The sequence below is a fragment of the Macaca thibetana genome, chromosome 3 (genome assembly GCF_024542745.1).
Source record: "Macaca thibetana thibetana isolate TM-01 chromosome 3, ASM2454274v1, whole genome shotgun sequence".
Lineage (NCBI taxonomy): Eukaryota > Metazoa > Chordata > Mammalia > Primates > Cercopithecidae > Macaca > Macaca thibetana.
This window is the reverse complement of record NC_065580.1, coordinates 95207594-95495951: the sequence shown is the minus strand read 5'-3', so window position 1 is coordinate 95495951 and position 288358 is coordinate 95207594. Positions and strand designations below refer to the sequence as shown.

At 41.0% G+C, this 288358-nt stretch overlaps 1 protein-coding gene and 1 long non-coding RNA gene across 6 annotated transcripts; one reads left to right on the top strand and one right to left on the bottom strand.

The window, feature by feature from the left end:
* The first annotated feature begins 75656 nt into the window (after window positions 1-75656).
* OSBPL3 (oxysterol binding protein like 3) lies at window positions 75657-260130 on the top strand. Of its 5 annotated transcripts, XM_050785414.1 has the most exons (24): window positions 75740-75981; window positions 163208-163452; window positions 183852-183968; window positions 184126-184179; window positions 185067-185180; window positions 189646-189813; window positions 190407-190530; window positions 192263-192366; window positions 192570-192662; window positions 193781-193937; window positions 202865-202995; window positions 206303-206410; window positions 212757-212891; window positions 214394-214487; window positions 220457-220707; window positions 224611-224748; window positions 235521-235584; window positions 239386-239464; window positions 240863-241007; window positions 246099-246243; window positions 249093-249219; window positions 251549-251671; window positions 255718-255836; window positions 259495-260130. In XM_050785414.1, exons 2-23 carry the CDS (start codon window positions 163357-163359, stop codon window positions 255812-255814), a joined length of 2664 nt encoding a protein of 887 aa, XP_050641371.1. In that variant the 5' UTR covers window positions 75740-75981; window positions 163208-163356; the 3' UTR covers window positions 255815-255836; window positions 259495-260130. The 5 variants fall into 5 exon arrangements, with proteins under 5 accessions (XP_050641370.1, XP_050641371.1, XP_050641372.1 ...); XM_050785413.1 differs by lacking the exon at window positions 259495-260130 and having other exon boundaries at window positions 75657-75981; window positions 255718-259461; XM_050785415.1 differs by lacking the exons at window positions 192570-192662; window positions 259495-260130 and having other exon boundaries at window positions 255718-259461.
* Window positions 87928-93060, bottom strand: LOC126951363 (uncharacterized). Its single transcript, XR_007724445.1, has 3 exons — window positions 92724-93060; window positions 91617-91919; window positions 87928-90627 (listed from the first exon to the last, which is right to left on the bottom strand). It is a non-coding gene; the product is annotated as an uncharacterized LOC126951363 (long non-coding RNA).
* Window positions 260131-288358: the final 28228 nt, after the last annotated feature.

The window sequence follows — 288358 nt, the reverse complement described above, 5'->3', positions numbered from 1 at the left end:
TCCCCTGCTGGGAACATGCCTGTGGCTTCCATTTCCATGTCATGAAAATGATCTACACACGCCTCACCATGGCCTGCTTAGGTCTTGTCTAACTCGGCTCCTGATTATCTCTCCTATTTTATCTTTTATGACTCTTTACTCCAGCTTCACTCCAGCCACAGAAGCTTCCTGACTGTTCCCTGAACCACCATGGGGCCTGTCCCTGGCCACTCCGTCTGCTCAGAATTCTCTCTTCCTTCAGGGCCTGGCCCACGTGTGGTCTTATCAGGAGGGCCTCCCTGACCACACTCTCTAAAGTGACATTTTTCCCTCTCCTTCCCTGCTTTATCTTTTGTTTGTTTTGTTTTGTTTTTGTTTTTTTGTTGACGGAGTCTCGCTCTGTTGCCCAGGCTGGAGTGCAGTGGTGCAATCTCTGCTCACTGCAAGCTCCACCTCCTGGGTTCACAGCAGTCTCCTTCCTCAGCCTCCCGAGTAGCTGGGACTACAGGCGCCCGCCACCATGCCCGGCTAACTTTTTTGTATTTTTAGTAGAGACGGGTTTCACCATGTTATGCAGGATGGTCTTGATCTCCTGACCTCGTGGTCCACCTGCCTCGGCCTCCCAAAGTGCGGGCATTACAGGCGGGAGCCACCATGCCCAGCCCTGCTTTATTTATCTTTATGGCACCTATCACCACCTGACATTAGGCTGTATGTTCACATATTTGTTTGTTGTTTTTCTTCTGCTATAAATATATGTTTCATGAGGACAAGACTTTAATGAATGCTGTATCCCCAGCACCTGATCAATAGCTGAGATATAAAGGACAGTCAGTAGGAATGAATGAATGAAAAGGCAATATTTCTTTTGGTGGTAACTGGCTGCAGCTGGTGATAGACTCCAGGAACTGGAGTTAAGACTTTCTCAGGATATTCTGACCTGCTTTCAGTGTTACTGAGTGTTAAACAGAGCATTACCTTGTAATGACCAGGAATATCGTTCCTGAGCCTCTAAAGCATCTGTCCCCAAACTTTTTGGTGCCAGGAACCAGTTTTGTGGAAGACAGTTTTTCCAGGGATGAGGGATGGGGGGATGGTTTCGGGATGATTCAAACACATTATGTTTATTATGCACTTTATTTCTATTATTATTACACTGTAATATATAGTGAAATAATTATACAATTCACCATAATATAGAATCAGTGGGGCCCTGAGCTTGTTTCCCTGCAACTGGATGGTCCAGTCTCAGGTTGACAGTGACAGATCATCAGGCATTAGATTCTCATGAAGAGCTCGCAACCTAGATTCCTTGCATGTGCAGTTCATAATAGGGTTCATGCTCCTATGAGAATCGAATGCTGCCACTGATCTGGCAGGAGGCGGAGTTTAGGCAGTAATGTGAGCAATAGGGAGTGGCTGTAAATACAAATGAAGCTTTGCTAAATGAAGCTTTGCTCGCTCGCTCACCTGCAGCTCACCTCCTGCTGTCCAGCCGGGTTCTTAACAGGCCACAGACTGGACTGATACCAGTCTGTGGCCCCAGGGTTGGGGACCTCTGCTCCAAAGCCAGCCAATCACTTTCACATATTTCCACATACTCTCATCACCTACATGCAGATGCTTCCAACATTCCAGTCTTCTCAGTCTAACACTTTCAACAAGAAATCAACACCAACAGTTATAACATCATCTTACGAAAGCATTCTCAAAAAACATCCATTGAATGTATTGCATTTAAATATTTAGTTCTTGTTACTAGTCAATTGAAAATAATTCAAAATTACTTTCTTAGAAATTCACAACCGCATTGTTTTGATTTCCAAGCTCACTAGCCATTTTTCTAAACTATCACCCCAATTATTTTCAAAGCTTCCTTCCAGGGGCAAATTGATCCTTACAAGAGACTTTTCACCATTCTCCCCAGCACCCCCATGAAGCCATAATGAAATATGGGCCATCTGGTATCCTCTTTCTATCCATTGTCAGGTCACCTGTGGTGCCCTGGGCAGAGATATCTCCACTGATAACTTGTAACCTTGTAATCTGATAAGATCTCTGCCCATCCACATAAAAGGTTTGATGACCTAGAACCACTGCTAAGATCAGAGTCACTGGTCTGCCATTGATCTTCCACCACTACGTCACACAGAAAAGGAACTCTGTCCCTTGGCTCAGGGATGGGTGCTCCAGGCCAACACTATAACCATCTAATGACATAATTCTTTGAGTATAAGCCCCTTTAAAGGAGTCCTTTACCCCCGAGACACCCCCTCATGGCTGGGGGAGCTGGATGCACAAAAGGTTTCTAGCTGCACCCCAGGGAGTACTAAGGAATGGCCCCTCCCCCAAACTATGCATCTGGAGGTTAACAGTAGAGGGATCGGATCCCTTTCTCTCTTCTCACCCTAGAACCGGATCCCATTTCCTATCTCAGGATCTGACAGTCTTTGGGAGAGGGAAAACCTGCTTCTTGTTATATAACCATCAGTTGCTTTAGGCAACATCAAATAAGCCAGAAAACAAAGTGACAAAAAGTGCAAGCTGCCTCTCCTTGTTTAAAGAGAGAGAGTCAACCACTAACCTGCAAATCTGTAACTGTAAGGTAAGGTGGGATTAGCTCAGCCCAAAGGTAGACAGCAAAAATTAACTGCTGAACCTGGCTTGTTCTTTTGGAAAACAAGTAAATATAAATGTAGGTGGTTTTCAACCTTTTGGATTGTGTGCTAATTATTGTAGTTGTTCAAAGGATAGGGGGAATATCTCTTGGGTACCGTTTCCTACCAGGGGATGAGATGATATGAGGTGTGGGGGAAGGGGGTCTCCCCAGGAGAAGCATGAGTCTGCATATTGGCTAAAAGGTCAAGGAAAAAAAACCAAAACACCAATGTCACAAAATGACTTTGTGAAGTAGTTGGTGCCATTAAATGTTAATATTGCACTCTTTGTTCCTGCCTTAAGAACCTTTTCTAAGCCTTTTTTATTCACTTGCTTTGAAACGTTTGCTTAACTCCTTTAAGTTTAGCACAGCAACATTTTTTAGGGACAGAACAACAATTTAGGGGTGGGGGAGACTGATGCTAACAGATTTTTATGGTGGCTTATTTATGGTGCAAGCTCTTAAAATCACCTAAGGCTATTTTTCTTTAGAACACTACCAGGATGAATGGGTGGTATTTAATTATTTACAAAGCACTTTGCCGTTGCTTTTTACTTGCTTTCCTTCACAGTCCCCTTATATTGATAGCTTCATATGGGATAATGTATGGGGAAGATATTAAAGTACATAAAGTCAGATGATATTATTATATCATTATATTATTAGCATACCTCTTTTCTATATCACTGTTATAGCTATTAATCTTTCCAGAGAACAATATATGACTCAAACTATAACTGAGACTTATTCCATATCCAAAAGCCCCCCTAAGAAATGGGATCGCTTCCTAAACCTGCTCTCTGACAACACAGTCTAGGACATAAGAAGACCGAAGGATCTCATAGGATCCCCACTGGCGCTGAGCGTGTGTTTGTGCGTACATATTTGTGAGCACATCCACACCTTCATCAAGTCAAAGTCTCGAGAGATAGAGGGAAGGGAGTCTGGAAGCTTTCGCCATTACAGGAATCTCTTTGCTGTTTGCTGAGTTGCTGCTCGTGGCAGTTGGGAACGTCATCATTAATGTCTTTGACAGTCACTAACCAGCTCATTCCCCACAGACCGCATTCTTTACAGAAATCGTCTCTCTCTGCCATCACCTGTTCCGCTGATCCACGTGGTTACTAATTGACCTAATGAGCAACTGACAACTTGTTCTCTCTGAGGTGACAGTCTCACCATTCTCCTGGTGGCCCGAGCCTTCAAGGTCGGTGGCTCCCTGCCACACCACACAGCGCAGCCTCCTGGGGACGGTGACTGACAGTTAAGCTGTCACAGTGCTCTGGGCTGCGCGCTTGAATATTTCACAGTCTTTGCTCAGTGGGACTCAGTCTATAGAGACAAGCAGGCTGGGCGTGGCGGCTCATGCCTGTAATCACAACACTTTGGGAGGCAGAGGTGTATGGAGCACTTGAGGCCAGGAGTTCAAGACCAGCCTGGTCAACATGGTGAAACCTCCATCTCTACTAAAAATACAATAAAATTAGCCGGACATGGTGGCACATGCCTATAGTCCCAGATACTCAGGAGGCTGAGGCAGGAGTATTGCTTGAACCCAGGAGGCAGAGGTTGCAGTGAACCGAGATTGCACCACTGCATTCCAGCCTGGGCAACAGAGCAAGACTCCTTCTCAAAAAAAAAAAAAAAAAAAGGCAGTCTGAGCTTCCTCATGCCTCCTATGTCACTCTGATTACATTTAAGGCCATGCAGCAGACCCTTGCCTGTCACTCTCCAAGCCCTGTGAGGGCTCCCCTTGACTGCAGTGCCTTCTGAAGTCATGGAGCCAGAAAAGGATCTTTTACTGCCTGAGAAAATGACACCAATCCGTGATCCCAATCGGTGACGGTGAAGGGGGCAGGACAGGCAGGGGGGCTGGGAGGTTTCTTCCCTCATGTGGCCCAGTGAGAGAACTTCTCCAGCAGGTGCCATGCAAGGGACAAAAAGCAGGGGCAGTGACTTGGGGGCGGGGACAGCACAGCAGGGGCATTTCCTTCCTTTGTGGGAGGGATGGCAGGCATCTTTGTGCTGGTCAGTGTTTGCACCTTCTCTCTGAGTCCCCTGTGTTTGAGATGACATCAGGAGTAGACAGCATGTGTCCTCAAGGCTGACTCAGCCTCACGCATTCCAGGAGAGAGGTAGTAAGCTCTCACACCACCCTTCTTGGCTGGGACCCTGCTGCTAGCCCTGATGGCATCTTGTTGTGAATTAGAAAAGGCTCTAAACTGCCATCTATTGGAAAGTGGTTTTAATAACTATACACAATACAGCCACTAGGATGCAAATGGCACCTTGAGTATTGTGCAGTGTGGTCGGAGCAGGTGGAGGAGGGGGGCAATCATAAGGCCTGGCTTTGGCGACTTTGATCAAGATGAGGCCAGGCCAGGTCCCACAGTCCTGCAGAACTAGCGTAGGGGCTGTGGTGGTAAAGATATCACCTGGGGCCCAGAGTAGGTAACAGAGGTGGCGGCCTGGAGAGGGTTAGGTGTGCAGGGGTCTGCTGTGGCTGGGCTCAGGACTTGGCCACCATGTCACAGGCTCCTCTGGGGCTGTCAGCATGTCGGCAGTGGAGGAAGAAAGCTGCCTTGCATGAGAGGGAGAGCACAGGTGGGGCTGACTTTCGGGGAGCAGCAGTTAGAAAAGTAGATTCTGGGCCAGCTGCAGTGGCTCACGCCTATAATCCCAGCTACTTGGGAGGCTGAGGTAGGAGGATTGCCTGAACCCAGGAGACGGAGGTTGCAGCGAGCCAAGATCATGCCACTGCACTCTAGCCTGGGCGACAGAGCAAGACTCCGTCTCAAAACAAAAGAAAAACCCAAAAACAAAATTAGCCGGGCATGGTGGTGCATGCCTGTAATCCCAGCTACTCAGGAGGCTGAGGCAGGAGAATCACTTGAACCCCGGAGGTAGAGGTTGTGTTGAGCTGGGATCGCACCATTGCACCCCAGCCTGGGCAACAACAGCAAAACTCCTTCTAAAAAAAGAAAGAGAGAGAGAGAGAGAGAAGAGAGAGAGAGAGAGACAGAGAGACAGAAAGAAAGAAAGAAAGAAAGAAAGAAAGAAAGAAAGAAAGAAAGAAAGAAAGAAAGAAAGAAAGAAAGAAAGAAAGAAAGAAAGAAAGAAAGAAAGAAAAATGTGGATTCTGCAGTGCAAGCAGGGAGAGCTTGTTCGTTGCCCCAGGACCCTGCTGGGATCAGAAGGTTCCTGTGAGGGTGGGGGTCACGGTGAGGGTTAGGGGTCCTGCAAGTCTGCAGGTTGGGCCTTAAGCCAGAGAAAGGCTGGTTGCTATTGCCACAGTCGGGTGTACCCTCAGGAGGGCACGCTAATGCCTGGCACGCCCTTCACTGTTCGTCATCATCGCCAAGCTAAAAGAGTTTGACTGCTTTTCTCCTCCTTCTCTGGAACTCTGCTACTCCCCATCTGGACCTCTGTCCTCTGCCAGTGCTGCCATACTGATGTACACAGAGGAAAGACTGGCAAGAAAATAAGATTCAAGACCTCCCTGTTCTCCAGACCCTTCCAAGGGAGGAAGGGAAGGGAATGGTAGTTGCTGAGCTCACCATGGTTAGGCCGTGCGTGCTGAGCTCCACTCACCTTATAATATCAGTATCTATTTCTTGAGCAGTCTCTATGAGCCAGGTCTTTTATATTTCTTTACTTTTAATCCTCACAACAACCTTGTAAAGTGGTTCATACAATGATAAGAATGCTCCCCAAAGGTATCTACATTTTGATCCCCAGAAACTGTGAATATGTTACCTTACATGACAAAAGGGACTTTGCAGATATGATTAAGTGAAGGAACTTGAGATGGAAAGATTTTCTGGATTATCCAGATGGGCCAACAGTCATCCCAAGTGCCCTTACAGATGAAAATGCCACAGTCAAGGCCGGGCACGGTGGCTCATGCCTGTAATCCCAGCACTTTGGGAGGCCGAGGTGGTTGGATGATGAGGTCAGGAGATCAAGACCAGCCTGGCCAAGATGGTGAAACCCCGTCTCTACTAAAAATACAAAAATTAGCTGGGCATGTTAGCGGGTGCCTGTAATCCCAGCTACTCGGGAGACCGAGGCAGATAATTGCTTGAACCCAAGAGGCAGAAGTTGCAGAGCTGAGATCGCACCACTGCCCTTGGAAAAAAGAAAAAAGAAAAGAAAAGAAAAGAGAAAAGAAAAGAAAGAAAGAAAGAAAGACAGACAAGAAAAGAAGAAGAAAATGCGAGGCAGGAGAATCAGGGCCAGACAAAGAACCAAAGAACCATGACCACGGAAGCAAAGGCAGAATGATGTGTGGTGAGAAAGACTCCATCTGCCATGGCTGGGTTTGAAGAAGGAATGGGGGGCCATTAGCCAAGGAGTGTGGGCAGCCTCTGGAAGCTGGAGAAGGCAAGGAAATACAGAAGGAGCATAGCCCCACCACCATCTTGAATTTATCCCAGAGGGACCCATTTTGGACTTCTGAATTCTGGAACTGTAAGACAATACATTTGTTTCTTTTAAGTCATCGGGCTGGTGGTAACTTGTTAGAGCATCAGTAATGAACTGATATAACAGGCATCCTTGTCTCCATTTCATAGGCAAGAAAGTGAAAACTTGTAAATTTTTGGTAAGCCAGGATTCAAATCTAATTGTCTGTGGCTTCAAAGCCCATACTTTCCCCTACACTCTATTGCTGCCTCTTTTAAATTTTTATAACTAATGTCCTTACTGAAATCATCAAATATTTAATTGCACAACAGCTACTTTAGAAACAATCACTAATGCATACTTCTAAATGTCTCTGCTTGCCATAACTAATTTGTTGATAGAAAAGAAAATATCAATTGAGTTTGGCCTGGAGAGTTATGAAAAGAAAACTAGAATATCCCAACTTCCCTGCAGAAGCACTTTAATCTAAGGAGACTAATAAAACCATCACTCTTTAGCTTGCTATTCATTTGGTTAAATTTATAAACTATCCTATGTGCTTTTAATAAAGCACTGGTCATTAAAAGATGCACAACTGTCTTAATCATCAGGGAAATAGAAAATAAAATCATAATAAAATAGCATTCCACACCCACTAGAAGGGGCACAATTAAAAAGACTGGAAAACAAATGTTAGTGAGGATGTGGAGGAAGTACACTCTCATAAATTGTTGGTGGGATGTGAAAGAGTACAGCTACTTTGAAAAACTGTTTGGCAGTTTTTAATAAAATTAAATATGCACCTACCCACATACCCAGAAATTTCATAGACATTTACATATGAGAAATGAAATAGAGGTCCATAAAAAGATTTATAAAAAAATGTTTTGACCAACTTCATTCGTAATAACCGATACTGGAAACAATCCAATTGTTTATCAACAAGTGTGATGTAGTCTATCCAACGGAATACTACTCAGCAATGAAAAAGGATAATTATTCTTAAAAGGAATGCACTACTGATAAATGCAAAAACATGGGTGAATCTTAAAATCATGTTGAGTGAAAGAAACCCAGACTGAACGGGCTACATACTATATGATTCCATTTATATGAAGTTCTACATGGGGACAGAAACCTTTCATGGTAGAAAGCAGGACAGTTGTTGCCTCTGGTCAGATGGGGGAATGGGGAATGACTGCTGGGGAGTCATGGGGGAACTCTGGGATGATGGAAATGTTCTATATCTCAAGGTGGTAGTTACATAGGTGTATACATTTGTGAAGACTCATCAACCAGTTTGCTTAAAATCTCTGAACATAATTTATTTCTCGAGTTCTGAAAAAAGAATCAGGAATGGAAACAAAGCAACAGCAACACGAGGTCCTTCAAATAATCGGGATGTGTCAAATTAGGACTTTATAAGGCAGGGGAGTGGAGTGGTGGAAAGAGCACCAGGCAGGAACCAGAGGCTTCCTCGGGTCTCGGTTCCTTCACTGCCTTGGAGATAACGTATGACTTTGCAGGATTTGCCTTACTTCTCTGGGTCTCGCAGTGCTTAACTGCAAAATAAATGAGCTGCATTAGATGACCTCAAAGTTTCCTTCCAGCTCTAAAACTCCATTATCTACTATTTTAAGTGGTAAATCAAATGACTTGAGAAGTTTCTAGTTGATACAGCACTGCTTTTCCAACATGCTCTGATTCGAATCTATGATTCAACTGATACTGGGTCCCCAGTTAGCAACATAATTCTCGGAGATTACATTTTTCTATGGGAAACTTGGATCCACTTTATCAGATAGTTTCCAGGAATACATCTTAGAGAAGAGCAAATGTGGGCTGCATACATTGAGATTATGGGCATTTTCCATATTCAGATAGAGCAGATATGTGCATATTCATGGAGTTATGAAAGTTACTGAGAACATGCGCTTTAAAAAGCTTTGGACAAAAGGGTCATATACTTCAGTAAAAATACCACTGAACGTATAGATTTTGTGACCTCAGACAAGCCACTTATGTGTTCAGATGACATGAGTCTCCTCACTATTTGCTTCCTCAGGATTGTTTAAAGATGAAATGAGGTCTTGTAAAATAAGTGAACACATGTTTTAACTTGCAAAATGTTGTGCAAATATAAAGTGATTTGTTGTTAATGTGACTGGGGAGAGGGATGGAGCAGTGAGAGGACCTGCTCCATCTGTGAGAGGACCATTCTACAAACTAGGTCTGATCAGTACCAATCATTAGGAAGAAACAATCCTCTCTACAATGTTGGTAGCTCAGATGTAGGAGACAATGAGAGTGAGGCTGGCTTTTTGGACACAGAGGTAATAATATTTTAGAAGGATTTCCTGGGTTGCACTGAACTCATCCAGATTTCTTCTGCTTCCTGTGGTCTCTCAGCTCTGTTCCATACATTGTTCCAGCCCCACCTCATCTGCAAGGTAACTGACCTTTGGTTTACCAGACCAGACTGAAAACAACTCATGAGAGCCAAATGTCCACGACTAGGGGAGTCATGGAGGGTGCCTGGGGAAACTGATTGCATAAGACTGTGGAGGCTGCCCGGTGTGGAGCCTGCGGGTGGGTGGTGCACTCAGAGAGAGAGAATCCAAAGAAAGCTTTATGGCAGATGGGGGAGTGTATGTTGGAGGAAGCAGGGCCCAGGAGAAGGAGGGATGGGGAATGGCTCTCTTCCACAGAGCACAAACTCTGAAAAAACCGTGGCTATTTGGTGGTGATATTTCCCCACTGCTACATTCCCAGGACCTAAAACACCGTTAGCCATGCAGGAGGTGTTTAATAAATAGTTGTTGAATGAACTGAATGAATGGAAAGGAAAAGAGGGTTGCAAAGGCAGTATTGCCAGTGCCTACCCACCCCTACTGTGCCCAGAGGAAGAGTGTCCTGGCCCATCCATCTCTCTAGACTTGGAGGCTGGGACAGAGGAGTCAGCAGGTGATGGCCCAGATACCTAAACCATGCAAATCATGCAGCATTAACATCCTTTTTTTGAATATCCGAGCCTGAGAGGCATACCTGATCTTTTCCTTTCCTCTACATCCAATCAAGGAGCCCTGTCAGCAGAACCTCAAAATGTTTTTTGAATCTTTCTGTCTTCACTGTGGCGCTTTTATTTGTTTATTTTTTTTGAGACAGATTCTTGCTCTGTTGCCCAAGCTGGAGTACAGTGGCATGATCTCGACTCACTGCAACCTCTCTGCCTCCTGGGTTCAAGTGATTCTCCTGCCTCAGCCTCCCGAGTAGCTGGGATTACAGGTGCTTGGCACCATGCCCAGCTAATTTTTTGTATTTTTAGTAGAGACGGGTTTCACCATGTTAGCCAGGATGGTCTCAATCTCCTGACCTCGTGATCCGCCCATCTCGGCCTCCCAAAGTGTTGGGATTACAGGCATGAGCCACCACACCCGGCCTTCACTGTGGCTTTTTAATGCAAACCCTGTCATCTCCCATTTGGACCACTGCAATGGCCTTCTAACTGGTCTACCTGCTTCCACGCTGCCTTTCCATTCTCTCTCTATGTATCATTTGTATATATCTTATATATCATTTATAGATATTTATATATCATTTAGACATCTATGTAATTTACATATATATTCATATATATCATTTCTATAGTGACTCCTCTGCCTGAAATCATCCAGTTGCTTCCAGTTACACACAACAGTATCCTAACTCTGACTGATAGCCCTTGAGGTCCTGTGAGGTCTGACCTACATTTTTCTTCTCTACTTTGTCACCCACCACTCTGCCCTTCCCTCACTTTCCCATAACTCTGGTCTTCCCTCTTTCCTCAAACTTGCCAAAGTCTGCCTGCCTCAGGACCTTTGATCTGCTATTTCCCCAGTCCCAGCTCATGTGGAATGACAAGCTTGTCCTAGTCACTTCAGACAGCCTTTCCTCATGAATGTGCCTTGCCCTTGTCACCCAGTAGGCCCTATCTCCTTATCTTACTTCATTTTCTTTGTAGAACTTAATCTTTATTTGAAGATAGTTTTAATTGTTGTTTATGTATTTCTTGATTCTTCTTCAGAGATTTGTAAATACTATTGGCTGCTGAATTCCTTGCTTCCAAATGTTGTCTGATATACAGTAAGCACTAAATAAAAATTTCTGAATGAATGCCTGCTTACCAAGTGATGTGATTCAGCCAGAGGACGGGGATGTCCTGCCTCCCTAACAGCCTCCTGCCTCCCTAACAGCCTCCTGCCTCCCTAACAGCTCTATTTCTCATATAAATAAATGCATGTATGCTTGAGTTTGTATACTTCAGTGTCTGTGAGTTTGGTTGATGTGAGTCTGTCCCTAAAGATGGATTCCCTTTTGGGGCACTAACAAATCAGGTATCTGAGCCTGCTCTCTTAAAACCATATTCCACATAAGGAATGGCACCTTATGACGCCTTCTCTGGGTGGGCTCATGACCTTCAGAGCCTTACCATGAGTGTCCTGTGGGCTTCTTTTTGGAAATTCTCAAGGAACAAGCAGAGGAGAGCTCCTGATGGGAAAATCTCCAAAAAGGAAGGATAGGCTGTATAAGTATTTGACAGCTCTTTTATCTTGAGCTTTTATGCTTTGTGGAATCTTTCCATTCTATCCCAACTGCCTCACCACAGGGTATTCTCCTTTTTCCTATTTTATCTTTGGCATGACTGAGACAAGTTTATACTCTTCTAAAGAACAAGAAAAAGGAAAACCCATTAACTATTGAGTGCTGACTGCCAAGCACTATGGACTTCACAAATATTATCTCACTGAAAGCAATGTTTCTAAAGACTAAGGGAAATAGCATATAAACTACCTCGAACAGTCCATATTCAACATGAGGTGACACCTTTGAGCCAAATCAGACTCACAGCAATCGGAGACCGTACCCAGTACAAGCATTACTGGTAATTTCAAGAATACAGGTAATTGTGGGGTACAGGTGGATCCTGGTCTATCAAAGCTACTCCCTGGTCCTTTCTTGCCCAATTAGGATGTCTCTGGCCCAGGTATTACACATGAGGCCTCTAAGCAATGCATGTCATCATCACTAAAGCAAAGGAACAGTCTGGGTCATGAAACATCTTTTTTTTCATGGCCATCTTATTTATTTATGTTTTTTTTTAAATTTTTATTTTAGTTTTTATTCTTTTGAGATGAAGTCTCACTCTGTCGCCCAGGCTAGGGTACAGTGGCACGATCTTGGCTCACTGCAACCTCTGTCTCCCAGGTTCAAGTGATTCTCCTGCCTCAGCCTCCTGAGTAGCTGGGATTATAGGTACCTGCCAAGCCTGGCTAATTTTTGTATTTTTACTAGAGACATGGTTTCACCATGTTGGCCAGGCTGGTCTTGAACTCCTGATCTCAAGTGATCCACCCGCCTTGGCCTCTCAAAGTGCTGGAATTGCAGTTATGAGCCACTGCACCTGGCCTATTTATTTTTATTTCAATAGGTTTTTGGTGGACAGGTGGTGTTTGGTTACATGAGTAAGTTCTTTAGTGGTGATTTCTGAGATTTTGGTGTACCTGTGTCACCCAAGCAGTGTACACTGTACCCAATATGTAGTCTTTTATCCCTCACGCTTCTTCCACTGTTTCCCCAAAGTCCCCAGAGTCTACCGTATCATTCTTACGCCTTTGCATCCTCATAGCTTAGCTCCCACTTATGAGAAACATCTCATTTTATACTGACATATTAATAGTTACGTAGTTTACTTGGCATTTTCCAAGGAGCTGTGCCCTATAAATCCATAGATTCTAGGTGTGTTTATCATAAGCCATCCTAGACTGACCAGGTACATTCTGCTAAAAGTTGTTGGTTTTTTTTTTATATATATAGATAAAAACTCTCACTAGTAAATACCACTAGTTTCCTTTCAAGGAGGTCTGTATTAGTATGTTTACAAAGAGATTTGACCGGGTCAACTAACACACACACTTTCTCTCTCCCTCTCTAGTAGCTTCCCAGGAAGGTTAGCCAGCTACTCACTTTTTTCTTCCTCTGAGGAATAGGGTTCCAGACCCTAAGAATTCCCCTAAATCAATGCAGTGCTTGTTTTCTTGTCTCCAAAGCCTCTCACTTTAGATTAACTCAGCCTCTGTCCAAGAAGAGCAAGCATAAATTCACAAACCTTCTCCTTAACCTGCCTCCCACTAAGTTAATATTGGATTATCTTTCCATATAGGTGTGTTTTGTTTTTTTGTTTTATTTTTTGAGTCAGAGTCTCACTCCATCACCCAAGCTGGCATGCAGTGGTGTGATCACAGCTCACTGCAGGCTTGAACTCTCTGAGCTCAAGCGATCCTCCTGCCTCAGCCTCCCAAGTAGCTGGGTCTACAGGTGTACACCACCACACCCCACTAATTTTTATATTTTATGTAGAGATGAAGTCTTGCTGTGTTGCCCAAGCTGGTCTTGAACTCAAGTTATCCTTCTGCCTTGGCCTCCCAAACTGCTGGGATTTTAGGCCTGAGCCACTACACCCAGCCAGTTATTTGTTATTTAAAAAATAATTTGTCTTTCAAACAGCTTTTGTTTTTTCAAAAGTAATAACAAAATGTTTATTTGATGTTAATTCATTTTTAGAATCTCCTGCTTTAACTGACTTCTTAAATTATAATAAATCATCACTAGTGATCCCAATCATGGTCCCAATCAAGAGGCCTCCAATTACTCCTCTAGCTACTTCAAGTCTTTTTTCTTTCTCTCTCTTTTTTTTTTTTTTTTTATTATACTTTAAGTTCTAGGGTACATGTGCACAACCTGCAGGTTTGTTACGTATGTATGCATGTGCCGTATCGGTTTGCTGCACACATTAACTCGTCATTGACATTAGGTATTTCTCCTAATGCTATCCCTCCCCCATCCCCCGACCCCATGACAGGCCCTGGTGTGTGATGTTCCCCGCCCTGTGTCCAAGTGTTCTCATTGTTCAATTCCTACCTATGTGTAAGAATATGTGGTGTTTGGTTTTCTGTAGTTTGCGATAGTTTGCTCAGTGTGATGGTTTCCAGCTTTATCCATGTCGCTACAAAGGATGTGAACTCATCCTTTTTTATGGCTGCATAGTATTCCATGGTGTATATGTGCCACATTTTCTTTATCCAGTCTATTATTGATGGGCATTTGGGGTGGTTCTAAGTCTTTGCTATTGTGAATAGTGCCGCAGTAAACATACATGTGTGTATGTCTTTATAGTAGCATGATTTATAATCCTTTGGGTATATACCCACTAATTAGTATATACCCACTAATGGGATCACTGGGTCAAATGGTATTTCTAGTTCTAGATCCTTGAGGAATCACCACACTGTCTTCCACAATGGTTGAACTTATTTACACTCCCACCAACAGTGTAAAAGTGTTCCTATTTCTCCACATCCTTTCCAGCATCTGTTGTTTCCTGACTTTTTAATGATCACCATTCTAACTGGTGTGAGATGGTATCTCATTGTGTTTGGATTTGCATTTCTCTGATGACCAGTGATGATGAGCTTTTTTTCATGTGTCTGTTGGCTGTATAAATGTCTTCTTTTGAAAACTGTCTCTTCATATCCTTTGCCTACTTTTTGATGGGGTTGTTTGATTTTTTTCTTGTAAATTTGTTTAAGTTCTTTGTAGATTCTGGATATTAGCCCTTGGTCAGATTGGGTAGATTGCAAAAATTTTCTCCCATTCTATAGGTTGCCTGTTCACTCCGATGGTAGTTTCTTTTGCTGTGCAGAAGCTCTTTAGTTTAATTAGATCCCATTTGTCTATTTTGGCTTTTGTTGCCATTGCTTTTGGTGTTTTAGACATGAAGTCCTTGCCCATACTTATGTCCTGAATGGTATTGCCTAGGTTTTCTTCTAGGGTTTTTATGGTTTTAGGTCTAACATTTAAGTCTTTAATCCATCTTGAATTAATTTTTGAATAAGCTGTAAGGAAGGAATCTGGTTTCAGCTTTCTACCTATGACTAGCCAGTTTTCCCAGCACCATTAAATAGGGAATCCTTTCCCCATTTCTTGTTTTTGTCAGGTTTGTCAAAGATCAGATGGTTGTAGATGTGTGGTATTGTTTCTGAGGCCTCTGTTCTGTTCCATTGGTCTATATCTCTCAAACAGCTTTTAATAGTAATGTTTTGTTTCTTTTGTTCCACTGGCTGTCATCTATCACCACTCACCAGTAGGATTAAGGTGATATAACAGTGTTAGTACTCGGAGTCCAAATTCCACTCAAATTAAAAGCCTACCACATGCCTACTAGGTACTGAGGATGGAGAAGACATAATCCCTGCTCTCAGGGAACTCACAGTCCATTAGGCAGTAACACTGTGTCTATCCCAAGTCCTCCAATGTATGGAGTCACCCTGCCTGTATTATTTAAATAAAAATGACTCGTAAAAGAGGACATAGACATAGTTATCTTCCTAACAGTGTTCTAGAACCAATTTAAAACAAACATTTTGGTCTTCTCAACACACCAATAAATAAATAACAGCAATGGGATACGTTTCGTGCCACAATGGAAGAACAAATATAAAACACAGGAAGTAAATAGTAAATTCTAACTGGGGGTATGGAAGAAGACTCAGGGCTGGCTAAACTGGGTCAGATGAAGGACAAGGATCCTATCAAGTGGAGGAAGGGCAGTTCAGGCAGAGGATTTGTATAAACACAAAATACTGGCACAAAGAAGCAAAGAATATTTAGGGACCTCTGATGGTTTTGTATGACTAAAGCATTCAGTGAAAGGGTGAGTGAATAATGGTGGGGACGGCATAATATACAAAAGGCAGCTACTGTCCTCAGCATTTTCCCAACATAAGAGCTAGTCTGAGATAATTATCTTAAACAACCCAGGAGTACCCCAGGCAGGGCCAATAGTATGGTTAGGCAAGTGAGATACTTACCTCCGGTGCAAAATTTAAGGGGGTGCCAAAAAGCTTAGACGGCAAGATACATAATTATTTTAGTACAAAATTTTAAATAAAGACAGGATCAGTATTATGAAGTCTTCCTTTTGCCTCAGGGTCCAATATAGCTCAGCAAAGCACTGCTATATTTAAAATTTTGGCACTTGTTCATGATGAATTTTTTGTTCTAATTTTGATTTTTAAAAATATTGCATGAAAATATTCCTTATCTTGTTGACTGAGTTTTTTGGACACCCCTGTAAAAATTCTACACCCCAGATGAGTGCCTGGCTTGTTGCATCCTAGTCCTGGCCTTGATCCTGCCAAGCCTTATTTGTTAGCATGTGTGGAAGGACAAGTGTGTCACCCTGGCAAAAAGACATAGATAGGAAAGGATAAAATTCACAGCACTGGTTGCTGATGGGATATGAAGAATTAGAGAAAAGGAGGAATCAGTATGGCAGTTCCTCAAAAAATCAGAAATAGTTCTACCATACCATCCAAGTAATCCCACTTCTGGGTGATAACCAAATGAATTGAAAGCAGGGCCTTGAAAATACATTTGCACACCCATGTTCATTGAACATGGGTCACAATAGCCAAGAGGAAGAAGCAACCCAAATGTCTATCAATAAATAAGTGGATAAACAAAATGTGAGGTATACATACAATGGAATGTTATTCAGCCTTAAAAAGTAAGGGAACCCTGTCGTATGTGACAACGTGGATGAACCCTGAGGACACTATATTAAGTGAAATAAGCCAGTCATCAAAAAACAGATATTGTATTATTTCACTTATACGAGGTACTTAGAGTAGGCAAAATTATAGAGACAGAAAGTCAAATTGTGGTTATCAAGGACTGAGAGAAAGGGGAAAGGGGAAGTTGTTCAGTGTAGAGTTTTATTTGGAAGATGAAAATATTCTGGAGATCTGTTTCACAACAATGTGAATGCCCTTAACACTCCTAAGCTGCATTTTAAAATGGTTGATAAAATAGCAACTCAAAGTACTATAAAGTGTAAAAGGATGGTTGAGATGGTAAATTTTATGTTATGTGTGGGTTTTGTTGTTTTGTTTTGAGACCAAGTCTCTCTCTGTTGCCCAGGCTGGAGTGCAGTGGCACCATCTCAGCTCATTACAACCTCTGCCTCCTGGTTTCAAGCGATTCTTGTGCCTCAGTCTCCCAAGTAGCTTGGATTACAGGCACACGCCACCATGCCCTGCTAATTTTTTTTTTTTTGGTAGAGACAAAGTTTCGCCATGTTGGCCAGGCTGGTCTGGAACTCCTGATCTCAGATGATCTGTCCCCTTCAGCCTCCCACAGTGCTGGGATTACAGGCATGAGCCACTACACTAGGCCTGTGTGTGGTTTTTAAAATTCTATCTTGAGTGACTAGACAGTATAATACCAAAGGAACTCCAGTATATCTGGAGGGAAGATTGTAGGCTTGCTTTTATGCGTGAGTTTAGAGTGTTGAGGGACATCCAAGCAGAGATGGGAGGTGCAATAATGCAGTGATTAAGAGCATGGGCTCTGGAGCCAGCCTGCTGCAGTTCAGGCCTGGCTCAATCACTCACTGTCTGTGTGAGCTGGGCCTCATTTCCTCCTCTGTAAAATGGGGAAAATAAAAGCACATACTTCAAGTATTGCTATAAGGATTAATGTGACAATCCATGTAAAGCATGTCATGTCATGCCTGGCCCACAGTAAGTTCTTAATAACTTTAGCTATTATTATAATTTTGTGTTTAATAGGCAGTAGGAACCAGTTAGAGGTTGGAAAACAAATATAGATCTGGTATTTATTAAGTGCATCGAGATATGCCAATCAAGCAGCCAGGCAAAGTGACACACACCTATAGTCTCAGCTGCATGGGAGGCTGAGGCTAGGGGACTGCTTGAGCTCAGAAGTTTGAGGCTATAGTGCACTATGATCTCTCCTATGAATAGCCACTACACTCCAGCCTCAGCAACATAGTGAGACCTTGTCTCTAAAAACAAAGATACACCAACCAAAATCAATTTTGACATTGGACATTTTCATGAGACCAAGTGTCCCTGTCATAGTTAAAGAAATACTTTGTATTTCAGTTTTTGGAAGTATTGGAAACTAACTGGAGTACACTCACATCTGTCTTTGTGGATACTCAATAGTCCAGAACAATTGACCTCCTTAACCATTATTCCCATTTGAAGGACAGATGGTAACTTTAGAACAGCTTCTCTCACATCTGCCCTCTGAGTTTCAGTTTCCAGGGAGAGAGACACTGAGCTTATAAAAGAGTCTGGGTCATAGTGTTTGATACCTCTTGGTTCCACTGAAAGATCAGGGGCCACCTTGGCTAAGGTTATTAATTTCCCTATTTCTGAAGTAGTCTATGAAGATTTACCTAGAACTTATACATCAAAATCAGCAGAAATATTCTTGGAATAGTGAATTAACAATATACCAATATACCATTCATAAAACAATCTAATATATACATTATAAAATAACATAAATATAGTCATAAGAGGGTTGTTCTCCCATAGATGTAGTCTTTCTTTCTTTCTTTCTTTCTTTTTTTTTTTTTTAGAGACAGTCTTGCTCTGTCGCCCAGGCTGGAGTGCAGTGGCGTGAGCTCAGCTTACTGCAACCTCTGCCTCCTGGGTTCAAGCAATTCTCCTGCCTCAGCCTCCGGAGTAGCTGGGATTACAAGCATGTGCCACCATGTCCAGCTAATTTTTGTATTTTTAGTAGAGATGGGGTTTCACCCATGTTGGCGAGGCTAGTCTCAAACTCCTGATCTCAAGTGATCTGCCCACCTTGGCCTCCCAAAGTGCTGGGATTACAGGCGTGAGTCACTGCGCCTGGCCCCATAGAGGTAGTCTTTCTAAAAATTCTTAGTGATGTAGACAGTGAGAGCTAAGTTAGAAGTTACAAATACAGAAAAGGATAAGACTGGAATGAACCTTTTGGTGGTGTGTTGAAATCAGATGTATCTCGATACAAACCCATAGTTTAAAATGCATACACGCACACAAAGCCATACATAGATATACAGATGTAGAAATAAATACAGATGGGTGTGTATACATGGGTTAGTATACATACATGGATTTCCTGTCTCTGCTGAGACAGTCTAGGAGCAATGACACTTCAGTAAGCAAAAAAGGATGAAGAATCAGTTGCTGTCAAGGTTAAGAGCCTTATATATCTCAACAGTTCTTGAGGTCATCATGGTATCACTTCAATAACTGTTAAAGAAATAGTGACACTGAATCATAAGGAAAAGGTTAAAATTTAGTCTACTATCACTATTTTCTGGTTAAGAAAGCATGCACACGTTGGGAGGCCAAGGCAGGATAATCACTTGAGCCCAGGAATTTGAGAGCAGCCTGGGCAACATGGTAAAACACATCTCTACAAGAAATATAAAAATTAGCCAGGCGTGGTGGGTCATGCCTGTGGTTCCAGCTACTTGGGAGGCTGAGGTGGGAGGATTGCTTAAGCCCAGGAGGTTGAAGCTTCAGTGAGCCATGATCATGCCACTGCACTCCAGCCTGGGTGACAGAGGGAGACCTGTCTCAAAAACAATAAATAAATAGATAAATAAATAAATAAGCAAGCAAGCATGCAAAAGACTTCCATCAAAACTTAGCAACCAAGTCTTGGTTTCTCAATAACCATTTTCCAGTGTAAGGAGCCAGGGCTTCTTGAAGAAGTGGTTTATTCCAGGGCAGGAAAAATCCAAAATGAGCTTGGAACATTTTATGATGCAAAAAAAAATAAGGAAGTGCTTGACAGAAAGATGGGACTTGTCAAAAGAACACAAAAGCCAATGAGAGGAGGCTCCCAGAAAGCAAAGATGGAATAATTTGAGGAACAAAGTAAATAATGATAGAATTGATTATACTCAATAAAATAAGAGTATCCATGAGTCCTTGCTAATGAAATAACCAGTTAGTTAATTGGTTAACTTTTAAAAGGAAGAGAAGGAACAATTCTTTCTTACAGAAGAATTCTAGTTTAGAAATGAAGAAAAAATGAGGGAAATAGAAAATTACCATTAGGCAAGCGATGACCATAATACTATAGTCATCACTATTGCAAGCAAAAGCCACCAATCAATGCTAAAATATGTGGGTGAATGCTTGAGGAAAAACAGTTTATAAGCATAGTCTGAAAGTATCTCACCCGATTTTAGATTAATGATGGAGAAATCCAACAGATGCTATCTGAACTAAGCAATCAAGGTTAACATCATGTGTCATAAGAGACATAGGCATCATATGCCCCTGATACTGTACACTGAGAAGATTACAATATCACTTCCATGGTATTCCTCCCAAAAATAGATAACCTCAATCTAATCACTTTTAAACATCAGACAAACCCAAAAGATGGACAATCTATAAAATCATTGACCACTACTCTTCCAAAATGTCAAGGTCATGAAAGATAAGAAAACAGTAAGGAACCATCAGATTGAAAAAGACTACGGAGACATGACCACCAAATGCAGTGTGGGATCCTGGACTAGATCTTACAATAGGAATAAGACATAAGGAGGGTAAACAGGCAGAATTCAAATACTGTGCATAATTTAGTTAATAGTGTTACACTCATGCTAATTTCTTGGTTTTTCATAATGGTACTATGGCCAGGTAAGATGTTGACATTTGGGGAAACAAGTTGAATGCTGGGTGTGAGCACTCTGTGCTGTTTTTGCAACATTGCTGTATGCTTAAATTTTGTTCAAAATAAAAAGTTTTTTAAATTCTTTTTTTTTTTTTTTTGAGACAGTGTTGCCCAGGCTAATGCATAGTTGCACAACTATGTTCACCACAGCCTCGAGCTCCCAGGTTCAAGCAATCCTCCCACCTCAACCTCCTGAGTAGCTGGGACTATAGGCGCACACGACTACACCCAGCTAATTTTTAAATTTTTTTGTAGAGATGGCGTCTCACTATGTTGCTAGGACTGGTCTTGAACTCTTGGGCTCAGGCGATCCTCCTGCCTCTGCTTCCCGAAGTGCTGGGATTACAAGTGTGAGAAAAATTCTTAATAAATACAGCTTCTCTGGGAAAAACCCCACAACATATTTCATTGTTTATGAATTAGCGCCAAGTGTACTTCTGACGTTTTGTTAAAATACACATTTCTCAATATATAGTTACAACCAGTATGTATATACTGGTGTTCACCTCCCCCGGAATATAATTTTACTCATTCATTGAATAATTCATTTATCGAATGATTTTATTTTGATTTTTATTATTTATGTATTTATTTATTTTGAGATGAAGACTCAGTCTGTCACCCAGGCTAGAATGCAATGGTGCAATCTTGGCTCACTGCAACCTCTGCCTCCTGGGTTCAAGCAATTCTCCTGTCTCAGCCTCCTGGGTCACTGGGATTACAAACACATGCCACCACGCCCAGCTCTATTTTTTTTTTTTTTTTTTTTTTTTTGTAGTTTTAGTAGAGACGGGGTTTCACCATGTTGGTCAGGTCTCGATCTCCTGACCTCAGGTGATCCACCTGCTTCGGCCTCCCAAAGTGCTGAGATTACAGGCGTCAGTCACCGTGCCTGGCCTCATTCATTGAATAATTAGTACTCGGTCTTTGCTCTTGAAAAATTTACAGTACTGTGAGGATAATAAACATGAAAAAAGAAATCAGAATAATATGATAAGCTTCATAACAGGTAGGTGAGCAAAGGGCTGTGGGATATAGAGAAACTACTGTCTATCTCTTTTTAAAATGAATTTGGAGTCTAACAGATTGTTATAATCTGCATAATTATGTATAAAGAGCATACACTCTTCCACAGTGTAATATACTGCAGCTGACAGAGCTATTCTTTAACCAGAACAGAAGCATTGGGTTTTTTAGCTCTTCTCACTTTTGGGAGACAAGAACAAGTCCCCAAGTTGTACTTGGGGTCAGCAAGCAAGATCAGTGAGAGGAGGTAGAAAGACTTTCCTTTGCAGAGAGGGAAGATGACTCCCCACTTCCCACCTCTGCAATTGTACATTTGCTGTTGAGAGCCCATCGATTGCAATTTAAATCAATTATCCTAAAAGAAGGTGAGTTATGGGATGAACAGAGCTCACTTAATGAGGGGTAAGGTCAATCAGATTCTCATGAAAGAGCTCAACTAATTCATCTTATTTCTGAGATACAGCCTCCTCAGAGAACCAACTATCACACCACTTTTCATAATTGCAGGTAATTGAATAATCGGCACAATTCATTTCCCCAGCAAGGCTTCCCTGTCAATTTTGCCCCTAGGTAACTGTGAGGACTGGGGACCCTACTGAGTATTACTGCTTTAAGCCTCCATCTCACCCAGCCCCCAGTGATGCCCCTCGCTCCTGCACCTTCAACCTCTTCCTCTCTTCTGGCTCCTTCCCTCATGCTGCCAACAGGTATCCATGCCAGACCAATCTGGTTCAACTTTTATGTAACACAGTTATGAGTTGTTTTTCAGTTGCCATGGACTCTCAAGTTACATAACCTAAGCATGCTCAAATGAACCAAGCATACAAGCACAGGGGGAACCTAAGTGCTTGGACGGAGGAGGGGGACTGAATTAAGAAGTGAGCACCACAAGGTAGGATTCAGGATCCAATCAGATCACACCTTATTACCCTGTGCTTATAAAACCCAACCCAGCCAGCTTGGGGAGGTACTGCATTAGGAAATATCCCAGGTATTTTCCTTACTTGTTGCAATCAATAAAATCCCCTTGCTAAATTCTCCTTGGTTGTGACCATTGGGTTAATACCCACCAAGTGACCTAACCCACCCATTGTGTGGGTAACAAACATGTCCAGGTCTCTTTCCCTTACTTCCTGGAACTCATCTGAAGTTGACCCAGATCTCTTTGAACAAAAGACAGATGGCTAGGAAGACTAAAAAAAATTTTGCTCTGCCCAAAGAAATAAATAAAGGTAGTAAATAAATAAATGAATAAATAGAACCAATTCTTCCCTTGGACCTTTACCCATCTATAGCCACTTCCCTATCCATCTCCTTCCCTTCTCCAAGTCTTTGGTGCCTCAAAGTCATTGGGTCAAACACTGAGCTCATAGTTTATCTCCACACTAATGAGCAAACAACCCTCCCAAACCACAGTTTCTTTCTATTCCACGATCTCGGTTGATGGCCCCTCTATCACCCAAGTCACCCAAGCCAGACCCTGTATGTGGTCCTAGACACTTGCCTATCTCTTTGTTCTCATATCTTAGTGTTCATCAATTTCCACCAGTTCTACCACCTTAAGTTCTTCCAAATTCATTCTTTACTACTGACTCCCAATCCCTACTGCCATTGCCTGGACTCAGGCGTCCTCACTTTTGCCCAGACTGTTGAGACAGCTGTCCCTCTGCTCTCCCTGCCCTCTCTCTCACCTGGCCTTCCATCTGTCCTCCATATGTTATCCAGGTACAGCTACCTCTCCAAGCCCTGGAATGAAACATTTCAGGTTTATCTTAATGTGGCCTGCACAGCCTTTCTTAATCTGGCCCTTCTGCACTTCAAATCCTCATTTTCTACCTCCATAATAATTTTTATTGAAGGCCTCCCTCATGCTAGAAAGTGTAATACTGATAGAGGCAGAAGGCAGACAAATGCCTAGGCAGATAGCGACAGGTGTCTGGTGAAACCCGACCTTCAAGCCAGAAATTGTCCCAAGTAAAACCTTAGACTGGATTGAGAAACTGCCTTCCCATTTGGCGCACTTTCCTCTGATTAATTCCCATCCTTCATCTATTTTACATATACCTACCCTTTCCTAATTGATTTTCTCCACTGCCGTGCCCACCTTTGAGTGGTATCTTCTCTTTGACCTTTTTTGTATACTTACAAATCAATCAGCACATACTCCCTATTTTGAGCCCATAAAAAGCCCCAGGCTCAGTCATATTGGGAGAACTTTCCTGTCTTCGGGTAAGAGAATCACCTCCCTAGGGTTCCCACATTTTGCTAAGAGCTTTCCTTTCACTTAATAAATTCTACTCCACTCACTCTTTGATGGCCACGTGCCTAATTCTTCCTGGTCCTAAGACAAGAACCTGGACCTAGCTGAGCTGAGGAGTAAAAATCCTGCATTGATGCTCTATATTTTATGTGAGTTATTTGATTTAATATTCACAAAAGTCCTTAGGTGATGGCAGTATTTTCTCATCCCTTCTTCCCTGTCCTTATAGAAAGATAATTTTTAAAGTGTGGTCAAGAATTGCATTCAATTCTTTCCAAAGGCTTGTGAGAAAAAAATAAAATAAAAATGTAAAAGAATTTTGTTCAAATTTACACAGATTTTAAGTGGTGATGCTGAGACTTGAACCCAGGTGTTCTGACATCAGGGTCTGCTTTTGACCACAAGCGCCCAACCTCCCAAGCCCCCAACCTGGACATACACACACCAGCAAACCTGAATGGTCATGGTTTGCATATACACAAAATACAGTATTATTTCCTGACTTTGCATGTGCTGTTTCCTCTCTTGGAATACAATTCTTCCACTTATTTGCCTGATGAACTCCTATTTAGACTTCAAAACCCTGCTCTAATATCACTTCTTCTATGAAGATTTCACATCCCCCTTCTCTGTAGACCATTATCCATTTTTGTTATTACCTGGTTCCTTAAATAGATATATATTTTACAGTGCTGAAATTGTTTACTTTTCTTTCTCATCATTTGGTTAGGACATGTCAATAGTCTTATTTGTCTTATTTCCCAGCAGCTGGCAAAGAGTCTGCTACACAAAAGGTAAATTTTTTTTTTTTTTTTTTTTTTTGAGACGGAGTCTTGCTCTGTCACCCAGGCTGGAGTGCAGTGGTGCTATCTCGGCTCACTGCAAGCTCTGCCTCCCGGGTTCACACCATTCTCCTGCCTTAGCCTCCCGAGTAGCTGGGACTACAGGCGCCCGCCACCACGCCCGGCTAATTTTTTGTATTTTTAGTAGAGACAGGGTTTCACCACGTTAGCCAGGATGGTTTTGATCTCCTGACCTTGTGATTCACCCACCTCGGCCTCCCAAAGTGCTGGAATTACAGGCGTGAGCCATTGCGCCTGGCCAAAAGGTACATTTTTAAAAGTGTTTTTTAACTGAAAGGATCAGTTTCTATGTAGATTTTATTACCTTTGGGGTTTTTGGCCTTCTTCTAGGAAGTAATGTGAGATTAATATTTGACAATTTAAAAATCAGTTACATACAATAGCCCAAAGGTGTAAACAATCCAAATGTTCATCATTGGATGAAGAGATAAACAAATTGTGGTGTATACAAACAATAGATTATTATTCACCTTTAAAAAAGAATAAAATACATGTTATAACATGGATATACCTTGAGAACATTATGTCAAGTGAAATAAGTCAAACACAAAAGGACAAATACTATATGATAACTTTTATATGAAGTACCTAGAATAGATTCACAGACAGAAAGTCGAATGGTGATTGCCGGGGTCTTGGGGAAGGGAAGCATGGGGAGTTAGTATTTAAGGGGTAGAGAGTTTCAGTTTGAGATGATAGAAAAGTTCTGGAGATGAATGGTGATGATGGCTACACAACAATGTGAACGGACGAATGCTGCTGAACTGTACAACTTCAAATGGCGAAAATTTTAAATTTTATGTTATGTATATTTTAACACAATTTTAAAAAATGAGCAACAACAACAACACAAACACAGAAAAATTATCAAGGTCATCAAAAACAAGGAAAACTGCCACAGCCAAGAGGAGCCTGAGGAGACACAAGCACTGACCATAACGTGGTGTCATGAGATCCTGGGACAGAAAAAGGGCATCAGGGAAAAATGGAAGGTGGAAAAAGTACAGATTTTAGTTAATAATAACATATCCACACTGGTTCATTCATTGTAACAAATATACTGTACTAAAATAAGTCTAATGTTACTAATTAATTAATGTTAGTAGGGAGAATTGAATGTGAGACATGTAAGAATTCTCTGTACTATCTTCATAATTTTTCTGCAAATTTAAAACATCCTAAAATTAAAAGCCTATTAAAAAATCAATTAGATTGCCCCTTTATTAAGGGTATTCCAGTCCAATTAATCAAGAGTATGTATTTTTTTAAACAAATAAGAATTTGTATTTAAAAACCCAAATTCCAAATTACTTTTACACATTGTGATCAAGAAGAGAGTTAGAAATCTGTCTACTCTGCAGCTTTTAGCTACTGACAGCGAGTATTTCATGTAAAGGACATAACTTAAGTGGAAAATATGGAACAGAGGACGTTTATGCTGGGTCATGAAAGAGGACTCGATGCACTGGCAGGGAGAAAGGACACTTCCAGGGAAAGGGAACAGCACACGCGAAGGCTTGGGTGTGTGGAGGAGCTTGGTTGGCCCCGGAAGTGGGGAGTAGCTTTCTTGGCTAGAGCTTAGTGTCTGCGGACTTCCAGTGGGAAGGATGGGTTTGGGCTCTTGGGTATGGGGCCTTGGGTGCCATGCAGAGGACCTGGATTCCATCCTGAATGCCTCTCTCATGTGTCATGCCTTTCCATCCTCTTCATCCCTGCTGCCATTGTCACAATCTGGCTTTTGCCTGGGGTATGACCGCAGCTTGCTAATGGCTCTCTCCCATCCATTCTTGCTCTCCTCTGATCTGTCGTCCACACTGCAGCCTGACAGATCCTTCAGACCCCTTTCTTTAAATCTATAACAAGCAACAGTTGAACCAGAACAAGGAACAGCGGTTACCAGGGGCCAGGGACTAACTGCAAAGAAGCAGGAGGGAATTTCTGAGTGATGTGCTGTATCTTGGCTGTGGTGGTCACTCAATGAGCCACACACTCAACAAAAGGACATTTTACTGTTTTTAAATTATACCTCTGTAAAGCTGATTTTAAACCAACAACTTTTGTTTGTCTTGGGATGAAGGCCAGTACCCTTGAAGTGACCACACCAGGCCCTGCATGACCTGCCACTTTCTCATGCCCCCTTCTGTTCCCCCTCCCCCTGCCACTCAGCACTCTGCCCCAGCCTCGCCAGGTTTCTTTCTGTTGCTGGACTCCACGTGCCCTGCTTCTCATCAGGAACTGTGCCTACGTGGCTCTTGCTGGCCAGGTTGCTCATCCTCTCTTCGCTGTCCACTTTACTAGCTGAGTCCTGCTCATCCTTCAGGTTGCAGCTTAAATCTTAGATCCTGTAGGGGCCGTTCCTGGTTCCTCTGGCTCTTGTTGCCCCCCGCTCACACTTCTGTGCAACACTGAGCGCATCTGTGAGCAGCAATTCGGCATCTCTCATGCCTCCTACACAGTGTGCTTCATGAAGACGGCTTATTCACCAACTCTTCTTACTACCTAGCCTAGTGCGTGACATGGTTAAGGGATTAACAAATATTTGTTGAACACATAAACCTATCTGAGGGTTTTAAATAGATTTAAGGGAGTTGATTTGTGTGTGTGTGTGTGTATGTGTCTGTGTGTGTGTGTCTGTGTGTGTGTGTGTTTAATAGAGGTTCTCAACTAAGCGGTCTAAAAATGTCTGGGGCAATCTGTTTCTCACAATGACTGAGAGGTGCTATTGCCATCTAGGAGTCCAAGGCCAGGCATGCTAGATGTTCCTCAAGCCTCGAGACAGCTCCCTTGGGAGATGCTGTTTTAGAAAAACCACGCTACCTGTGCTGGAGATACATTTGTGCAGGATGGAGGAAGAGGAAGGGGAGGTTGAAATCAGAGTGACTAGCTAGAAAACTATGACAATCATCAAAAACCAGGAGTGGCTGGTGACAGGGGAGGAAACCTATACTGGGTAAAATAGAAGTAGGATGATAAGAGCCAAGGGGGCAAATTGAGGAATATTTAGGAAATAGAACCAACAACCTGGTGATCAATGGGATGAGAGAGTCACCGTTTGAGGAAACAGAAGGGATGTAAACATGAAGGTAGGTGAACAGGTAGATGTAAGATGTGTGACTTTAGGCAGGTGACTTAGCCTCCATGTGTCTAGTTTCCTTCCTTGTAAAATGAGAGAAAACCCACATCACAGGGCCGTTGTAAGGACTACATTAATTGAGTTCATCAACATAAAGCACTTGGAGCACTGCTTGCCACATAGTAAGCACTAGATGAGTATTTGATGTTAATAGCTGTAGATATAGGAATAAATAGATACAGAGAATACCAAGAGATATATGAAGGGAGGGAGGGATGGTGAAGAGATGGATAAATGGCACCTAGATGTGGGAGATGAAGGCGGGAGCATGGTTCCCAGAATGTCTTTGCAAAGGCAGTCACACATTTGGGTAGATCTAGCCACATTCTCCCCCTTCTCCTCTCTCCAGTGTCCAGGATAACAGGTGCTCTTTGTTTTATAGGACAGAGCCACAATGACTAATCAACACCAGACCACTGCCCCACACGAGGCAGACAGCAGGCGAAGGGCTGATGTGACAGAGCTGTGCCATGGCACCCCATGCAGATGGCCCTGTAAGGCCCATTGAGCAGAACAGTCAGAAAGGGCTCTGGCCACCTTGGTTCAGGGCACTCACAGGGGACTGACAAACAGTTTCATATACTTCTCAACTCCCTCACCTTTCTTTCTAACTAAACATTTTGTCATATGCCCATTTTCTCCATTCTGTTGTAACATTTACCAACACGTGATAAATGTAGGAGTCCATGAATATTACCTAAAGCAACACTGACCTGGGAATCAGACCTGTGCTCCGGTGTGGACTACGAAACTAGTTGTTAAACCGTGAGCTGGTTATTTTATCTCTCTGGCTTCAGTGTTTGCATTTGTAACCACACAGGGCAATGCCTTTTTGCCTGCAGATTATGCCTGAAGCTCCGTGCAGCCCTAACATGCATGGGTCTTTGACTCAGAACCTGCAACCTGGACAGTGTCTTCTCTCATTGTTCTTATTCCTTAACCAACTCTCCAACCCTTCTCTCTCATATTATGTCCTCTGCCATGCCCTTGACCTTTAATATTCTCTTCTTGTCTTTCTGCTAATCTCCTAGAAAGTGTTCAAGTTTCAGTGTGAGTCATTCCTTGGCTTCCTTGAGTTAAGGCGCTCAGTCCTCTATGCTCCCAGTGCACTGGGTATGTACCTGAATATGCATTACCCTCACAGATTTGTTCACACGTCTGTCTCCCCAAAAGGCTGTAACACCTTTAATGCAGAAATTGCATTTGGTAAGTTTCAGAAAACAGAATCCACTCTAACCAGTTTAAGCAGGAAGGAATATTAAATGACTTGTAGCATCATTGGGAGGGGAAAAGAAAGACTCGAGATGAAGCTTCCAGGAAACACTCACAGGGCTACACTGCTGAACTGGGCCACTAAAGGAGAGCTGCTAAATCTTTTGGTATCAGGAAGTTGCCAGCTTGACAACTGCCCCACCATTAACACAATGAGGAACTAAATAAATCCTTTCCACACATATCTCACAGTCAAATTCTCAAAAGGAGCTAGAGTCTGCTTAGCGCCCTCATTTCTGTATGAATAGTATTTCTTGCACCAGGCCACTCCCTAAATTTCTGACCAATTTAGAGATTGTTTGCTCTTGGGCTAGATGCTAAGTGTGTCCAAAGAGCTTCAGTCAAGGAAAGTCAAGTTCATCTGGTACAAACATGGTGAAGGGTCATTGGGGATGAGAGTGTGGCCAACACATTTCCTCTTTCCTACTGTTGAGGAGATTAATTTTCCCATTATCAATGCAGTTCTTTGGTGGTGATTGGTGACAAGTCAATCATGTGGCTGATTATCAATTAAATTAAAATCTGCTGTTAACCCTAACAGTCTTTTCAGCTAGTGCCTGACACAGAACAACAACTGCTTTAACGAAACAGGCCAAGATCATAGAATCTTAGAACTAGGAAGAAATTCAGGGGTCGTAAAATCCAGTGCTTACCGAATACCACTTTGTAACACACAGAGAAAAATAGGACAATGTAATGAGTTTTATTTTATCTAAATGAATTCAATGTAAAGACCTGGCTTTATTCTGGGATTTTTGTTTTGTTTTGTTTTGTTTTTTGTTTTTTGATCCTCCTATTTCTTCAGCAATATATGACTTTTGTTTGTTTAGGCTTCTCTTGGCAAAATAAAAATTGGATTTCCCTTTGGGAATCCTCTCTTCAAGTTGCCTTTGCTTTTTGATCTTATTCTGTTCATGCCCTCAAAGGCCTATACCACAGCTTTACTATGACCTCGTGTCACTATTTCTTTGTTAATTTCATCCTTTATTCCTCATCACCTATCAGGACATGGACTCCAGCCTCTCAGCACACTGAATTTGTGCCTGAGCGTGTGGTAAGACCTCAAGATAAAGGTTTATCTTTTGTAATTCTTTGTCACTGCTTCGTCCCATGTCACATCTCACAGGGAATTATTTTGACACTCTCCCCTTATAAATGAGGCTCAATTCATTTGTGAGAACTTGAGCTGTAATTTGTAGTTTGTCGTGACATGTTTTATCTACTTTGACTTGGGTTATTTCTCTCTGTCTTATCATTTAACAAGCACATGGTCTATTTTTACTTCTCCTAACTCTAGCTTTTATTCCACCTATCCTTCTCCTGGTGTATTTTCCAGGATTTCTTTTTCTGAAATGGTTTCTTATGATCTCACTTATCTTAAATCCAAACTTAATATTTAGGTACAAGAATCTGTGACTTTGTCTACCCATTCACAAACATTTACTTATTGATGATTTCTTTTTAGGTTGCTTCCCTGGGCCGGTGAGCTCTTGGATCCATTTCTTGCCCTCCGCCAGATCTGCCCTGTGTCACAGGGCTGTGTGGCCCCATGCAGGCTGGGCTTTACAAGGCCTTGAGTCCATTGGTTTCCAGCTGGGTTTGTGCAATGGGAGACTGACTATGGGGCAGGGAGAAGCTCAGGCTCCAGCAGCCATGTCTTTCCCCACTGGCCTCACCGCTGCCGGCAGGCCCATCAAGGTCCCAGCTCGGATGACACCACCTCTCACCCAGGTCCCCTCAGCACAGCTAGGGGTTAGCTAGATGGCTTCTTGGTGGTGCTCAGCTCTGGGGTGCACCCCTTACTCTAGCAACCAATCTCTGCTCTGAACACTCAGAGAGCTTTCTGTTTTCCAGGTTAGACCCTAACTGACATAAAGGTGAATTCTCAGAAGTGGAATTGCTGCGTCACAAACTTTATGACTTGGCAACGGAAGGTTAAAGAGATGTCTTCATGCTTTCTTACTCTCCCCAAGGCCCTCCTTCCACCTGTCACTTTCTGAGCACGCTCAGGCCCTTGCCTTCTACCATCTTCTCTGTTTACACATCTCAGCCTCTGGGCATTGGAATATCTGTCTGATCACAGTTCGTTTTTAAAAATGATAAACAAAGCAAGGAGGTGAGAGGGAAAGTCACCACTTCCTGTGGTAATTGTTATTTAGGCTTTCAGAACACGCCCAGGCAAGTGGAAAGAATCAGCAATTATCTGCATAATTCAAGCAAACATTGACTCCCCTTATCTGACATGAGTGGCTAGTAGAAGGAAGGGAGAATTAGAATTAATTATTAATGTCTTTGAAATCTCAGGAATTAGCTAGAGAGTTGCTGAACTCACGACGTCATTTTCTATTGGGAGTCTGGTGAAGGAATGGCATCTGGCTGGCCATTTCAACCATTTCACCAAGTTTTGAATTTTGGCAGGACTAAGTCAAAAAACAAAGTGACTTTTGTGGTTTCTGGAGCAGAAAGACTTAGTGACTTTGACTCAGCAAGCCAGATGAGAAGGCTCCAGGCACTGCCTCCCCAGGCATGGAGATGGCTGCCTATAAATCTGAGTTACTGCATTTTTCACTTGCATCACACACGGCCCTCGTTAGAAACAACGCTACCGTCAAACTTGGGTCAAGGTCTGGCTTCGTGTTGTGATTTACCAAATAAAAACTATCAACCATCTTTTTCAGGCTGCTGATTTATCTTTAGCTTTCTCTGAATTTGTGCCTCTTAAAGACTCTGCTTATTTGGCGATGTAACATAATTACGAAAATAAATTGTACAGCAAGCCATTCTTTGAATGCAGACATAGGGAGGCAGCGGCAGTGGAAAGAGCCCTGATCTTGCAGTCAAGAGATCTGAGTTTGAGTCCAGACCTTGCCACTCACTAGCTGAACAACCACACTCACCCACCAAATCACAGTGAGTTTCTTATCTATTAAAATTAAGTGCTATGCAAGTGAAGAAGTTAACATGAGTCACATACAAGTACAAATTAACATTATTATTAAATTTTTCAGTTGTACTTTTTCAGTATTGGTTGTCGACTTGTGCTGACTCTCTGGCTACTTGCATCCTTTCATTAGTCCATTGTTAAAAGCAATGGATTAAACAGCATGTGTGTCAGGGTAGATAGTCAGGGGCCACCATCGACATGGCTACACGGGAGCCAGGGTCTGAAAGCCACAGCTGAAGTAACCCTCTGTTTGACAGTCTGGTTTCAAAACGATACACTGAAAGAGCCTAGCCAGGCTCAGATGGGAGCACATCCCATTCCTCTGCTTCCTCCTTCAGCTCGCCCTTCCTGACTTCCTGTGAGTGCCACTATTTGGACATTCTGAGGTCCTAGCAGCTCTCCTCCCATAGAGCTGTGTGGACAGGTTGCTCTCAGCAAGCCAGACCATCTCAGGCCGACTAGACACAGTGAGCATGAACACAGTGAACAATCTTTTAAAACAGACCCAGAAAATAACATGAAACCGAGAACAAGGTAGATGTCATTTGCAATTTAAAGTGTGGTATCATAGGAACAAAAGCGCTTTGACTGTCACTGAAGCTTTGTTTTCCCAGGCCAGAAAAACTGTCACAGAACAACTAGAAATGAATGTACATGTATTTCGTTTTGCTCTTATAAATGCTGGATCAGAGCACGCTGCCTCAACTGCCAAATCCTTTCAGTCCAGAAGAATAACCAGCAGACATCTATCTTCTCTGCAGGATGAGAAACTAAGTTTCATGGACGCTCTTCAGAGATCGTTTTCATTCCTTTTTTTTTTTTTTTCCTTGAGACTGAGTCTTGCTCTGTCGCCCAGGCTAGAGTGCAGTGGCACCATCTCGGTTCATTGCAACCTCTGCCTCGCAGGTTCAGGCAATTCTTATGCCTTATCCTCCCAAGTAGCTGGGACTACAGGCGTGTGCCACCACACCCGGCTAATTTTTGTATTTTTAGTAGAGACAGGGTTTTCCCATGTTGGCCAGGCTGGTCTTGAACTCCTGGCCTCAAGTGATCCACCCGCCTCAGCCTCCCAGGCTGCTGGGATTACTCCAGTAGGATTTTTCTGAGTGTTCCTAGGATTGTGATAAAATATTATAAGGCCATGAAAATGGCATTGATCTAGGCTTAATGAACTGATGAAACAAACATTTATGGGTATCTTCTATATGCCAGGTGCAGCTCTAGTCAATGCACTGAAAATACAGCAATGAATAAGAAAGGTGATCCCAGACCTCAAAGGGCTTATATTCTGGTGGGGGCGGGGGAGGTAGATAAAAAAGTATACAAATAAACATGCAATATAAATTTTAGTAGCCATAAGTTTTAGTAAAAATAAATACATATGTAAAGCCTAGAAACTTACTATTTATAACAAGTGTACAAGAAAGAAGTTAGAGACTATTTTAGATGAGGTTGTCAGGGTAGGTACCTCTGAGTGACATTTGAATTGGGACCTAAATGAGGTGAGGAAGTGGCCTCTAAGGCTGTTTGTGACAGGAGGAGCAAACTCCAATAGGATCAGCATGAGCTCCTGAGCTTGGTGTATTTGCAAAACAGTGAGGCAGCCAGGGTGGCTGCTCAGAGTGTGATGCGGAGAGCGCTAGGAGATGGGTCTGAACCCAGCTCCTACTGCTAAGTAGCCACAGGACTTGGCTCAATTTATTTAAATTCTAGGTGCCATGGATTTCTTGTAATTATTAAGGTATTTGATAGCTATTAACAGAACTCAATTTTGGTCTAGGTTAACTAAAAAAGAGAATGTATAATAAGTATACAAGAATGCCTCCCAGAAAGCAATGACAGGAGACCATCTAGTCCTCAGGACAGAACTAGAACCAGGACTCGTGGCTAACAAGACATCACCACCACGCACAAAGCAAGACTTTCACTCTGTCTCTCATCTTTATTTCTCTCTTAATGGCATATTTCTTCTTTTCTCTCTACTGTCCAGCTTTATCTGTTCCTCTGCCAAGAGGCACCTCCTATAACCCCTGAGTTTGCCCATTTAGCCCAAATGCCAGCCATTCCCCTCTCCAGCCTCAGTTCCTGTCTCACACAAGCATGGACACAGGGCTCAGCACCACTCCAGAAACAGCCTGCACTCACCAAAACATAAGAGGCCCATCTGGCTACTGAAGAGTTTGCAGGACAGTGCAGGGGTTACTCTGCATACTCCTGGACAAATTCTTCAAACCCATCCTCTGCCTCCAAATCTTCCCAGCAGCACCTCTAATTAGGGTTCTTCTCTTTTGCCCCTACTCTAAATACATCATCCAGTGTGCTCCTGGGTCACCTCCTTCTGCACCCAACTCCACCAGGCTCCTCAATCTCTCAACCCTTCCATGCAGGGGCACCAACTTTCCCCTGGCTTCTACAGCTGAATGTGAACACTCAGCATTGCCTGTCCTATCTTGGGAGTCAGCAAACAGAGATTCTCCAGACCAGGACCCAGTCTCTCAGAGGGTTAACTCACTCACAAGTTACAGTTCCAGCCCCTGCTGTCACTGAACCTTAATTTCAAATTCCTGGAAGAGAATATCTGATTGGCTTACCTCATGCCACATGCACACTAGAGAAAGCTGACTCTGGTCCAGTTCACTCTGGCCAGAAAGGAAAGGACAGATATACCAAAGGTGACATTACACTCCTCATGTATGAAACAGAGGCAATGATACATTCCTTTCAGCAATGTTGTACTAGCTAAGTGAAATAATATCTCATAGGGGGCATTCCACAGTAACTTGCACTCAGTAAATGTTCCTCTCCTCTTTTCAAGAAACAAACCAAAATCAATGTACACATATCACCAACAACAGCCAAGCTGAGAATCAAATAAATAACTCAATCTCATTTACAACAGCTGCCAAAAAAAAAAATAGAATACCTAAGAATATACTTAACCAAGGAAGTGAAAGATCTCTACAAGGAAAACTACAACACACTGCTGAAAGAATACATAGATGACACAAACAAATGGAAACACATCCCATGCTCATGGATTGCAGGAATCAATATGGTAAATGACCACACTGCCCAAAGCAATCTACAGATTCAATGCAATTCCCATCAAAATACCAACATTATTTTTCACAGTATTAGAAAAAAACAATATTAAAATTCATATGGAATCAAGAAAGAGCCTGAATAGCCAAAGCAATCTTAAGCAAAAAGAACAAATCTGGAAGCATCATGTTACCAGACTTCAAATTATACTATAAGGCTATAGTTGCCAAAACAGCATGGTACTGGTATAAAAGTAGACACATAGACCAATGGAACACAATATAGAACCCAGAAATAAAGCCAATTACTTACAACCAACTGATCTTTCACAAAAGCATACAAAAAATGTAAATTGGGGACAGGACAGCCTATTTAATAAATGGTGCTGAGAAAACTAGATAGCCACATGTAGAAGAATGAAACTGAATCTCTGTCTCTCACCTTATACAAAATCAATGCAAGATGGATCAAAAACTTAAATCTAAGACCTGAAACCATAAAAATTCTAAAAGCAAACCTAGGAAAAACTCTTCTGGACCTCATCCTAGGCAAAGAATTCATGACTAAGACCCCAAAAGCGAATGCAACTAAAACAAAGAAATAAATGGGACCTAATTAAACTGAAAAGCTTCTCTACAGCAAAATAAATAATCATTAAAATAAACAGACAACCTACGGAATGGGAGAAAATATTTGTAAACTGTGCATCCAACAAAGGACTAATATCCAGAATCTACAAGGAGCTCAAACAAATCAATAAGAAAAAATAAATAATCCCATCAAAAATTGGGCAAGTGACATGAATAAACATTTCTCAAAAGAAGATATACAAATGACTAACAAATATCCTCCTGCCTCAGCCCTTCAAGTCATTGGGATTACAGATGTGCACGACTACACTCGGCTAATTTTTTGTATTTTTTGTAGAGACGAAGTTTCATCATGTTGCCCAGACTGGCATTTAAGTATTTAAAACTGTATCCCCTAAATATAGTATATGCATACACATAGGTATATATGAATATATTATATATTACATATATAATATGACATATATTATATATTATGTAATATATAATATCTGATAGGGAGCATTTCACAGTAACTTGTGAAGTAATTGCATAAGAAATTGTATAATATTATATAACAATATAGGCAGGAGCAAACAAAAATGCTCAACATCACTAAACATCAGATAAATGCAAATTGAAACCACAATGAGATACTACCTTACTCCTGAAAGAATAGCCATTATTAAAAACATTGAAAACAGTAGATATTGGGGTGGATGTGGCACAAAAGGAACACTTACACACTGCTGATGGGAATGTAAATTACCAAAACCTCAATGAAAAACAGTATGATTTCTTAAACAACTAAAAGTGGATCTACCTCAATCTAGTAATCCCTCTACGGGGTATCCACCCAAAGCAAAAGAAGTCACTTTATCAAAAAGACACTTGCACGCATATGTTTATTGCAGCACAATTCACAACTGCAAAGATACGGAACCCAATTAAGTGCCCATCAACCAATGAGTGGATAAAGAAAATGTGTTATAATGAAATAGTACTCAGCCATAGAAAAGAACAAAATAATGTCTTTTGCAGCAACTTTAATGGAGCTGAAGACCATTATTCTAAATGAAATAATTCAGGAATGGAAAATCAAATACCGTATGTTCTCACTTACAAGTGAGAGCTGTGGGTACGAAAGAAGCATTATATCACAGAGTGATATAATGAACTTTGGAGACTCAGAAGGGGGAGGGTTGGGCGATGAGGAATAAAAAACTACATATTAGGTACAACGTCCACTAAAATCTTTGACTTCACCACTATACCATTCCTCCATGTAACCAAAAGCTACTTGTACCCTACAAGGTATTGAAATAAAAAAAATGTTTTAAAGAAACCAATAAACAACCCTTAAAAAATCTCTCCCTTGATTTTCCAAAATCCAGCTTTAATATGCTGCCCAGTTCTAGACCTTGTATATACAAATCATCGGAAAATTATAGTCTCTGTAGACATATTTAACAAGTACAAAATACTATGACACAAAAGTATCTAGATCTTATTCCATCTCTTGTGCCCTTTTCCCTTGTGCTGAGGAGCTCTTGGTGTCTGATAGGATTGTCCCCTTCCACCTCCTGGTCCATCTTCCCCTCTGCCCCCATTCTAGGATCCTAAATTGCAGATCCCAGGTAATCCAGTGGGGAAGAACAGAGAAGCAAGGATGGGAATTGGCTTTGAAAGGGGAGGGACTAGAGTGAGCTATAGGAAGAGAGGCTCTTGGACAGATTTCTGTGGTGAGAGACAAGAAGAGGAATAAGGAAAGAGCATTTGTTGTTACCATAGGCTATGCATTGGATCCTCTCTAATGATATTTGAGAGATTTGAGAAATACCAGTAAGATTGGGATTACTTCTAATTACCCTTGACTGCTGGGATCAGTCTGCAACACCCTGCTGAGACCAAGCCAGGTGGGTGCCTGGGGGGGGTTAATTTGTCTGTGGGTATGTGTATAAAACCTTTACATATAAAAAGTATATTAACAATATATTGTATATTATCTAATATATAAAAATAAGTAATGTGTCATGTTATATATGCAATAGATAATATATTCATATATACCTATGTGTATACATATACTATATTTAGGGAATACAGGCTTAAATACTTAAACACCAGCCTGGACAACATGGCAAAACCCCGTTTCTACAGCAAATACAAAAAATTAGCTGGGGGCGTAGTGGTGTGCACCTGTAATCTGAACTACTTGAGGGGCTGAAGCAGGAGGATGGCTTAAGCCCAGGAGTTCGAGGCTACAGTGAACTATGATTGCACCACTGCACTCCAGCCTGGGTGACAAAGTGAGATTCTGTCTCCAAAAAATAAATAAGTAAATAAATATTTAAACTAATGAGGTGTGAGATGATTGGAATATAAGACAAGACAGAATATAGTAATGTATGGAACTGAGTATAATAAAAAATTTAAGGTATATCTGGGGGGTAGAGACAAACCTGATTTACAAAATCTGAAACCAACTGCTGTTTTCTAGGTATGAAGGGTATTTATGAAAATTATGGAAATTCCTTTGACATTTAGACAACCCATTCTGTGTGAAAAGCAGTTTCCTAGGGGGAGTTTCTAAATAATAATTTTGCTTTTCTACTGTACAAACAGGAGTCTTTATTGATGTAGCATTCAGTATAAGAATGCCTTCCAGATCACCACTGCACCCTTTCACAAACCATCTTTGATGAAAAATTAAACAGAGACTAAGAGACTTCCTGCTTCACAGCTAATGAACAGGCAGGAACACATTCAGGAAACTTGAAGCAATTTGAAAATTTGCATCTAAACCCTTTTAAAATAAATCATGTGTACTTTTCAAAATTCTGATTATAAAAGCAGTGTGTACTGTTGAATATTATATAGAAAAGAATACTATGTAGAAAATATCTAGACATATTTACATGCAAACATATTTATTATTTGGGGTGTGTGTGTGGGTGTTTTAAAGCATTTCACAAAATATTAAGGAAATCCAGGGTGACAAACACAAAAGCACAGAGGCTGACAGGTATGAAAATGTAAAGGGCCAGACATGTGACAATAGGTGTTAAGCAGTTAATTTGGTAGGAAAGTACTACTTGTGTAGCTATGCGACTGTTGAATTATTGTGTGTGTTAAACAAAACACTATACTAGAAGTATCTAACTCCCCTACGGTTTTTTGTAAGCAATGAATTGAAAAAAACCTCTGTTTATGCATTTTTCCTTACATATGTGTGCATGTTTATATATGCAATGTAAAATACCTAGAAAGATAAATCCATAAACTGCTATTGGTGCTTATTTTTGAGAAATCAAACCCACCATGGGGGACTGGTAAGATAAAATGTTAAAGGAGAATTTTTATGTTTTGCTTTTTTTAAAATTGCTTGACTTTTACAATGGGGGTGTAGTCATATATTAATGAGTAATTTATGTTTTATAAAGATTAAGATGTAAATCATTAATTTTGTGTTAAATTTGGAAAGTGAGAAGGATAGACAAAAATCACTCGTAATCTTACAAACTGAGATATTGCTAGTGATCAATGTCTTCATCTGCGTGGGCTACTGTAATAAAATATCATAGACTGTGGTATAAACAACAAGCATTTGTTTCCCACAGTTCTGGAGGCCAAGAAGTTCAAGATCAGAGTGCCAGCAGGGTTTGGTTCTGGTGAAGGCTCTCTTCCAGGCTTGCAGATGGTCACCTTCTTGCTGTGGCTTTACATGGTGAAGAGAGAGAGAGAGAGATCATCTCTTACAGGGGCACTAATTCTATCATGAGGGGTTCACCCTCATGACCACATCTAAATTTGATTACTTTGCAAAGGCCTCACCCACTAATACCATCACATTGGGGGCTAGAGATTCGCCATAGGAATTTGGGGGAGACCCAAATGTTGAGTCCATCTGAATGATAAAAGTTTGTTGGATGAACAATCTTTTATGGTATATTTCCTTCCAGTCTTTTTTTTTTCTAATTGTATTTAGAATAGTTTGGATTGGATTGTATATACATGGTTTTATACATAGTTTTGTATACTGTCATAACTTCTTTCCTTATCATTTTATCATTATCACCTTAAGATAGATTAATGTAGATGGAATTAGTGGGTCAAAGAACATAGACTTTATATATTTCTTATGCATATTCCTAATTAGCTTTCCAAGAAGGCTGAATAAATTTACCGTTCTGCAAACAGGCTACGAAAGTACTTGTTTCCTATAAAGCAAGTTTTGTTATTGATTACTATTAAATGTTTCTACATTATGAAAAATTTTGCATATTTGGGCCTAAACATTTTTTGTAACTTGTTTGCCTTATAATTATTTATAGTAGCTATTAAGATAGTCCAATCTTTTTTTGTGATTCCTTTTTACATTTACTTTAGGTTTAAAAAGTATTTTCTTATCTAGCTGTTGGAAACAATATATTTTCTTCTAATTGTTGTGGTTTTTTGTTTTTATTTTGTTTTTTATTTATTTTGTTTCATTTTTCTTCTTCACATTTAGCTCTTTGATTCATGTAGGATTTATTTGGATGATAATGTAAGGCAAGAATCTAAGTTGATTTATTTTCTCCTAATACCTTTGATTAAATTTCCTCTTATTAATTGGATGATTATTCTCTTTCTAATTGATTTATAATGTCTCCTTTATAATAAACTGAATTAGTTTATATGCTATAATTTGCTTCTTAGCTATCTATTCTGATTCTTGATTTGTATGTTACTTCTTATGTTAGAATTTAGTTTTTAAATAGGTTTTTGGTTTTTCATGGGGCTTTCATTCGTTTGAAGTTTTGTTTGTTTGTTTATATTTTTGCTAGGCATGTTTTCCCATAATTTTTTAACCTTTTCAAATATTATTTTGACTGTATTAGTCTCTTTATTTTTCTGGATCAACTTTAGAATTTTTTTTTTTGAGTTACAAAAAAGTCCCTTGAAATTTTAGATTAGGATACTTAAAGCTGTGAAACAACATATGAAGAACTATTTTTTTTCTTGAATATTTAGTCTTCCATACAGGAATATATTTTTTTACATCTCTTCATTTATTCAAAGCTTACTCTCTCTCTCTCTCTAGATATGGATATATATATATACACACACACACACACACACACACACACACACACACATGCCATAATAATGGAAATTTGGATATTATTTGATTGCTGATTGACTCTTGACCCACCCACTTGTCAAATGTCAGCAAACTGAAGTTCCAGCAGGCAGCTCCTTCTAGGGTAGGGAGAAAGCAGTGAGTAAGGCTCTGCATTCGCAGTATTTTCCAGCATAGACTCCCTGAATTGGATCAATGGAATGCATGCCAACTAATGAGGAGATTTCTGGAAACTTCCCTCTGTCCTGGAGTTCTTAGCCAGCCACAGGACCCAGAATTGTCACCATTAATATTTAAGCTAGAGTGGAATTGCTACCAGTCATCATCTATTAAAAGCCAACGAGTGCAAACAGATTTGAATAAAGCAGCAAGAGAATCCAAGACACCATGCATAGGCTTATTCCAGTCACTTTATTGATCTTGCAGTCATTCAACACACATTTTATACAGCTGAAATCACTGAACACCACTTACTGTGCTATGGCAGCATATTACATATAGATGGTGGTATGGTTGACTTCAAATCACTATATTGCATGGCCCTTCACTATTCCAAATATTAAATCCACAGATACAAAGGATATTCTGTATTTGGATTAGGATGAGGCAAATAAAAATATTTACCCCTGATTGTTTGCACCACAGCTAATTCTAAATTTCTTGCTCGGGAAAAATTATTTGGACACTTGTATGGTTCATAAGAGTACCCACATAGGACTTGGCCCCATGAGCTGATGTAGGATAGCAGCCACTAGTCCTTTACTCCACAAAGGGCTCCACTGAACTCTTCACTATGCCACACACAGCCACCTGCCATGCACATTATTTCCTCCAATATGCCAGATACAAAGGTAGGATTCCCACACCTATGCAGCTTTAATGACAGTGCTTTGTAAGGAGGTGGCAAGTACCAGTGGGATAGGTAGTCAACTATTTTGCTCAACTTGAGGGGACTCAGGAAGACCTCTACCCCAGATATCTCCCCCTACTCAGGTGCTACAGTGCTCAACACCCACTATTAGAAATTCAGTGCTTTTGGGTTAAACATTCTTGTTTCTCTTTAGATTTCATTTAACATGTAAATCTGGTTTTGGAGGTGCAAAGTCATTAACACCTTACTTGAAAATAGTTTCTCAAAATTAAAGAAACTGACACTATTTAAAAATGTAAGCCCTAGGGGTTGGAGAAATCCTCTGAAAGGGGTGTTGGGGAGGAGGAAACGGGAGAAACTTGTAGAAGGCAAGTTGACTATTTTGTGATTTTACCAGGCATAGCCTTAGATACATAACCATGACTGATGTCATATAAACCATTATACATGTTTACTCATGTTATTTCCAGACATTTTATACTTTTTTTTTTTTATATAGAGTCTTGCTATGTTGCCCAGGCTGGAGTGCAGTAGCACAATCTTGGCTCACTGCAACCTCTACCTCCTGGGTTCAAGTGATTCTCCTGCCTCAGCCTCCCAAGTAGCTGGGACTACAGGTGCCTGCCACCATGCCCTTGAATATTTAGTTTTCCATACAGGAATGTATTTTCTTACATCTCTTAATTTATTCAAAGCTTACTCTCTCTCTCTCTAGATATGGAGATATATATATATATATATACACACACACACATGCCATAACAATGGAAATTTGGATATTATTTGATTGCTGATTGGCTCTTGACCCACCCACTTGTCAAGTGTCAGCAAACTGAAGTTCCAGCAGGCAGCTCCTTCTTGGGTAGGGAGAAAAATATATATATATATTTGTATTTTTAGTAGAGATGGGGTTTCACTGTGTTGGCCAGGGTGGTCTTGAACTCCTGACCTCGTGATCTGCCCAGCTCGGCCTTCCAAAGTGCTGGGATTACAGGCGTGAGCCACTGTGCCCAGCCAACATTTTATACTTTAATTAACATTATTAGTACAACTTTTAAAAAATTTATCTCCCCCTTTTTAAATCCCTTCTTCACCAAGGATTTATTGGCTGCATTGTAAATCCTTTATATTTGAGAAGACTAATGTATTAGTCAGGGTTCTTCAGATGAACAGAACCAATTAGATATGTGTATGTATCTGGAGAAAGAGATTAATTTTAAGAGATTGACTCACACAATTCTGGAGGCTGGCAAATCCCAAATCTGTAGGGTGGGCCAGCAAGCTAAGACTCAGGAAGAGGTGATGTTGCAATTCATGTCTGAAGGCCATCTGCTGGCAGAATTCCTTCTTATTTGGGGGCCAGCCTTCATGTTATTAAAGCCTTCAACTGATTGGATGAGGCTCACCTACATTTTGGAGGATAATATGCTTTATTCAGAGTTCACCAATTTCTATGTTAATCCCACCCACAAAAACACCCTCACACATATATCCAGAATAATGTTTGGCCAGGCCAGGCACGGTGCCTCATGCCTGTAATCCCGTCACTTTGGGAGGCCAAGGCGGGAGGATTGCTTGAGCCCAGAAGTTTGAGACCAGTCTGGGCAACATAGTGAGACTCTGTCTCTAAAAAAAAATAATAAATAAATAATAATAATGTTTGGCCAAATATCTGGGCATCGTGGCCCAGCCAAATTGACACATAAAATTAATTATCACAACAAATTTCCCAAGTCTGTCTCCAATCCTTAAATTTAATATAGTACAGATACAATTTAAATAAAAACTCCAAAGGTTGCCTTGAGCTAGGGTTGCTGGTAAAGGCCAGACTCACTCACTGGCTAAGTAAAATGATGCTGCTTGCTGTCAACTCAGAATCATTTGTCTCTCTATTTCTTAGACTAGCAGTTCTCAAAGTTTTTGTTCCAGGACTTTTTCACACTCTAAAAATTATTGAGGACCCCAAAGAACATTTGTTTTTGCTTATGTAGGGTAAATTCTATGATATTTACCATATTGTACCATAAAATTAATACATTTTTAAATGTTTACTAATGCATATGCAAACAACCAATAACAGAGTCAGTCTCTGTTAACATTAGCAACATTTTTATATTCAATAACTGTATTTCCCAAAACGAAAACAGAAAGTACTGAGAAAAGTGGCATTGTTTTACATTTTTAGAAATTTGATACAATGTAAAGGAACTGGATTTTTATAGCTGTTTCTGCATTCAATTTGTTACCATCTATTAAAGTATATGGAAACAATCTGGCTTTGCACAAACATGAAATTGGAAAAGGAGAAGTATTTTATTAGCCTTTTTAGATACTTGGATCTTCTTCTGCTAAACCATATGTTACATACTACCAAATACCCATTGTTTATCAGCCAGTAGTCTTTTTAAGTAAAAATAATGTTCCACGGGGGGAAAAGCGAGCAAATAGAAAACACCTAGCTCAACTCACGACTCAAATAAATGCAAGTAGTCTGGAATCACAGATGTAGTCCTGGGCACAAAGGAGGGTGCGAAACAGTGGGGAGCGACTCTGAAGAAGGGAGCAGATGAAACGCAGCCCATCCTCTTCAGAGCTGACGATGAAAAAGGATGGCTGTTTAAAAGGCTTGTCATGCTGGGGGTCATCAGCACATGTCCCCTTTGCTTGACTTGGGGCCCCAGAGTGCTCTCTGAGGCCTCCTGACCATTTTGGCTTCCACCAACTGCTTTGCTCAGTTTCTAAGACCTGCTCACCAGGAGCCTAACTTTCACCTTAGCTTCACCATCTGGTTTTAAGTGCTTTGTCCGGCTTCAGAGTGCTACTGTGCTGGGCTCAAGCTTGTCCAGCTTCTGACGCTGGACATGTTCTCCACAACAGTATCCCTTTGAGTCTGATGTGCTAATCTTCTCTTTGGTTCTAGAGCTTTTTATTTTTTCTTAGAATTTATGATCCAGCAATTGCAAGACACAAGCCTGTCTTTTGAATTAAAAAAAAAAAAGTTCTAAAGATGGATATTTTCTCTTTTTAAAAAATCTCTAAGTGGCTAAACAAATATCTACCACATGATATCTTTGGGGATGGAGAAAAATTTGTATTCCAATAGAAAATATACATTATCTAGGGCATATCCTTCAAAATGATCAAATCAAATTCTAGCTTGTTCATTGTCCTTTTTTTTGGAAACAGAGTCTCACTCTGTCACCCAGGCTGTAGTGCAGTGGGATGATCTCAGCTCACTGCAACCCCTGCCTCATGGGTTCAAGGGATTCCCGTGGCTCAGCCTCCTGTGTATCTGGAATTATAGGCATGCCGCACCACCACACCCAGCTAATGTTTGTATTTTTAGTAGAGCCAGGGTTTTGCCACATTGGCCAGGCTGGTCTCAAACTCCTGACCTCAAGTGATTTGTCCACCTTGGCCTCTGGAAGTTCTGGGATTACAGGCATGAGGCACCATGCCTGGCCTCATTGTCTTTGAGCCCTATTCATTGTCTTTGTAAGTTGTAGGTAACTGATAGATAAGTAAATTCTGTCTTGTCAGGCAGTGATTTTAATTAACTTCCTCCTTATGTGGAAAAACCAGCTTTGTCTTTATTTGCAATTATTTTGTGAGATAAACAATGTTCCCTATTGTTTAAATTGGGTTTTCTATTACTTGCAGCCAAAAGCCTCCTGAATGACATATCAGGGTCAGTAATACTATGTTGCCTGTCCCCACAGATTTACTGTATAAAAACTCTGAAAGATGTTTGATGAAACTTATTTTAAGTGATGACATATAGTAAGTGGGAAGGGAGACACATGTGTGCCCTTAGGTGGCTGGATGCTTTTTTTTTTTTTTTTTTTGAGTCCAAGGATTAGAAAAGAAATTAGTTCATACATGCTTACGCTAGGCTTTAACATAGTTGCAGTTTTTATTTTTGATACTAACTTACAAAACCAAGTCTCACTCACATATTTACATTAAACTGGAAGTAGCCATTGGAATTCAAGGAAAAATGGTTAAGTAGAAAAGTCTTCAGTTAATGGAATATTAATAATACAGTGATTAATAAACAAGGTATAATTTATTGCCATTGCATATCATTGTCAGCACTTCATCTGTTGATCATTTGTTTCAGTCCTGCAGGTGGCTGAGTTTGTAGCTCACCGTAGAACTGAGTGCTAGTTTCTAGCATAATACACAAGACCCTTCTGTCACCTTTAAGGGATGGTACTTAGTTATAGTTTGGGCAAGCTTTTAGTACATATACAAGAGACCATTTATGAATTCCCTTTGATGATTACAGTTACCATAAAACCTCTCCCCAACTATAGAAACCACCCCTGTCCCCCAATTTGCAGGCACTTGTAAATTAGAGCCTTTTTTTTTTTTTTTTCTATTTGTCTAAGCATGCTCTGAAAATTGGGTTTCCATTTAGGGTGATAAAAATGTTCTGGAACTACATGGTTGCTATGTTTGCACAAAATTGTGAATGTACTAAACACCACTGAACTATACATGTACCTTAGCTGTACATTGTAAATGGTTAAAATGGTAACTTTAATGTATGTATATGCATTTTATCACAATAAAAAAATAGCTTGGGCTGGACTCAGTGGCTCATGCCTGTAATCCTAGTACTTTGGGAGCCCGAGGCAGGCGGATTACCTGAGGTCAGGAGTTCAAGACCAGCCTGGTCAACATGGTGAAACCCCTGTCTCTACTGAAAACACAAAAACTAACTGGGTGTGGTGGTGTGTGCCTATAATCCCAGCTACCCGGGAGGCTGAGGTGGGAGAATCATTGGAACCTAGGAGGTGGAGGCTACAGTGAGCCGAGATCACACCACTGCACTCCAGCCTGGGTGACAGAACGAGACTCCGTCTCAAACAAACAAACAAAATTGCTTGAAAAAAACTTTAAAAACCCTTTCCAATGATTTTGATGTGAAGCCAGCTTTCAGAAGATCTGCATGAGAAATGGAAGATATACCTAAGAAATAACTAATTCTAAGAGAAGAGATTTGAGGTATCCAAGCTTGACCTAAGAATGGTCCCCCAGCTCAGATAGGAGGATGAGTTGTAGGCACACTTGGTTTCTGTCACCAAGCCCTTAGAGGTATGAATGTTAAAGGCATCTTCAATAAAACAGCAAATATTAACTAGAAGATGCAATTCAAAATGGCCGACTGAGCAGGCATTGACTTACCCTTCCTCTTCAATCCCTTTTGACAGAATGAAAATGAAAGCTAGGAGACAAAACAAGACAAACAAAACATAATCAGCTTCAGGACAGAAGAATGGACTCAACTGAAAATCAAATCAGAGGAAGACTGAGCTGAGGGCTTCTCCCAAAATGATGGAAAATAAGAGAAAAAAATGAGTTATGAAGGATTGATCTAAAGTTCCTAATAACTTTATTATTATAGGTCATCCAGAGATGTTGAAAAGGTAAAAACAATCAATAGAATATTTCTTTTTTAAATCCCTTAGCTGAAGAAATAAGAGTTCAGTTTTAAAAGGGCTCACTAAGTACCTAGCAGAATTAGTGAAAAAATAACTAGTCATTGAAACATCCTACTAAAAAATCTGAACTACAAAAATAAGGAAAAAGTCCTGAGAGCTTATAGTCAGGAAAAAGGAACAGATTACCTATATTGAATCAGAACCACTGAAAATAGATTGTCAGAGAAAATGGAGTAATTCACTACCCTGCCAAAATTTAAATCAAGAATGAGAAAAAAATAAAGATATTTTCAGTTATGTAAGGACTTGAAAAGTTTATCCTTCACAGACTCTACATTAAGAATTACTCAAAATTGAAGGTATCAAAATGAAAAATAAATCCAGGAAAGAGAAAGACATAGGACACAAGGAAAATGAACAAAGATACTAGTAAAACTTATATGTAAGTCCAAATAATTCTTGATAATATGGATGAAAACCTTAAGGCAATTGTTAAGGAATTATTCCTAAGAAAATAAAAGTGTTATGTTAAAAATAAAAACTATCACAATCCACAGTAGCATTGTCCAATAAAAATATAATGCAAGCTATAAATATGAGCCATTTATGTGATTTAAAATTTTCCAGCAGCCATATTAAAAAGAGTAAAAAGAAACAGGTAAAATTACTGTTAATAAAGTATTTTATCTAGCCCAATATATCAGAAATACTATCATTTCAAAATATCAGTATAAGAATTATTAGCAATAGATTTTACATTTTTTTCATACTAAGGTTTTGAAATCTGGTGCATATTTTATTCTTACAGCACATCTCAATGCAGTCTAGCCACATTTTAAGTGCTCCACAGCCACAAGTGTCTGGACCTATCGTATTGGACAGCACAAATCTAGAGTTAAGAGTGCAGATGATTTTAAGAAAATGAAGATTTAGGTGGGGAGTAAAAGCGTGTAAACAGTCTTGTCTTATTCTCAGAGTAGGCAGCAAGGTAAAAATGCTGACCAGAAAATGTTAAGAATTAATATTAAGCAATGTATAAATTCTAAAATACTGAAGAAAAAAGTAGAAGTCATCAAATGAAAGGCAGAAAGTGAAGACAAAATAAAGAAAACAGAAATCATGGCTGATATTTTGAAAATTATAGTCCATTCAAATTTTGGAATGCTGTGCTGCAGTTAAAAAGAATGAGGTATGCTGTGGATGTGTCATAAACAGTGTCCGACAGTGCCCAGTGATTCCTGCTCATTGACATTTACACCCTTGTGTAACTGCTTTTCCTTGGGTGTGGGCTGGACTTACTGGCTCTCTTCTTGAACAGAAGTGATGAGATGTCACTTCCACGATTAGATCATTAAAAGGATTTGGTTTCCATCTTGAATGCACCTGTCTCGGATCACTTACCCTGGAGGAAGCCAGTTGCCATGTCCCAAGGCAACTCTGTGGGGAGGCCTGGGTAGCAAAGGCCTGAGGCCTGGCAACAGCCACGTGAGTGAACTTAGGAGAAGATTCTTTCGCTCCCAGTCAAGCATTCAGATGAGACCACAGCCTCAGCCAACAGCTTGCCTGCAGTCTCATGAGACACTTTGAGCCAGGTCACCTAAGTGAGTTATATGTGAAACTTATCCACAGAAACTGTGAGATAATGAAGGTTGGTTGCTTTAAACCCCTAAGTTTTTGGATAATTTTTCTGCAGCAATGGATACTAATACAGTAGCTTTAATTTAACATTAAATATAAAAACTCAATTACTGTTTAATACATGTAGTAGGATCCCATATGTGTGTGTGTGTGTGTGTGTGTGTGTATATATATATATATATATATATATTTTTTTTTTTTTTTTTTTTTTTTGAGACAGAGTCTCGCTCTGTCGTCCAGGCTGAAGTGCAGTGGTGCAATCTCAGCTCACTGCAAGCTCCACCTCCTGGGTTCATGCCATTCTCCTGCCTCAGCCTCCCAAGTAGCTGGGACTACAGGTGCCCGCCATCACACCCGGCTAATTTTTTTGTGTTTTTTAGTAGAGACGGGGTTTCACCATGTTAGCCAGCATAGTCTTGATCTCCTGACCTTGTGATCCACCCGCCTTGGCCACCCAAAGTGCTGGGATTACAGGCATGAGCCACTGTGCCCAGCCATCAGATCCCATATATATTAAAAACACAAAAATAAAAATGTATGGGAGGTAGATAGAGTAAGATTAATTGATATGTAATTATTCCTGCCTTTCCTCTCCTTTTCCTCCCTCTACAGACTAAAGTGAGTCTTTGCTTTCTCCCACCCTGCTTTTAGATACTGAATCAAGACAATGCATATAAAGGGATGTGCCTGAAAGTAGGGAGGATTTACTGAGAGGCCAAGCTAGTCTACGCAGTACAGAGCTGAAAATTAGGGAGAAGAGAGAGGAGAAAGATAGGCACAAACTGAGACTTGAGAAGAGTTTTGTAATTTAGCATGCGAGATCCCTAGAGCAGCTTGAAAAGTGGAGTGTGTGGTGTGAATTGGGGCACCTTTAAGGGTTTTCAAAAGATCAGTACAGGGGTTGGAAATGCTTTTTAATGAGCATTTTATGCATAGACTTTATTTCTTTAAATTTAACTTTGTTTAGAGACTGGACTATGTGGAGAATATAATTTATTAGAGTTATGTGTGTATAGAGATAAATATTGACACATGAAAACCTTGTAAGGAAGCAATGAAAATTGTAGTCTATGTTCTTCTTTTAGATTTGAAATTTCATTAGCAAGCCTTTATTGATAAAAATTTGAAGGAGCTGTTTCAGTAAAATCTCTGTAAGATGTTGATGGTATAAGAGTCACCAATTATGACATAATTTGCACCAATAGCTATGACACAGACAGGGATGAGGGTTGGTGGCCCCAGTGGTGACATGAGACAGAGCAAGAGAGGAAAATGGTGATACCACCAGTATCCAAGAGGCCTTTACTATAAACACCTGTGAAACACTGAGAATTCATTAAAAGGAACTTTGAGGGGTGCCAAAATGTATACTGTGGGAGAGTCAGAGAAATTCTGTTTCCTGACTGACTGGAAACCCCAGGATTGTGAAGCCTGGAGAAATACGGATGACATTTTCATAAGGCTACTGACACCCCCCAATTATCCCCTAAGCAATGCTCCAAAAACTATCAGTAAATTAGGTCAGCTCCAGAGTGCAGAGAAATGGGAACTCTCAAATAGTGTGATGACAGTATAAATTGGGAAAAAAACAACTTAGTAGATGGCAGCTTGGCTTTTAAAATATCTGAAGGAAGGTAATTCTCCATCCATATTCCCATTTCCACATTCCCTAAACATCTTAATCATCCTTTGCCTCTGAAAGGTTGCAAACCACCAGGGGCATTACACTTACTCTGGTGTAATAACTATGTGTTGTGTGTCTCCCTTGTGTTGACATGGTGCTGGAAGCCATGGGATCCAAACATCCTGCAGTGTATGTCCCTGCCCATCAGTTCTTATAATCTGGTCAAGGAGAAAATACACACCCGCTGAACAGTCGGTGACAGTATTGGGCACATAAGACTATCTATTGACTGCCAAAGTACAGAAATACAAGTACAGGAAAACCTTTCTCTCTTCCTTCCCTACCTCTAGCCATTTAACAAACATCTATTGAGCAATTACCATGTGCCAAGTTCTGTACTAAGTCCTGGGGAAAAAAAGTTAGCAAAAACCCTGGCATTCAATTATGTTGATGTAGATTGGGGAGACAGATGAAATAATCATACAAATAAATATGAAATTATATAAAGTGAGGAAGAAAAACAACATGGTGCTTTGAAAATACATAACAATATGTATGGATGATAACATGATGTAGTAGAATGACTATGGGCTTTGTAGCCTGGAAGACCTGGCTTAAATCATTATTTCTCTACCTGGGGCAAAGGGCCATTTTTGTTCCCTGGGGACACTGGGCAATGTTGGGTACAGTTTTGATCATCTCAATTGGAGTTTGGGGTGGGGTGGGGGGATGCTACCAACATCTATTGGGATGCTGCTAAACATCCTACAAGGCATACAATGCTGCACTCCCTAACAAATATTATCTGTCCCAAAACGTCAATAGTGCTCAGATTGAGAAACCTTGGTTTAGACCCTTGAATATGAGATTCAAGTCTAGTTTGACTCCAAATTCCCCACTCCTCTTACCAACCACCCTTTGCCTCCTACTAAGTAGCCAAAAGATGATATTGCTCATCTCGCTTCTAGTATTTCCTTTACTTCCTTGAACCTGTTAGGCTAGGTCTGGATTTGCATCACAGTTGTCATTGCTGTGGTATAGCAGCATGAGGTCAGACTTCAGATTCCAAGAGCCCCTGTTTCAAACTTACTTTGTCACTTTCTATCTCTGTAGTATTGGGCAAGTCATTAGACCTCTCTGAGCCTCAGGGTTCTCAACAGTAAGATGAAAATGATGGCACACGTCAAGCATGTGGGCATAATACACACGCAAGAAAGGGCTGCTGTTATGATTATTTACAGCAGAGAATGGCATTGCCTGTAAATATGGGCTCCTAGATCCAGGGAAATAGGATAGTTTGTCCAGAATTAGAACCATATCTGACGTGTAAATTAGAGTTTTATACTTTCGTTCACAAAATCTTTTTGAGATATGAAATAAATGTTGTATGTTTGAAGAGAGAAAAGCATTGGACATATATATCTGTAAAAGAAAAAGACAGGACCTTTGGTGTTTGTGTATACAGAGCCTTGTTTTCTGTTGAAGGAATCTATCTGAGTAAGAAGCTTCCAGCTAAAGCACTTTAGCTGTAACTTTTGGCAGCAGTGGTGTTGGGACTCTTAAACACCCTGTGTTTCTGGAAAGCTGGAGTCAGGGCTTTTGTTCCTGGAAGCAACATTAAATTGTCCATTTACATCCAGTAAGTCTATTAACCACTGATTGTAATGCATCCCAGCACTTTGGAGATATTTGGGCATCAATTCTATCGTATTCTTTCCTCCTGGCTACCACCTTTTTTGACACTTTATCCAGATGAGCAAGTTGTTGTCAATGGATCTGCATAACTCTGAGCAGCTCTGTGCAAGGAGGCCATGGAAGGGCAAGTGACCCCTCCAACTGAATGGTCAAGGGAGCCGTAGACCCCTCAAGCTGGAGGCTCAGAGGCACGTAAAGGATTGTGTTTGGACTAGTTTGTAATCCTGCTCAGCCACTCACTAGTGGTGCAACTTGAGTTCACCAACCTTTCTGAACTTTAGCCTCCTTATTTTGGTTTCCTGTGCCTGACCCATTGTGAGTACTTTTTAAAGTTTTAGGTATTACCACTGTGACATAAGTATTATTCTCCCCATTTTTATGTGGGAATATCGAGTGATATTCAGAAGAGTAAAGCTCGAAGCCATATATTTGGTTGGTGATGCAACCAGTATCTAAACCAAAGTTTCTCAATCTTGGCACTATTGACATTTTACACTGGAATGTCTCATTAATATATTTTCATTGGTTACATGTTGAAACAACAACATTTTAGGAACATGGTATAAAAGAAAATATGTTTTGGCTGGGCGGGGTGGCTCATGCCTATAATCCCAGCACTTTGGGAGACTGAGGCAGGTGGATCACCTGAGGTCAGGAGTTCGAGACCAGCCTGGCCAACATGGTGAAACCCTCATCTCTACTAATAATACAAAAATTAGCTGGGCGTGGTGGCGCACACCTGTAATCCCAGCTACTTGGGAGGCTGAGGCAGGAGAATTGCTTGAACCTAGGAGGCGGAGATCGCAGTGAGCCAAGATTGCACCACTGCACTCCAGCCTGGGCAGCAAGAGTGAAACTCCATCTCCAAAATAAATAAATAAATAAATAAATAAATAAAAATAAAACCAAAAACCATAGTGAATACACAGATTCATTTTTATTTGATTGGGCCAAGGCCTCACTGACATGTCTTTGACACATTTTGAGCAGCCCTAGAAAGGTTTCCACACCAGCTCCCTCAGTCTAACTATACCCATGTCCCAACAAAACATCACTTCATTCCTGAAAGAAGCCATGTGGGTCTTGCCATGAATACACAGCCAAGACTATAAAGAGGTCCTTGAAAGTGCACTGCTCAGTCTGCTCTTGAGAAAGAAAGAATGAAATTTGTTAATTCAGTGGGGTTAGCATGTAGACAAGCCACAGTTGGAGTGTAGAGAAGAGGTGCAGAACAGATTTAATTGCAGGCCTAAGACGGCTGTCCTTAGAAAACGCCTGCTTGCAAGGTTAGCCCTAGGGTGGCATCTGGGAACTCAGATGTAGGGAGGATTCCCACAATTCCTTAACTGGTAAAAGTAGCCTGAAGTGTCTGCGTAAACAGTGTGGTTGGTGCTGTACACCTGCCTTCCTCTGGAAGTCTGGTATTTTAGTATGTGTCAGGCAAAGGGTGCCTATGTCACCATCCCCCAACAAAAACTCTGAGCCCTTGGCCTTCTTGGTTGGTAGATCTTCACGTGTGTTGTCACAACTTGATGCTGGAGAAATCAAGTGTGTCCTGTATGACTCCACTGGGAGAGGACTCTTCGTTGTTTGTGCCTAGTTTCCTTGAGACATCATCACCCCATGTGTATTTTCTCTTTATTGGTTTTGCTTTGTGTTGTTTTGCTGAAATAAATCATACCCATGCAGATGACTATACACTGAGTCCTATGATTCCTCCTAGAAAATCCTCCAACCTGGGGATGGTCTTGGAGATCCTTGATGCAGAAGAGCAGCTGTTAGCAGAAATAAAAGACCTTTTAAGCTAAATACTTACAAAAACTTGACACTTGACATCATTGGTACTTTTAAATTATTAAAGCAATAGCACTCCAGTTGAGATTACTATAGCATACAATTGAGTACATAAACAACAATTTTCTGGATTACAAGCAGCCCAAGGCAATCAAACATGTGGTAGGTTGTTTTTACCTTTTATATAAGACTCTCCTGAGAAAACCATGAGAGAGCTGGAAGCAGGGCCCAACCAGCTGAAAATTAATTAGAAACTTTTTTCTTCCTCCTAAACTGTTAAAAGTCACTCAATCTCAGGACATAACTTACTTGGAAAATTCAAATTTCTCTTGAAGATTTAGATTCAGCCCTTCTTTACTGGAGTAACAGCTACTGAAGAAATATATACAAATGTTGTTATCTGAGGCTTGAATGCAGTCTCTGGAAAAAACTTTAGAGTAATGTCATCTTAAAGAACAGTCCAAAGCACTTTATGAAAGGGAAATAAAAATGAATAGTGAATAATGAGTATGCAGGAAACTGAGGATGACTGTCCTCAGGGAATTATTTACTGATTCTCTGATTTTTAATGTATGGTTCCCAGAGACTCTTTAGAATTGAGAGTTTCATCCAGCCTTGGTGTTTTAGGACTTGGAACTCTGCACCAAACCCTGGAATTTCTCAGTGCACCTTCTCACCAGTTAGATCATACTCAGAGCGCTTAGAAGGGATGCAGAAGCCAAATGGTCTGCAGTCAGATATGTTAATGGAGTGATCCACACTTCTCCGATTTCCTCTCTTCTGCGGGGAGAGCCACATGACAAAAAACATGTCAGTTATAGGCACCAAGGATAATTCTCTACTGTCCAACTTTGGGCATAAAAAGTCCAGGATGTTTCTGGTGACTCTTGTGGAGCTGGAATACGTGACTGACAGTTTTTTGTGCCCCATTTGCTTTCTCTGGAGAACAGAGAGCTGTCTGGAGTTGCACTGGCTAGGAGAGCAGAGCCAACTGTAAGCAATGGGAACACATTGCTGAGAGCCTTTCATGTATACAGCATGACCTGGGGAAGCAGGAACTTGATGAAGATAGAGGAACCATTCTTGGCCTTAAAGCTGTGTGTAATCTGACATGTGTATCATACCAACAGGATAAAAGGAATTAATCAAGAAGCATGAACTCGTTATTGAAAGATTGGTTATCCAACAATCTCAACTTTCTGGAACCCAGATAAAACTTAGAAATTAAACACAAAATGGAGTCTGTTCCAAGATGGCCAAATAGGAACTGCTCTGGTCTGCAGTTCCCAGTGTGATCAATGCAGAAGATGGGTGATTTCTGCATTTCCAACTGAGGTACCTGGTTCATCTCATTGGGACTGGTTGGACAGTGGGTGCAGCCCATGAAGGGTGAGCTGAAGCACGGTGGGGGATCACCTCACCCTGGAAGTGCAAGGGGTCAGGGCATTTCGCTTTCCTAGCCAAGGGAAGCCATGACAGACTGTACCTGGAAAAACGGGACACTTTCGCCCAAATACTGCACTTTTCCCATGATCTTAGCAACTGGCAGACCAGGAGATTCTCTCCCGTGCCTGGCTCGGCAGGTCCTATGCCCACAGAGCCTTGCTCACTGCTAGCACAGCAATCTGAGATCAACCTATGAGGCTGCAGCCTGGCAGGCGGAGGGGCATCTGCCATTGATGAGGCTAGAGTAAGTAAACAAAGCAGCTGAGAAGCTCAAACTGCACAGAGCCCATCGCAGCTCAGCAAGGCCTACTGCCTCTACAGAATCCACCTCTGTGGGCAGGCCATAGCTGAACAAAAGGCAGCAGACAACTTCTGCAGACTTAAACGTCCCTGTCTGACATCTCTGAAGAGAGCAGTGGTTCTCCCAGCATGGTGTTTGAGCTCTGAGAACAGACAGACTGCCTCCTCAAGTGGGTCCCTGATCCCCATGTAGCCTAACTGGGAGACACCTCCCAGTAGGGGCCAACAGACACCTCATACAGGCAGGTGCCCCTCTGGGATGAAGCTTCCAGAGGAAGGATCAGGCAGCAATATTTGCTGTTCTGCAAAACTTGCTGTTCTGCAACCTCTGCTGGTGATACCCAGGCACACAGCATCTGGAGTGGACCTCCAGCAAACTCCAACAGACCTGCAGCTGAGGGTCCTGACTGTTAGAAGGAAAACTAACAAACAGAAAGGAATAGCATCAACATCAACAAAAAGGACATCCACACCAAAACCCCATCTGTAAGTCACCGACATCAAAGACCAAAGATAGATAAAACCACAAAGATGGGGAGAAACCAGAGCAGAAAAGCTGAAAATTCTAAAAACCGGAGTGCCTCTTCTCCTCCAAAGGATCACATCTCCTCACCAGCAACAGAGCAAAACTAGACAGAGAATGACTTTGACAAGCTGACAGAAGTAGGCTTCAGAAGGTTGGTAATAACAAACTTCTCCAAGCTAAAGGAGCATATTCTAACCCATTGCAAGGAAGCTAAAAACCTTGAAAAAAGGTCAGATGAATGGCTAACTAGAATAAACAGTGCAGAGAAGACATTAAATGACGTGATGGAGCTGAAAACCATGGCACAAGAACTTCGTGATGGAGGCACAAGCTTCAATAGCCTATTCGATCAAGTGGAAGAAAGGATATCAGTGATTGAAAAACAAATTGATGAAATAAAGCAAGAAGACAAGATTAGAGAAAAAAGAGTAAAAAGAAATGAACAAAGCCTCCAAGAAATATGGGATTATGTGAAAAGACCAAATCTACATTTGACTGGTATACCTGAAAGTGACAGGGAGAATGGAACCAGGTTAGAAAACACTCTTCAGGATATTATCCAGGAGAACTTCCCCAACCTAGCAAGGCAGGCCAACATTCAAATTCAGGAAATACAGAGAACACCACAAAGATACTCCTCGAGAAGAGCAACCCCAAGACACATAATTGTCAGATTCACCAAGGTTGAAATGAAGGAAACAGTGTTAAGGGGAGCCAGAGAGAAAGGTCGGGTTACCCACAAAGGGAAGCACATCAGACTAACAGCGGATTTCTTGGCAGAAACCCTATAAGCCAGAAGAGAGTGGGAGCCAATATTCAACATTCTTAAAGAAAATAATTTTCAATCCAGAATTTCATATCCAGCCAAACTAAGCTTCATAAATGAAGGAGAAATAAAATCCTTTACAGACAAGCAAATGCTGAGAGATTTTGTCATCACCAGGCCTGCCTTACAAGAGCTCCTGAAGGAAGCACTAAACATGGAAAGAAACAACCGGTACCAGCCACTGCAAAAACATGCCCAATTGTAAAGACCATCAACGCTATGAAGAAACTGCATCAATTAATGGCAAAATAACCAGGTAACATCATAATGACAGGATTAAATTCACGCATAACAATATTAACCTTAAATGTAAATGGGCTAAATGCCCCAATTAAAAGACACAGACTGGCAAATTGGATAAAGAGTCAAGACCCATCAGTATGCTGTATTCAGGAGACCCATCTCACAGGCAGAGACACACATAGCCTGAACTAAAGGGATGGAAGAAGATCTACCAAGCAAATGGAAAGCAAAAAAAAGCAGGGGTTGCAATCCTAGGCTGGGATAAAACAGACTTTAAACCAACAAAGATCAAAAGAGACAAGGTCATTACATAATGGTAAAGGGATCAATTCAACAAGAAGAGCTAACTATCCTAAATATATATGCACCCAATACAGGAGCACCCAGATTCATAAAGCAAGTCCTTAGAGACTTACAAAGAGACTTAGACTCCCACACCATAATTATGGGAGACTTTAACACCCCACTGTCAATATCAGACAGATCAACGAGACAGAAAGTTAACAAGGATATCCAGGACTTGAACTCAGCTCTGCACCAAGTGGACCTAATAGACATCTACAGAACTCTCCACCCCAAATCAACAGAATATACATTCTTCTCAGCACCACATTGCACTTATTCTAAAATTGACCACATAATTGGAAGTAAAGCACTCCTCAGCAAATGTAAAAGAACAGAAATCACAACAAACTGTCTCTCAGACCACAGTGCAATCAAATTAAAACTCAGGATTAAGAAACTCACTCGAAACTGCACAACTACATGGAAACTGAACAATCTGCTCCTGAATGACTACTGGGTACATAACGAAATGAAGGCAGAAATAAAGATGTTCTTTGAAACCAATGAGAACAAAGACACAATGTGCCAGAATCTCTGGAACTCATTTAAAGCAGTGTGTAGAGGGAAATTTATAGCACTAAAGGCCCACAAGAGAAAGCAGGAAAGATCTAAAATTGACACCCTAACATCACAATTAAAAGAACTAGAGAAGCAAGAGCAAACACATTAAAAAGCTAGCAGAAGGCAAGAAATAATTAAGATCAGAGCAGAACTGAAGGAGATGGAGACACAAAAAACCCTTCAAAAATTCAATGAATCCAGGAGTTGGTTGTTTGAAAAGATCAACAAAATTGATAGACCACTAGCAAGACTAAAAAAGAAGAAAAGAGAGAAGAATCAAATAGACGCAATAAAAAATGATAAAGGGGATATCACCACCGACCCCACAGAAATACAAACTACCATCAGAGAATACTATAAACACCTCTATGCAAATAAAATAGAAAACCTAGAAGAAATGGATAAATTTCTGGACACATACACCCTCCCAAGACTAAACCAGGAAGAAGTTGAATCTCTAAATACACCAGTAACAGGCTTTGTGTAGGACCTAATGGGATCTCTCCTTATCTATTAAACCCCACCCAGCCCCGGAATGTCTACTTGACAGTGTCTTCTCTGCTTATACAATGGTTAGATTCCAAAAGTATTTATTAATCTAAAATTATACAACATCAGTAATTGCAATTCTTCCTGTAGAGTTCATGCATTTATTTATTATTTATTTATTATTTATTGAGGCAATAATTAATAGTCTACCAACCAAAAAAAGTCTAGGACCAGACAGATTCACAGCCGAATTCTACCAGAGGTATAAAGAAGAGCTTTTACCACTCCTTCTGAAACTATGCCAATCAATAGAAAAAGAGGGAATTCTCCCTAATTCATTTTATGAGGCCAGCATAATCCTGATACCAAAGCCTGGCAGAGAACCACTAAAATCAGAGAATTTTAGACCAATATCCCTGATGAACATCGATGCAAAAATCCTCAAAATACTGGCAAACTGAATCCAGCAGCACATCAAAAAGCTTATCCACCATGATCAAGTGGGCTTCATCCCTGGGATGCAAGGCTGGTTCAACATATGCAAATCAATAAATAATCCATTACATAAACAGAACCAATGAAAAAAACCACATGATTATCTCAACAGATGCAGAAAAGGCCTTCAACAAAATTCAACAGCCCTTCATGCTAAAAACTCTCAATAAACTAGGTATAATAAGAGCTATTTATGACAAACCCATGGCCAATATCACACTGAATGGGCAAAAACTGGAAGCATTCCCTTTGACAACCAGTACAAGACAAGGATGCCCTCTCTCACCACTCCTATTCAACATAGTGTTGGAAGTTCTGGCCAGGGCAATCAGGCAAGAGAAAGAAATAAAGGGTATTCAATTAGGAAAAGAGGAAGTCAAATTGTCCCTGTTTGCAGATGACATGATTGTATATTTAGAAAACCCCATCATCTCACCCCAAAATCTCCTTAAGCTGATAAGCAACTTCAGCAAAGTCTCAGGATACAAAATCAATGTGCAAAAATCACAAGTATTCCTATACATCAATAACAGACAGAGAGAATAAAATACCTAGGAATTCAACTTACAAGGGATGTGAAGGACCTCTTCAAGCAGAACTACAAACCACTGCTCAACGAAATAAAAGAGGAAACAAACAAATGGAAGAGCATTCCATGCTCATGGATAGGAAGAATCAATATTGTGAAAATGCCCATACTGCCCAAGGTAATTTAAAATAGCCTGCATTGCGAAGACAATCCTAAGCCAAAAGAACAAAGCTGGAGGCATCACACTACCTGACTTCAAACTATACTACAAGGCTACAGTAACCAAAACAGCATGGTACTGGTACCAAAACAGATATATAGACCAATGGAACAGAACAGAGGCCTTAGAAATAACACCACACATCTACAACCATCTGATCTTTGACAAACCTGACAAAAACAAGAAATGAGGAAAGGATTCCCTATTTAATAAATGGTTCTGGGAAAACTGGCTAGCCATATGGAGAAAGGTGAAACTTGATCCCTTCCTTACATCTTATACAAATATTAATTCAAGATAGAGTAAAGACTTAAATGTTAGACCTAAAACCATAAAAACCCTAGAAGAAAACCTAGGCAATACCATTCAGGACATAGGTATGGGCAAGGACTTCATGACTAAAATACCAAAAGCAATGGTAACAAAAGCCAAAATAGACAAATGGGATCTAATTAAACTAAAGAGTTTCTGCACAGCAAAAGAAACTACCATCAGAGTGAACAGGCAACCTACAGAATGGGAGAAAAATTTTGCAATCTACCCATCTGACAAAGGGCTAATATCCAGAATCTACAAAGAACTTAAACAAATTTACAAGAAAAAATCAAATAACCCCATCAGAAAGTGGCCAAAGGATATGAAGAGACAGTTTTCAAAAGAAGACATTTATGCAGCCAACAGACACATGAAAAAGTGCTCATCATCACTGGTCATCAGAGAAATGCAAATCAAAACCACAATGAAATACCATCTCATGCCAGTTAGAATGGCGATCATTAAAAAGTCAGGAAACAATAGGCTCTGGAGAGGATGTGGAGAAATAGGAATGCTTTTACACTGTTGGTGGGAGTGTAAATTAGTTCAACCATTGTGGAAGACAGTGTAGCGATTCCTCAAGGATCTAGAACTAGAAATACCATTTCACCCAGCGATCCCATTACTTGGTGTATACCCAAAGGATTATAAATTATGCTACTATAAAGACACATGCACACGTATGTTTATTGCGACACTATTCACAATAGCAAAGACTTGGAACCAACCCAAATGTCCATCAATGATAGACTGGATTAAGAAAATGTGGCACATATACACCATGGAATACTATGCAGCATAAAAAAGGATGAGTTCATGTCCTTTACAGGGGCATGGATGAAGCTGGAAACCATCATTCTGAGCAAACGATCACAAGGCAGAAAACCAAGCACCCATGTTCTCGCTCATAGGTGGGAACTGAACAATGAGAACACTTGGACACAGGGTGGGGAACATCACAGACTGAGGCCTGTCGGGGTGAGGGACTGGGGGAGGCATAGCATTAGGAGAAATTCCTAATGCAAATGACGAGTTGATGGGTGCAGGAAACCAACATGGCACATGTACACATATGTAAGAAACGTGCACATTGTGCACATGTACCCTAGATCATAAAGTATAATAAAAAACAACAATGACAACAACAAAAAAACAAGGTATTATTTGGAAACCTTGTATTTTGGATATTAAAATTCTACTTTTACTCTATTTTTCAAGGTATGAAATATACTTAAAAACTTTCAGTTTATAAAATGGTATAGATAAGAGGAAATCTATACAAGTGACTTAAATGTATCAACTCTATGTGAAGATGTGCAATTACTGATATTGTATAATTTTAGATTGATAAACACTTTTGGAATCTAACCATTGTATAAGCAGAGAAGACACTGTCAAGTAGACATTCCGGGAATGGGTGGGGTTTAATAGATAAGGAGAGATCCCATTAGGTCCTACACAGTCAAATTTGAGAAAAGCACTTGCAATTAGGTTTTAGACTTGCCCTTCTTCTGTTAGCTTGTGTTTTTATTTTATTGAACTGCATCATAGAACCCAATCAAAAAGAGAATAGAGCCAAAGGAAATTCAATTCTTATTTGATAATTCATTTCTCAGAGAATTAAATCATGTCTTTTTAAGGCAGCTCAGATGAAACTGGAGGCCAGTATCTTAAGTGAAACAACTCAGAAACAGAAAACAAATACCACGTGTTCTCACCTATAAGTGGAAGCTAAATAATGTGTACACAAGAACATAGAGTGTGGAATGATAGACACTAGACTCAGAAAGGTGAGGAGTGGGACTTAAGTGGAGGATGAGAAATTAATCGGTACAATTGTACTTCGTTCTGATAATAGATACCCTAAAAGCCCTGACTTTACCACTACACAATATATCTATGTAACAAAATTACATCTGTATCTCAGAAATTTATATAAGTAAGATGAAAACATGAAATTCATATGTAAGCATGATTTCTTATTTAAAAAAATGAGACAGCAAACAATATAAGGACTAATTAAACAAGACAGAAAATTGAAAATATAAACAAAAGCAAAAAACTAAAAAGAGAAACATCTTTCTGAAGACTGAGAGTAGGAAAACACCTCATAAAATTATTTGATTCTTAAATTATGTGTCAGAATATATTATTTGAAAACTCTTCAGCAGTTCAAAGTAAGAAAGTATAAATTCAATAAAGTTAAACAATTTGAAGGCATTAACAACTGAGCTAAAATGTAGCCGGGTAAAATGTATAATGATACAAATGAGATAAATACATGATACAAAAAAAGCATTAAAGTACTTAATAGGGAAAACAGGATTGAGAGTAAAATAAGTCAAATGAAAATGTGAAGGTCAAGTTTATAAAGTTTTCTCAAAATATATAAGAAAATAACTAGATGAAAATACACAGATGTTACAATTTAAGAAACCAAATACAAAAATTTTTAAAAACCAATCATTAACATGTTCTGCAATATTTAAAAGTGAAACTATAAATTAAAAAATAATACAAACACCAAGTCAATTGATTAACATTGTTTTCCAAAGAATGCCATTTTAAAATTGTAATAAATCCAATCCACAAATATTTCTTTTCTTTACTGAAAACTTTTTGCTTACTTTATTTCCATTTTTTCTAATTTTCATGATTTATTGTAACATATTAAGAAAATCGAACATATTTATAATAGGTGCTTCTTATGTATCCTTGCTTCCTAACTCTAATTTTCTGTCATTTCTGGCTCTTTAAAAACACACATTTTTATAATTCTGGAACATAATTTCCTGTTTGGGAAAATGTGTGTTAATATTTTATTAGATGATAGAATTTGCTTTTACACATGGTTCAATGCAGAATTTTGCTATATTTTAAAAACGATGTTGGACATTCTTTTAATCACAACTTCCAGAGGACAGCCATAATCTAATGAAATTTTATGAAATCCTTATTGCGCAAGAGTACATAATAAAGCTGCTAGTTGTAAACTTTTACTTATTTTCAATGTTTTCATGTATTTTTAGGAGAACAATTAAAATCTTGTGTGGAAAAAAGAAGAAATTAAACACAAAATACTTCTTAACAGTCAGAAAGAATGTCAAAAAGTTCATATTATTTCCTCAAAAGCGTTGCTGCTTTGGTCCTCACCTAGAGCACATTTATTCTTATTTTATGGGGGAAAAATCTGACTTCAGTCTCCACTAAAATTGCTGTAAGTGGACATCAGTGCCTTCCTTGAGAAAATAATGTGCTTTCACTTATGAACTGATTCTCTTGGCAGCATTTTTAATGTTGAATCCTTTCTCCTTTTCTTATGACTTTTAATCAATTAAATAATAGGATAGAGAAAATGTGGTACTGGTACATGTACACCACAGAATACTAACCTGCCATAAGAAAAGAATGAAATCATGTATTTTGCAGCAACACGGATGAAGCTGGAGGCCATTTTCCTAAGTGAACAAACTCAGAAAACAGAAAATCAAATACTGCATGGCCTCGCTTACACATGGGAGCTAAACAATGGGTACACATGGACATAAAGGTGGATATAATGGACACTGGGGATTCCAAAAGGCGAGAGGGTGGCAAGGGGGCAAGGGTTGAAAAATTACCTGTTGGGTACAAAGTTCACTGTTTGGGTGATGGGTATGCTAGGAGCCCAGACCTCACCATATCTCCATGTGATATATCCATGTAATAAACCTGCACATGTACCTTCTAAATCTACAATTTTTCAAAAGAAAAATGAATAATAAGTTAAAGTAAAATTTTAAAAATTAGGCCGGGCACGGTGGCTCATGCCTGTAATCCCAGCACTTTGGGAGGCCGAGGCAGGTGGATTGCCTGAGGTCAGGAGTTGGAGACCAGCCTGGCCAACAAGGTGAAACCCTGTCTCTACTAAAAATACAAAAATTAGCTGGGCGTGGTGGCACATGCCTGTAGTCCCAGCTACTCGGGAGGGTGAGGCAGGAGAATCACTTGAACCCAGGAGGCGGAGGTTGTGGTGAGTCAAGATAGTGCCACTGCACTCCAGCCTGGGTGACAGAGTGAGACTCCGTCTCAAAAAAACAAAAAACCAAAACAAAACAAAAAAATAAATTAACCATTTTAAAGTGTACAGTTCAGTGGCATTTAGAACATTCAATGTTGTGCAGTGACCACCTCTATCTAATTCTTAAACATTGCTGTCATTCCAAAGTAAAACCCTGAACCCATTATGCAGTTTCCCCCATTCTTAGCCCCACACAGTCACAAATCTCCACTTATCCCTATGGATTTATTTATTCTGGACATTTTCTATAAATGAAATCATACAGTATGTGGTCTTATGTATCTGGCTTCTTTCACTTAGCACAAAGTTTTAAGGTTCATCCATGTTGTAGCATGCATCAGTACTTCATTCCATTTTATGGCTATATTTTATGGAATAGTATTTATGCATAATGTTCCATTTTATGGATATGCCAAATTGTATTTATTCATTCTTCACTTGATGTACACGTGAGGTGTTCCCACTTTTTTGCTGTTACGAGCAATGCTGTTATGCACATTTGTGGTGTTCCTAACTTTTCCACCTCAGTTTTCTCATCTCTAAAACTGAGTTGATAATGGTAATTACCTCATGAAATTGTTAGGATTAAATGAGGCTTAAGCACTTAGAATCGTGCCCAGAACATGGGAAAGGCTCAGCAAATCTTTATTATTTTCTTAATACATAAGCACTCAAAAAGTATCAGAAGTTGGTTTGTGGTAGGACAAATGACTTTAAATATCTCAATTCTTGAAGTCATCATTATCTTACTTTAATAATTAATGTAAGAAATAGTGACCCTGAATTATACGTGAAAGGTTAACATTTCAACTATGGTCAGCATTTTTAGGAGGTAAAAAGGCAGGGATGAGTATGACACCATCTTGATGGATTTCCATCAAAACCTAGCGTTAGGGGAAATAAATAAGGCCTTACAGAGAGAGCCAAATGCCTTTTTAAAAGTAATAAGTTATGAGTTTGAAGAGGTAGCGTGAAGATTAGCTCAAAGGGCCTTTGAGTGCCATATCTCAAGGAGTAGAATTATGTGATGAAAATTATAAGTGAAGAAGAGCACCCTGGAACTTCTGAGCCCAGCAGATGTGAGATGTGAGTGGGAGTAGGAGGACCAGAATGGATAGCTGTACAGAGGTTGGGGGACTGTCCTGGAGAGGTGACTGGGCATATGAAGAAGAAACAATGTACCCGAGAGCCACCTTGTATGAAAAATTGATAGAAAATGGGAAGAGACCAGCAGGAGAAGGGAAGATTCAGAACAAATGTTCTAAGCTTATGTGAGGGAAGGGCAGGAATGTCACACATGGGAATTAGAGAGTTGGAAAGGGCAGGAAGGACTGCTTTGATACCTGTCTTCCCACACGTTTTACTTTCTATTTAGGATTAAAAGGAGATAGAGCAACACTCTTGGCTGCATTCGTGAGATATCCATTTCCCATTTCCCCCTTGCTGTATCAGTCACAATGGGTTGAGGCCTCACTAACGCGGCTTAGCACCCTTTGAGCAGCCCTAGAAAGGTTTCCACACCAGTTCCCTCATTCGAACCTGCATTTCCTAATGAAACGTCATTTCATTTCCTAAAAGAAGCCATGTGGGTCTTGCCAAGAATACACAGCCAAGACCGTGAAGAAATACTTGAAAATGCACTTGCTCAGCCTGCTCTTGAGAAGGAAAGAATGAAGTTCTTTCCTTCTTCAATGGGGCTCACGGAGCTTGGCTTGTGGACAAGCCACACTTCAAATGTAGAAATGTGCAGAAAAAAAATGAATGGCAGGCCTACGACTGCTTCCTTAGAAAGGCCTGCTCGCAAGGCTGGCCCTTGACTGGCCTCTGGGAACCTAGATGTAGGGAGGGTTCCCACAATTCCTTAACTCGTAAGAGTGGCGTGAAGTGTCTGTGCAAACTGTGTGGTTTATGCTGCACACCTGCCTTCCTTCTACATTTACTAATTGAACTCCAGTTTTTTGTTTTGTTTTTCAGGTATGAACCCTATGGTCTAAATCAGTCATGGCAGAAATTGTGTCTTGTCTAATGACTGCTTTCAGTATGGATGCGCATGGGCACCATTTCTGACCAATGATACACAAAGGTAACTCAGCTGGGGGCTTCTGGGAGAGGTTTTCATACTTATAGAATGTGCTCAAGGAAGGTATATTCTTTTCTGCCTCTGGACATGAGTATTTCTGGACATGATATTGATAACTGCTATGTACATCCAGGCTGAGGAGGAAATCTTTTACTGACATGTTTGAACTACTGAATGAACCCAGGCCGAAGTCACCATATCTCCAGACTTTTTGCTGTGTGATAATACATCTTGTTTAAGTGATCTTTAATTGAATTTCTCTTATTTGGAGCTAAAGTATCCTAGCAGACAATTAAAATATAATTCCACTACCTTGTTAAGTAGATTTAGATTGTAGTGTTTTGTTGTTGTTATTGTTTCGTAGAGAAGAGGCTCTTGCTATGTTGCCTAGGCTAATCTGAAACTCCTGGACTCAAGCAGTCCTCCTGCTTTGGCCTTCCAAAGTGCTGGGATTACAGGTGTGAGCCACTCCACTGCACCTGGCCTAGATTGTAGTTTTTGAACAAAACGTATTTACGTATTTGTTTAACCAACAGTTTATGGAATGTCTTTTGTGTGCTATGTGAATGGAGGACATCCAAGAAGGATAAGAAAAAGAGCTTACAATTCAGAAGGGAATATAAATTCCCACATTTATATTCCCTAATATAAATAAGTATATAATTGTTTACCCAAATAAATATATAATAAATATCATTTGAGGCATCTTAAGTCACATGAGGTACTACAACATAATGCTGGTGTTATGTAAGTTGTTTCATACCAACATTGTTCTGAGTTCATGTTATTCAGGACACAAGTTATTCCAAAGCTCTGAGCAGAGCTATCTTCCTGTCTTGTTGTCCAGAATTGGGGCATAAGCCCATTCATGCTTACAGCAGTCACTGACAAGTGAATGCCCACCATGACAGATTGAGTCTCTGGGAGTGATCAGGACAGAACTTGTAAAGTTGAGGTCTTTTTGGTTTGCTTCCTCCACGTGAGGTACTCCCCTGGTTTCAAGCTCCTTAAAGTGACAGTTGCTTGTGGTTCAAGCACACACTAGTGTTGTTCACTAGCAACACACAGTGTTGTTTAACCAGCAATATATGAATGTCTTTTATGTGCTATGTGAAGAGAGGACACCCAAGAAGAATAAGAAAAAGAGCTTATAATTTAGAAAGAAATATAAAATGGGCACCCAAATAAATATATAATAAATATAATATGAGGCATCTTAAGTCACATGAGATACCACAACATAATGTGAAAACACAATTTTCACCTTCGTGAAATACTCTCAAGAGTTATCGTGAAATGACTTACATACAATTCCCTACTACTCCACAGCAACGGGAATATCATGCTCCACAGTGTTGTGGAGTTGAGAAGAGGCTAACACAAAGGTGAAGAATGTACTTCAAGTAAAGGTAACACTATACACAGACATGGAGGATTCCTAGTTTTCATTTCTGTAAATGGGAAAGGTCTATGTGAATCCGGCTATGGCAGGACGGAGGCAGCCAAACTAAGCCTACTTCTGCCATTTCTTTTGATACATTTGGTAGAGTTGATGTGGACATTTTAAGGAATAGGGAAATATATTGAAGAGGAAAGGGATAAAATAAAAATCAGTTAACTTATGACCTTGGCAAAATAGCCACTTTAAAGGAGGCAGCATCTTTCTGTTGTCAAGTTGCTACAAAATCATCTCTATGACCTTAGCACGAGCATGTTATCTCCAATAACATCTCTGCTCACTGGGCCTGGGGTGGGCATCCCCCTCCCATCTCCCCAGCTCCAGCCACCATTCAAGTTTATTCTTTGGAATTCTGTTTATTCAACGAATATTTGAATGCTTACTAGGTGCTAGGTATTGAGACAGGCACTGAGAGTGTGAAAGTTGTCAGAATCAAAATGGAGTAATTTGTGTTAAAAACTCTGACAAATAGAGGTGGGGAAAGCCATGAAGGGAGAGTTCCCAGGCTTGTATGCTTGATACCCAGAACTATCCCCAAAGACTGCAGAAACCACAACCTTGCACAAAAAAATACTTCTGCAAGGGCGTCTACCCAGCAACTGCCTGTCCAACCTCAAACTGGCGCCACCTTTGTTATTGATCCTTGAAGCCAAGGATAATTATCTCAGAAACAATTAATGTAATTCTCTTCACTTTTCCCTTAAAAGCCTTTACCTCCCTGAATACACATATAGGTGACTATGGCACACATAGTCCCACTGGAATGCCCTGTCCATGAATAAATATCATTTTCTTTTAGAGAGCCTCTCTCTGTTTGTTATTTAGGTTGGCAGAAGACTAAACATATACATAATCTTTGACTTGTGGAGCCTACAATCCAGCTAGAAGACAGAAATTAATCAGAAAAATCACAAAAAATAAACATAATTTCAACGGTGATAGGTGCTACCAAAACAAACAACTCCTCCACACCACTCCAAAAAAACACACAACTTAGTTTCAACCAGAGCAATGATAGGCTGAGTTGACCTGATTGTGAACATCAAGGAGGACTTCCCTGAGGAACAGATGACTGAAGGAGTTCTGAGGGAAGTCTGCATTAACTAAATGGAGAGAAAGAAACAGCATATTCCAGCAGAGAGTGGGAAACGTCTGTCCAAGTGCCTCATGCCAGGAAGGAACAAAGTCCTGGAAGCAGATCAATGTGGAGAAAGGGAAAGGAAGAAGGGGCAAGTTGACACAGGATGAAGCTGGTTGGATGTCAGACCACATGGAACGTTGAAAACCATGTAAGTAGTTTAGTCTTTATGCTAAGAGCAATGGGAGACTGTGGAGGATGTTCATGATCAGATTTGGGTTAAAAAAAAAATCACTCTGGGCCAGGTATGGTGGCTTATTATCTGTAATCCCAGCATCTTGGGAGGCTGACGTGGGCTGACAGCTTGAGCCCTGGAGTTTGAGACCAGCCTAAGCAACATGGTGAAACCCCATCTCTAGCAAAAAATGCAAAAATAAGCCGGGCATGGTGGTGTGTGCCTGTAGTCTCAGATACTCGGGAGGCTGAGGCATGAGTATTGCTTGAGCCTAGGAGTTTGAGGCTGCAGTGAGCCATGATTCTGCCTGCCACTTCACTCCAGCTTGGGAGGTGGAGTGAGACCCAGCTTCAAAAAAAAAAAAAAAAAAAAAAAAAAACAACAAAAAAACTCTGGCTTCAGAGTGGAGAAGGGATTATAGTAAGAGCAATGGTGGCTCCTGGTCTGTTGTAATTTTCCAGGCAAGAAATGATGGTGGTTTATACTACAGTGGTGATGTTAGTGGATATGGAGATGGGAAATGAGGAGGAATTCACAAAGGTTTTCTGGGTTACTCAATAAAAAAGGAAACATACCACAAAGCATAACATATAAAACTTTTTCTGCCAACATATTTGTTTGAGATTTGGAGGAAAAGATGGTGAATGCTGGGGCTTGGATCACTCAAATTCTAACCCAATTTCCTTCTAATGTGCTTTTCTATAGTGGAGAGGCCAGAGAGAGAAAATTGCATTGCAAATCCCCTGCAGTTAGATTTGCAGATGTGGTTTAGAAGGTACTAACCCAATGCACTTACGTAAGACATGAATTCGGGAAAGAGGTAATAAGGGAAGAAGCAGGATTCAAGGCATACTTTTTGCTGGTGTGGCTTGTAACAGAAGGAGTAGGGTTCTGGAAATTCTGCCAAATCTTTCCGATTTGATAGGCGGCCTCCTAATGGTGGCAGGAGCTATGGCAATTGGCAGCCCAGTTTGGCAGTGCCTGGCACATAAATGCTTAAAACTCATGGGCTACTATTATTACACTTAGGATATACAGCAGATAATAATATAGGATGTCTATGTGCTACAGAGACAGAAACTAAAGGATAATTAAATGCTCACCTCAACTTCTGAGGTCGTTCAGTCCTGAAGGGAATATTGTTTCATGGTTTAATAAAGTGTATGACATTGGTGTCCCTAAGCCCGTGTTACATTCCTTTTTACAAGTAGCCTACGCGCCACAGTATAACATGCTAAAAAACCTGATTATGTCAAATGCTTGGAAGAAAGCTAGTCTGTTGAAACTAAAGGAGGGCTGGGGGCAGTAGCTCATGCCTGTAATCCCAGCACTTTGGGAAGGCAAGGCGGGCAGATTGCTTGAGCCATGGAGTTTGAGACTAGCCTGGGCAACATGGCGAAACCCCATCTCCACAAAAAATACAAAAGTTAGCCAGGTGTGGTTAGTGGTGGTGTGTGCCCATAGTGCCAGCTACTAGGGAGGCTGAGGCATGAGAATCACTTGAACCCAGGAGTCAGAGGTTGCGGCAAACTGAGATCACACTGTGGCAGGCCAGGTCTCACTCATGCAGGCCTCCATAACAACTGTGTCAGTACCGACTGAGTGGGTAAGTTCAATATTAAAAGCCAGTGTAAGAAACGCCCACCAGGAGTTTTGCCTAGGCCTTTCTTCGGTCTTAAAGCATGACAAAATAATGAAGGAATTCTTAACAGCACTCATTTAGGATTAAACAAGTTTTATTGTGGGTCTGAAGAAACGCCCCAGGCTTCCACAAACAAGCTTATTGTGGGGGTTGGAAGGAACTCACCAAACCTCCATGATTTAGCAGGAGACAAGATAAGGGTAATCATTCCAGCACCTGGACCCATTCAGATTAAGTAAATTTACTTAGGCTCCAGAGGAAGGTCTTCAGGACTCAGACTTTAGTTACAGATTAAAAGAAGTTAATTACTTATGTCTTAGATGAATGTACACTTACATGTAGACATATAACTTAGAAAGTAGATAAGCTCTGGAAAACTTTGTAATTTGGAGTTGGTCTGGCGATGATTTCCAAGCCTTCTCCCTGTAACCAGTTGCAAAAATAAAAACTCTCTTCATCCTGAGTTCATCTGCATCTCACTATTGGGCCACGAGAAACAGTAGCCCAACACTTAGTTGGGCCTGGGAACACCACCACCACACTCCAGCCTGGGCAACAGTGAGATCTTGTCTCAAAAAAAAAAAAAAAAAAAAAAAAAAGAAAGAAAGGAAACTAAAGGTGAGCAAGCCTCCTCTAGAATAGCCCAGAAATCCCAGAAATTGTAAACAGCTGATGAAAACCAATTTAGAATTAGAATAATCTGTGACTTTTAGTTGCACTGATCATGTTGACTTAAACTAAGCAGGAAATGTATCTGAACCAGGAAAACTAACAATGTTGCAACTTCCTCTACAAGGATAACTTTACTGTAATAAATAAGAATTTTTTTTTCCCAAAAGTTAAAAATGTTAACAAAGACATGCAGGAAATGGCTCTAGCTCCTAATTCCCAAAATAATTTCTCTCTTCTCTGAACACATTTTTGGTACCTCTCAGGACATTTTCCATTTTTTAGCTTGTGTTGTAGTTATTTATGTCCACATCTGATCTGCCCAATATAGAAAACTATAAAAGCACTGAAGGGACACTCACTGATTCATTTTTATTCACTTTGAAGTGCTTGCTAAGAATGATCCCTTATACAAAGCAGGCAATCTAATACAGGAATTGGTGAATTTTTGAACAATCCTTGTCAAGAATTATACCAACAGTTGTAAAAGAATGCTTACAAGGTGTTCATATGCAACTAAATACTTTGATTCATTTTTCAGATGAAAGTGAAGGAGGAAGAAGATGAGTAGGGCTGCACAGGTTGGAGAGGATGGCAACTCAGATTTAGACAAGTGTTTTTCCCACTTTCCATAGGCGGTAGATGTGGCAAAAAGATGGCTGTTTAAGAGGGTTGGAGACTTAGCCTCTGACCATTCATAGGCTGTATGATTATGGTCAAGACACTGGGAACTTTCTGGGCCTTGCTCCACCACCCCTTCATAAAAGAAGTTGATGAAGTGATAAACAATAGTTCCTCCTCACTTGTAATCGTATCAGAAAACTGAAGCTATTAGGGATCTTAAAGTTCATCTAGCCCCAGAATGGCAATTCAGCATTATCTTAGATGCTGATCTTGGCCTATCAGTGGCAGCTTCTTGCAGTGTTGAGAAGGATTCTGAGGCTCTATTTGGACTCAGCAGAAAAGGCAGCCTTGACTTAATAATGATGTCTGATACGAGGCAGGAGGAAAGTGGCAGCAAATAAGTCAAGATGTGTCATCCCCAATTTAGCCCAATGCCTTCTCTTCACAGGAAACAAATGAGACCAGAAGCTCATATTTTGAGTTTACCATGTGCCAGGCACTGTGCAAATTGCTTTTACATTCACAATTGTATTTAATCCTTAGACAACTTTAAGAAGTTAGCATTATTATCATTCCCATTTTACAGATGAGGCTTAAGGAAACAAAATTTGCCTGAGGTTCACACCTTAGAAACCCATATCCATAAGCATTTCCCTACATCGCCTCCTGTAGGCACTTACTATGTGTTATGCCAGTGGTTCTCATGGGGGTGGGGATTTTGCCCTTCAGAGGACTTCTGGCAAAAGTCTGGAGATTTTTTGTTGTTACAACTGGGGAGGACAGGGTGTTCCTTGAATCTAGTAGGTGGAGGCCAGATATGCTGCTAAATGCACAAGACAGCACCCCTCCCCACCCCTTACCTCCAGCAGGAAAGAATTATCTTTACCTAAAATGTTAATAGTGCTGAGGTTGAGAACTCTGTATGCAGGAACTGTTTGCAAATGGATGATCAAACTCTTCCTGTAGTCCAGCAGGTACTTAATTATCTCCATTTTACAGACAAGGAAAGGTGATCACAGAATGAGGTGGTCATCATAAGACAGGAACTGAGGTAGTCTGATTCTAGAGGTCCTCAGTTTCCTTTACTATCAAAACATGCAAACTCAGGTAGCACCCGCTTACCTATTACCGATTTCAGAAGCTAAGACCACTGTGCCAAATGTGAAAAATTCCCACTGTGGTGGGCGTGTCTCCAAAGAGAAAAAGTATTTGTTCAACAGTTCAAAGAAGAGGGTCTCTAGGAACTCTTAATATGGAACCACTGATCTTTATTAGACATTCAAATCGTTATTTTAAAATAAGACTGAGAAGAAAGCTAATTTTAGAACATTAACAAGCTTTTTCAAGAATAATTAGCTCCGCGTGGGTTTCAACTTTTTTTTTTTTTTTCCTTTAGATTTTAGGAGCTGGAGAGCCTGGAAGCTTATTTAGGAGTAGAAGAGGAAATGAAACTATGAAAAGCCACAGTACAATTCCTCCTTTACTTGGGGACAAGGCACAATGTGAATAATTCTCTCATCCTGTCCAATTAACGCCTCAAGTACACACACACACACACACACACACACACACACACAAAGAGAGAGAATGTACACTCTATTATGATTTGATTTGGAAGACATTAATGAAAAAGCCCAGAACGGGATGCTAGTGTAAACAACAAAGCCCTATGCAAATAACTTCCTTTCCGATTGAAGGTTGGTCTCCTACAGAAAAACCAATGCTAAAGAAACAGGCGGAGAGGCTGAAGGTGGAGAGCAAAAGAAAAAGAAATAGCTTGAACGAGGAAGGGGATTGGCAGGAGGAGGGGAGAGCAAGCCTCTCTCAGAGAGGAATTATAGAAAAATGGAAGGTTTGGGAAAACCCAGTCTAAGCTGCTCCGGCGGCGGGGCTGGGCGTGGGCAAGGTGCCTCCTTGGACTGTCCGCGCGCCTGCCAGACACGTCCTTCCACTACCCATCGAGCCACCTGGCGCTGGTCGGGCTTTGCGAGGTTGTTTAGGAACCGCGGAGTCATTCGATTTGAAATCTTCTCCAATAAGCTTTTCCGTGTGCCGACGCAGGCGGCATGACAGTCGGTTTGCTCGGCAGCATCTCTGGCGCCTCCCGCCCTCGCCCGCCGCCTGCCAGATCCGAAACAGACAGTCCCAGACATTTCGCGAGGGGGATGGTTCCAGAAAGCAGAGATCTGAACGTGGTGAATGAAATGTGAACAGAATAGCTCCGGAAAGAGTCTCAGAAACCTTGAATTGGGGTCAGTTTGGAGACTGGAAATGCGACGAGCGCCTCAGGTGGTGGTTGGCAGGGGGATTTAACACTGTGGAGCCCTTTGTGCCAGGCGCCGAGCCCAGCGAGCCACGCGCGGTGCCCAGCTGGGTGAGGTCGGTCAGTTGGGTCTTCAGGCAGGCTAAATACCTTGTCTTTGCTATTCCCTTCGCCTGGAACGCTCTTAGCGAGACTGGGTGTGGCAGCTCCTTTCCCATGCTCAGGAATCTGGGTAAAAGTCACCCTCGCCTAGAGGCCCCTCAGGGTGAGCGCGCCATCACGCACTAAACCACTTTCGAAAGCTGGGCTTGGCTCTCCTCTCAGTACTAACAGTTCGTCAGCCTTTTATTTTGTGCATGGATATGTATATTCTCTTCTTTATTGTCTGCCTTTCCACAAAAATGCAAGACCCGTGAGTACAGGAGCCTGGTACGCCTTTCTCACAGTTGCAAGCTCGCAACTGCTCCTGGCACATATTAGGTGCTCAGTAAATGCTCACGCCCTTCCCACCCGCCACCTGCGGCACTCGACACATTTGCAGTCTGCAAACTGACCCCAAATCATCAGCTGCTTGCATTCATGCTAGGATCAAAGAAGGCCATTGGGCTAGTGGGAAGTCAAGTCGGGTAGACTTTCCCGTCTTTCAGGGAGATTTAATAGTAACGACGGTGCTCTCCCGACCCCCTACGCCCTTGCACATAAACTGCAGAGAACAAAATCACTCCGGCACGTATCTGCACGGCTGCCTCTGGAGGTAGGGTCACGGTCTCCGAGCCCCGGGTCTCACAATGATACTGTCCTTTGTCATCTCGTGCCTAGAGTGCTGCCTCCCCACGTATTTCCTCCGTTTTCGACGACTCTGCCTCAGTCTGACTTCCTCGGGAGGTAGAGTTCTCCTAGCCTGTGCGAACGCAAGGGTCCCCTGGAGCCTTCTTCGTAAACCTGCCCCTCCCACTCTGCCTTCACTTCTTCCTCCTTCCCTGGCCAGGAAGAGCCACTCGAGGAACATTTACCGAACGCCTACAGCTAGCAGGCACCGAGCTGGACCGCCGGGAGCCTCACTACGTGCCACGCCGCAGCACTCGCCTACCTCCGCCCTCCCAACCCGTCCGAAATCCGGGATCCCTAGTCCCCCGGCTGCGTCATGGAATCCGCGGGCTTCTTCCGAGGGCATCGCCCCACCTCCTTCCCCAAAGGCGACTTATGATTGGTGGGAACGTGCGTCACTCTGCCGCCCTCCCGCCCCCTCGGGGCCCCGCCCCCGGGCCTCGCAGGCCCCTCCCCTGCGCTCCCGCCCCTGCGCCGCTCCTCTGGCTAATCGCCGGGCGGCGCGCGCCGAGAAGTTCTGGGCAAAGTACTCAGAACTGGCCGCGTGCTGGTGGCGCCCGCCAGCCGGCCCGGGAGAAGGGACCAGAGCGCGACGCGGCCGGTGCGCAGCGCGGCTCCGGCCCCGTCTGTCCGCGAGTGGCCATCCCCGCCCCCGACTCCTGCGGCCGGTGCGAGAGCTGTCAGCTGCACGTTGCGGGGAGACCGGAGAAGCCGGGTTGCCTTCTCCCGGGTCGCCTTCTCCCGGGTCTGTGCGCTAACCCCCGAGCCCTGCACCGGGGAACTAGGGAGTGTCTCCGGCTGCACAGCGCTCAGGTGAGTGGCGGGGCGCCTGCCTAAATGGGGCCGAGGTGTCGGGGGGCCAGGCGGCGGCGCGGGCTCGGAAGGGCTGCGGTTTGGGGGGCGCCGCGGGTCTCTGCAGAACCGGGGTCTGCCCGTGTCGGCCGGGGAGGATCCGGCCCTGGGGCAGACCGAAGCCTGGGAGCTCGCCCTCGGTGCCGGCTGAAGCTCCCGGGGAGGGGGGACCCGGGTCTCACCCACCCTAGGGCTCCGTCCCTCGAGGGACGACTCAGAGGATTGACCGCCAGGAGGAACCGAGCGCAGGGGCTGGAGCGCAGGTGCGGGAGGACGCGGCGCGCGGAGCTGTCCTGGGCAGCGGGGAGGCTCTGCGCCGGGGCTGGAGGCTCAGGAAGCCTGGTTAATTGGGCGGAGCGCGACGCTTTACCACATCCGCGGGATGGGGCGCGCCGGTGAGACTGAGACAACGCTCTCGGGGCAGGCGCTCCGCTCGCCCGCCTTCCCAACCGCGGCTTGCCCAGATCCCCCGTGCCGGGCTGGAGGCCCAGGGCACGTTCCTTTCCTTTCTAAATTTACGTATTCATCAGCTTTCTGGCCCCTTCTGGAATTTTTTTTCTTTTGACTTTCCAATTACTACTGGTCAGATCACCTTTAGGCTCACCCTAACTCTTATCTCAGTGTCTTTCACGTTGGTCCTTTCCCGGAGGCCCTGCAGCAGAATCTTAGTTCAGGGTCTTAGGGACTTAATGTACTCTTTCTGAACATTGTCTGCAGTTGGGTTTTCCTATCTCTGTCTCTGTTTATTCCATGGTCAGGTAAATTCTTTAAGTACTGTCATCATAAGCCAGATACTCCCAGGCAGCCCCTTAGCACTGCCCAGCTTCCCGGGGAGCGTTCCTAGCCTCTGGAGTCGCTGATGGGCACTGTCGTAGGTCGTCCAGATACTTCTTAAGCCGGGGCGCGCCGCCCCTCCTTCGGCAACGCAACTTGCTTGCTGCCTCCTGCACACTTGTGCTTGTCCTTCTCCATCTCACAAGCCACCAGTCTCCTCAGACGGGACTCTTGGAGCTGAAGGGACTGTGAAGTTGTCGGTTTCCATGTGTCTGCGTACTGCGCAGAGGTGCTTGAGACCCTTCGGGGTTGCTCTGACCCTCAGAGTTTGAGTATTGGGATGAGGGCATTTAGAAATGTTTTAAACTACAGCTGCAAAAGAGATACTTCCACAGATAGGTGAAAGCGAAGGCCTGGTTTCTCATCATCTACACTGTACCCCGCAAGTATCATACAAGGTGAGGTTCTCCTGGCTAAAGGAGGTCAGGCAGGCCTGGGCTTGTATGCATCCAAGCTAAATGACCCTCCCGTCTAGCCAAGCCACGTCACCTGTTTGCTGTTGCTCATAGAACTTAAATTTCTCCCTGAAATTGTCTCCTTGGATTATTGTGTTCTCTCTCTTCCCTCATTAGGATGTAAGTACCAGGAACGCAGAGATCTTGTCTGTCTTGTTCATCACTTGATCCCCTGTGTCAAGAACACACAGTAGGTTTGCAATAAACATTTATAGAATGAATAAATGAAACCTTCTCTGTAAATATGAGGAATGAGGATTTCATAGCTGATTTTGATTTTCATCTTTATCCTTAATTTACTATTGGGAAAATTAACAAATAGCAATACTAGGAACTTTTGTAGATTACCTCATTAAATTTACAGAAGTCTGTTAGCTAGGTATATTTAACCAGATGGGAAATTGAGGGTCCAGCAGGTTAACCAGTGTTGCCAAGGTTATCCTGGCAGAACTAGGATTCCAGCTCATTTTGTCTCTATTGTGCTGGACCTCTTCCAATAAACTAAAATGTGGTTTCCACCATTACAGCTAATAGACATTTAGCTTTATTTGTATCAAAAGCTATGGCTTAGCCAAAAGATTTACTGTTTTCTTATTGAGATATATTTTCAGTAATCGCTAATAGTTACATCATAAGCCACATATTCCCAGGCTGCTGCCATAAGCTGTAGTTTTCTTTCTTTCTCTCTTTCTTTTTTTTAAGACGGAGTCTTGCTCTGTCGCCCTGGCTAGAGTACAGTGGCATGATCTCGACTCACTGCAAGCTCCGCCTCCCGGGTTCACGCCGTTCTCTTGCCTTAGCCTCGTGAGTAGCTGGGACTACAGGCGCCCGCCACCACGCCCAGCTAGTTTTTTGTATTTTTAATAGAGACAGGGTTTCACTGTGTTAGCCAGAATGGTCTCCATCTCCTGACCTCGTGATCTGCCCGCCTTGGCCTCCCAAAGTGCTGGGATTACAGGTGTGAGCTACCGTGCCCTGCCGGTAAGCTGTAATTTTCACCATCTTGCTGGGCAGTATTGTGAGGTTATCTCCATTTTTCAGGTGAAGAATTGGAAACCGAGGTTTAGGAACTTGCCTAAGGTCACCAATAAATTGCTGAGCTAGATTTTTTAATAGTCTGACTTCAATTCTTGCCCCATTATTTAATTAGATGTTAACTCATGATAGAGTCCAATGATACAAATATTAAAACCATCTGAGATTGGGCTGTAAACTTTCTGGTGCCAATATCAAGTGTCTAGTTGTACTGTTTTCAGAATCCTTGAGACTCTTACTGCCATTGATTTTTGTGGTTGCGTTTATGGTTTGTGGGCTTGGTAGATCGGGGACTTTTAATCCAGAAGGAAAGGAAATCCTCCTTTCATCTAAATCTGGAGATATCTGATTGGTTTTACTCACTGTGGTAAGTGAACTCTGAAGTAATGCTTTATACCTCTTAAAGAAAGTGCTGGGAAACCAGCTAGTTCCTCTGTTGTCTAATGCAGATTGGAGAGTTAGAAACTGCTACTAATTCCAAAAGCTTCTGCAGTAGGCTTTCAGTAAAACAACTACATTTCAACTCTCCACTCTTGCACTGACACTGAGGGTGAAAAGTTGGGGAGGAGTGGCATGGGTACCACCTAAAGGGCTCATGGCAAAATGGGATGGGGAAGGAATTAGTGATTCCTTCTTTCTTCTACTTTATTCCAGTTTGGGTGCTGGTGTAACATTTCCCCCGCATAAGGGTCTAGATAATGCAGTTTTATTTATAATGTAGTTCTCAGCAGTACTGTATTTTCCTATTTGTTAATTCTATTTCAAGAGTACTCCAGGAAGGGTTGGAGAACCCTGCAACCTAGAATGCCTGAGGAAGAGATTGAGGTGTAGGACACTAGGGAAGATGGAAACTGTTAGGTGGAAAAAGTCTTCCATGCATAATTGAGAGTTGTTTATGGTTCTCTGCACATTCCTTTCCTGTCTAAATTTACATATTTATCAGCTTTCTGGCCCCTTCTGGAAATTTTTTTGTTTTTTGTTTTTTTTTTTTTTCCAGTTACTACGGTTCAGATCACCTTCAGGCTCACCCTAACTGTTGTCTCAGTGTCTCTCACATTGGTCCTTTCCTGGAGGCCTTGTAGCATCTTAGTTCAGGATCTTAGGGACTTGTGCATTCTGTCCTAACATTGTCTACAGGTGGGTTTTCCTACCTCTGTTTTCCTGTCTCTGTTTTCTTTTCTTTTTTTTTTTTTTTGAGATAGAGTCTCGCTCTGTCGCCCAGGCTGGAGTGCAGTGGCCGGATCTCAGCTCACTGCAAGCTCCGCCTCCCGGGTTTACGCCATTCTCCTGCCTCAGCCTCCCGAGTAGCTGGAACTACAGGCGCCCGCCACCTCGCCCGGCTAATTTTTTGTATTTTTTTAGTAGAGACGGGGTTTCATCCTGTCTCTGTTTTCATGGTCAGGTAAATTCTTTAAGTACTGTAATTATGTTGTTAAAAATTATTGGGTGGCTTATATAGTGAATAACATTAATAACAGTAGTAACAGCTGCTGAACTTTTATGTGCTGGGTGCTGTCATACGTTCCTGTACGTGCATTATTGCATTTATTCCTCAGGGCAGCATCAAAGCAGGCATTGTTATTATACCTCCAGTCTCCAGATGAGGCTAGGAAAAGTTAAGTTCACAACTGCTTTGCAACTAACATATGGTGGATCTCAGACTCAATCCCCAAGTTATTTTCTCTACTTACTTGCACATAGATTCCTTAGCCGGAAGTCACGATCCAGCAGACTGGGCTCAGCTTTGGCCTCATCCCATCATTCCCCAACCCTGTGAACTGGTAGTCTGAGTTTTATTAATCAACAAAGGATTTTGCCTTTGTCCCTGCACTCCTGTTGCCTAGAAAGCTCTCTGGTCTCTCCGTGTGAAAACCTAAGTCTTTCAAAGCTGGACTCATAAACTACTTTTGTCAGCATAATCTCTCTAAACCCAATTTCCCAGAGCATTTGTTTTTTTAAAATATGAGAAACTTCCCAGTTCAGTTTCTGATCACAAAGTATGTTGCTGGTGTCCTTCCTTCCTTCCTTCAGCACTTCTTACCTTTTATCTTCCCCTATTCCTCTCACCCTGTTGCCTCCTGTGCTAGTAATTTATTCAAACTTACTGCTTCCTTTACTAGATTTTAAATGCCTTGAAGGCAGGGTGAATGTGTGTTCCTTAGGTTTCTATTCCTCATGTCACTAAACATGGTGTCCTATCTATAGTAACTGTTCAATTGAAAAAAATATTAATTATATTTGCTTGCATTTTGTTAGAATATTCTGTGAAAAGGTAATTGGAATGTGACATTTTGTTTTCTAGTTTTCTAATTTGTTTTGATCCACAGTATTTTATGCCATCATCATTTTATGATGAAGCAATAGAATATGCCATCATCATTTTATGATGAAGTAATAGAATTTCTAGTTAAATCCATGAAAAGCACCTGTTCTGGTTGCTCTCATCTTTGGACCAAGGAGATATTGCAAGGAGATCTCAAATTCACACATATAATAATCATTGTCTGTAGAATAAATATTTTGCCTATGTTATGTACTATTTTTTCATATCTATGGTAATGCTGTTAATAAAAATGTACTAAAATTGTTATGGAATTCAAATGGAATTTTTGTGAATATTTTATGGATCAATGAATATTTCACATTTTAAAGCAGATTTGCAAGGCCCTCTCTGAATCAGCTCCTGCTTCCCTGTCTAGACTCATAGCTCACCACTCACTATTGAGACACAATTCACATATTATACAGTTCATCCGTTTAAAGGTACAACATTTAATGGATTTTAGTATATTCAGAGTTGTGCAACCATCACCATCATTTTAAAACATTTATCACCCGCTAAAAAACATTTGCACCCATTACCAGTCATTCCCCATACTGCCCGTCCATTCCCCCAGTCCCCACCCACTAATCTACTTTATGCCTGTATGGATTTGCCTATTCCGGACATTTCATATAAGGGGAGTCATATAGTATGTGGCCTTTTGTGTCTGGCTCCTTTCACCTAGTATGTTGTTTTCAAGGTTAATTTCTGTTGTAGTGTGTATCAGTACTTCATTCCTTTTGATTGCCTAGTAATACCCCATTATATGTATATACCATGGTTTTATTTATCTATTTGCTAGCTGATGGGACTGGCATTTCTAAAAAAAAGTTTGATTCTAATGCGACCCTAATGTGTAGTCCAGAAGTTCCTTCGAGCCCTGTTTGCTATTTTATCGTGGAGCTAGAACAGAACCTGGCACCAGATAGATGCGTAATAAACATTCAAATGACTGCAGCATTTTACTAAAAGTGTAACTCCTATTATGTTGCAGTCAGCAGAACGTCTCGTCGTTAAAAAGAGGTCCCCATAGTTGATTTTTTAGATACTGATTTGAACAAACCAACTGTTAAAAAGAGTCAAGGAACTTTGAACATGGCTGCAATGCTACAGTTTTTAGGATTTGCTTTGAAATAATCTGGGGGTGAGGAGGGGGAGTACGGAGGAAGCAAGGCTGTCCGTGAGCTGATATCAGATCAGTTGAGGCTGGGTGATGAATTCTCTATCTGTGGTGTCTGCTGAGCAGCCATTGGTCGCATATGGCTATTCAGCCTTTAAAATGTGGCTAGTCCTTACTGAGAAGTGCTGTAAGTATAACACACACACTGAATTTCAAAGACTTAGTATGAAAAATAAAGTAAAAATACCTCAATTTTTAAACATCACATGTTGAAATAATATTTTGAATATATTGTAATAATGTGTAATTAAAACTAACTTGTTTTCTTTTACTCTTGGTCTACTTAAGAAATTAAAATTACATCTATGGCTCCTATTACATTTCAGCTGGGCAGTACAATGCTATACTTTTGTATATATTTGAAATTTTTCATAATAAAAAGTTTAGAAATATCAAAGGCATCTTTTAAAAGTCTAGAGTATAATATTTTTATAAAGAATTCCTCTGGTATGAAAGGATTGGAAAATATTGATTTTTTTCAAAGATGCTTCTTTGCAGAAGCTTATAGCAGGCAGGCTATAGCCTTCCAATATCATTCCTGGACTTATTTAAGCTATGTGAACATTTAAAAATTCTTTTATAATAATAAATGGAATAGCAGTGTGACGAATTGCTTCTTTGGTTATTAATCTAAATGATTTTGTCGTGAAGTTGATGAAATATTTCCTTCATCTTGGAAAAATACAGAAGACTCAGTGGTGATTTCCTTGTTCTTAGTCACATTGTTTGTACCCCTGAAATTGAATTTTCTCTGGACTTGGTTTATAACCGCCTCTCCCTAAGTCTGTTGTTTGAGAGCTAGAATGTGGTTGTTTCTAGATGCTCCAAGGCCCCTTGAGTAAGAGTGGAATATGATTCTTAGGGAACAATAATAATCATGTGTGGGTTTAAAGCCAAGAAGCAAATTTCTTTCATAAAAATTTCTTTAGATGAAAATTATGTTGCTGTCTATATGTCTGTGTTTACTTATGAAAAAAATATCTGAGGTAATCAACCCAGTTCTCTGAGCAAGTGTGGGCTGGATGAACAATCTTAGCGGAATCCTCATCTGTGATTTCTCAGATTGCGTGAGAGTAGATCTGAGTTAAAAAATAGCTTAAATGTAAAGCAGAACAGAATCAAATTGCAATGAGCAATCCAGTGCGGGATTGGCAGAGGATCCCTGAACAGTTACTATAAATAAAGTTTGCTATTTTGTTTACCCTCTACAGTTAAAATACTAAAATCTTTATTTTTAGTATTCTGTGGGTCATATGCTTTCCTTAATGTAACATTTCTCCAAACATGTATTAAAATGTAGTATTTGTAAAGATTTCCACCTCCACTTTTAAAGGTTTTCTGTCTTGATATAAAATATCGTAATGGTTACAAGAACTTTAAAATTATAGTTTACATCTTATAAAATATTTTTCCATGGCCGGGCGCGGTGGCTCAAGCCTGTAATCCCAGCACTTTGCGAGGCCGAGACGGGCGGATCACGAGGTCAGGAGATCGAGACCATCCTGGCTAACACGGTGAAACCCCGTCTCTACTAAAAAATACAAAAAACTAGCCGGGCGAGGTGGCGGGCGTCTGTGTTCCCAGCTACTCGGGAGGCTGAGGCAGGAGAATGGCGTGAACCCGGAAGGCGGAGCTTGCAGTGAGCTGAGATCCGGCCACTGCACTCCAGCCTGGGCCACAGAGCCAGACTCCTTCTCAAAAAAAAAAAAAAAAAAAAAAAAATTTTTCCCTCCCCAAGTAACTTGTGGTGGACAGTCATCTGAAATGTTTAGAAGCTAAAGCTAATATATATATTTTAATCTACATATATGTATACATATGTGTGTAGATATTTATGTATGTATATATTTTTTAATCTCAGCAACTCCTATTTGAAGCAGATGCCTCCCTAGAATTAAAGCATGCACTAAGATTTTTGCTCATACATTTCACAAATATTTATTAAGCACATGCCATGTGCCAGACACCAGGCTAGGTGCAGGGGATGTGGTGATGAATTGAACAGATGTGGAAACCTCCCTTCAAGGAGCTTACAGACTAGAAGGGGGTGTAGACATTAAAGAGTTGCAGAGTTCATTAATTACAGTGGGGAGATGTGGCTCAAAGGGAGTGAGTCTGGCTTTTAATTGGGACCCTGGAGAGAAAAGTTTCATTGTTTTTGTAAGTTGTGATTCAGGCTGCTGAAGGAGGAGAAAAGAGAATGTGGCTGGGGAATCCTCAAAGGAGGATGAGAGGAGCAGAGTCCTGCCCTTTTGTGTCTGTCTGCCATTGCTAGGGGCCATGTAGAACTGAGTGGGAGGAGGCCTTAACTCCTCTTTTGAGGTTTTGAATTTCTCTCTCTGGTGCGACACACCGGTTTGTTTATTTGCTAATGGGAGTTGAATCCAAAGTTGAGTTTTTAACACCTTTGTAGCAGAAACAGAATGATACCTAACAACCTGCCCTCCAGCATAGCCCTGCATGTAGCTTAAAATAACTTGCTGGCTGGTTTCTAGTGTAGCTCAGTTGTCTGGCATCTGAGGCAAAGTGGGTTAGCGGTATGTGAAGCCTAAAAGAATACAGGGAAGCCCACTTGAGTTTTTCTCAGGTGTAGGGCTGCTTCGTGCAAATTCCTGGTGTATACAGAATTAACCGAGGTTTCCTTCAGAGCTTGTTGGAGTTATTAGGGAAGGGGAAACCATCCTTCCTTTGAAGGTGGAGCTAATTAGGAATAACAGTGATAACAGTGGCAGCCAGTAGCTGTTGGGCGCTCCCCATGTGCCAGGCTAAGTGCTTTACTTACACTACCTCTTTAGATCTTACAACTTGGGAGGTGGTTACTATCATTCCAATTTACCAGTGTTAAAACAGAGGCTGGGGGGCAGTCACTTGCTCTTTTCGTTTTTCCAGCATCCCTTTACCCTTCCTGATTTCCATTTGATAAATCACTTCTTGCCTCTGGATACATAGTCTGCTGGGACCAGAAGGAGGGGCCCCATTCCCCTCAGCTGTGGCCCTGTGAGCCAGGTCAGTCACATGCCTCTCTCTGGACTCTGGGTGTGGGAGGGTCATGGAGAGTCTGCTGCGAGATGTGTCATGGCCAGACCATCTGTGCATATAGCTTTGTTGTGGTGTAGCTTTCCATCCCACAGAGCTGTGCCCGGGCGTGCCTCTCCAGCCTCCTCTTAGTTCCTTGAACTGGTTTTTTTTCTAATACATGTTCTTTGGCTTCATTTACCAAATTGTTTTCTGTTGCTTCCACCCAAAGAACCCTGGCTATCCAGTCTTAAAGAGGGTGAAGTAGTTTTCCTGTGGTCACACAGAGAGCAAGCAGCAGAACTGGGGTACAGTTAGGTCATTCAGCCTCTACTGCCAAGCCCTTGACCAGAGACCTCCTCTGTGTGCTGAACAGCATTGGACTGGCAGTCTGAGGAACAGAGGATGGATGTAGTTCCTGTGATACCTGCCTCTGGGGCCTTGGGCCACTGCCTCTTTGAGCTGGACAGGGTAGATGGGATGAAATCTATACATATCTAAGTGACACCCAGTTTGAGAGGATTTTCCTGTCCATGAGACTTTTGGACACATTTTGTCCCGGTTTTCTAAAGGCTTTTACTTTGAGGTTTGAGGAACGGTCTGAGGCAGTGGTTTTCAAAGTATGACTCCAGGAGATGTATCAGTGTCACCTGGGAACTTGTTAGCAGAACTTAGGTGGGGCCCAAACCCATAGAATTGGAAACTCTGGGGGTGGAGTCCAGAAAACTGGTTTTAGCCCTTCAGGTGATTATGATGCACACTAATGTTTTAAGCCCCAGACATTTTCGTTTTATTAAAAACAATTTGTTATGTACAAGGTGCTACCTAGAAGCAGGGAGCAGGCAAAGTTAATTAACCAACAGCCCCTGACCTCAAAGAATATTCACTTCAGTTCGGGGTGTATACGTTTATAGCACTCCTCCTTCTCCCTACAATTGTGTTTTTTATATTTACATATCTGTCTGTATCTCTATATATCGATCCATCTTTTCTCTACTTATATAAACAAGATACTAAAGTGCCATAGGAGCTCAGGAGGAGTTAGGGAGATACTTTTGTAGAGAAGTGAGTGTTTGAGACACGTCTTGAAGAGCACATAGAATTGAGATAAAGAAAGGGATGAAGGGGCCGAGTGCGATGGCTCATATCTGTAATCCCAGTACTTTGAGAGGCTGAGGCAGGCAGATCACCTGAGGTCAGGAGTTTGAGACCAGCTTGCCAACATGGTGCAACCCGGTCTCCACTAAAAATACAAAAATTAGCTGGGCATGATGGTGGGCACCTGTAATCTCAGCTACTCGGGAGGCTGAGGCAGGAGGATCACTTGAACCTGGGAGGTGGAGGTTGCAGTCAGCCGAGATGGTGCCACTGCACTCCCTGGACGACAAGAGTGAGACTCCATCTCAAAAAAAAAAAGGATGAAGGGAAAGGTAGGAAGGATGTTCTAGGCAGAGGTGGTAGGTAGGATGAGCCAAGGCATAACATTTTGAGAGTTGATGGACTATCCAGTTTGATGAAGAGAAGGACTGTGTAATGGTGAAAAGTAAGAGCATACAGAAATGGAGAGGTAGATTAGGGCCCAACTGGTGTAAGTCCTAAATCCTATAGTAAGTCCAAAGACTATTCTGTAAACAGCGAACAAGGAGGTGACATGGTAAGAGCTATCTTAGTGGAAAGTGTTCTGGTGGTGACAGAGAAGGGCAGAGGCTGGGAGTACAGGCACAAAGTGATGAGACCTGAACTGGGATGGTCACAGTGAGAGGAGGAAAAAGACAGATAATATCAAAATACTGGAAAGTTACAATGATAGCCCCTAGAAACTAGGGGTTGGGAGTAGGGTTGAGGGAGAAAGCAAAGATGATTCCACAAGGGATAATAAGTGGTGTTGGTACAATCAGGCAAAAAATAAAATAAATTCCACATGGATCAAAACTTTAAAACAATTAGAAGTACGAAAAAATACAATACACTTTTAATAATAAGATGAAAAATCCTTTCTAGATAGGACACAAAATCCAGAAGCTATAAAACAAAAGATTGATTTATTTGATTACATATCATTTTTGCAGGGTCAGTTTTCAAAAATGATGTCAAAAGGCAATCAACACATTTAGGAAAGTAATTGCAATTCATATCACAAAGACCTACTTTTATCAGTATATAAAGAACTCCAACAAATCTGAACGAGAAAGGCCAGTTACTGTAAAGGCAAAGAGTTTGAACACATAGTTCACGAAATGGCATGCAGATGATTCTTAAACATATGAAAACTTTAACCTCACTCATAAAAAGAGAAAATGCAAATGAAAACTTCATTGAAATGCTATTTTTCACCTATCGGGTTGGCAAACATCACAAAATGTGATAATAGTGTTGGCAAAGGTTTGAAGAAACAGGTATTCTGTATACATCGTGGATGGAAATGTAAGTCGGTCCAAACTAGCGAGCCATTGGCAGTATCTGTCAAAATTGCAAATGCATGCACTCTTTGACTCAGCAATAACAGTCCTAAGAACTTTATCCTACAGATATGCAAAATTCACAAAATGATATATATGCAAAATTGTTTCTTGCAGTATTTGAATAAATACCAGATTGCAAGTAACTTAATTTTCATCAATAAGTACTGATTAAAAAATAATGGAGCTGTTAAAAATGAGGCAGCTCTACATTTTCTGATACGGAATGATATGTGAGATTTATTGTGAAGTTAAGAAAGTATAGAATATCCATATATATATTTTATATGTGTATATACATATACACATGGACATATATTCATACATATATGCACACATAGCTAAAACTGGTGGGCTGAGGCTGGTGCTGTGGCTCACACCTGTAATCCTAGCACTTTGGGAGGCCCAGGTGGGCAAATCAGCTGAGGTCAGGAGTTCAAGACCAGCCTGGCCAACATGGTGAAACGCTGTCTCTACTAAAGATACAGAAATTAGCTGGGCGTGTTGGTATGTGCCTGTAATCCCAGTTACCCCGGAAGTGGAGGCAGGAGAATCACTGGAACCCGGGAGGCAGTGTCTGCAGTGAGCCAAGATCATGCAACTGCACTCCAGTCTGGGTGACAGAGGGAGACTCCGACTCAAAAAAAGCAAAAAACCTGGTGTGCTGAAGCCAGTATACACCGGCATGTGGGAACCAACTGTACCTGACTTCCCAAGCCCTTGGCTGATTACTTCATGTTGGTAATTTGAAGCCAGCCACAGTGGGGTATTTACACCATGTAAATACAAGAAACGCAAGACATGAGAACATTTTTGTTTTTGTTTTTCCAGAGAGCTGGTTGATAAATGTTTAATTGTACTCACTGTATATATATAAATATAAAATATCTTTTGAAGGTTATAAAAGAGGTTGCTGTAACATCAGACTCTCCTAGGAAGGAGTAACGGAAGGCAGGATAGGTATGAAGTTGAACTTATACCTTTTGAATATTGTTCCATGTAAATGTGTTACTTACTTGGAAGTAAATGTATAAAGCAAACCAAAAAGTAACTGCAGAGTGTCAGGCCTATGTGACTGTGTTATTTCTGGTGCCATTGACTACTGCTGGGGAAAATAGGAAGATGAGTAGATCTTAGAGAAAGAGAATGCTTTTGGTTTTGAATATGCTGAGCTTTAAGTGTGTGGGTGGTATCAGTACAGACATGTCCAGCAATAGCTCAAGAGAGAGGGCAGAGCTGTTGATCAGTTCTAGGAGTCAGCAGTTTAGTTAAAATTGTGACACTTAAGGCAGCCCTTATCTGCATAACCTTTGAGGCAGGTCCCAGGAGAGAAAGGGGGAAGCATGTGGTACCTTGGGGAAGGTAAACCAAGAGATAGGTAAGGAAAGGGTAACTAGTCACAAAGATTGGAGGACCATAAAATAATAATGGTAGTTTCTTAAATGAAGTATTTGCTGGAAGTGAGACACTATTCTCTGTACTTTTTGAAAGAACATCATCTGATTTAATTCTCACAATCATTCTGTGGGGTGGGTACTTTTTCCATGATAACCGTTGAGTTGGGGAGGGTAATTTCAAAGAATAAACCAGGAGACATATCATGGGAAGGGTGTTAATAGAGCAGGACCTTGAAGTGTGATACAATTTCAAAAGGTAGAGAAATGGGAGAGAAGGACATTTCAGGTAGAGGGGAGTGATGAGCAAAGGTGGAAACGGTTATCACTTGCAGCTGTAGGGTAAGAATTCATGGGCACCCAAGGGTGGTACATGGCTACTTCATCCTGTGGTCATTGGAGAGCCACAGAATGTTTTGAGCAAGGTAGTATGTGTTAATCTGTTCAACTGGTAGTCAAATACAAATGTTAAGTGTTGTGTGATTGGAAGATTTCTGTGTGTACATTGTGGGAAGGAGGGATGATAGGAAACAGGAAAAATTACCATAAAAATTTGAGATAATGTAGATGGCCTGTGAATACAGATTTAGACTGTCTGCGAACAGGCATTGTGATGGTCTCTCAAGCTGAATTTGCCTGTATGGCAGTGTATTGCTTATCTTATGTATTAGTCACTTAGGGGATGTTTTTCATATATTTTCCAGAAGACTGTGAATGGGGAATAAGCAAAGGGGCGGTAAATAAAGAAATGATTATTTGTTGACATACATTTGTATGTATGTGATTTATATATGAGTTTTGCCTGGGAAGTAATGATCAGCCTCATGAGGCACACACAAGCCCAACCTCTTTAGAGAGGCACTGTGTTTGTATTAGCAGTTCTTTTACCTTATAAACATACATATACACAAACATAGTGTAAAATTCCACCCTAATTAGGTTTTCAGCTTAGTCTTTCTCTGGGCCAATGTCTTCTTTAAGTTTGTTTTGTATATGTGTCATTAAGGAATGATACAAATAATAGGGTGTCAAAAAGGAAAGTCTTTGGCCTAAACATCGCTCAGAAAAACGATTGCCTGGCCTTCTTCATGCACACCTGCCAATGCATCATACTTCTGACTTGTAATTCCTGTTTTTCTAGTCTTTCATCCTGTGGGGCAAAATAGCATTCCAGCTTGTTTGTTACTTTCAGTTCTGCATCGTTTGTTCCTTGATTAAGGGCCTGGAAGCCCCGCTTGTTTGTGGCATCCAGAGGTCTTATTTTCCTGCGTGTGTCTAGTTAGGTGTAGATAGATCTTGATATTAGATGACTGCCTTTTCCGACCCACAGATAAGATGCCTTTGTCTGACGGATGCTAGGGGCCAGAAGGGCAGGATGTGGGAGTTTGGTTTCTTTTGTAAAATGTGCAGTGTGTGGTCTCCACAGGTGCTGGATTTCTCTTCGTGGTTAAGAACTTCCCAGTCTGGGGAAAATACCCATGTTGTAGGAAGTGAGATCTGTGGGTCTTGCTGTAGCTAGTTAACTCAGGCTGAGGTTATAGCAAGTCATGGACCTCCCACATCCTTTTGAACAGTACTGTTTCTCCTTCTCTTTCTCAGAGGACTTGTGTGAGACTTAGCCAGGTGTCAATGGATGTGAAGGGGGTTTGGAGGAAACAAGGGCAAGGCAACATTCTGGCTGGGCAGGGAGCCAGCTGGAGGGGTGGGGCCACATGAATAGGACACACCCTTGAGGGCAATGGTTCTGAACCTCAGCAGTGTCAGAGTGTCCTGGAGGGACTGTAAAACACTGAGTTGAGTCTGTCGCAGTGGCTCCTGCCTATAATCCCAATACTTTGGGAGGCTGAGGTGGGAGGATCGCTTGAGGTTAGGAGTTCAAAACCAGCCTGGTCAGAATAATGATACTCAGTCTCTACAAAAACAAACAAACAAATTAATTATTTAATAAAACAAATTGCTGGTCCCCACCCCCAACAGTTTCTGATTTAGTGGGTTTCTGATTTAGTGGGACCTGAGATTCTGCAATTCTAATAAGTTATTAGGAGATACTGACTCTGTTTCACGGACCCCTTAGCAAATCCAAGCATTGGTTCAGTAGGCAAAAGACCAAGTCTTAACCAGCCTGGAGTCCATTCTGATTCCGAGAAGAATGAGAGAATTCTGGTTATTAGATTGTCATAACCCCCTTATTTTATATAACACTTCCACAATTGTAAATCACTTTAATATATGTTGCTTCTCACAGCAAAATAACCTTTTGAGGTAGGCAGGGCAGGTATTAACCTTGTGGGATGACTAAGGAAAATCAGATTGAAGACAGATGACTGACTTACCCTGGGGGCAAAAATAGCTTAGCTCATACTTGTATCTAGATTTTCTTACTGTAGATTTATTGCTCCTTCTACATTGTCTTTTTTCCTTGGAAAATACTACATTTTATTCAAATGATTTTTAGACAAAACAAAATTAGGGAGATGTAGAATCCTTTCCCTCATGCATTCACAGTAAATATTTTTTGAAGACATAATACAGAGCACATACTTATTGTTGAATAAATGAATGAATGGTTTCCATAACACACTAACTCTACTTCTGAACTCATGCACTTTAATGGCCCAGTAGTATCAATTACAAGTAATAAGAAAAGCACAATAAATTAATTAATACAACATGCGTATTAAAAATACTTCCCAAAACATTGCCTTTAAAGCTAGTAAAAGCTTAGAGATCATCTGCTCAGGTATTGCTCAATGTTTGTCCAACTTTACTTGTTTTAATCACAGCCCCCAACACAAAACAACTTTTAAGTTTAGAATAGTTTTAGAGGTAGAGAAAAGATGGGAAGATAGTACAAAGAATTCCCATATGCCCCCAGTGGTTTTCCCATTGTCAACATCTTACCTTAGTATGATACTTTTGTCACAATCAATAGACCAGTACTGTTGCAGTATTAATAACTAAAGTCTATACTTTATTCAGATTTCCTTAGCTTTTCCTTTGTGTCCTTTTGCCATTCCAGGACTCCATGTAGGGTTCTACGTTATCTTAGTTGCCATGTCTCCTTAGACTCCTCTTGGCTGTAATAGTTTCTCAGGCTTTCCTTGCATTTGATGACCTCGAGAGCTTTGAGGAGTATGGTAAAGTATTCTGTAGAGTATGTCTCCATTGGAATTGGTCTGATGATTTTCTTGTATTGGACTGGGGCTATGGGTTTGGGGGAAGAAGATTACAGAGGTAAAATGCAATTCTCATCACATCATATCAAGAGTATATGTTTTCAGAATGATTTATAGTTTTAGTCATGTTGACCTTGCTCATCTGGCTGAGGTAGTGTCTGTCAGGCTTCTCCACCATATGGTTATTTTTTTCTCCCCCTTTCCATACTATACTCTTTGGAAGTAAGTTGTTATGCATAGCTCATACCTAAGGAGTGGGGAGTTACACTGCACTTTCTTGAGGGCAGTGTAGCTACATAAATTATTTGGCATTCTTCTGTGAGTTGGATTTGTCTCTTCTCCATTAGTTTATTCAATCAGTTTTTTTAATCAGTGTGGATCCATTGATCTTTATTCTATACTTTGGATTATAATTTAGTAGTACTTTATTTTGTTGCTCAAGGTCATCCAGCTTTAGCTATTAGGAGTACTTTCGGTTGGCTCCTGTATCACTTTGACATAAGTCCATCATTGTGGATTTTTTTTAGCATGTCCTTACTTTTTGGCACTACAAGGTACTCAGGCTAATCTTGTATAGTCCTTGTCCCTCCTCTGCAATCATTTTTTTGTATGGGTAGTGTTGGTCTTGATCCACTAAATTGATTTCATCACCCACTACATGGTTTATTACCCACAGTGAAAAACACTGATCTGTTTCCACTCCTCACATGTTAAAGATAAGAAAATAGACACCTCAGAAGGTGAAATGGTTTATCTAAGGTTACGCCTCTTTGGTAGCAAATCCCAGGCTAGGACAAGGTCCTCTGAACTTGTAGTCCTGCCCCTTTTTTACCACTCCGTGCTGGCAGATTCCACCACTCAGAGTCTGATTCAGTGTACTCCCGTCTCACCCAGGTCATTTTGCATAGGCAGTCAGATGTGCACTCAGCTGGATGTGCTGCTGTCTGCCCTGGGCAGATATCAGCAAAAAGGGGAAAGTGGGCTGGCCGGATTCTTGGTGGAGGTTGCCATGGTAAGTCTGTGTTGCCTGGTTGGAATGGAGTTTTGTCAAGGTGAAACAATTACAGACGCCCAGAGTGGCACTGCTGACATCAGCATTTTGCAGTTGTGGTTTGACCACATGACTGGCCTCTGTGTTCTGGGGAAGTTGGCAGAAGAGAGGCTTTTAGAATCCAACACCCGCTTCTTTGGGTTCTCTTCCTTTCCATGGGGGAGGATGAATTCAAGAAAGAAGTGAATTCAAGCAGCAAACTCCTCAGATTTCACTTTATCCTGTGAACTCCTGACATCCACAAAAATAGAACTAAGCAGACAGGTTTTTGGTGTTCTAAAAGCCCAAACAGTCTGGTATTAGGATCAGGTGTGAAACATCAGTTATGCCAAGAAGCTTATTTTCTTTTGTGAGCGGAAATAATTCAGTCATCAAAAAGTTCTGAAGATGCAGGGAATAATAAGGGACAACCTTAGTTCATATTCATTTCTCAGAGTGTTACATTTCAAAAATATTTAAAAACGTTTTATTATAATTGAGGGTGGGCACTCTGGCTGAAGAATTATTCCTATTAAGGGTTTTAAAAGAATTCAGCAATGGTGCTGTATTAGGGCATTTGTCTGCAAGTGACAGAAACTCATCCAGCATAAGGACAATGTAAAAGAAAATTTATTGGCTTATGTTGCTGAAACGTCCAAGAGTAGTGCTAACTTCAGGCACAGCTGGACCTAGGGGCTCAAGTCATGCCGTTAGAGCCCTGTTTCTTGCCATGTCTTAGCCTGTTTTCACGTGACTTCGTTCTCAAGCAGGCTTTCTCTGTGTGTCTCTTAGCAGCTACAGGCTTGTTTCCTATATGCCCAGCAACTCTTAATTCTACAGATGCTTCTTGGCTCTGGTTGTTTCCACCTGGGTCATGTGTCTGATCCTGAACCAGCTACTGGGGCCAGAGTTGTCAGGGCTGTTACTGGCCAGGCATGGGCCAAGCGTTTTGTTTTGTTTTGTTTTGTTTTCTCTTCTCTTTTCTTTTTCTTTTCTTTTTCCTTTCTTTTCTGTCTTTCTTGTCTTATCTTTCTTGTCTTTCTGTCTTTCTTTATTTCTGACAGTTTCACTCTTGTCGCCCAGGCTGGAGTATAATGGCATGATCTTGGCTCACTGCAACCTCCGCCTCCCAGGTTCAAGTGGTTCTCCTGCCTCAGCCTCCCAAGTAGCTGGGATTACAGGCATGCCCTACCACACCTGGCTAATTTTTTATAGTTAATAGAGATGGTGTTTCACCATGTTGGCCAGGCTGTTCTCAAACTCCTGACCTCAAGTATTCCACCCGCCTCAGCCTCCCAAAGTGCTGGGATTACAGGTGTGAGCCACCGAATGTCTCTTTATTAAACAATAGAAAGGTTGATGTGCTGGTACCAAAATGGGGAGTTGGCTGGCCAGACAAAAATAATGTATGTCTGTCTTTTATGATGTTGTGAATAGTGAGGATAAATGCTTGATGAATGAGTAAATGGCCAGCTCAATGCTATCCATACATTTGTTTATTTAGTCCTTTACCAAGTTATACTCATATATTGTATGGACTTTTGAGCCCTTTTAGAGAGATCTCCTTGTTTAATGCACTATGCTGACTACCAGTCCTTGGTGGGCCCTGTCTTAGTGTGTTCAGACCGCTATAATAAAATGCCAGAAATGGGGAAGTTTATAAACAATAGAAATTTGTTTCATTCAGTTCTGGAGGCTGGGAAGTCCAGTATCAAGGCACCAGCAGATTTGGTGTCTGGAGAGGGCCTGCGTTCTCATAGATGGCACCTTCTAGTTATGTCCTCTAAATGGTGGATGGGGCAAGGCAGCTCTCTGGGAGCTTTTCTGTGGGAACGCTAATGCCATACAGGAGGACTCCATTCTTAAATCACCTCTCAAAGGCCACACCTCTGAATACCATCACCTTGGGGGTAAGAATCTTAACGTATGATTTTTGTGGCGTACATAGACATTCAGACCATAGCAGGACCTCAGCAAATGCTTCTTCTTGTTTATTTCAAGTAGACTTGGCTAGATCATGGTGAGCCTCTCTTCCTTGAACCTAGTCAGATACTGTTCTAATACTAACCAGGTCAGTATTAGACAGTTTATGATTGGTTTTGGCTGAATGGATAGCCAAAAGACTATCTTTATTAAAGACATAGATGTCCTTAATACATCTGCTTTACTGTTGGGGGAAAGAAGGTATCTTCCTTTTTCCCTTCGTGCCATTCTTGGCTCAGATTATTAGTGGTTAATTCGAATCCTTCCTTTTGTAAGGGGGAGAAGAATTAAAAAAAAAAAATTACATGAACAAAGAATTGTTCCAGGTTTAAAAAAATTATTTCGAAGTTTAATTATTCAGATCCCTTGCTGGTTTTCCTTGTTGCTACCTGCCTTCTGCAAATTTCGCTGCTTATTAGTACCACTTCCCGAAGGTGGGCAAGGTAAGATTGAGGGGTGTAATTAAAACCTTGATAGCATCCTATCTTTTTTCTTATTTCTTTTTGGAGGGACTGTGTACTTGGTGATACTTCTGTGCAAAACCAGTCTTGTACATTGACCAAGATGAACTGTGATGTATTATCTGTGAAATTCAGTTAATTATCTTTTTGCGTTTCCTTTTACAACAGGAAGTTTAAAGTTGGCTGTGAAGTCACCCCTGGTGACTGGTGGTCACCTAGACTTCACATCTTTTTCCTCTTCTTTCCTTTTGAGTTTTGTTGGGATCAAATTAAAAATGAATTAATGCCAGGTTCAGAAGAGTGTAAGTGTTTGGAACTGTTCATCCGTCTCGGAGTGCCTCTTCTATATTTTACAGCCCAATAGAAAAGATTTTTAAAAATCTGCTTCCATTAGCACAGGTAATTGAGTTTACTATATTTTGATTTTGTGTTGTCCAGCTTCTGCATTTATTTCTGCTCTACTTGACTAGCTTAGCACCATCAATTTTTTTTCCTGTTTTTAATCTCCAAAGTATTTGTATGTGGGTTGTGGTCAAGATTCATAAAAAACATTTTGATTAGGTTTCTCATTCATTTATATACCACACAAGCGGGGCATGCCTTTGTATTATGAGAATATTTTTAGAAGACTAATGAGGTGGAAGGATCTGTGTTTCATTTCCCTTAGTTTTCCTCTATTCAGACACCTGCAGTTGCCATTAATTACTCCTCCTGTGGTACTCTCACACTCTCTTTGTCTGTTGTGCAGTGTTTTAAAATAATATTGGGAGGGAAGCTGGGTGCTGAGGCATATATCTGCATTGGAATAAGTAATCGTTTTTTGTCTTAGTAGTTCAACAGAAGGTTCATTTAAGAGTAATAGCTATTTTGGTACTATTTAAGGAAATTCTTTTCTTTTATCTTTCTCTGCAATCTTTGCCTGCTCTCAGTAGCTGATCTCCGTTGGTCACCTCACTTTATTCTTAATCAAAAAATTGTAATACCATTTGTGACTCATGCATTGTTTCGGAAATAGAAAAAAATTTTTTGTCCAAGTTCTCTTTTCAGTGATAGGCTCTTTGGTCAAACCAGTGCAAGTCAGTTGGGTTTTACAAGTGGCTGATAAGCATTTAGAAAAGCATTTATTCATGAAAGGTATTTTAAAAGGAATATATTTTCTTTTGGAAGTTTCACCTATTGATTTATTTTAGGAACATTTTTATTAAAGTATAATATGCCTGCAGAAAAGTGTACAAAGCATCAACATATAATCTAATGAGTTTTCAGAAGGTAAATAACCTGTGTAAGCAGCATCCAGAACAAGCAACAAATTATTACCAGCTCTTCCGAAGTCCCTTTAATATAGCCCCTAGTCCCTATCCCTACCCGCAATGGGTAATTTCCATCCTGATTTGTAACACCATAAGATTAGCTTTGCTTGTTTTTGTAACTTACGTAAATGAACTCATGTGGACGCTTTAGGTCTGTGAGAGTCACTCATATTTTGATATGTGTTTTTAGTTTGTTTATTCCCATTGCTGTTAGAATCGCATTGTGTTAATATGCCAAAATTTATTTATCCATTCTGTTATTGATAAACATTTGTTTTTTTTCTGTTTGGGGTTTTTATGATTAATGCTGCTAGGAATATTCTCATACATAACTTTTGGTGAACAAATGTGTGCATTTTTATTGAGTATATACCAAGGAGTAGAATTGCTGGGTCACAGAGTTAATATATGTTTAGCTTCAATTGATTCCCCCAAACAGTTGTCCAAAATGGTTGTGCCCATTTACGTTTCTTCCAGCTGTATATTCTAGTTGCTCTATGTCCGTACTTGTTCTTTTCTTTTTTATTTTAGCCATTCTAGTGAATGTTTAAAAATTAAAATTCATGGATTATAGAAGTCTGTAATCCCCTTTAATACTTTGATCTTAGTTATATCCTTTAGTCATTCAAGTCACAGCCAGAATTTCAGTGTTAAAACAAACATTAAACAAAAAAAACTTAGAGAAAAGATGATCAGCATTTAAGTGGTGATATGGATGTCTAGGCCAAAGAAGAAGTCTGCGGATCTTCACTTGATTCTGTTATCCCCATCACTAGATTTACAACATTGGTTTGGAAGTTGAAAACCACATATGCAGTTAAAATGCAGTCTTTTTAATTCAGTCTTCCATGCCACATTAATTGAGTGAATGTGCTGAATATCACAGGGAATGCTAAGATGAAGAATATAATCTGGACCTTCAAGAAGTTCATACGTGTACATGGAAGAGTGAAGTGATGCTATTATGAAGCGTTAAAAATGCTCCCTGGGCACTCTGAGGAAGGAGTGATTAAGTCCTATGAGAGGAATACAGGAACACTTCATAAACATTGAAATGCCTTTGAACTTGACTGTCAGTTTTGTAGGTGAAGTTGGAAGTAATGGGCATTTCCCAAAATGTAGCCCATTTGGGGCATAGCAGATAGCTCAGAGTGGTTGGATCATAGAATGTGCAGAGTAATACAAAGGGAGAAAGTTAAAGGGCGTGAAATAAATTTTTTTAATATTCAAAGAGAGACTGTCAATAAAAAAAAAAAGCCAAAAAAAACCTCATTAGAAAAAGCAATTAAAACACATGGAGATAGCATTTTTTACTATCCTATTGACTGAGATTTAACAACAGTGTTTGATGAGAGATTTATATTGATCAGCATGTGGAGAAATGGTCTTCATTTTTGGCTGGCAGGGGAGCAAATTGCTCTAAACCTCTATGGTGGACAATCTGGCGGTCTTTTTGAAAATTGAAAACGTGTATACTTTTTGACCGAACAATTCTCCTTTTAGAAGTGTACCTTACAAATATGCTTATATGTGAGCAAAAGATTATGACAGTAAAAGACTGGAAATAACCTAAATGTGGGAGAATTTAAGTAAATAATGGCTTATATAGAGAATGGGGGAGCTTCCTCTTTATTGATATGGAACAGTCTCCAAAATTTATTGTTAAATGGAAAAAAGAATGTGTAAAACACTATATGATGGCATTTATGCAAAAATTGGGAAATGAACATTTTTCTGAAAAAATAAGTATGGAATTGAGTATATTAATTGCTTCCTGAGAGAACAAGATCATGAGGACTTTGAATCTAGTCTAACAGTTATATTTTTTTAGGTTTTATAAAATTCATCTAAGTGCACTCCCTCTTTTTTGGTTACTGTTCTTACAGTAACCAAGTGAGGAAGCAGTTTTTATTTGTGTTTTACAGATGAGGAAGCTGAGACTCAGGAATTTAAGCAAAATAATTCAGTGGTTGATATTAGAGAACATTAAGTATATTATTTAAGAAATCACTTATATTTACTATATTTTGTTTCTAAAAAGACAAAAAACAAAATACTAGAGTGTTTTTAGAATGAATGTGTACTGAATAACAGCAGTTGAAGCTTAGTGATTTGAGACATGTTTATTAGTAATTTTATCTGGATCCTTACCTGAGTACCCTATTACCATGATCAAATTTCAGCTGTTCAACCTAGATTAAAGCTTGGTTTCATACTCTCTATCCCTAGGTGGAAACGTTCGAATTCATTAGGAAGGAAGTAATTGAGGCCTTGGTAAGTTTTTGCTTAATGCAACCTGAGGATTTGTTTGTTAGGGGCATTTGGAACTGTAATCCTGTTTTTTGTTTTTTGCTTTTTTAATTGACTGGAAGGCAGGTATTGGATTTGAGGGTGAGTTTTTTTTTTTTTTTTTGGTCTTTTTTTTTTGTCTGTTCTGCCATGTCTCAGCAAAGTGTGGATTAATGTGACTTTAATAGTATTGGCCCCCTTCTTTTAGAGTATTAAATTCCTCTCTTATTAGAAGCAATGGGCCTATTCAATTACAGAGACTGAAACTTTCTAGAGTGGCTTAAATAGCAGTTCTACCTACTTAGTCTTACACCTGCATAGCACCAGGCAAGGCAGATAGCATGACTTATTCTAGTAATATTGATGAGCAGACAGAACTCATGGTTGTAAAGGAATGTGCCCAGAATCTTACCACTTTAATTGATGGAAGAGACAATGAATTAAAAAACTAGAAATTCAGTAAAACAAAGAGAAAGCATTTTAAAAAGGAATTTCAACGGACTAAAAAAACTCCATGAGAAGAAAGTAATAATGGTTGAAGAGTAAAAGCATTAAAAAAGGATAAAACTTGAATTTTTCTTATAAAGAAACAAAACAGTATATCTCCATTGAAAAATAAAATTGTATTAAGATAACACAAGTATCTAAAAGACAGATGAGAAAAACCACAAACTATAGAAAAAGGCCTGTTTTACAAGGAAGAATACAAAGAATCAAAAAGTTTTAGGTCTAACAGTGAGACTAACTTTATAAACAGAAAACCTTCCCTGATAAATGTATATATGCCTCATGTGCATAAGACAAAGGAAGATGGCCATTTGATAGTGAAAATATGAAAATGGTAATTCTAGTGCTTTACGTGTTTTACTCTTCAGTTCTTCATAACAACAAATACATGGAATGGGTGGGTGGGACATAAAGCCAGAGTAGAGAAAACTAATGCAGGATTGGTTTTTAAAAATTAGGTGTATTCTATTCTGAGTGCCCTCATTCCGTAATGAATAAAACAGTTCTATCCACTGGCATCCTTTGCACGTGTGGAAATATCTCAGAAGAACAGGGAAGAGTTGGTGAACTGGGAGCCAGGTGGCACCTTTGAGGCTGAGTCGGGCAGGCTTTTCAGTATTTCAGTCACAGAGCAGTTTTATTGAAGCCTTCATGGCTAAGTGGGTTCATGCATGATGGGAATCAGCACTGAGTTCACATCCAGATGTGGACTGTGGGTCACTTTCATCCTGGGAGAAGTCAGTGAGTATTTTCCTTGGAGACTGATCCAGGGCCTGATGGAAATGGGCATTTTCATTAGTGATATAGAATATAAAGTGGAAATTATACTCTTAGGGTTTGCATAATCTCATAGCTACAAATGCAGGGTTTTCTCAGCAGGACCAAGAACTAGTTTGAGTGAAAAAGATCTGAAAGATGAGTGACTAAACTGCACAGCAGTGGCTGTGCTGAAGTAGCTCAATGATTGTATGTTTTTAAAAAACATTCATTCTGTAGATATTTATTGAATGCCTACTAATGTGTCAGGCCCCCTTGTGGGTCCAGGGGATACAACAACAAAGTCTCTGTCCTCATGGAGTTTGCATTATAAGCAAATAAATATATATGTCAGGTGATAGTAAGTGCTATGGAGAACAGTAAAGCAGGGATAAGTAGGTTAGAGTGTTTAGGGGACAGGGTGCTGCTATTTGATTTTACATAGAAATGGCTAAAGGCCTCTCTGATAAGGTGACATTTGAGCAGAAACCTAAAGAAAGAGGGGAAGCACAGATTTCACAAACATCTACTTAGAGAAAACAGGAAGTGCAAATGCCCTGAGGCCACCCCAGTAGTCTCTCCTCCAAAAACAGCCAGGGAGAATCACTAGAATGGAAGCTCTATGAGGGCAGGAACAACATGTGTCTTGTCTACCGCTGTGTTCCCAGCACTGGAAAAATTCCCAGCACATTGTAAGTGCTCAGTATATTTTTGTTGTTGGGATAGATTAATTGCTAAATGACATGGTAGTCCCCAAACTCATTATGGGAAAAATTTGCTTTTTTCCTTATTGGTGGGGAATTAACTGGTAAATTAACCTGCTACTGGCTTTCAGCAAATTCATGAATGATTGAACTCTAACAGTTTATTAATTCAAAAATAATTTTGTGGAATTCTGTTATGTGTCAGACACTGTTCAAGTGTTGGTAATAATGTATAGTGAACAAAATAAAATCCCTGCTTTCATGAAACTTGAAATAAGGCTAACTCCCTGGCAGAGTTGACAAATGGTCAGATATTGAGAATCAAGAAGTAACCAGGGCACATTATGGATCTTTGAGGCCATGATTATGGAGGGCATGTTCACATTTCCCTTGCCTGCCCTGTTGCCGCACCCTCTACTCCATTCCTTTAGTACTGTTAGCAAGAACCCTTGGCCAGAAGGACCACTTATCAGACCCCATGGGATACTTTTTATGCTCTTTCCAAAAAGCCTTTCAAAGTGTCTTCCACCTTTATAATTTCTAGGTAATGTAGTTTGCTCATCATATTCCTGCTAAAAATTTCCGGGTTTGAAATTAAAGAGAGGTTCAATGCAAAATGACTTTTTTTGTTTGTTTGTTTAGGGTCCACATCTTTAATTCTTTTCAGTGTACTGTTGGAAGAACCTAAGTTTATTTGTAGGAGATGGGGTCAGGAGGATTGCAGACTTGCCTTTTTACATCTTGGCCCCCTCTGTCCCCCCACCTTTTTTTTTTTTCTGATTTGTGTGAGAATTGGCCAGGTAGCACTGAGTAACATGGTTGGGATAGAGAGAGTGCTATTTGTCTAAACACTTTGTTTGCAGCAGAAATGCCAAGGTTAATTGGGTCTCTCGCGGATATGATTATATGAATTCAAGCAGTGTAGATGATTCTTGGCATGAGAGTAGCTGTAAAAATATTCATAATCATATAGAACTTTTAAAGCTATTTTGGTCTGATGCCTTACCTTGGGACTGAAAGATTTTGACATCCTTATGGAGAAAGGATTAAAAAGTAAGTCTCTCTTGGTGCAGGGAATAAATAACTTCATGTCTAAAAATATCTTAATGTGCAAAAAAAAGTTAATCCAAAGTGTTTGGACAGACTTTGCAGCACAGCCAGATGATTCCTGGTGCTCAGGAGAGTATTTTGGCTTGAGTGATTCTGTGTTTGGACATTATCACTACTTTGTTTGCCTACATGGAAATGGTAGTTTTGGGAGAAAGTAGAAGAATGGAATACCGTGAAAGAGGAAGGAAAGTCTTGGATGAAGAAGAGCTTCGCAGGGCCTGTTTGGAGCTGCCACTTCCAGTGTACCTAGACCCCTTTCTCTGAGTTTGTTCTGAGGGTCATCTGGTGACTGAGGAAGTGTTCCAGACTACTGATCATCATTGTGATGATTACCATGAAGATTATTTTCTTCATGAGCTGTTTTGTCTCACATTTTGTAGCAAAAGCTATTCCTGGAATACATGCTGCCTCCTTCTAGTTCATGCCGTTGAACATTTAATGGAGAGTTAGACGGCCTTGACCAGTTGTTAAATGGAGCTCCAGTTGTGCCTTGATCTAAGTGACTTGGAGTTTTATTTTCATTCATTTGTTCAGCATTTATTGAGCACCTACTGTACCAGGATCTGAAATAGGTAGTGGGAACAAATCTGCAGCTTCTGTTTAGAGTAAGCTTCCTTCCCTGGCTATGAACTGTTTGATCACTGATACAATCTGACTGCTTCCTAATGTGCCTAATTCTTTTTCTGATGATCTATTTAGTTTTCATACTGAGAGTAATAAGGAATGCTCAATTAATAAACCATTTTTTAAGATGAATATTGAAGTTCGGTTGCAATTCAGCAGACATGTAATACTTTTCTTTTTTTTAACACAATACTTTTATAAGACACATTTAAACTCAACTTCTGAGCAGCCTTTCTGGCAGAGATAGGAAATTAGAACCTGCTGGTGTAATTTTGTTTGAAAGAAACTCCAGGGAAGAGTTGCTTGGTTGGGAAAGATTGGGCTTACTCCTTGGCAGAGCTGACAAATGATGGCGTATTGAGAATTGAGCTATAGATGGGTTGCCAGAATAATTAAAGTGATGAAGCAAAATTACTCAAGTGAAGGCTTTAATCTTTTAAGATAGTATTATTAGCAAAAGCCCAGAGTATGTATTTATTTACTTTTTAGAGACATGGTCTCACTCTGTCATCCAGGCTGGTACACAGTGGTGTGATCATGTCTCACTGCAACCTTGAAATCCTAGGCTCAAGTGACCCTCCTACTCCAGTCTCTCAAGTAGGTAGAACTACAAGCATGCACCACCATGCCTGGCTAATTTTTAGATATTTTGTAGAGATAGTGTCTTGCTGTGTTGCCCAGGCTGGTCTTGAACTCCTGGGCTCCAGGGATCTTACCCACCTCTGCCCCGCAAGTGCTGAGATTACAGACATTGGCCAATTTTAAATGAGACTAGGGAGGGGGAGCAGGGTTGGTAGGGAATTGGGTAGGGAACTATTTTAAATCTGGGAACCTTGATGGTACTCTTGTTTATAGATTCAGCGGGTGGTTTACATATTGGTAGAGCAGGCCTAGAATCCTGGAAATAACCTTACCATAATCTCTATAGGGTTGATATAATGCACAGTTAAGAATGTTGCAGGATTTTGCCTGTGAATATACATATGCCTGGCATGAACTGTACTGAGATACATGAAAAATTTGAGTACCTAGTCTCCAAAGGTGGCTCATATGAGGATCTTTCCATATTTATAGAGTGACATCTAAAATTTCATCCAGTTTCAGGATATTCCTTAAGGGTATTAAAAATAATATTTCAGACATGTTAGATTAGATCATATCATCGGAGGTTTCTGAGGTTTCAGTTTGCTATAGGGCATTGTATTGAATGTCAGGAGACCTAGATAACCAGGTGTATGACTAGTGATTACATGACATTGGGCAAAACTTGAGCCTTGTGGGCCTCAGTTTCTCTGTCCTTAAAATAAAAAGTTGGACTACTTATGTTCTGCTTAGCTTCTTAATTTTTTTCTTAATTCTGTTTAGATTACAGATCCTAACCCACATGAAGTATTAGCCTGTTGAACAGAATTTTGTGCATCATTTCAGTGTCTGGGTAGTTCAAGTGCCTCCTGCCTATTGCATTCAAAGACTAAGACTTAAAGTCTGAGCTCCTTTTTTGAAGCTTGAAAGAATGGCTGGTGGGGAGGCCCCTCTACATTCATCCCTGTCCTTCCTTTTAGTTATTAGATGTTATAATCTGGTTAATAATATCCCCAAGAAGTGTTGCCGTCAACAGTACTAGAGCTCTCTACAGTCTCATTCATGTTGGAATAAAATGATTCCTTTTTATGTTTTTAAAAAATGAAAACATTTGAGGTCTCACTGGAAGTGTTTATTCATTCGAGCTGAAAGATGTACCGTGGGTGTTGTGATTTTGGAGAGCTTCTGCAGCAGGTTTATGTCTAGAGTGTTTTGTCCCTGTTTGTGTTTGTTTAGACTGAAATTAATAGTTTTTCTTGCAAGCTATGAGGATCATTAATACAGGTTTCTCCCCTGTGGTGTGTTTGTCAGGCCTTACATGGAAGAGCAAAATGAAAGAATATTTTTTCTTTTAAGCTCAAAGCTTATGTCTTTACCATTAAATTGGGGAACTTGGGAAAAAAATAAAAATAAAAAAATTCTGTGTGTGTGAGTAGGGGGAAAGGATTTGTGTGTATGCACAATAATAAAGTTTAAGTCATAAATACTAATAGTCTTCTGGCTTTTGTAAACCAGATTTCTTTCTTGGATCTAAAATTTTTTTATTTTTTGTGCCCACATCCGTAGTCATGGATTTGATGTATATATTTACAGTGATTTATTTTTTGGTTCACCTTTGTTTTTCATTTTTCCCCTTTCTTTTTACCAGAAGAAATATGAAGTTACATATAAATTCTATATAATTGAAAAAGTGATTTTGATTTACTTTTTACTTGAGCAAGGAGTTGCTTTTACTTAAAGGCATTTCTATTTTTAAGAAATTTGAAAAAACCCCACTTAAGGATCCACTTACATTAGGCCACTAGCAAACATTTTTAGATAAGATTTTGATTGATTTCTTTCAGTCTAATTCCATAATCTCAAATTTCTTCATTTCTTTTCTCCTACTTTCCATCCTCTTGATGTTACAATAATCAATAATTTGATTTAGGAGATTCTTTTTTTTTGTTGGGGCTGGTGGTGGGGAAGGAGATTGTTGTTTTGAATATTAAATGATCATTTAATGGGGCTTTGATACAATATCATATAAATGCAACTTTAATCCATTAATTCAGATTTAAGGCTTAGCTTTATATAAATATGAAGCTTAATTTTTTTTTCAACTCAAGTTCAGTCTCCTCTGATTTTGTAACAGACTTCTAACTGTTGAGCATTGACTTTAGACAGTCCTCTGTGGTGACTTGAGTTCCAAATTACATAACGACTTTAATTCTGCACTGATTTGTTCTGAATGACCCTCTTTCTTTCATTTTACTCTTATCATCTTCGGCTAAGAAATTTTACATGTTTTGTGTATTGAACTAAATAGTTTCTGTTTTTCCCTTTTGAGAGCTTTGATGAGTTTAACTTTTTCTATATTTCTTGGATTTCAAGTTGTAAGCCCTAGTTATAAGGACTTAAATGAATATTGATACAGGCATTTCGATTCTCTAGAAATCTGCTTTCACCAATGTGTGTGTGTGTGTGTGTGTGTGTGTGTGTGTGTGTGTGTGTGTGTGTGTGTGTGTGTCTGTCTGTCTGTCTGTCTGTATTTTTGTATGTACATGTCAACGTGGATGGATATTTGCTCCTGGAGCCTTAATTGCATTACTAATGTTTTTTTCTGGTAAAGAAAGGCAGTATGGCAAAATGACATGTTTCCTTAAGAGCTTTTGTGCTGGCACTCCATGCTGCTACAAATACTTTTTATGACCTGGCTTGCGAATCTGATCATTTATAATAGCATTTCTGTGGGGGAAAAAAATGGATTGCAAATTCCAAGCAGTTGACATATAAACATATTTTTGAAGCATGAAGTATCGGTAAATTGGAGACTGTTGAAGTAGGTCCAGAAGGTCTAGGCTTAGTTTGGGTTCCCATGAAAGCAGAACCTGAAGCAAGGAGCTGGGTGCAAATAATTTATTTGGGAGGCAATCTTAGGAAGCGGCGCTGAGGGAGCAGGGAGAGAGGCAGGGAAGGAGGAAGTCAATAATAACAGAGTGTGTTATAGTTAGAGCATTTACACAGCCATCCCTGTACCCCTCTGCTTGAGGTTGTACACTGGGCCATTTGTACTCCTGTTTTTCTGGGTCACTCTTGCCTTCAGGCTGAGTTGATGCTGCCCAGCTTCAAAGAAGGCTCTGGGGACAAAAGAGACACTTACGCTGTCTTTAGTGGGAGGTGTCAGCTTGAGGCCACCCTACTCTGAACTCCCCACCATGGCGATGGCTGAAATCAGAGGTGGGCGGAGGGAATACGACAAGGGGACATCAGGAGTATCTGCTGCTAACATCTAAAATGGATTGATTATATACAGTTCAGCTAACCTACTTCATTGAATCAAAGACTGTGTCAATTGTAAGATCCCCCATTAATTTATGTACCACTAAGAAAGAAAATGTCCCACTGAGGAAAGAAACTATGCTGCCAGGTAAACTATGATGGCTGTTAAATGTGAGACACACCCAATATCAGAGATATTAAAATATGAGAAAGAGTGTGTTCCAGAATTGGTGGAACACAGTATGTGATGAGTACTGTGAAGCTATGCTGTAGGTCTGTATGTCATATTATGGGAAGATGTCAGGAATACATTGTTAAATGAAAATGGCAGGTTATACAACGTGTAAAATGTGGTTCTGTTAATGTGAATGAGCAGATTGATAAATTCTAGGCGAATTTACACTCAACTACTAATACGAATTCTCCCCAGTGTGGTGAGATTACTCACTATGTTTTCATGGTGAGATGTGCATGGTGTGACATAGTTTACAAAGAAAAAATAAAGATGTAGAAGTCCAGAGAAATCATGATATGCAGACTCTTCTGGTAAATCATTAACATCATAAAAGCCAGATCTAAAACCTCCTCTTGGAAATTGTTTAATTAATTTCTGTTTCTGTTGACTAGGAGCAGTGTTGTCATTAGGAACAACTGATTTCCTGTGATGACTCATAACTCAGCCACATACTTTGTATCCACCCCTTGGAAGAGCTTGTCCTGAGAGAGCCCCATCTACCCTCTCAGTTAAGATACTTCGGATCTCTTTCTTCACTGTTGATGACAGAGGGCTTAGTGAGATTAGCTGGCTTCATATTAGCCTAGGTAGACAAATACCAAATCAAGATGTAAAATTGAGGATCCTGAGATCTTTAAAAGATGATTTGGGAATTATTTACTCAAAGAAAAGATGGAGACTTCCTCTTCCATAGAATGGATAATAGAATAGGGCTGGAGGAAGGTATCGTAGTATCACTCATTCCAATACACCATCTGATTCTGTAATCTACGCAACTTTGCTGATGGACATCATTTAGCCTCTGAAAACTTTTGCATTGACTCAGTATCATTGCATGAAACCCATTCCAGCTGTGAGCTATCAAATTGTTAGAAGGGTCTTTTTTTTTTTTTTTTAAAGATGAGGTAAATCTGCTTGCTTTGACTTCCACCCGTAAGCCGTAGGTCTGCCTTCTGAAGTATTAATAGAAAAGTCTAATGTCTTCTGTATGGAAGTACTTCACCTATTTCCTCTGAAGTAGAATAAGTCTGATGTCTTCTGTACAACAATGCTTCAAATATTTGAAAATACCTATCTGTCTTCTAAGACTTTCTTTTTAGGCTATCGTTCTCAGACTTGAAACCACTTGGGAATCTTCTCTCTCTCTCTCTCTCTCTGTCTTCCGTAGCCAAGGGAGACTGTTTCTCTGTGATCTGTCCTTGTTAGCTCCAGCTCAAGGGATTTCTGTATAGGTCTGTGAGCTTGCTGTATGGCATATGATAGGTTGTCTTAGTTTGATTTTTTTATTTCTTGTAAAAGATTTAGAAATGAACATTGGATTTAAAAAAAATCATTCTTTAAGCTTAATCTGTGATATAATCTCTGCATCTTTGGGACACAGTGGATGGATGGAGCTCTCTGGGGACATTATATTGTCCCCCTGTACAGTGTCAAACCACCAACACTGATCACAGAATCTGGCACATGAGTAGTATGCAATGAATGTGTGTGTGTGTGTGTGTGTTGTGTGTGATTTAATTGGATATGTATGTATACATATATATACACATGCATATATTACTTGTGTTCAGATTATAGTTTAGTTTGTAGCATATTTCTAATGTTCAAATTTCAATAAATACTGTGCTCTCTACTCTGAAATAGTGATTCCTAGATATTTTTGGCAATATTTGGCTTCCTCCTTACCCACATAGATAAGTTGCTGGTATAGTGTTAGGGATTAAACATTATGCTAAAAATGTTACTTTGAAATTCATTTCTTGATAGGGACTGAGGAAAGGTAGTTTCTGTGAAATAAAGATATGCAGCTTTCAGGGGTAGTCACCGGGGGAGCAGAAGCAGCAGTTGGGAGTGATGCTCTGGAGGTTTCTGGTGCCTGGGTAAAGCCAGGCTGCATACATGCTCTGGGCTGATTCCTTCTGTAGCCATTGAACTCTACCTGGAAGAGCTTTATTCAGAGAATTTCCTAGTTGTCTTTTTTCTATGTTAATACATTTTTGGCAGGAGGATAGTGAATAGTGACATCGCACACATTTATAGGAACTCAGTTTTGCTTTTATTTTCTAAATCCTTTGTTATGGAATTGTAAAGTCTTTCTTAGAAGGAACCTTGGAAACTTAGGACCTCCATCTGATGTTTTACTCCTCTCTACATCACCTTGACTTGACCATCATCAAGGATGGGGCACTCCTGACTTTCTTTTTTGTTTTTTTTGAGACGGAGTCTCGCTCTGTCACCCAGGCTGGAGTGCAGTGGCGCAGTCTCGGCTCACCGCAAGCTCCGCCTCCCGGGTTCATGCCATTCTCCTGCCTCAGCCTCTGGAGTAGCTGGGATTACAGGCGCCCGCCACCATGCCCGGCTAATTTTTTGTAGTTTTAGTAGAGACGGGGTTTCACCATGTTAGCCAGGATGGTCTTGATCTCCTGACCACGTGATCCGCCCGCCTTGGCTTCCCAAAGTCCTGGGATTACAGGAGTGAGCCACCGCGCCCGGCCCTGACTTTGTTTTTAGACAGCTCCACGCCTTGCTAGAACTCAGCAGTCCAGCCTCCTGTGGTACAGATTGTGTTCTTTGTTTTACAATTTAAAGACATGAAAGGGGCGAGAATAATGAACAATAATGCTTATCCTTTTCATTCTGAGCCCAAGTCAAACAGCAAACCTTTATTGGATGCCTGCTGGGTGTTGTGTTAGAAAAAGAGTTAAGGCTGTTCTTATCCTCACAAAGCAAATGATATAGATGGATTCAATTTCTCTCTCTCTCCTCCCTCTCCTCTTTCTCTTTCTCACACACATCCCTGCTACTTCAGCTTATGAATCCAGAGCATATGATAAAAAATGATGTGAGCCGAGGAGGGAGAAATGTTTGCCACATGGAGTGGATAAGGTGGACCTGAGCCTGCCCTTCTTAATGGCAGGACTCTGGTCGTGTGGCCTTTTGTTGCTTAAGAGTCCAAAGTCCAAAAGCAGCTCTATAACCCTCTTGTTAGTCTAATCATTCAGTTAAGCTTAGCGTATTCAACAAAACAAGATACTTGTACTGAGGAAAATAACAGATAATGTCTGTTATTTCCTGTTAATGTCTCATATCTAAAATATAATCTTCTACCTAAACACATTTATTAACTAATGGAAACTTACCCCTTTAAAGTACTGTGGAAGTTTTAAACACTGACCAGAAGTTCTTTCATTGATAGGTGAGGTCTTTGTTCCCTTCTCTTAAATACGAGTTGGTTTGTGTCTGCTCCAACTAATAAAAGTACAGCAAAAATAACACTATATGACAACTTGGTAGTCGAGGTTGTAAAAGGCTGTGCAATTTCTCCTTACTTCTCTTGGGACATTAGTTCTGACCATGCTAACTGCCAAGTCGAAGTATGGCTACTCTGAGATTCCATGCTGGGGAAACCATGTGTAGGTGACCCAATCAGCAACCCCAGCTGAGCTCCCAGCTGACAGCCAGCATTGACTACCAGCCTTGGGAGGGAGCCTCCTAAGACACCTACCCAGCTGAGCCTTCAGATGACTCTCGCCCACCTAGCTCCAGCCCCACCTGGCATCTGATTGCCATCAAATGAGAGACCCTGAGCCAGAGCTGCCCAGCCCAGCCTTTCCCGAACTCTTCACCATTTAAATTATGAGCCAGATAAAATAGTGGTTTGAAGCTGCTAAGTTTTGGGGTACTTTGTTACTTAACAACACTAACTGGAACAAGTACTAAGAAATAAAAATGTTTAAAATCAACTGTTTATACATTGCTCTAAAATGTATTCTCCACTCTACTGTTTCTTTGAACAGAGCCTTGACATAATTCGAACCTCTTATGAACAATGAGCATCTTACCTCTTACATTGTGATTAATGTAGTTATGTCCTCAAGGTATAAAATGAGTTGCAAAGGGACTCTAGACTGCTCATCTTTTCAGAGTCTTACGTGTAGTAGCTTTTCTTTTCCTTGCTGCCAGTAATCATTTCACCGTATCAGAGTGTGCCACTTTCAACATGTTGAACCACATTTGGAATCATTGTGTTCAAATTCAGATACTGCCCTTCATGCAGGATGTTTTCAACAAGTATTTAGTGAGTGCTTGCCTTGTGTCTGGCCTTGTTCTAGGTGCTAGATGAGATGTTAAGCTTTAAGATAGCAGTGATTTTTGTCACTGATACATTTCCAATTCCTAGAATAATATTAATACTTCGTTTCACTAAGTCTTTGCTGAATGAATAAATATACAGGACACTGCTTTAGGTTGTCAGAGCACATACTCATGATGGATTCTGCCCTTAGAAGAATGAAAAGGATGGAGAAGGAACTGGAAACTGTTTTCTGAGAGAATAAATGAATTAAATGGAGATGTTTAGACTAGAAAAAAGAAGGGTTGATTGAAGGAGGGAAGTATTATGTGGAAGAGGAATGGTACTAGATTTGAAATAAAGTGTTTTTCTTTTTTATTTGTTCCTTTGTTATCAAGTGATAATATGATTTAATATAGGTGGTAAACTCCACCCAAGACTTGATACTCAAGTAATCAAATCTTGAATAGGGTTTGCCACCAAATGACGTGGCAGTGACAGTTCCGGTATAAGAATGCTGCTTTCTCAAATACGAGGAAAAATCTCGTCATGGAATCCATCGGGAAAAGCAAGTCAGATGTTAACTCCATTGGGCCAGAATGATTGTTTCCTGTTTTCTGGTTTCTAAAGTATTTTTTGAGAATGATGTCATTGCTCATTCATTTAAAATGTCACTATTAAAGCAAATGAGAAGGGCGTTATAGAGGAGTTATGTACTTTGCTAGGTAAGAAAAATACAAATACTATATTGTGGTACAAGCCTTTGGATAAAATAGTGCATACAGGAGAACCTTTGGCATTCCTTCTCTTTTGAAAGAGGGAGGATGATTGGGTTTATTGAGATTTTATATTTTTAAACATCACCATGACATTTTTTTTTTCGGAGTCTCGCTCTGTCACTCAAGATGGAGTGCAGTGGCGCAATCTCAGCTTACTGCAACCTCCGCCTCCTGGGTTCAAGTGATTCTCCTGCCTCAGCCTCCTGAGTAGTTGGGATTACAGGTGCGTGCCACCATGACTAGCTAACATTTTTTGTATTTTTAGTAGAGACAGGGTTTCGCCATGTTGGTTGGGCTGGTCTCGAACTCCTGACCTCCTGATCAGCCCGCCTTGGCCTCCCAAAGTGCTGGGATTACAGGCGTGAGCCACTGCACCCGGCTACCGTGGCACTTTTAACATTTGGAGTTTCTTCTTATTAACATCACCACCATAGTCCCAGTAATGATCAGGTAAGTTTAATGCAAATGAGAAAGTAAAAGCCTTTGTTCGAAGTCTCACAATAACTTTAGGAGGTGTTACAGCCACTGTTGTAACCAGACATCTTATTTTAGAGTATGAAGAATCCAGTAATCTCTTCAAGTCAAGATAACTTTTAATCTTTGGTTTCTCCCTAATAAAAATGTTTCCTTAAATATTTTTCTTTTATTTTAGACTGGAAAATTTTACATTTATTCCTTGGTTTTTCTATGCCTGTGAAAGGAAATAATTGACTACTTATAGTCTCCTGTCCATGCTAGGAAGACAGATTAAGTAAAGGATTCTTAATTCAACTATTATTGTCACTTTCAATTTGTGTTTAATATGAAACATAAGTAAATTTCACAAATTGACTTATCTGGTGGAGTACAATGATAAATATCAAGATTCAAAATGGAGCAACCAAAGGCACATCTGTTTATGATACTTACTCTGGATAATGACATCTTCAGCAGTCCATCCCAATTTAGTCTTATCATAGTGAAGATATAGTCCGCACCAGGGAACGTGAAAGCTTTTCTTAGAGTCACATTTCCATTTTAGTAAATTCCACTTGCTGATCTGTTTCAAAATTGAATCTGTTTCTTAGCGTGACTCTAATAGTATATGGGTTTCCTTGGAGATATGTAGAGATAACAGAGTTATAGTGTTAACTCTGATCTTATTTAGTTTAATGGAACTCTTCTTAGAAAAGTATGCTGTTATTTCAGTCATTAAAATATCCCACCAAGGCAAATATAGAAACTATGCAGGTAAGATTTGAGGTGATAAAGTTCAGTTTATGAATATGGTGCTTGATTGCTTTTCACATTGCAATGAAATAACTAAATGAACAGACTGAAATGTGTTTTGTCCTTCCTTTAAGCCTCTAAGGTACAAGCACATATGTACAGGCTGCCTCATAGCTTGAGTATCCTTGTCTCAGTCACTGTGTCATGATTTGCTGTGGTGTGACCTAGACTATTGGGGAGTGAGAGGGTCAGATTTATCAGTATGAATCTAGCCAGTGTGCTGGGCATGGCACTGCACCAGGGCAACCATAGAAGGGACATAAATTAGTGAATTCATGAACCACTGGGCTGCCATAGCCAGGAGAGACTATAGTACTTAATGATCTACAGCATAACGTGGGAAACCTTTCTGAGGTTCCGTTTGACCTGGGCATTTCTTCTAGCCCTGGGTTGGTGTTCTGTTTGGAGCCAGAGAGAGGACGGCCTTTGCAGGTCGGCATTGCCATAGCATCTTACCTTTGCAGAAGAAACAACAGCACTGCTCAACTCCTTAAGTTCCAGTGTCACACAGTTGTTTGTAATGTAGTTTCTTAATCGCAATTGTGAGATCTAAATAGTGACAGGTTTTGGGCTTTTTGTGGAGTTCATTTGATGGCATAGTCTGCCCTGCCCTACCATGAGGCTATTCATGATCATTATCCCACTTAATAGGGATGTTCATACATGCAAAAATATCAGTGTTTCTGACTGTGAGGTGCTGCTCTAGGCCCCACTGGAGGTGTTATAAAATAAAAGACAGATGTATTGTGTTACCTTAAAGCCATTTTGAATATTCCTAGCCTTGAAGGTTTCAGAAAAGGAACTGAAGACTTGCACCTAACAGGAAGAAAAATGGCCATCACCATAGAAACACAGAAGCTTTCATACTTTGCATTTGTCCTAATATTTCAGGGACTCTAAATTCTGTATGGTTGAGTAGATGAGACCTGATAGCAGGATTCCCGATTCTGTTGGTGATCAGCGTGGAATGCATAGATTACCATGGGACAGAGAAGAGGCCTGTGAAGGATCTAAATCCAGGAAACAACGGAAGCAGTGTCTGGAAAGGCACCAGACAGACATGGCTTCAGGCACTCCTGGCTACAAGTGCACTTAGTGCTGTGGTTAGGCGTGGGGGCCCTTAGCTGTATTTAGAACTACAGGTTCATTATATTAGTTGTATAAAAGAATGCCTATGTTTAGATTGACTATTTAGTAAATTTGGTTTAGTTCATTCCATATTGTATGAATTTCATTCTTTTCAAATAGCCCCTTTGTTTTCTTAAAAAGTTCTGAGGTTAAAAAAAAAAAGCATCTTGAGATATTGTTAAGGGAAGGCGTCTTGAGTCAGTTGGACACAACATACATTTCTGGTGGTGCCCAAAGTACTTGGAGCAGATGGGCAACAAGCCTTACAGAACAAAGTTTATTCTTTTCTGTTGTGTTATGTGTTACAAAGAGAGATGTGAGCAAAACACAGCCCTGGGTCCTTGGAATGACACTGAAGTGTGGACACTGATATCTATACAGCTTGCCTGGCTTGCCTTGCATTTAGGATACGTGGAGTAAAATGTGAGCGATAAAGGGGGAAAGGGAGGTTGAGTTGGCGCTTGGGAGGCCTTCAGTACCACCACTGTACAGTTGGACTTCATTTTATACATCATTTGTTCACAAGTTTTGCATTTAGAATTCCATGCAATGATGTATTACACTTCAGATAACTAAATGTGTTACTTTATGCTAAATTAGAGAGCTCTTCTATTAGGTGCGATTATGGTCAGGTGGGAGAACAGATTGTCATTACTTGATTTTTGTGGTGGGAATACTGTGACCTGTCTTACGGGATGCAGGTGCTGTAAGAGCTTGAAAGCCAGTGTTCTGGGTGAAGAGGAGTCATTGCAGGTCTTTGCATAGAGAGGAGTATTCAAAGAGATGCTTTAGGAGAATTCGGTTGGCAACTCTATGTGGCATCATTTAGTGGGGAGAGCTCACTACACCTTGGAAAGCTACATAGGAGCTATTGTAGTCATGTAGGCAAGAGATGATAATTGCTACCTGAACCTGGCAGGTAGCAGCAGGAGTAGAAAGAGGGGAAATGTTGGGAGTAGAGACTTTAAGAAATATCCTAGATGCATCAGATTCATCTCCGCTTTTCTCATTTTATTCCTCCAGGGTTTTTCTAAATTGGTAAGAAGAAAGAACCATTTAGGAGGAGTTATCTGATAATAGACTGGAATCTTTAGGATTTTCCCAGGGTTCAGGGCAACATTTCTTATACATATGTGAAAGATCATCTACCTGAAACTATTGCTAAGGCAAATAGATTTCTCCTTAAAAGAAAGAAATGTTGGCCGGGAGCAGTGTAATCCCAGCACTTTGGGAGGCCAAGACAGGCAGATCACAAGGTCAGGAGATTGAGACCATCCTGGCTAACATGGTGAAACCCCGTCTCTACTAAAAATACAAAAAATTAGCTGGATGTAGTGGCAGGAGCCTGTAGTCCCAGCTACTTGGGAGGCTGGGGCAGGAGAATGGCGTTTACCCGGGAGGTGGAGGTTACAGAGAGCTGAGATCGTGCCACCGCACACCAGCCTGGGCGACAGAGCGAGACTCCATCACAAAAAATAAAAAATAAAAAAAAGAAGAAAGAAATGTTAAGAAGAGCGATGTGGGAAGTGTGAGCTTTGGTTTGTAGCTGTCTCCTGTTTGCCTTTGAGCTCCTGTCCTGTTGTTATCCTCCGCTGTGCTTATATTGAGGACTTACCTGACATCTTCATTCACTATTCCTCTTCTCCTTGGTTTTAGGGACATCCCACACCACCTCAGCAGCCCACTCCAGTGGCCAAACCCTGCTGCTCTCACTTTGAGATGGTTATCTCTGAAATACCCTTTCCTCCATCACAGCCCCTGTCTTTCCTGTCTGCTTTCTGTCACTAAACCTTTTCTTCAGACTCATTGTGAATTTATTCCCTGATCTGCACCCTGTTTGTTCAGCCTGTCCGGTCTTTACTATTTCACACCCTTTACTTCTCCCCGGTGTACCTGGACTATATAGTCAACCCTTTTGATGATCTGTCATTGGTACCAGTAATTTCTACACCTCCTGATCTTCTATAGGATTTATTTCTTTCTCCAACTCTGATTCAACACAACAGTCTACTTCTGTCCTTGTACTCAGTTTACCACTCTGCTTATTGGCTTTCTTACAAATTTATGATTTTGATGTTAACAGAGCCTTTTGATATTTTGATCTGAATATATATTTTCAGATCCAAAGTTCACACCCTTTCCCTTTTTTTTTGTAGCAGCTATTCCAAACCTTTATTATTTTCTTCAAGAATACAACTTTCTTTCACAATCTCATTCTCAGCATTTGACCTTGTTTTCATTTCATCTAAAAACAGAAGTCAATAGGAAGAAATTCTCCCAACTTTATTTTTATTTATTTATTTTTCTTTCTTTCTTTTAGTTCTGGGATACATGTACAGAACATGCAGGTTTGTTACATAGGTATACATGTGCCATGGTGATTTGCTGCACCTGTCAACCCGTCATCTAGGTTTTAAGCCCTGCATGCACTATGTATTTGTCCTAATGCTCTCCCTCCCCTTTTCCCCCACCCTCCTAACTTTAGTTATAGCCCCGTTACTGATTTTTTCCCCCTTCTCAGTGACTGAACTGGGCCATTCCATTCTAAATCTTCACTGTCTCCCAAGGCCTCTTGATAACATTTTGGCCTGTCTGTTAATGTTTGAAACTGTTGACTATTAGGATGATTTTGGCTGCAAGTAATGGAAAACCCAAATAGAAGAAACTACATTTAAAAAGCCTGAAATTAGGGCAGTTCCAAAGTTGCTTAATTCAGTGGGTTGACCGTGTCCTCAAGGACCCAGTTTCTTTGGTGTTTTCTTCCTGCGTGTTTAATTTTTTAAAATATGCAACATGTTAACTTTTTGTCTCCCATACTTTCCTTAGGGTTCCATTGGCCAGGATTGTTTCAGATGCACTTGCCTAAGCCAATCAATAGCAAGGGGAAATGGGATTACCTGATAGGTTTAGAATTGTCAGGGTTTACAGTTGGGGTTGGGGAGGAGCCCAAGCTCTCCTCAAGCACCTAGCTTCCTAATAGCTGAACAAAGTTGGAATTCTTATTAGTCACAAAGACGCACAGGAGAGTGGCTGCTGGGCAGACAATTACCAGTAGCTTATACCTCCTCCATGCTCAAAGACCTTGGTCCTTTGGACTATGGACAGTGTTGTTCTTCCTTCTCTGAATGTTCTTGATGTCTTAGTTTTCTTCATTTATCTTTTCTCTTTCTTTCTCTTAAGTACTGCATTTCCTGGGATACTTACCTCACTGTCTCTTCTTGCTCAATGCTGATTCCTTGGGCTATCTTAACTATTCCTATGATTTCATCTGATATCTCTATGCTAAAAATTCTTAAATCTTTATTTCTACACCAATTCCTATCCCTTGTACTCTGTTTCCTTTCATTTGTTCTTGTGTTCTGCATCTTAATTAATCACATCATTTATTGTGTCAAATAATGTTGCCTTCCATTATATACTTTTCCTTAATAACAGAATCTTTTTTTTTTTTTCTTTTTTGGCCACATTAGTTTTGCTCTCAAAACAAAAACAAAAACACACACACACATCAAAACAAAACCTCATTATTCAGTTTTCCTTGCAGCTAGGTATGGCCGTGTGAGTATACCTAGGTATGGCCATCTTGCCTGTATATGTTATTTAGGAGTATTGTATGGGACTTCCAGGAAGCCTTAAAAAAACAAAAACAAAACTGTTCAGCTGGGAGGTATGCCCTTTTACCCATCAACTTTTCCTTCTTCTGGCCTTCTGGCCTTCAAATTTGAGTGATGACTAGAAGCCATCTTGGTCCCTAAGGAGACCTTGAAAATTGAAGCTGGGAGAGAAGGATGTTGGGTCATTATAACCATGAAGCTGCCATATCAGCTTTGGAATGCCTACCTGTGGATTTTTATGTGGCAATGTATTAGTTCAGGCTGCTATAACAAATAGTATAAACTGGGTAATTTATAAACAGTAGAAATGGATTGCTTACAGTTCTGGAGACTGTGAAGTCCACGATCAAGGTGCTGGCAGATTCAGTATCTGGTGAGGGCTGCCTGCATCATAGATGATACCTTCTTTGTGTCTTCAAGTGATGGAAGGCAAGACGGCTCTCTGGGCTCTCTTTCATAAGGGCATTAATCCCATGCAAGTGGGGAGCCCTCATGACCTAATCACCCCCCAAAGACTCCACCTCCTAATACCATCAGGTTGGTGATTAGGTTTCAACATACCAGTTTGGTCAGTACAAAAACATTCAGCCCATAGCAAATAAGCCCTTGTTTATTTAGGCCAGCATTTGGAGATAAGGAGGAAGTATCTTGTTGGTTGCAATTAAATGTAGTTCCTAACAGATATTTCTACTTTTGTTACCCAAGCAGAACACTCCATAGTTTTCTTCTCTGTCCTTCACTGTCCTCATCCTAATTCATGGATTATACTTTGGAAATATCTTTGATTCTGGAAGCATAATATAAAACCAGAAGAAGAATATCATTTCTACACTCACAAATTTGTTCAAATTAAATAGTTTGGCTATACCAAGTATGGGCAAAGATATGTAAGGTGGAAACTCATGTTTTATTAATGACAATATCATTTGGAACAACCAGCTTGGAGAATGCTTTGGTAATAAGTAATTAGTTAGGCTTAAGGTGTTTTATGTTTTATGCCTTATAGCACCATAAACCTCCAGTTTTACATATCTATTTCCAGATATGTAAAAGTGTGGCACATGTATTGGGACATCTTATGTATGCTCTGTTCACTGCTATATTGTTAGTTAGAGCAAAACATTGGAAGCAACCTAAATGTCCATGAGTAAGATGGATGAATATAGTGGATTCAGTAAATTAAATTCTATAAAGCAGAAAGAACTAAAACTATATGTATCCTTATGGGTAGGTAAATCTCAAGAATAATGTTGAACCAAATATCAAATTGGGGATTATATACAGAATGAGGCTATTCATAATAGTTAAACAATTGAAATAAAAATTTACTGATATGGTTTGACTGTGTCCCCACGCAAAGCTGCTACAAAACTTGAATTGTAGTTCCCATAATCCCCACGTGTTGTGGGAAGGACCTGGTGGGAGAAAGTTGAATTATGGGGGAGGTTCCCCCATCCTGTTCTCATGATAGTAAGTTAGTTCTCACTACATCTGATGGTTTTATAATCTAAGGGCCTTTTCCCCCTTTTGCTCGGCATTTCTCCTGCTGCCATGTGAAGAAGGACATGTTTGCTTCCCCTTCTGCCATGATTGTAAGTTTCCCGAGGCTTCCCCAGCCATGCTGAACTGTGAGTCAGTTAAACCTCTTTCCTTTATAAATTACCCAGTCTTGGGTATGTCTTTATTAGCAGCATGAGAATGGACTAATACAGTATCCTTTTCTATGACAACTGCTGTTGCTGCCCTAGTCAGGACCTCATTGCTTTTCACCTGGTATATAGTTTTAAGAGCTCAATAATTTTTCTTCCTATTCCATTCTCTCATTCCAACTCACTTTTGATACTGATACCAGTCTAGTCCTCTGTTTAAAAGCCTTTGAGTTTTCTACTGCATACAGGGTAATGCAGGCATACTTTTATCATAGTATTCACAATCATTTCCAGAATCATATCCCTTCACATCTTCCCTAACTTGTACATATCTGTTCTACAGCAGGCCCCCAAAATGTTCGTGCCTGCAGGCAGTCTCTGTGACTAGAGTGACTCTTTCCCCTATTTTCATTTTCTCTTTGCCACCTGGCAGAAGCCCAAGTAGAAGGTTTCAAGGCCCACAGCTAGGGTCCTTCCTTTCTCAGTCATTCTGCTTTCCCGCTCCTAGACAGAATTGGCTGTTTACTTCACCATATACTCCCAGCACTTTATTCTCATTGGTGGTGTAAGAACTTGGCCCATTGTGTTGCATTGCAGTTTTGACCTTGTTAAGAGCACAATCTTTGTCTTGTACATGTTGAGGTCTTGGATAACCTTTGCATAATTTTAGTACATATTCTGTGGTCATTAAAGGTTATATTGAAAGAATGTATTCATGTTTGTGGATTGTGAGAGGAAAAGTTAGCTCTAAGTAACAGCCTGTATTCAGTGTCTCAGTTTCCTTTGAAATTTTCACATATGTTCTTCCATACTCACTGAGCTTCATGGGGAAGAACTTTTCAAGTTTATCTTTTACTGGAACCAGTAACTTAAGGCCCCTTCATTATGAAGTTGATAGAGGTTGTGTTTTAGGGGAGTGGTACAAAGGATGGTAGTTTTCAACCAGAAGAAATCTTAAGAATGAATTAAATGGTGATAAAAAAAGATTCCTTCTTCAAGAATATACAGTACATACCTTTTTTTTTTGGTCTTTTTCTCTGCTTTATTAAAGCAACTCATACTCTCTGCAAAATAAATGCCAGAATACATAAAATAGAATTTGTAGAAGAAAATTAAATGTTGGTGTTCCCCCATCCCACCCCCAGGCACATAGAGACACATTATGTGAGAATTGAATCATATATAAACATTGTTTTGTGACTTTTAAAAAAACCTACTGTGTCATCAATCAAAGAACTTTTCCTCATTCTTTTAAAATATAAGCATACTTTATAATCTAAATTGTATAAATCTGAAGTATATGGCCTAACCACCACCTAGGTCAAGATATAGACCCTTTCTATTACTGTAAAAAGTTGCCTTGTAGTTTTCTTTCTGGTGATGGACAATCTGTATCTTGTTTGTGGTGGCGATTACATAGATATAGATAACATTTTATGGAAAGATATACAATACAGATATATACACATGCACACAAAGTGAGTACATGTAAAAATTGGTAAGTTTCTGAGTAAGTTCTGTAGCTTACCATAATCTGAGTAAACGGTGTAGCCTAATTGTATTGTGCCAATATTAATTTCCTGTTTTTGATTGTAGTTATATATAAGATGTTACCATTGGTGGGTGCCGAGTGAAGGGTACACTGGACCACTCTGCAGTATTTTTGCAACTTCTTGTGAATCTACAATTATTTCTTTTATTAAAAAGCCTCCCTCATGCCTGTTTTATCATTTTAATGGATGTCTTGCAGGTTATTATGTAGTTGTACTACAAATTATCCAATTTTCTATGCATTATTATGTTTGCCTTTTTTTTTTTTTTACTAGTACAAACAACCTTGTGATGAGCAACCCTGTCCATATTTTTTGAAAGGGGGCTTAAAGGAAAAGCCACTAAAGGTTCTTGTGAGTCATTTTCTTTTTTTTTTTTTTTTTTTGAGACGGAGTCTCGCTCTGTCTCCAGGGCTGGAGTGCGGTGGCCGGATCTCAGCTCACTGCAAGCTCCACCTCCCGGGTTCACACCATTCTTCTGCCTCAGCCTCCCGAGTAGCGGGGACTACAGGCGCCCGCCACCTCGCCCGGCTAGTTTTTTGTATTTTTTAGTAGAGACGGGGTTTCACCGTGTTAGCCAGGATGGTCTCGATCTCCTGACCTCGTGATCCACCCGTCTCGGCCTCCCAAAGTGCAGGGATTACAGGCTTGTGCCACCGCACCCGGCCCTTGTGAGTCATTTTCAATATCTGCATACAATTTTTAAGAAAATGCCTTATGTAAAATGAAACAAACCCATGCAGTAGAAATAATTAAGTCCTCTAGAAAGAAAGCATTTCATCAAAATTATAATTTCTGGCATTTCCATCTGCCTGTTGCCAAAAGTCCAAGAGTGTTGAATCCCAAGCCAAGGAATAGAAGACATAACTGAAAATTGGCCCAATTCAAACCTGTGTCATTACATTGCTTCTGAAGGCTGAAATATTTCCAGAAAAGATCCATTCAAAAGTAAGCTGTATGGCAAACTCTATTTTACAGTATTTATTTAAAGGATAAAGCCATCTAAGTAGTTATGCTGAGTTTCAGCCTGATATCTAAGCCGGTTTTGAGAAGATCAGCTTGCATGACAGACTTCTTGACACCCTAATGTATTTTGTGCTACTCCCTAGTGGTTGGGGACCAAAAGATAGATATGTTTTTGATAACACATACATTATATGAGGGTTGTTTTCCATTTGGGCACAGCAGGTACTCTATTACTCTAGCAGTAAATGAAGGTGTTTTGTTTTGTGTTGTTGACAGTGTTCAATTCACTTATGTTCTATTCCTGGCTTTTACTGTGTCTTTGATCTGAGGAGCTCGGTTATCTGTCATTAAAGCTTAAAACTAAGACACAAGAAAGGATTATAATAAAAAGGTTATTGCTTCTGAGACATCCAGCAAAGCGGCTTACACTTGTCAATAAGATCAGTGTTGAACATGCCATATCTGTGTAATATTTGAATAAAAATTTATTGAGATGATTAATACTGGTGTTTTTAAAATGAGGCCTGTATTGAAGTGGTGAGATTTAATTTTTCACGTAAAAGACTGCTCCAATATGACCTTATTTTCCATCAGTTACAAGCTTTAACTCTTGGCTCCAGCTGAGAAAATTAACTTTCTCTCAGATTCCCATTTTAGAGCAGTTAAACACATGATCTATCTGCATTCTTAAGCTTTGCTTTTCTCTTGTCATCTATAAAGGTATTTATAGACTAAACTGATTTAATGCTAACAAATCTTAGTATTTGTTGTTTTACTCTATTTATGCTAAGTGGCATAGCTCTTGTGTATATATGTTTCACTGTATATTTGACTGAAATTCCAAATTTTGATAGCAAAAGCAGATAGTAACTTTGGGAAATACCCATTGGTTTGCTTTTCTCATAGCTAATTATTTAAATATCAACTTCTCATCAGAACTGAAAGCATAGGCAAATATTTGCCTCAACTGGAGTTTAAGATAAATAAATAATAGAAATACAACATTTATTTTTTACACAAGCTTAAAGTTTGCTCAATTCCTAGTTTTTCTTGGGAATGGAAGCATAATCAGAAATATTAATGATTTGAGTGTTTTGCATGGTAGGGTGAATCTTGTTTGGATTTTAGACTAGCTTGTGACTATTAGTAAAGTTTTCTGGATGCTTTTCTGGATTTTTTTTGTTCTCCTGATGTTGGGCATCTTTTTAAATATTCATAAACTTAAGATATTTTTATGCACGTGAAATTATTCAGTGACAAATCAGAGTCCATTGAGAGAGAAAATGTTCTAAAGGGTCTATGTTGGCAAGGTTGCTTTTTACCTTCATGGGTTGGTTCTTTTTTTGACTCTAGAACAGTGTTAATAAATAGTCAAGCTGAAATGCCTCGTATTTGACTGCCTTTTTGGGAGTTTGCAGGTGGTACTAATGATCTTTTCTCCCTTGAACACGTGTAATTGAATGTCCCTGTCCTCTTTATCCCCCATTTAACCTTGAGCAATGAACCCCCCTCTCAACTGGGTCCCAGTTCTGCAGGCATCTGAGTGCGTGGCCTGTTATTTACTCTCTGAATCACTGCTGGCCTTATTAAACTATTTTGGGCAGCAGCCCTTCCATTCTCCTCCTGTGAACGGTGAAGACTGGAGTTGCTGCAGCAGCATCAGGTCCAGTGTGGAATTTGAATATGGAGGAAAAACGGTTCACTGGTTTGTAACATGGCATTCTGCCTTACAGAACAGTGGGAGTCTGCCCATGGGGACCACTTTGAGTCTTGAAAGTTTTCGTTTGTTTTAAAAAGTGATCTTAGAAAGATCGTTCCTGAATGCCCAACTTTTAAAATGCTTGAATATAAGGCAGTTTGGTCTTTGCCCCTGTCTTAGTCCATTTGGGCTGCTCTAAGAAAATAGCATAAATCGAGTGGCTTATAAACATCAGAAATTTACTTCTCATAGTTCTGGAGGCTGGAAAATGCAAGATCGAAGTACTGTTGGATTTCGTGTCTTGGGAGGCTCGTGTTTTGGTTGGTAGACAGTGCCTTTTTGCTGTGTCCTCACAGGGTGGAAGGGACAAGGCAGCTCTGTGGGGCCTCTTTAAAAGGGCACTAGTCCCATTCATGAGGGCTCTGCCTTCATGACCTACTCACCTCCCAAAGACCCCACATCCCGATGCCATCAAATTGGTGACTAGGTTTTAATGTATGAATTTCAGGGGAATATAAACATTCTCACCAGAGCACCCCCTTTTCCCTTTCATTTTCTCTAGGATGCTTATGATCGTGGTTTGTGTTGGTGGTGTTCTCTTGCCCTTGCATTCTAACCTATCTCAGACCCCTGGGCGCACAGCTTGAAACTTTACCAGAGAATGCTGCAAGTACACTGGATAAAAAGGCGATCTCCAGTCCAAAATGCCTGCATTCAAATTCCAGTGATGGTGGACAGATTTGACCTTGTTAAGCCTCAGTTGCTGAAGCTTTAAACTGGGACAGATGTGCCCATTCAATTCTTATTAATTAAATAAGACATGGTTTATGGGAACTGGTTTATGGGAAAACTGACCACTGGTTTGAGCTAGTCTGTAGGAAAAGCCCTCCGGCCTTTGTTAAGGAGAGGTTATCATTCATCTAGTCTATGTGTTTTGTTTTATAGATTAGTCACTGAGACGCGAAGGGGTTGTGCTTGTGCAGTGACACAGCCGTATGTGGGAGAGTGAGGACGAGAGCCCAGGTTTTTCCATTAAGCCCCAGCTTCCCCATATATATTGCTGGCTCAGGGCCACATTTGAGACAGTATCAGTCTTGTTGATGGAAGTGTTTGTTGTTTATCAGAAAATGCTTTTTCATATGCTGTTTCACACTTCTCTTTATTTCCTTACATCCCCTTCCTTTTTTTTTTTTTCTTTTAGGAAAGACTGTATTGGTTGCCTATTACTGCTATAGCAAATTATGTTGCTTTAAGCTTAAGTTGTTTAAGTTTATGGCTTAAACCAACACAATTTTGTTTTCTTTCAGTTCTGGAGGTCAGAAAACTAAAATCAGGTGTCAACGGGCATTGTTCCTTTGGGAGGCTTTTGTGGAGAATTCACTTCCTTGCTTTTTCTGTCTTTTAGAGGCTGCTTGCGTTCCTTGGCTCATGGCTTCACATCACATCTCCTTCCTCTGTTTCCATCATCACATTGCCTTCTGCATCTCCTGACGCCCTCTTATAAGGGCACTTGTGGTTAGATCAGACCTCTCAGGACAATCCAGGATAATCTTCCCATCATATCTGCAAAGTCCCTTTTGCCATATAAGATACATTCAGTGCTTCTGGGGATTAGAACATGGACGTATTTGGGGACCATTATATTATTCTGCCTACCACAGACAGACACCTGCCTTATAACCCAGAGTTCCCAAATTATCTCTTTTCTTCTGAATTCTTTCCAAATTAAATAACATTTATCAGTTTGCTCACAAACATTTTTTCTAGCTATTCATACTCCTCCCTCTGTGCCCCACAGTGAATACCTTCTTCTAGAAAAAACCTGTTCTAGAAATGGAGGGAACTGACAGCACCCCTCAAATCACCGTTCAGACTTGTTGGCTTACCTTGATGTTCAGGAAGCAATGGTTGGGAAATGGATGTCGGGGAGCATCTGTCTTCCCACAGCTCACTTTTTGCCTCTGAACGTGTACTTCCTGTGAGAATGTTAAATAATTTTTGGCATTAAAAAAAATCATCTTCACATTCTACCATGTATGTATTTGGCATTTGGATTGGAGAGAGGTTTGCCTTCTTGTTTTTGGATATAGGTCAAGTTTGAGTGACAAAATCTCACTGATGAATTCATTTAATCAGAAGTCCTTCATCTCAACCTAGGTTCTCAAACCCTTAAAGACTCCACAGAAGGCTTTCAGAGAGCCAGACCCTTTGGGACCGTGCAAAACCATGTAATCCTTTCTGGAAAGACTGGACCATAACTTTCATTCAACTTTTTAAGAGGTTAACCTGGAAAGGTTAATGACCAACTAATTGATGGCTTTATTCTTCATTTCCCCCTTAGGTAAGAGGCCGTTTGAAGTACACTGCATATGTATTTTTAATAAGTGATCTTTTGTTAGCTGCAACTCAGCATCCCCTGTTCATATTGAAATAGGCCTCCCACCGAAACCCATGTCTTTTTTGCTGTCAGCAATAAAAAGTTTACTTTCTTTTTTTTTTTTTTTTTTTTTTGGCATTTTTTGAGGTATCTTTAGAACAAGAGATGGGACACCTTTGTTAAGTGTAATCTTAATCTTGGATAGGTAATATGTAACTTGTTTAGATAGGAATTGATGATAAAAAGTGTTGAGTTTTCCCCCATATTCCAACAAGCACCAGATATTTTATTTGCACATTTTTTTCTTTTAGTGCATATTTCCTTGGAACTGAAAAAACTAATTTCCTTCAGTTATGCCATGCATTTCTCCCTCACCTTTGATCATTAGTTACCCTTTCTTCTAACTGCTAAAGTTTCCTCATAAAGAATGTATGATGTTTTCCTTCCTTTATCATTAACAATGCCTTCACCTTTACTTTACCCTGACCTTGCTTTATGAGAACCCAGAGAGGTGAAGACTAACTTTAGGGATTTGGTTGGCTTTTTTTTACATTGCTAGATATACAAGGCTGAACAATAGTAAAGAGATATTGTATAAGCATACGGCAGAATATCAGATGAAGTGCAAAGATTTGCCAGTTGATTCACTCCACTATTTAAAGCTTAGTGAGCAAAACATACATGACCAAGGATGATTACTTATGCTTTTTGAATCAGAAACGTTTTTAAAAACAGGTACAGTTTGGAATGAAGCTCAGATGACTGTGAAAAGGAATGCATTAATGTTCACATGAAAGTTCATGATTTGGCAAATTAGCTTGGAAGCAGCAGGCAAGGAGGGAGCCTTCCATTGAATGGAACTCCTTTGTTGATTTATTCTTATTCCTTGAAACAAAGTGTGGTGTTTGGGAGATAATTATAGCATGAAATAGAATGTATTAATATACAAATTCTCTTTGAAAACTGTGGGACAGTCTGTAAAAAAAAGTGCTTAACTGTTATGAAAGTACTGTGATATTTTTGGTAAAACTTATTTATGTTCATTTTTACTTAGTACAAGAATTTAAGCCTCATTTGGCCCAATTGACTATTTTATCAATAGGGGAAGAAATGAGGTGGGATAGATGGTCTTTATGGCGTTATGCAACTATTTAATGACAAAGTCGGTGATAAAATTTAGGACAACGATCCTGATCCAGCGACCTTTCAGTATACCACATTGCCTGTGTTCCTTAGAAAGAGGAAAAAGTTAAACACTGAATGAAACAGATTTCAGACCTTCTAAATTAAACTACAGTAAGGCACACCTGCACACCCATCAGCATGACTAAATGTAAAAGACTGACAATAGCAAATGTTGGCTGGGATGTGGAGCAACCAGGGCTGTCAGGCATGGCTGGTGGGAGTATAAAGAGGTGCAGCCACTTTGGAGAGCAGTTTGGCAATTTCTAAAGCTAAACATGCTTACCCTCTGGCTCGTCATACTGCTTTTTATGTTTACCCAAGAGAAAGACCTGTAACACAAATGTTAATAGCAGCTTGATCGTAACAGCTAAAAACTGGAAACAACTCAAATGTTCATCAGCTGGTGAACAGATAAATTGTGGTATATTTATACAACAAAATGCTGCTCAGCAGCAAAACAGAAGGGACCACTGATATTAGCAACAACATGGCTGAAACTCAGAAACATCATATTGAGGCAAGGAAGCCATAAAAGAAAAGAGCATATTCTGTATGATTCCATTAATACAAAGTCCTCGAACAGGTAAAACCAGATGGTAGTGATAGAAATCAGAGATATCAGGGTCAGACTTGACTGCAAAAGGGCATGAGGGAGCTCTTTGATTGAGGAAATGTTCTTTGAGGTGTTGATCGAAGTGATGTTTACATAGGCATATACATTTGCTCCAAACTCGTCAATCTGTACACTTAAAAGGGGAGCTGTATTATCCCGTTCTCTTACTGCTATAAAGAAATACCCTGAGACTGGGTAGTTTATAAAGAAAAGAGGTTTAATTGGCTCACGGTTCTGCAGTCTGTACAGGACGCATTGTTGGGGAGGCCTCAGGAAACTTACAATCATGGCAGAAGACAAAGGGGAAGCAGGCATGTCTTACATGGCCTGAGCAGGAGGAAGGGAGGGAGGAGGAGGTGCTACACACTTTTAAACAACAAGATCTCACAATAGTCACTATCATGAGAATAGCACCAAAGGGGAAATTTGTCTCCATGAGTCAATCACCTCCCACCAGGCCTCACCTCCAATGTTGGAGACTACAATTTGGCATGATATTTGAGCAGGGACACAGACCCAAACCATATCAAGTGCACATAAATGATACCTCAAGAAGCATTTTTTTCTTTACGAAAAGAGATAAGGTAGTGAGAAGCTCAGGTGTTGAACAGCAAAGCACAGTTGGTATAAAGTGTAAAATATTTTTATCATGCCAATGAATTTTCTGTGGTCCTATTTTCTCTCTCAAAATGGTAAACCTTATGTTATTATGCCCTTACCACTTGTCTGAGAATGCAGACATAACTGGAAGCAAGTGTATCACTGTGAAAAAAACTGAACAATCCACCCATACACATTTTCATCAGCAAGTTTCTTCTGTGCCTAAGGATATTTTGCCAACTTAAGCAGTAATCATGGGAATCATTGAGAGCTTCAGTTATTAATTCTTCTTTAGTCACCAAAATTTTACTAGCATAACTATATATGCAAGTAAAATAATACCCCAAGAAATGCCAAGTGCTATTCTGTTCTCTAGGAGGAAGTTTAGAGGATTTGTAGACTGAGTAGCTTGGAGTTATTGCCATATTCTCTGCTAAAAAGTCTAAAAATAAAAACGTTGGCATCACAGTTGGTGTTCTGAGTCATATTTTAAGGTCTGCAAGCTTGTAGCTTAGAAAAATGCTATTCAGAAAACTCTAGACTGCACATAAAATATATCTTCGTTTTTGTCAATTCCCCTGCTGGCTTCTTTCTTTTGGGTTTTCTTTCAGAGATATCTAGGACTAGAATTGAAGACATACAAATCTTCTTGAAATGAGTTCCAGACATACGATGGAAGCAGCACTGGTTCTAACTGAGTCAAAGATCCCCAAACGTTTTCTCTTGTGGCATGCTTGAGGATGATTAAGTAACTCTTGGAACCCAAAGCTCACTACAAAAAAATCTATTTGAATAAAAATTCGTGATTATATCCATTCAAATTTTCTTCTGTTCAATTCAAAATAATGCCAGCACTCTGTTTCTTACAACATTGACTACATTGGTTTTATTTGCATGGATGCAATTATTAGTTCATCGAAAATTTTTTGAGTACCTGTCATGTGACAGGTATTTTGCTAGGCAGCAGGACATAAGAATCACAGAGACCAGGTCCTCCAGGAGCTTACAGTTCAGGTAGGAGAGAAGCAGGTACATATCTTTATTGTAATAGTGTTGTATATACAAGGTATATGCAAGGGCAGCCTGGTGCATGCCAGCCTGCGAATGTTAGGCAGAAATGGACAAGAAGGCCTCATTTGAGCTACGACCTTATACAGTGGCCACTCTGCTGTGCCCACAGTAAGGGTGAGCATGGCTGCTACAAAGGTTCAGAGATAGTCTGTAGAGAACTGCAGGTAGATTTGCGTGGCTGGAAGGTGGAATGTCAGCTGAAAAGTGGTGGGAATTGAACCTTGTATGTAACACAGAGACTTCCTCTTGCAAGCCAGTAGTCCTCAATCCTGTACATTTCAATCATCTGGAAAACTTTTTTAAAAAAAATGTTTATACCTGGATCCTGGGACCATTGAATTAGAATCTTCAGGTAGAGCATGTCCTGAGCATGTATTTTTCTTTACATTGTTCGTGGATGATTCTGATTTGCAGCTAGATGACCTCTTATTTGTTGTAGGTAATGAATATCCACTGAAGAAACTTGATCAGGGGCGTGGCATGACCCTACACGTTCAAACTGAAAACTGGAAAACTTTGTATGAAACGGAGTCCATCTTATAAACGCTACTTCTATAGGTGCAAATAGGTCACTATCATCCCTAGTTCAGTACACCTAAGGGGTAATTGTTCTAGACACAAAGAAATAATACGATCCAATTACCATGGCACACCAAGCCCTGTTATGGGAACTGCCTGATAGTAGTGTCTGCCTCTTCATCACACCATTGCAAAACTGAAGGCTCATAAGATTTCAATCTCTAGCTATTTAAGGATCCTTTTAATGAAACTTTAGATTTCTAATTCCAGTTATATCATCTTGTCTTAATAGTGATCCGTGGAAACTAAAACTGATATTCTGTTCAACCTTTCCCATATCACAAATCTGGGTAAAATAAATATAGCTAGCCAGCCAACTCTCTTCACTCTAGCAACATTGAGATTTAAAGGAGAAAGCTTGCTTTAAATACACCATCAGTCAAACCTATGCCTATTCCTGCTTTTCTCTGGTATACAATTCAGTGATTCTGTCTGCTACAGTGATAGAGAAAAGCAGTGAAATGTTCCAATCATAATAGGAACTGCTGAATGCATGTTTAGCCCTGAAAAACTAGAGAATGCTCTTGCAGAGAAGGATTTATTCCTTAGGAGTTAAACTTGAAAGGAAAGCCATCTTTGTAGAATTCCTTTGAGACATTTCAGTGCCTCTTGCCTCAAGCAGGCCTGTCCAGTGGCTGCTCAAAAGGAAGACAAATTTTATTATGAAATAAGAACTAGCAAGGAAAGATGGGGAAACTGTATTGGGTCTTTGAGTATTTGGGCTGGAATTGGGATATTTCTTTTCTTGAAAAGGCATCTGGCCACATTATAGGCAGACATCACCCCCAAGTGTTCCAAAAACTCAGACGACAATAACAAAGTCAGATGTACATGCCCATGTCAGCCCGGAAGGCTAACCACCCACCCTCTACATGTGCTTCTGGGGTTGATGTTGAAGGGGCTGAGGGAGGTTTGTTACCACAGCTGTAGGCCTGTAAACAGTCTACCAGGATAATTTCTGTTTCAGCTATTGGCTTTTTAAATCCAACTCTGTGCTAATATACATGGTATTTAAAACACCTAATTCTGTGGTCGTGTCATTTAGAAATCTTTAGTAACATTTTTTGAATGTTAGTTGTATGTATAGTTCCACTGTGCTCTTACAAAGAGCAGAAAGACAAATAAAAATGATGAATTGCTATGCCTTCTCCGTTGTCTCTGTTGTGTATAAATACAAAAAAGAAATGAAAAAGAGTAACAGCTATATATCGTTGACTCTTATTCTCTCTAAAGAAGGGAAGACAGGCAGACCACCTGAGCTGGGACAAATCTGACTGCTAGGCAGAACTGTGAGCATCTATAGGTCCAAGTATCTCGAGAATAAGGGGAACTTGTTAGTCATCTAACAGCCTTCTGATTACTGTCAGATCGGTGAGCTGCTTATACAGGCCTCAGGGCACCTGATTAAGTTGGAGATAATCGATGTCACCCAAACATTTAAAAATGGAATTGGCTGTCTCAGAAAGAATGAGTAGTGAGTTGCCCATCAGAGTATCAGCAGCCGTTAAACTCAACCTTGTACAAAGTGGGAAGGCATTGAGGAAATGTTTACTAAGTTAAGGTTACCATAACGATACTGGGAAGAAGCTTAGCCAGATGATGGCCATTCTTAGAGCCAGTTCTGTGTAGGAATCCATACTGGGTATTGTAGCAATACAAAAGTCACAAGTACAAAAGTGTATCGGTGTTAGACTCTTACTACTTTTCCTCTTTTTATTTTAATTTTTTTACATAATTAAATATATCATTTTGAATATATTCTCGTTATAAAAATGTTGAAAATACAGACAACATATAGAGGAACAAAAAATCTCTTAGCATTGCCACCCAAATGTAGCCTCCTGTCATCTCCCTGGGTATTTTCTTGTGATCTTTATTTTCAATGTACATTTTTACATAGTTCTATGTACTTTTATATTCAACATTTTTCTCTTAACCATAAATATTTTTAAAGGTGATATTATTCACTGCATGAAATAAATGTATTCTAGTCTTAATTTGCTTAACTTTTCTTCTACTCTTGGGCATTGAGGTTATATACACTTTTTTCTATTATGAATATTTAGTTCAAAGGTATGAATATTTTATAGAATTTTATTAGTGATAGCTAAGTAGGTTTCCCAGATATTTTAACTTATTTATCCACAGCATGTGTCAAAATTGCCAATGCTGCTTCTCATTAGGTGTTGATATTTGAAATTGTTTTTCTAGCTTTCATAAGTGAGAAATAGACTGGATCAGGTAAGAGAAGGTTTATTGGAGTGGTGCAAGCGGGCAGCTCTCAGAGCCCCTGGCAGGCAGCAGGAAGCACCGCTGTGACGTGGGAGGGCCTCCCACTTGGTGGACAGAGCCCCATGAGGATCTCCCTTGTCCCCAACTGGCCGCCCGCCCTGCTCCAGCTGCCATCTTCCTGGTCTCCTTTGGGTTTCTGTTTGCCTGCCCCTGTGTCGTTGCATGCTCATGCTGTCTATCTGCCTGTCTCTGTGCCTCACACTCTGCATTTCTCTGGGACTCTTATCTGTCAGCCTCTCTTCTCTTTTAGTCTCTGCCTCCCTCTGTCTGCCCCACTGTCTCATAATCACCCCTGCTTGCTCCTCTCATGGTTAAAAATGCCCTGGCAGTCCTACTCATCTACTGAGTCCTACTCATGGCATGCCCTGGCAGTCCTACTCATCTACTGAGTTCAGTGGTCTTCAGAGTCTGCCTAGGTCACTGTGTGTCTAACTTCCAAATTCTTCCATGTTCTGAGGAAGGGAATCAGGTTGGCTCAGCTAGGTCAGCACAGTGGCTGCTCTTGGTTGAGGTCACTCTAGTGGCCAGGGAGACATGAGGCACAGACCCGGATACTGACTCACCCTGAGAGTGGAAGAGGCTGGTTTTAGGAGCAGGTTGCTGAGGAGTGGAGATGCTCCTTTAGCCCTGACTTCCCAGTCCTGAGGAGCTCCACTCTGTAGAGATAGGTCAGCAGGCATTCTTGGGCTCCTCTGTGGGCCTAGTGATGGACCTTTCTAGATAGATAATCTATCTTGATTGATGGAAACTATCTTCTAGGATTAGATTTGCTGTTCTAAACTGAGGAAGATTTGCTTAATTGGTTCCACCTCTGATTCTGGGTGTGTGTTGGGGTGGGGGAGGTATGTGGTGGTTATAGTGTAGAGTATCTCTGATGGTCTTGTTTATATGTTTTTTTCTTTTTCTTATTCTTTTCCTTTTTTTCTTCGACTCCCAAAACTGTAAGCAAACTTGCTTTTTTGTTTGTTTGCTGCATCGACCCTAAGGTAATAAGCTTACTTTGGAATCAGAATTAGCCCTGTGGTTCTCCCTGAGAGGGTGGCCCATCATTTTCACCAAGAGGTTGGGTTGGGGGGACAGGGTTGGACAGAGATCCTTGACCTGAAAACCTGAAGCAGGTCTGGGGGATTACAGAGTTCATAGCAAGACTGTGAGTCAGAAGCAGGTGGTCAGGCTAGAATGAGGTCAGACTGAGGACCAGGGCAGAGCTGGCAGCTCTGTGGAAGTCACAGGAGAACCAGGAGAGGGCATAAGGAAATGGGGGAAGGGCTAGGGAGATTAGCCTGCCATTTTACACACTTCCCTTGGGTTTTACTGTAACGATGAATCACATAGTGCATTTTATGTATTTAATTGTTTAATGAGAAAGTCATGTTTGTAGAACCAGACTCTAAAAGCACCACAGTATCCACTGAAAACTTAATTTCCCTCCCACCCTGGTCACTCAGCCATACAATTCCCTTGAGAGGGAATTGTTCCCTGGTTGAGAATATCAAGGCACAAGGAAGCAGATTTGCTCAAGGTCACATTGCTGGCAAGGACAAGCCACCTTTCTAACACCAAAGTTTGTGCTCTGCCCAGTCCACTTCACTGTGCCCTACTAGGACTTTTTGTAACACAGTCCAGACAGTACGGTGTTTGTAGATAGTTTGTATTTCTTAACCTTCTATTTTCTATTTCTCACCTAAATAATGTCTTTTCTGAGGCCAAGCCAATCCTGTTAATCCCCATTGCACTGTATGTAAATTACTTTGCAGTAGTTAAAAAGTAAATAGCATTCACAATACTAATGATGTTAGAAGTATAGAGATTGTGGCCAACTAGGTGGCTCACGCCTGTAATCCCAGCACTTTGGGAGGCCGAGGTGGGTAGATCACGAGGTCAGGAGATCGAGACCATCCTGGCTAACACCGTGAAACCCTGTCTCTACTAAAAGTAAAAAAAATTAGCCAGGCGTGGTGGTGGGCGCCTGTAGTCCCAGCTACTCGGGAGGCTGAGGCAGGAGAATGGCATGAACCTGGGAGGCAGAGCTTGCAGTGAGCCGAGATCGCACCACTGTACTCCAACCTGGGAGACGCGAGACTCATCTCAAAAAAAAAAAAAAGTGTAGAGATTCCATAAGCATTTTTGAGGTGGCTGCTATGTGCCAGCCTCTCAGCTGGGTGCGAGACATAGAGGTGGTGAAAAATTGAATCTGTATTGATCATAGATGTTGAGAAACTGCCAAAAGTCATGAATCTACTTTTACTAATCTACTTTTCATGTATCTTCCTTATAAAATACATTTTTGAAAAATCCAGCAATTTGGCTTTCTGTAAGAATGGCAAGTTCTTAAAAATTCCATAATGTGAACTCATGTTTGTTTTCATTTCCAAATTAGCAGAATTGTACTGAGGTTAGAACTCTGGGATAGTAGCTTAAGGAAGCCATAGGTCCTTCCTTCCCTCAGGCTTTAGAGATCCCTTGTGAAGGATTTGTATGTCTCAGTGGGAGTAGGATGGAATTCTCAATGTGGACCATGCCCTGTATTTGCTCCCCAGTTTAGGGTACCTGAGAGGTACCCTAGAGGGTACACTGTTTCTATTTCCTGCTGCTGCAGCCAGGATGCTTCCACTTCTGAGCCACATTCTGGAGTTGACCTTGGAAGGCGTGATTAGCTTGAAGTGCATTGCATAGGCCTCTCTGGGCTGGCCTAGGCACATGACCAAACATCTGTGAAAAAATGTGTTTTGAGTAGTGTCAAAGAGCTGATTTACAATTACCTTTTGGAGCTCAACCTCTCAAAAGTTGGGATTGTCTGTGCTTGCCCTGTTCATGTTGTTCATTTGACTGCAGACAGAGCAATTCAGGCTTTTCATTAGCCTGTGTCATTCTTTGGATTCGTGATGGGTTGATTTGTGTGAATATGGGTGTACATTTGTGTATCTATTTTAGCCTACATCATGATATTTCTGAGAATTAGAGTTGTTGTAACTTTTTTTTAAAAATGTGGGCTCGAGTCACTGCTAAATGTAAAGCAAGCATGTAGAGCAAAGATCAACCAATTGTTTCAGAGTTTGAAAGTCATTTTCATGTCACATCCAGATTAGACTTTTAGTCACTCTGTAAAGATTTTCATTAGACCTTGGATTACACATAAATAGATGCTCAGAGATCTAAGCTGGTGCTGCCTCCTGGGATAGAAGAAAGCCTTTGAGATCTTAGAAGACCCCAGGTACATTACTGGATATAGTTGTCAACAACTTCTCAGGTGAGTTCTAGGATGACTAATGTGGCAGCAGAATTGACAAGTCTTGTCATAATTTGTACAGGTGTTTCAATGTGTAGAGGTTGAATTTGACCTCTGACTTTTGCTATTTCATTCTTTCATTTCCATGAGTTCCTAGATGGTATAGATTTAATAGGCTTTATGTAGACTGATCCAAAATCACAGGGTTGATTTTATTTTATTTTGATTTTATTTGGTCATTTGTTTTCAACTGAGCTTGCTATCTTAAAGCAGTCTTGGTGGGGTTTTCATAACGTTCTCATTGGAGTTTTCAAGGGAGTTTTCCATTTAGATATAATTCACATACCACAAAATTTACTCTTCTGGAATATATGTCGGTAATTTTTTTAGTATATTCACAAAGTCTTGTTACCATCACCACTATGTAATGAATCTCTATCACTCAAAAAGAAACTCCATATTACTTTGTTTCCTTCAGCCTCTAGCCAGTCCCTGGCAAACATTAATCTATTTTCTGTCTCTATAGATTTGCTTATTCTGGACATTTTATGTAAGCGGAATCATATAATATATGGCCTTTAAAAAAAATCTGTCCTCATTCACTTAGTGTAATGTTTTACATGTTCATACATGTTGTAGCATGACTCACTATTTAATTTCTTTTTATGAATTAAATAATATTTCATTGTGTGGATATTCTACTTTTTATTTATGCATTCAGTTAATAGACATTTAGCTTTTTCTACTTTTTGACTATTATAAATAATGCTACTGTGAACATTCCTGTGTAAGATGTCGTGTAGACATACATTTTCATATGTCTGGGTTTATACCCGGCAGTGGAATTGCTGGGTCATGTGGTAACTCCATGTTGAACTGCCAGAAGGTTTTCCAAAGTTTACGTTCCCATCAAACTGTATAAGGTCCCAGTTTCTCCACATCCTTGATAACACTTGTTATTGTCTGTTAATTAATTAATTTTATATAAACATTTTAGTGGTATCTCATTTTGGTTTTGATTTGCATTTCCTTAATGGTTAATGACATTGAGCATCTTTTCATGTGCTTATTGGCCATTTTTTGTGGCTTCTTTGGAGGAGAAATGTTTATTGTAGTTATTTGCCCATTTAAAATATTGGGTTATTTGTTTTTTTATTATTGAGTTGTAAGAGTTCTTTATTCTGCATATTAGACCTGTATCAGATGGTCAGCAAATATTATCTCTCATTCTGTGGATTGTCTTTTTATTTTCTTAATATTGCCCTTTGAAGTGCAAAATGTTTTAATTTTGATAAAGTCTAGTTTATCACTTTTTCCCCCCTTAGTTGCTTGTGTTTCAAGTGCCATATATCAGAAACCGTCACCTAATCTGAGGTCAGGAAGAGTTACCCCTGTGTTTTCTTCTTAGAGTTTTATAGATTTAGCTCTTGCATTTATGTCTTTGGTCCATTTTGAGTTAATTTTTGTACATAGTGTGAGGTAGAGGGCTCAGCTTTATTCTTTTGCATGTAGATATCAAGTTCCAGCACCAGCACCATTTGTTTTAAAGGCCTTTATTCCCCCTTTGGATTATCTAGGCCGTTTTGTCAAAAATGAATGGACCATAAATGTGAGGGTTTAATGTCTACATTCTCAATCTTATTCCACTGATCTGTATGTCTGTGTTTATGCTAGGACACGTTGTCTTGGTGCCTGTAGCTTTGTAGTAACTCCGAATCACAGTGTGACTCCTCCAACTTTGAAAATACTATTTTTTGATGTGTTGCTGATGTCTGTCCTTCTCCCACACGTATTTTGAGATATCTTTTCTTTGTCATCATGAAGTCATATTGGAAATGCTATTTGAAGTGGCCATGAATTCATTTTCAGATCTAACCTCGGTATTTATATAAAAGGTGTGGATTTGGATGGAATCAGACATACTCCAAAAATTTGGCCGCTGGCTCTGTTTCTTAACTATAAAATGAAACTCTACCAAATCAAAGGGTAATTCTGGGAATTAAATATGTGACATACGTAAGAGCATCTAGCATTGTACCTGGGAAATATTAGGTACAAAATTTATGTCTGTTGCCTTTTCTAACCCCTTCTCATGGATGCAGAAGCTTTCTTGGTACCTTGTAATACAATTCTAAATTCTTCCTTAAAATCATTCTTCTTCCATTTAGAAACTGTTTTCTCCAGGGTCATCATAGGAATTGGAATTACTGAATTTTCTAGTCTGTGCTGAAATATTTGTATAATGTTTCAGACTAAGTTCACTGCTTTATCTCCAGTGTCTAAAACTGTGCCTGACCAATAGTAAGTGATCAGTGAACATTTGTTAAGTGAATACTAAATGTTGATCCCATTTTCTTATTTGCTTGGATAAATATAAAGTTAATTGCTTGTATATATGTTTCTAAGTGAGCCCACATAACAGTTGTGTGAATGTTTAATTACTGAGGTATTTTCCACAAGATTTTTATGAGTAGTTTATCCAGCTGACCTAGTATTTTAACTTTCTTGAGTGGCACTTCTTTCTTCCAAATACTCACATGTTCCCATCTAGATATTTTCTCTGTGGGGTAATTCCAGACCAAAATAGGAAGGATTGAGTCTGGGTAGTAAAGTTTAAACAGCAAGTGGAGAGGGGAGTGGGATATTGGGGATGGTAAAGACATGTGGTCATGAGAACCAAGGAGGGAAACTTAGGGAGGATAGGGTCAAGTAGGGAAGCACACTGCCAGCTTCTGACCATTGCCATGTTGTTTATGTGACAGTCAGTTTCTCATGACTCTGTTGACCTCTCAGGTCTATACATGAAACTATAAACAGAGAGTTTCCAGGTATCATTACTGGCTGCTGTGAGCCTGATACACACTGAGAAATGGCACCTGTCTTGTTATTATGTGCATCGAGAATAAGCCAACCTTTATAGGTAAGAGTGCAAGTCATTTTGTGGGCTTGTAGGATCCTGTCTAGGATCAGCCTAGACAGGATCGTCAGGCTGAAGGAATGTTGGTAAATGGGAAAGTGTTGCCTCAGAGAATGGATTCCATTATCAAATAGGTTTGGAATGAGTTCAACCAAGTTAACAGGTTTGGGTTTTGTTGTTGTTGTTTTTGTTGTTTAACTTCAGAATTTCTCAGAGCCAGTAATGTGCCAACATATGTTACATGGTGTCTTTAAGAGTGAATGTAAGAGCAGGACTTCCCAAAGATGACTAAAAGGCTCCCACAGAGAACCTTCGGGGACTGGTACTTGCCAGGGCATATTTTGCATAGTTATGGTTCAGGGTAATGCCTTTATTTCTCAGACATGAAGTCTTATTCTTTAGTCTTTTTCAGTTGCTGTTTCTAAGAACGGTCATGTCTGCTGATACATAACATAGAAGCTGACTGTGTCTGTTCTCTTACTAAGAACTGTCACAAAAATGAGAGCTTAAATTAGGAATTACAAAAAAATTGATGAAACTGTCTGTATAAGTGTATATATATAAGTTACAAAATATCCTATGCTCCAGGATATCAATATTTGGGTTTTTAAAATCTGTTACTTGTATTGCTCAGTCTGTGTGGTGCCTGATAATCCTTGATATAGCAAACTTGAAAATTCGATTTCTGTGAATTTTGTTCTAATGCACACTCCTTAAGATGGAGAACAAGGAAGAGGCAGGAGGACAAACTATGGAAAACATGACCACTGACTTCTGCTATAGAATAAACACAATATGGACCACTATCATGGTGCTGTGGTAGTAGATAAGCTTGTCACTGGAATGCATTCTTGGAGTTCTGTGGTAGAGCAAATTGTATATAGTTACAAACGTGGGTGCAGCCCTCTCTATTCCTAGGAATTCTTTTTCCTTCCCTCTCTCTACCCACACACTCATCCTTCCTTCCTTCTTCTAAGTCATCAAATAGGAGTTATTTATTTAATTCTCTAAAAAGAGAGAGAGAAATGGGAGAAAATGGAAGATGTCTTAGTGGCTGCTAGTAAACCTGGTTTGTGTGTGTTGGTGTGTGTCACCATTGTGGTGTAACAGCAGCACAGCTGGGAATCCCAGCATGGGTAATTTCCGTTGACATCTCTAGTGAAAATACCCAAACACCACGTTTTTCTTATCTGCATTGTCAGGGGGTTTCTACACTTCCCTACTAGATGATGGTGTTGGGAGGAGTGATATTAGGCAGATTCTTTCACCTGAGAGCATGGCACATAATGTATCTCCAACAATTGAGACACAGCCAGAGAAGAGGGTCAGGGAATGAAGAAGACTGATGGAGGTATATGAGTCAGAATCTGAGGTTGGGGAGTGTTGGGGGAAATGAGAGAAACACAGATCGGGTGAACAAATGGAAAAAGAACCATGCAAGCTAGAAAGGTAATTGCTGTTTTATTTTTACTTCAGTGATGTTTCCCTAATTTTAAAAAATTAGGCAAAAGAAAAAAAAGTTCAAAGGAGAAAGTAAAAAAGCTCAAGCAGAAGATAACAAATGTTAACATTTATTTCAGCCATGCCTTTGTACAAACAGTGAGAGAGGAACAGAAGGATGGATAAATGATGGGCAGAAATAATTGTGTAAGACTGGGTTCAAACAAAACATGGCTTTAAAAGTAAAACATTCAATTTGATGTTACTTGAATTTAACAAAAGGGAAATAAATTGTCCATTTTCTGAAAAGTAATTCTGTAGCATAAGAGTATTTGTTCTCTTAGGTTCAGAAAAGAGATGAAAACCGTCACGAGGTTGGGAGTCAGGATGGATTGAGAATAACAGGAAAACATGATAAACATCGAGTGCCTTCTCCCTCCGTCCCTGCCTGGCTTTCTGATGTATGCTGCTTGTTTTATTTTTGTTTTGTTAGGCTTTATAGTTTTAACACTCTGTAGCTCTAATTTCCCCTGGGTATCCCTCTACCTATTTATTCCTAATCAATGTACTGTTAACCATTGGTCTTTTTACTATGGCTTTTCATTCTTAAAAATTTAATGGGCTGGGCATGGTGGCTTACGCCTGTAATCCTAGCACTTTGAGATGCCGAGGTGGGTGGAACACTAGGTCAGGAGTTTGAGACCAGTCCGGCCAACATCATGGTGAAACCCCATCTCTACTAAAAATACAAAAATTAGCTGGGCGTGGTGGCAGGCGCCTGTAATCCTAGCTACTTGGGAGGCTGAAGCAGGAGAATAACTTGAACGCAGGAGGCAGAGGCTGCAATAAGCCGAGATCGCACCACTGCACTCCAGCCTGGGCAATGGAGCGAGACTCCGTCAAAAAAATTAAATAAATAAATAAAATTAGTGTTTGGTGAGCAACAGGGTGTTTTTTTTTTTTTTTTCCTTTCAGAAAGGGGTTTTGGGTGCCATATTCCTTGAATTTGGAAATATTTCATGTTTGAGGATTATTATGTTTGGAATAATCTGTTGCCTTTATTTTTGAAAGACAACTTTTCTATTGCCAAACTGTCTTCTAAAGAGGTTGCTCACATTTCTAGTCTACTAGCAATTTATGAGAATGCCTACTTTCCATGGGAGAACTTTAAAGACTTTGCCTGAAATGATAGAACTCTATTGGGTAGTGGCTGAAGTAAGGTGGAGTTGGTAAATCAGTGGCCAGATTATGGAAAAACTTACATGTTGGAGAATCAGCTATTTTCTTGGTGAGTTTCTCCTTTGTTTGACTGATTAACAACTTTCCAGCAGGTCAAATGAGAGCTATTGGGCAGCTTTGTGGAGCTGTTTACAGACTTTGTAAATTGTGTGGGAACCCTCTTAAAAGATTTCTCATTCTGTCTGCCTGCCCACTGTGGAAAGGCACCTCTCTGGCTGATGGTAGATTTTGGTTGCCATCTGAAGATAGTAGAAAGTGGTAAATAATTTCATCTACTAAAAAAATTGGCATCTGATTTTTTTTAACTGATAACTTTTTTGGTTATGAAGTATGGTCTTTTGCCTTGCCTGTTGTCTTGATACTGAGCAGTCCTTATGAGCCATTGCTAAATGATTTCCATTTGAAGCTGTATAAGCTGGAGGGTCTGGGCCTGTAGGGCAACTCATCTCTTGTAGTGACACAGTTTGAAGTACCTGTAAGTTTACACTGGGCTTTTTACTAAAAAACCTTGCTGATCTCATGTAGAAAACCAATAGCCTGTTTCATCCTTTGTTTCATTTTATCCAGACAATAGAGGAAATGGGAAAGAAAATTGCCCAGATGTGATTTCATACACTTAAGTTTTGGCCATCATACTTTGTGGTGACTCAGATGTACACCAGCCATTGACTTTTTTAGAGGAGGTGAGCAGGACACTCCTGGAAGATTTCAGGAGGCAGAAATGTGTCTAAGTTTGCCCATTTTGTGCTACAGAAAAAGGGGAGAAGATAGGTGGTTTGGAAGGGTATGGCCTAAAACTGGGCTCTCCAGTATAGTAGATGCCAGTCATCTGTGGCTATGGAAATTTCAATAATTTAAAATGAAATAAAATTTAAAATTTAGTTTCTTAGTTGCACTGGCCACATTTCATGCACTCACTGGGGCAAGTGGCTGGAAGCTACAATATTGGACAGCATCAAGTTCTACCGGCTAGTAGATGCTACTGGCTAGTAGAACCTGATGCTGTCCAATACTGGCTGTGCTGTCCAATGGCTGGCTTTGGTCTGCGTGCTGATCTTTTCTTTCCCTGATCCTGCGGGGTTCATTCCAGCCTTAAGAGTTGGGCTCTTGTCTCTTCTCCCTTGTTACCTCTACTTTCTATCTTGAGCTTACTCACATCGTGGTGGCTGAGTTGAAGGGCAACACCCTGAGACAACAGAACAAGCGTAAGTTACATTGCCATTTCTAATGCAACCTCAGAAGTCACGTAGCATCATTTCTGCCATAATTAGAAGCCACTCAAATTGGAAGGATGGGAATATAGAAGCCACCTGTTGATGAAGAAGTGTCACTGTCACTTTGTTAGAGGAGCATGTGGGATGGGATGTACATTGGTGTGGTCATCTTTGAAAAATACATCTTCCACACCCAGTAATGAATCAGAACTGGCATCAGCTTGCTGTAAGCCATAAATAAGCCTTGACGTCTGCCTTGGGTCTGGAGACTGGGTGCTTCTCATTTTCGGGAGCTATGATGGTCATTGTTCTGGGCTAGGGCTGTTCTGTCTTTGGGTGTGAGGATGGGAGAGTTGCCTTTTGCATAGTACTCGGAGTTCTTTGATGAAAAACGGTAAGCACAGAATGGTTTATTAGAATGCCCTTAATGTGCTAAACTCCCTAAATCAATGGATGTCTGCAATGAATCTGCAACATAGGGGAATATGCAAGGAAGATCAGGGCCCTGGTTGCTGGATTTGATTTTTAAAATTAATTTGATGGAAGCCAGCTTAGAGTTTTAACACATTACTTATATCCCACATTTTGACTTACATTTTCTTATTTGTAATTCCTATGAACTATTATTTTTTGGTAACATTCTCACTAGATGTAAACTCCTAAATAATTAAGATCCATCTTTCCACAAATTTTTAAAGTTTGATAAATGGATACTTGAGAATGTTTTCTTACTTCTGAGATAAAATAAGTTTAGTAAAATTCTTCTGGCAGCTAGTGTGAAGGAGAGGGAACACAGGTTATCAATTTGATAAACAAATAACGTGCCACCTACCGTGTCAATTAAGAAAAAACAAAAACAAGAATGGGACAGAGTCTTCAAATTGCTTTTAGTCTATACACTCTACTGAAGAGAATAAAATAGCCATGCCATTGTTAGCACTGGGAACAGAGGTGCTTTTAGATTTTTCTTGCCTTTTTAGCTCTAGTCTACCAGTAACCACCCCACCTTTTTAAAACCTGTTTTCTCTGCCTTTTCCTTTTATGTCTCTCTTTTTACCAGTTTGTACTAGTTTAAAAGTGTCTCAGGTTAAATTTTTTGCAGTAATCTTTCTTTCCCCTAGAAGTGAGTAAAACTTCCTGTATCCCTTTTTCTCCCTACCTACGTTCCCTAAATTAGTGATTCTCTTACAAGGAATTGCTTATTATCGCCCCTGCAGTTTTGGAAGAATATCTCCAAAATATATCTTGGGGACTTAGATTTATAGAATTTGGTTTAAGCTTAAATTCTCAGTCCCAGGGTTATTTTTAGTTAAGTGGACAAACAAACTTGAAGTGTGTACATCTCATACATGACCCACTAGGGTATTTTGTTTCTCGTTATTTGAGAGTGTTCAGTTAGCACTTATAGAGCATTGCCCATTGTTAGCTGGCTGTTTACATTTCTGAAAAGATGATAAGTAGATTTTTATAGGAAATAGGGAAGTTTTAAAACTTCACATTCACATTTCATAGTAACTCAATTGATAGTCTTTTTAGATAAGTAATGAAATGCTGTCTGTGGTTGCCAATTGTTAAAACTCTACCAAGCTTCCGCAAGCAGTTGTCAGTTAAGGGAGTGTAACAACACCCACTGATAAAATTCAAACCACCAGATGTTATTTTAAGTTCTTGGGTGGTGCTATCTTTTCTTACCCTTTAAACTGCTAAGTCACATCCTGCTTTGCATTTCAATTTGGTATAAATTGGATGCAGCAGACATAGGCCTGGCATAAGATGCTCAAACAAAATTAAATACCAAAATTAAAGAAGGCAGTTCTGTGGAGTTAATCTGTCATTTCTGGATGCAAGATTATGTTACAGCAGTGGCTTAACTCTTGCTGTTTATCCAAATCACCTGGGAGCGTCTCAGGATGCCCTTGCCCTGGCCTCATCCCCAATATCTGGACCAGTTGGTATGAAATGGCACCAGGCTTTGGGATTTTGTAGAAGCTTCCCAGGGTGATCCTGTCATGCAGCCAGGGTTGGGGTTGAGAAATGTTGTAGGAGGTGCCCCTCCCTGCCCAGCTCACAGCTTTGTCCTCCATGCTTCTCTCTACCTAGTCAAGCCCTAGCCACATCTTCATGGCTCCCTGCAGGCCACCTCTTCCCAAGCTTTTTCTCACAACTACAGCCCCACCGACCTCTTCCCTTGTGACTGCCCACAGCACCTACCAGATGGCCCACCGTGGGGTGTATTCTGGCTTATTTCATTTGTGACATCTTCTTGCTCTGATCACAGTGGTTTTCCTCCTTGGATTAAGCTTCTTTCACTTAGTTTCCGTCACTGAAGGGTTAGCACAGCAGTGGACACATAGTAGTTACTTTATAGGATGTATACTGAATTGAGTTTTCATCAGTGTGCCTGTCTTCTTTTGGCCACCTGTTTTTCCACTTGTAGCTTCCTTTATTAGCCCACATTTACTCATAAGTATTTCTTCCTTGTAAGGTGTGGAAGGACACATAAGAGTAACTAAACTACAGAAGGAGGAGGAAAACTCAGCCCATTTCTGATTTCTCCATTCAGGAATGGAGGAGTTGTCATAGGACCTATGGACTTATCTCTCTCCATTCAGAACATTGATTCATCCTGATCTGTAGTGACTCTTGGGACCACATGGGTGACAAATGCAACATGAAAGGGGCTGGCTTGCTGGAGAAGGTGAAAATTATTTGAGGATTGGATCTTTACCGTCTATCCTATTTTGAGAATTTGAGATTATTTTAGGCCAGGATAATATACACCTTCAAATTGAAAATAGTAGCTTTTGGCTGAGTGTGATGGCTCACACCTGTAGTCTCAGCACTTTGGGAGGCCGAGGCAGGTGGATCACCTGAAGTCAAGAGTTTGAGACCAGCCTGACTGACATAGCGAAACCCTGTCTCTACTAAAAAGTACAAAAGTTAGCCAGGCATGGTGGCATGCGCCTGTAATCCCGGCTACTCAGGAGGCTGAGGCAGAAGAATTGCTTGAACCCGGGAGGTGGAGGTTGCAGTGAGCTGAGATCGCACCACTGCGCTCCAGCCTGGGCGACCAAAGGGAGACTCCGTCTTAAAAAAGAAAAAGAAAAAGAAAGTAGTAGCTTTCCTTATTTTGTCAAACAATGAAAAGGATTCTTATTGCCAGAGGTTCCTGTTTCTGGCACAGAAAGCTGGCCAGGACAGAGGTGATTGGCAGCTTTCTGTGAAGACGTACAGAGGTGACCTAAAGTTCCTAATTTTAAGGCATGCCAGCTTCTTAGGGCCAACGTTATTTGTACTATACCTGTGTAACTGAGAGATCCAAAAATTAAGTGACTTTAACAAGATTAAAGTTTATTTCTGTCTCATGTAACTGTTCAGATATTGTTATTCCTTAGCTGGCATGGTGACACTACGGTCTTCAACTAGTGGCTTTCATTTCTGGGTCCAGCTATCAGCACCTCACAGCCCTCAGGAATGGGGAAAGGGCAGGGAACATGTGCATGTCTTTTAGGATCATGACCTGGAAGACAAACAGCTCTGCTCACATCTCATTGGCAGCCCTTAGTCACAAGCCCCCACCAAGCTGCAAAGAATGCTAGAAGTGTAAGCCTCTTATTAGATGCCCATGAACCAAACTAAAACTCGAGAGTTCTATTATTAAAGAAGGAGAGAGTGGATATTGCTGGATAATAAGCCATGGCATGCATGCTAACTTGCCAAAATATCGGATCTTATCAGTTATCACCCCTGTTCACTGGTAAAAATACACTAAATGTCAAAAGAAACCTCAAATGTATTAAGAGTTCTATGAAGTCATGGTAGGAAAGTAAAGAACTTGAGGGGGATGTGTGATATCTCTACCTTTTGGGGAAAGGTAGACCACGAGCTTGAAGAGGACGTGGAAAGTATACACGTAACTACAGCACAGATAGTGTTGACAAGCAGAGTTTGGTTTGTGGAGCAGGCTCTTGCCATCTTTTGAGGACAAGTGTGTTTGGCAAGAGATTTGCTAACCCGTTTAAGAGAGTTGAACTGAAATTTGATGGGAAGGAAAAATGTCAAAACTTGATTGGCTGGCCAGGTGTGGTGGCTCACGCCTATAATCCCAGCACTTTGGGAGGCTGAGGCGAGCGGATCACAAGGGCAGGAGATGGAGACCATCCTGGCTAACACAGTGAAACCCCATCTCTACTAAAAATACAAAAAATTAGCCGGGCGTAGTGGCGGGCGACTGTAGACCCAGCTACTTGGGAGGCTGGGGCAGGAGAATGGCGTGAACCTGGGAGGCGGAGCTTGCAGTGAGCCAAGATAGTGCCATTGCACTCCAGCGTGGGCGATAGCGACACTGTGTCTCAAAAAACAACAACAAAAAAAACTTGATGGGCTGGAGAACAATAGGCAGAGCAAAGATAAGAAGACCAATAACAGGAGGAGAATGTCAGTAATTTCTTTTTTAAAAAGCCTGGGCAACTGGTTGGTTATAATACCTGCAGCTCTTTGCCATTGCGCAGCCTATGAGAATGAAGCAAAATAAACTTGAAACACTAAAACTTGAATATAGATAGCATCACTGGATCTGTCTCACCATGGTTAGCATGATTCTCATGACTAGAATATGATTTTAGAAGGGGATGTTTTACTGTAAAGAAGCAGTTTTCAGGAAATCTAGACCTTAATGATGAATCCCTGGGTAAGGGGGCATGGTAAGGAAGAAAGATTGTAATAGGATCAGTATTATGGATGGCCAGATGGAGTCTATGGAGGGCGCTCTCTTCTCAGAAACTGAAACTTTAGAATGAATACCACATGTGCTGATAAAAAGGAGATTCAATCAGATAATCACCCACTGGATGTTTCATTCTGCTAACTTCTGATAAACTCTTGACTTGTTTTTCCGATTATTTAATTTTTAAGAAGACTGAAAAGATAATGCAGAGATTGATAGCTCTGGGTTTCTTTCTGAGCCAACAAAGAGGCATTAGCCAGTGATGGAAAGTGGCAGGAATCAGGAATTGAAATCACCAAAGAAGGATGCCTTGGGCATAACATCTCTATGATACTAGAAATATCTGAAACAAGTCAGAGAAAAGAGAGAAATGATGTCTCTTGTGGCCAAAGACTTAAACTGGCAAGGAGATCTCACAAGGAAGGAATAGCTAAAATATTCTGAGATACATAAGTAATCCCAAGTGATTCCAGTGAACAGTAAAGACAGAAGGCTCCTATGGGAATAAATAAATGTGCTCACACAGAGAACTCTTTCCCTGGCTCAACAAAGATTGCTGCCAGTCTTTGTAAGTCACTTTTCCACAGACTGTAGAAATGTGAATAAAATCCAGTCCTTGAGTGAGATGTAGACCCAACATCTAGCAGTCAGGATATGAAGAGTGAGTCAGGGTACAGGAAACGTGACTAATACTTTCAGGTAGCACAAAAGTAAAGCAGAGTCCAAGAGGAAACAAACCCATTTGGAGTGGAAGAGAGGTTGAGAAAAGGCTTCATGGAGAAGGCAGTGCTGAAAGCCATCTTCAGAAGATGGAGGACTTTGCCACAGACAGAAGAGAGAAAGTGAGTTAGGAGGGTGCTCCGTGAAGAAGGACTCACTAGGACGAAGAGAGAGTACAGAATGCAGGGTTTGTATATGTGAGTTGTTAGAGATGAAGTTTGAGTAATAACAGCCAAAGTGTAACTGAGTGATGTCTGGCAAGGACTGTACTGAGTGTTTTACATGCATTATTTTAGTCAGTCTTCACAAAACCCTGTGAGGTTAGTACAGTTATTCATGCCTGCTTTTGCATGATGAAGCAACTCAGACATTTAGCCACAGAGTGAGTGAGAGGTAGAGCCAGAATCCAAAGCCAGTAAAATGCAACTGTATAGTGGAGGGTTTTGCCTGCCAGGCCTTGCTATTTTACTTAAGCCTGTAGGCATTGGGAATTTGGAGCAGGGGAGAGCCTGGAGATAAATTGAACTAGGGAGTGAATATAGGGATTGAAGTGCTGGGAGAGAAAATGTGGAGTCAACTGCAGGGCCTAATGGTGGTCTAAAATGGATCAGTTGTTTTGAGAATAGAAGAATATAAAACACATTGAGGGGTGATGAGGTCAGTGTCAGGGAGAGATAGAATCTACGCTACTGGGTGCTCTGGGAGAGGGAGTTTGGTTGGATTAGTAGAGGGTGGGTGTCTTAATCAGAGTCAGGAAAGCCAGTGGCAGGTGTTAATATCAGCATGAGGGAGTAATGAGCATAAGCTTGCTGTTCCAGTGATGAATCCAGGGCCAACACCAGGCTGGGGACTGGAGTGGGGGTAGGGAGCTGTGTAGAGACTTTACTAAAGTCGGGGGCCTGTAAGGTGATCAAGAGCTCAAGTGCATAGAGAGAAATGGATGAGGGACCAAACTTTGGTGAGTGCCCGTGGAACTGGGAGAGGAAAAGAGGAGCCAGTAAGCAACGCTTTAAAGACAAGAAGCATCAGCACTCCTATGTTCACAGAAACACTGTTGATGATAGCCAAGATGTGGACACATCCTAAATGCCCATCAACAGATGAATGTGTGAAGACACTGTGGTAGGAACAGAGTGGTCAGTGGCCTGGAGAGCAACATGCCCATGTATGCTTGTGACTACTGCAATAAATACCTCACTCATGACTCTTCATCTGTGAAAAAGATATTCTACAGTGGTATCTACAAAGAGAATATGAAAGACTGCTGTCAGAATGGGGTGGAAGAGCAGGCTCAGAGCCTGATGGACGAAACATGGCTGCACTTCAACAAGGAAAGTTTCCTCCTACTCCATTCTCTGCCCCTCTCCAGCAGGGGCAATGATCCCACCTTCCCCCAAGTCTCCCTGCTCCTCTTTGCCCTGGTATGATGCCAGCACCTCCTATAAGGGGCCCTCTCGTGATGTCAATGATGGGTTCTCCTCCTCCTGGGATGATGACAGTGGGACCTGCTCCTGGAATGAGGCTGCCATGGGAGGTCATATGCCAATGATGCCTAGGCCCCCAGTGATGGAACCTCCCACCTGCTCCATGATGATGCCTGCTGAGCCCAGAATGACTCACTATGCAGATGAGAACAGCAGGGAGGCCTCTTTATATCAGTTTCCTGTTACTTCTTCTGCTTCACCAGGAGATCATGGTGCTGTGACTCTGGGTGATTTCTCTTTTTTTTGAGATAGACTCTGACCCAGGCTAGAGTACAGTGGCGCAATCTTGGCTCACAGCAACATCCGCCTCCCAGGTTCAAGCAATTCTCCTGCCTCGGCCTCCCAATAGCTGGGATTACAGGTCCCCGCCACCATGCTTGGCTAACTTTTGTATTTTTAGTAGAGACAGGGTTTCAACCATGTTGGCCACGCTAGTCTTGCACTCCTGACCTCAAGTGATCCGCTCACCTCGGCCTCCCAAAGTGCTGAGATTACAGGCATGAGCCACCGCACCTGGCCACTGGATGTTTTCTTAACAGCATGGCAAGGAAGACTTATGCCTTCTTCCTATCAAAGAGAGTAGTTTTGGAGCCCATACTCATCAGTATGGAGTCATGACTCTTAGCCCTGGACGCCTGTGAGAATGTCCTAAGGAGCTTATTCCGCCTCAGTCACGGACTCTGGGCTGGGGCCTGGGCCTCAGTATTTTGTAAAAGCTCTTCACTAGTTTGCAGCCAGGGTTGATAACAATTGGTCTAGACTTTTCTGAAATTTCCTTCCTGTTTCTAATAATCTTCACAGGATCTACCCAATTTTCATTTTCCGATACCTATCTCACTCTCCCTCATCCGGCATAGCTTACTGTCAAGTCCCATGAAGACTGAAGTCATTCAGTTCCTTCATCTGTTTGGGCTAAATTGGTATCCAGAACCCATTTAGCAGAGCTGGGTGCACATTTCCTATCTCTTCTCTGTCGTGGGTTTCAAGTTTGTCTTCTCTGTGGTTATTCTATTCTTTCCCGTTAGTACTTCTCCTTTAAGAAAAAAGATCGAAAACAAGTGGGATTGGAGCAATCCTCTTGGCCTCGGATGCTTTGTGCAGAGAGTTTCCCCACCCAGAAGCTTATCTTCTATTTGTGCATCTGGCTCTGGCTATGTGTCCACAAAGCCCTTTAGTTTTCACCACTGCTGTTTGCAAGCCTTGGCTTGCTCCTGATACCAGTCCTGCAGGCATTATTCCAGCATGGTTGTGCAACACTCTTGATTATGAGCCTGGCAGTACGCTGTTCTAGTTCCTCTTAACTTTACACACACACACAGACACACACACATGTTTATTATGATCAGAACACTTAACTGAAACTCTGTATCCATTAAACAATAACTGGCATTCTCCCTTCCCCCCAGCCCCTGACAGCCACCATTCTCCTTTCTGTTTCTATGAATTTGATTGTTTTAAATATCTCATATAAGTGGAATCATGCAGTATTTGTTCTTCTGTGACTGGCTCATTTCACTGAGTGTAATGTCTTCCAGAGTCATCTGTGTTATTGCCCATTGTAAGATTTCTTTAGTTTTTTATGGCTGAATAATATTCTGTTGTATATATAGCTGTCCCCTGGTATCTATGGGGTACTGGTTCTGTGATCGCCGCAAATACCAAAATTCATGGATGTTCAAGTTCCTGATATAAAATGGCAAAGTATTTGCACATAACCTGTGCACATCCTCCTGTATATTTAAATCATTTCTAGATTACTTATAATACCTAACACAGTGTAAATGCTATGTAAATAGTTGCTATACTGTATTGTCTTAAAATCTGTATATTTTCATTGTTGTATTGTTATTGCTGGAATACTGTTGCTCTGTGGTTGGCTAAAGCCACAGATGTGAAACCTGCAGATACCGAGGGCTGACTGCATATACCACAACTAAAAGAGCTGACAGTTACATTTTAACATTTCAACTGTACTTTTTCTGTCCCACTTCTCCCCTCCAAAATTATTCTCTTTGATAGGAAGAGGGAGTAAGTCTTCCTTGTCATGCTGTTAAGAAAACATCCAGTGGCCAGGTGCAGTGACTCACACCTGTAATCCCAGCACTCTGGGAGACTGAGGTGGATGGATCACTTGAGGTCAGGAGTTTGAGACTAGCCTGGCCAACATGGTGAAACCCCATCTCTACTAAAAATACAAAAATCAGCCAGCTGTGGTGACACCTACCTGCAATCCCAGCTACTCGGGAGGCTGAGACATGAGAATTGCTTGAACCTAGGAGGCAGAGGTTGCAGTGAGCTGAGATCTCACCTCTGCACTCCAGCCTGGGTGACAGAGTGAGACTCTGTCTCAAAAAAAAAAAAAAATTGGTGAGAACATGGTAGCCAGTGGGGAGGACACAGCCTGATGAAGTCAACCCTACAGCAAAACCCACTGTCCCGAGTGACATCTGTGGTCAGGGGTCAGGGGATATGTGCCAGTAGTGAGGCCCATGTGAACAGGAGGAGGGACTCAGCATTGGAGCAAAGCCCTGGGCATTCAGGTATTGAGTGTTGGCAGACACAGGGGTAGATGTGTAGCAAACATCTGTCTTTTTTAGGGAGGATGTCAGACTTCTGAAAAGTCCACTTGAGATACTCATAAACATATCTGTTTGGTGATGCTCTTGTGAACAAGGTAGAAAACCAAGATCTGAGTCAATAGCATTTCTTCTGGTATTACATCGATAGTATTACATTTGCATAAAAATCATTTGGAAATTATCTTTCCCTCCTTCTCCCAATCTGCCTGCAAGTGCCCTCTCCCAAGAATCCTACCAGCTTTGAATTGTCCATCGATGAACTTCAAAAGGCTAGTAGTAAGCAACAATGGCCACTTGGGTCTCTCTTGATCTCTTCCTTTCTTCACTGGCAAGTATCTTTGATATGTGGCTTTCTGATTCTGTGAGCTAGAGGCTATTATTTGTGTCTACTCTTTCCTCATTTTTCACTTGTTCTAAGGACATTTGTGGCCATAGGAACTGTCAAGTTGAGGCTGGGAGCCGTAGGGCTCACCCAGAAGATGAAATGGAAGGCATCTTAGTGTTGGAAGCCAAGTATTAGGTTAGTACACAAGTCATTGCGGTTTTTGCCAATGAGAAAACCACCAGTACCAGAACATCTTGCCAACAGCCCAGCAGCACCTTATCTTACTTTCTAACTTAAGAAAAAAAGGTAATTTATTTACACATTGTCATATTCCACAGAGTTTTCACTGCACATGGAAACCGTCCGTAGTTGAGAGAATTGGAGCACAGTGATGATAGAGGGAAGCCAAGCACAGAGAAATACTCATCTCTTGCTACTGAGGATTATCAGTGGTGAGCCATCAATTTGACCCTCTGTCCATCCTAGTGCCTCAGACAAAGAGGGACGTGCTCCGTTCACAGTCTCTGAAAGCCAAGAATAAGCCAGTCGTTTAGGCGTGGAATTCGAGAGTCCTTTCTTTATTATTATTATTTTTTCTTTTCTCTTGTAAATGACCATAGAAGAGACTTTTAAAAAAAAGAAGCCTCTGTACAGTGTTAGTTGGTGTGACCATTTTGAATAGCAATTTGGAATATCCAGTAAAACTAAAACTAGTCCTACCTTAAGATGCAGCAGTTCCACTTGCTTTAGAAAATTACCATCACAGCCTCACGGGGAGCAGATACAAGTTGTTCATTGCATCACCATTTTTAATAGGAGAGAGTCAGAAACATCTGAACGAGTAAGTTCAAGGCATAGTTATGTTGCAGGAGTGGAATAGAACGTGTGTTTTTGTGTGTGCAATAATTTTCAGTGAAAATAAGCCAGCTGCAGAAAGAAGTTAAGTTTAAGAAAACCCAGAAAAATGGTGAGTATGTATGTGTGGAGACCTATTAATTTTGGATGATAGTAATATGGATATTTGTATATCCTTTGCGTTTTTCTGATTAAAAGAGTAAAATACCCATTGTGATGTTGTGCAGGATGGTGACCAGTACATCCTACACTACCTAACTTACAGCAACGTGATTGCCTTCTGCTAAATGGTCTTATATGGATTAGCTCATCTAATCACCTCAACAACCCCTTTCAGGGAGATCCTTTAATTATTCCCATTTTGCAAATGAAAAATTGAGATCTAGAGAGACTAAAAGCTTAACCTAAAGCAACTTAGTAAGGCTGGCCTTGAACCTGGGCAGTTAAAGTCCACAGCTTTTAGTCTTTATTATACTGCTTTACAAAATTTTCTAGTATCGTACAGTGGGTTGGTTATTTATTTATTGGCAGCAATCATCTCATTGTACGGGCATACTCCTAGAAGACAATGCAGGGAAAGCAGTTCTTAGAGATCAGAATAGGGTAGTTCCATTATCAGATGATATGGCTTGAGCTTGGTGCACACACTGTCTTGTCCTTTTGGATCATTTAATGGTGGCTCACAGCCCAGAAGCACCTTGTCAACCCTGGTCCTACACCAGAAATACCTGTGGAGGTTTAGGAATACCAAAGCCTGGCCCCACCAGAAATTTCAACATAATAGACCTAGGATAGGGTCTGTTTATTAGCATTTTTAAAAGTTTCTCACATAATTTTAGTATGCACTCCGAGTGTGATCCACTGAATGATACAGTCTGTACAGTACAGAGTTCAAAGTTATAATGTTTGGCAAGAACCTGGTGCATGGGTGTTTTGTGTTGAGGATCAAGGACAGGTCCATATGTGTTGATCTTGATGACCAGATTGCAGCTAATGTCCTGTGAAATCATGGCTCTTAATCAGGATAAGGCAATGCATATTAGCAGGATAGATCTGTCTTACCAACTCGGTCTCTCTCTCTCTCTCTCTCTTTTTTTTTTTTCTTTTTTTTCCTAGATGTAGTCTTGCTCTGTCACCCAGGCTGGAGTACAGTGGCGCCATCATGGCTCACTGCAACCTCCACCTCCTGGGTTCAAGCAGTTCTCCTGCCTCAGCCTCCCAAGTAGCTGGGATTACAGGAGCCTGCCACCACACCCAGCTAATTTTTATATTTTTAGTAGAGACGGGGTTTCTCCATGTTGGCCAGGCTGTCTTGAACTCCTGACCTCGTGATCCGCCCACCTTAGCCTCCCAAAGCGCTGGGATTACAGGCATGAGCCACTGCACCTGGCCATCTCTCTCTCTTTTTTTTTTTTTTTGAGACAAGATCCGACTCTGTCGCCCAGGCTGGAATGCAGTGCAGTGGCAAAATCTCGGCTCACTGCAACCTCCGCTTCCCAGACTCAAGTCATCCTCCCACTTCAGCCTCCCCAGTAGCTGGTACTACAGATGTGTACAAGCATGCCCAGCTAATTTTTGTATTAGGTTGGTGCCAATGGCAAAATCCGCACTTACTTTCACACCAACCTACTACTTTTTGTAAAGACGGGAGTTTCACCATGTTGCCCAGGCTGGTATTGAACTCGTGAGCTCAAGCGATATACCTACCTTGGCCTCCCAAAGTACTGGGAGTACAGGCATGAGCCACCATGCCCGGCTGGCCAACTCTGTCTTTTAGTTTTCTGGAGAGCTGTTTGAGGAATTTTGCCATGATGACGAAGTGTGGCAGTGGAGACTGGAAGCACATGTATCTGGTACTTGCTATCCCTTGATTAAGGAGTAGCTAAGCAGTCGGACAAAATTTTTGTCAGAAAAGAACTCAGGGTCTACTCCAATCACTGACAGATTTACAGTAAGTCCTCATGTATCTTCATTGATAAGTTCTTGGAAACTGTGACTTCAAGTGAAACAATATATATGAAGCTAATTTTACCATAGGCTAATTGATAAAAACAATGGCATATTTCCTGTGGCATATTTCTGGTCACAAAAAACATCACCAAACTTCTAAATAACAAAGTTAAATAAAGCAACATTACTCGAGGACCTTCTGTATACCAGAGGCCTAAACATTCTATGCCGTGGATGTAATATTAGCCTGTGGCAGTGGTTCTTGGACTTGTGCATTCAGGTCACCTGGAGAACTTGTGAAAAACAGATCCCTGGGTCCCACTCTCAGTTCCTGATTTTGTAGGTCTGTGGTAGGGTCGGAGATTTTGCATTCCTAACAAGGTCCCAGGTGATACTGATGCTGCAAGTCTGAGGACCACTCTTTAAAAACCACAGGACTACGATGATGATAATAAAAGAGGGTTTTAGCTTCCTACCCTCTGCCATATCACATGTACACAAATAGAAGGATTGGCTCGGAGTCAAATAAGATGGGTTGAAAGCTACAGGCTAAGTCAGTTATGTTCTCAAACTTTAATGTAAGCAAAAAACACCCAGGGTATGTGTTAAACATGGAGATTATCAGGCCCGTCCCTAGATAGACATTCTGGTTCAACTCATCTAAAATGGAGCAAAATCTGCATTGTAAGTAAGATCCAGAAGACTTTGAAAAAGGTGGATCTGGACACTTTGAGAAATTGTAGGTGATTGTACAGTTATGGGTATTCACAGTGGGTTGGCAAATTCGTATGCAGAAATGCTAATTAACAAGCAAATTAATGTCAGGCTGCAGAGACCTCCATGTCCTTGGTGCTCTTCTTGTTAGTAAATCTCCAAGTATAATTTACTTGGGTGAGTATAGAATTCATATGCCTGTGCAATCTATGTATGCCATGACAAAGAAGTCAGCCAATGACCATTGGTCTCCAGAAATATCTTGACATGGGCCAAAATTAACATGAGATAATTTAGTAATGAATTATAATGTTGGTAATAATAATAGAACAGTCAAGTCCTGAATTTTAGTTAAAGGAAGTAGAGGAGTCCACTTCAGAAAGAAGGAAGCCCAACTTCTCAGAAATCCCTATGACCTAACAGTCCCAGTAAGAACACTGAGAGCTGGAAAGAGATGCAGGTTCCCCTAAAGCTAAGGCAAATCCAGCAGTATTAACAGTTGCAGTGTGGTTGAGGCCAGGAAGGTTGTCATTGCCTTCTCTTCTGCTCTGTCCAGACCACACCTGGAGCTTGTCTTTAAATCTGGGCATCATTGTGAGAGAAGCACAAATTGAAGGGTGATCAGAGTTGAACATCTGGGATCCCAAGGGTTCTTGATCCTTGTCCCATTAGAAATGGATGATGATGACAATGAGGCTGTTCAGTCAAGAGAAGAAAAGATTTGCTGGGTGGGATGTGGGGATGGTAGGTTATGGTTAAAAAAATGTTCTGTCTTGTTCTATGTAGTTACCAAGGGCAAATCTAGGAGCAGTGTGTGAAATTATAGTGAGTCATTATTTCAGCTCTAAATAATGACAAACTGTCTAGAATAGATTAAAAAAGAAAGAATGAAATGGAGTGCCTTGTTTCTGTCACAGAAAGTGGTCAAGCAGTGATGATCTCGCTGTGTTATAGAAGGAGTTCTTGCTTTGTTTAAGTCAGAGGTTGGGCTAGAATTCATTGTTAGGCTCCATAATTCTGTCTAATGACTGATGTTATAGCGCTTGTTGTTTTGTTTACTCAGTGATGACAAATAAATGTTTCCAGCGTAAACTGACAGCCAGATACCATTATCCAGCTTTTTGTCTCATGGAAGCTGCACACTTCAAATATGCATCCAGGTGCATTTCATTTGCTGGATTGGGCTCTGAGCAATCTGATCTCCCCTGAAGAAGTAGATTGTGAAGGCCATGGATGGAGCAGGGAATAGAAATGGATACTCTGTTTGAATGTGCCAGAGTAAGCATTTGAGTCTTTAGGCCTCTTGACTCCTGTCTTGCCAAAAGTCAGAATAAGATACCAAAATAAAAAAAAAAAGGTTTGTGGAGGAATGTTTGACTTTAAGGAAGTGACTTGTGTGGACACTGAGCCTTAGTACTCATCTCCCAGAAACAGTCAGGTATTGGTGCCCTTGGATCAGACCAGCGGTTCAGATAGTTCGGACACATGGACAGCACTTTAGAGGTCCAGGATCACCAATTGGTATCTGAAGTTGTTGTGATTAGAACCTGCTTCCAGAAACTTCTGATGCTGAATCTCTGGTCTGTTGTGCTTAAAGCCAAGTAACCAAAGCCCTGCTTTTGACCATGTAACATTTTTGAAATCAGGATGTTTCAGAGGGTACCATTTGTAAAAAGATGCATATCTAGGATTTGAATAATTTTATTTTACTGAAGACCAGAAATAGATATCTCACTTTAAAAATTCCTAGTATTAATTCAGGACATAATTTCTTTATATATTTTACTGGGAAATTGCAAACTATTTGGAATTACATGCCATCTGGCCTTCGTGAAAGTCGTTTCCAACTATGGAAGCAAAATCTGTTTCTCAAGCAAAACATGGCCAAGTGTCTGAGTGCAGGCCCCCAGGCCTGATGGATTAATAAGTAGCTGTGTTATATGCCCCTCTTTGCAATCTACCAGATAATATTGCTTTTTTGGAGAGCTAGTGGTGATGAATTCTGTGGCTTTTATTTTTCTGCATTTATGTCTTCTTCCAAAGTAAGCACACTGCTTTAATGATTTAACACTAGTCTGTTCACACTCACGTTACGGATTTTGGGAGATGTTAATATGTTGAAGGACACACGTTTTAAGATTCTGTCATCTTTATTTGTTTGTAGTTGAAGGAGGGGTAGAGCTTCTTACCTTGTGCTGCACCTGCCACTTTCAGGAAGCCAGGAGAGAGGAGGCAATGAGCCTTTACATCTGCTGAGTGTCTATTCTATTCTAAAGCCAGACATTGTATCCTCATTTTCTTATTTAATCCTTCTAATTTTCCTTCCTTCTCTCCTTCCCTCCCTCCCTTCCTTCCACCCTTCCCTCCTTTCCCTCTCTCCTCTCAGGCTGGAGTGCAGTGGTGCAATCTCAGTTCACTGCAACCTCTGCCTCCCAGGTTCAGGCAGTTCTCCTGCCTCAGCCTCCTGAGTAGCTGAGACTACAGGCATGCACCACCATGCTCTGCTAATTTTGGTATTTTTAGTAGAGATGGGGTTTTACCATGTTGGCCAGGCTGGTCTTGAACTCCTGACCTCAAGTAATCCAGTCGCGTCCATCTCCTAAATTGCTGCGATTATAGGCGTGAGCCACTGCATGTGGCCAAATCCTTCTAATTTTCTGAGGTGGCTATTATTATTCCTCATTTTATACAAGAAAAAATAGAAATCAGAGAGCTTAATACATTTGTCAAGGTGTACAGAGTTTGTAATAAGGAAAACCAATTCAAACCTAGGTCTGACTCCTTCCAGCGCACGTATATTGTATGTAATGTCACCTTTACGTCTTTTCCCAAATTGTGTCATCTTTTCTAAGTCAAACCTACTAACATGAGTCTTAAAATCAGCCTTTGTTGCCAAAATACTTGACAGTACATTGGTCATTTATTCTTCCCCATTCTGGGTAGAAATCAGAGTTCTCTTTTCCTAATGGAAGCCCCAGGACAGCTTATGTTTGCATGTCATATGTCCATTTGACTTTTCACCAAAACACTAGTGTTTCACACAGTCCTGACCCATTGGCTTCTCAAAGGTGGGTGTCAGTGGTGAGAGACGATGAAGCTCATCTCAGAGGCACAAACAGGGCATTTTTGAACTGACCCAAGTGCATCTGGTATTTGACACCTGTTGGATTTGGTGGCCTCTGTGATTTAGATGAAGGGGAGGGCCATAAGTTCTCTCCTCCTCAACCTCACCACCAGGTAGTTTGTTGAAACAAAAGCAGATCCCAGACTGAATTCTGTCACACATCAAATACTGACATTAGGCAGAATGTACCAAAGTAGCCATAAAACCTGTTCCTGTAAGCTGAGGAAGTCCTAGCTCTCCATCCTTAAGGTATGTTGACAAGTACTTGCAGGAGAGATTTACTCAGGGACAGCAGTCTGCAAAAAGATCAGCTCCAGGGGACCAAGAAGCCTTCTTGGCAGGCTGTAAATGTTCTATTTTTTTTTTATCCAGCTGATGATTATTTGAGTATTTGCAAGCATAACATTCTGTATGTGCACTTAAGATTTGTGCCCTTTAGTATATCTGTTATTTCTCAGTACAAAATAAAGTGGAAATAAATGTTTGCCCTTAAATTATTCACAGTCTGTGAGCAGGGAAATTATCATATATTGTTCAAACCCATAAACCCTTTGAATTAGAGGTTTTCCATGGAAGGGTCTCCCGGGGGGAGTGAAAGCACTCAGGGGTCTTTCATATGCGCCGTCCTGCCGAGGCCTCCTCTCTGGTGACCCCAGCCCATCCCTGTGGTATCCCCTAGAGTGGACACAGTAGTTGCCTCCATTCAAGTGACCATCTTGGCACCTGGGATACTTTAGTCTTGGGCTACTGCTGCCTTCTTTCTTTATTCTTCCCTGTTTTAAGTAGAGTCATGCATCGCTTATGATAGGAAACACTGTGAGAAATGTAACAGGCAATTTCATCTTTGTTGTGGGAACATCATAGAGTATACCTAGCAAACCTGGATAGCAGAGCCTGCTACACACCTGGGCTATGTGGTACGGCTTACTGCTTCCAGGCTACAAACCTGTACGGCGTGATACTGTCCTGAATACTGCAGGCAGCAGTAATACAATCTAAGGACTTGTGTAATAAACATAGAGAAAGTACAGGGAATTATAATCTTACGGGACCACCAGCGTATATGTGGGCTGTCACTGACTGAAACCCTATGATGTGGTATGCGACTATATATCCTTCTCTTGGAATTTGACTTCTTTTACTTTTTAGGCCGCTTTTGGTGGCTTTAACCAAATTCCTGATGAGGCTAGGCAGGAAGGTTCTGGGGATGAAATAGATGTATTTCCCTGGGCAACAATCCCAGACTCCACCCTGGGGCGGGGCATGGGAGGGGCTGCAGGTCCCCTCTCTTTCTTTCCCAGAAGGGGAAAGGAGACAGGAGTAAGGATCACCAGGGGGTCGTGCTGGCAGAGCCCTTAGCTCTAAGTGCCAACTTTGATAACTATTGGATTTGGCCTAGTAAGCCCTGGCTGTTGCCTCCCAGGTAAAATTCTGCAGGACAAAGAGATAAAGATGACTCGGTATCAGCTGCCTCTAGGACAGGGTTGTGGTGTTTCTGCTTTGGCCGTTGTAGAATTCCTGTGACTTTCATTTATTGCCCACGTTTCTTTCCCTTTACATTGCACACACATCCCTCTCATCCCAGACTCTCGTTTAACAGAACCTCAGCCTTAAAGAAAAAACAAAAACAAAGCTTGTACACACACACACAAACCCTCCGCTAGTATGCCTAATCTACTGTGGAATCTGTTGCCATAGCAGCAGGGAGCGGCTGCCCCCTCCCCTCCCCAAGCACAGACACACACTTCATCATGGGGCTCCCATCACGTTTTTAATTTTTTTTCTCTTTCTCAAACAGCAACAGCCAACACTGCTTTTCCACAAACTATTAATATATCTTTATAGTACTCTCTTGGTACTTTTTAGACTGCATTTGCTTCTAACTTCAGGTACACCTAGTCATGCGCCCATAAGTAAGGCTAATTTTATGAAGAGGCTGGTGCTGGTTTGCTTTTAGTCTTACTTATTATTGGATCCAATACTAAATGAATAAAGAGCTTTTGGGAGTTATCTAAAAGTAACATGGGAATTGAGCTCTATGGCTCTGGGCACCTTAATTTCATTTTCTGAGATTTTGTATTTCTTTTCATTGTTTTGATTTTAGCTTATTGCTTTAACATACTCTTTTTTATTTTTAAAGAACTAAGTGTTAATGAAGGCATAGGAAAGAGTATATGATAATTAGCCAAGTTTGATATCATAGTTAACTAGCAGGTTCCTAGACAAATATATGATACTCTTCTTTTTATAATTAGACCATGTGAACATTAATAATGGAATGGGTTGGATTTTTTTTTTTTTTTAATGTTAACATGCTTAAGAAAGCTGTAGAATTTACTTGAACTTAGTGTGTTAAATAAAGTCCTGGTTTTCTGAAGCCAAAACCAAACATGTTAGTTACTCTTAACCCAGGGCTGTGGGAGAAGCCAGTGATTCTAGGCCCACATTTCTCCTCTTTGAGAACTAGAAACCCCTCCATCAGGGCAAGACTCCCAAAGAGCTGCAGGTGGCAGTCCAGCTGAGTGCTTGTAGAGGGCGCCTCCCCACCCTGTCCCCCCACCACCCTGCCCCCCACCACCCTTCTCAGTCTCCTTCCCCATCACAGACACTGTGCCATCTTGGAAGTGGATACTGTGCTATAGGAGGGAATGAGATTTTTGCCTCTTCAGAGCTTGATACCTCCCTCCTGATTCTTTTTAGTCCAGCTCCCCAGGTCTCTTAGGTCTCAGAGATGGAGCAACAGCTGTTATCCTCAGACCTGGTCACCAGGGAGGGATGTGCTCATTTCCAGCAACGTAGTTAAGGGGCTGGGAAAAACTAATTAAGCCTCTTGGCAGCTATGTGATTGGGCAAGTTCCCTAACCTCTTAGAGACTCAGTTTTCTTCTCCATAAAATAGTGATGATACTCCACTTCCGTCAGGCTGTTGATTAAATGAGACAATGCTTGTGGGAATCCTTACTATAGTGCTGGGCAGTAATTTGTATATACTCAATGAATGATCATCCCTTTTCTTTAAATATGCTCATAGATGATATGGAAAATTCTACTTTACCCTCCACGGTTATTTGTCATATCATGTTGTAGTTTTTAAAGATTTTTCCAAAAACCTTTGAGAGAACAAATCCTCTACCCCACTCCCAAAAAACCAGGAAGAACTTTTAAAAAGTTGTAATAAAATATACATAAAATTCACATTTTTAACCATCTTCAAATGTACAATTTAGTGACATTTAGTACATTCACAGTGTTGTACACCCATCACTGCTAGCTGGTTCCAGAACTTTCTTCTTCTTCTTTTTTTTTTTCTTTTGAGTCAAGAGTTCCTCTGTCACCCAGGCTGGAGTGGAGTGGCGTGATTTTCGCTTACTGCAGCCTCCACCCACCCAGGTTCAAGCGATTCTCCTACCTCAGCCTCCTGAGTAGCTGGGATTATAGGCACCCACTACCATGCCTGGCTAATTTTTGTATTTTTAATAGAGACAGAGTTTCGCCATGTTGGCCAGGCTGATTTCGAAATCCTGACCTCAGGTAATCCGCCCACCTCAGCCTCCCAAAGCGTTGGGATTACAGGCATGAGCCCCTGAGCCTGGCCTAGTTCCAGAACATTCTTATCACACCAAAAAGAAACTCTGTAGCCCTTAAGCAATCGCCCTACTCTCCCCCTAGTAACCACTAATTACTGGCCTTCTGTCTCTATGGATTTGCCAACTTTGGATATTTCATATGGAAACATACAATGTTTGTTTTTTTTGTGTCTGGGTTATTTGACTTAGCCTAATGTTGTCAAGGTTCATTGATGTTATAGCATGTATCAGTACTTCATTCCTTTTAATATCTGGATAATATTCCATTGTATGTATATACCAGATTTTGTTTATCCATTCATCAGTTGATGGACATTTGGGTTCTTTCCACCTTTGACTATCATGAATAACATTGCTATGAACATGGGTCTACAACTTTTTGAGCACCTGTTTTCACTTCTTTTGGATCTATACCTAGGATTGGAATTACTGGATCATATGATAATTCTGTGTTTAAATTTTTGAGAAATAGAACAGCTACCAAACTGTTTTCCACCATGGCTATGCCATTTTACATTTCCACCAGCAATGTCTGAGGGTTCCAATTTCTCTGCACTCTTTCCAACACTAGTTATTTCCCATTAAAAAAATTATTATTATAGCTATCACAGTGGGTGTGAACTGGTGTCTTACTGTGTTTTAAGATTTTTTTATAGTACTGATTTTGTATGTGTCTGGACTCAAATTTCTATATCGATGTTCTTAAGCCTGCCATATTGCAAAGCTACATGAAAAACCACCTATACAAAATTCCGAACAAGAGAATGGTGTAAAGCTTCTTTTCCTTCTTGGCCCCTGCTATAGCTAAACATCATGACTCTGTAATCTGTAGTATGTTTAAGCCACTTGCAGACAATTTGTGGCAAATTAGAGATGATATCTGATGCCTCTGACCTTCTTTCTAATTTCTCTTTTTTAGGTTTTAGGGTTTCCTTTGGGTCACCCGAAATGTTTTTTAAACACTTTGGATAAGAACTAAACCACCTGCCACTGGGGACTTCCATACTCTCGGCTCCCTTATCATCTGATGGCATTTTGACTGTCTTGAGGCCAAGTGACTTGCTGTCCATGATGAGTGATGAGAAGAACCTTGGTGTGTCCCAAAAGTTGGTGTCACCTTCAAGGAGCACAAGTAGCTGCTCTTCCAAGCAAGGAAGTCGACAGGTAAAGTTTAACTCATGCAAATTTTAATATGCAAATATAAGCCATCAAGTTTGCTGGTTAAAATGCACACATTTACTTGGGAAATCCTACTTCTCAGTTTAAGAGCATTTACTTTTGGTTATCTCTTGACTGTGTGAGGAGAGTAAATTCTGTATAATTTTAATAATGTGTGCCTACCAGGTGGGAAGAACTGCATTTGGTTCTTCGTGTAATTTTGTTTAATTCTTGCAACTGTCCTCCAGTGTAGATATTAACATCTCCATTTTCCCCATGAGGAAGCTGACTCAGACTGACCAGGTTACTTGCCCAAGGACACACGGCTAGTAAGGAGCAAACAAAGAACCAAAGCTCAGTCTGTTTGGCTTCAGAGCCCACACTTTGCTTTATATCCTGCTAAGCAAAACAAAAAAACCATCCATCATTTTTCAAGTAATTATAATATCCACCCCAACTTTCTTCCCTTCATCACACCTTTTGTGGCAGCTTGTAACCACAGATTGCCCTGCTAGTAGCTTCGAGTCTCACTTGCTTTAATATCTGTAATGGATGAGGGAACCTAATCTACAGAAAAATTGTCCAAAGGAATTAAGTAGGAGGAAGAAAGAATTGAAACAAAGGACTGAATAATTAACTCCTAAATAACTGTTGGGTAATTATATATTGTTTCTTGGTTTCCTTTCTAATGAATCTTTGTTGGCAGAATTTGCTGGTTTTAGATCAGTGGCAGTAAATGCGCATTAATCATTATAATTCTTCCCCCAGCAGTTAGGTGGTGAGAGAATGAGCTGTCAGAAAGCTGAATTTATGACCAAAGTGGTCTGTGAGCCTTTTCAGCACCTGCTGGCTCTGTTGGCATTTCCTTTTCCTCATGGGAAGTGCTGGCCTGAGAAATCACCCAGAGTCTTTGGTTCCAGAATTGGAAGCAGCAATTAAATAACTCCCACCTCAGTCACATCTACACATTTGGGGTCTCTCAGACTGAGCGTTGCCTGGGATAAGGAGCTTTGCCACCCATGAATCTGTGATGCCAGGAAAATTAGATTTTGCCACAGGTCTGACATTTGGGAAGCCTTCCAGGATCTCCCCTGAGGGGTTAAGAAGGAGAATTTTGTCAGCACTGTCATCGGTTCCTTCTGGGATTAAAAAAAAAAAAAAGAAAAGACTAAAATTAGTCATTGGCTAATGCATCATGGCTCCCTGGAGTTCTGTTTCATGAGGTTCACTGTGCTTGTCCTCTTTGTCAGCTTTCCACAGGAGTATTTTTCTCCCTAAGCCAAAACTCTGGTTGGGGTTAAAACAGCATGTGGTATATCCCCTACCTGTGCCATCTTCCTTACACCCAGGGATTGTTATGTCCTTCTTTGATAAAGGGGGAGAACATGATTCCTTTAAGTAGCAGGTGGTGATTACACCATAGGAATTGGAACAGTACAATGAAATTCTCAGATCAAATACTACGGAAACTTTTTTCAGTGTGTTATTTGGAATTGACTGGGTTTTCACAAAGCTTTTTTGGAAGTTACATCATAAAGGGTAAGAGGAATGTGCTTTATGCCTCAACTTTTTTCTGACTTGGAATTCCTGGTCAATCAGTCAGTCATTCATCAAATGGTCATCTTTTATATTTAGGGTCTCCTGCTTTAATATGCATATAATGTGGCTTTATAAATGGAGACACTTCTATTTCCTCTGTGGCAAAGAAGGTGGAGAATTTAATAAGTTTATTTCAACTTCAGCCTGTGGTTATAAAGCCCCTGTTTTATTTCCAGAGGTCATTTTCTTAGTCCATCTGCTTTCTCATCCTTCTGTCGAAGAAAGGTGTTCTGTCCCAGGGTATGCGTTTCCATTCATGTGGTCCACTTTGGCCCCCCATACCCACTCTGCCTTCGCAAACTGGCCCAAGATTGTGCTTCAGTCTTTAAAGGTGCTACAGAGGTGCAGGAACCTTTGAAGCTCTCCTCCCTTAGGGCACACAGCCATCTCCGATGGTCTGTCAGTTGCTAAATATAAGGATGACACTGTGTTTCTAGTCACGTCACTGAAGAGTACCAGTTAAACACTTAAAACTTCAAGATTTACATAGTAAGAAATTTAATTAGAGGAATAAGAAATATAACTAAAGATAATCTGTGCCAATACCTACTTGTATTTCAAACACTAGTTTAAAGTCATTTTCAAATTGCTCTCTTCCTTTCATCTTAAGGGGATACATCTGATGTTGATTTTATTGGTCATTTTTCTTAGTGCTAGTTTTTCTCATGTGCTTTGGAATTGCAGCTTAGAGCTTCATCTAGAGATTGCTTCCCGTGTATTCTTTCTCTGCGCTCACCCTGACCCATCTAGGGATTTGCTATTGCCAACTTTCCACCTCTCAGGACTCCAGTGCAGAGTCAAGTCTAATATTTGCAGCAGGGGCCTGCTGTTCCATGATGATGATGGAATACCTGGGACCCGGCACCAAGCCCCAGAGAGCATAGCCCAGTGCCTGGCTGTGAGGCTATGTCTCCCTCCTCACCTCTCCCTGGGCAAGCAGAGTTTTAAAGCTCTCTTTCATTGTGGTGTGGGGGCTTCCCCCTCCACAGTTTCAGATTTCCAGCAGCGAGCCTGGCTCAAGTCCCAGCCTTTTCCTGATGACATTTTTCACCCCATTATAATGCCCACAGAAACAGGCTAATGGACACCTCTGTCTACAGTATACTTTACATTTCTGTTTGGTTCTGATCCATGGAGATACTTAATCTTTTTTTGCCACATTATTCTTTTTTTTCAGGTTTGTTGAGGTAATAAATGACAAATGAAAGTTGTATATATTTATGGTGTATAATGTGATGTTTTGATACATGTACGCATTCGGAAGTGATTACCCATTATCAAGCTAATTAACATACCCATCACCCCCCATAGTTATTTTTGTGTGTATGTGTGGTAAGAACATTTAAGATCTACTCTTATAGCCAATTTCAAGTAAATAATGCAGTATTATTAACTATAGTCACCATGGTGTTACATTAGATCCCCAGAACTTACCATTCTATCATCTGTTTCTATAAGTTTGACTTTTTTAGATTCCACATGTAAGTGAAATCATGCAGTATTTTTCTTTCTGTGCTTGGTTTATTTCACTTAGCATAATGTCCTCCGGGTTCATCCATGTGATTGCAAATGACAAGATTTCTTTCTTTTTTAAGGCTGAATAGTAGTCCACTGCATAAGTATATATACCACATTTTCTTTGGAAATATTTAATCTTGTTTTTTATCGCACAGACAAAAAAGAGCCCTACGTGTTTATAACTTTGTATATTTTTGCCATATTTGGAGTAAGGGTGGCATTTTGTATATTTTTGCCATATTTGGAGTGAGGGTGGCATTTTGTATGTTTTTGCCGTATTTGGAGAGTGGCAATAGGGAAGGGGCACTAAATGCATGAACTTAAAACACCATCTTAGCTGGAAGACATGGTTTTTTAAAGTCATTTTTACTTAAATTCTCATCCAGTATTGCCAGGTGACCTTGAGAGAGTCTGTACTCCAGCCACAGTAGCTTGCTTTCTCTTTCTGGAGCTGAATTTTCTCTTGTCCTTGTTTCTTGAACTGAGCTTAAACTTGAACCTGGTCTTCCTATCTCAGACCTATTCATATAAAATCTCATGGAGCTATATGTTTATGTATTGATATTCTCCTACCTATATATCTATGTTGAAAGAGCTTGCTTCCTTGAAGGAGAAAATGATTGAGAACTAGGTGTTTTCATTTTTATATCTGACCTAAGACAAAATGTACAACTTAGGGCCATAAAAACCCTAGGAGGAGGGTTCTATCATCTTTTAACTTAAGTGTTGGGGCTCCTGAGATTTTAAAAACAGTAAGCCTCACTTTGCCAGTACGAAAACAACCTGTCAATAAAATCTCTTCAAGATAATTTGAGGAGAAAGGTATGCATAGTGATTAGAACATTAACTCTCCAATCTTGGGTCTACCCATTAATTGGTTCTATGACCTTAAACTCTCCAAGCCTCAGTTTTTTCATCAATAAAATTGGAATAATAATAGTTCTTTTCTCATAGCATTGTGGTAAGGATGAAAAATAAGTACTTATTCCAGGGTCAGACTCAGGATAGGTGCTGAGTAAATGTAAACGTTTGTATGTTTTTATCATTATAGTTAACATTAGTTTGACCTTCATTCTTATTTGTGAAAGTCCTAAATGCTCATAGTGAATAGTTCTAGCTTTTTTTCTCCCAGGAACTTTTACAGGATCATACATGTATCCACTCATACCTTTTTAGTGTTATACAAAAGCCCACTAAAATATACACTGTACATGTGAATATATACTTTTAAAATAAAAAGTGCTTTACTCCACGCATTAACAAAATGCTTTTGTGAAGAATACAATAGAATGTTTAATAATTGGGCTACATTTGACATCTTTAGGCATAACCTATACCTAAAACAAGTGAAAACAGTTGATGAATTCTTACCCCATTCTGCTAAGCCGTGTCCTTGCTTGGGTGGTAAGTGATTTTCCCCTCTCGCCCCCTATGCCAGCGTCTATCTCTTGGTAGTAGCTGCACAGAGCATTGTGTTAAGAAGGACTTTGCAGCTGAGTCTGCATTCAGGGGAAAGATTACCATATTTTTAGCTGTGACTTCTGGGCATAAGGCAGGGAGAGCACAGCATGGGCCCTGTGTTTGTCACCCCTTAGTGACAGAGAAGAGTTGAAATCAAGAGCTCTCTGTTGCAATCTTTATAATGTGTTATTGGATGAACTTCAGGTAACCGTAGGTTGTCTCAGTTCTCCATTCATAAAAAGGAGGAAAAACTCTCCTCCCGCCTTTTCCCCTGGAATGCAGTAAGAGAACATTGAGTGTTTTCAGTGGCTAAAAGACATTGAAAGTCTTTGGAGAAAAGTCCTCTGTAAATTCAAGAAACTGGTATAATTACAGATAAGCTGCCTTTACTTTGGCCAGTTCTGGAAGCAGAACTCACATGACCTTGTTTTAAGAACCCTGACACTCTGCAGAATTGGTTCTTTTTGAAGTAGATCACTTTTCAGATATCATGCCTTCACTATAGAGGAATCTCCTTTTCTTGTAGGAACTAAAGGCACCCTGCTTATTTGAAAAAAAAAAAAAAAAGGTTGTTGGTCCCTCCTGACTTTCTTAATCATACCCTATTATTTGTAGAGTTCTAAGTGGATCTTCAATGTTCTTCCTCATCCCAGGTTTTGGCTCCACTATTCCTTTAGCTAGAATGATCATATGAAACCTTACTACCCTTTTGAATTATGTCATTTCCTTAGCAATAATTTTTATTTATTGCTTTAAGATTTTTAAATGATTTTTATAAAAACAAGATTTGCTCATTGTAGATTATTTACAAAGTAAATGTGAATTGCTATGCTTTAATTAACTTATTTTTAAATGGCTGCTGATAGGTCACATAAAATGCCTGAAAATGACCGTGGTTTGTGGAAGTCATTGGTGTCATTGTCAGATGGTTTCCTTGCAGTCCTGGGGGTGAAAGGCTGATTAGTGTTGATTCGTGAGAGACTAGGAACAGAGGAGTAGAACAGCCCAGTTCTACCAGGCCCCTCGACAGGATTTGAGAGAGGCCGTCACACATGTTCTGGTTTGGAACCTTGAGCTTGGCTAATACCATGCTTAACACTGCCATTGTCTCTCCTCTTTCAGTTGCTTCATTGGTTAAAAAAGTGTATGGTTCTTTAAGTACTGGGTCCTGTGTATACATCCTTTTATTTCTCATAGCACCTAGGACAGGGCTTTGCACGTAGAAGATACAAATCGTCGGACTGAATTTATTGAAAACCAGCGACAAATATCCTTCTATTGGGGCAGGTGAGAATGTATGGCCAGGTATACATGGAGAACATGCGGGAGCAAAAAGCCCACAGATTCTTAAGCTCCCTACTCCAGTGACAGTTGTGAGGATCTATAATAAAATAAAGAAGGGCTTCCCCATTGATTTTATTCTGGCAAATGATAGCATCCATAAATGTTCTTCTATACCTGCGGTCTGTGAAGGAACTACTCTATTGAACGTCTGGAACAAAAGTAAAGATGCTGGCTCTAGAAACTGATGCGTGTTCTCACCGGCTTTGCTTTTTGCCTGCTGGATAACCTTGCCATATTTTTTAACACATTCTGGGTCTCAGCTTTTTAGCTGTGAAGTTTGGATAATTTTGCTTACTTTTGAGAACTAAATGAAACAGTAAATAAGAAGCATCTAGACTAGCACATGGGAAACATTCAGTAAATGTAGATTAAATTAATGAATGAATTTAATCATTCATTCATGCAGTTGCTCGGTAGAATTAGGTTAGGGTTAGAATTAATCATTCATTCCTGCAGTTGCTCAGTAGAAAGATTACCATTCACAAAGTCTTGTAGATACGTTAAGTGGGTTAAGGAATATCTAAGTGGGAGGGAGAATTGCTATTTTAAAATGTGTAAAATATGAGTAGTTGCAATTTCCTCTTATCTTTTTCCCACTGCCCCCTTATATTTCCTTTCTAGAACTTTCAAAGTAACACATTCCAGAGACCAGATTAGCTTGATAAAGATGACTGAATATGCTTTGTCTTTATCAAAAGAGTCCTATAGCCTTGAATTTTATTTCTTCAACCAATATCTATTGAGAGCCTGTTACTAAAAGGCCCTGAGCAGGGATATATGAAGCTATGAAGGACAGGACAGCTGAACAGTTCAGCATAAATAAGAGATCAACTCTGACTGGAAAGACTATGGGTTGTAAAGAGAGCACAGCCTCTATTCATTTTTAAAGTGTATTGTTAGCATTTGGCATAGAAGTTAGCAGTAGAGAGTAAATCCTGTCAAAATAATTGACAAGTGCTTCACTCATGATTGCAGGGGTTTTGAAATGGAGAGATCTATTGCTAGGTAAGTTTCCATACAATTATGCAATTCACTCGTGTCACCCTGCTAATCTACAGTGACTTGAACTCTCCTAGGGTCACCCAATGAGAGCTTATTTATGCAGGGTATTAGATTATGCTGCACTCCAGGGAGCCCAGCCTGGCTGGGCTCAGGGCTGGAACTCATAAAACAGGTGAGTGGAATAGGGAAGAACTTGCCAAGGAGGGAAAAGAGAATTAACACTTTAATGTCCAGGTGTTATTTCAGCTGTCTGGGTATTAAAAATGCTTAGTCCCATTTCTTTCTCTTTTTTTGAGACGGAGTCTCACTCTGTTGCCTATGGTGGAATACAGTGCTGCAATCTCGGCTCACTGCAACCTCTGCCTCCTGGGTTCAAGCGATTCTCCTGCCTCAGCCTCCTGAGTAACTGGGACTACAGGTGTGCTCCTGTAGTGCCACCATGCCTTCAGGTGATCCGCCCTCTTTGGCCTCCCAAAGTGCTAGGATTACAAGTGTGAGCTACTGCGCTCGGCCCCATTTATTTCTTTTAATTTCATAATGTCTTTAGAGATACTATGATTTAGTATCTCTAAATTTATTTCAGTATTCAGTACAGGCTGAATAAACACCACAAGACAGTCCAGTCAAGGAGGAGGGACCTTGGAAGCATCGTGGTTGTCTCACATTGTTCTGTGATGATCATAGAAGAGGAGAGGCAGTGAGCATGAACTCTGGAGCCAGATGGCCAGTGTTTGAATCTCCAGCTGTTTATAAGCTGTTTGATCTCAAAGTTAATACCCTCTCTGTGCCTTGTTTTCTTATTAGGTGTAAATTGCTTAGTTTGAGGAGAGCATGTAGTAGGAAGTGCTATATAAGTGTTTGACAAATAAACATAGCCTTTTGTGAGCAGTGGAGTCCTGGGAGCCCTTAGGCAGTGTCACAGCTGCTTCCCTGCTTCTTTCCAGCTGGGAGGCGGGTGGCACAGTACAGGGGCAGGCAGCTTGGCTTGTGTCTAGGCTGCTCTCAGAGGAAGACTCAGCATGGGACACTCCAAGTGAAAACTCTCCGATAGCATCTTCACAGCTCATAATATCCTTTCATGCTACCCTTTGGAGTCTCAGCACAACTCAGTGAGGTCTGTAATGTTTCCCCCACTGTGGAAAGGAAATACGGCCCAGAGATATTAACTGATTTGTTTGGAGTCCCATGGCTAATAAATGGTAGGGGACCAGGCAACCAACTATTTGGAGAGCACTGGGTTTCTTTAGATGCTAGAAGGCTTCTTCAGAAGTTTATTCAAGTTCCATGCCTTATGTACAAATGGTTGTTATTTAAACAAGCCTCCATCAGCGCACATCTTTATGAATGCAGGGCCAAGAGGAACGTGGATGATTGAAGTAGCCTTAGGGTCGCCGTTTGCCTGGAGCTGTTTTTTTTTTTTTTTTTTTTTCTTTTTCTTTTTCTAGTGGACCCCACTGAGAGAAATAATTAACTGTATATTTCTTATAGTTTTCTAGATTCTCATTTTCTGGGCCTTTTACTTCTCCTCCTTACTGCTGACCTTTTAGCCACCCCTATGGTTATGACATACCTCAAAGGTAGGAAGGCTGAAGAAATAAGACTGAGTTCTCAATATATTCCCACTCAGAGTAAGTCTTATAAGAAACAAACAAACATTTGATATCAGAAGAGGTTAAAGTATCAGCTCAAATGACATATTTGAGTTGTCAGGACTTCTTTGTTCCTCTCCACACCCACAGATGACAGACTGTCAGCTGCATTCCACACTCTGAAGATCACGAGAAACTGTACTCTTAAAACACTTCTGGAAAGTTGCTGAACCGTCTGTATTCTGCAATTCTGGAATAATCACAGCAAATATATTTGGGTGAGATTTAGAAATATTACTTTGATGAAAACTACATGGAATGCCTTAAGAAAATAAATATATTTATTCATGGTTGGGAGTGGGCACATTTAAGATGCAGGAAGGCAGAACCCTGGCCCACATGCTCCGGTTGAGAGCACAGCGTAGCAGCTGTACAAGGTAATGGAATGTTCTCAAGAAGCTGTTGATGCAAATGTAAACTAAACTGACCGATTCAACAGCTCTTTCCTGGGGAGGGGAAAGTCTACTTCAGTAATTTGATAGTATGAAAAAACTAAAGGTCCAGAAGTGACAGTGTGAGAAGTAGGACAGAGGCACAACAGAATACTTCGCTAGTGTCATCTGACATTGCTCTAAAACCTACACCCTGGCCCTACCATCGAGTTCAGCTGTGTTTTCCACTGCATCTGTACACAAGCCCACATCACCATCTAAATCACCTCCTCTCTGTTCCTACTTCAGATGAATCACATTCCTGGCACATCTTGGCCCAGTGGTCCCTGGTGCCCTGTGTAGTGAGTTGAATCATCAAAAAACATGTTCACTTCCTACTTAATTAAACTAAAGTTACTGCACAGCAAAAGAAATAATAAACAGTGAACAGACAACCTGCAAAATGGGAGAAAATATTTGCAAACTATGCATCCAACAGGGAACTAATATCCAAAATATACAAGAAACTCAAACAGCTCAACCACAACAACAAAAAACAAATAATCTCATTAAAAAACAAGCAAAGAACATGAGTAGACATTTTTCAAAAGAAGACATGCAAGTGGCCAACAGGTATATGAAAAAATGTTCAACATAATCATCAGGGAAATGCAAATCAAAACCACAATGAGATACTATCTTGTATCAGTCAAATGACTATTAATACAAAGACAAAGAACAGCATGGTGGTGAAGATGCAGAAGAAAGGGAATTCTTTCACATTGTCAATGGGAATGTAAATTAGTAGAGCCTCATCAGAAAACAGTATGGAAATTTCTCAAAGAACTGAAAGAAGAACTACCATATGATCTACTGGGTATCTAACCAAAGGAAAAGAAATAAATATATCTAAAAGTTACCTGCACTCATATTTTTATTGTGGCAGTATTTACAATATCAGAGATATAAAATTAACCTGTTTCCATCAAGGATTGAATGGATAAGGAAAATATGATATGTACACACAATGGAATACTGTTGAGCCATCAAAAAGAGTGAAATCATGTATTTTGCAGCAACATGGATGGAACTGGACCAGGTCATTATCTTAAGTGAAGTAAGCCAGGCACAGAAAGACAAATATGACATGTTCTCATAAGTGCATGCTAAAAAATGTGTTTGGGCGGACATAGAAAGTGGAATGATCTAGATAACGGAGACCCAGAGGGTGAGGGTGGGGGAGGGAGGAGGAGGACGAGAAATTAGGTAATGAATACAATGTACATGGTGATGGATACCCTAAAAACCCTGACTTGACCACTATGCAAACTGTGTATGTAAGAAAATTGCACATATACCCTATAGATATGTACATTGTTTTAAAAGAACAAGATGTGTCCACATCCTAATGCTGGAACCTATGAATGTTACCACATTTGGAAAAAGGATCTTTACAGATGTAATTAATTTAAAGATTTGAGATGAGGAGGGCATCTCAGATTATCCAGGTGGGCCCTAAATTCACTGACAGATGTCATTATAAGAAACACGTTGGGGAGAAGACAGACATAGAGGAAAAGGTGATGTGATGGTGGAGGCAGAGATTGGAGTGATGCAGCTACAAGCCAAGGTATGCCATGGAATGCTGGCAGCCCCCAGAAACTGGGAGAGGCAAGGAATGAATGAATCCCCCTGAGATCCTCCAGAGGGAGCGTGGACCTGCCAACACTTTGATCTTGGACCTCTGGCCTCCAGAACTGCTAGAAAATAAATATCTGTTTATTTAAGCCACCAAAGTTTGTGACTGCTCATCAAGTTGGCCTCAAGAATCTAAGACACCCTGCTGCTTACTGTGTGTCAATTTTTCTGGGAGTCCCAGCTCAAGTAGATCTAGGCCTTGGAGATTATGTCTGTCTGAGCTCCTGCAGCAGGTTTGTGTGAATCTCCCATTTGACATTTACAAATTTTCAACATTGTGGTATCCCTTTTATTAACATTTGTAATGTAAGTTAGATTCTTGAGAGCCAGCACTTGATTTTACATCTTTGTATCTCTAGTTCCTGATAATGAGCTTTGGACCTTTGAGCAGGGACCACCCTATTAAAGAGAAGCTCCATTACAAACTGGACTATAACATACTTAGCACTAAAGTCATTCCTTCTTTGATTTGTAAAGTTCTCTGAGATCTTAGCATTGTCTCTAGGTTCTCATTATGAGAACCAGTTGTTGTGTAGCACTGTGAAAATAATACACTTCTGATTAGGATCAAGATAAAGAACAGTTTATTGTGCTAAACTTCTGCCACTTACTCCTGTGATTCTAAGTCATGTGTGTGTTGATTAGTCAGAATGTATCTCTACTTTGATTGCAAATTTCAGTTAGCTCTGAAAAAATAGTTTTGAGCACTCTGTGAGAGAGAACACTGTTCTCAGCTGGTGCTGTCCAGCAAAGCAGTGGGTCTTCTTGAAGAGTCATGAATGCCCTGTAGTTGGCATACAAAAGTATTATATCTGAGTGTAGAGTCTGTGATTCTCTTCTGTGCTCAGACACCAAAGGGCAGGGCTCTGTGACATGTCACTGAAAGTTTTTTTTAATTAAAAGGTAATAAAGGTAAAATATTAAAACAGTCCTGGGTGATATAAAAGGGAAAAATGTCTCGCCTCTGGCCCCAGTCCCATTCACACAGAAGCCTGCTTTGGAGTTTTTCTCCCCTCCACACATGGTATGTGCTCATGAGTTGGAGTCAGAAGACCTGGGTCCTGGTCCTCAGAAGCCCCTCACTCATTTTTGTGGCCCCAAACAAATCACTCAGCGTAGATTCCTCATCTCTAAATGAAAGAGCTGGGTAAATGACTTCCTCATTCTTTGTCACACGCTGAGACTTAAGTATTCCATGATGGTACAGGAAAGCCAATCGTCATGGTATACTTTGAAGGGAAGAGAAAAGCCCAGAAGAGACCCGTGAGTCACTTGGGTGGACAGAGCTATCTTGTCTTTATTGACTAAGCCGCAAGCATATGGAGGGCAGAAACATGCCCCTGGAGCAAAAGATAGACTCGTTCCGCTAGGGGAGAGAGTAGTGGGAGTGAGAGGCAGGAGTGGTAGGGGAGGGTCAGTAGGTGGCCCTGGATGGACTCAGCTAAGTGCTAGTGTGCTTCTAGGTGATCCTGTCCAAAGTGGACACTCAGCTGCGAGGTTCTGCGTGGGATCTCCAGACTCAGTCTGCAAATGGGTTCTGCCTCTTAATAGTTTGCGATCTTGCACAAACTAATTTGGAGTTTCAGTTTTCTCGTCTGTGAAATGAGGATAATAATAGTTTCATTACAGAATCACCACAAGGTACATCATATTAAGAAAATAGTAGTTGTCACTTTTATAACTATAACCACTACCACAATAGCAACTATAAAAACCCCATCACCACCGCAGTGGGCTGCATGGCCAGAGAGGAATGACATTTATGGGCTGGGTGTTTTCATCTTTAATAGTCCAAGAGACCCTGCTTACCGAACAGAGCATTAGGAGGAGAGAAAAATGCATAGAAGATGCTGTTTGTAGCTTTAAGGGGCTTGATACAATTAGGGGAATATTTAACAAATATTAATGATTTCCAAATATATCTGAGGGGCCTAAAAACATGCCAAAGTAATTGTAGCCATAAATGCTGAGTGAGTGATCAACAGCGTGGAAAAAGTCATATGTGCACTGAAGTGTTTTTGTTAATGCTGTTTTAACTATAAATCCATCTGTGGTCAATACAGTTGGAACGCGTTTTTCTCTTTGGAAACTCAGGATGGGAATGACCTCAGGTGGAGCCACTGACAGAACTGGCAGCCCACAGGGTTTTGTCTCCCTGTTGTCAGTATCAGCTGCTGGCAAGGACTGCTTTTCCTTCGCTTTCTCAAGGGTTCACCACAAAGACTGTGTGAATATTCTCCCATTATCCAAGTAATGAAGGCACCAGTGTTTTTGGTCTGTGGCTAGCCAGGTTATAAGACTCGAAACATTCTGGGGCCTGAATCATCTGGATATTCATTTCCCTAGCCCTGGCATGAGATTGGAGAGCTACATCTCTGTGTGAAGGGAAAGAAGGGACGGTGACAGTGGCGGGTAGTGACTGCTACTCCCATGTAGCCGTCAGAACCCAAGTGGGAGCTTCATTGCTCTGTCTCCTGCTTTCTTTAATCTTCTCACTTAGATCCCAAAGTCAGGAATTGTACCCGAGGTTATAGGGCTAACGCAAATGCTGCTGTTTAGTCTGACATGAGTTTATGATAGAAGATTTAGAAAGGATCTCATAGCTCACTTGTTCTAAACTCCCTGCCAGTCTTGGAACCTTCTCTGCGGTGCCTCTGCCAAGTGGCCACAGCCTCTGACGGAACACTCCAGAGACTTTCATAGAGCAGCCATGGCGTTTTTGTTATTTTTCATAGCACTCATTAGATAGTAAGACAACCCATCCTTTTAGGCAGAGCTGGAATCCAGGGCTTTGTAGTTCCCACCCATTAGTCCTGGTTTTGCCCTCAGAGTCTATCAAGTCAAATCCCGATTCTTCGAGACAGCCTGGTGTCCTGGAATGTGGCTACTCAAGTTGGGCTTATGGTCCAGCAGCAGTGATAGCCTCAACTGTGCAAGTGCAGAATATCAGGCCTCCCCCAGACCTACTGAATTTAAATCTGCATTTTAAACAAGATCTCCAAGTGATTGACATGCAAATTACAGTTTGAGAAGCACTGAGTGAGAGCTCATACACTACCTTTCTCCCAACTAATTTTTTCTTTTCTTAAAAATTGCCATTGCTATCAGACCTGCTGGTGCTAAACAAATAAACAAACAACCATAGCTGAGAAACATCTAACAAGAAACAACAACTCCAGCTCTCAGTGATTGAAATGTGAGTACAGTTTTGGTCTAGCATCAGTTAAAGCTGTCATTCTATTAATTGAAAATCTATTGACAAGTATTGTCAGTGTTCATAAAACAATCATAAAAGGTAATACTGATGATCGTTAGCCTTTCTTAATAGGCTGTAGAAGATCCTGAATGCCTTTAAAATCATTAAAGACAGATTAAATTATATGATTTAAGGCTGGGTATTACCTTGTGATTTTTAAAAAATTGATAAACAGATTAAACAAGTAATCAGGACACCCATTTTCCAACCATGCCTGAGAGAGGCAACCACAAAACTTTCTTCCCCAACACTCTTCTGCTGCAAGAAGAATAAAAGTTTAAATTGTTTTCTATTTCTGACATCACTGCAAGGGTAGTGACTGAGGATTCAGCATTTGAAAGGTGCCTATGGAAACAGCTGTGCTGGAGGGAAGTGCTTTCAATTCGTGCACTCAGCAATATGGAAATTAACTTGGCCAGCACATGAGCATGAATAAACGCTTAGCTGCCTTTGCAATCACAAAGCAGCTTTCTATCTTTGGCACTTTTCAGACATTCAGTAAAACAGACTAAATTTAGTGCCAGATGACAGCGCCAGACTGCCTTCAGTGAAACTCAAGCAAAAACCTTAAGAGGCCACATCCCCCAACCCCTCCCAAGTTTCTCTCTCCATCTGGTCTTCATGGTGACCTTTAAGCTTGACACCCCACAGGACGAGACATCAGTGCAGCCGTGTTGGGCTAAGTCAGCAGGGCCTTGATTTCCCCAAGGGCCCAAGTCTACCCTGTACTGTGTCTCAGGATATGCAGCTCAAGATGCGTGCCCTACTCTTGGGTCACCAGGAGACACTCCTAAGTCCTGGTTCCTTTAGCCAAAAGAAATCAACATCCCTCTTGTTTTCTGTCCTGAGCGCCAACTCACTCTAATCCAGCACACATTATTAAAGTCCCATGTCCTGAAGGTTCTCGGGGATTCTTTTGATACCCCCCTTGCTTTGCAGACTCATTCAGTAAATATTTATTTCAGCCCCTATTTCCCAGGTAGTAGTATTGTAATAAATAAGACACAGTCCCTGTCCTCACTGAACCCATGTTCTAGCTAGGGAGGCTGATAGTGCAAGGTGACTGTCATCCAGGGAGGAGGTTTGGGCCTAAATGAGAATTTACCAGGCTAAGAGGTAGATGGGGCAGGCTTTCCAGATATGAAAAAAATGAATGGCAAAGACTCGGCAGCCTTAAAATGCACAGGCTAATTTCCCTTCCCTGTTTGGTGGGACTACAGAATAGGGAAAATGGTAGCTCTGAGCAGGGTTGAAGACCTAACTTGCCTCCATCCATACTGCACTGTTTCTTAACTCCTTCCAATTGTCTCAAGGTCTCGACCCTCCACTGTTCTTCTACCCAATGGGATTTACTCCTTTTTCTTCATCAGAATTTTCATATTTAAACTACAGTAAAAATGCAGTATGCTATAATACGATTTACTCCTTTTTCTTCATCAGAATTTTCATACTTAAACTACAGTAAAAATGCAGTATGCTATAATACTTAAAAATGTAAGTTCTGCAGTCAGGTGGCTTCATCATTTGGTTTTATAACATCAGGGAAGTTATCTAATTCTCTCTCCCTCAGTTTCCACATGCCAAAAAATAAAGAATAATAAATCCAATCTCAAAGGTTGTGCAGGAATTAAACATGATCATGTAAGTATGGTGTTTAGCACATTATCTGAAATATAGAAGATGCTTAATAAGTGTTAGCTATTGTAATTGCTCTATTCTTTCAACTTATTTATTAATATCTACTATGCACTATTTTAAGTAGTGAACAAGACAGAAAAGGTTCCTACTTTCGTGGAGCTAGAAAGTGTTCTCCAATTATTTTATATTATTATTGCTTATATTGTTATGTTTATGTATTATTTCAGCCGACCCCACTGTATATTTAAATGGCATGCTGTGCAGAATTGTGGATACAGCTTATTTCTTTGTAAGCCAGCTACTCAGTGCCATTTACTTGGTTTGAGAACTTATTTTCTCAGTTTGAGACCCCAACAATGAATAAACCAGGAGAAATATTTTAGTTCCTACTAAATATATACTTAGTACTTTACTAGGATTCTAAGCAGGTTGAAAAGATGGTCACTGCGATGGTGTGGGAAGAAAAGATGAAAGCACTGGAGATAAAAATGGAAGGGAAGAAAAAAAAACCTTACAAGTTAATTAATTGCTAAATTATTTGGTAATGGGCAGTAATAATAATGTGATTTATAGGAATATGTGACTGATGTGGTTTGGGTAATTTAGGAATTTCATGGAAGGAGATAGAAACCAAACTAAAATCCTGAAGAGTGAGTTTGGTTGGTAAAGATCAAGAGAAGATTCTGGGAGGCCAAAATATAAGTAAATCGCCAAAGTGGAAATAAAGACAACCATTTTGTCATACTCATTTTTATATTGCATGAAGGACAGGACACAACGAGGCCCCAGAAGTGGTTGTTGACTTTAGTACAAGTGAGGAATTAATGGAATGGATGAGAGCCGAGGTTAGGATGGTGGCTGGGGAATCGAGAGGAAGGAAGTAGAAAATACACATTTTGAAGATGGAACCAACAGGACTTACTTACAAGAAAATATTAAAGCCTTTACAATTTTCAAAGTGATTTCACATATGCTGTGTCCTGGCCTAGTATTCTTTCTTACAGCAGCACACAGAATTTGCACCAAGTTCATTAGTGGTTCTTACCCTGTCATCCACGTAACCAATGTCCTCTTATTATGACCAGTATTTTAATGATTGCTTTACTCTCCTATAAATTTGTGTGTGTGTGTATATATATAATTTGTAAATATATATAATGTATATAATTTTTATATATTAAGAATTACATATATATATACACACACACACACACACATATATATATATACACACACATTTTTTAAGAGACAAGGTCTCACTCTTTCACCCGGGCTGGAGTGCAGTGGTGTGCTCATAGCTCTCTGTAGCCTTACACTCTGGGGCTCAAGCGTTCGTCCTGCTTCAGCCTCCCAAAGTCCTGGGATTACAGGCATGCGCCACTATGTCCAGCTGAAATTCATTATTAATGTAACCTACTTGAATACATAATTTTGAAAATGTCAGCATCATGCTTTACTGTAATATAAAGCAAAATTCAACGAATGTGGTTAATGTTAAAACATACATTTCAATATGTAAAAGCCCAGGCATGACCACACCAGAAGACATAATGAAGTGATCAGATATACCTATACATAGAAAGGGACTGCTGCAAATGGAGAGGATACAGGTATGCTGTATTAATAACTCAAATAGCATGGCCTTCAGCAACGTCATTCTCTAAAATAGTGGGAGACACTTGGTAAAGTTCCAACAAGAACAAAATACAGTCTTCCCTCAGTTACTCAGCACTTACATCCCAAGAGTGCATGAAAACCATGCAAAAATACTTTGATGTATGTGTGAAACAGAGTTCGGCTCCATGCTCAAGTGATTTTAAGTCATTTCACCTACAGCAATGGCTAATGGCACTTTGGGAAGTCTTTGGGGTGTGGGACAGCGTTTTCATTGTGCAAGACCAAGGCATTGTGGGACATCTAACATTCCTGGCTCCCAGCCATTCCATGCCAGAGGCATCTCCTTATCATTGTCACAACCAAAAGTGGTTCCAGGATTCCACAGTGGTCCTGAGGGAGCACTCGCAACCTCATTGAGGACCACCAGGCTAGATGTTGGCCTCATGCATGGACGGTGACAGGCGAGTTGGCGGTGGGGTGGGGGGGCAGATTTGGATGTCGACTCCAGAAAAGGAGTTGGTTGCATTGCTTTTTTAGCCAAGGAGAGTCTTCACTTTCTTAAATATTTCAAATCTGGCTTTTCCAACCTGGTAACAGTTTCAAGTTCTGACCCTAAGTGGAAGATAAAATGAAGAAAGCACAATATTTTGTAGGAAAAAAAATCAACTCCTATTTTTGTTTGTTTATTTATGTTAAGGGCCAACAGATGTGCTTTAATTCCCTGCCCTCCTTGGTGGCTCACTGATAGGAATGCACTCTGTCTCAGGAGGAGGAACAATCCAGTTCTAACAGGAATTTTTGAAATAGTTCTCAGATTTAATTTTTGTTTTCCTTTAAACTTACAGGTATGATCTTATCTCCTCTGTTTTTTCAGTTTTGTAAAGGATGCCATAACGTCCGATTCCTCTTGGTATTTGCATTGTGCACAATCAAATGTTTTGAGCAGATGTGCATGATTGTTTAGTATTAGTGCTCTGCAGGTTGCTTCTGCCTGGGAGTCTTAAAATAAACAAATCAAAAGGACTTGATCCACTTAGAGTACTTCCAGAGGATTTTAAGTCTTGGATTTTTATTTAACAATGACAACAACACCCACACCCCCTTCTTTAACAAATGTGGATGCATTGTATCTCATTTGTAAATAGTCATTCGGCTCAAAGATACTGGGCATACTTCAAACGCATACTAATTTATGACATTCCAAGAAGATAAATCTGTTTGCAGACTTATTCCAAGACTAAGTTTATTCATTTGCCAATCAGGTGCATACTATTCACAGGACAGCAGGTTAGGCATTGTGGGGAAATCAGAAATACTCTGGACCCTTTATGCCCTCAAGGAGCCTCCTGTCCAGCAGGGATGATAAAACCTCATGTACATACTATCATAAGTAAGTGGTGAACCTCTGGAAAAGTAAGATGGAGTCCTTATGGAGTCTCTAGGGATTAAATGATATTTTCCACCGGAGGGGGTGAAATTTGAGGTGGAAGTTTTAACTTGACAACCTTAAAGGTTCATTAACATTTAGACAGGTAAAGTGTGTTAAATTTTGAGGAATGACTTTCTGAGCTAAAATAAATTCAAGTAAGATTTTTTTTTGGTGTTTTTAAGTAATAGGAAATCTGACTTCCCATCACTTATTTGTATGCATTTATTGTCTGAGTGTAATTAAGTGACTTGGAATAATTGGTAATAATTGCTATGAAGAAATCTCATTCAACATTGCTACCTTCCTTAAAAAAAAATCATCTAATTTAAAAGCTGGATCTTTTTTCGAAGCTTTGCTTTTTTCCATTGAAGAAGTCTCTTTCACAACTCCAGATCTCGGGAATACCACTGTGATATTTTAAAACTCTGGAATGTACCTTTAATTGGATTCACAGTAAAGTGCCATCAGATAGAAGACAGACCCGTCACGATCGTGATGTAAAGAGTTCCGTTGCTAACGTAGGAAAGGGTTCTCATTACCAGGTGGGTCCCATGTATTGAACTTGAAGACAACACAGAAACTGAGCCAGAGCCACTCAGGACCCTGTGTGGTTTCTGTGCCCTCCCTATTAGACCACTTGTGTCCCAGGACTTGAATCTAACTGCCTCCTGCTCCCTGGTGCTGGTTCAGACTCACTGTCCATCTCCCAGTGCCCTTGGCTTCTGTCTGTAGCACCTGCTTGTGGGCTGGAGATTTGACTCAGAGCAAGTTAGTCCAGGTGAAATCTTGGCTGAAGTGTCATGCTTGTCAAAACTTAATTACTCTGTGTTGGAAATATTTTCTGTTGGATCTGGCTGGCAGTTACTAAGTATATGTATAAATGTATAAATTTATCAAGGCATACTCTTTAAGATTCGTGCATTTCATGTAAATTATATCCCAATAAAAAATTTAAAAAAAATAATAAAAATAAACTCTCCCAGTCACTGAACTATTGCCACTTTTGGTTTATCTTCAGGTGATTAGCAATGATGTATTCATTTTTAAGTATTTAAAAGTAAATTTTCAGAACTTTTAGTGTTTTTCTTTTTATTTCTTTTAAAATTCTTTTTCAATTAGTTGAAATAACCTAAATAGCCAATAGTGGAAGATTAGTTGTAAAAACTGTTTGTAATAATTGGCCAAAGAAAGAAAAGTTTTTGAAACAAAAAAAGATGGAAAAAACAAATTTCTGGGAAAAAAGAGTGAAAGTTCTTGTTGCAAAAATATACTTTTAATGCATCTAGATTTCCAGTACATTTAAATACCTAGAATTTGTGGATGCTGATTTTCAACAAAATAATTATTTCAACCAAGTTGTCATATTTACTGATTTGCATTGTCTCATACTTTTCAGCCAATTCTTAAACCAACTTCCTTCCCCCAACAACACACCACACACACACACTCTCTTTTGGTTAAAATTCAGACCGAAGTCTAGTGCTGAGCAAACAGTAATTGCATGGTAATGTCAAAGTGAACAAAAATAGAACTTACAGGAAAATCTTTACATTTAACTGTGCCTATTAAGGTTCAAACACCGAAAGAAGCATTCTCTTCTCAAAAAAGAGCTTTAAAAAAACTGAAATTCGATGCCACTAAATTATAGAATTAAATCTATGAAGCCCAGGGACTGTATGGAAATTAAATTTGGATTTCTTCTCCCCAACAAACCCAGCCAGCCTCCCCATCTAGAATAAATTTACTGATAGGATGCAGTACTTTTTACCATTATTATTTTTCAAAAAGGTAGACATTTAACATCAACTCTTTTGTTGGAACAGGACAGCTGGGAAGTGGTGGAAGGACTGAGGGGGGAGATGAATTACACCCAGGAGCCACCAGTTCAGAAAGGATTTTTGCTAAAAAAGAGGAAATGGCCCTTAAAAGGCTGGCACAAGGTAAGGTTGTTCTTGGCCTCCCCTTTATTTGCATTCACACTGCCCCACTCAGCACCTGGTTCTTAGGCACTCATATTTAATTTCTAGTTGTAATTTGAGACCAAGAAAAGGGCACCTAAATTGAATGTCTTAATTAATAATACTTTCTTCCCCACAGAGATTCTTCTATCTGGACAAAGGAATCTTGAAATATGCCAAGAGCCAAACCGATGTAAGTCTTTTCGTGGGCCCAGTGTGGTATTGGAGAATCCTAAAGGGGTAACCATCAGCTCAGAGATGAGAGTGCGTATAGTTGAGGATAGCTCTTCTCAGAACTGGAAATCATAGAGGGGAGTCACTTCTGTCTGAGCTCTGGGTTCCAGGCAGGCTCAGTTCCTCCACCAGGTCCAGGTGCAGGGGCTCCCCCAACACTCTCAGGGCATGCAAAGGTCTGTTCTGGTCTTAAGGTTGTGCTAAGGAGTTCCCCGGGTGGGAGAATACATCCTCACAGCTAGATAACAGGAACAAAACATAGGGCGTCCCTCTTTCTTGTACTGTGACCAAGGGGTTCGGGGAGAAGGCCCTGGGTGAAGAAGTTCCTTTTCAAATTAATCCCAGGCAGTTGGTGTGTGAGGGCTCTGAATGACCATTTGTTCTGCCCCTTGAAGGAGTCCTGCTCTTCTCCCTTCTTCCTCTCCTGTCCTCCCAGCTTCCTGCTCTCACTTCTTTTATTAATACATCACTTCTAAATGAATGTAGACACCAGAAACTAATTCAGCGGGAGGCAGGGCAGTTGACAGGTGAATTCACTGCTATGGGAGTCAACCCACAGTGTTTACTTTTTTGCTTCCTCACATCCTGACTGTGTAAACTGCTTGTTACTTAACCCCTCTGTACCCCAGTTTCTTCATCTGTAAAATGGGGAGAGTACTTCCTACCTCAGAGATTCAGGAAGACAGTGCATGTCCAGCACGTAACTCAGCACTGGCTCACGCTAAGTGCTTGAGGAGTCGCAGTGGTTGTGATTTTACTGTCAGTGGGTGTGGAAGGGTGTGTCAGGGTTGTGACTACTGCTTTTAACACCATGGTTCCCAAGTGACCCTCTTGGTGCCTCTGCAGATAGAGAGAGAGAAGCTGCATGGCTGCATTGACGTGGGGCTCTCAGTGATGTCTGTAAAGAAGTCATCAAAATGCATAGATCTTGACACCGAGGAGCACATCTACCATCTGAAGGTGAGGCTGCTTCCCACTGTGCAGAGTTGACTTATGTTGGGGAAGGATTGTCAGTTATTATACTGTTGGTGATGCCTTTTGGGTATTCAGCCAACATGTAGAAGACCTTCATTACCAAAGTGTTTCTCATGGACAGTGTTGGTGTTTGAATGGGATGTCATTGTGCAGGACTGTCAGCACTGCTTGAAGGTTTAGCCTCCTGGTCACCTCATCCCCTAGATACCAGCCTGCCCCCAGTGATTGTGACAACAGTCAACAATGAAAAATGTTGTTTGCAAACCATCTCCACTCAGGCAGTAACATCTTTAGTGAAGAACCATTTACTATAGGTTAACATGTGTTCCTGAAATATATATAACATTTAGGCCGTGGAGCCCTGTTTTATCACTTTGGCTAATTTTATAGGAATCCCACCAAAATTCTAATATTGTAGTGAAATGTCAGGAATTTTTCCCCTAAAGCGTGGATTCCCAAATAGTACTTCAAAGCTGCTTACCCTCTTGTGCTGTCTCTCCTGCAGGTGGTAGAGATAGTCAAAGCATGAAGCGTGAGATCTAGATCTGGTTCAGATCTTGATGTGGCTACTCACTAGCCATTGAACTTTGGCAAATTACTTATCTCTGAAAGTCTCAGTTTTTTCACCTAAAACAAAATGAAAATTATTATAACACTCATCTTGTCGGGCTGCATGTAGAAAACTTGGCCTAGTGCCTGGCCCAGTGTAAACTCAGGAAGTGTAGTTATTGTATGTGCTTGTTGGATGGTACCGGAATGTTAGAAATTAATTGAGAAAATACTAAGACTGTTTTCTTACTTGGGAAAATTACTTGAGATATTGGGAATGGGGCCCCAGGATTAGGAAAATGAAAGCATGAGATCATGAGCTCCTTGTCTCAGTGTGTCCCTGTCCTCTCTATGGCATGTGTGTGGTGACTGAGCCATGTGGACCACATACCTGTGGTTGGTTGAATGGGCAAGACAGTCAAATCTTCACTATTTCCTAGCCTAACTGTATCTCTGGGTGTAGCTAATTGTGTAAAGCAAGGTTTTTCAGCCTCAGCACCATTGACATTGTGAGCTGGATAATGCTTTGTTGTGGGAGGCTGACTTTGTATAGCAGGATGTTGAGCAGTGTCCCTGCCCCCTGCCCTCTCTAGATGCCAATAGCATCCTTCTCCAGTTATGACAACCAAAAATATCTCCAGACATTGCCAGGTGTTCCCTAGAGGATAAAACCACCCCTGGCTGCAAATGACTGGTGTGAAGTATGGGAGGGAAAAGCCTATATCTTAAGAGAAAAAAGAAATTTAAGAAAGAATACTATCCTTTATTCTGTTTCAGTGATCGGTCTCCACTAGAATAGTTTAGGTTATTTCTTCAGGTACTTCCAATGAATCTTAGCTCTGTATTTTGACATGGTCAGGAATTAATAGGTTCTTATTTGCCCACTATTCTGGTTAACAAAATAAAAGTAATTATGAATTAATAATTTTTAAAGGGTTAGAATACCTTAAAATATATTGAATGCTAATATTGTGATAAACGCAGTTTAATATTTCTCTGTGATTTGCTTTAAGTTCTGTTTGGTTTCTTGTTCGTTCTTTTGAACATCAGCTCTGATTCTTAGCGTAGGCAAGTGTAGTTATTTGAGGATTCTAGTTAATAGACTCAGTCAGGCAGTTTTAAATTGTGGACTGTTTGATCCCATTTATTTTATAGATAAGGGATCCTGGATAGCAGAGAGATTAAGCGGCTGTTCACCCACGACCCTAGAACTACTTGAGAGACCGGAACAGGACCCTGGACAGTTATTTAATAAAGTGCTCTTATTCTTCTACCTTGTTTAACTGATAAAAAAGTGAGTCCAGATGAGTGCTTGGGCACTGACTTATAAGGGCCTCTGAGAATAGATCAGAGCAAAGGATGACACAAGATTCCTGTAAAATTCCTTTTAACCACATCTGGGAAATGAAATACATTTCAAGAACATAATTTAGGGGAGACAAATAGGTGTGAGTCTGTTTGTATTGCTTCTTCCTGTAAATGACACATTAAAAAGCCCCTGCAGGTGCTTCCAGTCTTATAGGTACTTCTAACAATCAACACTAGAGCCAACCTAACAGTTCCTCAGTGAGTGATATTGCTGGCATTTATTTGCATATCCTAGCTCTCATCTCTGGCATTAGTAAAGATTTTCACAGTTTGACCTGAACTTTTCATCTTGGAAGTTATCCTACTGTGCATCCTTTTGGATTATCTTAAATTACAGCTTCATAAGTCTCAGTGTTCTAATATATGGGTATCTATCATTTTTTTACTTTGAAAATATCAATACATTGACACACACACACACACACTGACTTTTTTTTTTTTTTTTTTAAGACTAAGTCTCGCTGTGTCACCCAGGCTGGAGTATAGTGGTGCGATCTCGTCTTATTGCAACCTCTCTCGCCCAGGTTCAGGCAATTCTCCTGCCTCAGACTCCTGAGTAGCTGGGACTACAGGCGCATACCACCACACCCAGCTAATTTTTGTATTTTTAGTAGAGATGGGGTTTCACCATGTTGGCCAGGATGGTCTCGATCTCCTGACCTCGTGATCCACCCTCCTTAGCCTCCTAAAGTGCTGGGATTACAGGCGTGAGCCACAGTGCCCGGCCAAAATTGACTTTTAAGAAATATCTGTGGTATATAGGTGCTTGTTATATTCTTTTTATATATATCACATATATTTTTATAAACGTTTGAAATATCTTTAAATAAAAACTGCTAGTTACAAACAGTATTCTTCATGGAAATTAGAAATTGATAATTGCTCATTTATGGAGAGAATGGCTAAAGGTTTGTGAGTATGAGAGTAAAAAAAGTTGGAAAAATAATATTGCTGTACAGTGCTTTATTTCTGAGAGTGGGAGAAATGTTCTTTTAAATAACCTTCACGTTCATTAACATATTGTATTGGTTCATTTTCACACTGCTGATAAAGACATACCCAAGACTGGGCAATTTACAAAAGAAAGAGGTGAATAGACTTACAGTTTCACATGGCCGGGGAGGTCTCACAATCATGGCGGAAGGCAAGGTGGAGCAAGTCACATCTTCTGTGGATGGTGGCAGGCAAAAAGAAAGAGTTTGTGCAGGGAAACCCCGCTTTATAATACCCCCAGATCTTGTGAGACCCACTCACCACCACTAGAACACTATGGGAAAGACCTGCCCCCATGATCCAGTTCTCTCTCACTGACCAGGTCCCTCCCACAAAATGTGGGAATTCAAGATGAGATTTGGGTGGGGACACGGAACACAGCCAAACCATATCACATATACTCCTCAGCAATGTATTCTTTGTTGGAGAGATGAACAAGGTTAAATATTTTAGGAAGAATTTACTAATTCATTCCAGTTCAGAAAAGATTGATCTGAAGAGTCTGAATTAGAAAAGAGTTTAAAAAGAAAAATGGTGCTCATATTTTCAGTAGGGATAGAGAAGCTGGGATTAGAGAACTTAGAAATGCTTAAAGAGGCAGATAAATATAAATATCAGTTTATTTGTTGCTTAATATGATTGGCAGTGTTCTGGTTTCTTAAAAATAGCATTACAGGCGGTGGCTCATGCCTGTAATCCCAGCACTTTGGGAGGCCGAGGCAGGCAGATCACAAGGTCAGGAGTTCGAGACCAGCCTGGCCAACATGATGAAACCCTGTCTTTACTAAAGATACAAAAAATTGGCTGGGCGTGATGCTGCATGCCTGTAATCCCAGCTACTCAGGAGGTTGAGGTGGGAGAATTGCTTGAACCTGGGAGGTGGAGGTTGCAGTGAGCCAAGATCGGGCCATTGCACTCCAGCCTTGGGCAACAGGGCAAGACTCCATCTCAAATAAATAAGTAAATAAATAAATAACAGTTGGATTCACTCATAGAAAGCCAAAATACATACTTTGTAAAGATCATTTTTACTCTGCATTTCTTTCTCAAACTTGTTCCTGTAGACCACATCAATGTAAACAGTCAATGAGAGGCTACTTCTCCATTCCTTTTCTTTCTTATTTATGTATTTTTTTTGAGGCAGAGTCGCCCTCTGCCACCCAGGCTGGAGTGCAGTGGCTCAATCTCGGTTCACTGCAGCCTCAACCTCCCAGGCCCAAGTGATCCTCCCACCTCAGCCTCCCGAGTAGCTCAGATCACAGGCTTGTGCCACCATGTCTGGCTAATTTTTTTGGTATTTTTTGTAGACACAGGGTTTCACCATGTTGCCCAGAGTGGTGTCAAACTCCTGGGCTCAAGTGGTCCTACCTCCTCGGCCTTCCAAATTGCTGGGATTACAGGCGTCAGCCACTGCGCCTGGCTGTTGAAATTATGTGCCAACTGAAAAAGCGGATTTCGGGAGTGGCCTCAATTTGATGAGTAATTGTTCCTTCCCGTGAGTGATTCTCTTCTTTCCTTTTTTCAATTGAATACATCATAGGTCAAATCAGAAGAAGTCTTTGATGAGTGGGTATCGAAACTTCGCCATCACAGAATGTATCGTCAGAATGAAATTGCCATGTTTCCACATGAAGTTAATCACTTTTTCTCAGGGTCCACCGTCACAGACTCTACATCTGGGGTGTTTGACTCCATTTCAAGTAGGAAGGTAATGAGTGTTTTGCCAATAATGAATCTGAGAACAGGGTGGCTTTTTTCATGGAGTCCTATCTTGGGAGCTGAGTCCGAAGAAGGAGAGGTTTTCAGGGACAAGCAGGTAGGCTTGGGGTGGTATTTAATTAGTCTGTTTGCCCACTGAGTCAGAAGCAAGACCAGACGAGCATCTATTATTTGAGGGGGACAGTGACTGAAGAATGAGGAGGAATTTAGCATCTCGGAATGAACTAGCTTTGTCCTGACTGGTTTGAGTTTGGTTTCCTTTTCTGGTTGTAAACTACAGTAGGTATGCATATAGCTATGCAGGATTGCAAAATAGTTCCAAACATTTATTATTTTGGTGTTATTATTAATATGTGATAAAAGAAGAAAATAAGGTCCACCATTCAAGCATGCCATATCATAGCATGGTATGGCCAAGCCAGGGTGATAGTCAGAGGTCTTAGTACTTAGCTAGAAGCTTCTTCCTCATTATAGGCAAATGGTGTCCATTAGTGACTAACCCACTCTGTTATCCTTTACCTTAACATGTCCCTGCTGGGCTCTGTTTCCATTTACAATGTGCTTTTGTCATCTGTGGAACAGCGTAGCAGTATATCAAAGCAGAATTTATTTCAAACTGGAAGCAATGTATCATTTTCTTGCGGTGGAGAGACACGAGTTCCATTATGGTTACAGTCTTCAGAGGACATGGAAAAATGCTCCAAAGGTAGAGTGACTTGAAACCTCTGCTTTCTGTCGTGGCTGTTAGATGATACTGGTTTGATGTTTACACTTCAGGTGCATTTGTGTCCTTCCCCTTTCTTGTCCACATTCCCTTCCATATTTTGCTTGTAAAAGTTGCACCCATCATCAACAAGAGACACTCTCCTTGCAGATCTTTGCATCTTCACCTGGCTGTACATGCAGACAGGTTTCTTCTTCTGTTCCTTCAGTATTGATGCCTGATACTGATGCCTGATTTCCACATGGGCCTCTAAGTCAGTCTCCAAGGGCAGAGTCTGACACACATCCAAGATTGAGAATCATTGTGCTGGAGGTGAGGGGGTGATCAGATGGAGATCTTCACGACTTAGGTGTTCTCTACCCTGACTGCACATTAGAATCACCCAGAGGGCTTTTAAAATGCAGTAATACCCATTCCCAGTCCTCTGTCTCAAATGATCTCTTTAAATTGGTCTGAGGTAGGGCCCGGGTATCACTAATTTTCCAAAGTTCCCCAAGTGATTTTGATAAGGCGCCTGCCATAAGGAAGCTCAGCATTCTCAACCTTAATTAGCTAAGACTGACTTAGGGAACTAAAAACCGAAAAGATCCACAGTGGGATTGGGAGTGCTCTGATTGAATTGTCTGGGGGTGGGATTTAGGCATATATAATTTAGAAGATTTCTCCAATTGATTTAAAAGTGTAGCCATGATTGAGAGCCACTGTTGGAGAAAGATACCAGGTGGCAGCCTTGAAAATTGCATTATCTCTTGTTGAATGTAGGTAGTATCACCCTTGGGACCATGTAGGCTTTGCCCCTCCAATAAACATCACTTTTGAGCTTTACTGAGTGACAGCTTGTCAAAGCAGTCCCTGGAGCCTTGTCTCTGGAGCAGCAGCATCCACCCGGGAACTTACCAGAAATGCACATTTTCAGGCTCAACCCGGATGTACTGAATCAGAAACTAGGGGTGGAGCCCAGTGAGCTATGGTTTAACAAGGTCTCCGGGTGATCCCGATGATATGAAAGTGTGAGAGCCTCTAGCTTAAGGCATTTGGGCCTGTATTCTTTAGCAGAAACATCCATCAGCATCCAGCGAATCGCAAATTATGGACTATCTTTTGAGTTAGCAACTGGGATCTGGTTGGAGAGTCCTCTTATGTCCTCTCAGGTCCATCTACAGAGGCTCATTATGATCCTCAGGCAGGTCCATGATTGACAAAGTTTTCCTTAGAGACTGGTACAACTTTCATTTTAGTTTTATTAATGTGCATTAGGTCCTGACAAGTGGATAGCGTCAGCATATTACTACAGGATTAAACTTAATGATGATGATGATGTTGGCTGATTTATTTAGTTTTTACTCTGTGCCAAACATTCTTCTAAGAACTCTGCAACATCAACTCATTTAATTCTCACAACTGTCTTGTGATCTACGTGTATAATTATCCCCATCTTTGTGATGAGGAAGCTGAGGCATGCAGTTTTGCAATTTTCTCAATAGTTACAGTTCATTAAGTGGATTCAAACTGAGGCAGCCTGGTTCTCAAGATTTGTGCCCTTAACCACTAGAGTCTACAGCCTTTCCTGTAAAAAGGGAAGTAAAATTTCCGATCCTTACAGATAAAAAAAAAATCAACTACAGATAAATACGGAAAAGTAGCTGGCATGGGGACAGCAGTGATCCCCCTTGCTGGTGGAGCATTGTGAGCACTATCCTCTTTTCCCCCACAGACCTGGCGCACTGTCATGCCTACCTGGTAGAAATGAGCCAGCTCCTGCAAAGCATGGATGTCCTGCATCGGACATACTCGGCACCAGCTATCAACGCCATCCAGGTGAGCCCGACTCCTCTTCTGTTGACATTCTGGCCCTCTTCTGCTTTCCTTTCTCCTCCCAGCCTTTCACTAACAGTGGGATGCTGTGGTCAGTTGCTTCAGCCAAAGTCAAGGGGATGGAGGTAGTCACCTTGCTAAGCATTTATCCTTATCGGTTTGGTGGACTTTACTGTCTGTGCTCTCTTTCCTGTTTTGAAACAAAGGGTGGAGCTTTTGAAAGTCCCAAAAAGGAAAAAAGATCACAAAGGAGGTGGCGGTCCAGAGCTATTGGCAAAGATGCTAAAGGAACGCTGCAGGTAACCATTGCTTCCCCTGACAGACTGGTTTCTTCATTGGCCCTGCTCTGCATGCCATGTGCCGGGAGCTGCCTTGACTCAGCTAGGAGAATAGATGAGTGAATATTCTGTAGTTGTTCTTTCCAATGTCCTCTGCAGAGAGATGAATTGAATCGCTTAGACTGTTTGGGTGCTAGGATATGCACATAATGGATCGTGGGCAAGGGAGAGAATATTTTCTAAGGGAAAAAGGGTGTGAGGTTGCAGGGACTGCTGCCATTTCTAGGGCTTTTGGTTTCCCCATCTTCACTGTTGAGCCTGCCTGTGCTCTTCCCTGCTTGTGTTTGTGCCTTGTTTTGTGGCTGCAGTTACTGTGTGCTCTGACCTATGTCTTCTGCTCATGCTCCATGGATTTGTCATCCCTCTAAGCCCACAGGCATGATTCTCTGGGCACAGGACATGGTGTAGATTCTCCTTGGCCTCTTATCTCCAAACTCCCAATCCCTCATCCAGGATTCACTGTGTCATGCATGCGAGGAGCTTTCCCAGTGCACAGCTAAGCCACAGGCCAAGATTTGCAGCTTAACTGTTGCATATTAAATTGCAACATTTTTAGAATCAACATAAATCTCAAGCTTCTGGTTAGGTCACCTGATACACTCTTGTATACTCTTTGGTTCAAAGCAGTTTATGGACCGAAGATAAGCACTTTGGAAGTAAAGAATGTTCCATGTACAAATGAAGGTCATTTGTTTTGTAGAAGCCCTAGGTGCAAAGGAAAGCGTTTTAAACCTATCCATTACTAACTGCCTGGATACATGGATGATTATTGCCAGGAGGAAGGAATTGAGTATCCATGAGAAAGCCTGGCAGCTTTAGCTGTCATTTTCAACCTAAAGCTTTAATGCTTCTATCGTTCCCAAAAGAGTATGTGATTTCTCACCCATTTTTAGCTCACAAGAAGCACGTTGCTGTGGAAAGTGTTGTCTTGAGTTCTCATTTTTAAAAATAAGTTATCACTCAGTAGAAAGACCTACCTATAAAATGTTTTATGTTACTGTATTTCAATCTTAGAATCAAGTAAATATTCTAAGCAATCTGCATCTGAAAAGAAATACCTCCCTTTGGTGTTACTTCAGGTCCCCAAACCTTTTTCTGGCCCAGTCAGACTACACTCCTCCAATCCTAATTTGTCAACACTAGATTTTGGAGAAGAGAAAAATTATTCTGATGGCTCTGAAACCTCCTCAGAGTTTTCTAAAATGCAAGAAGACCTGTGTCATATTGCCCACAAAGGTAAATGAGTTTTCTTTCTTCCTAATGTGTTTGGTGAAAATGTTAAATGCATGTCTGAATGTGAGATGTCCTTAGAGAGGGTATCTTAGTTGGTTCATTTTCGGCTCTATTAAGATTTAGGGAAACCGAATTTTTATTTTATTTCCCTGGTAGTGGAGAATGTATTGGCAAGAACTGTCTTTTTAACCTTGTAGGGGAGACAATGAGAGAGAGTTAGTACTTTCAAAGCTGAGCAGTTCATGTGATGCTGATGGGAGTGTACATTGGTAATTTTCTGGAGGGCAATATGATATTATTTTCCCACTGTTTTAAAAATCTGCCTATCTAGTAATTCCACTTTGAAGAATTCATTGTAGGAATTAACTTAGGATTTATCCAAACAAAGTATCCATTTTGCATTGTCACATCAGAAATTAGAAATAGGTATTCAACATCATTAGCCATTAGGAAAATGCAAATTAAAGCCATGATGAGATATCACTACACACCTATTAGAAGAGCCAAAGTTAAAAGAAATTATAGTATCAAATGCCGGTGAAAATGCATATGAATTTAATCTATCATACATTTCTTGTAGCTATGTAAAATGGTGTAGCCACTCTGGAAAACAGTTTGGCAGTGTTATATAAAACTAAACATGCATTTACCATGCAACCCAACACTCATTTCTGAGCATTTGTTCCAGATAAATGAAAATTTATGTCCACACACAAATCGATACCCATGTTCAGAGCAAGTTTATTTGTATTGGCCAAAGACTGGAAACAAACTCAAGTGGTTTTCAACAGATGAATGGTTAAACAAACTGTGGTACATCCATACAATCGAATACTACTCAGCAATACCAAGGAACAAACTATTGATATACATAGCAACTTGGATGGATCTCAAGGACATTATGCTGAGAGAAAATAGCCAATCTCAAAACATTACATAGTATAGGTGTATTACTCCATGTTCATGCTGCTGATAAAGACATACCCGAGACTGGGTAATTTATAAAGAAAAAGAGGTTTAATGGACTCACAGTTCCATGTGACTGGGGAGGCCTCACAATCATGGCAGATGACAAAAAGCTTGTCTTACATGCTGGCAGTCAAGAGAGAATTAAAGCTCAGTGAAAAGGGAAACCCCTTATAAAACCATCAGATCTCATGAGACGTATTTACTACCACAAGAACGGTATGGGGAAAACCGCCCCCATGATTCAATTATCTTTCACTGAGCCCCTCCCATAACACGTGGGAATTATGGGAGCTACAATTCAAGATAAGATTCCCGGGGGGGACACAGCCAAACCGTATCCATAGGGTTCCACTTACATAAACATTTTGAAATGATATAATTATGGAGATGGAGGAAGTAAAGGGGAGTGTGATTATAAAGGGGTAGCACAGGGGATCTTGTGGTGATGAAAAGTTCCATACCCTGATTGTGGTGCTGGTTACAGGAATGTGGACATGTGATAAAACTGCATTTACTTATACCCACACACATATAAATGGATCAGTGCATGTAAATCTGGTGAAATCTGAATAAAATCTGTAGATTATACTAATGTCAACTCCCACATTTTTATATTGTATCATAGATGTGTAAGACGTTAACTACTGGGAAAAACTGGGTATAGGGTATGTGGGACTTTACTGTTTTTGCAAGTACCTGTAAGTCAATAATGATTTCAAAATAAAAGGTTAAAAAAATAGAAATAATCTAAATGCCAAACAATAGAAGATTGAGTTTTTTCAAAAATGTAGTATAATAGAATATTCACTACTGCTAATAATGATAGCTACTTAACATCGAGCACATAACTGTCATGTCAGGTATTTGCTAATTACTTTACATGCATTATTTTAATTCTAGCTGTAGCCTGTGAAGTAGGTATCATTGTGATCTCTATTGCATAAATAAGAAACTTGAGACTTAGACAAAATAACAGCTTTCTGAGGGTCACATAGTTATAAAGCAGCCAACATGAGACTTGAATTCTCACCTGTTTGACCCCAGAGTCCGTATTCCTTACCTGGTATTTCTCTGCTCTTACAGATGGAGTGGCCAGGATTATTTTTTATAGACATAGAAAGATGTCCTCAGCATAAAATGTAAAGTAAAAATGTAAGATTACAAAGCAATATATAGATATGATTCTATTTCGGGCACATATAGGTATACTAAAAAGTCTGGAAGGATATATACCAACATTTTAGTGATGGAGGCTGGAGTTATAAGTTCTTATTTATCTTTCTGCTTAACTTTGTTTTCAATTTTCATCTATTATTTCTTAAAGAGAAAATGGATTTAAAATGTTTCAGTAGGAGGGCAGTGTGTAATGTGGGAAGAGAAAAGATATTCCCTCTATTGCCTTCCTTTCCTACTTCATATTTTTCTTTCGTACATGACTGATTATTTCAGCTCTCTCTTCCCTTACATATTGGATATAAGGTGGGTTATAAGGAAACCATTTCATCCTTTATACAGATTGCTACCTTGAATACTTGTCCTAATTACCGTTAGAATGTTGCCAGTATTTTGCTGTGCTATTGTACAGTCCGTCTGTGAAATGGCAAGAGTTACCTGGCCCACCCTTAAAGGCTCTTCAAAGAATTTGAAGAATTAAAATGATCAGCTGCAGTTAGGGCATCTTAAATTTTGTGGGAGGAAATTCCTATAAAACATTGTTACTTTTTAATAATATGAACTTTAAAAAAAATGAGAAGATAATGCCTCCCTACACAGAGGAAATGTCCTGAGTTTCACCTACATTGAAGAAGCTCCCTCCTCAGTGGGACAGAGGTCGCCATATTGAATGGATCCATTGATCCAGTCCTCCTGCAGAGGCCTCCACCTTGTTGAAAGTCTGTAATGGTCCCCAGCCAGCAGTTCTGTCTTTCCCACTTTGTGAAAACCTGCTGGCTGCAGAGCTGCCACATACCTAGCCTGGGCCAAGGTTTGTCCTGGAGAAAGGTCCAACGCAGTTATTCAACGGTCGTCTGAGCCCTGTGGGCTTACAGACAGCAAATTCCGCAGGGAGCCTAACAAGCTGTTTCATTCCTGTGGTTTTACAGTACACTTGCAGAGATGGAAAGATCTTCCTTTTCCTGGTTCAGGGAGTCTCTTACACAGATGGTAATGTGGGGGCCTCAGAGAATAAAGACAGCTCTCAGGTTTGTGCTAAGTCCTGTGACCTTGCATGGCTTCTCACTTCCATACATTCAGACTCGAAGCATCTTGACCTTTCTTCTTGTGTAAACCTCGTTTTGTTACTGACAGTATCTGTTGTACTTTCTCAACTGCATCACTATTCTGTTGACTACAACTCCAAAGCAGCTGAACTAAAGGCAAGAATCCCAGTGATGTAACATAGTCTCTGTGACCTTCAACTTGTTAAATGCATCTGAATTCTCCTGGTTTTGTAGATCAAATGGTAGGGAACCAATATATACCCATCCTAGTTTTGAAGTCCTTATTCTATATTATAGACTGTGAGTTTGATTTTTATGGCATATTGTTGAACCAGTTGTTGGCTTATGTTTCTGTCTTTGTGTGGATGTTCACACACATAGAAGCAGAGAATGAAATGTATTGAAACCTAAAAGTCTTAAGTAATTTTTGTTGCATATATTAGTTTTTATGTTTCCCAAAATACATTTTATGGATCGCTTTGCACGTACAGTACTTCTAAAAACGAAACAAAAACTTCATGATTAAAAATGTTTGGAAAGCACTGCTGACTATGGTCTCCTTTTGGATTTACATAAGAACAGTAAATAATAAAGGCCCTGAGAAGTCCTGCAGCAAACAACAACAACAACAAAAAAATCTGTTGGCTTTGTTTAACTCAGTGACTTTCAGTGTTATTTGGGAATCTTCCCCCCTATTCCCAACAGCTATTAACATCCTGGAATTTAAGTTTCTGAGAAACATACTTTAAGAAACAATGTAAATAATAAGCCTTTTTTGGAGCTCCCTCTATACTGGCTAAGTAGGCTACCTCTGTTACTGACTAGCTGTGGAACTTCGACTTCATTTATTAACCTCTCTGGCCCTTGATAACCTGTTAAATGTCATATAGTAGTTGTCCTGACTCTTTTGATTCTCAAATTCTGTAGTTATTTTCTTTGATTATTTTACACTGAATAGAGTCCATACTATTGATTATTGTTACCAGAAAGTTTTCTGAGAGAGTGCTCTGTTAGCAGAAACAGAAATGACAAAACTTGGTGAGTAGATTTAGGATGGCAAAGCAAGGAACAAGACAGGACTAGGGTCAGGTGTTCCAAATGGAAGCGGATATCTGTGTTCTCTGACTTGGAAGGGAAGCAAATGATGTTTTAGGGACACTTTTCCTACAAGTGAAGGAAATCATTATTCACAAATGTGAAAGCTAAATAGAACAAAATCACAATTGTATTTACCTATTCTTTTCTTCCTGGATTCTTTCTCTGTGTTTGAGTAGTAATTATTGAGTGGTCATTTTATGAACCATTTTCAGCTTATGGAAGCATTGAATAAAAAGCCAATTGTGTTACAATGATACCTCTTGCATAGATTAAAAAGCTAGAACAGATATATGACTCAACAAAAAAAGCCAAATAATTTATTGTTCATAAATTAGAATTCAGCATAAATGTGCTGAGCAATTAGATTCATAAGTAGGACCATTTGGTAAAGTTACCTAATGTATCTAAATCAATTCGGATGGAATATGGGTTGAAAAGTATTGTAAAATCATGAGCATCCTGTGAGGTTTGAAACTTCTGCAGATTACAGAAGATCAGAGTTTCCCAGATATATTAGGAATGTTAACATTTTAAAGAAAATTCACCTAAAATTTGGTTTCCAATTAAAAAGGGGGGAAAATGAGTCTCACTGTTTGTTAGGTGCTCTGTGATAGTAGGTTTTCTCCTTGCTTAAAGCACTCCTCAGATGTGCCCATTATCTACATGTACAGATGTAGAAACCAAGGATTTGTCCAAAATATAAATGGCAACTGCAACTAAGTGTTAGAGGTAGGATTTAACTTCTGGCTGGCCTTATTAGAGAATTTCTTTCTCCTGTACCACACTGCTTTCTAGAGCAGTGCCCATGACATTCATAACTGCTTTCTCCAAGATCTTATTCTTTCCTGATGCTGAGAAACTGCTAAAGAAGGAGCATATTAAGAAGTAGAGCTCAGATAAATTGAGTCCAACTGTCCTTCAGTATTGACTCTCACTATCCAAACATTCCATCTACTTTAGTCTCACCATACTAACTCAATAAAAGAACAGCTTGGAAGCCTTAGAAACAGAAAAGTAGTGACCACCAAGAGTCACTTGTGCGATGCTTATGATGTTCCATTCTGTAGATGCAACTCAAGACTTCTTATAATCAAAGACTCAACCTGTGCCTGCCTCTCGTAGTCCAGGAAGGGTATCTGAGAAGTGGCTAATGACAATTTGGGAAAGAGATAAATAAACATAGATGCCACAGTTGCCTTCCGACATTTGAACACCCAATGAAAGAGGAAATACCTCCTGTTTGACAGTGAAGAGACACTGAGGCAAATGTCTTAGCAGCAGGAAGGACTTTCTAAGTCCCAGAGCACAATGTACCATTTTAGGAGATAGCAAGTGCTCTGACAAGCATGAGCCAACAGACCATTTGGCAGGGAAGCTGGAGATGTGAAGAGTTGGTCGTGTTGTGGGTAGGTGGCTTTGATAATCTATGAGGTCCTTCATACCTCCGAGCAGCTAAGATTTTCTGTGTGGCTTTATTTATTGTCAGGTATCCATAGATGTGATGCATTCATTTGAATCTTCTATTTTTTAAGGCTGTTTATTTGTCTTTAGTAGACTTAGATTCGTGTTAGAAATAAGTAAGAAAACACTCCTGTCACAGAGAGTGTTCCTGACTTTTGGGATCCGGTGTCTTAATTAATGTAAATGTGGGGTCTCTCATGAGCAACCTCTGATCGTTGCCCTGTGTGTGGCGGATCGTTAGGTGGCTGTGAATGACTATTTTAACATCCTGAGTGGGCCTTAATAGTCGTTTAAGAAATTTAGTACACGGGGATCTAGTCTTCCAAACCCTTTTTTCAGATGATTTAGGAAGCGTTTTATACCTTACAATAAAATATAATGACTGTATGAGTTTCTTTCTGCTTATCTTACACCTGCTGCAATCTTGTCAGCTGTACCTTTTGAACCAAATATTGTATATTCTGCCAGTTTTAAAAATTTATATAGGACTCTTCTCATTTGGTGGAAAGCCTTGCTTTTCTGTGGGTCACCTGGAAGCCAGAGGAATTGATTTGGAAAAGTGGCAGCCAGCTGAGTGCCACATTTATTTTATTTGGAGCAATAAACAGGACAGTGGAGAGGTAGCTCCCTGGGGGATCCGCTGAGATGGCCATGGGCATCTTGTGTGTGTGGCAGGCAGGGGAGGGGCATAGTGCCTATCTAATAGGACACAGGATGTAGTCCGTAACTGTGTGGCTTCTGCGCTCCTCCTGTGGCTGTTCTCCTACGACTCCATGGATTCTGGCCAACCCCTCATTCCTAGAATTTCTACCCTGTGTGCAATTATTTACAAGCTTTGTCCTGGCAAAAGATTAAAGCGTCCTCTAGAGCTGCTGCCAACATTTCAAGAGACTGCAGTCACCATCACTTTCATCCTCATGTGTTTCCTTCATTGGTATCACTATGATTATTGCAGTAACACTTGTTATTTATTACATACCATGCATTGTGTTATGTGCTTTACCTGCATTCTCTCTCTCATTCAATCCTCATGACAACCATTTAAAGTAAAAGTTATTATCCCCATTTACAAATGTGGAAACTGGAGTTCAGGCACATCATTTACTCATCCAAGGTCATGGAGTGAATAGATGATGGAGTAGGGAAGAATCCAGGGCTGATGGTGGAGCCCCAGCTGTTGGTCACTCTGTTGTCCTGCCTATTATTTTGCTCAATTAAATTGTTTAAAGCAAAGAGCTAAGTGTGTTTCATAGGCATTGCTAGAAAATTTTAGTTCCATTTGACCCCCATCTTCTCTTGGCAGAGGCAGCACCATTGTGTGTGTGTGTGTGTGTGTACACAAATTGTGACTTTGTTAAGATGTTTCATGTCCATCACTAAATGCCACAACCTCAGGCAAGTTCAGCAACAACATATAGAGAGGTTTAGTTGTCCTCTTTGCTATTAAATGAAGTAAGTCAATAATGCCTATTTAGTTTCTGTGTTACTAAATAGGCCACTCTTGAATAACAATACCTCTAAAAATGCAGCCCTGTGGAATTCAGTAATGTGCTAGGTCATTTGAGAAGACATGTGTCTGAGTCTCTTCCGTCTTCCTGCTCTTCTAAAACAAAATATAATCAAGGAGATTGGAAAGATAATATTGAAATGTAATAGCCACGATCAGTAATTTAGATAACAGCTTCCTCATCTCTAGGAAGTAATTTGTACATGATGTGATCAAAACCTAATGAATAATGATTTTTTTTTTTTTTTTTTTTTTTTGCTGTATGTGTTAATGTTTTTTAAAACTTCAGTTCAGGCATTGGAGGCCATAGTGGCTAAGCCCTCATTGTACCTGAGTGCTCACTCAGGAACAGAGTAGCTGAATGCCAGGGTGAGAGCTGGGGGATTCTGGCTCCTGCAGCTGGAAGGGCTAACAAGCAAGAAGGTAGACAATAAGACCTTGTTTTGAAACAATGACAAACTTATAGAAAAGTTGCAAGAATTATACAGAGAACTTCTGTATACCCTTTACCCAAATACTTCATTTTAAATATTTGCCACATTTATTTTATCACTCTCTCTACATACACACTTTCACTTTTCGGAACCATTTGAGAGTAGGATTCATACACCACGTTGTTCTTCATGGCTTTATACTGTAGTATATAAAATAGGAATACTCTGTTATATAACCACAGTATAGTAATCAAATTCAGGAAATACAGCATTGAAACAATTTTATCTATTCTACCTTCCATATTCAAATGCTGTCAGTTATCCCAATAATGCCTTTAGTATCATGTTGCCCCTTGAGTCAATTTCATTGTCATATCTCTTTTGCCTCCTTTAATTGGGAACAGTTCCTCAGCCTTTCTTTCTGTTTCATAAAATTGACACTTCTGAATAGTATAGGCCAACTTTTAAAAATAAAACACTTCTCATTCTGGGGTTGTCTGATGTTTCCTCATGATCAAATTCGGATTACATAGCCCTGGCTGGTATGCACCAAAGGAGATGTTGTATCTTTTTCAGCGTACTTTACCTGGAGGCACATGGTCCACCTGAGTCTCACCGATAGTTAATATTAATCACCTGATTAAGGTGCTAATTTTTCTGCTGCAGTGTTAACATTTCCCCTGAAAAACCAATAAGCTTTGTTTTTAACCCTTTCCAGTCTTTGGTGATACAAACAAAACAAAACACAGATCATTGACGATCCAGAAGCAAAGTCCAAATGTCAAAATATCCTGATGATAAGTCATAAAGTCATGAGACGTTATAGTGGATAGGGGCCTTAGAATTGCCAGATGTGTGTGAATGGGAGTTAGTTTTAATAGACTTAATTTTTTTCGAGCAATTTTAGGTCCACAGCAAAATTGAACCAAAAGTGCATAGCCTTGGAATGGTCCCATGTAGGCACAGTGCCCCTGCCATCAGCATCCCACACCAGAGTACTGCATCTCTTACAGTCGATGAACCTACGTGGACACATCATCATCCAGAGGCCTTAGTTTACATTAGAGTGTTTTACATGGCAAATGTGTTTTTCAAAAGTCAAGGTAGAGTGTGCATTTGCTACACTCAAAATATTCAGGGCTGTTACTTTGCTTATTTCTTTTAAAAGAGATAGTTTTTTTACGGTATTTTGTTTTTAATTATGCCTCCTTATTCCTTTTTATAATGATTATATCTCTATAGTTTACTTCACTTTAAGGTCAGCTTTTAATATCATGTCAGCGGAGAGAGAGAAACTGAAGCAGCTGATGGAGCAGGATGCCTCCTCCTCCCCATCTGCTCAGGTCATTGGTCTGAAGAATGCCCTGTCATCTGTAAGTTACATGTCTGCATCCAGGAATGCCTGAGATGTGTCCAGGCTCATGAATGTTTTGTAATTTCTATTTCCATGGTTGTGTTGAAAATTCAGGAGAAAACCAAATTATCCGAATTATATTGTAACCTTTCATCAAATCTGTTTATACACCAAAACTTGCCTATCCAATTCTTAATAGCTAGTATTTTATTAAGTGATACCTTCTTTAAGTTTGGTTTCCTCTGACTGATCTAAATTTTTTTGTTTCTCTAACATTTTTATTGTACGTTTTTGTGTGTATGTGTGCATGTCTTACAGACATTTTTCTGTTAATGCTTACAAAATCTGACAGTTTGGAGGAAATTTTATTGGCATGAGACACCACAAGTTTAGCCTTACTTTCCAAATGACAGGTGGCAGAGTGAAATTTCCAGATCATGCTCTTACCTTCTCTATTGCAAAGCACTGATCCTGTTTACTACTCTTTGAAAGACATGAGAGCTATTTTGTTTGATTGAATAGTACAAGGCATTTAGCTTCCCCACCCCGCCCCACCTGCTGTGGCTACTAAGAGATGAGTCACATGAAAGTGCCTGTCAGGCAATCACTATACCTTCATAGTAACAGGAAAATCACTGACATGGTCCCAAATGATTCTCAGCCATTCTGTCACTCATTCTCTCTTTTTTTTTCATCAGTTTCAATTAATTCTTCAGAATAGTTAGGCTCCATTAAAGTGCCATGTCCTACCTCGATTTGAATAAAGTTATCCGGATTTTTTTTTTTTACCCTACATCTATTAGGAGGCTAGAGAACTTTTGAAATATCATACTGATTTGGTTTTACTCTTTTCCTGTACTTTGGTATTCCTACTTTAGAAAAAGAAAGAATGTGTGCACATATGAAATCACCATCTGAAGCAATACTGAATTTTCTATTTCAGGTCAGGTAGGGGAGATGAATTTTAGGATCTTGTAACCAGAAGCCAACACAGGCATTGAGAGAACTAGAAAATGTTGATTCATATTTTCTATTCATCGTATTGCTAAGAAAAGTGATGCTTTTGATATAATGTTAGTGATAAATCCTTTGCCAGTAGCACGTATAGTTGTTGTAGAATATGTAAGGAATATTCACTCATGGACCATTCCAAGTATGCTATCTTCAAAAGAAATTAAAAATAACATTGGCTTGCTCCATATATAAAAAGAGTCTTAATGTTGTCTTAAGGTCACAGATAGAATCGCCCCCTTTTTATTGTAGCAGACAGCCATACACTGGGTGTGTGCCATTTTGGTTTGACAGAAGCAGAAGCAAAGTGTTTTTGGTTTTTTTTCCTGAGTTTCTTATTGTTCCCATTAAGCTAGCTTTTAGTGTATTTACAAAAGGTACCTCTGATGGGCTTCCAAGGCCCCTTTCCCCGTGATCTTCCTCTCCCTGCTTCCTCCCACAGAAGCCTGGCCTCATCTTGTCAATCTGCCTGTCTGGCCACTGAGACCTATTTGGCTGTGGTATCCTAGGCCAAGGCTGTTCTCACCCTCACTAAGGAATTCATTCTCACCCATATTCATGATTTTGGAAATCTCGGATAAAACTGAATGATCCTTTCTTTCCTTTTTGGCTTGGATTCACAATTGGGTTTAAGACTTGTTTTTTGAAAATAAAACTTTTAGAACCATATAAGAGCTATCAGAATGGGTATGTCGGTGCTGTATGTACAGTGTTGCTATGTTTTCTTCTTCTGCCTGTGGCTTACAAAGGAAAGAAAAACTAATAAAATAGCACAATTTTCAGGCTGTACTAAGATTCTAGCCTCCGTACCACTGACACATTGGCCAGAATAAAGTGAGTACTCCAGAGAGATTGTTACATGTGGTTGTGTGATCTTAGCTCTTGTACAGTGCTTCTTAAGTGGTCCTCAAGGATTTTCAAATAACCCATATGTTCTGCGGGGACTGAAAAATAAAGCCAGCATCCCTGCTGGAGATCCAGGTAGAGGATTAGGCAGTGCCACATCCTTCTGTGCTTTCAGCAGGTCAGTCCTGCAGGCCCTGGTGGATGGAAAAGGCTCAGAGCTTCTTAGAAAAGAGTCAGGAACACAGACACATAGGCTGAATCTGCATGCAAGCACCCATGGAGCTGATCCTGTGAGTGTCTGGGAAGACAGTCAGGAGAACTTATCCCCTTCCACAGACAGACCATTGGAGAACAGTTGGTCATGAAGTGCACAGGAGTATCAACGTGAAAGAAGTAGCTTCCTTTACCTTTTAGTCACTTTCCTCCTAGTTGAGAGGTTGAGATAAGGAATGGGGCCTGCCCAGGGAAATACAAAGGAGACCTGGAGTAGTCTCAGATGCGCTTTTTATCTCACATTTACCCATTCCCAGAGCCATGGTCCTTAAGCCCTTATGCAGGTAAGTGAGGTTTACTCATTTCTTTTTTGAAATAAATTGCCTTGGTCCTGAAGAATGAATAGAACAATCAATACTCATATTGGAAAAGAATAAAAATCTTTCACAAAGTCCTACTTCCCAGCACACAGCACACTTTCTTTCTTTCTTTTTTTTTTTTTTTTTTTTTTTTTTTTGAGACAGGGTCTCACTTTGTCACCCAGGCCGTGATCTCAGCTCACTGCAACGTCTGTGAGCCTCCCAGGTTCAAGCAATTCTCCCACCTCAGCCTCCCCAGTAGCTGGGACTGCAGGCATGCGCCACTACGCCCAGCTAATTTTTGTATGTTTTGGTAGAGATGGGGTTTCACCATGTTGGCCAGGCTGTTCTCGGACTCCCGACCTCAAGTAATCTGCCTGCCTCCACCTCCCAAAGTGCTGGGATTACAAGTGTGAGCCACCATGCCCGGCCTCCAGCACATCCTAATATCTGATTCAATGGGTATGATAATTAAGTAACATTGAAATATGTCCAATCATAAGGGGTGGGGACAGCGTATTCTTCAAAGCTGATAGAAGCCTGGATTCCTTAGGAAGGGATTTGACCAAAGAGACTCCAGACCACCGGTCTTAACAGAAGCTGACAGTGTCTGTGACTTCCCTCTCTGTCACGCTTACCAACCCTCCTTCCATGTCTGGAATGAGAAAAGAGAAGGAGCGTCATTTCCAGAACCTCCAGTGTGTCATCTCCCAGGCATCTCAGAACCAGTATCCTCTTGGAGAGCATTCAAGGAAAAAGTCCAGAAAGTGTGCTCTCAGACCACGTCACCTGGAATTTCATCAAGCTCTTAGAGATTGCTCCTGCAGGGCCCACTGCTGTGCTTTTCTGAAACATCCCCATTTATTAACAGAGCCCCACTATTTTAACATGTTCCAGGCCCTAGCACAAAACACAGATCTTAAAGAACGCTTACGCAGAATCCATGCCGAGTCTCTGCTCCTCGACTCCCCCGCTGTTGCCAAGTCGGGTGACAATCTGGCAGAGGTGGGTAGGTTTCTCGTCTGGTAATGTCTCCTCAGCTGCCACCCGCTCCTGTGATACCATCTGTCCAGTTGCACGGCCTCCCTGCTTCCCCTCATGGGTGCTGTTCACCTCTCTGCCCTCCTCCTCTGGGTGCTGGCCGCAGCTGGCTCATGGACTGGGGTCTCGGGCTCAAACGCTTTCTTGAGCGTATGCTGCTAATTGCATTTTTAAACTGCTCCCTACCCCTGAACTCTTCTTTCTTTTGTATTTCTTCACCCTGTTTCGCTCCTAAATGTCACTCCTTTCACTAAGTGGTACTGGAGTAGGAACTATAGAGAGAGAAACATTTTCTCTTGTTACTACTGAAGAAACCTATATTACTCTGACCTGCAGTATCTTGGTTCCCTGCCAGCCTCCTCCCCCTCTAGCCCTTTCTCTGTGGCTGTTCCCGTCTCCCTTTTCTGCAATTTTATTTTTCTTTTATAGAATGCAGCTGTACACTCTGAGGGAAAAAAATACTTCATTACAATTAAAGTGTCTCTTGGTCAGTTAAAAGTATGTTAAAAAGTTCTTTCCTCAAGACTAGGGATGTTTATCCAAAATAGTCTTTGCATGTTTAAAATGAGAAATTTCAGAAAAGTACAAGTAGGTTACTCAAAAAATAAGTAGGAAAGAGTAATGAAAATAAAAAGTTTTTAAGCTATTTTTTATATTATATGCCTGCTTCAGATATGCTAAATTTTTATTAAGAAATGAATTAGACTGAGTACACTTAAAATAAAAAATATAAGGCAGGTAATAGACAAGAGGTGTGTGTTTATATAAGTTTTTAAAAGAAGTTTGTAATGTTTAATCATAATCCTTCATCCTTCTTTTCCTGTCCTCAGAAAAAAAACAAACCCCTCACACACCTTCACTCCTTGGGAAGCCATTGTGCTGGGTGGTGAGGCGAGTTGAGGCTGAAGTCAGTCAGTATATGGACTGTAGGGCCCCGGGCACTGAACCTATTTGGAGACCATATGGTGCCATGTGTGAACAGGCCCATCCGCTCTCATGAGCCTCACCCTCTGTCTGACAGAAGCTCATGGGGCTCTACTACTTCTGAGGCACATGCTAGTGGTTAAGTATGACATTCCTTTATAGAAATGCTACCCCCCAAGAGGTCACTTTTCAGATATTTTAGCCCAGACCTAAACTGTCACCTGCAGCATTGAGCACCTAAACATTACTTACAGCGCCTTGACTTTAGGCCTGGGCAGGCCCTCTTTTGAATCTGCACATTTTCTAAAAGCAGGACCCAGTCATGGCCAGGATCAGCCATTACTGACCAGCTGCCACTTACTATAGTATTCTCTGGAGTTTGTGCATGTTTTCAGACAGTTATTTACCTTTTTAATAGTATTATCACAACTTACTTATTGAACAGGTAATTAAATACATAACCTTCATTTATTCTTTTATGAATTTATGCTTGGCATGTCTACTTGGAACTGTTTGTGTTTTGGAAAGGAAACCAAAATCACAAGTCTTTTAAAATACATGTTTTTAAACTATATATTTAAAATGCATATTTTAAAACTGATCTTAAAAGTAACATACCTGAACTGAAATGCTGTACACTGTCCTTGAGAGGTAACAATAACATTCTTCAAACATACACCTTCCAAAACAGCCTTCTTGAGTCTAGATGCAGTTGTCATCTGTATCTATTTCCTCTTTCAGAAATTTTCTGTTTCCCTTATTTTTATCCCTTTTATCATGGAGTGACTCAGGCTAACTTTCCCAGCAAAGGTAAAGTTATTGTTGCCTTCAGGACATAAGTAGGAAAGTAAGTGAAAATGGCCTCCCAGACTGAAAACTTGACTCCAGTTAACTTTTTTTCAGTAACTCTGTTACCTCTGATACTCTATTGGGAAATGACAGTCTCCAACAGTGGGGTCAGCCCAAGGTGCTCTCTTTTTAGAACTCTCACTTTCTTTGCTCACTTTGTTACCTTTTCTTTAGCCGCATATATTACCCATCTTTGGTGTTGGGCCTGGCTAATTGAATTCTAAAATGCCCACCTTTTTAAAAATCAAATTACTCCACAACCTCCAAATTTCTCCTGTTTTATATTCCTGAATGTGAAGATTTAATATTATCAAGTTATCAGTTCTCAGATTATTTTAGGTTCCAAATGGGCAAGTGACTTTGGGAGGTAACACCATACTATATCCAATGTCCATTTAAGAGACTAAAAAAGGCCAAAACTTTTAAAGAAAAGTCTGGAAGAGAAGGCAACTTAATTCTTTTAATTGTCTGCTTGCTATATCAGTATGCACTTGAATGCATTACCTTACAGAATCCTAACCATGACTCTGTGAGGTGGGTGGTGGTGGTTTCATTTGAAAAACAACAGAACTAAAACTCAGAGAGGTTAAATAACTTCCTCCAGACACACAGCTTGTAACAGACAGAGCTGGGATTTAAATTCACATCTAATGAGGCCAAAGCAATTCCTTTCTCAATAGTGTACACTGCTAGATAATGAAGAACAGTATGCCAAGCCAGAAAATAAAATACTCATTGAAGCTCCAGCAGTTAAAATAAGGTGATGATGGGTAAGAATGAGACGGAGTAACTCTCTTAGGCATGAACATTATTTTGTATATAAAAGAAATAAAGATTATGGTTCGAAAAGGCATCAAAAACCAATGGCAAAGAGATGGATTATTTAATAAATTAGGTTGGCACAGCTCAAAGAAGTTTATTACATTATTATTATTAATTACCATTATTTTGGAGTTGCCCAGCCTGACCTTGAACTCTTGGACTCAAGCAATCCTCCTGCCTTGGCCTCCCAAGTAGCTGGGATTATAGGCACTCACCACCCACCATGCCCTGCTCAAAGCAATTTAAAAAGAAGTTTAAATCTTCATTGCATGCTAAAATGAATCAAAAGCAAATTCAAGTTAAATATAAAAATTCAAACTGAAAAATATTAATGTAAATATCAAACTGCTAGAATAGAGAAGATTTTCTAAATTGGGGTACAATAGAAAAAAATTGCAAAAGAAATGTTGATTAGATCTGACTGTCTTTTAGGAAAAAGTAATGTGTGTCAAAAAAAAAAGACAAATAGACTGGGAAAAATATTTTCAGTGAAACTGACAGACTGAGATAGTGCTAAATCAGTGATAATGTTTTTCATATGTAACCAATGAACAAATAATATCAAGTAACTTAAAACTTTAATAAGTAAATGGAAAAAGGCCATAATTCTCTGTCTCTCTCTCTCTCTCACACACACACACACACAGAGGGGGAGGGGGGGGGAGGGAGAGAGAGAGAGAGAGAGAGAGAGAGAGAGAGAGAGAGAGAGAGAGAGAGATAGGTATGGGTTTTCTTTTTTTTCTTTTTCTTTTTCTTTCTTTCTTTTTTTTTTTTTAACTTATTTTGCAATATTTGTAAATTCACAGGGAAGTACGAAGAAATGCAGAGGGAGGTCCCATGAACCCTTCATCCAGCCTCTCCCTACATTAACATCTCTACAAGCTTGTTTTTTAAAAAGGAGTAACTATTCGGCTTAATGAAAATTAAAACAGATTAGCTCAAAAGTTTTCTAAATTATGGTATGTAGTGCCTTTAATATAGAAAAAACAGAGGTTTCCTTACTTGTTGATGTGATTAGGTAATATATATTTTGCCTTAAAGGTTATTAATAATTCTACTTCTAAAACTTGATTCTAAGAAATAACATGATACAAGCAAAGATATATTTACAAACATACTAAACCATTTTTGCAAATCTGTAAACATACCTGATTTTATTACTCTGTGACACAAATATATAATAAAATATTTATCAATTAAAGTTCATTGTCTCAAAGAATTTTGAATGGTCTGGGAAATGTTCACAATATAATGGTTAGTGAATAAAGCAAACAATATGTAGACTGTCTATCCCAGTTTTTCAAAATAAAATTTGTACACAAATATTTTACTATGAAAATACCAGCAAGTTAATAGGGGCCACATCCACTCTCACATTCATACAATGGGACTTGAAGTGATATTTATTTGCATTTTTAAATTTTCTGTTCTGAATACATATTTTTGTTTTCAGAATGCATTTTAATTTTGAAAAAAACTATCTTGCAATGTTGTTTGGGCAAACTTTATAAAATTACATATATAGAGATATGAAAATAGCATGATTATTTCACAAGAAAAATGTATCAAAATGCTTGTAGTGGTTGTTATAGTGTGAACTGTGAATGTTCCTTTCCCTCCTTTCTCTCTGTTTATGTAACTTAGTGGTGTCCAATCTTTTGGCTTCTCTAGGCCACATTGGAAGAAGAAGAATTGTCGTGGGCTACACATCAGATACACTAACTAACAACAGCTGATGAGCCAGGAAAAAAAAATTCACAAAAAAAATCTCATAATGTTTTAACAAAGTTTACAAATTTGTGTTGGGCCACATTCAAAGCCGTCCTGGGCTGTACGTGGCCCCCGGGCTGTGGGTTGGACATCCTTGATTTAACTTTTTGTAATGTAAGCAATAGATAAGCAACCAGTCATGCATTACATATGTGAAAGGAAATTATTGAATTGAACTGACTGGGTTAATATTTTAACAAATGAGGTCCTGAGTTGTTTAAGACACCAAGCTGGAGACTTGGAGCTGCAGCAGTGCTGATGAGTTTTCAGTACATACAGGAAGACACCAGAAAGGGCTAGGGCTAGGAGTATTATTTTCAGTGTTGGTCAGCCAGGAAATCCTTCGGACCCATCAGTCTAGGAGGAGGAAGATACAGAGAGAGCGGGAGTGACTAGTAATAAATTAATGAGTAGAACAAGTAAATAAATCATGAGCATCTCTTGTGACAGGAGCACACAGAAGACATAGGACAATTCTGTTGTTTGAGTGAGTGTTACAGAAGCTGTTCCTTATGATGTTTTCAAACTCGATAGCTTTATGTCTGGCTCTTTTGCGGAGAGAGACCTTTTCCTTGAAGTTAACAGCTGTGATACAGATTCTAAAGTGATCTCTTTGTTAGGGTAGAGAAGAGGCTAGGTTTTCAGAAGGCTACATGGGTATTAAAATGGGTAGGATCATTAATACTTTGGGCAGATGCCTTATTTAGGAAAAGGATATATATTTCAACAGTTTGTAGATACATATTTACAAACAGAAGCAACCAATTTGTAAAGGGACCTTTTATTACGAAAATCTGCTCTGGCCCTCCTGTGCGTGGCATCCCCTCCCTATGAGACTGAGGGGTGTGTCCTGAATTCAGACAATTTCTGGGCAAGATATAATCTGCCTTTTCCCCAAATTATTCTGGATGATATGGAAGCAACTCCTTTGTTATCCCAATAAAAAATGTGAGTGGTTTTACTACTACCTGTCTACTCTGAAAGAAATCAAATCATCCTGTCCTGAATCTGTTCTTTTTCCTCAACTGCCAGCTCTGTGAAGCCCTCCCCAAACAAAATCTCTCTAATCAGAATCAATCTCTCCACTTTGCCAGCACTTTGTCTATTCCACAGGCCTGGTCTGATATGTGTTGGATGCATTTTCTCACCACTCATTCAGTCCACAAACGTTGTCTGGTTCATTGTTATATCCTGCCATGGCCAGCTCAGCACTTTAGTCCTCCCCAGAGGGAAAGTCCAGACCCAGCGGAGTGGAGAATGGAGGGTCATGCGAGATGAGAAAACAATGATATTCTGTTGTGTTATTTGTACAGAGGCTTATAAAGAGGACTGGGGACTTCCTTTCCTTGCAGAGTCATTGTGGGTGGAAAGAGACAGACAAAGAGAACTTATATCATTCATCCATGAATAATAAATTATCTGCTACCAGGGTGCTTCTGGACCAAAACACACTGTGTATTTGTCAAGGGACACCTTGACAAAAGCCAAAGCAGCATATTGTTCCTTCAGAGAGCATAGAGGCAGAAGAAAGCAATGTTGCTGTGAACCAGCCATGCAAGGACATGCATTCAGTGCAATGCAGAGGAGATTTTAGTATTAAAAGAAACATCCAGCAGTGGTAGCGAATAAGAGGATATGATTCAGAGAGCATTGGAATTTTTCCCTTTTTAAATGGAACAAAGAGTGACCTGGACAGTTGTTTTTTGCCTTGTGATTTGTTGCATGTGTGTGAGAAGTGATAGTGCCTGTAAGTGAGGTGCCCATACTGGGGGAGAACTTTGTGTTTTGCATGAGGCTCACTTCTCAGTGTTGGAGCTGACCTCTGCTTTGAGTTGCTTATTTGCATGGGCGTGTGACCTTGTGTATTGTGCAACTAAATCACTTATTTTCTTTCTCTTGAGAATGTTTCTAAATGTATACATTTTTGGTTTTGTTTTTCAAATAGGAAAACTCCCGAGATGAAAACCGAGCTCTAGTTCATCAGCTTTCTAATGAAAGTAGACTCTCCATCACTGACTCCCTTTCCGAGTTTTTTGATGCTCAGGAAGTTCTGTTATCTCCAAGCTCTTCAGAAAATGAGGTTTGAGCAATGTTTACAGTTAGGTGCCTCAAAAATCTCTCTTGTTGCTCTGCTGGTTAATCTGTTCAGTAAACAGTCCATAATCAGAAACACTAAACTCAGTGGCCCTTTTTAGTCATTGTATTCTGAGAGTTCTATCATAACTCATACCCAAAAATGATACTGTATGTGAGAAGAAAAAGTAAAAGTAGAGAGCATTGGATATTTTCTCATTTCTGTAACTTGATGTGTTAAATTTGTTATACTTTTTTTTTTTTTTTTTAAACGGAGCCTTGTTCTGTTGCCCAGGCTGAAGTGCAGTGACGCAATCTCAGCTCACTGCAACCTGCGCCTGCCGGGTTCAAGTGATTCTCCAGCCTCAGCCTCCCAAGTAGCTGGGACTACAGGCATGCACCACTGCGTCTGGCTAATTTTTGTATTTTTAGTAGAGACTGGGGTTTCACCATGTTGGCCAGGCTGGTCTCAAACGCATACTCCTAACCTCAGGTGATCCGCCTGCCTCAGCCTCCCAAAGTGCTGGGATTACAGGTGTGAGCCACTGTGCTTGGCCTCTTTTTTTTTTTTTTTGAGACACAGTCTCACTCTATTAGCCAGGCTGGAGTGCAGTGGTGTGATCTCTGCTCACTGCAACCTCTGCTTCCCAGGTTCAAGCAATTCTCGCACTTCAGCCGCCCAAGTAGCTGGGGATACAGGCGTGCACCCCATGCCCAGCCAATTTTTGTATTTTTAGTAGAGACAGGCTTCCTCATATTGTCCAGGCTGGCCTCGAACTCCTAGCCTTAAGTGATCCACCCGCCTCAGCCTCTCGAAGTGCTATATTTCTTTTCAAGTACAGGTTAATAATTTTGACTTCTACCTATTTAATAATGTAATATGTCTACTGCAGAGAAGGAAATTAGCATCCTGTATGTTTCTTAATCATGAAATTTAACCTACATTGATTTATAATATATAATAATTATATTTTTTTCATAGTGTGGTTATTGTAATATTGGTTTATAGCATTATTTGTTTTAAATTGATGCATAACAATTATACTTTCCTGAATAGCAGTTATTATAGTATTATAGTTAATATTGCTTTGTGTCAGTGTGTACTAGTAATGTTACCCCTTAAATATAGACATAGTCATCTTGTTTATGTATTAATTCCCATAGAAGATACTTTTTACACCAATAGCTCAAAGACAAATTGTAACTCCTTCTACTCAAACACTAATAAATTCTAAAAATACAGTCAGAATAAGAATCTTTATAATAACAGTCTTGAGCTTGCTTGCTGTTTTTCTTGTGAGAACTAATTCAGAATGTATACGAATTTTAAGAACAGGTATTTGTTGTGAACACCTCCTTGGCAGATTGGTATATGGACCTTTATGAAAACAGTACCCAAGAGTATTTATAGTGTGGGGCTCATCATGTCTGATCATTTTTAAGGGTTTTATGAAAATCTCGCTCTTGTTTATTCTAACTCAAATGAATGTTATTTCTTCTTTCCCATAGATTTCTGATGATGACTCGTACGTCAGTGACATAAGTGATAATCTTTCCTTAGATAATCTCAGTAATGATTTAGATAATGAGAGACAGACTTTGGGTAAGATTTACATTATTTAATCTCTGAAAAGTTTGGATTTTCATAGAATACTAATATGTTGTATAGTTAACTCTTGAACAATATGGGGGTTCAGGGGTATATGCTGATACCTCACACAGATGAAAATCCATGTATAACTTTTGACTCCCCAAAGATTTAACTACTAACACTCAATTAACACATATTTTGTGTGTTATGTGTATTTGAGACTGTACTCTTACAATAAAGTAAACTAGAGGAAAAAAATGTTATTTAGAAAGTCATTAGGAACAGAAAAGATACTTACAATTCATTAAGGGGATCATCATAAAGGTCATCATCCTGGTCATCTTCATGTTGAGTAGGCTGAGGAGGAGGAAGAAGAGAAGGGGTTGGTCTTGCCTTCTCAGGGGTGGCAGAGGCAGAAGAACACCTGTATACAAGTGGACTGATGCAGTTCAAATCTGTGTTGTTCAAGGGTGAACGGTGTAGAGGACCTGCTACAAGCAAAGAGCTCTAGCAAGTACTATGTAAGAAAACTAAGACATGGACCCCACCCCCTAGGATTTTATAATCTAGGAGAGGAGACAGCACCCACATGTGAAAGATGTATTAATTCAAATAAATTTGTCTGCTTGTACAAATTTTTATTTTTATAAAGTGAGTGTATGCCAATTATATGAATATAAAAAACATAACAGATACTTTTTTTTTTTTTTTGAGATGGAGTCTCGCTCTGTCACCCAGGCTGGAGAGTACAATGGCACGATCTTGGCTCACTGCAACCTCTGCCTCCCGGGTTAAAGCAATTCTCCTGCCTCAGCCTCTGGAGTAACTGGAGAATACAGGCACGCACCACCATACCTAGCTAATTTTTGTATTTTTTGGTGGAGATGAGGTTTTACCATGTTACCCAGGCTGGTCTCAAACTGCTGACCTCAAGTGATCTGCCTGCCTCGGCCTCCCAGACTGCTGGGATTACAGGCGTGAGCCACCGTGCCTGGCCCAGATATCCCTTTTGCAGTCTAATGTTCTCTCTGTGGACATGTTAGAATATGGTTTTTTGCCCTTAGAAATCAGGGAGGTTTTATAATTTAGGAATGTGATAGGACTTATATAATAAAAGATATTATCCAAGTCGTCATTTAGCTTCAGATTCTTCAAAACAACACATTTGAAAGTAACAAATGGCTACCTCTTGGATGGACCCCTCAGGGTATCCTAAGATGACCCTTTATTACTGCTTGATCCCAAGAAGGGAAATGATGGGCAGGAAAGATATTTCATAATGCTAGTTCGAACTGTGGAATATCTGGAGTGTCTGGCTAGCCCCCTAAACTTTAGCTCTGATTTAGGACTTTAGTAAGTAGACTGGCCTGTTTAGGAAGGTGCCCTTAAAAAGAATCTGCCCACCTGGACAGTTCCCTGCGTGGGTCCTTGTAGCATCAAACACTTACCAGTGTTGGTACTCAGTTTGCCTTGGAGTGTCTAGGTTTGTCTGCACTATGCATCGGATACTCAAAGCACCACCTATTTTCATATCTACACAGAGGAGAGGGACCATGCCAGGCACCTTTTTGATATTTCAGTGTTCTTCAATTCATTGTGTATGTGTGAACTGATGAATTGTTACCTGAATGCTTAAGAGCCACCTTTTGGGGGACCGCAGTATAGGGGAAGAAAGCAGGTAGTTTTACCATGCTTTGGAAGAGTATCCTTTCAGTATCATACCTGCTAGAAGTGAGATGCTCATCATGGTTGGTGTTTTGTTTGAAATGTTTCTTGGGAGATGAACCCCTTAGTGGAAAAGTCTAAGAACCAGTGGGTTGGAAGAAGAAGGCCAAAAACACCGGAGCAAATTTGTGTGCTACTTATTTTTCTAGAAAAACAAGGAGGCAAGTTGAAAGAGAAATGAAGAAACATCACTCCCTTGGCAAACAGCATGCACACTAAAGTGGTGCTCCCACCGTAGATGAGGAGGATTGACAAATGTGGAAGCCCTCCATTTCTTTGAGTCTTATAGAGAGGGAGCCATAGGGAGTACAGAGTTAATGGAGTGTTCAGAGGTCAAAGATAAAGAGAGGACATGGTTCAGAACCTAAGACCACAGCTATGCTGTGTTGACACCAGCCAGGAAAAGCTTAGAGGTTAGAGCTGGTTCTATCGTACTCTACAGCCATGTTGCTAGAATGCTAACTAACATTGCCTTTTTGTGTGTGTGAAGACAGATTCTCACTCTGTCACCCAGGCTGGAGTGCAGTGGTGCGATCTCGGTTTACTGCAACCTCTGTCTCCCGGGTTCAAGCAATTCTTGTGCCTCAGCATCCCGAGTAGCTAGAATTATAGGCACACACCATCATGCCCAGTTAATTTTTTTGTATTTTAATAGAAATACGGTTTCACCATGTTGGCCAGGCTGGTCTTGAACTCCTGGCCTCAAGTAATCCACCCGCCTCAGCCTCTGAAATTGCTGGGATTACAGGTGTGAGCCACCATGCCTGGCCTACATTGCCTTTCTTGAACAAGCACTGGGCAAAACCCAGCTTTCTTCTTTGTCAGTGTTTGAATACTAGAAATGTGTGTCCCCCAGTTCTTTACAGACATTCCCAGGGTTTGGGGGAGATTATATTTCTAAGCATCAATACTCTACTGAAAAGATTGGATACAGAAATAACCTTTACATTTCATAGCATCATTTTGCCTACGTTAGGACTAAGGTCTTGATACACTATTATTGTTTGAGTTTATAGTAAACATGAGATTTTTAGACTATTTCCTATAAATTTCTTCCCCACAATGCTGCTGGGCACATATTAGGATCTGTCTCTATGCTGGGTACTTTGGGGAAGTTAAGTGGTTAAGAATGTGGATTAAGGGACCAGACTTCCTTGGTTAGCCCCAGCTCTGCCACTCAGTGGTTGTGTGTTCTGGGACCAGATACTTACTTCCTCTATGCCTTATTTTCTTCATCTGTGAAATGGGGATAATAATACTGTTTACCACAAGTGGTAGTTACAAAGGATAAGTGGGAATAATGCGTGTAAAATGCTTAGAAGACTGCCTGTCGCAGAATAAAATGCCAGATACGTGTTAGCTGTTAGTAGTATTGGTGGTTATGATGGTGGTGGAATAACACTCTTTCAAAATTTAGATTAGTGTAATCAAAGAAAATTTTTTGAGACTACATGAAAAACTGTTTTCAAAAATGACTGTAGGCAAGGCACAGTGGCTCACACCTATAATCCCAACACTTTGGGAGGCTGAGGCAGGAGGATTGCTTTAGGCCAGGAGTTTGAGACCAGCCTACGCAACATAGCAAGATCCTATCTCTAAAAAAAGATACAAAAACTAGCCAGGAGTGATGTAGCATGTCTGTAGTCCAAGCTACTCAGGAGACTGACGTGGCACGATTGTTTAGGCCCAGGAGGTCAAGGTTACAGTGAGCTATGATCACACCACTGCACTTCGGCCTGAGTGAGCCTGTTGAGAAGGACCCTATCTCAATAATTAATTAATTAATTTTAAAACTGCCATTTGCAGCTATTTACCTATGTTGTATTTACCCGTATTAAGCAACTAAAACAGGCTGGGCATGGTGGCTCACGCCTGTAATCCCAGGACTTTGGAGGCTGAGGTGGGTGGATCACTTGAGCTCAGGAGTTTGAGATCAGCCTTGGCAACATAGTAAAATCTCATATCTACAAAAATACAAAAAATTAGCCAGGCATGTTGGCATGCGTCTGTGGTCCCAGCTACTTGGGAGGCTGAGGCAGGAAGATTGCTTGAGCTGGTGAGGCAGAGGTTGCAGTGAGTTGAGATTATGCCACTGTACTCCAGCCTGGGCAACAGACCAAAACCCTGTCTCAAAAAACATTTAATTTAATTTTAAAAAAGCAAAACAAATTCAAAAGCTAAATGGATGATTAGATTAACATGAAATGCACAGTGTGGCCCTGTTTTCATGTGTTTCTGTTCATCAGAGCAGCCCCTTTATTCAGTGATTGGCTTTATAATTAGTAAATGTTAAATATGTATGTTTAATAAAATATATATCAATAAAGTATGTTTATTGATATATAAATAAAAAACAAAATGCAAGAGATTTCATTTGAAAATAGGTACAATGGAGGATAGGAAATTCAGTGCATGAAACGAAGGAAAAGATTGATAGATTGACATACCTAAAATGGGTGTCATTCATCAAAATACTCCATGGAGCAAATTTAAAGGTAAATGCCAAGTGGGGATTAAATTGTAAAACAAATATAAAAACAAAAGAGTATGGTCTTAATACATAAATAGGAAGGCAGGCAATTCAGCAAAGCAAAAGTGCTCGTGAAAGCACTCCAAACCACACAGGAAATCTTTTAAATGTAAGCTAAAACAAGGAGGTTACACCGTCCACCTGACCATCTGACAGAAATTAAAAATGAAAATGACAAGCCTCAAGAGTCCTCAGGAGATGGATGCTCACATCTGCAGCTGATAAATGGGGAAGTTGGGGGCAGCCTTTTTGAAAAGCAGTCTGATTATGTGAATCAAAAGTCTTAACAACATTCAGAGTTATTGACAGAGTAATCCCACTTCTTTGTATCCTAAGAAAATAATCAAAGATACAGGCAAAAAATATTTTTACCGTCATTAAAAATGATGTTAAAAGAAAACTCTTAGGTTCCGGGGTACATGTGCAGGTTTGTTATGCAGGTAAACTGCATATCACGGTGGTTTACTCTACAGATTATGTCATCACCAAGGTCATAAGCATAGCACCCAAATAGGTAGGTTTTTGATCCTCACCCTCTATCCACCCTCCACCCACCCTCCACATTCCAGCAGGCCCTGGTGTCTATGGTTCCCTTCTTTATTCATGTGAACCAACGTTTAACACCCCTTAACAAGTGAGAACATGCATTTGGTTTTCTCTTCCTGTGTTAGTTTGCTTAGGATAACGGCCTCCAGCTCCATCTATGTTGCTGCAAAGAATATGATCCCATTCTTTTTTATGGCTGCACAGTATTCCATGGTGTATATGTACCACATTTTCTTTACTTAGTCTACTGTTGATGGACATTGAAACTGATTCCATGTCTTTGCTGTTGGGAATAGTGCTGTGATGAACATACACGTGCATGTGTCTTTATGGTAGAACAATATATGTTCCTTTGGGTATATAGTCAGTAATGGGATTGCTGAGTTGAATGGCAGTTCTGTTTTAAGTTCTTTGAGAAATCGCCAAACTGCTTTCCACAATGACTGAGCTAACTTACATTCCCACCAGTAGCGTATAAGTGTTCCCTTTTCTCTGCAACCTCACCAGCATATTATTTTTTGACTTTTTAATAATTGCCATTCTGACTGATATGAGATGATATTTCATTGTGGTTTTGATTTGCATTTCCCTAATGATTACTGATATTGAGCAAAAACTGATGTTTTAGAAAAATTTTAAATAATATGGAAAAATACTCTGTTAGCTGAACAAGCAGAATATAAAATATGCTTACAGTATGAACAACACAGATGGAGAAAACATGAAATGAGGATACTCTAATATATAAATGGCTGCTATTTTGGGATGGTGGAGCAATGAAATGACCATTATTTCCTGTATTACTTTCCTGTAATAAACACAATTATTTTACCAGAATTTAAAGTGATTTTTTAAAAACTTTACAAGTTTTTATAAACAGTAAGCAGCTATAGGCATAGAAATCCAATTTCCAGTTTTATTCTAAGTGTGTATGAGCTACGAGGAACTAGATTTTGAGGAGCAATTCAAGGTCTTCCCTGTGAATAAAGTCGATGGGTTCTAGTGTGTGTCAGTTTGAGTATTTAATTGCTCAGAATTCTTTTGCCGATTTTCATACTCTGGACAACTGAGTTTAATAGTAACATTGAGTACTTGCTAGGTAAGGTTTTTTTCGTGGATTAAAAATAATAGAATAAAATGAAAAGCTTTATAGAGACAACCAGGCCTCTTTCCCTTTCAGGGCCTGTCCTTGAAAGTGGTGGGGAAGCGAAGTCCCGGAGAAGAACGTGCCTGCCGGCACCCTGCCCCAGCAGCAGTAACATCAGCCTGTGGAACATCCTGAGGAACAACATCGGGAAGGACCTGTCCAAGGTGGCCATGCCGGTGGAACTGAACGAGCCCCTGAACACACTGCAGAGGCTCTGCGAGGAGCTGGAGTACAGCGAGCTCCTGGACAAGGCCGCGCAGATTCCCAACCCCCTGGAAAGAATGGTGAGGAGTCAGCCTTCCCTTGTCACTGTCCAGCCTCAATCCCCGAGCCACGAGGCCATTCACGGGGCCCATCAGAGAGACAGCCCCTGTTCCCTCCGGTTTCATTTTGATTGTTCTATAGACAGGTTCATTACTCAGAGCTGTCTGGCTTCCTCCGCCTGGCTGTTTCCAGTCACCTTGTCAGGATTTGGAGGCAGGGTTGGGGTGCTTCTCTGTGGCACTCGGTGCCTGGGGTAGTTCTGTTCTGTGGGTTTGTGCTTCCTCTTTCTCCAGAAGCCTTCTAGCTGATTGTTCCAATGTGCCCGGCTGGAAAACATGTCTTTAGGGCTGTCTGCATGTTTATTTTTACTTCCCTGGGTGGACAGAATTTAATTTCTCGAGCTGTTTTTCTCATCCAGTGTAAGTTTCCCCTGAGAATGTTTGTTTTTATTTCTGGAATTGTCCCATCGGCTCCTCGGTTTTTGGAAAATAAAGTTCACTAGAGGAGGTTTTCACATCAGAAATATTCTTTTTTTCTCTCTCCCTCTTATTTTATAGAGTACTTAAAAAAAAATCTTAGAAAAGCCCATCTTCTCTACTCGGCATCAGCTCCAGTCACAGCATGCTGGCTTTTAAAAGGACTTCCAAGTATTTCTCATATTTCCCCCGTCTCATGGGTAGGGAGATTGGGAATGGAGTACTCAAAGGGCAAGACTCGGGCAGATCAGCCTTCTCTATGACTGTGACTGACTTTGTTCTTGAACATGGGTGTCTGTACCTCTTTTTGCTTCTTCATATTCAGTGCCCTTAGAGCAGTAAGGTCATTGTCTCTACTGGATGCTGGGACATCAGTGTCCCCCAAATGCAGAGTCTCTCTCCTGGGCGTTTGCCAGTTGGCTACACTGGAATTGGAGTGCCCCCTCGGCTTCACAGACCTAGCCCTGCCGACACCCCCCATTGATGGAGGATGCTATTCTTTTCTACATTCTAAGTATTCTGCAGTCTTAGCGCTTATTAAAACATTATTACTTCTATGATTTGAAGATTAAGGGGAAATCTTACCTGCTGTCTGAGAGGGATATCCCATCGTCATTCTGCCCAGTCTCCAGGGCCTCCCCTATCAAAGAGACTTCCTTTTTTTGAGTCAGGGTCTTTGTCGCCCAGGCTGGATTACAGTGGTGCAGTCCTACCTCACTGCAACCTGGAACTCCTAGGCCCAAGCAACCCTCCTGCCCTGGCGCCCAAAGTGCCGGGATTACAGGCATGAGTCACTGTACTTGGCCCAAAAGACTTTCTTTCTTGTTACTGATAATCAGGGTAGGAGACAAAAACAAGCTGTATTTTTTAAACTGTTCTTGGTTACTTGTCCCCAGATAATTTTTGCTGAATAAAAGGAAGGCAAAGCTTCTAGAAATAGCTTCTAAGGCAAGTGTTAAAAGTCAGCATTTGTGGGCAGCTCTTTTCTTTAAAGGAAATGATTGGCTTTGAGGGTGAAAGTTTCTTAAAGATGTTTCATCCTGTGGCAATTTAGAGACCCTTAGGATATTCAGATGATTGATTGGTGTAATTGCCCTTGAGCAGAGGTTTGAGGAGAGGCTTCTCATCCCCAGCATAACCACTAAGCAGGAGTCTTATTGCATGGGTTTTGTTTACTAACCTGCAGGTCTGCTTATGCCCCTGCCTGGACTCTCCCTCGTGCTGCCAACCCATAGAGAGAGTGCTTCCTTCTGCCTCCCCTTAGGTCTCTCTTCCCCACAGCATCATGCATGGCACTAGGTTCTTTCATCGGTTGTGTTCTATTTTACATGGTGAAGGTGACTAAGGGTTGATTCAGCATTCCATACATGGTGTGGCTGTACTGTTTCACAGGTTACCAATGTGGAGAAGCAGGGAGAGGAACACACACCCAGGTTTCAAGAACGCAGGCAGTCACAAGTAGGACTGACTTGAGTGTAGTTGATTTTTTCTTTTTTTTTTTGAGACAGAGTCTCTCTCTGTCACCAGGCTGGAGTACAGTGGCACAATCTCGGCTCACTGCAGCCTCTACCTCCCAGATTCAAGTAATTCTCCTATCTAAGCCTCCTGAGTAGCTGGGATTACAGGTGCGTGCCACCACATCCGGCTTGTTTTTGTATCTTTAGTAGTGATGGGTTTTTTTTTTTTTTTGAGACTGAGTCTGGCTCTGTCACCCAGGCTGGAGCGCAGTGGCTAGATCTCAGCTCACTGCAAGCTCCGCCTCCCGGGTTTACCCCATTCTCCTGCCTCAGCCTCCGGAGTAGCTGGGACCACAGGCGCCCGCCACCTCGCCTGGCTAGTTTTTTGTATTTTTTAGTAGAGACGGGGTTTCACTGTGTTAGCCAGGATGGTCTCAATCTCCTGACCTAGTGATCCACCCGTCTCGGCCTCCCAAAGTGCTGGGATTGCAGGCTTGAGCCACCGTGCCTGGTCAGTAGTGATGGGTTTCACCATGTTGGTTAGGCTGGTCTTGAACTCCTGACCTCATGATCCACCCACCTTGGCCTCCCAAAGTGCTGGGATTATAGGTGTGAGCCACCGTTCCCGGCCTTTTTTTTTTTTTTTTTTTTTTTTTTTTGGAGACAGGGTCTTGCTCTGTTACCCAGGCTGGAGTGAGTGCAGTGGTGCAGTCACGGCTCACTGTAGCCTCGACCTCCTGGGCTCAATCAATCCTCCCACTTCTGCCTCCCAAGTAGCTGGGACCACAAGCATGTGCCACCACACCCAGCTACGTCTGTTGTATCTTTTCTGTAGAGAAGAGGTTTCGCCATGTTGTCCAGGCTGGTCTTGAGCTCCTGGACTCAAGCGGATCTGCCTGCCTTGGTCTCCCAAAGTGCTGGGATTACAGGCATGAGTCACTGCACCCAGCCAAGTATAGCTGATTTTTATAAGCCATCCAGCTGCTCTAGAGAATTCTATAGCATGAGGTGGTGAGGTGGCCCCTATTATAGGCAGCACCAAAAATTTAGCAGAAGGTTATAAAGGAAGGTTATGTGACTAGTGAGCATTTATGAAAGGCACTCAGCTCTTCTTCAGTATAAGAAACTGCATGAAATGTGCTGGGAAGAAGAAATCTTGAGATTGTTACTAGCCGACATTAGAAAGGAAAATTTGCCATCACTGCTTAGGCTTAACTGTTTTCACACACATGGAAAAAAAGACAAAGAAGGTAATGTGCCCCCCCGGTGCCCTGACGGGGAACCGCTGCTGATGCCAAGATCTCACAGTGAGGGCCACCCAGAGACTTTGTTCACTTCGTGTTCACGTAAAGTTTTTCTTCCTTCCGCTCTTTATTTTAATTTTTTTTTTTTTTTTTATGTTTCACTTTTCCTCCCAAAAAAGCAGAACTTTAAAGTCACTATATCCTGTGGCTTGTTTCCCAGGCTTAGGAAATGACTCAGATTTTCTTTGGTCAAAATGAATGTTTTGGTTTCTATAATATCACATTTTGAATGGTTAAATTTATGATGCTGATTCCTGAGTTTTGGAGGGATGTTTTAACACTCCTTTTTTAATAGTCTTTCCCCACTCTACCCCTAAAGCCTTAGCATCTTATCAAGATCCTCAGATACTGTCAGGCTTAAAAGTACTGGCCTCAGCTTACCAGTTTCCAGAAACAGCGTAGTCCAGTTTAGAAATGTCATCGTCTTGATAGCGTCTCCCAACTTTTAGGCATCAAGATAAACGGACAGCTTGAAAACATTGGATTAATTTGTTTGGGGGCCCAAATAAACATTATTTAAACCTACAATTTTAAACCTGTGTTGGTTTGGTTGTTTTTAAACAACCAAAGACAAATCTTTGGCTTTCTGAAAGAAAATCATAGAGGTTTTATTTTGTTAAGTTCTTTGTGAACAATAAAGCTCTTGGTGACACAGAAGTGACAACGTTCTTTTCTCTTGTCCTTAGGTGTATGTGGCAGCCTTTGCCATATCAGCGTATGCATCTAGCTACTACCGAGCTGGGAGCAAGCCATTTAATCCAGTTCTTGGAGAAACATATGAATGTATTCGGGAGGACAAGGGCTTCCAGTTTTTTTCAGAACAGGTATATACACCCTTTTGTGCTTGTTGGGAGGGGTTGCTTATGTCTCCCGTTCATTGTGCTTCTGAAATATTTATTTCCTACCTTTCACTGGCTTCAAAGCAGCCGAGATAATTACAGTGCTTTTCAACATAAAGGGAGGGATCGATTTCCCTTCCACTGAAGCCAAGCCACCACCCAGGGGCATAAAGGTACCACCAGTAATTCTGCACACTTCCTTGGCTACATGCATTGCCGGGGTCCTTTCTCTTTAAAATCGTTAGCACAAAGAATTTTGAAAGGATGAACATTGGCCCAACCTTCAATTTAGAGGTTTAACATTGCTCCCTAACACACTGACATCGTTATTCCAGAGCATGAATGCCCCCAGCAGAATGGGTAGCACCAGATAAATGTGTTATTCTCAATTTTGATTTGAGAGGAATCATTCATTGATGTATTTATTCATTCATATCAATAAATTATTTCTAGAACATATACCATGTGCCTGCCACTGTTCCAGGTGCTAGGATATCACAGTGGGGTGGGGGTGAGGGATCCGGATAGGAATCCTTGCCCTCATCTGATGGATGCACAACCTTGTACTCATGCAGCCTAAAGTTCCATCACATTCTTGCCATAGAAGTAGCATACAGTAATACTCAGACATCAGACAGCCTAGGATCCATCCTATCTCATTTCTACCTCTTACTAGCATTATAACCCAGGGCAAGTTACATAGCTTCTCTGTGCTTTAGTTTGCTCTCGAGAGTGGAGATGATGACAGTTGTATGTACCTCACATGATTTTGTGATGATTCTGCGAGACACTGTCTGCAAAGCACTTGGAGCAGTATCTGAGACATGAAGATACATGTTATATGAGTGTTTGCTGTCATTATTGATGCATGCCAGCATGCATCAATAATATGGGGTGGGAACATCTAAAATACTTGTCAATAGGGAATTATTTACCTAAAATGGAGTGTACACATATTGAAAATTTTAAAAAACCTTCTCTTACTAAGATACACAGAAAGAAATTTTTTTAAAATTATAACAAATTTAAAAAATAAAATATACCCTCTCCCACCTTGTTAAGGTAGCAATCAAACACGTTCACTCTCTGTATATCCCTAAATCCCTAGGAACATTAAACATCATTGTTTCTGTACATTTCTCAGCCCCCAGTTCTTAGAGAACTAAGGAGAAAGGGGGGGTGGATTGCTAAAATATTCTTTTATCTTGCTGCTCTCTTTATCAATGGATTTGCACTACAGAGAGAGGAAGGGAAGCGTGGGTTGGCTGAGAGACTTATGATGATAGTGCTTATCTTAACTGTAAATGATAAGGAGTGTTCTCTGGAACTTGAAGGAAAATGAATATACAGTAACCCAAAGCACACTGTCAGTAGCTTGCCAGTTAGAAGCTAAAACAAGAAATTAAACATGGACTGATACTGGGGAAGTAGGGAGCTAAATCAGTAGTTAAAGGGGATAAGATAATCTGTGTGATTCAAAATTCATCTGGGTTATTTAAATACTGAACCTAAAATAGAATGAGAATAAATGAAAATATAATTTGGTTTCCATGGTATCATATGCACTCTTGTGAAAAAATAAAGGCCAAAAATAGCCTCAAACTACAGCAGACAATCAGGACAGGATGAATAGCTATAAGAAAAGAATAGTAACGTGAACTGTGTAAAGTTGAGCTTCAGTCCTCTGAGCCCTGGTGGGACAGGGCCCAAAACAAGATCTGTTTGTGTGTTTCCCATGGTGGCACAGTGGGGAGAAATCAGAGCTCCTGGGCACCTATGCACAAAGACAGAAAGAAGGTTACATAACTTAGCATTTAGTTCCATGAAATAAGCAAGAAAGAGAAGTGGTTATTGTTAGTAGTTTAGGATGTGCTGGGTGTAGGATGTGCAGACCTGCCTGCTTCCAATCTTAACTCCACAGTTTGTTCCATGCGTGACCTTATGTAAGTTCCTTCAACTTTCTGAGCCTCCCTTTTTTTTTTTAATCTATAAATTAGGAATGATAATGTTTGACTAATAGGTTGTAGTAAGGCTTAAACAAAATAATACACTGATGGAAATATTCAGTAAATGGCTATTGCTCTTAATATTTACTGGGAACTTCTACAATGCCTTTTTTTTTTTTTTTTTTTTGAGACAGAGTCTCACTTTGTTGCCCAGGCGGGCTTCCAATGGCACAATCTCAGTTTACTGCAACCTCTGCCTCCCAGTTCAAGTGATCCTTGCACCTCAGCCTCCCAAGTAGCTGGGACTACAGGCTTGTGCCACCATGCCCAGCTAAGTTTCGTATTTTTAATAGAGATGGTGTTTCACCATATTGGCCAGGCTGGTCATAAACTCACTTCATGGGATTCGCCTGCCTTGGCCTCCCAAAGTGCTGGGATTACAGTCTTGAGCCACCACGCCTGGCCTACAATGCCTTTTAATATAAAGTGTTAAGAATAGTAAGAATGACTGGGCGCGGTGGCTCACGCCTGTAATCCCAGCACTTTGGGAGGCTGAGGCGGGCGGATCACAAGGTCAGGAGATCGAGGTCCATATTGGCTAACACGGTGAAACCCTGTCTTTACTAAAAATACAAAAAATTAGCTGGGCGTGGTGGCGGGCGCCTGTAGTCCCAGCTGCTCAGGAGGCTGAGGCAGGAGAATAGTGCGAACCTGGGAGGTGGAGCTTGCAGTGAGCCGAGATCACACCACTGCACTCCAGCCTGGGCGACAGAGCGAGACTCCGTCTCAAAAAAAAAAAAAAAACAAATAGTAATAAGAGTTTGGGAGACTGAGGTAGGTGAATCACTTGAGGTCAGGAATTCCAGACAAGCCTGGCTAACATGGTGAAACCCCATCTCTACTAAGAATCCAAAAAATTAGCCAGGTGTGGTATCACATGCCTATAATCCCAGTTACTCAGGAGACTGAGGCAGGAGAATCACTTGAACCTGGGAGGCAGAGGATGCAGTGAGCCATGATTGCACCACTGCACTCCAGCCTGGGCAACAGAGCAAGACTCCGTTTCACAAAAAAGGGAAAAGAATAGTAAGAGGAATGTTGACAAGGCAGAGAGGAGCCTGAGGAATGACTTGATGAAAGAAAACTAGAAGGGCATGTATCCATAATACATATGTTCAAATAAGATATGCTATATCTCCACTTCTAGTACAAGTGGTTTGAAGGGGCCTTAATGTCGCTGGTGAGTCTCTGACGGAAGATGGCTATCAGGCAGCCAGGAGTGCTCACAGCTGGCTTCACCATGGTCATACCACCAGTCCTGATCATCATGGAGCTGCTTCATCTGTCTGGAATTTAGCCTGATGGCCGCAGATAGTTGGTTATTTTAATATACCTAAGAATGGATGAGTATCTCAGGGATAAATTCACACTAAGCTTACAAGAGTCTGATGTATAAACTAGAATGCTACTATATGCATTTACTGTGAAAAATAGACCTGCTCTGGGGATCAGAAAGCATTGTCCAGTGTGACTAGGTATGATTTTCCCATAGGCAGATTACTTGGGAAACCACCGAGAATCCTCAGTGAGTATACAGTGTGCAGATGCACCTGTGTGATTCAGTGCGCCAGGCAGCCCTCTGCCTTAGGAGTGGGAAGGGTATAGGGTCGGAGCCTCCCTTTTCCTGGCCAACAGGAACCTATCAACTCAGTGCCCCTCTTTCCCTCTCCTGACCTTGTCTATTCTAATTTAACACGTCTGAAGAGAGTGCCAGAGCATTTATTCTGTTTCCCACTGGTACCTGGTATGGCTCTTTCTGCCTCCAGCCCAGCAGACAGTCTACCTTGATGGAGGCAGCATGACTCTGCCCTTGCCCATTCTGTGTCATTGATATACTTAAGCTCTCATGGCTTAGAGGTTTGTTTTCTTGCGCCTCTCTACAGTGAGTACAGGTTTCTGGATGACTAATATAATAAACTGGGCAAGCCCCCTGAATTAATATTTTGGGTGGAATTTTTTTCTAAGGAGGATGTTGATGGAAATTATATCTCGAAGCTTAAGGACCTGGCAAGAAACAACTTGGCTTTTCTTCTGAGTTTCCTAGACAATGGTCTGATTTGGAAAGCGATGGCGGTCTCTCCCTCAAAGCCCCTCGATTTTGTTATCCTGTGGATTTGCTGGGTATGTGGATGTTCCAGGTGGGGAGCAGCCAGGCAAGTGGAAGTCGTTGCTGCTTGAGAGTTCGACTCCGTTGAAACTTGCCTCTCTATTGTTTCTCATCGAAAAGACCCAAAACCACAATATCAAAATGACTCATGTGGTCAGAAACCAGAGAAAGCATTTCTTGTTAAAAACTTTTCTTATAACAAGTATTAGATGTGTAGAGTGCTCCGTGCATTCATGATCTTACTTGATCTCCAAAATGGCGCTCTGTGGAAGGTGAGGCAGGGATCAGTTACAGGCGAGGAAACCAAGGCCTAGAGGATTTGAGCTTCCCAGTGCCCCTCAGCAAATGCTAGATCTCACCCAGCCCCTCTGTTTCCATCCCTGCGTCCTTTTCCCCTCACCCTTTGTGGGGTCTCTCGTGTGGACTCAGTGACTGTGCTCAGAGCTACTGGAGTCTGCGGTGGATGTGAAAGCAGCCCTTCGTGTATGCTGTTCATTCTTGCCCTGAAGAGTCTCTCCAGACTCACATAGGACTTTGTTTTCAGCTCTCTTGGTAGACTGGGGTGTGGCCTTTGTGAAAGAGGAACGATCAGGAGTGAGTCATAGACATTCCTGTCCCGGGTTCTGACCCTCTGGCTCTTCCACCTTCTCAGAGGTTTCCTTTGTGCCAAAAAATCCAATTCAACCTTGGCTTTCTACACAAACCCACAAAAGGAGGAATTCAGAGAGGAAGGACTTCCCTTCTTTCCTTATTGGTCAGGGACTGAGTATCTTCTGGCAGGTGATTCCCTGCTTGCTGTGTCCTCCTGCTGCCCGGCAGAGCTAACACACTGTTTTTGAGCTGCATCAAGGGAATAGATGGGTCAGAAAACTTATTTCAGTTGACTACATTCCTTTTTTCATACCTTTGGGAAAGGTTTGCTGTTGAAAGGATATGCAATTAAGCTATAGTCTAAAAGTAGCTTTTCCTAATTACATGAAACATGTCCAGATCATTGTTTATTTTAACCATTTACCCACCCACCTGCATACCCTTGAGAGTGTCAGAAAAGGTGAGTGCAGTTATTAAAAGTTACTAAAATATACGAGATTGAAAAGAAGATATTTTCCTTTGCTCTACAGGCTCAGCTTTTCTTCCTTTTCTGTTATTTATTGGAAGACTCTGAGTCCATACATTCTTGGACAGACTTATACTTGCCACACCCATCACTTCCTCCTTGCACACTCATGTAACTTCTCTGAATAGTCCTTGTATCTACTAGTAAGCAGTTATTTATTACCTATTAAATAAGTAAATACCATCTTAAAGACACTGTCAAAGGGTAAATTCATTCAAATAAAACCAGCAATAAATCAAAGATGAGACAACTAAACCATTGCTTTGTGGTTTTCTACATTTCTAGGTCAAGTCAGCACTTAATGTGTTTTTGTTTTTTAATTTTTTGCTAGAAGCCATGTGTTTATGAGATAAGTGATTCACTCTGAACATGGGAGAAGGGAAAATAATTGACATCTGCATTCTCCCCAGAATCAGGTCAGAATTCTTGGCATCATCCTAATAACTCACATCCTCTCATCAGCAAATCCTGGGGTCTTCCTTCAGAAGCCTGCCTTCTACAGCCAGCCATTTTCACTCTCTCTCCCATTTGGTGCTGGTCACCTAGCTCAGGCCACTAAAATCAGTGACTGGGATTATTGCAGTTGGACTCACTACTGGTCTCCTGTTTCCAGAGCCAGTTAATTCCTTATCCAGCAGCCAGAGTGACTGCTTAAAACAGAAGTAGCAGCTGCTCTAAACCCTCCACCAACTTCCCAAGTCACTTGGAATAAAATCCAAAGTCCTGGCCATGATCCACAACGCCCTCGAAAATCTCACCCTCAGACACTTCTCCTACTTTCCCCGCCTGGTCATTTAGCTCTGCCACACTGGCTTTGCTTCTTCTGCTTCGTACCAAGCATTTTCCAGCCATTGGCCTTGGCTGTGTCCTCTACCTGGGACGTGCTTCTCTCAGATATCTGCGTGGTTAACTTCCGAACTTCTCTCAGCCCCACAGGTTTCCATTATTAGAGTCCTGCCCCGCCACCCTGTCTAACCAGCCCTCCTACTCACTGTCCCCACATCCCCATGCCCTGCTTTATTTTCCTCAACACACATTACTACTGACAAATTATGTGCTTCTTATGTGTCGTTTGTCTTACCCACTTCCATACTAAAATACAACTTCCATCAGGGTAAGAATTTTTGTTTCTTTAGCTTATCATTTTACCCTTGGTGACTAGGACAGTGCCTGACACATCGGAGGCAATCAGTAAGTGCTTGATGAGTGACCTGGAAAGAATGGCCACTTGGTCCCCCTCTCCGGATGACTTCTTCACCTGACACTTGCCTTCTTTTTCATTATTGCCCTGTATTGCCACAGGGAAGTCAGGACCTGAGAGTACTGGATAGTTATGCCTTGGAGCGGTTGCAGGGGAGAACTGATGGTATTGAAGGGCTACTTTTCTAAATCTGAAAAATAAAAGCTTACAAAGTACAAAAATACTGAAAATACATCCTTTCCCTATCTGCTTCTCCCTTGACCTCTTATATAAAGTGCATTCAAAGCATAAATTAAAAATGATTAGGTCAAGGTAAAGAAAGTCCTCAGATATATAAATAAATTATAAATTACCAGAATTCTTAACTGCCAGGGGAACTGTATTGGGACTTGTAGAAAGAAAGATAGATACATGTGTTATCATATGAATACTTGCATAATAAAAACCATGTGTAGTAATTCCTTGAATGCTTGGGCATCCTTACCAATCAAGAATTGCTCTTCTTTGATTGGAGAGGAAGTGATAGGGAAGAATGCTTAAAAATAAAAAGTCTAAATTGGGTTTATTCAACAGGCTAACAGAGAGCATCTCTTTCAGGGCTGGGTCAATTCAAACAAATGCATCTACTGCCTTTTTTTGCCTGAGTTAAAATGTTAGGAGAATACAGACTCAACCAAAATCCTACAATAACATAGACAGGTTAGATTCTGCTCATTATTCTCTACTCTAATAGATTTTAGAAGGATTGCCATCAACAAAGATTAGTGATTAAGTGTGAATTACCTTTTTCCATGGGCATTGAAGTTAATCAAAGCCTTTGTATAATATTTTCAAGTTGGCCAGCATCCGCTGCCACCTTTGATGCTAAGATTTGAAGAAGACATTAACATCAGATGTTAGAATCAGAGCATTTTGAAGCCAAGAGGGATCCTCACACCTCATTTTACAAAGAAATATGCGAGACTCAGGTTCGAAAGGTCAAATTCAAAAGGTTTTTTCTCCAAATGTCCATGAGAAGGAACCTTAACGATGTGTCCTGGCTTTGGGGAGGGACACGAGCCCTGGATCTGGAAGAGGATGATATAGGTTTGGAGTGCTCCCTTGATCACTCATTAATGGTGTGGCATTGGGGAAGCTCTTTGCTGGACAGAACCCCTGTTTCCTAATTTATAAAATCAGGCTAACAAAGATAGTAAGAACCAAGTGAAAATACACTCATTAAAAAAAAATCAAAATATAGTCTCTGCCTAATCCACATCAGCGTACGATCCTGGACAGTTTGTATGTGTTCTCTTTTAGTTGGCCAAGTCAGTGGAATCAGCCTTATTTCACAGATGAGGTGACAGAGGCTGAGGGGATGGAAAAGCTGTGAAGGTCAAACAGCCAGCAGATGATGTTGCAGTCAGCGCTCAGGTCCGTGGAACAGCAAAAACCTTTCCCTCATTCCCGGACACTAGTGCAGCACATGGCAGATGCTCCAGAAATAGGAGAAAATATACAAAATAATAATAATAATAATAATAATAAGCTATCAATGTAAATCTCCCCAGAAAGCTTTGTAAAACTCTTAAAAGCAATGTGGGCCAAATAAACCATTCCCAAAAGCCTGTGTAAGCCATAAAGAAATAAGCAAAGTTACTGATATTTGAAGGTTGAGACTTAATTCAGAAAATGTGTTGAACCCATCTAAACTTAATCTGCTAAACATTCATTCATTATCTAACACAATAGTTTAAAAAATCAAGTTTGCGTTTTTATGAGATGTGTGTATACAGAAGGGGTTCTTTTATAGTTCATATGGATAGGATATTTATCCCTGTTTTGTGGTGTTTAAAATTATTACAAAAGAGGTGTATGGTTTTTATATACTGTGTTTGGCTTTGATGTTTACATTCGGCCATACCTGTAAAGATGCCAAATTCTTCATCAAAGCTGTAGTGCTCCTCTCCCACATTGCTACATTGTTTTTGTGGGATGAATGTAATCTCCTTCATAATAATCCACTTTAAAATATGTCTCCATTATGAGGGAGAGGAACATTTCATAGTTGTCCTTCCACTCCGTAGTGGGTCATGCCAGGTGGGGTGGAGAAGTGGGGAGTGGCGATTGTCTTGAGCTGATTTCTGGTTGTTTTTAATTATTATTATTATTATAGATAGGGTCTCACTGTGTTGCCCAGGCTGATCTTGAATTCCTGGACCCTGGGCTCAAGGGATCCTTCTGCCTCAGTCTCCCAAGTAGCTTACAGGGCTGTGCCACTGCACCCTGATTTTGTTTTATATGATCCCATGGTTTCAAAGCTAGCTCCACTGTTTTCATTGAGAGACAGCTAGTGAAGAAAAGGAGAAGAATGTAGCATTTTTTGATATAAAGTATCTCCAAGTGGTAGGATTTTTTAAAAAAAGACAACTGGATATGGTGGCTCACACCTGTAATCCCAGCACTTTGAGAGGCAGAGGTGGGAAGATCACTTGAGGCCAAGAGTTCCAGACCCATCTGGGCGACACAGCATGACCGCATCCCTACAAAAAGTGAAAAAATTAGCCAGGCATGGTGGCACACACCTTTAGTGCCAGCAACTTGAGAGGCTGAGACAGGAGGATCACTTGAGCCCTGGAGGGCGAGGCTGTAGTGGGCTGATTGTGCCACTGCACTCCAGCCTGGGTGGCAGAGTGAGACCCTGTCTCAAGAAAAAAGACAACATCAAAGGAAATATGAGAGAGTTACATTATGGGATTAGGTTTCTAAGTCAGTGCTTGAAGTGAAAATTGCCCTTGAAAATCCCACAGGCACAGAAGGGCTCACATTCTTAGGAGGCACATGGGAACTAAGACAAACCAAAGAGCAGCAAATCTGAGTCTCCTGCTTTGTATTGCAACTGGCATTTATGTTCATTGAGGAATCTGAAAGATACCTACATGATTTACATCTTTGTCTCTACCTTTCTTTGGCCCACATGGCTGTAATCCCATGAGTCATATGTGGGTGTGGTGTGTGTGACCGCATCCTCCCAGCCCTGCAGTCCTCCAGCTGGAGGCCTGGCTCACAGAAGTAGTTTTCAAACCATGTTCCTCAGCCGAGAGTCCTAGGAAGGTGAACAGCTATGGATTTGTTACCCACTGCCCTCCCTTCCTCCCCACCTGTTTTCTCAAGCAAGGGCTCAGTATTCTGGGTTCTTGATAAGATGGGTTTGAAAACCGTGCAGCTGCTCAAAACATTTTTTTTTCCTTTTTTTGCAAAGTTTGAAAACCAGTGAGGTAAACCAAAACTGCTGGGTCTTTCCTCTGACTATCAGTGTGGCTTGGGAAACGTTACTTAATCTTTCTGGTTTCAGCCTCTTTGTTTATAAAGTGCAGGCTTTGAGCTAGATACTCTCAATGTAAGACACCTCTGCTAGGAATCAGCTACATCAGAGAACTTTCTGGAAACAACCCTGAAAGCATTACTGTGGTTTCACCAGTACTGAATTAGAATAACAGCATGTACACCTCTCAACGTTCCCTGAGTGCAACTGAGATAATGAGGAAATAAAGGGAGGAGCCATTTTCTCTTCAGCCTCTTCATTACTGAATAAAATGAGTAATGACTCCTTGCCAAAAAGCAGTCTCTGCTCCAGGGAATTCTCTTTTCTGGAATGAGGTTACTTATTTGCTCAAGATAGTTTTTATCTTGACAAAAAAATAAATAAAATGTTCTTAACAGTTGACTAACGTTTCCTCAACAATTGTGTGTCCCCCCCCCCTTTTTTTTTTAATAGAAACATTCTTTTTAAAAAAATTACCTTGCATCGGTCTTCTTGTAGGTGATTTGAAAAGGGGCTGGCCTTTATTACGCAGAGTTTTCAAGAGTTAAGTTGGCTGAGCCTGAGGAAGAGCATTTGGGTTGCATGTTAGAATACTTGTTACTTGATATCTTAATTAAAGCATCTGCAGCTACTTTCAGAACAGCTGACAGAGATGTTGACACATTGGTAGCCAATGTCAGATTATATGTTATGGATGAGCAATCCTCACATGTCCCTGTTTTTATTTTTATGTCTTTCAAAATGCGCCTCTATCCTCATCACTCACCACCTGGCCGCCCTCCCACAGAGGCTTCTGGAGGCTTCCATTCAAGTGCCTTCCCCTCACCCTTGACCAACCTGAGCAAGTGGGAGCTGACTGTATCAGGAGCGCCCTCTTGAGGACAGACTTGTTGAGGGAAACTAAAGTTTTTCCTTCAGTTCAGCACTGCACACTGTGTTACATCTCAGTGCAGGGGAGAAAGAATGGATTTCATGAGACGCAAAAGTTCATTTTTTGTTTTTCTGTCCTTTGTTTCCATCAGGTCAGCCACCATCCGCCTATCTCTGCATGCCATGCTGAGTCTAGAAATTTTGTTTTCTGGCAAGGTAATGTGCTAGCTAATACATTTTACTTCCATCATATTGTGTAATATGTTATCTATTTACTTTATCCAAGAATTGCTATCAATTCTTACTGAGATCAAAAGTGGTTCCTGGATTTGGGTCTGGTTGGAAGGATCTGCGTCACCTGTTCTTGCCGCTCATCTCTCACTTAGTTTATCTGAGCCTCCTCCATTTATTTCTGTAACTTTATCTTATTTAAAAATCATTTGAAATGCCTCACATATTTCAAGAGACACTAAATATTTACAGTCGTTGATCAGAGTGTAGACAGCAGAGGGGTTTTCTGCTTTGCCAGACTTAAATGTTATTTCCGAAGTCGTGTTTTACATTGCTTTCTTCTTTTCAGTTTTCAGATGATTGTTCCTAAAATTTTGTTCAGTTTATATTTTGAGTTGGGGGTGGGTGGGTAAATCTTCTGAAGAATAAATAAGGCTATAGCCATTTCCTAGATGGATTAATTTTGTTAACCTCTCAATTTATTTAAAAAAAAATGTACTGTAGAAGGAAAATATAAGCATCCTAAGTTTTTAGACAGTAAGCACATATACATTTTAAAAATATTTTTCTCTGCTACCACTGATATCACATGTTGCCTTTACACACACACACACACACACACGCAGTCTATTAAACTTTAAAAGTACAAAACAGTACACTGTAACCCTCTTCCCCAGCCACTCAGTTTCTCTCCCTGGAGGCAATCAGTATTTCCAGCTTAAAGTGACAAGTACCATGGTTTTCTTTCTTCACCTTTGCTATTAAAGTTTAAAATTGAAACTGCTCTCTCACCAAAACCCTCTGGAAATATTCTCATAAGGTTCCTAGCCTCCTAATTGATAAATCTCACTCATGCTATAAGCACCTCTTCTTTGTTGTTTCAAACGTTGGAATTTTTTTTTTTTTTTTGAGATGGAATCTCGGTCTGTTGCCAGGCTGGAGTGCAGTGGCACAATCTCAGCTCACTGCAACCTCTGTCTCCCATGTTCAATCATTCTCCTGCCTCAGCCTCCCAACTAGCTGGGACTACAGGCATGAGCCACCATGCCCAGCTAATTTTTGTATTTTTAGTAGAGATGGGGTTTCACCATGCTGGCCAGGATGGTCTTGATCTCTTGACCTTGTGATCTGTCTGCCTTGGCCTCCCAAAGTGCTGAGATTATAGGCGTAAGCCACCTCGCCCTGCCAAAAGTTGGATTTTTTTTTTTTTAAATGAGAGGGGTCTTCTCAAAATAGTTCTATGTACTTCCTACATTACATCCTTCCCTTTCCTGAGCATCCTTCTCCTAGGCCATCCTTCCTCATCAGCCTTTTCCTGAGCAATCCACCTATTTCCATGGGCCTAGGATTCCCAAATCTTGGTTTGTAACCCAGCCTGACATTTCTCTGCCTTTTATGTAGGTTGTGTAAACCATTTCCGTTTGTTGTGATTGTAGATGTAGCTGGGCTTAAATCTGCCCTCATGATGTTTCTTTTCTGTTTGTCACATCTGTTCTTTGTTCTCCTTTTCCTCTTTCTCTGCCTTTTGGATTGAATAATTTCTATCATTCTCTTTCATCTCCCCTGTTAGCTTATTAGCTATACTTACCTGTTTTGTTTCTTGTTAAAGTTGTTACTTTAGGATTTATGTTATATATTTTTAATATCATCAAAAAATATTATGCCAGTTTCACATATAGTGATATTTACAGAAGTATACTTCCATTTTCCCCTCCCAACCTCTCTACCTTTTTTTTTTTTTTTTGAGACGGAGTCTTGCTCTGTCGCCCGGGCTGGAGTGCAGTGGCCGGATCTCAGCTCACTGCAAGCTCCGCCTCCCGGGTTTACGCCATTCTCCTGCCTCAGCCTCCTGAGTAGCTGGGACTACAGGCACCCGCCACCTCGCCCGGCTAGTTTTTTGTATTTTTTGTAGAGACGGGGTTTCACCGTGTTAGCCAGGATGGTCTCGATCTCCTGAACTCGTGATCCGCCCGCCTCGGCCTCCCAAAGTGCTGGGATTACAGGCTTGAGCCACCGCGCCCGGCCTCTCTACCATTTTTGACGTACATCTTACTTCTGCATACCATAAATCATGTAGTACATTGTTACTACTCTTGCTTTAAACAGTCAGCTATCTTTTTTTTTTCTCTTGGTAACAATTTTATGAACATACAACTTATATACCATATCATTCACCCGTGTAAAGTGTACAATTCAATAGTTTTTATTCACAGAATTGTGAATTTTATAAACTGTGCAGTTATCAGCACAGTTAATTTTAGAACATTCTCATCACTGCAGAAAGAATCCTCTTTAGGAAATATTACCCTGCCCCTTTTCTCTCAACATTCCCCAGCCTGTAAATGTGCCTGTTTGGGGCATTTTATGTAAATACGATTATACAATATGAGGCCCACTGTGCTCGCTGGTCCCAGCCCCACCTCCACCTCTCTCACCTGGACCCCAGCCAGGGCTCCCCACTGTCCCCTCTGCTCCCACCCTGTAGTCTGTCTATCCTCAGTGCAGCAGCCAGATGGGATCCTCTTGCTGTTCTTTTTCTATTCCCTGGCTTCTCTGTTGGTACCATCATTCACACAAGTTAGAGAAATCTGACATTGTTCATAAATTCTTTTTCAGTCTGTATCTAATTTGTCACCTAGTTGTGCCTATTTCTTCTTTTTTAGCATTTCTGGGCTCACTCGCTTCCCCATGTCTGTTGTCTTGGTTCCCTTCATCCCCATTTGTTATCCCCTGGGCAACTGCAGTAGCCTCTTAACTTGTCGTCTTGCTTCTCCTCTCTCCTACTCCTGTTCCATTCTCCGTATGGCTTCCAATTGCCTTTGCAAGGTCCATGTCTAATCACATCAGTGGTCTGATTGTTTCCACTCATTGCACACAAACCAGACTCTTAGCCAGGCTTGGAGAGCCCATTGTTTTTCATTTTCAGTTTTTTTTCTTTGTTTGGTTGTTTGTTTTTGAGACAGAATCTCACTCCGTCCCCCAGGCTGGAGTGCAATGGCACAATCTTGGCTCACTGCAACCTCCACCCTGGGTTCCTGCCTCAGCCTCCTGAGCAGCTGGGACTGTAGGCACCCACCACAATGCCCAACTAATTTTTGTATTTTTAGTAGAGAAGGGGTTTCGCCATGTTGGCCATGCTGGTCTCGAACTCCTGACCTCAAGTGATCCACCCACCTCTGCCTCCCAAAGTGCTGGGATTACAGGCATGAGCCACTGCACCTGGTTTTGTTCTCAACCTTTCTACTCTTCTCTAGATAAGACAGTCTGAGACCTGTAGGATAGAACCATACTATGTGACTATGTTTTCCTATACTTCTGTCCCCTTGGACAAGCTATTTAGCCTTAAATTGCTTTTTGTCTGCCCAGTGAACTCCTGCTTTTTCCTCAAAGCCCCATTTAGATAGCCCTTTCTGACAAGCCTCTTCTGATGCTTTCTCTAAGCATGTTCGTCACTCCTTCTACTCAGGTTTCATTTTACCTTATAACACACTTAGTTATAACCTGGGCCTCTCTGTGTGCTAACTACTTGTTTTCACTTCTGTCTGCCTGTCATGCTGTTAACGCATTCATGGAAAGGACTTTATCTTATCATTTCAGTTTCCCTGATTCTGCGCCAGGGGTCCATGGGGTTGGTACTTATATTTTATGAAAAGTTATCCTATATAATAATTGACTTGATTGTGAAGAGATTGTACTATATAGTGATTGATCATTTATCTAGCTTAGGAACTATTTCATCTACCTAACTCTTCTGCTAAAAATGTAATATTTGGTATTTCATTTCAGATGTGAGATGGAAAAACAAATTCTGGGGCAAATCCATGGAAATCGTTCCAATTGGCACAACCCATGTGACTCTGCCAGCGTAAGTTCTTCTTCTGTGGTTAAGGAGCTTTATGGAATTTAGGGCCGAGATTTTGCTTTGGGAACCGGATGCCCACCCCCCCGCCAGTTGCATTGAGTGTGTGTTTTTTCTTGTAATCTGTCTGACAGTAGGTTTAAATGTTCCTCCTTTTGGCAAGCTCACTTTTAAAAAATGTTTCTCTCTCAAATGGAAATGCCTCCTGGAGACCAAAGTTCCCCGAATAGATGCTTATTAAAAACTCATTTCCACTTCCTAACAAGATTAAGAATGGTGGTTTTGGCTGGGCGTGGTGGCTCACATCTGTAATCCCTGCACTTTGGGAGGCCAAAGTGGGCGGATTGCTTAAGTCCAGGAGTTTGAGACTAGTATGGGTAACATGACAAGACCCCGTCTCTAAAAAACATACAAAAACTAGCCAGGCATAGTGGTGGCACGCACCCGTAGTCCCATCTACTCAGGAGGCTGAGGTGAGAGGATCCCTTGAGCCTGGGGAGGTTGAGGCTACAGTGAGCTGTGATCATGCCACTGCACTCCAGCCAGGGTGACACCCTGTCTCAAATTTTTTTTTTTTTTTAAAAGTGTTTTTCCTTTATTGTGCTGCTTTGCTGTCAAAATCCCTTTTAAGAAAGGTATGGCCTTGATCTGACAGGGGTGATTGATACTTATTTATTAAGCAAGATGCTTGTGAGCAGGGGCTCTGGAGCTGGACTGCCGAGATTCACCTGCTCACTCTGGCACTTACTGACAGCGAATCGCTGGACAGTTTACTTCACCTTTCTCGTCACCAGTTTCCCCGTCTAGAAAGAGAATAATAAACCACCTACTTCCTAGGGCTGTTGTGAAGATTAAACCGATAATATACTTAAAACACCTAAAATAGTACTTAGCACACTGCATATGTTTTGTAAGTATCTGGTCATATTATTAATACCATTTTCCTCATAATTACTGAATTCCATAAGTAATATCCGAATACTTTCTCATCATAAAGGATGCAGGCAATATATGTTCAGCAAATTGTATAAAATCTTCATCCCTTCCTCAAGCCTCCCTTTCCTAGTTCAGCAACAGTAGACAAGCCCCTCTGGCTCTGAACTGCCTCTTCTGTCAAAGGAGGGGGTGGACTGTTCCAAGAGACCACCAGCTTCTAGTGAAGCCTCTGGTAGCTTCCAGAGTGCAGAGTCTGAATGCTGTCATTCTCTGTGGCATGCACGCCTCCTTGGAGAGTGGAGGCTCCTAGAACATCCAGCGTGGCGTGGACACTCAGCCAGTGTTGCTTCTGTGAATAAAGGGATGAGTAATGCATGACATGACTTATTTTATAAAAGAGCAGAGTTTGTTTGCATTTGCTGCTGGCTCTTCTGGAAATTGGTACTTCTACTTTTTCCTTCTTTTTAGTTTCGGGGATCATTTTGAGTGGAACAAAGTGACCTCTTGCATCCATAACATCTTAAGCGGGCAGAGGTGGATTGAGCACTATGGAGAGATTGTCATCAAGAATCTGAATGATGATTCCTGCTACTGCAAAGTGAATTTTATAAAGGTAACTCCAGTGACTCTCTGAGCTCTGTCCCTGGAAAGGCTGTGGCAGAGCCAGGGCCCCAGAGCACAGGGCATTTGAGAGATTTTTCACCTTCACCTTTATGCCAGCAGGCAAGCAATGCTGGAACTCCTTGGTCCCAGCTGCAGCTCTGTCACCTAGACCAGGGCAGTGGCCCCTCCTGGGGGCCACTAGGGTCTGTCCTCAGTACAGCAGCCAGAGAGACCCTTTTAAAACATAAATCACCATGCTGCAGTATGGATGCACCTTGAAGCCCCAAAAGGACGAATATTACATGATTCCACTTCTGCAAGATCCCCAGAGGAATCCAGTTCACAGAGAAAGAAAGCAGAATGGTGGTCACCCGGGGCTGCAGGAGGGAGGAAGGGGGAATTAGTGTTGAATGGGTATAGAACTTCAGTTTGGGAAGATGAAAAAGTTCTAGAAATAGATAGTGGTGATGGTTGCACAGCATTGTGAATGTATTTAATGCCACTGAATTGTACCCTTAGAATTGGTTAAAATGGTCAATGTTACATTAGGTATGGTTTACCACAGACTTTAAAAAAAAAAAAAATCTCATGCTGTATCATTCCTTTGAGCAAAGTCCCCCAACAGCTTCCATCTTTCTCAGAATTGAAGCCTGCATCCTTATGGTGACCCGCCAGGCCCTGCACAGGCTACACTCCCCATCCCCACTGTTTCACACACATACTTGCACACTTGCAGATACACACACACCACCTCTTTCCCCTCCAACCTGAACTTCTCTTTTTCCTCCCTCTTTTTCCCCACTGTCCTCTGGCCACACCGGCCTTCTTTCTCTTTCTTCATTTCCTTCTGCTTGGGGAGCTGTCCCCAGATCTTTCCATCACTAGCCCCATCCTGTCATTCGCTCCCTATCCTGTCCCATTTTCTTCAGAGTGCTTATCACCATCTGAGGTCAGCCTGCTCATCGTTGCTGTGTGTGTTTATTTTCTGCTCTCCATACCCTCCTCCTCATCCTTGACTCCAGAAGAGCAAAACCTAGTCTATCTTGCTCACTTCTGTAGCCCTGATACCTGAAATGGTATCTGGCACACATGAGAGACTCATAAACATTCAGAGAAGAAATGGAAAGATTGGCCAGAGGCAAAAAGTATGGAATAGTCTCTTTATCATTTTAACAGCCTTGCTGGGCAGCCCTCCCTGCTTTCTCTCTCTCCTAGATTCCTTCATGCTCTTAAAAATTGTATGTAGTTAAAATAGCTTTAAAACATGATCCTCCTCAAGGAATATTTGCATTTAACAAAGATGGAAATAATAAGCAGAGAGTTGAGGTTTTATTGTGGAACTTCATGCAATGCCTCTCTGCACCACCTGTAACCTATAGGGAATACTTAGGAAGAGGTGGATTGGGGTCTTTATTATAACCTCAAACTGGTTTATAGACCGACATAAAGCCCATAATGACCTTACATTTGGGACAAAATAAAAATGACCCTATCTTGAAAGCTTTGTCTGAGCTCTCTGCAAACAGAAACAAAAGGCAGCCTGAAGCAGGGATATATTACCTGTGTCCCAGGTGAAAGCCACATTGCTCTCAACGTTTTCTCCAAGGACACATGCTCCACTCCCGTATCTACCACCTACCTGGTTCTCATCCACTTACATGCAGAAAATGGGTTTTATAGTTATGAGAGATGAACACTGGGCATGTCTGGTGTTGAAAGAGATGCTGCAAGCGGATGCCACACTCGCGTGTGGAAGGTGACAGTGTCCCTTGGTGGCTTCCAGCAAATTCTCAGCACTGGATTTGTTGGCAGATATCTCTAAGGGAAAATCTGACACCTGATTCAGAATAAAATTAAGAGCCCGGGTGCCATGGCTCACACCTGTAATCCCAGCACTTTGGGAGGCTGAAGCAGGAGGCTCACTTGAGGCCTGAAATTTGAGACCAGCCTGGGCAACATGACAAGACCCTATCTCTATAAAGAAATTTAAAAATTAACCAAACATGGTGGCATGCACCTGTAGTCCCAGCTGCTGGAGAGGCTGAGGCAGAAGGAGCACTTGAGCTCAGAAATTTGAGACTGCAGTGAGCTATGATTTCACCACTGCACTCTACCCTGGGGAACATAGTAAGACCCTGTATCATCAAAAAATAAATAAACAAACTTAAGATCTTTTTGCTTTTCCCTCATTATTACATGGCTGGAGAACTTAACTTTAAATTTTTAATTCAGCTCTGAGACACTTCCGTGCCCCACCATTTTTACCACAGCCTTGAAATGCAGAAGCTGAACGACCAGAATCTGACCTGAAAATGCCATTCAACATTATTGGTTTCCAAATATGGATTCTGTTTAAGCTGAAAATAGTACTATGGTTTTTTGATTTATGGAGAAATGCCTTTGCCGTTCTTTCATAGAAACTTTTAGGGCAGCCAGGTAATTTGGGGAAAAAAAAAAAAAAAAAAAAAAACTCACTAAAAAAAAAAAAAAAAAAAAAAAAAAAAAAAAAAAAAAAAAAATCAACTCTAGGGCGCTAGAGCTCCCTCTGCTGGCTGCAGTGTGGAACTGTATAAAATCCTCTGGACTGGGCTGGCCTGAGCTGAGCTGAACTGAGCAGAATAGAGTGCAAGGTAGCCTCGCAGACCAGGACCAATACATAGTGAGAATACCCATGCTACTCGCTTGATGTATAGAAACTGAACCTTTTCTTTTCTTGTTTTTGTTCTTTTTTTGTTTTGTTTTGATATGGAGTCTCACTCTCACCCAGTCTGAAGTGCAGTGGTGCAGTCTGAGTTCACAGCAACCTCCACCTCCCGGGATCAAGTGATTCTCATGCCTCAGCCTCCCAGGTAGCTGAGATTACAGGCACCCACTACCACAGCCGGCTTATTTTTGTATTTTTAGTAGAAATGGGGTTTCACCATGTTGGATAGGCTGGTCTCAAACTCCTGACCTCAAGTGATCCACCCACTTCGGCCTCCCAAACTGCTGGGATTACAGGCATGAGGCGCTGGACCCGGCCGAGAACTGAGCCTTCTTTTACATTGTATGTAGCAAAGGTAGTAATACAAATGTATCTTACACAAATACGAGTTGAGTTACAAACTGCGGATAGTTAACCATTCATTTTTATTAAATAACTAAAGGTATGAGTTTTTTAAAGCCAAAGTCCAAGCATAAAAACAAATACATAGACCAATGGGACAAATAGAGAACTCAGAAATAAATCCATGCATTTATAATTAATTGGTTTTTGACAAAGGTGCCAGGAACTCACAATGGGGAAAGGACAGTCTCTTCAATAAATGGTGCTGGAAAATCTGAATATCCACATGCTAAAGAATGAAATTAGAACTTTATACTGTATACAAAAATCAACTGAAAAAGACTAAAGACTTGCAGCAAGACCTGAAACTGTAGAACTACTAAAACAAAAACAAAAGGAGAAAAGCTTCATGACGTTGGTCAGGGCAGTTATTATTTTTGGATATGACCCCAAAAGCACAACAAAAGCAAACATAGACAAATGGGATTATATCAAACTAAACAGCAAAGGAAACAATCAATACAGTAAAGAAACAACCTATAGAACAGGAGAAAATATTTGTAAACTATACATCCCCTAAGAGGTTGATATAAAAAATGTATAGAGAGCTCAACAGCAAGAAAACAATCTGATTTAAAAATGGACAAAGGACCTGAAGAGACGTTTCTCAAAAGAAGACATATAAGTGGCCAATAGATATATGAGGAAAAAATGATGAACATCAGTAATCATCAGGGAAATGCAAATTAAAACCACAGTGAGATATCACCTCATATCTGTTAGAATGGCTATTATCAAAAAGATGAAAAATAACATGTTCAGGAGGATATGGAGAAGAAGAAACCCACACTATTCATGGAAATGTAAATTAGCACAGCTATTATGGAAAACAGAATGGAAGTTCCTAAAAAAAATTAGAAATGGAATTACCATATGATCTAGCAATCCCACTACTGGGTGTATATCCATAGGAAATGAAATCAGTATGTGAGAGAGATATCTGCATCTCCATGTTCATTGCAGCAATATTCATAATGACCAAGATAGAGAAACAGCCTAAGTGTCCAACAATGGATGAATGGAGAAAGAAAATATGGTACTTACAACATATAACAATGGAATACTGTTCAGCCTTTAAGAAGAAGGAAACCCTGTCATTTGTGACAACATAGATGAACCTGGAGGATAAGTGAAATAAGCCAGACACAGACAGATGCCACATAATCTTACTTATATTTGGAATCTAAAAGAGTCAGTCTCATAGAAGCAGAGGGTAGAATGATGGTTGACATGGGTTTGCCAGGGGCAGAGGGGAGGATTGAGAAATATTGGCCAAAGGATCCAAAATTTCAGACAGGAAGAATTAGTTCAAGAAATCTGTTGTACAACATGATGATTATAGTTAATAACAATGTGTTGTATACTTGAAAATTGCTGAGAGAGTTTTTGTTTTTGTTTTTGTTTTGTTTTGTTTTGTTTTTTGAGACGGAGCTTCACTCTTGTTGCCCAGGCTGGAGTGCAATGGTGCGATCTCGGCTCACCACAATCTCCACCTCCTGGGTTCAAACGATTCTCCTGCCTCAGCCTCCCGAGTAGCTGGGATTACAGGCATGTGCTACCACACCCAGCTAATTTTGTATTTTTAGTAGAGATGGAATTTCTCCATGTTGGTCAGCCTGGTCTCGAACTCCCGACCTCAGGTGATCCACCCACCTCGGCCTCCAAAGTGCTGGGATTACAGGCGTGAGCCACCGTACGCGGCCACTGAGAGAGTTAAGTGTTATCATAAGTAAGTATGTAAGGTAATACATATGTTAATCAGCTGATTTAGCCATTCCACAAGGTACACATGTTTCAAGACACTATGTTGTACGTGATAAATATATAAATTTTTAATTTGTCGGTTAAAAGAACAGAACCCAGAGCTAGCAAACTAATGTGTAGTATGGAACCACTCTTACAGTTCTTTCTCTAGCTTTTCCCTTTTTCTTTCCTTAATATCTGTAATAAGCTGATGCTAAAGGACTAAGCCGACAACTCTCATTTGAATCCTAGGCAAAATACTGGAGCACTAATGCCCATGAGATTGAAGGCACAGTGTTTGACAGGAGTGGAAACGCAGTTCATCGGCTGTTTGGGAAATGGCATGAAAGCATCTACTGCGGTGGCTCCTCCTCTTCTGCCTGTGTGTGGAGAGCAAGTGAGTGTCTGGGTTTGTGGACCCCAGGCTGCGAGTGGGTGCATGAGTGGGCATGGCAAAAGAAGCCACAGAGGACAGGAGCGGTGTCTGTTCAGCATCTCCAGCCTCTTCTGCTTTGAACTCAGTTAGAGGTGTTGGCCCTCTTCCTTCATCCAGTCTTTACTGACTTGTCATGCTTACTTATAGCAACACCTCTGTTGGGCTGCTGGGTCCCGGGTTCTTAACCCCAGAATAAGCATTGCTAATCCATGGGCATTCTCCGAGGGAATCTTGCAGTCCGCATGCATAACTATACTGGGTACTATGAAAGAATATCAGTGAGATGCAAGAAGTCATTCTGCAGCAAGGACAAAGAGGAAAGTGTTCCTGGAAAAGCAGTGACCCAGGAGACCTACAAAAGTTAGCTATCCCCAGGCTGAGCCATCCTCGTCACTCCTGTGATTCCAGAGGGTGCTGAGCTCTTGGAGCAGATACGGGCAGAAGAGCTAGGGAACCCCAGCTTTCATCAGCATGTCCCCACCACACTTCAACATCTTACTCCCTCTTCTCAGTCCAAAAATTATGTTGTTTCCAAGTCACAGCCATATTGTAAACCATTGTTTGTTAGGATGCTTTAGGTTGGTGAAAAACCAAACAGAAAACCATTTGACTGGTGGCTTCAACTGTTAGGCTATGTGCTATTACGTAACAGTAAGTGAGGCGGTGGGTGGCCCCAGGGTTCTTACATAGGCAACTTACCTGTGTCAAGGGCACACGGATCAGTGCGAATACATTCTGCCACTCCCAGTGTGCTGTGCTGTTTCCCCTAATGGATGCAAAATGGTTGTTACCATTCAGCGTCATACCCCTGCATGACAGCATACCAAGCACGTATTGAGAGGACAAAAGAGCTTTTCTCTCTTGTGCCTCTCTTTTCTCAGGAACATTTCCTAGGATCCCCCAGCAAATAGGACTTGACATCATGTCAGCCTGCAGTGGGTTCAGACCCATCCATGAACCAGTCATGGGCAACAGGGTAGGCAAGAGAGATTTAGATGTCTTGGAGTAATTGCCAGTAAGGGAACAATGCCATTTGAACAGAATCAGTATCCTGTTAGCAAGCAGGAAAGAGAAATGATGGTCAAGTAGGCAGCCAGCAGTGGCTCTTTCGATGGGTAGCTGCCACATCTCCCACCATTGCAGAGGTTGCCATGAAGTTAGAATGAACTGGCACCAGTGGAAGCCTTCCTAGCTTCAGAGGCACACATGAGATTCTGCAAATGGCACAATCTGTCTCCTTTGCTTAAAGTATGCATCACAGATGAGAACTACCATCCTGTCTCAATGTTAAAGTACCACCTTGATAAAGCGACACTGTTTAAATTTTTGTTACTGTCATTATTCCTTGACTTTATGTCTCTCTAATGGCAATGAGCATCTCTGGCCCATCTTTAAGAAAAAGCACCTTTACTCCCTGGTTACTGGGTTGCTGACCAAGACACCACAGGAAACTTTGCTACTATTTTTATGCTTAGGATACACAGAGAATTGACTAGTTACAAGGAGGACTTCTGAAGATTCAAAAAATTGGTCCCGGTTGGGCATGGTGGCTCACGCCTGTAATCCCAGCACTGTGGGAAGCCAAGGCGGCAGATTGCTTAAGGCCAGGAGTTCGAGACCGCTCTGGACAACATGGCGAAATCTCATCTCTACTAAAAATACAAAGATTAGCCAGGCATGGTGGTGTGCATCTACTGTAGTCCCAGCTACTCGGGAGGGTGAGGCATGAGAATCACTGAAACCCTGGAAGTAGAGGTTGCAGTGAGCCGAGATCCTGTCGCTGTACTCCAACCGGGGTGAACTGAGACCCTTTAATTTAAAAGAAAAGGTCTGCAGAAGAGTTCTTGGAAAGCATTTCTCTTGTTATGTGTGAAGAGCTTAGACTATAAGTAGATCTTAGTAGTCTACATTGGATTTATTCAATATATAAATTTGAGTATGTTTAGCTTGAAAAGCTGGAATTCCAGTTAGGGCAATGCACCTAATGGTTTAAAGATGTAAGATTAGGGGGAGGCAAGAATTGGTAAAAAGGGCAGGAATGGAAGAAAAGAATAACATTTATTAACCACTTGCTATGTGTTCAGCACTGTTGTAGGTACTAAACAGAGTTTCAGGATAATTTGACATCACTTAAAAACAGATTCTCTAGAGTGAGAATCAGGAAAAATGGACCCAGAGCTTATATTAGTATGTTTATTTATTATTTTTATTTTATTTTTGAGACAGAGTTTCTCTCTTGTCACCCAGGCTGGAATGCAATGGTGTAATCTTGGCTCACTGCAGCCTCTGCCTCCCAGGTTCAAGTGATTCTCCTGCCTCAGCCTCCCAAGTAGCTGGAATTACAGGCACCCACCACCATGCCTGGCTGAGTTTTGTATTTTTAGTAGAGACAGTGTTTTGCCATGTTGGCCAGGCTGGTCTCAAACTCCTGACCTCAGGTGATCGGCTTGCCTTGGCCTCCCAAACTGCTGTGATTACAGGCGTGAGCCACTGCGCCCAGCCTAGCATATTTATTTTAAAATCAAACTATTTTCATAGCTTAAGCACTACAGAAACTTCACAGCATTGTATAAATTTGCTTTCTGAACACACTTAGGAGGCTACATCCCTGTAGACAGAAGAAAAATTATAGAAAAGAAAATGTGTAGAGAAATGTTCAGCGCCTGTTCATTAGTCAGAATATTTTAACAGAAATGGAAGGGAGCTGAGAGAGAAAAATTGTAGCGAGGCTGAGATGAAAAAGGTAAAGGAATTAAAATGTAACGTAAGCGACATGCAAGTTAGGGGTGAATGATTTATTTTCTTCTTAGATCCCATGCCGAAAGGCTATGAGCAATACTATGGCTTCACACAGTTTGCGCTGGAATTAAATGAAATGGATCCATCGTCAAAGTCTTTATTACCACCTACTGACACTCGATTTAGGCCAGACCAGAGGTAAGGATTTTTTTAAAGATTTTTCTCTCCAGAGATGTAAAACCCTTTACAAAAAGTCTTACTAGCAATCCTCGGGCCACCAGAGGCACCTGAGAAAGGTGGAAAATGTCATCAGGAGTTGAGAGGTGGGGACGCTTTAAACAATTGTGTCACGGAGGAGCTGGGGCCCAACTCGAATCCATGTGTGGCATGACCTTTGTTATCCGTAAAGCCCCATTTCCATTGAAATGCCAAAAAAAGGTGTTTATTTTGAAGAGTTTTACTGCATGCAATCATAAAGAACTTAGTGTGTATTTGAAAGGGTGGAAACATCCAGCTCCCCGAGCCCTCAGATTTAAATGATTTTGGTACACTGAGATCTAACTACTGCTTTCTAGGTTGCTGCTCACATGGTGTGCGATATATGGTAGGTCTTTTCATCTTTCCCAGCCTCAGTTTCCTACTCCGTAAAATGGAAATAATAATGTCTCCCCTAAGGTCTTTCTAATTAAGACTGAAAATCTAGAAGCCCAAGGAAAGAAAAGATTGTTACATTTGGCTTTAATAAAAACAAACACCACTTTGGGATGCCGAAGCGGGTGAATCACTAGAAGTCAGGAGTTTGAGACCAGCCTGGCCAATATGATGAAACTCCGTCTCTACTAAAAATACAAAAATTAGCCAGGGGCAGTGGCACATGCTTGTAGTCCCAACTACTTGGAGGCTGAGGCATGAGAATTGCTTGAATCCAACAGGAGGAAGTTGCAGTGAGCCAAGACCACACCACTGTACTCCAGCCTGGGTGTCTCAATGAGACCCCGTCTCCCCCCCCCCAAAAAAAACAAACATAAGCCCTTCTTTACGGCAAAATAAATAAAACTATATAAGGTCAAAAGGTAAATGATAAACAGAGAAGTCCATATCTGCAACTCGTATCATGAATTGCCTCTAGAAATCTAGTAATAGATCGGAGGTAAATTCATTTTGCAGGGATTGGACACTGGTTAGCAAGTGCCTAAAAAAGATGTGAAACCATTTACATATGTCAGCTGTAACAGTAGCTCCCAAATGGGCCCATTCCCCTAATTTATTTTAAAGAAAGCCACACACAGAATGCTTCAAGCTATCTTGCTATGCACATTATGCTTATACTGTTTCATGCAGTTTGTCTACTTTTTTAGGGAAGTATTTTTTTGTATAAAATCTGTTACAATTGTGTTTCTTAAATCAAACCTAAGAATGGAGTTAATTTGAAATATACACTATATATTAATAACGTATATGGTGTTTAAAGAATGGTAAGCATTGTTAATGTCTATAATGAACATTTTCAATTAAATTTATCTTAAGCTTGTGTTAATAAAAAAAAAGAAAAAATGGACGTAGGAAAATGAACAGTCCACAAAATAGGAAATGCAGCTATCCCTTAAACATCTGAAAAGATTCTCAGCCTTAGTCATAATAAGAAAAATGCAAATTTAAAAATCATGTCGACATCCCATTTTTTAACCTATCAGATTGACAAAAATTCAGAAGTTTTATACATTCTGAGGTGATGGGAGAAAAGGGCACTCTCAGCATTGCTGATGGGAATATAAATTGCTGTAATCCCCACAAAGGGCCGTTCAGTAATATATAAATTACACACTCACCCTTTCACCCAGCAGTTTCACTTCTAGAAATTTCTCCTGCAGATTTTTCCTACTTACTCATGTAAAATGGTGGATATTCAAGGTCATTTATTGTGGCATTGTCACATTAAAAAATTGGGAACGATTCAAATGTCTATCCATAGGAAATTGTCTAAATTCAGATACATCCACACAACTGGATATTATGTGGCTATTAAAAAATAAAGATGTCTATGTATGTCCATGGAAAGATCTCTAAGATATATTGTTAAATAAAAAGTAAACCAAAACAAAAAATCAAGGAATACATAGCATGCTACCATTTATATTTTTTAAATGGAGGGAAGGGTAAGAATATGTATTAATATTTGTTTATATACACATGAAGAATCTCTAGAAAGATGCAGAGGAAAATAATAAAGTGGGTTTTCTAGGGTGGTAGGGTAAAGGTGGCTGGAATTAGAGACCAGGAAGAAAGGAAGACTTTGCCCCAAATTCTTTTTTGTAGATATAATTTTTGAATTATGTAAATATCACCAATTCAAAAAATGTCTTCTCTGACTACTTCAAGATACTGATTAAAGGGTTGGGGGCAGGGTCTTACGTATAGGAACGGATTTTGAATATCCAGTTGTGGACACATACAAGTTGCGTAGTAATGATTGTTTTGTTTTCTTGAATTCATATCCTTTCATTTTTTTTTTTCCTCAATGCCTCAGGTTTCTAGAAGAAGGGAACTTAGAAGAAGCTGAAATACAAAAGCAGAGGATTGAACAACTACAGAGAGAAAGGCGGCGGGTCTTAGAAGAAAATCACGTGGAGCACCAGCCTCGGTTTTTCAGGTTTGTGCCCGGATTGAGTAGGTTTTTGGTTGATAGGTGGTGCCAGCACGTTATGCTTCTGGTTCACAGCAAGTAAACAGCGCTGTCCCCAGATGAGAGCATTCTCCAGGCTTTTCCTACTTCCACCTGGGGGAACTGCTCCTCTGTGCCAGGCCCTTCCCTGGCACTTGCCTTCAGGGCCTCCCTCTTTCTGATGTCAGGCAGGACGAGGGCCTGTGTTTTTGCATTCCTTGAGCTTTCCCAGTGTCTCAATCAGTGAGTTTGCAGAGGAGGTCCTCAGTCAGGGAGCCTGCCAGAGCTGGGTGCCAGTGCCAGGCCAGCTTATTAAATTCACAGCTAAGGTTGGTCACCCCCATAGGCACATTTTACACTATGACAGAGATCATTCACGATCACTCCACAGGTAAGCAGTATGGAAATTCCAAGCAGTCTGTTTCTTGCATTGTAGAAGTTCCAATACACTTGGGCTTGCATTTATTGTTATCTTTAAAATAACTTGCCAAGAAGGTCTTGTTAAAATAGATTTAATTTTTTTTTTTTTTTTTTTGAATACAGAATCTTGCCCTGTTGCCCAGGCTGGAGTGCAGTGGTGCCATCTTGGCTCACTGCAGCCTCCACCTCCTGGGTACAAGCCATTCTCCTGCCTCAACCTCCCGAGTAGCTGGGACTACAGGTGCATGCCACCATGCCTGGCTAATTTTTGTATTTTTAGTAGAGACGGGTTTCACCATGTTGGCCAAGATGGTCTCAATCTCCTGACCTCGTGATCCACCCGTCTCGGCCTCCCGAAGTGCTGGGATTACAGGTGTGAGCCACCGCGCCCGGCCAATAGATTTAAATTTTTTAAGGAGGTATGAGGGATCTTCAACCATTCACCTCCCCATCTCCTCCTGTAACTGAGTAGAAGAGAAAGCCTAAGGCAGGGAGGGGAGCTGTTGAAGGACTTGGTATAATACCCCGGAATGGGGCCTGACTCTCCTCACTACGAGGCCAGGGCCTATATCATTTTAGTTTTTCTGTTTGTTCTTTTTTTAAAAAAGTTAAATAGGCATATGTGAAAAAGCAGCAAGTTCCTGCTCTGCTCCATCTGCCCAAGTCCTTCCAGAGCCACCAGTGTCTTTTCATTGTTTGGGGATGTTTTTTGTGTTTTTGTTTGTTTTTAGTGGACAACAGAAGTACTTTTATGAGGATTTAGTTATTAATAACAGCAGCAGTAATAAAATATGTATTCCAAAACATCAAAATAGTAACAAATAAGGTTTTGTCTCGAAGAATATGATGCCCTTTTCCCTAAAGTTGATGTAGATTCTACTAGATCCCTTCTGATCATTTCCACAAATTCACGATATCAGTGATTGAAAATCAACTGGCCAAAATTTCATCCTGAAATATTCAGGCTTCATTTAAACATTTAAAGAATAAGATGGAAATGTTACATTCTTTTTTGAAAAAGGCAAGAAATAGAAAAATGGATAGATTAACAGACTGATCAGTTGATTTACTGATCAGTTAATAGATAAACACATTACACCCTTAAATAGGTTGGTTCTTTTTCTTTCATATGTTGTCTATTTTCATTTTAAAAAAAACTACAATTATAAAGATGTTCATTACAGTACTTTTTAGGATCATTAAAAATAGTAGGTAACCAAACTGTCTCAAGGACTAGTTAAGGAGATTCACCAACTCGATCCAACATGAGACATTAAGGATGACCTTAGGAAGCCTGCGGAACTCTGCTGGAAACACATTACCGTGTAAATGCAAGATACAGAATGGGATTATGCTGTCATTGCAATCAGGAAGGAATTATGTCTGGAATGAAAAAGGGCAGCCGCTTCAGCTGGGCAGCCGTCGCTCTCTTTTTGACTGTCTATAAAATTATCATAGTATTAGATGAGGAAATATTTTTAAATTGGAGAAGGAGTGAGAGTTGTTTAGCAGTAGCAGTCCTCCATGGGACTGTTCAAATTAGAAACCTGGCAAAGAGATTTTGGAGAGGAATATGGGGACTTGGATGTTGTCATTAACACTTACTGAGGAACAACAACAAAATCACTGAAAATTCTAAGTGGAAACTGTAGCTCAGACCAAACTGAGCCTCTTTGTTTTAAAATAGTGAACTGTCTGATACACAGATTGACTCATTTTTAAACACATAGTGTTACTGGAATAGGAAAACAAGTGTGATAAAAATCTACATTCCTGAGAGTGTGGGGAAACAGGCACGCTCCACTTTGCTTCTAAACCATATGGTAATATCAGTCAGAATCACAAATGCACATACTCTTTGACCCAGCCATGCTAATTACAGGAATTGTTAATGTAACTATATGCACACACATACAAAATAACATGTGCTGAGCTAGAGTTTGGAAATAACCTAAGTACCCATCAGTAGGGTACCTGTTAGGTAAATTGTGGTCCATCCATACAATGGAATATCATACAACTGTGTAAAAAGAAAATGAGGAATCCTTTATTGCTGGAGTCACCAAACTTTTCCTGTAAAGAGCAAATGATAAATATTGTTGGTTTTACGGGCCATCAGGTTCAATTCATTTAGTAGCAATTACGCAGCCCCGCTGTTCAGCATTGAAAGCAGCCATAAACAGTATTTAAACAAATGGACATGGCCATGTTCCAATAAAACAGATTTCAGAGACATGCAGAAGGCTGGATTCGACCCTTGGGCCATAGTTTGCTGACCCTTGCCTTATTGTACTAATCGGAAATGATCTCCAATATATTTCATTATGTCAAAGCTGAAAGAGTAGAACAGTGTCTGGTGCAACATTATGTCAGAATGAGAAGGGATAGAGTACGTGTTCACACACACACACACACACACACACACACACACGCACACACACGCAGAATTTCCCGGAAAGAATGAAGCCGATAACATCACTACCTCTGAGAAGAATCAGGAGGCTGGCAGAGAGGGGAAGATAAAAACTTGAAGCTGTATACCCTTTTGTGCCCTTTGAATTTTGGTCTGTGTCATATATTCTCTATTCAAAGAATAAAAAATCAGGACTAATCTTTCCAGACTTTCTTATGGCTTCCAATTACTTTTTTTTTTTTGAGATGGAGTCTCTTGTTGCCCAGGTTGGAGTGCAGTGCTGTGATCTCAGCTCACTGCAACCTCCGCCTTCTGGTTTCAAGCGATTCTCCTGCCTCAACCTCTCGAGTAGCTGGGATTACAGGTGTCCGCCACCATGCCCAGCTAATTTTTGTATTTTTAGTAGGGACGGGGTTTCACCATGTTGGTCAAGCTGGTCTCGAACTCCTGACCTTGTGATGTGCCCGCTTCGGCCTCCCAAAGTACTGAGATTACAGGCGTGAGCCACCACACCCAGCCTCCTTTAAAAATAAATAAATAAATGTTAACCACTTCCTATGCACAACTTGGTTGATGTGTAGCTTTTGTGCAGTCATTCCCAAGGTGCTGACAGTCATACAAGTCATGTTTTGTATATGACAGACTCTCCCTGCACCCTCCTTCTGTCAGAAGCACCACTTTTCACAGCCTCTAAGTTTGAGAAGTTAAAGTCAAGAGTAACAAAATGGGCTGGCGTGGTGGCTCATGCCTGTAATCCCAGCACTTTGGGAGTCCGAGGCGGGTGGATCACCTGAGGTCAGGAGTTCAAGACCAGCCTGGCCAACATAGTGAAACCATGTCTCTACTAAAAATACAAAAGTTAGTTGGGCGTGGTTGCACATGGCTGCAGTCCCAGCTACTCAGGAGGCTGAGGCAGGAGAATCGATTGAACCTGGGAAGCAGAGGTTGCAGTGAGCCGAGATCATGCCACTACACTCCAGCCTGGATGACAGAGCAAGACTCCATCTCAAAAAAAAAAAAAAAAAAAGTAACAAAATTATTTGTGGACTTCTAATTCCCAGAATTCCCAGTCCCAACACTCTGGGACGCTGAATGCATGTGCAAATGAGGATGGGGAAAGCAGGGAGGTTAGGAAGGAAAAAGACTTGAGAACATGACGCTGGTTTCAAGAGTCTGCAAGAAATTGTTTCTTTTTTCACAGGAAATCCGATGATGACTCGTGGTTGAGCAACGGTACCTATTTGGAACTTAGAAAAGATCTTGGTTTTTCCAAACTGGACCATCCTGTCTTATGGTGAAAAAGTAAAGAAGAAAGATAACGTTAGTGTATTTCTCCCATGCTTGCTTTCTGAAGTGGCACAAACTTGTGTTTATATATTTAAACAGTACTCTAGGATGATCACTTGTGCTTAGCTTAGCATTGTAACTCATTAATTCTATCTTTTCCTCAGTGCGTTTCTTTACAATTTCAAATGTTACCCTGATTGTTTATATGAATGTAGAACACCTTGACATTTCTTTTTATATATAAACTATTTAATAAAAATGAAAGATTGAATGTTCATGTGTGGGTTAAAAAAAGAAGCTTTAGCACTAATTTTCCAAAGTTTAGGGAAGATTCCAATTAAATTTATGCCTTATAAAATTATGTTGTAGAAAAAAAAAATCAGCCTCTCCCAGGTGCATTAAGAAGTGAGAATACCCGGGGTTACTCACCCACGCGTAAGCTACCCAAGTTTAATTTGGTAGCTGAGATATCTTTTTGCTTCAGACAGCTCTTGAATTGCTCATACAGAACAATTCTGCTGGTGCTGGAGTCTGAAGAATATCTTCATTTGCATTTTAGTGGTTAGGGAGAGGATATAAGATTAATGGAATGTATATTTTTATATAAGATGAATATGGCACCTTCTTGAAAAGGAAACATTTGAACTTGTTTCTCCCTATAGTTCTATTGCCTTGTGTGCAAAATTGTACCCTCTTGCTCAGAGAAATTATCATTAATAAGAGAAAAAATTCCAGTTAATTAAATATCACAGTAGCATCCCAAAGAGACAGTAGGAAATTTCTTCTTAGTGAGAGCTGAGTCCTTGAGAAGTTAAGAGACTGTTTTCTGCTTCCCACCCTACTCCTAGTTTTTTGACCCTCCGTTTGATCACCTCCCTTATGAGTATGGAATGTCCCAGTTTAATATAAAACATATAGTTTATTCCACACAGCAGTTTGACTTTGTAAAAGTTTAGTAAAGTAACTGATTGTTTTGGATAACTCAACACGTTTTTCTCAAATGCTGTTTTAGTATTTTCTACCTCTTAATAAGCACCATATTTTAGATCTTGTATAAAAAGTTTGCCATCTGCCTTATAGACAAATGTAGAGAATTGATGTTCTTGCTTTGTGTTGTGTTCTGGTAAAGCTTTAAGTAAGTGTCTTACCCCTTTCCTATACTTTCTTGTTATCCGTATCATTCTTTTGTGAGTTTTGCAGCAGTCTTGAATAATACAGATTATAACTACTGAAAGGGGAACCTTTGTCTTTTTAAATGTGTTATTTCACATTACAATAATATGTGTAGTAGTTGAATTGTGTTATCAAAGCAATTCCAACTTCTGCCCAGTTAACATTAAAACCAAAGCCTGATTGTTAAGCCTTTTATTCTAAAGTCCATAGCAATCCTATGGAATATCAAGTATAATGATGTAGTAAAAAGATTTCTCCAGAAAACACTTTTACTTAAAGAAATTCAGAGCATATCGAATGTTATGAATGAAGAGTAAAATAATTACAGGAAAAGAATGCGTGATTTTTCATTGTCATACCAAATAACCAGTTGGACAATATTGCATTTTCAAAATGGAGAGTTATTTAAAGTGGATCTGTAGCCTTCTGGAATCTGCACGTGACTGGCACTTTAAAACAACTCATTAAATATGGGATTCATTTTATCGAGATGCCAAGATGAACACAATGTGAATATCATTTCCATTTCTAAGCAGTTGAATGACACAGTCAGATTCTTTGGTGTGTGCTTTGTTCTTTCCATTTCAAGCATTTATCCAAATTCTGCTCACAGGCATGAGGAAGCAGGCTGTAGATTTAAGGGCACTCAAGGGGAAAACAAATGTAGTTTCCACAGTGTGAGGGTAAATGTAGAATCTTAGAAATATTGGCTGTTAAACTGGCCTGCTCCAGAGACTGGCTCAAAAAAGAAAGAAGCAACGAAAGCAAAATGTACAGGCTGAATGGATGTAGCACTGTCATGCAGCATTTGGAAATTCTTTAATTATCCTAATGTTGTTATTTCACTTGCCCTCATGCTTTGTTTTAGAGTCCCAAGGACAACTGGAAGAAACATCACCTCTGTAGTCATCTTATTTGAGATGGGGGTGGGAATGAATTAAAATATGATACAGAATTATATGCAGATTTTAAAATCTAGTCAGTACTAGCATCTATAAAGGGCTTTTCTGAAATTTAAACAGCTTGGTGATGATCCTGATACTATAAGCTTAAAACTATCTTGAGGGGAAAATGACTTCTTTTTTCCTTCTGTCCATTTTCTCAAAAGCATCTTTCCCCCGAATGTTATGTCTCTAGGACATTTTATAGTTTTAAGAGGAAGAAAACAGAAACATGGCATCATTTGGGAAGAACCAAGGTAGAATTTAATTTTCTGGACTTTAAATCTCCTGGTTAAATAATGCTAATCACTGTACCATTTGAGTTACATGTTTTAACTTCTTCCCCCCCCCCCCCCAATTATTCCATCCAAAAGTTCTGGTGAATTACACAGAAATTCTTGGAAATGGGACTTTGTGCAGGTAACCACCCTGCACTTCAGGTGATGTTCCTGTCACAGCTGTTGACTACCCCATGCTGCAGGAAATCCATTCAGAAATGAGCTAACAGTCTCCAGTGTAGCAGGAGAGCCAATCAGTTCCCTCCCCAGGCCCCAAAGCACCCCAAGGCTGGTATTCCCCTGAGTCAAAGGTATTAATAATAAAAGCCTCAATGCAGCTTCTCCATGTAGTTCCTCTCCTAGAAGCCAGGTGGATTCTGCTCCTAACTAAAGAGATGGGAGTTCGCTTGAGGGCAAGAGGTACCCAGGATGCCCAAACAGCCACACAGGTGTCCTGTGCTTCCTGTGAGACCTCTGGGGGAAATATACAAACTAATTTTTTAAAAAATGTTTACTTCATTTACGCTGCTGCTTTTCTCATATTCTGCTTTTAATTACTTGCAGTAAATCATTTGCTTGGGCTTCAAGCACTGTCCTCCATCTACATCTTCCAGATTTATCATGAGTGGTCTTGTTCTACTGTTAAAGATGTCAAGCCTAAAATAAAAATAATAAAGTTTTTATTTGGCTGTTGAACCTTGATGTAGCCCCTACTACATACACTACAAGTTATGCCTTCTGGCTACCACAGAATCTCTGCAGACCTTTTGGTTATGAGTAGAAGCAATAAGAAGTTGTCCTTATAGTCTTAGGAATAATGGTTCCAATGTATTGGCATAATTTGTTTGAATGTCTTTAATTTTGATATTAACACCGGCATAAATCTATTTTTGTTACCAGATGATAGCTATTTTTATTTGCTCTATTTTCCTCTGCATTGTACTAATCTGTTACTCAGTCTTCATTTTTCTATGTTGGAAACCTGTGTCATGTAAATATCTGCAAATCATGACGGTCTAAAGTGCAAACCATTTTCAGAGACTTTGGGGAAATGCAGTGATCAGAAGTGGCTAATTTTTTTTATTTCTGATTATTTTATCCAGAAGATACTTTTTAAATAGATATTTGTAAATCTTCCACTTAACCACTGAAAATTATTTTGTTTTAATCCCACCCTTCCATCCGTACCTCTGTGCCTCCCCAAAAAGCTCCTGTTAATTTGCTCATCCCCCTCATGTAGCTAGTTGAATGTGAATAAATAACATGCAAAAGAGGCCACTTTTGTCTTTGTTTTTCCAGGTTAATGGGAAGGTTATTTGGCTGCTAAAAGGGAACAGAACAGGACCCTTGCCTGAACTCTTTCGAGGAGGAACACATCAGGTTACTGGAAGTGATGGGGGTTACAGATAAGAATATCCTGGGACACAAAACACTTGGAACCCATAGAGTCACCATACCTTTCCCCTAACATTCCCAAGGCATGCCACAATTGTAGATCCCCCTCAGCCCATGGAAGAGAGAACTGAGGCAACTGGAGCCCCAGACGGGACACCTCCAGCCCCAGGAGCCCCTCTGTCAATTCCAGAGTGCTATGAAAATATTACAGTTGATTCTTGAACAATACAGGGCTGGAGCCAATACCCCATACAGTTAAAATCCACATATAACTTGACTCCCCCACATCTTACCTACTAATAGCCTACTGTTGACCAGAAGCCTTCCCAACAACACAGATAATTAACAGATCTGTTGTACGATATATGTAATATAGACTGTATTCTTATAATAAATTAACCTAGAGAAAAGAAAATGTTATGAAGAAAATCATTAGAGGGAAAATAAATATACTGTTAGTAAGTGGAATAAAGGTCACAATAAAGGTCTTTGTCTTCATCGGCTTCACGTTGAGTAGGCTGAGGAGAAGGAAGAGGAGGGGTTGCTCTTACTGTTTCAGGGTTGGCACAGGCAGGAGAAAATCTGAGTATAATTGAACCCACACAGCTCAAACCTGTCTTGTTCATAAGGGAGGAGACCACCCCTCATATTGTCTTATGCCCAATTTCTGCCTCCAAAGAAAGCAGCAGCAAAAACTAAAAGGCAGAAATGAAATCCACAGGCAGACAGCCTGGCGTGCGCCCTGGGCCTGGTAGTTAAAGATTGACCCCTGACCTCACTGCTTGTGTTTTCTATAGATTCCAGACACTGTATGGGAAAGCACTGTGAACATCCCTGTCCTCTTCTGTTCCGTTCTGATTATTGCTGCATGCAGCCCCCAGTCACGTACCCGCTACTTGCTCAATTGATCTCGATCCTCTCACGTGGACCCCCTTAGAGTTGTAAACCCTTAAAAGGGACAGGAATTGCTCACTCGGGGAGCTCAGTTTTGTAAGTCTGCTGATGCTCCTGGCCAAATAAAGCCCCTTCTTTCCTCAACTCGGTGTCTGAGGGGTTTTGTCTGCGGCTTGTCCTGCTACATTTCTCGGTTCCCTGATGGGCAATGAGGTGATTAGCAGGAGGTCGAGGCAGCCCTTTAGGTGGCTTAGGCCTGTGCTGTGGAGAATCCCTGCAGGGGACTCCAGCCGGCTTTAGTGACGCAAATCCTGAGAGCACTCCTGGGTGGACAATTGCCCTGGTGGAACACCTCGCCACAGCAGCTCATGGTAGGCCCCCACGGAGGATTAACACAGCAGCTGAACACCAGCAAGGAATTGGCTCTTGGAGTCCAGACATCTGCAACAGGTAAGACCGGTCTTGGAACTTGCCCACTCCATCTGAGTGGAAGCCTGGCCTGATGACCCACGGCATGCCTTTATCGGCGCCTTGGTTTTGGTTTTGATTTTGACTAGGTTTGCACTGTTTTGGTTTAGATTTCGGCATTGACTTTTGGATTTGAACTGTTTGGCTTTGATTTTGGTTCTGACTTGGCTCAAATTGCTTGATGAATGAGTAACTCCTTATCCAGACTTTGGTTTTAGTGTGAATTGCTTGGGGAGTGAGTGACTGTTTGCCCCCTTTTCCCTTCCCTCTTTGTGGTAAGAGTGTTGTTTTGTCTCCTGAGAGAGGACAATGAGTAAAACACAAGGTAAGTCTACCCCATTAGGGGCTATGTTAAAGAATTTCAAGAAAGGATTCAGTGGGAACTATGGAATCACTATGACACCTGGAAAGCTTAAGGCTTTGTGTGAGATAGATTGGCCGGCATTAGAGGTGGCATGGCCATCAGAAGGAAGCCTAGACAGGTCCCTAGTTTCAAAGGTATGGCACAAAGTAACTGGTAAATCAGGATACCCAGATCAGTTTCCATACTTAGATACTTGGTTGCAGCTAGTTTTAGACCCCCCACAGTGGTTAAGAGGACAGGCAGCAGTAGTACTAGCAGCAAAGGGACAGACAGCCAAGGAAGAAAGACTAGCTCCACTCCCACCGGTCCCTCCCTTAGGGGAAGAGGAAGGAGAGAGGAGAACAGCAGCAGAAGCGGCTGGCAGAGGCAAGGAAAGACCAGCAGAGAGAGAAAAGAGAGAGGAAAAGAGGCAAAGGGGGAAAAGGGAGAGAGGAAAACAGGCAAAGAGAGAAAAGAGAGAGGAAGAGACAAAGAGGGAGTCAAAGAGAAAGAGGCGGAGAGAGAGGAAGACACAGAGACAGAAGAAAGAGAAAGAGAAAGATATACAAGTAGTTAAGAGAAAAAGAGTGTATGCTATTTCTTTAAAAGCCAAGGTAAATTTAGAACCTATAATTGATAATTAAAGGTCTTCTCCATGACCATATAACACCCCAATACCACTTTGTTGTCAGTGTAAACAAGGGCGTAGCCCAATAGCACTGAGGCCACTGACAACCCATAGCCTTCCTATCAAAATTCCTTAACCCAGTAACCCAGGATGGCCCAAATACATTCAATCTGTAGCGGCAACAGCTTTGCTAACAGAAAAAAGTAGAAAAATAACTTTTAAAGGAAACCTCATTGTGAGCACACCTCACCAGTTCAGAACTATCCTAAGTTAAAAAAAGAGAGAGAGAAAAGGGGGGTAGAATTTATGTAAAAAGAATGTTATATAGTAAATTCTTGTCCTAAAATAAATTAACTGGTTGTTTAAAGAAAGGGATGTTTGCATAAGTCAGAAAGTTGAGACATGTCAAAGAATTGTCTGTGAAAGTAGTGAAACAAGAAAAAAAAAAGTGTGTTATAAAAAAGGAATTTATGCAAGAAATGTTGTATAATTTAAAAGTAATTAGGCCTCCTGAATGTAAAACTATTGAAGAAACAGTTTATATGCAAGGTATATAAGAAAAGTAAAATATACTTTTAGTAAAAGGATTATAAAGAGGCATAAAAATGTGGATTTTTACCTACATTAAAAGGTTAATGGCCGGGCGCGGTGGCTCAAGCCTGTAATCTCAGCACTTTGGGAGGCCGAGACGGGTGGATCACGAGGTCAGGAGATCGAGACCATCCTGGCTAACACGGTGAAACCCCGTCGCTACTAAAAAAATACAAAAAAACTAGCCGGGCGAGGTGGCGGGCACCTGTAGTCCCAGTTACTCGGGAGGCTGAGGCAGGAGAATGGCGTAAACCCGGGAGGCGGAGCTTGCAGTGAGCTGAGATCCGGCCACTGCACTCCAGCCTGGGCGACAGAGCGAGACTCCGTCTCAAAAAAAAAAAAAAAAAAAAAAGGTTAAAAAATGTTTGAAGGTTTAAGCAAGTTTTAAAACGTTAACTATAAAGAAAATTCTGTGTGTAAACATGAGCTAAAGTTAAAGCGGTATCATCCAGTTTCTCAGTGAACTGGACATTAAAGTTAAAACACAATGGGTTTTTTTAAAGCACTAACCTGCTCTTCTACAAAAATTATAAAAGGTTAAAAAGAGTCTATAAAAATCTTACCTTATGGTCAGACATTAAAAATTAAATAAATATGTCTACAAAGTTTTATTAAAACCAAGTTTAACATTAATAACACACTAATATAAAGGTGAAATTTAGCTTATCTGGTATAAAAGTCATACAGAAAGCATTGTCAAATATAAAATGGTGTTTGGCTTTCTTTGGTCTAAAAACTAATAAAAATAGTTGCTAAAGGAAATTTCTCAGTAAGATGACACCAAGGTACTATAAAGTCCGCTGCTGATGTCCCCACATTTAAAACCAAAGGTCAATTTCTTAGAAATTATATACTTGGTTTATCTTGCACTTTCCTTTCCCTCAAAACTAAGTCTTTTAGCACATGTACCACCCCTAGAATTTCTGTTAAACCAGCACCAGCCTAAAAATTACGTTCTCATCGAAGGGTGGAAAAAAGAAAAACTTGAGCCAGCCTGAGAAGGACCCTACCTTGTGCTGCCAACCACCGAGACTGCTGTTTGTACAGCAGAAAAGGGATGGACTCATCACACCCGAGTCAAGAAAGCGCCACCGCTCGAGAGTCATGGACCATAGTCCTGGGGAAAACCCTACCAAACTAAAGCTAAGAAAAATTTAACTCTTTCATCTATTCTATTACTCATCTTCTTTCCTCGCTCTGTTGCTGACCATCTAGTTATTAACATAACCAAGTCAATTTCGCCTCAAACTATCGCATTTAATGCTTGCCTTATACCTTGTGGGGACTTGCCAAGTCAAAGACAGCCCTCTACTTCAGAAAAGTACCTCTGTTCCTCCTGACTCTCCTCAGACTAGGCATTAGTACATTAGGACCATTTTATCTGAGGAGATTTCAACAAAGACCCCAGTGTCAACCAGGAGTCTCACTCCCCAGTGTAGAGCTTTCATGCCGTAGTTGGTCCAACATTCTGTGGGCCACTAAAAAGCAAAGATGGACCGCCCCAACCAGTTTTTGTAATTTCCTAAAATCATACATTCATTTTATTAGAGGATCATAGAAGTTAAAGACTTAAAACAAACGTTGACAATTAAGACAGGATACCAAGATGCAAATGCCTGGTTGGAATGAATCAAATATACCATTGGCCTGTTAAACAAAAGCAATTGTTATGCTTGTGCACATGGCAGGCCAGAGGCCCAGATCGTCCCCTTTCCACTAAGGTGGTCCTTCAGTCGACCAGGCGTGGACTTCATGGTAGCTCTTTTCCAGGATTCGATAGCCTGGAGTAATAGGTTGTGCCAAACTCTCTCTGCTATATCCCAAAGTCAGGCACCCTGCGGGTCAGCCCCTGAGGGCCATCCAGCTTCCGTCTTCCAACACTAAGTTCACTTCGTCTCTCTCACGACAGGGAGGAAACTTAGTGTTCCTTGGAGACCTGAAGGGATGCAGTGAGCTTAAGAATTTTTAAGAGCTTACCAGTAAGTCAGCCCTTGTTCATCCCCAAGCAGGTGTGTGGTGGTATTGTGATGGACCTTTACTGGACATTCTGCCAAATAACTAGAGTGGAATGTGTGCTTTAGTCCAATTGACTATCCCTTTCACCCTGGCATTTTATCAACCAGAGCAGGGGTAGGTGATAGAAGAGGGATGGATCCGGTTATCAGATGGAAGAGTAGCTATGCCACAACTGCTAGGAGCTGTAGTCATACTGGCTGTACATGAGACCACCCACCTAGGCCAAGAGTCACTTGAAAAGTTGTTAGGCCAGTACTTCTACATCTCGCATCTGTCAGCCCTTGCCAAAACAGTGGCACAGCAGTGTGTCACCACCTGGCAGCACAATACTAGGCAAGGTCTAACTGTCCTGCCCGGCATACAGGCTTATGGAGCAGCCCCCTTTGAAGATCTTCAAGTAGACTTCACCAAGATGCCCAAATGTGGAGATCTCATCCCTAGGTTTGGACTGCCCTTGTGAATCGGCTTGGACAATGGGCTGACGTTTGTGGCTGCCTTGGTACAGAAGACAGCAAGGGTGATCAGGTGTAGATCAAGGATTAGAACATAGCCCTCTTGTGGCCACGGTGAAAAGAACCCCAGACTGTCGTCTTGACCACTCCCACAGCCGTGAAAGTAGAATAAATCCCAGCCTGGATCCACCCTCGCTGTGTGAAACCCGAAGCACCTGAGATCTGGGAGGTGAGACCAAGCCCGGACAATCCCTGCAAAGTGACTCTGAAGAAGACGACAAGCCCTGGTCCAGTCACACCCGGAAGCTGACTGGTCCATGTATGGCTGAAGCATGAAGAAACTCACCATGGGACTTATTTTCCTTAAATTTTGGACTTGGTACAGTAGGGACTTCAACTGACCTTCCTCAAACTAAGGACTGTTATCAGTGTATACATCAGGTCACTAAGGTAGGGCAAAAAGTTTTTTGTTCTATAGTTATTGTAAGTGTGCTGGAACTCTAAAAGGGACATGTTTGCATAATGCCACCCAGTACAAGGTATGTAGCCCAGGAAGGGACCAGCGTGATGTGTGTTATAACCCATCTGAGCTGAGCCCCCTGTGGTTACAGTTTTTTAAATAAAATTAAGAACAGTCACCTGGTGGGGTTTAAACCATACTAAAAAGAATCCATTTAGTAAATTCCCAAAGTTGCAAACCATGTGGACCCACCCGGAGTTCCACCGGGACTGGACAGCTCCCACTGGATTATACTGGATATGCGGGCATAGAGCTTACACCAGATTACACAACCAGTGGGCAGGTAGTTGTGTTACTGGCACTATTAAATCATCCTTCTTCCCACTGCCCATAAAAACAGGCGAACTCCTGGGCTTTCCTGTCTATGCTTCCCGCGAAAAGAGAAGCAAAGCTATAGGAAATTGGAAAGATGATGAATGGCCCCCTGAGAGAATCATACAGCACTGTGAGCCTGCTACTTGGGCACAAGATGGCTTGCGGGGATACAGGACCCCCATTTACATGCTCACCTGAATCATACGGTTACAAGCTGTCTTAGAAATAATCACTAATAAAACTAGCAGAGCCTTGACTAGTCTGGCCCACCAGGAAACTCAGATGAGAAATGCTATCTATCAAAATAGATTGGCTCTCAACTACCTGCTAGCAGCTGGGGGAGGGGTCTGTGGGAAATTTAACCTTACTAATTGCTGTCTACACATAGATGATCAAGGGCAAGTAGTTGAAGACATCGTTAGAGATATGACAAAACTGGCACATGTGCCTGTGCAAGTGTGGCATGGATTTGATTCTGGGACCATATTTGGAAAATGGTTCTCAGCACTAGGAGAACCTGCTTACTACTCCCTTGTTTGCTACCTGTACTTCTTCAAATGATAAAAAGCTTCATCGCTACCTTAGTTCACCAAAATACTTCAGCACAAGTGTACTATATGAATCACTATTGATCTGTCCTACAACAAGACATGGGTAGTGAGGATGAAAGTGAGAACTCCCACTAACGAGTGAAGTTCTCAAAGGGGAAAATAATGGAGGAGACCACCCCTCATATTGTCTTATGCCCAATTTCTGCCTCCAAAGAAAGAAGAAGCAACAACTAAAAGGCAGAAATGGAACCCACAGGCAGACAGCCCGGAGCGCACCCTGGACCTGGTAGTTAAAGATCGACCCCTGACCTCACTGCTTGTGTTTTCTATAGATTCCAGACACTATATGGGAAAGCACTGTGAACATCCCTGTCCTCTTCTGTTCCGTTCTGATTATAGCTGCATGCAGCCCCCAGTCACGTACCCGCTACTTGCTCAATTGGTCTTGACCCTCTCACGCGGACCCCCGTGTAAGCTCTTAAAAGGGACAGGAATTGTTCACTCAGGGAGCTTGGTTTTTGAGACATAAGTCTGGTGATGCCCCCAGCTGAATAAAGCCCTTCCTTCCTCAACTCGATGTCTGAGGGGTTTTGTCTGTGGCTCGTCCTGCTGCATTCACAGGTGTGTGTGTGTGTGTGTGTGTGTGTGTGTCCTAATGTGAAAAAGGAAAATGCTTACTACTCAAACCAACATAATTGCCCTTATAAATAATTAACTCATCTCCCATACCTGAGTTGTGTCTTTTGCAATACCAGAAACACCCTTAGTTCCATTTGCTTCCACTGATATATTAATGGTGTTACACAATGCACTATACCCCAGAGTTACTGACATAAAGTCACATCTCTGCATCCCTGAAAACACTTAAAAGAGACATCCAAAAGCAATTCATGAACCTTGATCCTGGCTTAAAAGAAAAGGAAAAACAAGCTATAAAAGACATTTGGATAACAGTGGAATTTGCATATGAACATAATGAAATTATTGCCAATTTTCCTATGCATATTGTGATATTGCCTGTTGAACTGAATCAAATCTGCCATTAAAGGAGGACTGTTTTTCACCATTATTCAAAATAATGTGTTATGGGCACTAAAGAATGTCTTTAAAGGCAGCCTCAGAATATTTTAACATGATGGTATTGAAACATCCTAAGGTGTCAGCTTTGAGAAGGCAATACAATTTGAAGGTATAAGTTCCAAACCATTAGTTTAGAAATTGAGTCATACCAGTGAAATACTAGCATTATCACAGTTAATGTCCATCAGTGATTAGCACATCAGGACATCACTGTCCCCTTACATGATAGCAGTAAAGGATTTCTTTTTATGGGCTTATTAGTTGGTGCCCCTGCAGGAAACAGAATCCAACTCAGATGGTTTGAGAGACTTAAATGAAGGGACTACTTATAAGGCTGTGAGCAGGCTGAAGTCACCGAGAGATTAGCAACAGTGGAAAGTGGGTACTGCCCAGCAGTAGCTGGGGCTCCTGAGGAGGGGACAGCCATCGGGAGCTGCAGCTGTAGAGAGACATGTGGAGTCTGCCAGAAAAATTCAGCCCAGAGTGAGGAAGAACTATCCCAGGCCCTGTCTCCTCGGGGCATCACTCTTATTGCAGTGCCCCCTAGTGGCTGAACCCGAGAGAGCTCCAGAGCCCCAGGATGCAATTCTTAGGGCTCAGTCCCTGGGGCAGGGGAAGAGCCAGGGCAAATAGAAAAATAAGCTCTTTATATTCACCAGAATAGTTCATGTCTGAGCATTTAGAGGCATTTTCAATAAGTAGATACGCATAAGAGCCTTGGAGAGGATAGAATTTGTTCAGTGCTTTCGGCTCCCATTTATTTTACCAAAGGCGAATTATGATCAACTGTGCTTTTAGAAAACTCTTTGGGTGGGGCACGGTGGCTCACGCCTGTAATCCCAGCAGTTTGGGAGGCCGAGGTGAGCAGATCACGAGGTCAGGAGTTCGAGACCAGCCTGGCTAACATGGTGAAACTCCGTCTCTTCTAGAAATAAGAAAATTAGCCAGGCATGGTAGCACGTGCCTGTAATCCCAGTTACTCAGGAGGCTGAGGCAGGAGAATTGCTTGAACCCAGGAGGCAGAGGTTGCAGTGAGCCGAGATTGTGCCACTGCACCCCAGCCTGGGTGACAGAGCGAGACTCCATCTCAAATAAATAAATAAAAATAAACCCACAAAAAAACAAACAAAAAAAACCCCTCTCTGGTTCTCCATGGCACTATTACTGTTGTAATGGCTTTAATGAGCCAAGAGCATGCTGTCTTCTTTATTAACTGCCGTAATTTAAACAAATATTAGACTAGGAAATGTATATCGATGTAAGCAGTGATTCTCAGATTTGGCTAATCACCACTGCCACCACCAGTACTACCAAGTCCTGCCAGGTAGTTCAGACCCAGATAGCACCATACGGTTTGTGGATCAGCATTTGATCAGCACATAGCTGGGACACCACCTTCTAATCTCATGATTGTTCCAGGACCTCAAAAATGGCATGTAGTTTACAACGATGTGCTGCTTTTCATTGAGTTTCATTTATTGCTTTTGTAGTGTCTTTGAAATATGTGGGTAGGGGCCATGTTCCCTCCTTCCCCTGTGATGCCTGGTGGATACACACAAGAGGCATGTGTGACTCATGGTTCCTCTCCATGCTAAATAAGCCACAACGCTGCTGCCCAACTTAGGTCACAGTGAAATTTTTGATGTGTCACAATATCTGTTTCCTCAGCCCAGAGGCATGAGACAAAGGTCGGAGAGTAGATGCCAGCAGTACTTGGCTGGTTAAGGGAACCAGAGGAGGCCAAGGAAATCATGCCCAAGGCCTTCAGCTCTTCCCTGTGCCACAGATCACATAAGCCACCACCTCCAGTGCCCCCACCACATCCAAATACAATCTTAGGGAGGAACAATGAGGCCAGAACCGAGGAAATTAAGAGAGAGGTCATTTCTCCAGAAGCGACTGTGCATGACCACAGCCGACTGTCTACATGATCAGATTAGCTGCTTTTTTATTGTGATGAAATATACATAAATTTAGCGTTTTAACCATTTTTAAGTGTACAGTTCAGCAACATTAAACACATTCACATTGCCGTGCAGCCATCACCACTGTCCACCTCCAAAACTTTTTCACCATCCCAAACTGAAACTCTGTACCCATTTAGACTAAATGTTAAACAAAGTTCGAACTTCAGTTCACTTCTTCTTGCTCACCAATATGTGAAGGGCTCATGAGGACCAGGTCGGTCACTGACAAGATGACAGAATATTTTTCTCAATTCTGTGTTGTAGTGTGAGTTTTGCAACCCCACTCCAAAAGCCTCACAACAACCCCGTTTAGACAATCCCCGTTTGTCAGAAGCATTCAGTAAGGACTGGAAGTTAAGTAACTTGACCAAACTCTCACAACTCATTGCTGGTGGTGAAGGCTGTGAGTGTGTCTGCGTGTTTCCAAGGGCACCTCCTTGTGCTGCAACACAAGATATAAGCAGCATGATTCCAATACCCCTTTCCCTTCCAAGTTTAAATGTTTGTTCTTTAATCTTAATTCCAAAGTTTTCCTTGGGTCTTTGAAGTAGACACAGGCAACCCGGTGCACAGAAAAGAACCCCGGGATAGGACTTGGGGAACCTATCTCTAGTTAGTGGGGAGACTTTGGGTAGGCCACTTAGCTCTGCAAATCTCATGTACCCCAACAGCAGATGGACAGATTATCATTAAAGCTCTAGACTGCCACTCTATGACCGAGAATAGGTAGAAATGTTCTGCAGTCAATCAACAACTATTCGTGACCACCAGACATGTGCCAGACACTGCCCTGCCCTCATGGAGCTTACCTCCATGAGATTGCAAGATCTACCCTCAATTATTCTTTTCTTTTTAATCCTAAAAGAGAAATTATTTGGCCATCTGGAAAAATTATATTGTATATGTATATTGAGGGATTGTGAGATGGCAGAATCAATAGATTGCAGATAGTCCTGGGGCTGAAGAATTGCTGGAGACAGAGGGCTAGAAGGAAGGAACTGGAAAGATAGGAAGTGGCAGCCTAAAAACAGGGTGCTTGACATGTTTAAAACAAGTGAATTGGCCAGACATGGTGGCTCACGCCTGTAATCCCAGCACTTTGGGAGGCCGAGGCAGGCGGATCATGAGGTCAGGAGATCGAGACCATCCTGGCCAACGTGGTGAAACCCCGTCTCCACTAAAATACAAAAAAAATTAACTGGGCATGGTGGCACACGCCTATAGTCCCAGCTACTCGGGAGGCTGAGGCAGGTTAATCACTTGAACCCATGAGGTGGAGGTTGCAGTGAGCCAAGATTGTGCCACTGCACTCCAGCCTGGTGACAGAACAAGACTCTGTCTCAAAAAAAAAAAAAAAAAAAAAAAAAACCAAGTGAATTATGGATTAAATAAATATGAAACCCCTTTATGTTGAAAGAGAGATTGTGATAATTATTTAGCTGATATCTCTTTAGTATTTTCTGGTCAGGAACTATGCTATTAGCACTTTATGAAATAAATAGTGAAATTGCAACTCAAGGTACAGTGCTGTATCCCAAGGATCTGCAATTTTTTTTAAGTCAGGTGTACATATCTTAGGCTCTGCAGACCACATGGTCTCTGTCACACTGAACTCTGTTGTTGTAGCCCAAAGCAGCCAGAGGCAATAAGTACATGAATGGGCATAGCTGTGTTCCAACAAAAGTTTATTTTTAAAACGCAGGCGTCAGGCGAGACTCAAACTGCAGACTACAGTTTGCTGACACCTACTCCACCCAAAGCACCATGTATAGGTGCCTGTGATGGTTGCTAGTGTCAACTTGATTGGATGGAAAGGTGCAAAGTATTGTCCCTGCGTGTGTCTGTGAGGATGTTGCCAGAGGAGATTAACATTTGAGTCAGTGGACTGAGAGAGGAAGACTCACCCTCAGTGTGGGTGGGCACCATCCAATCGGCTGCCAGCGAGGCTAGAAAAAGGCAGTCTGGGCGCAGTGGCTCACACCTGTAAGCCCAGCACTTTTAGAGGCCAAGGCTGGTGGATCACTTTAGGTCAGGAGTTCAAGACCAGCCTGGTGAAATGCCATCTCTACTAAAAATACAAAAATTAGCCGGGAGTGGTGGCAGGCACCTGTAGTCCCAGCTACTCGAGAGGCTGAGGCAAGAGAATTGCTTGAGACTCTGCGATTGAGGAAAAAAAAGAAAAAGACAGAAAAAGAAAAAGCAGGGGGAAGAGGGTGGGAACAACTGGCTTGCTAAGTCTTTCACTTTCATCTTTCTCTTGTGCTGGATGCTTGAATGCTTCCTTCTCTTGAACCTCAGATTCCAGGTTCTGCAGCCTTTGGACTCTTGGACTTAGACCAGTGGTTTGCCAGGGAATCTCAGATCTCCAGCCACATACTGAAGCCTGCACTGCTGGCTTCCCTACTTTTGAGGCTTTGGGACTCTGAGCAACTGCTGGCTTACTTGCTCCTCAGCTTGTAGGTGGCCTATCGTGGGACTTCACCTTGTGATCGCGTGAGTCAATTCTCCTTAACAAACTCCCTTTTATATATAGCCTGTTAGTTCTGATAACATATATCCTATTAGCGCTGTCCCTCTGGAGAACCCTGACTAATACAGCGCCCATGGATAAGTCCTCTCTCAAGCCATCATAGAAGAAAGTCACATTTCCAAGAAACACACACCTGAAATTTAACCAAAGTAAAGAAAGGCAAACTACTCTTTGGATCTTAGGCTCATAGAATCTTGGCAATGAGAGCACCGGAAAAGCAAACACCTTGGCCAGGCTTATCCAAAATCGTGGCTTTTCCTCCACAGAGAATGCACGCCAGTGTCTGCTGCAGCCTCTCCACGCCTGACCTCTCCTGACCTCACCATCCACATTCCCATTGCCTGTGGAAATCCCCTGGGGCATCTCACACTCAACACATCCAAGAATGAAATCATCTTCCCCATGCCCAACCCATTCCTCTCTTCTCTGTCTCAGCAAATGTCACCACCACCCATAAGCTCACACAAGGAGCCTGGGAGTAATTCTAGACTCCTCCCCTCCCTCATCCCCAGGTTCATGGGGACTAAGTCCTGCCCACCCAACCTATGAAGTTCCTCTTCCTCAGCCCCAGAACCCCTTCCTCAGGTCAAACTGTTAGAATGGAGCCCCCATCTGCAGTCCCAACTCCCACCCGTTCATACTCTTAGCTGCCACCGGAGTCATTTTTCTAAAATCAGGTCTTATCATTAATCTGCTTATAATCCTTCTCTGCTCTAAACACTTCAGCGTGATGTGTGTATAATACTGCAGTCACAAGCTTGGCCTTTGAATGAGAGAAATTGCATTGGAATCTCAGCTCAGCTGTTCTGAGCCTCCATGTCCTCAGTTCTAAACTGGGGCAAACCCCCGAGGGTAGTTGTGGGCATCGCTGGTTGCTGCCATTTCTGGAGCATTCACTCCATAAATGTGTGAGACACTGTTCTAAGGCTCCCTTACTGTCCCCATTTTATACTGGAAGAAATTGAGCCCTGGGTTAGGTAACTTGCTTACAGCTACAATCTTGTACTTGATAAAGCCAGGATGTGAATGCTCTGACCCTCTAAGCCAGCAGTTCTCAGAGTGTGGCCTTGGAAATCTCAAGACCCACGCATGAGGTATGCAAAGCCTCAAGTGTTTTCATAAAAAATATTAAGACACTGTTTACCTTTTCCTCTTTCATTCTCCATGAGTGTACAGTGGAGTTTTCCAGAAGCTACATGACATGTGAGAGCACAACAGGTTAATGCAGAAGCAAGTATGAGAATCCCACTGTCTTCTTTTAAGCTACACATCAATTAGATTTACGAAAATATAAAGCAAAGCGATTCTTCCCTCTTTTTTTTTTTTTTTTTTTTTTTTTTTGGTGACTCTAGCTATATTTCATTAAAAGTATGTTTTTGGGCTGGGTGCAGTGGCTCATTTCTGTAACCCCAGCCATTTGGATGGCTAAAGTGGGAGGATTGCTTGAGGCCAGGAGTTTCAGACCAGCCTGGGCAACACGGCAAGATGTCATTTCTACAGAAAACAAAAAATAACTAGGTGTGGTGGCACACACCTGTAGTTCCAACTACTTGCTAGGCTGAGGTGGCTGGATTGCTTGAGCCCGGGATTCAAGACCATAGTGAGCTATGTATGATCAAGCCACTGAACTCAGCCTGGACAACAGAGTGAAACCTTGTCCCCACCCCTTACCCCCCAAAAGAGTTTTTTCATTAACATGTAATATGTTATTATTGATATTTTACATGAATTAATATTTTTAAATTTCTGTTTGATTTTCTAAAATGATAAATATCAATAGATTTAACCCACATAAACAACGCTCTTTGGGGTTCTTAATAGTTTTTGAAAGCATAAGGGTGCCTTAAGATCAAATAGTTCAAGAAACACAGACCTAACCTATACATACTATATGAAATGTATAGTCCTCAGCTGTACATAATATACGTAAAATGCTTATCATGCTCCTAGTGGAGAATGAGGTGGTTTTTACTCTTTTATGAGGTGCTGTGTCATGAATATAAATTCACCGGCCGTGAGTATTATAAGCTGCACGTCTCACGGCTTCCCCGTGGGGGAAGAACTGCTCTTCTGTGTTAGACTGAACTACTCTCAGCCCAGATCTCCATGCCTTTGTGCACGCTGTTCCTCTCTGAGAAGTGTCTCCTCCCACATCTGCTTCCCCTTAAGACTCAGCTCCAGCACCCACACCTTCTAGATGCCTGTCTGGAGTTAGGCTGTACACCTCTCCTGCCTGTCTGTAGTCACGCTGACTTGGGCAGGAGGTCATGTTGATCTCCTTGGAAAGGGACCAGAGAGGAAGATTTTGTCACTACCCATTCAGTGCATATGAGAAAGATGCCCTTCTCATGGTACATAACGATTTCCCCATCAGTAGACCAATGTGTGCAAGAGCTGAAGAAACATCATGGACCAGGCCAATGTTTCCCAAAATGGGGCCTAAGTCCTTGAGTCAAGGTCACTTGCGTGCATGTTAAAATGCAGAGTCCTGGGTGAGTTAGGCCTTCTGAGGGTAGGGGCTGGAAATAGGATTTTTTAAACCAAATTCTTGAGGCAATTGGGTGATTCTTACACACACCAAACTCAGAACCAATCTTCTAGATCCTACTAGGCTCCAGAAGAGGCAGTATGCCATCCACTGGGTAGACAAAGGTCACTAAGACCCTGCTCTGCCCCTTGCGGAGTTCATGCTCTCTGGGAGAATTATACCGGTTTGGGAGAGGGTGTAACCACCCGTGAATATTTACAACGCATGGAAACTTAACAAAGGGAGGAGTTAGTTCCATTTCAGGGAGGGTTTCACAGAAGACATGACATTCGAGTTGGTCTGAATGGGCATTTTTCAGGCAGAGCAGGGCCACAAGGTATCCAGGCAAGAAGCGTATGTACAAAGGGATAGGAGTGTGAAAATGTGTGGCACCAACAGAGAAGGGCAGAAAACAGCTGAAATCCTTTGCTTGGATGTTATGTTTCTTGGTTATGCTCATCTAAGAAACTTCCTGAATATTAATTTGGTTTTTCAGCTGCTGTGTACCAGATGATAAACATGAGTTTTCTAGTCACTGGAGAGAGATTTGCACATCCTATGTTACAAATCAATAAACTGATATCCTGGTTTATAAGCTGACCTTTGGCTAGGGTGTATCAATACCCCAGAACTTAATCAGTGTATCAGATGGCAAAATTAAGTTTCTAATATGTAACTCTAGGCCCTGGCTGTGATTTCACAAGGCGGGAGCCTTTGCATGGGGCCTGCCAGAGGGGCCAGCCAACTTCTCGGACGTCCTGCCGGGGATCCTGGAGACGGCCTCAGCCATTTATTCATCCCCCTTCTTACTTACTTATTAGCAGAACTTTAATTCTCTTTGGATGTGGGCAGCCTTGTGCTTGAAGCAGGGCAGAGCCCCTTCCCAGCCCCAGCACCCTATCAGGCTGAGCCTAGACAGCATTCCTGCTCCTGCCAGCAGCTGCCTTCGGAATGCGCACAGGATACAGTTCTGGCCAATTAGATGAGGGTGAAATGTGCTGGCAGCTTTGAAAATATTTTCCACAATCTGAGAAAGGGGCTGAAGAGAGAAGCATCTCTTTTCCAGCCTTGGGATGCTGTTTGTGTGGACTGTTCTGCAGTCATCCTGAGGCCAAGAAGGGGCGAGCCTCAGGGCACTGACGATGGCAGTGAGAGATGGTGGAAAGAGCCCAGGCCGCTGGCAATGTCGCTGAGCCTCCGAATCCACTCACCCCAGAACTGCTCTTCCTCTGCATGTCTTGATACGTGAAATGACAGATGTATGTCTTTTCTGGTTAGGCCATTTTTAGTGGGGTTTTCTGGTTTTTTTCCTGCTGAAAGCCCATTGATGGCACAACACACAGACACACAGACACACACACACATGCACACCATGTATCACTTCCCCACCCTGGGAACTGAGATTAAGGTGTAGGAATGTAGGAATAGCCATACTCCTGGGCCTCCAGAGACTCTAATACATTTATGAAGCCGGAGGATTATTCAGGAACCCACCCACTTCTATCAATAAGATTATCTTGTCCTTCTCAAGGACAAGTTAATCCTCTCCACAGGGCCTGGCTGCCTCTGCCTTTGCCATTCTGCAATTACTAACCACTTTCTTACCTGAACGTCTTTGCCCTACCTCATGGCTTCTACTTGCTCACAGCTTCTGCTGCCTAATTTCTTTCTGGATATATTTCAGCTTCTGCAGCTGACTAACCAGTGTCCCGTATCTGCCTTTCAGTTGTTTTGGGAAAGAGTCACATCCTCGTGTGTTAAGGCTGTTGCATCAGGCTGTCTCATCAGCTGCTGGAAGCTGGCTGCACTTGAGTCATGGGATGAGCTCCAGTCCACTCAGCTGAGGCTTAGGTGGAGGTCACATGGGACCAGCATGACAATTATCCAGGGAGACCACTTAGGAGGGAGTTGTGGAGTATGGCAGGTGTTGTGAAGTTTATCTGTTCAGTACTGTGGCAGCTTGCTAGATGCCCTCCAAATTTATTTTCTTCTTAATCCAAAACAATAGATAGAGAAGCTTTGACTGGCTACATGGTTATCCAGCTAATGACAGCATTTCCCAGATTCCTGCTAGGAGTGGCCACGTAACTAGATTCTGACTAGAAAGTCAGGAGCTGCAGTGGTATGTGCAGCTTCTGTGTCGGCCCTTTAAAATGAAAGAGGCCACCCCTCCGTGCTCGCCCCCCTTTCCTGCTGGCTGGCCCATGGGCATAAGGATGGAAGCTGGAGCAGCTGTCTCATGCCCCAAGATGGAACCTGCACGTCCGCCAGCCAGCAAGGTCGATGGGCCCTGGGGCCCAACACCTGGAACAACCAATTTGTCCCGGACTTGCCCGATTCTAGCATTGGAAGTCCTGTGAACCAGGGACCTCCCCAGCCTCGGACACACTGGGACAAGAGTGCAACAAAACAAAATAAAGCAACAGTCTTCCATTTGTGATTTCTTTGTTTACTTCACACTAGCCTGTCTCTTAATAAAAATACATTTGTTCTAAAGATCTTTGATGACTACTTTTTTGTTGTTGCTCAGCCTCAGGTCTGATGCTGAGGTCTGAAGCTCCCTGACCAGGCTTCTAGGCCCCAGTGTCTGGTCTCTCCATGTCTGAGTTCCAGCCTTTTGTTACAAAGGCCCCGGGAAGGCTGAGACCTGATTGCTAGCTCTAACCTGGTCCTTCTGCTTGGATCTCTCATTCCCTTTCTGAGCGAGAAGGGACTTTTTGAAATCTTTTGATAATCCATTCTAATGCCACTATAGACACATATGCACATACAGTCTCTCTCTCTCTCTCTCTCTCTCTCTCTCTCTCTGCCCCACCATTTTCTCTCTGTCTCTCTCTCTCTCTCTGTCTCTCTCTCTCTCTGTTCCTATTCCCAGCCTTTTAGAGGGAGGCTTTATGGGAAACAGATGGGAAGCTGGAGTGGATTCAAGGGTACAATATATTTGTTTTTCTTTTTTAAATTACACAATACATGTTCTTAGCAGAAAAATTGGAAGAAGAAGTATGGTTTCATAAACTTTGTTTTTGCTTTTGTTTTGGAGATGGGATCTCTCTCTGTTGCTCAGGCTGGCCTCAAACTCCTGGGCTCAAGCGATCCTCCTGCCTCTGACTCCTGAGTAGCTGGGACTGGGACTACAGGTGCGTGCCACTGTGCCTGGCTTTCATAAACTTTTTTTAAAAAGCAAAATAAATTGGAACTACAGGACATTAGGATTTAATCTCCTTTTGTCACACCATGAGACACTACGCTCACATCAGAGCCTGGAAGAACACTTGAGCTGAGCTAATGATCTGAGGTTAGGTGAGGGGTGCTTCTTGGAGGCAAAGGAATTCAGGCTCAGTCTTACTTAGGTGTGGGCTTGCTGTTCAATGATATCACCTGCAGGGTCGGCTCTGAAAAGAGCCAGTGACTTTCTGTATGTCTGCATTTTTCTAGAAGAGCTCTACTTTCAAATACCCTTTCTGCCCCTAAGAGCCATCTATCAAACCCCAAACTTCCAGTGGTTCGATTCCAAAACTTCATTTCCTACACCTCTTCTTGCATCCCAAAGCATCCCTAAAAGCCTTGGTCAGCCCATGGGTGTGGTCTCTGGTTCGGATAATATACGGGGCCAGATTTTGATTGATCCATAAGCACACTAGAGAATGGCCTATGTGGACAATTTCAGGGTGTCCAAATTGTGTTGATTAAAATACTTCTCCCATTTTAGATTTTTACTGAAGAGTTCAACCCGTGTAAAGGAAGCCAAGGTGTTATTTTCTCTACAAGATTCTTTCGAATTCATATATTTTTAATGGTGGGCATTTTTGTTCATTTTCTTAATCATAAAAGTAATTCATTACTTTTATAAATAGAGAACATGTAAACAATTATTAAAATAGAAAACAGTGAATATGACCTATTATTTATAGAACTAGAAACATTTTTAATAATTATAAGCTCAAAGGAAAGAATAAAATGAAAATTTCCTGGGTTCACACCACCCCAAGAAAACACTTAATATTTTGGTGCACGGTTTTTTACTTTTTGGCACCATTTCTATGACTATCTGTACACACATATATAAATGAATTTCCAGTCTTTTAAGAAATGAAAGGACATAATTTGCATCCAATTGCTTCAGAAAGTAAATCACCTTAAGAGCAGGAGGTGGGAATAGTGACCTAAGAAAGAAGAGAAAGAGGCTGACAGAGTGCCCTTTTGATCTTCATATTACCAGGCTCTCTTGCTTAATAGAACTTCTGTCTGCTGTAGGAAGTTTTAATTAAGGCAATCCATTAAGGATTTAATTTTAATTGAATTTTTAAATGACATAAAAACAAACTCTGATCACATATCGAAGACCTGGTTATAAGACAAAACCTAGGATTTGCTTCAAAATAAAATAGTTGGGAATGGGGAGCTGGGTACAGATGAAACAAGATTGCTCATATGTTGATAATTATCGAGCAGGATGGTGGACACAGGGGAGTTTATTATACTGGTCTATCTTTTTGTATAGGTTTGATGATTTTCCAAAATAAAAAGTTAAAACAAGTGACAGTTAAACCCAGAACTGGCCTGGTGACAGACACAATCTGACTCAGGTCCCTGCATCTTCTCATTTTGAAGACTTCTCTTTTCTTAGAAGTACCGCCACCATGTCCACTGTGGCCTGGAGCGCAGGAGCTCTTCTGTATCACAACTCCTTCTTAGCAGAGATTCTTTCTTTTTTTTTTTTTTTTTTGAGATGGAGGAGTTTCACTTTTGTTGCCTAGGCTAGCTCACTGGCCTGGTCTCAGCTCACTGCAACCTCCGCCTCCTGGGTTCAAGCAATTATCCTGCCTCAGCCTTCCGAGTAGCTGGGATTACAGGCGCCCGCCACCACACCCGACAATTTTTGTATTTTTAGTAGAGACGAGGTTTCACCATGTTGGTCAGGCTGGTCTGGAACTCCTGACCTCAGGCAATCAGCCTGCCTCAGCCTCCCAAAGTGTTGGGATTACAGGCGTAAGCCACCGTGCCTGGCCGTTTTTTTTGTTTGTTTGTTTGTTTTGTTTTTTTGAGATAGAGTCTCGCTCTGTCGCCCAGGCTGGAGTGCAGTGGCATGATCTTGGCTCACTGCAACTTGCACCTTCTGGGTTCAAGTGATTTTCCCACCTCAGCCTCCCAAGTAGCTGGGATTACAGGTGCCTGCCACCATGCCCAGCGAATTTTTGTATTTTTAGTAGAGATGGGGTTTTACCATGTTAGCCAGGCTGGTCTCGAACTTCTGACCTCAAGCAATCCGCCCAGCCCCGGCCTCCCACCTCCCAAAGTGCTGGGATTACAGGCATGAGCCACTGCGCTGGCCCTTAGCAGAGATTCTGAGAGGCTGCTTAGGGCAGGTCTCTCAGAAAAAAAGGGAAGGAGGACAGCAACCTCAAGGCGTCCCCAGCAGCTCCTCGCAAGCTTGAAGGATCATCAAATCCTGTCACTTCACACGTTTGTGTTGATTTTGCATTCCAAACCATATGATTTGTAGGCAAATTTTAGAGTTAACATCTCTGAGCTTTAGCTTCCTAATTAGCTAAATGGATATCACACACTGATTTTATAGTACAGAAATTAATAAAATAACATATATTGAAAAATTATCTAGCAGTGTGCTAGACATAGCAAATGATCAACATTCATCACCTTCCTGTGTTTCCTGAGTTACTAAGAAATCTGAAAGAAGGTCTTTGCTTTCCTAGACTTACGGTAGAGTTCAGAAGATAACATGTCCATATAATATTTTGTAACAGCATGAGAAAAATATACCATAAGACTTGGTATTGGACTTCCTCTCGGGAAAGGAACTGTTTTTGTTGGGAAATTTAATTTGATGAAACACTGCGGGTGAAATATGACACCCCAAAGGTATGTATGGATCACCAGAAGACAAAGAAACCACAGAGATGGCAAAATCCCAGGGCCACCTACTGTGCATTATTTAGTTGCTTGTTTTGCTTCCTTGCAAACTCCATTTCCCTTAGCATTCAGAAACATCCTCCATATACAAGTGCCTTGTGTGGGTAGTATTTGTGTAAATGAAAGACAGGGGCTGGGTTTCACATCTGGATCAACTCTAAAGAAAGGAATGTGTTATGGCCGGGTGCGGTGGCTCACGCCTGTAATCCCAACACTGGAAGGCCGAGGTGGGTGAATCACAAGGTCAGGAGTTCAAGACCAGCCTGACCAACACGGTGAACCCTCGTCTCTACTAAAAATACAAACATTAGCCAGGCATGGTGGCACGCGCCTGTAATCCCAGCTACTCAGGAAGCTGAGGCAGGAGAATTGCTTGAACCCGGGAGGCGGAGGTTGCAGCGAACAGATATCGTGCCACTGCACTCCAGCCTGGGTGACAGATTGAGATTCCATCTCAAATAAATAAATAAATAATTAAAAAAAATTTTTTTTTTTAAAAGGAAGGAGTTGGTAAGCATGAGTAAGTTTGCAGACCCAGGATCTTAAAGCCAGAAATGGGCACAACATTGAAGTTGTGGGAAAAGCATGATGTCTTTTGGGAGGTCGTGGGCCTTCTTTGAGGGCTTTAGGTAAAAGATGGACAGGAAGGAAGGAAAGGAGGGAGAAAGGGAGGAAGGGAAGAAGGGAGGGAGGGAGAGAGGGAAGACAGACCAATAAAGTGAACATGATACTGTTTATGTTAAGGGGCAAATGAGCGACACCAACAGGAAATGACTTGGAAAGAGATGACTTCTTTGGAGCAACCATGATGGAGTTAGAAAGGAGTTGGAGGATGAGCAGGGCCTGGGAGTCCCTCATCACTCAGACTGTACTGATACAGGAGTCTCTTAGAAAGACAGCATTTTCTCCTCCTAAAGGAAGCAGGATAATTTTTTGTACAGTCTAGATTTCACATACCTTCAAAAGACATTTGTGCATCGAAGAGACACACCTCTATGTAAACACAGGAAAATTTAAAAGAAATTGGAAATTGTGGAAAAGCAAGGATGTGGTTGTGCTGGGAACTAGGAAAGATGTGGTCGCAGCATTTGAGCTTTCTGGTAACCTCAGGAAGGAGGGGTCAAGAGCTTTCCATAGCAGACGAGTGGGGTTACACTAAGAAGGAGAGCACCAGATTCTAGAGAGAATTCTTTCAGGGGATGTGTTCATAGATTTATTTAAGCTCCCTCACTTGACAAAACCTAAGAGGCCATAGCATCACTATTTTAGAAGACACAGGCTCTTAGAAAGGTGGGGGAGAGGGGGAGCTATACTGACAAGTTACAACATGACTGTGTCTGTTAATTAGCCTTAAAAATTCGTTAGATCTGCATAATGTATCTGAAGCTGAGTCTCCATAAAACATACAAAAATAAGAACCGATAACAAATTGGTAGATGAAAGAAAATGAATTGCCATCAAATAGGAATACAATTAAAATGAATTAGTCATAAACCATATTAAAATGAAGGCTACAAATATTTGGATTTATGATTTGCACTAAAATGTAAAAGATTAATAAGAGCACTTTATCCTAAGCTATGAAGTAATGTTTCTCAATGTGTTTCAGATGATGATGTATATAACATGAGATGTCTAAATCGTAAAACGGAATTAGAGCCCAAATGATTTAAACAGCCATGTAAGAGTAAATACTGAATTGGTTTACATACAAGGGCTTAAAGTGCCTAATGGAATTGAGTTTGTAAAGAAAAGAAGATGGAAAAAAAAATTTTTTATTGTCACTGACAAGTTTCCAGGAGACTAAAGACAGACTTTTCAGGGATGGAGGTGAGAAGAACAAGTTTACCTGTTGTTGAGTTTTCGCTTGCATCGCCCACCTTGGGTTAAGAGCATGGTATTCTACAACAATGCAATTCCCATTGTCTATAATCAGTAACTACTACATCTACCTCACCCCAACCCCATAGGTCCTTGAATGCTATTGGGTGTCTCGTTGGCTGTAATTGCCAAGTCCATAGCAATTAAAGTCTGTTAAGATCAAGTCTCATTGAACAGCCTCTTTTATAAATAAAAGATGTATTAGCACACAGAGGAAGAGGGAACCAGTCAGAAAGAAACACCTTTCTAAGTTCTACAACTAGATTTCTGAAATATTACTGAACTATATGGAAATCCATTCCTATAATCCCAACAGTCTTTGCAAAGATATAAAACCAAGTTAGTGATGGAAACTACTAGAATCTGATAAGAAATATGCCCATGAAATCAACAGCTATCATTTATTAGGCACCAAATGCACGCCAGGTACCATGCCAATGACTGAACCAAGAGTTATCTCTAACCCACAGCCACAGTTGATTGTTCATTCTTGATGCATTCAACAGTTATCTGTGGAGTGCCGGCTCTGTACTAGACATTGTGTGAGACACTGAGGACACAGCAGTGAGCAAAGACAGGCATCACTCTACCCTTTATGGAGCCTACATAAAACAGACAGTAAACAAACACACAACTAGTTCATTAATTACAATTAAGAAAATTATATGAGGAAAGCTATGAGAATAAGTAAATGAGACCTTAAACCTGTGGGTCAAAGAATGTTGTCTAGAGAAAGAGAAGTTTAAGCTGAGATGTGAAGATAAGCAAGAGGCAGCCACATGAAGAGCTGGGAACAGAAATAGTCCCTGCAGATTCAGCCCCTATGGAAGGCACTCAGCACTTCTGAGGAACTGAGGGTGGACCAGCGAGGCACCTTTCTCACAGAGTGAAGGGAGAGGTGGACAGAGGCCAGAGGATGCAAGGACTTGGATTCTGTATTTAGGAGCAATGGGAGAATTCCCATCCCAGGCATGGGATACCCAAAGCTCGTGTCACCAGCTCATTCTATGTCTGCCGGCAGCCCTCATGAACAAGGGGCTGTTGTGCGTGAACTGAAGACGAGGAGACTGCATCAGGTGAAGTTTTTCAAATGGGATGACAATAGCCAGGCCACTACCTCCATTTGCGTCAGGGATGCGCTCAGGTTGTCCAGTGGAGCTGGAACAGGATTGACTGGGACAGGACTTAGAGATTCTTCTTAGGAGTCCCTTGCCTCCCTTCCTCTTGGCCTTTCCTTTCTTTAGAAATGTTCCTGCAGCCAGGCAGGCACTGGAGCAGTTTTGCAGCCCTCTGGGACTTTTGCACATCAAGTGAGTGTGGAACATCCAAGTAAGCCCTCCCAGTACAGTCTTGACACTCTTTTCCAAGCTCTCTGGGGTACCCTTTTGTAACCTATAAATACCAACTAGGGGTACAATCTGTAGAAGTAGAATAGAGGCCCCAAAACTCAGTCAACTTGCTCAAGGTCACACAGCCAATAAGTGGCAGAGCTAGGATGCAAGCCTGGTTACACTCCTACTGCACCAAAGGACCTATTTCAGACTCTAAATAAACAAAAACATGGCTGGGCGCAGTGGCTCACGCCTGTAATCCCAGTACTTTGGGAGGCTGAGGTGGGAGGATCACAAGGTCAGGAAATCGAGACCATGCTGGCTAATACGGTGAAACCCCATCTCTACTAACAATACCAAAAAAAAAAAAAAAAAATTAGCCGGGTGAGGTGGCGGGCACCTGTAGTCCGGGCTGCTGGAGAGGCTGAGGCAGGAGAACAGCGTGAACCCGGGAGGTAGAGCTTGCAGTGAACCGAGATCGAGCCACTGTACTCCAGCCTGGGCGACAGAGCCAGACTCCGTCTCAAAAAAAGAAAAACAAACAAAAACATTAATGTGTCCACCACAAATTCAAGAGCTCATAATAATCTAACTGAAAGGTTTCCTTTCCAGGGACTCTTTCCTTGGCCACTGTATCAAAAATTCCAAAAGTTGCCCCCTGTAACTCTTTGGCCTTTTCTTTATTTTGTTCCTTTTAGCATTTACAGTTACCTGACATGCCTTGTATTTGATTTTTTCAAGAGGTTTTATCTTTGGCTTTCTGAAGTTTCAATATGATACGCCTAGCTTTAGTTTTTTATTATTTATCCTGCTTGGTGTTCTCTGAGGTTCCTGGGTCTGTGGTTTGCTGTCTGATGTTAATTTGGGGAAATTCTGTCATTGTTGCTCTAAATATTGCTCCTGGTTCTCTCTCTTCTTATATTTCCATTACACTAATGTTACACCTTTTGCAGCTGTCCCAGTTTGGGAATATTCAGTTTTTTTTTTTTTTTTTTTTTTTTTTTTTTACAGCCTTATTTCTTTCTGCTTTTTGGTTTTGAAGTTTCTATTGATATATACTCAAGCTCAGAGGATTTCTTCTTTTCTCAGCAGTGTCCAGTCTACAAATGAGCCCATCAAAGTCATTCTTTATTTCTGTTACAGTGTTTTTGATCTCTCGCATTTTTTGGTTCTTTCATAGAATTCTCATCTCTCTGCTTATATTACTCTCAGGTTCCTTCTGGGGTGTTTTCTGGCACCAACCAGTTCTCTGATTCTGCAATTCTCTGACACCAGCTGGGCGTCCAACAATCCAATCCCATTCTGACATCAACTCCCAGAGTTAGCATAGACCCCACAGGTGAAGAGCTGAGTTTTACAAGTTGCAAGTATCAGGTTTCCAAGGAACCCACACTTCTGTGTAACTGGGCTGCAAATGTGGGGATTCTCACGACTTTCTCCTCAAGTTCAATAATTCTCTAGAATGACTCACAGAACTCAGGAAAGGTCTATGCTTACTATTACCAGTTTACCTTAAAGGATACAACTCAGTAACAGTCCAAAGAGATGCAAAGGGCAAGATATGGGTGGAGGGAGGAAGATGAAGCTTCCCTGCCCTCTCCAGGCACACCCAGTACCTCAATGTGTTCACCGATGTGGAAGCTCTGTGAACCTCATCATTTAGGAGTGTTTATGCAGGTTCAATGATGTAGGCATGGTTGATTAAGTCATCAGCCATTGATGATTGAATTCGGTCTCCAGCCCCTTCTCCCTCCCTGGGGCTCGGGTGTAGGGCTGAAAGTTCCAACCCTCTAATCACACGGTTTGGTCTTTCTGGGACAAGTCCCATTCTGAAGTCATCTATGGACCCTTAGCCAAGAGCCATGTCATTAAACACCAAAAACAAACTTATCATGCAGGAGTTCCAAGAGTTTTAGGAGTTCTGTGCCAGGAACTAGGGACGTAGACCAAATCTATTTTATTATGCCAAAATTACCCATCTGTTCTTGCATGTTGTCTACTTTTCCCGTATTAATTATAGTGAATTTTAAATTCCTGGGCTGATAATTTCAACATCCCTGCCGTATCTGTGTCTGGTGCTGATGCTTGCTTTGTCTTTTCAAATTGTGTGTGTGTGTTTTTGTTTTGTTTTGTTTTTTCCTTTTCAGCACGCCTGGTAATTTTTTTGTTGAAAGCTGAACATGATGTACTGAGAAAGAGGAACTGTGGAAAATAAGCTTTTAGTGATGTGGTGGTGAGGTATAGGGCTGGGGGAGGCGTTCTGTAGTCCTGTTAATCAGTCTTTAGTGAGCCTATGTCCTGGGCTGTGAAACTCAGTTCCCTCCACCCCTTATGTGGGGCAGAATCGCTAGAGGGGACTGGTGTTGAGTTAGGCTCTGATAAAACCCCAATAGTTTAGGCTTTAGTGAAGCAGTTTCTCTTGAACACAGGCCTCATTAAGAACAGAATGCTCTGGCATGTTTCAAAATGGCTACGTTCCCCGCCTCCCGCTGCAAGAATGAAGGGAGTTTTTTTCTGATATTCCCTGTGAGAACCTGGTTAGAGCTCCTGGAGGTAAAACTCACAGAAGTGTGGAGAGTTTCTAACTCTCAGACTTGTCCACTCTGAGCTTCCAGCAGTTCATCAGTTACAGTTCAGGGTTTCCACTCGAGCAATGGTTCCTATGGTTTCTGCTTTGGCAAGTTGTGAGTCTCTGAATCTGTGTCTGTGTCTCTAAGACAGTGGTTTTTCTTGTGATCTCATTTCTCTGACAATTCTAAGAAGAGTTGTTGACTGAGTCTGTCCAGCTTTTTAACTTGTTAGGATTGAGTGACGACTTCTAGGTCCCTTTCAGGTTGTACCAGGAACAAGAAGTATATTTTTTGCCCATTAGAGAACGAGCTTTATGACAGCAGTCACTTAAGTCTGTTTGTGTCTGTTGTTCCCGGCTGTATCTCCAGTGCCTAGGACAGTGCCAAGCACATACCAGGGGCTCAGTGAATGTGTTGAGTGAATTTTCTCTCTTTATCTTCACTCATTCACTTAACTAACATACCACAGTATGACAGAATAAAACAGTATAATACAATGTAATATAAATGCCATTTCTGCTGGAACTGCTGATGAAAGCCATTTCATAAGCAAATTAATTTGGTGAACCAGATTGCTTTAAGGTGGTGCTCCCAATCTTTGTCATAGCATGGCACACATAGAAAATAAAAGCGTTCATTCAGCAACCAGCCAGAGGCTCATGTTTCAAGGGTTGACACCTCAATCTCTAGTTCCACTTATCACTTGTGTGCTGTACCACTTGGGAAGCTCTGCTTTAAGGATAACACTTAACTTACTGAAGATACCAATCCATCTGGCTAGGCCCATTTGAATGGGTCCCAAGGACTAAAGAGAGCTTAGGGCAAGAAGGGAGAAAATGGTGTAGATAAAAGTTCTAAATGACACCTCCCCGTTGACATGCAGGGCCCTCCCCAGTCTGGTCTCACCTGATCTTTACAACCTCAGTTCCCTTCCCTCCCCTACACCTTCCATGGCGTTTCACCTGGCTCCCCTTATGTTGTTCCCTCTCCCTGTATGCTAAACTTTACCGTTCTTCTATTAGCTCCAGGCACAGCCCAGCAGGTGTTTCTCAGTCATCCTAAGCAGTATCCCCTCCCCTGCACACCAGAGTTTTTGGTCCACAGCACTGCAGTTGAGTTTTTTACTCCAAATTTTAAAGTTTGAGTAACCTCAGAGGCCGGGTTTAATCTTTAATTTTCAGATGAAACACAGGGGATCAGAGAAGTAGAGGAACTGTGCTGACCACAAAACCAGATGGGGGCAGCCTTGGGACATGGGTGTCCTGCCCCTCTGCTTTTTGTTCTGCTCAGTTTAATTTCTTTTGCTAATGATGAAACTTGATAATTTATTAATGGGCGAGAACTGATTCATTGCAGAGTCTATATGATCAGTAGCAACAACCAGGTGACTCTTAATAAAACATTAATAAAGCAAAGGCAGATGGCACTTAATAAAATAAAACACAAACATGCCCGAGAGCCATCAAAAGCATTTCTTCTGCACTTTCTAATAATGGAGAATTATTAGAGAAGATATAAAAGGGGAAATTGGCCTCTAAACTATGATCTAGGAAAATGTCTTTATGTTTTTTGCAGATATTTTGGATAATACAAAATTTTTAATTTAACTTTATCCCAGATTTCTTAGCCCTACAACAACTGTGATTTATAACAAGTTTGTAAGAAATGACAAAAACTTTAGTAGAAACAAAAAAACAGTTCTACAACTCCATTTTCCTTTGAAAATCCAACCAAAGTCATGCTACCCAACTCTTCTCACTTTTTTAGAAACACAGACCCCTAGAATTCATAAAAATAACGTAAACATTCTAGATAGAGGTTTCCTCTTGCAGTGATGGGGGAGGGAGAGGGAGGATAATGAGACTGGACATGAATATACAGAAACTTCTGTACATTCTGTATAGTTTTATTTTTTAACTGGGTAGTGGGTACATGTGTTCATTATGTTATTCTTATATACCTTTATATGAGACAAATATTTCATCATAATTTTTTTTTTTAGATGGGGTCTAACTTTGTCACCCAGGCCAGAGTGCAGTGGCACAATCTCAGCTCACTGAAACCTCTGCCTCCTAGGTTGAAGCTATTCTTCTGCCTCAGCCTCCTGAGTAGCTAGGATTACAGGTGCCCAGCAGCACGCCTGGCTAATTTTTGTATTTTTAGTAGAGACGCG

What these genes read in the sequence shown, in the direction of transcription:
- OSBPL3 (XM_050785414.1), top strand. Translation starts at nt 163,357, where the DNA reads ATGATGAGTGATGAGAAGAACCTTGGTGTGTCCCAAAAGTTGGTGTCA. An exon ending in CAAGCTCTTCAGAAAATGAG is followed by an intron (nt 212,892 to 214,393) that starts GTTTGAGCAATG and finishes TCTTTCCCATAG; the next exon opens with ATTTCTGATGATGACTCGTA. An exon ending in CCAACCCCCTGGAAAGAATG is followed by an intron (nt 220,708 to 224,610) that starts GTGAGGAGTCAG and finishes TCTTGTCCTTAG; the next exon opens with GTGTATGTGGCAGCCTTTGC.